At 38.3% G+C, this 288,358-nt stretch overlaps 6 protein-coding genes, 1 long non-coding RNA gene and 1 pseudogene across 36 annotated transcripts; 3 read left to right on the top strand and 5 right to left on the bottom strand.

Moving 5' to 3' along the window:
- Window positions 1-7,503: 7,503 nt before the first annotated feature.
- Window positions 7,504-10,682, bottom strand: CXCL8 (C-X-C motif chemokine ligand 8). Its single transcript, XM_037150210.2, has 4 exons — window positions 10,517-10,682; window positions 9,429-9,564; window positions 8,980-9,063; window positions 7,504-8,549 (listed from the first exon to the last, which is right to left on the bottom strand). The coding sequence occupies exons 1-4, from the start codon at window positions 10,578-10,580 to the stop codon at window positions 8,528-8,530; spliced, it is 306 nt and encodes a 101-aa protein (XP_037006105.1). The 5' UTR covers window positions 10,581-10,682; the 3' UTR covers window positions 7,504-8,527.
- A 50,262-nt stretch (window positions 10,683-60,944) lies between these two features.
- On the top strand, window positions 60,945-61,555 carry LOC119052829 (stAR-related lipid transfer protein 4-like; annotated as a pseudogene).
- A 41,087-nt stretch (window positions 61,556-102,642) lies between these two features.
- On the top strand, window positions 102,643-159,342 carry RASSF6 (Ras association domain family member 6). 3 transcript variants are annotated; one of them, XM_037150200.2, is made up of 11 exons: window positions 102,643-102,732; window positions 114,502-114,600; window positions 133,240-133,318; window positions 137,414-137,550; window positions 148,701-148,798; window positions 149,966-150,150; window positions 154,039-154,140; window positions 154,460-154,511; window positions 158,844-158,962; window positions 159,054-159,151; window positions 159,253-159,342. In XM_037150200.2, the coding sequence occupies exons 1-11, from the start codon at window positions 102,671-102,673 to the stop codon at window positions 159,326-159,328; spliced, it is 1,107 nt and encodes a 368-aa protein (XP_037006095.2). In that variant the 5' UTR covers window positions 102,643-102,670; the 3' UTR covers window positions 159,329-159,342. The 3 variants fall into 3 exon arrangements, with proteins under 3 accessions (XP_037006095.2, XP_053511630.1, XP_053511631.1); XM_053655655.1 differs by lacking the exon at window positions 102,643-102,732 and adding an exon at window positions 102,741-102,864; XM_053655656.1 differs by lacking the exon at window positions 102,643-102,732 and adding an exon at window positions 102,876-103,023.
- Window positions 155,356-205,111, bottom strand: LOC119052828 (alpha-fetoprotein-like). Of its 28 annotated transcripts, none has more exons than XR_008389769.1 (11): window positions 204,676-205,066; window positions 204,242-204,320; window positions 203,763-203,814; window positions 203,477-203,587; window positions 201,960-202,171; window positions 200,041-200,173; window positions 196,077-196,174; window positions 195,163-195,322; window positions 190,651-190,880; window positions 182,452-183,508; window positions 155,356-158,743 (listed from the first exon to the last, which is right to left on the bottom strand). XR_008389769.1 is itself a non-coding variant. In XM_053655657.1 (5 exons), the coding sequence occupies exons 2-5, from the start codon at window positions 202,613-202,615 to the stop codon at window positions 196,121-196,123; spliced, it is 504 nt and encodes a 167-aa protein (XP_053511632.1). In that variant the 5' UTR covers window positions 202,616-202,750; window positions 203,477-203,567; the 3' UTR covers window positions 195,332-196,120. The 28 variants fall into 28 exon arrangements, 1 of the variants encoding a protein (XP_053511632.1); XR_008389770.1 differs by lacking the exon at window positions 155,356-158,743 and adding an exon at window positions 161,624-161,667; XR_008389762.1 differs by lacking the exon at window positions 155,356-158,743 and adding an exon at window positions 164,425-175,019 and having other exon boundaries at window positions 175,931-183,508; window positions 204,676-205,111.
- A 3,406-nt stretch (window positions 205,112-208,517) lies between these two features.
- On the bottom strand, window positions 208,518-229,924 carry AFM (afamin). Its single transcript, XM_037150208.2, has 15 exons — window positions 229,790-229,924; window positions 226,730-226,775; window positions 226,291-226,423; window positions 225,358-225,569; window positions 224,392-224,524; window positions 223,700-223,797; window positions 222,804-222,933; window positions 220,296-220,510; window positions 216,283-216,415; window positions 213,989-214,086; window positions 212,285-212,417; window positions 211,307-211,530; window positions 210,323-210,455; window positions 209,590-209,651; window positions 208,518-208,670 (listed from the first exon to the last, which is right to left on the bottom strand). Exons 1-14 carry the CDS (start codon window positions 229,875-229,877, stop codon window positions 209,616-209,618), a joined length of 1,812 nt encoding a protein of 603 aa, XP_037006103.2. The 5' UTR covers window positions 229,878-229,924; the 3' UTR covers window positions 208,518-208,670; window positions 209,590-209,615.
- On the top strand, window positions 229,391-240,518 carry LOC119052812 (uncharacterized). Its single transcript, XR_005083195.2, has 3 exons — window positions 229,391-229,497; window positions 238,768-238,965; window positions 240,280-240,518. It is a non-coding gene; the product is annotated as an uncharacterized LOC119052812 (long non-coding RNA).
- On the bottom strand, window positions 235,997-255,164 carry AFP (alpha fetoprotein). The gene is made up of 15 exons (XM_037150207.2): window positions 255,056-255,164; window positions 254,216-254,267; window positions 252,958-253,093; window positions 250,753-250,964; window positions 249,510-249,642; window positions 248,126-248,223; window positions 245,840-245,969; window positions 243,813-244,027; window positions 241,863-241,995; window positions 241,218-241,315; window positions 240,513-240,651; window positions 238,748-238,971; window positions 237,483-237,615; window positions 236,506-236,560; window positions 235,997-236,121 (listed from the first exon to the last, which is right to left on the bottom strand). Exons 1-14 carry the CDS (start codon window positions 255,138-255,140, stop codon window positions 236,516-236,518), a joined length of 1,833 nt encoding a protein of 610 aa, XP_037006102.2. The 5' UTR covers window positions 255,141-255,164; the 3' UTR covers window positions 235,997-236,121; window positions 236,506-236,515.
- An 11,290-nt stretch (window positions 255,165-266,454) lies between these two features.
- ALB (albumin) lies at window positions 266,455-287,786 on the bottom strand. Its single transcript, XM_037150177.2, has 15 exons — window positions 287,658-287,786; window positions 287,121-287,178; window positions 286,181-286,313; window positions 284,097-284,308; window positions 283,413-283,545; window positions 282,505-282,602; window positions 276,719-276,848; window positions 275,375-275,589; window positions 274,090-274,222; window positions 272,626-272,723; window positions 270,756-270,894; window positions 269,922-270,145; window positions 268,379-268,511; window positions 267,698-267,765; window positions 266,455-266,616 (listed from the first exon to the last, which is right to left on the bottom strand). The coding sequence occupies exons 1-14, from the start codon at window positions 287,734-287,736 to the stop codon at window positions 267,724-267,726; spliced, it is 1,827 nt and encodes a 608-aa protein (XP_037006072.2). The 5' UTR covers window positions 287,737-287,786; the 3' UTR covers window positions 266,455-266,616; window positions 267,698-267,723.
- Window positions 287,787-288,358: the final 572 nt, after the last annotated feature.

The following is a 288,358-nucleotide window of genomic DNA, read 5'->3' as shown; positions in this document are numbered from 1 at the left end:
GCCTTTAGGTAACTACTTTTTACAGATAACAAAGGGGAGGATGTTACTGATTACTTCCTGCAGATTAACAAGGAAAAAATATTGCAAATACAAGGGAACAATAAGAGTGATTGGTCTGGTTACACTTCAGTCCTTGGGAGAATTAGCAAAGACTTCAGGAAGTTACTTTAATGATATGCAGTAAGCATTTGCTGCTTCAACTCTTGGTGAGGGGTGAGGAAGTTTTAGCAAGAGCAAGTCTTAAAGCAACCGAGGAACAATGCAGGCCTGATTTCCCACGGGAAAGCTGATCCGTGGGTTTGGCGTCCTGCATGCTGACACACACGTATGGGCTTTCCAATAGGGCTGGGCTACATCTGCCATTGCCAGGCAGATTGGTTTCCTATACCCTCCCCATGTGAACCCTCCTACACACACACACACATACACACACAAGCAGAAGGGACATAGGGCTGCTCAAGTGGGATCTGAGTGGGGTGTCCTAGCCTGGAAAAAAACACCCTAGGCCACCCTGTGTTACCTCTGGGTTCTGCCTTGAAAATGACCACAGGCATCTGAGGTGAGTGCAGACCCAGCAGCAGCCACTGAGGAACTGCTGCCTCTTTTATGGCCATGGCCTCAGGACACAAGCAGACAACATGAAAACACTCTGTCGGGCGCCAAAGTCTCCAGCCAAATGAGTCTGGTGTGGGCAGGTTTAGAATGTGGCTGCCTGGTTACCAGGGTTCCAAGTTCTGTTGGGCTCTATTGTCAGGAAGTGAGACATTTGAGGTCTCTACTGTTTTCCACAGTGGCTGCACCAGTCTGCTTTCCCACCAACAGTGCGAAAGGGTTTCCCTTCTCCACATTCTCACCCTCACTTGTTTGTCGATTTATTGATAATGCCATTCAGACTGGTGTGGGGAGACATCTCATTGTGGTTTTAATTTCCATTTCTAAGATGATTAGTGATGTTGAGCATCGTTTCATATGTCTATTGGCCATCTGTATATGAGAACCTTCTTTTTGAAGAAGTGTTTACTCATGTTCTTTGGCCTGAATTTTTAATTGGATGTTTTGTGGTTGGTTTTTTTTTTGATGTTGAGTTTTATAAGTTATTTATATATTTTGGATATGAAACCCATATCAGATGTATCTGTGAATATATTCTTCCATTCTGTGAGTTGTGTTTTTATTTTGTTGAAGGTTTCCTTTACTGGGCAAAAACCCTTTTTGTTTGCTGTAGCCCCATTTGTTTATTTTTTTCTTTTGTTTCCCTTGCCTGAGTCAATATATCAGATAAAATATTGCTACAAGCGTTTTCTGAGATTTTACTGCCTATGTTTGCTTAGGCCACATGCTCTCCACACACCAGCTTTGAGCCTATATACCAGGCTCATTGTTACTCCCAGGAGACAAGTTACTGTATGTGGTAGGTTTGTTTGTTTTTTTTTACTTCGGGTCCCATTTTTCTAATTTTTTTTCAAAGAGACACTCTTCAAGAATGGCTTCAAATTTACAGAAATATTGAGAAGATATTACAGAGTGTCCACATATCTCACACCCAGTCCCCACTATTATTAACATCTTACATAAGTAGGGTATATTCATTATAATCTATGTCCTAATACTGATACATTATTGTTATGAACTGAATGTTTGTGCTCCTCCATACCAATGTATATGTTGGAATCCTAACTCCAATGTAACGGTGTTAAGAGATGAGGCCTTTGTGAGGAATTTAGGTCATGAGAGTGGAGCCCTCTTGAATGGGTTGAGTGCCCTCTTGATAAGAGATGGAGAGCTTGCTTGGACTCTGCTTCTTGCCATACGGAATTACAACCAGAAATCGGCAGGCGGAAGCCAGAAAGAGAATCGTCTCTAGATCCCACCATAATGTCATCTTTTTCTGTTCTAGGATCAATCCAGAATGCATTGAATTTGGTCATCGTGTCTCCTTAGGTCTGCTGAGGTGTAACAGTTTATCAGACTTTCCTTGTTTAAGATGACCTTGGCAGTGTTGAGGAGCACTGGTCAGGACCTTTGGAAAATGCCTCTCCACTGGAATGTATTTGACGTAGTTCTCATGATTAGACCAAGATCACGGGTTTTCAGCAGCAAGACCCCAGGGGTGAAGTGCCATTTTCATTATATCATTACATTCTCCCGATATGTTTGATCACTGTTGGTGTTGACCTGAGCTAACTTAGTGTCTTTCTGCTTTCTCTGCTGTGAGGTTACTCCTCCTCCTCCTCCTCTTCTTCCTTCCATACTGTATTTTGGAAAGAAGGCCCCATGGGAAGTCCACACTTCACAAGTACGTAGCTGTGTTCCACATCCTTGAGGAAGGAGTACCTGTGTAAGTTATTTGGAATTCTTCTGCATGGGAGATGTGTGTATTCTCCTCCATTTAGTTATTTAACTCAACATGCATTCATATCAATATAGACTCAAAAATATTTGCTTTATATTTTGGGTTATAATACAGGGTCTGGCAGAAGTAAGGCTTGCTTGAGTGTGGTTGTCAGGCTAATAATATGGGTGTAATAATTTATTGTTTTAATTTGAATGATTCACCTACAATGCCATCTGGTGTTCTTGAGTGTGATATTGTTATGTTACAGAATTACATGCTTATGATTATATAATAAAAGATTTTGTAATAAGAAGAGACATTATTTATGTTGGATCTTGTATATCACTTTACTTATTTTGTTCTTAGGTTGTTACATTGTGGCTATTGTTCCAGGTTTTTGTTGGTTCTGTTTCACTTTGACGTACCCTCTGTAATCTTATTCAGAGAGAGTCATTTCTTATTTTCTGATGCTGAAAAATGCTCAAGACTCATCTTATATATTTCCTTCCCCAGTCCTGAGATCAGACATTTTACAAAGAACCCCTGGTTCATCTTATTAGAAAGTGGTCTTAGAAACCAAGATTGGGGTGCTAGGTGTACTATTGCTACTAGACTGTCATTGCTTTTAGGTCCTTTTAGCTGACAAAGGAAGGAAATATATATGTGTTTCCTAACTCATTTATATATATCTGTAAGTATTTCCATATGTATCCATCTGTATCTGGATAAGCTAAACATAAATTCATACTAATGTCCCCAACTTTAATTCATTACTACATGAATCATTTTAGTCTCCTCCCCTTGACTATCTAAAAAACTCCTCCTGGAACAGTGAAAAACTTGGCTCCCACCACCAGCCAACCATTTACTTAATTGTTTAATTAAACTGTTTAGTTACATGTGTAGCAGTATCAGAATTGTCAACTGCCCTGCATGCCATAGATTTTTCAAGAGTCAGAATTTCAATGTTCAATCTGTAAAAGTTAATATACTATATTATATACAAAACAATAAAAATGGCATTGATTCTATTCCCTATAAATTCTGTACAGAGCATACCATATTTTAAAATTGGAGTTCATGTATCTTTGTTCACTATAAAATCTTGTGAAAATTTTAAGTAATTGGAGAAGATGGATTGAAAAAACACACAGCTCATATAAATCTATGTAACATAATATGTGGGAGGTGTAATTTAAATTCCAAGTAGATTATATTAACCCTTATCTACATTTTGAAATAAAGAAAATGAAATAGTATTTTAGTAAACTGGGAGAGTGAAAAGATTCCTTCAGGAAAACATTGTCTGGAAAAGGGACTTACAAGTACAAGTCAATGCTTTTCATGTTAGCACGGAGGCCTCCTCCAAGCTTTGTAGAGAGATGGTGTGAATATGAGAATAGTTAGTGCCCATATGTATTTATAAATGAAATTAATAATCACAAAGTTTCACTTCAGAAAATTTGAGGATGTTCTAGTCATAAAACATGTCTGGCGTGTACTAGAGAAGACTAAAACAAGTGTGGGAAGTCGGTGGAGAGACAGCCCATATGTCATTATGATGCTGCTGGAGACCTGCAGAAACTATCTGTCCCTGTAATAAAACCCGTTTGTATAGGGAATTCCTACACGGGCCATGTTGAATACTTTTGCAAGCATAAAAAAAGTAAATCTAGGCAGAGGTATCTACATATAGAACACTTTCACATAAACATTTAGGGGAACATTAAAAATATAAGTGTGAAGGCATTTTGAGTAGCATGGGATGAATGGCAGAAGACTAATTTAGGATGGCAACTGTAGAAAGAATCACGTGTAATTATTGAAACTTAAGCTAAAATATGCCCTATGAAGTAGAATTGCTGGATTCATTAAAAGTTTATCTTCAGGTCCAACACCATGAGCTTTTACAAAGCTATTAGAACTTTCCTCCAGATACCTCTAAAGCAGACTTTGAGTCTGCTCAGGAAATAAGAAATATTTCCTGCAGATAGGAAATATCTGTGAATGTTTCCTATCTTAGTTTTCCAACACGCTATGCTTTTTAAGTCTATGTAGAGATGATACATGAAAGGTAGATTATTTTTTTCCAACGTGATTTTCATCTATGGGAACGCAAAGAGCATGAGAAGGCCTCTGTCTGTACTCAGTAAGAACCGGGTTATTTGATGCTTGAGTAATCTTTTGGAGAATTACTGATTGCCACATCAGTAAATCTTGTGAGGAGGAATCAGCCTGGTATTTACATTTAAAAAATTCCATATTTGTTTTGTGTGTTCTTTGCAAATTTAGCTGACATTTATCAAACTTGAGGCAGTTGTGGTTTGGCTGTCTTTTTAAGTGAATAATGGAGAAACTGCTGATTTCTTAAGCCTTTTTTTTTTGGTTATTGCAGGGTTAATACAGTCTTAAGCAATTTTTTTGCTTACAATATCACTACCACAAGCAAAAAGCAAAGTAGTTCTTTTAATTTTTTTTCTTATGACCTTTCCAAACATAGCCTGGATGGCAAAATACATGTATTACAGTAAATAAGTACATTTGCCAAAATTTTGAGAACGAAAAATTATTCTTAGGTAGCTTCAACCTATGAGTCTATTTCTTAATGCATCTCTAGCGAACCAAAAAAGGCAGTTATGAAAATCACCTGATTTTGTATGTTGTGTGTGAAATATAAGTATTATAGAATTTTACAATGAATGCAATTTTAAGATGAACACTTTTTTATTATCTCTTCATACCTCTTTTATTGTGTGTGTTTATCTTTATAGTCATGTTACTACCTGGCAAAATTATAGTCATAATTTGTAATCCACACAAATGGGTGAAAAGTACGAAGTGATAGAGTGAATGTTTAAATTTGTTTCTAAATCTGGGTCTAGATAAATAAAACCTGTGTCTGTAGAGCAGTTTCACTCATATCACTGAGGCAAAATTAAGAGAAAATTTTCAGTGCAGCAAAGTGACTGGCTTTTGCTTCTCTCTCCCTCTTGTTCTCACACTCTCTCACTTTTCACTTTTCCATTTTGGCTTGTGGACATAATGCCTAACACTCATTTGATCCACTTAATAGCCTTTTGGATGCATTCAATTTACTTTCAAGATTGGACGCTGATTGTATCAAAAAAGTGTACTTAACACATTAATAGTTTTTATATAAAGTTGGGAATTTTTTGATAATTTGATTTCCACATATTATTCAAAAGTCAGCAACTCAGACTTTTGAGTTGCTTTCATGGCTTCTCACTTCCTTCTGGAAGGCGAACCAAAAAGAATGGCCTGTAACGTTCACAATTTAAAATGAGGGTACTGGGAATCCACTAGAAGGCTTCAATTTCAAATCTGAGCCCTTTAGAACTTTCCCATAGTCCACCTGGCATAACTTCGTCTGTTAGGACTTGCCCTGTCTCAGTGTCAAGTCCAGTCACAGTGAACTTTTTCACTTCTGCAATCGTGTCATGCTGTTGCTTACAGATACTTCACCGTCTAGACTGCTCTTTCCCACACATTCTTCTTCCCTTTGTGTGTCCGACTCCTACTCATCCTTCACACTCTAGCTTCAGTGTCTCAGGGAAACCTAGGCTAGTTAAGGTAGATAACTCCTTGATATCTCCTCTGAAGAGTCCTGTATCTCTCCTACAATATTTTATTAACCCTGCAGAGGTCATGGCTGATCTGAGAGATACAAACAAACTCTTTTTCAAAAATTTTGTTTATAAGTGTTTTTATTCCCATGTGTAAGATCCACAAGGTAAAAGGCTGCAATGGAGGGTAGGACAAGGGAACTTGACATTAAAGAGGAGAATATGGAGACAAAATTTAGGCAGAGCTCTGAGGAAGAAGAAGCAGCACCACAATACGGCCTGAGAAGAACGTAGGGAGGGAGAAATCACCACTCATGGAACAGTGTTTCTAAGAATAACAAATATTGGGACTGAATTTCCAGTTGGCTTCTGCTTCTATATCACTTACAAATTTTTTTACTAACTCTGTGATGTTGCACACTTTTGGGTTAATGTGCACTGGAAATTAGAAAACAGAATGAGCTTTATTCTGCACCAGAGATAATGTTGACCCATAGAATGGCAGCTTCAGGTTCACAGAGTGATTGCAAGGAGCTAAGTGACATGGGAGAAGTAGATTGCAATTTCAACTAACTAGTGAGAAAATAACAGAGGGCCCCCTTCCTCACTCCCCATTGTTTAAAACAGAGTGTGTTGAAAATGCCCAACAGCAGTAACTAAGGGTCTTGGAGGTGGACAAGTATGAATCAAAGTTCTAATATCCTTGTTTTTTTTACTAGGAATGTAAATATAAGCATTGGTTAAATGAATTTCTTGAAACTGTGGGTTGTTATTTTTCATCATTTCTGGAAAGTTTTTCAGCCCCTGTTAGTTTAAATCTTGTCTCTGGCCCTCTCTACTGCTTGAAAAAATCCAATTAGACACTGAGGAGACCTATCCTTGTATTCTCCATGTATTTCCATTTCTTCTTTAAATTTACTAACTTTTATCTCTTGTATAAATTCCAGATAAAGTTATGTGGCTTTATTTTGTAGATCTCCAATTTTCTTTTTAGCAGTGTCTAATCTGTTATAAAACTCATCCACTGAGTGTTCTAGTTAAATTATTGTAGCTTTTACTAGGTTTTTACTTAGTTTCTACTAAGAGTTTTGTTTAATTTTTTAAAATCTGGTGCTTGGTCCTATTCATATTTTGAAGTTCTTTGCCTCATAGGTGTCAGTTTTACTCCTTAGTTAGCTTAAGAAGCACCTTATCACATGTACCCTCTTCCCCCTCTCATGGACACCTGGGCTTTGTAAACTAAGCTGTGTGGGCAACCCAGCTGGTTCAGAAACTCTGAAGTTGACCATATTAGCAAAATGGCATACAACAGGAAGTTGAGGAAATTTCTATTGTTCTATGGAAAAGAGTCCTATTTGCAGCCATCTCTAGAAAGTTCCATTTTTCTACAAATAAAGGCTTTTCATTCTTCACATAATATACAGAACACTCAAGGGAAGCATTTGTGTTTTCTAAATCATATGTTTGTAATACAACCAAAAATATAAAACAATTACTTTTAAAAGTATCAAAGAAACACCAACACCTGACGATTTTGAGAATAAATTTTATTATAATGGTTTTAGGTTTGCAGTTATAGTTTCATATGAACAAAACAGTAGAAAAAATTTCTTCCAAAATACATAAAAGTATCTTAAAGTGACTATTAAAAACACAATTATTTAAATAAAATTATGAGAACTTATTTATACATAATAAAAAGGTTTTACCAGCAAGAAGTTACTTTGTTTGATATTACCTGGTGAATTTTTGCTGTCTTGAGAAAGATGACCCTAACTCAGGATCCTGGTGACCCAACAAACAGCCTCATAACCACCCCTGCGCGACGGGACCTCACGCAGGGAGTGTCCAAAGCAGGATGGCTGGTTTCCTTAACATTTTATGTAAATAATGATGTATTTAGACTAAAAAACTATTCATCGTTTACCTGGAATAAAAATAACAAGGTATTCTGTTTCTTTGTTTTTAATTTTGCTAAATCTAGCAAGTTTGATCAAAATAAAACTTTGATCAAGACAGTTCTTTATTATTTAATATCTAAAACAACTATAAATTTACAATCATTGTTATACAATCCCAATTTTCAAATTTACAAACAGATATAACTATATTTGATGCCTCAATAAATATATAAATAATAAATAGGTGAATAAGTTACACTTGAAAATAATTTACATGACCATGAACAAAAGTTATATTGCTTCCAACTGTCCTCACATCTCTGTGAGGTAAGATGGTGGCTGATAATTTTTCTCCTAAAGAAAACACCAAGGCACAGTTAAAAGGATTCATGGATCTTGGCTAGAAGACTAGTGTTATAATATTTAATAAAAATAGAGAGAGAATACAGGATTTCCAGCTAAATTTGAATTTATAGTAAACAATTAGCTTTTTTTTAAATATAAATGACCTAGATATTTTATGAGACAGTGAAAAAACTATTCATTGTTTTACTTAATATTCAAATTGAACTGGGCATCCTGTATTTTATCTGGCAACTCTGCACCAGCCACACACAGTACATGAAGCAGTGAAGTAGATTTGTTTGAAGTTTCATTGGCATCTTTACTGAGGAATTCTTGGAAGCTGTGGAGAATGCTTTTTCCTTTCATTGACCTTGCTTCTCAGCTCTGAAAATAAATAAAATGAAATTTAAAAATTAACAATGTTCTAATAAGCAGTAAAGTATGGTTCTTATTTTTGATATATAAACTAATATAGTTTTAGATAGACATGTGTTAGAAATGTTCTATACTTTCAACTATAAATAGAGAGACTGGATAAGTTATCATCCAAACCAGCACACTTCTGAAAATGGAAAGGAACCATAATAATGACACAGGGAACAGGCTTATAAATCCAGAATTCCCTGGACAAATGAGATGTGTGATTTTTCCAGTCATCAGTACAAGAAACCCACTATTGCTGCTATGTATTTTTAATTAAAGAGGCAGTTACCCAAAAGATTTTCAGCAGCAACGGGAAATTTATAGGCTGACTTTTGGACTGTATATCTCAGGATAAATGAAAATCTAAATTGTTTTATAAAAACCAACTTACCTCTTCAAAAACACCTGCACAATTTTCTGCACCCACTTTTCTTTGGGGTTCAGGCAGATCTCATTTCCCTTTAAGAGCTTCACACTGAAATGAAAAGGATATGATGAAAATAAATATTGAGGTGTTTCATACATCCCTTTACCATTCAATTTATTGTCCCTTAAACCCAGGCTATGAATCATGGAAGTCACTATATTTAAATGCCATGCAAAGAACTCACAATAATTTTGTCAGCAAATAGGTTGATTGTTGCTATAAACATGGCAGAAGAACCTGGACCAGCAGTGTGCTTCCAAGAAGGTATGAATAAGCGACAAAAGCCAGCCCAGCTGCCTTTTTTTTTAGCTCACTGAAGTATTCCTAGTACTAGAAATTTGCTGGATACTTCTACCTTCCTCAGCTGTAGGTTTACTAAAGTAAAATATCTCAACACATTAGAAAGTACTTACATGATTTCTGAATTGGGACAGTGTGGTCCACTCTCAATCACTCGCAGTTCTTTTATGTATTTGGGATTGAAGCTTGTAGAGTGAGTCTTGATGCACTGGCATCGAAGTTCTGTACTTATTCTTGACAGAACTACAGCTGTGAAAAAAATAAAAACAAAGGTTGATCTCCTCAATGGGCACAGCTCTGCTAACTACTTCCTCTTTAATTCCAAGACAATAACTTGATAACTGTGTTTAGTAAACATCACATCTTGAGCAAACTCATTCTTGAAATTAAAGGCTGGATATTGTCATTGTGCCAGACCTCAGTTTTCCTTTGTTTTAAAAACAGTCATCTCTGACAACATTGAAAGACTTTCTACATAAAGGCTTGGAGTTCATGCAATGTTGACATCCTTGTGATACTTTTTTCCTACTTAATATTGCATAACCCTCTCTGATACCACAATGCTATTTATAGTATGTAAACTAAGATTCACCAGTAGGAATCTTAGAAACATATAAATGTTAGAATTAATAGAAACATATAAATGAGTTGCACAGAGATGTCTTCTACCTTTAAAAAAATTCTTATTGCTTAAGAGAAAAGGAAAATTAAACTATATACTATACATATTCTGAACTGACTCTATTTGTTTCATAAGTGGGATCCCAAGAAGGTCTATAATTTGTCATGGTATCATTAAACCAAACAGAAATTGATAGGTGTCTGAAGCTTGCCATTAAAATAGTACATGTAATAAAATTACCTGGCTTCTCTTTCTTGACATTAATAGGTATTATGGCTAACCATGGCCCCCAATAAGATACACTCTAAATTATAGATTTATATTAAATAAATGCATACTGCAGAGTATGCATGATAAGAACAAATGCACATACTGATAAAAAATCATACTTTTCTAATTGTTTAGGCTGTATAAGATACAGCCTAAAACATTGAAACTGCAATTTAATTAACATTAACTGACAATTATTTTCTTTTCCTGAATAAAAATGTTATTTTTGTCACAGCATTAAAGATGCTCTTGTTATCCTCAGATCACATTTAAACCTAAGGAAAACCTGGGATCAGAAAGTGTGCTCACCTTCACACAGAGCCGCAGAAAGCATGAAAGCTGCCAGGAGAGCAACAGCCAGCTTGGAAGTCATGTTTACACGAGGTGTCGTATTGGCTCTTGTCCTAGACGCCTGTGAGCTTTGTTGTCCTCAAGGACTTGTGCTGGATGAAGGGCTCCTATGGTTTTTTATATTACCCGCACAGTGGAGATCATGTGCACCCTTATTCTTGTATTAGGTCAGAGGAAATTCCACAATCTGCAACCTTCCGGCTACCCTCGATGAGCAAACCTGAGTCATCAGACTTCTGTAATTAGCTTATCACATTTTCGGCATAATTGAAGTTTTATTGGACCTTTAAAATAATTTATTTTCTTTAAAAAATAGGTATGTTTTCAACCATGTTTTGCAATATTTTTAAACACAGAGCTTCCCAGTGGGATACATTATCAGTTGTTTCCCTTTCTATTTACAGGTAATTTTATCATGGTACCACCTAGCAGCTGCTACAGTAAGGTCTTTTATGACTATCCTTTTACGGCGCAAACATTTCTTTAGGGAAATTATATGTGTTAGAGTAATAAAAGAGGAGATAATCTCGTTGACCTTTTATTGAGGGCACATTTTACGAGAAGGTATTTTCTAAGCATATAAAAAAGTTTCCAGGAACAATTACTTTTCTCAAGGAGTATAATACAACTAAAGGATTTGTTCTAATGTATATCACACAGAATGAACCCTTTCATTCTGTTCCATAAATATTTATCAAGTAATGAGTTTGGTCTATCAGAAGAAAGCAACTTAAAGACCTAACCACATTAGAGAACAGGTAAATGACCTCGAGATGTTAAACCCACGACGGACATAAGGGCAGAGTCCTCCATAAGCACTTAGACTTGAGCAGGGCATTGAAGGACGGGAGGACTTTAGTAAAGAAAGATAAAGGGAAACAACACATTTTAGATGGAACACTCAAGTGGTAAAATGAAGATGTGCTGATGTTCCAGGAAGTGGTTTACTGGGACCACTTAGCTGCGGTGGATGACGTAACATTCATGGAAAGGTCAGCAACATATGCTTTCATGGAAAGGATATGTGGGTTCAAACTCTGGTTCAGACACCTAATTTTTGGGTGGCTCTTAAACTTTTTGAGTTCCACTTTCTACATGCATAAAACCCACATATCTGATAAAGTCAACATATATAAACTTCCTGGCTTAACTTTTAAACTGGTGGATTATCATCTACTCCAAGGACTGCAGTTCGTATTTCTCATTTTTGTCAGATGATTGGCTTCCAAATGGCAGACCAGCAATCATTTCCTAAAAATCTCCTTTGCCTTAGAAGCATTCTTAAAAAATATTGGTTTCTGAAATTCCAACTTCAATTAGATTACAGCATATAATGTAACAATATAATAAAATAGAAATGACATCAGTTCGAGGAGTTACGGATTGCTATAATGAAAATTCCAGATCAAATTCTGATCGTATTAGAATTAAAGTTGCCCTTTCAAGTTGAAAATCTGTGGTACGTAGAGTCTTAAACTTTTTAGAATTTTAGAACACTTACAAAAAAAACTAGTTTAAATACTGACATAGGATTTAAATTCTTCATCAAAAAATGATTGAAAATTAGATCAAAGTAATGAAGGTTTAGAATGTGAACATTTGTAGTTTGGGAGGAAAACTTCCATTACTGAAAGATTTGGGTAGTGATCCCAGCTAGCTTCTTAAATATCACTTTAATTTAATCAATATTGGGGCTACTGTGTGCACATGCGTGTAATTGGTTCTCACAGCAGTTAGATAAGTAATAAGGTCCTCATTTCACAAATGAGGAATCTCAGCGGCATCCCCAAGTTCATATATCTAAACTAGTGATGGAGTTAATGGTTCAAAAATTTGGTCCTGGCTGGTGTAGCTCAGTAGACTGAGTGCTGGTCTGTGAACCAAAGGGTAACCAGTTCAATGCCCAGTCAGGGCACATGCCTGAGTTGTGATCCAGGTCCCCAGTAGGAACATGTGAGAGGCAACCACACATTGATGTTTCTCTCCCTCTCATTCCCCCTCCTTTTCCCTCTGTCTAAAAATAAATAAAATTTACTAGTTTTATCCTTGATGTAAAAGCACCTTCACGGGGGGTAGTTGGAAGGATAGCAGGACATAAAACCAACTTTTTATGACTCAATGAAGTTTCTTTTAAAAATTTTTAAAGATTTTATTTATTTATCTTTAGAGGGGAAAAGGAGAAGAGAGGGAGTGAAATATCAATGTATGGTTGCCTCTCACACGTCCCCTGCCAGGAACTGGCCTGCAACCCAAGCATGTGCCCTGACTGGAAATCAAACCGCGATCCCTTGGTTCTCAGGCCCATGTTCAATCTACTGAGCTATACCAGCCAGGGCTCAGTGAAGTTTCTTAATCTGTCTTCTTGAGTCCTCAAAGATTGGTCTGGATTTACTTGGATAAAGAGCACTAGGAAAAGAATCTTTTATTCATAAAAGTCTACTTCTGGGAAAATATAGAACTTATAAAGAATTTACTTTGACTCAATATCTTGCTTCTTTCCCAGGAAGCTCAATAGAGCAGTGAGCTTGTCCACACATGTCCGGAAATGGCACGTCTGAGTACTTTCCAAAGAGGTTATTTGGTTGTGAGCAGCCATGTTTTTCCTTTATTCTTCCCCCAAGCAACCTAAGATTCAGGGGTAAAATGGTAGATGAGTTACATTACCTTCTGTAGCAAAGCAAATGTTTATTCTATGTAATGCAGTTCCTATTGTTTTTGACTCTGCTATTGCAGGAACTTGATTGTTCATTTATTCATATAATATATAGATTATATGCTAATGCCAAGTATAGTAGCAGGTGTGATTACTGTGTAAATGAGATATAGTCTCTGACTTCAAAGACTTTTCAGTTTAGTGCCAAATATGGGCAATTAGTTGCACAAGCAACTACAATACAGCGATGGTGTTATAATACAGATTACATACTTCCTCTGTGAGCAAATGAATGGAACTTCTGAAGTAGTTTTGATAGATTGAAAAAGAAACCACTTCAAAACTGTGACCTAATATTGTTAATGAGTAAAAGTAAAACCAATGGGGTGGGAAGAAGGGGTGACTTCCTTGTTCACGGGGTGAAAAGCAAGTGTAAGGTGGTAAGATATAAGAGAGCACGACCAATTTTGGTTCCCGAAATTGTTGAGTATTGTGTTAAAAACAGTGTATGGAGTGAGGAGAGGGAAAAGTTGGGGTCAGATATGTAAGCAAGACCTGGATCTTAAAAAAATAGGTTTCTTTGCTTCAGTAACAGTGGTTTATTTGTTCAGAAAGGACATATTCTCATATGGATGGACCCTGATGTGACTGGTTTGGTCCCTCATCATCAGGACTCAATTTTACTAGTAGTACCACTCATATGCTCAGAATTCTGCAAGCTCTTCAATCCCTCTGGGTTGCCTTTGTATTTTTGCTGAGTTCTACTGACATAGGTGCCTCATTTCTATCTCATCTCTATATCTTCGTATCCTATTTTTTCTTCTCACAGTATCAAGATGTTGAGCTAATGAGTCCCATTTGACCTAGATGCACACTTTAAATTTATTTTTTAGAGAGAAGATAAGGGAGGGAGAATGAGAGGGAGAAAAACATCACAGTTGCCTTTCATCCTCCACCAGCTGGGGACCTGGTCTGCAACCCAGGCATGTGCCCTGACCAGGAACTGAACTGGTGACCTTTCATTTTGCAGGCCAGTGCTCAAACTACTGAGCCACACCAGCCAGGGCAAAAATGCTCACTTTTGTTTAAACAATGGGCCATTCGTTAATAAGGAAACCAACCTCTTTGTTAATTCTGTTATCTCTCACAATGTAGCCTTCATGCATTATGTCCTAGGACTCTCTTCATCAGAGGTAATGGTGGACAAAGTTAAAGTGATGACTACTGTAAAGGTAACTCTTTGAGTCATTGCATAATAAGTAAAAGAACTAAATGGGATATTAAGTAGAGAAAAAGAGCTAATTATCCTGTTGGAAGAAATGATGCTTTGAAATAGAGCAGAGTAGAGTGAATAGCAACTGAAGAGCAAAGCCGTACGTATATAAACAGAAATCATATTTTATTACCCACTAGAGACGAATGTAGACTTTATGGGACTATCAACCATTAAATTGTTTATTTAAGTGCCAACCAGCTCCTGAAACATGAGAGGAACTTAACAAACAGGGGAGCATGCTGAGATCTTCATCATAGTCATGGGAACAAGTCTATCTTCCTAGCAAGGGAAGAGCTCAGGAGAAAGCCAAGATGAAGATGAACATGTATTTTTTTCTCCACATCTATACAGAACTCATCTTTTTCCATTCGACTCTCCACGGGAAAACTGAATATCTTTTTGGTATGTTAAACCACCTAAGCATCCCACACCCCATCACAGAGGTGTTCTAGAATTAAGGCTTTTTTGGTAAATCCAGACAAAGTTGTATTCACATAACAGAGAAGATGTGGTGTGGAGGCATGAGGTGAACTGGGTTGTGTCTTGTCCCAAGTTTATTAACCAAGACACTTTGGACACACTGATACTATGTTGGTGTAATAACTGCTGCTGTTTAAATCTGAGCCACATTTTTTAATCTCAGTAGTTAAGTCTCAATTTAGCACTGAAGTTTTTATTCCTTTTGAAAAAATTCATCTCAGCTCAGACATCCTTGAGGTTCAGAGGACCATAGACAAATGCTGAATATGTATCAGTGAGTTTCACTTATAGTGTTGTTACTGCTAAGATCATAAACATAAAATACCTCCCCCTGAAATTTTAGTCAATAAAACTCTGAGCTAGCTGAAAAATTTAAAATATGTTCTTACTTTTTTGCAGATTAAAAAAAAACACGTTTATTTGTACTTTGTTAAAATTACAATCTGCTCTAGTGCTCAAGTACATTTCAGTCCCATCTCCACCTTCAAATGTCTTGAGTTAATAATTTGTTAAATACTAAGCAAAGTTGGTCCACACTGCCAAAGGTGTTCTACCCTTTTAACAAAGTCATTTTCCAAAGTCTTAACAAGTTGGAGAATCAAACAGCTACATACATTGCTTTTGACCAATGTCGAGTACAGGTGCTGGAAGAAGACAAACCTACTTCCAAGCCTAGCTTCGCCACTTATTAAACAAACAACTACAGGATTTCTTTCAACCTCATTGAGTCTCAGTTTTCTTATATGTAAAATGGAAAAAACACCAGTTCCATAGAATCACAATGAGAGTTAAACAAGGACCTGAGGGGAAAATACCAAGAGTGGGACCTGTCACATAGGAGGTACTCAATAAATAACAGTTTTCTCCTCTTCAAATCAGTCACTGAAGTCCCAGTTAACTTTGCCTGAAGTGGGAGAACCACATTTTGGTTTTCAAAAGCTTAGCAATCAAAAAGAAAATAGGTATTGACATAAAATATTCCTTAAAGCATATATCTAGCTGCTTTTATTTTTTCAATTGTAGCACTATTTTTTGTGCTTAATAATTTGATTTACATTTGTGTGTTAAAATAAATAAAAGTACTTTTGAGATAAGCAGATAACCGAGTATCGTTTCCGATTCTATCTCCCAAATCAAAAGAGATTCTGAGGCAAAGTTTGAAGGATGGGATTGAAAGAAGAGGCTGGTCGTGGAAACAGGCATGTATTATAGACTTGGAATATCTAAAATTGGCCTGTCTTCAATATGAAAAAAATCAATGTAAATGTTTATTTGTAATAATTTATTTTCTTTGTTAAATTTATAAAATAATGTTTTATACACCCATTTTCTTTGTTAGACTTACACTAGAACCATCTAGAGATTGTTTACACCAGTGTTTACAATAAAAATATCTTTGAAATGACAACAATTATGTATTATTTATAACTGTTATACATATTACATATTCTTTCCTGTGAAGTAAAGATAACAGGAAATGAAATAACTTAATCATTTAAACAACTTCGTAGCAGAAGGGGAAGTTGCTATATTAGAAATGACTGGATTACACATGGGTTTTTTTTAAGAGATTTTATTTATTTATTTTTAGACAGGAGAAGGGAAGGGGAAAGAAAGGGAGAGAAACATCAATGTGTGGTTGCCTCTCATGCCCCTCTACCAGGGACTTGGCCCACACCCAAGCATGTGTCCTGACTGGGAATAGAACTGGTGACTCTTTGGTTCACAGGCTGGCACTCAGTCCATTGAGCCATCAGCCAGGGCACATGGTTTTAATTATATCTTGAAATAAACAAGACTCATAAAAGCAATTGAGTCAAACAATAGGAAAAAATGTTTTAAAAAATGCTGATTCAAGGTCATATAATTTTATAAAGATATTTTTTCTTCTTGTTTTCAAAAAATTCTTTCTTATTTTGATCATTTGCTCTTATAGACATGTAATAATGTAAAAGCTAACCTGAGCTGAGATGAAATTCAGCAATTTGAAGAACATAGCTTAAGTGAAAAACCATGTCATATATTATAATTTCTAATGTGTCTCTCATAACTGTCCTTCTTAAAAGTTTGATTGTTTTAACAATTTTGTTTCAAAATATGAGCTTCACTTTAACCAATCCTTTTTCTTCACTTTGGCCTTAGGGATTGTTAAAGTATTCTGGCACATTTTGGCCAGAATACGAACTCCTCCACATGCGTGGATTCTGTCAAAAAGAGGAGCGCTCAGCCCACGTGTGTGATGGTGTTAGTCTATGTCTCACCCACATGACTGGGAATTTCACAGAGTCAGAGATCAGGTCTGCCCTATTTACACTGTATGTCAGGTTCTTGCCAGGGCCTGCACCAAACAGGTGCTCTATTAACATTTCCTGAATGAAAATACAAACTCCCCAGTTCTCAGAACCTTTCCCAACAAGTGCAATATCAACAAAAGGAAATGAAAATGTTTATTGCTGTCTATTTTTGTCCTCCCACAGGGGCAATTGCTTTATTTGCATGAACCCAGAAGAGTCTCATATGGAAACTACAGTTTTACTTCATGCTCTCATTTAGTGGTGCATAGATAAAGGAGTAGCCAGTTCAGCCAGGCAGCAATTTTTCCTTGGGTGCATTAATACCATGCTCTCTTCTAGGCTGCCTCTGAGTTGGAGTAAGAGGTACTCCACTTCTGCCTGGATAAGGGATGGAGAGCAGCAGGCAGGGACTACCGGTGATTGGCATTCACTGATAGAGAAGGGCTCTGCCGCTCCCTTCTTCCCATGGCCTGTGTTTCACGGACTGGGGAGCATCCAGATGGTATTTTCAGAAGGCAGTGTGTGAACATGAATGATGTCCTGCGAACTTAGTCTAATCAACCTTAAAAGTACTAACACTGAAACAGATTAACTTTCCTTTCAGGTATTACCTCAATACTTCTTAACCTTTTTAAAAATTTTAACTACTTAATCACTTGAAAATATAATGAAAGTTATATGCCCTCTGCTTACCTCCTAAGTTCACCAAAGCTAAAATGTACAAAGTTGTACTTCATGTTTCAGGAATTTTACTCACCTTGATTAACAACTCTTAAGGAGTAAGACAATAAAGAGTAAATTGGAGGTACAGTACTTGAAAATAACAAGTGAAGCCTGAGTTTGTTATCATTAAGTTGTGTCAGCTGAAAGAGGAATGATATTTTCTGACTGCTGCTCACTGTCCCTGGCAGAGACTTTGGAAAAACTTCCTCGAAGTCCTCTCAAAAGAGAAGGTAGAGACAAGTAAGGAAAGGAATGAAGAGGAAGAAGAGAATCTTCATGTGAAATGAAGTCAGGATGTGATCGGCCTTCAGTTTTCTTGTCAATACACAAGAGTAAAACCTGAAACAATCCAAAAAGTTGAAAACTGAGTACTACTTTCAACTGAGGCAACCTGCTTATCTAATCTGCTACAAGGCAGTACCAAAGACAAAAGGTAGCTGAGGTGGAGGGTGAAATTTTAGTCCTTTCATAATTCCCTTCAAGCCACCAAGTAGATGCATAATAAAAAAAAACTATGTGATGTTTTCACATAAAAAAACAAAATTAGAAAATAATGTATGTTGTGTATACGTTTAGAGATGTGGGCCAGTCTCTCAGAATTTTCTATATTTATGCAAAATAAGTCTATACAACTTCTTAATCTATTTGTACTTAATCTGATGCCCTATATTATCTGATTTCCATATTTGAGTCCCTTTTGTGTCTGGGTAGTTTGTTTTCCCACCTAGCATAATTTATTACTTTCCACATCTCGGGTTCTTTATTTCTTGACTGTATCAGCTTACTCATGAAGATTAAATTGTTCCCTGTGGTCCCTAAACCAGGAAGGAGGAAATCACCACTTGCAGACTTGTGTGGAGTTTTGAAACAAAGGAAAACTGTCTTCTCCAAACTTGTCGGGTAAGCTTTTTGTGAACTTCCTTTTCTCTAACTGAAGGGGATGAACCTGGAAAGCAGTACTGGCACCATCTCCTACCCAGCTGGAGACAAAACAGGGTGGGCGAAGAGGAGAGAAATAGATAAGAAATAACACACCCAGCCAGAAAGCAAGACCTTGAAAGCACATGCCAAAGGGACCCAGAGAGAACTGAAGGAGGTATGAGAGAGCCAAGGTTAATGGCATGTTTTTTTTCTGAGCTTGACTTTACTTAGACTTTAGCAACAAGTGCAGAGTGACCTTACTCAAGAATAATTGTACCAATAACAAGATTTTACTACTAAGTACATCATATGGTTTATTTTTGTAGTATTCACAATGATGTTATATATTTGGATTATTTATTCCCATTTAATCGATGAGGAAACAGACTCAGGTTAAGTAACTGGTTGAGAGTCACCCAGCAAGTAGGAGAGACAGTTAACATTACACAGTTAACAGTTAATCAGGGTCCAGAGACTTCACGCCTCCTCAGAAAGTTTTTCTCACATATCTGTAAGTCGCAAAGACTTGGTTTTGAGCACATTCCCCTGCTTTCTCCCATCCTCCTCTGCCCAGGAGAACTGAGAAGTCTGGAGAAGAGGATTGTCATTCAGTGACAGGAGAGGGACAGCATAAACCAGTAGAAGGACTAGTCCCTCCTCCTGGCAAGGCTTCAAGTTTTCATTAGTAAAATGACTGAATTCATTTGTCCAGTCCCTTCTGTCTGCTGTGTTATTCTGAGAGAATAAGTGGAATATATAGAGATCTTTCTCTGGGAAATTTGGCTACTTGTGCTGGGAGAGGACACTTGATATTCAGCTAAACTTCAAGAGAATTTGCACTTTCCCTTAAATTGAGCAAACTACCAAGTCTCACTTGCAAGATTCTGATCAACTGAGAAAGAAGGGCCTTGCTTTTAAAATAAGGGCTTGATGAAGAAAGAGGCTAGAATTGGGGGTCATGGGGAGAATATGAGTCACCATCACACTCCGGTCCCCCAAGAATGAGAGGAAATGCTGCCTGTGCTGGTTTCCCCTTATGGTTTCCTCACGACTCTTAGAAAAGTGGCAATTGTTTTGACCCTTTATTGTGAAACAAGTCATGTGGTTGGAGTTGGAAACAATTTTTGAAAGAAATAAAGACCCCCTGATCTGCTCCAAAGAAAAACGTCAAATTTAATGCATATCACCTGAAAATATATTAACCATCTATTCAACAGGTAGTTGCAGAGCACCTTCTATATCTCAAGCACTTTTCTAGTTGCTTGGAAACTCTTAGTGAGTAACATGAACAGAAATGGCTACACATATGAGTGTTTTAGATGGATAAATGTTATATTTTTAAAAAGCAGATCAGGGCAGGGAGACTAGGGTGTCAGTGGGGTTGGGGATGAGCAGATTACAGCATCAGGGAGTCAGAGGAAGCCTCCTTGGGAAGTCGAGACTGAACTAATAATTGAGAGATATAGGAATGGGTGAAGTGGCTGTATAGGTGAATATTTCAAGCAAAGGATCAGCTAGAAGTAACAGTTTGAGTTGGGAGCCGGATTATGTAATTGAGGAACCGTAGGAGTGGGGTGGGGAGAATAACTAGAAAAGAAGGACAGAGAGCAATAGGCCAGATTTTATAGGCTTGGCAGGTCCTCTTGCACTCTGAGTGGAAAGCCATTGCAGGGTCTGAAGCAAATCAGTGATATGATCTGACAGTCTGGCTGTTCGTGGGGTGGGGGCAAAGGTAAATCAGGATGGACAGTTAGAAGTTATTATGGAAGTCCAGGAGAAAGATGACAATTTTTCTCAGTGAGCCAAAGTGGTAACAAAAGAGATAGTAACTAGCGGTCAGCCTCTGAATACTCAAAAACCAGCACAATAGCCCAAGGGGTATGAGATGTGAGAAAAGGGAAATTCGTTGATATGTAGACATTATGTGCAACCTATTGGAAGGACAGACTATTCATCAACTTCACAGAGTCTGCACTGGCATTACAGAGTTATTTGGGTATGGGATGATTTAATCAAACTCTTCTAACTAAGTCCTGAGTGGAGCTTCTCAATTATACCCCACACTTGCTTGAAGTGGTGGCTATTGCTCATAGGGCAAAAAGACAGAGGCAGGCAAGAAGGCTAGAGAGTAAGGGGTATGTAATAGATTAATATTTATTGTGCTCTAGTCACTGTACTAGGTTCATTTTAAAATTAAAAATTGTATATGTTTAAGGTATACAACATGATGATTTCATATACATGTACTGTGAAATGGTTACTACAGTTAAATCATTTAACTTACCATCTTCTCCCATAAGTACCATTATTTTTCAGTGAGAGAACCTAAAATCTATTAGCAAATTTTTAGTATTCAAATACAGTATGATTAACTATGGTCAGCATGCTGAACATTAGATCTCTAGTTTCATGTTACATTCACAAAAACTCTTAAAGCTGGTCTTCAATGTTATCATTGAATAAAATCACACTCAGTCATAGAGATATATAGGTAGGATTAAAAACAGAAAAACATTAAACATTCAGCTTGGAACTTTTTATCTTATCTTGGACACAGAGCCTGAATGCACTCTGAAGCATTTATATACAAGGTCTGTCCAAAGAAAGTCCCACCATGTTAATATAAGAAGAATGGTTTGCACGACAATGATGTAACCTGAAAGCCAAGGAGAGTGAATTGGAATGCACATGTGTAAACAATGATGACTTTACCATGCTAGTCAGTGGAGGTGGTAGATGCCATTGAGTGAACATATGTACTGCGTGACCATTGCATTCAAAATGACTGAACAAGTAGAGCAATGAATCTGCATCAAATTTTACATTAACCTTGAACATTTCTTCATGGAAACTATTTGGATGCTTCAGAAGGCCATAGCTATGGGCAGCTTCATCACAACAATGCACCCACTCATGCATCACATGTCATGCAAAGTTTTTGACAAAATATCAAGTCATCCATGCTACTCAGTCCTCCTGCAGCCAAGATTTGGTGCCCTGAGACTTCTGGCTTTTCCCAAAACTAAAACCATCTTTGAAAAGGAAGAGACTTCAGACTGTCGATGAGATTCAGGAAAATAAGATGGGGCAGCTGATGGCAAGTGGCAGAACTGTATGAGGTCCCCAAGGTGCCTACTTTGAAGGGGACTGAGGTATCATTGGTATCTTCTTCAATAAATGTCTCTATTTTTTCATATTACATAGTTGGATAACTTCTGTAAAGATTTCATATATTTTTATATTCTAGTACATGAAATATTTTTCTAGTTTTATTGAGATATATTTGACACAAATCACTGTATAAGACTCCGGTATACAGCATAATGGTTTAGCTTACATACAGGGTGAGCTATTTTTAATAACATATTACCCTGGCTGGTGTAGCTCAGTGGATTGAGCACAGGCCTGTGAACCAAAGGGTTGCCAGTTCAATTCCCAGTCAGGGCACATGCCTGGGTTGCCGGCCAAGTCCCCAGTAGGGGGCATGTAAGAGGCAACCATACATGAATGTTTCCCTCCCTCTCTTTCTCCTTCCCTTCCCCTACTCTAAAACTAAATAAATAAAATATCTTTTAAAAGAGAAAATATCATAGTGCATGCAATATATTTGTACAATCTTAAAAGTATAATTTATTAAATATAGGCAGTTAATTTATTTTCAGAAGTCTTATCAAATTATTTTGATATTTCTTCTCCTTCCTCCTCCTCTTTCTACCCCTTCCCTTTCTTCTTCTTTCTCTCCCCTTTTCTGCAGTATACTCATATTCTAAAAAAAAAAAAAGTAAAAAAGAGGGAGTGGCTCAGGCTCACCTTGACTTTTGCAGGGAACTTTTGTGGAGGAATCCTATAGCACAGGAAAGCACTGCCTACTTTCATAAATATACCGTGGAGAGGGAGAAAGAAACTTTGAAAAGAATAAGACATTTTATCTTTTCTGTGATGTGTTCCAGATGCAGCTTCTAAGCCATGCACAAATTCCATCTTTGGTAATTCCGGAATTGCTCAGCTTGGTAAGGGTTGCCCCTAGTCATAACTAGGTGGAAATGTAGGAAGGGTTCTGAGTGGAAAAGGCTAACATAAGGAATCCTTGCAATGTCCAGTATGTCCCAATACGAGCCCCACCTTGTGATCAGAGGGCAGCACCACCACACTCCTGTCTACAAACTTACAAAAAAGGTGAGGTTGGAGAGTTTCAGGAAATGCAGCCAGGGTTTTAGGCAAGAATGTTGCGTGTTACTCTTTTTTTTTTTTTCATTTCTGAGGAATCGTACCAGTTCACTCGCTCATTTCCTGTGGGGGTGTGTATGTGTGTGGGTGTGTGGGTGTGTTTGTGTGTGTGCATTGGGAAAGGGGGAAGTCTGTCTAACAATTTGTTTGTTTTGGGGAGGAATGAAAGGAGGAAAAAGGAAGAAAGGAAGAGAAAGGAGACAAGAAAGGAAGAAATGAGTGAGGATTTTGGGACACCCATTTTTCTCTCCAAAAAGCAGGCATTTCTCAATGCCAAGGACTATTAAAATGGTCACATCAAAATATCTTGAGAATATAGCAGGACAGTGCATAATATCATATTGAGCATCATACATTGAGCATTGAGTTAGCCTTTTAGAAAATGCACAACATAAAATTTACCTCCATAACCATTTATAAGTATGCAGTTGGTTCAGTGATACTCTGTTCATTATCATTGTTGTGCAGCCATCAACACCATTCATTCACCTCCAGAACTCTTAGTACTCACTTTTTTAAATATTTATTTTGAATTGTATATATTCCATTATCCTTTATGGCCTTATACCCTCTCCCCTCCGCAATCACCACACTTGTTCATGTCCATGAGCCCTTTTCCTTTTAGCTTGATCCCTCCACCCTCTAACCACCTCCCAACGAGCTGTCGGCTTGTTCTCTATCTATGAGTCTGTCTCTAGTTTGCTTGTTAATTCATTTTGTTCATTAGATTCCATACATGTGTAGAATCATATAGTATTTGTGTTTCTCTGACTGGCTTATTTCACTTAGCAAAATGTTCTCCAGGTCCATCCATACTGTTGCAAAGGGTAAAAGTTTCTTCTTTTTTATGGCCAAGTGGTATTCCAATGTGTAAATGTCCCATCGTTGTTTTATCCACTCATCTACTGATGGACACTTGAGCTGTTTTCATCTCTTGGTGGTTGTAAATAATGCTTCAATGAATATAGGGGTGCTTATGTTCTTTTGAATTAGCATTTCAGGTTTCTTTGAATAAGTTCCTAGAAGTGGAATCACTGAGTCACAATGAAGATGCATTTTTTAATTTTTTGAGATAAATTCATACTGCTTTCCTCAGTCGCTGAACAAATTTGCATTCCCACGGGTAGTCCAAAAGGATTCCCCTTCCCCAGCACTTGTTGTTTGTTGATTATTGATGATGGCCATTGTGACCAGGGTGAGGTGATATCTCATTTGTGGTTTTAATATGTATCTCTTTGATGGCTTGTGATGTTGAGCATCTTTTATATGTCTGTTGGCCATCTGTAGGTCTTCTTTTGAGAAATGTCTATTCGGGTCCTTTGCCCATTTTTTAATTGGATTTTTTCTATTTTGGTATTGAGTTTTATCAGTTCTTTATAAATTTTGGATATTAATCCCTTATCAGATATATATTGGCAAATCTTTTCTCCCATTCAGTTGGTTGTCTTTTTTATTTTGTTGATGATCTCCTTGCTGTGCAAAACGTTTTAGTTTGATGTAGTCTCATTTGTTTATTTTTTTTATTTCCCTTGCCTAAAGAGCTCTATCAGATAAAATATTGCTACAAACAATGTCTGAGACTTGACTGCCTATGTTTTCTTCTAGGATTTTTATGGTTTCGGGTCTAACATATATATCTTTAATCTGTTTTGAGTTTATTCTTATGGGTGGTGTAAGAAGGCTGATCCAATTTCGTTTTTCTGCATGTATCTGTCCAGTTTTCCCAACATCATTTATTGAGTAAACTATCTGTAGCCCATTATATGAGCTTGCTTCTGACTCTAATAAAAATGACCTTGGTTTAAATCAAGTCCTTGACACTTAGAATCACTTATGTCTGAAGCATCAGTCTTTCTCCTCTATAAACTGCATGTTTAAAACAAAATTGACAGGGTTGTTGTGAGGATTAAATCACAGTGCTTGTAAAGTACATAGTATAGTGATAAATGACAGTATTCATTATTGTTGTTTGGATTTCCTGGAATTCTAGCCATTTGTTACTTCTCCATGAATGACATGATCCCAAACTTTTCTGTCATCACCTAGTAACTCACTACCAGATCCCTGAAAAGCATACCTTAATGCTCCATAGATTTCTTACATCATTATAACTGAACTGTGTGTCATTTCCAATAGCAAGGAAATGGGCTAAGTAGCTGCCAAGATAGTGAAAGAATAGTCTTCAGCACCACTCTGTCCCAACACAAATTATCAACTTATTTCAACAACCGCAGAGCACAAAATCTTCTCAATCAGTGAGGCAGGGCCTGGGTGGGCCAGGATATGGGCAGCCAGTCTTCAGCACAGCTTTAGCGGGACAGCCTCCACCCAAGAAGTCAGACTCAAAGATTGCAACTTTCCCGGCACACACACCCTTCTTGTGACTTTTGTAGGTATGAATCAATGGAATAGACAGTGGAGGAGGACAAAACTACCTTATTCCTCCAGCTGGGCTTCCACTCATGTCCAGTTCTCCCCACCTCCCCACCTCCCCACCTCCCCTGCTCCACTTCCCTATAATATACCTGAGCTCTGTGTCATATTCTGTCAGGCCTGGTTTGTAGGAAATTTTAAGGCAGGTTAAATTTAAAAGGCTCTTGTAAGGATTATAATTTATCTCTATTTATAGAACCATTCTGACTTGCTGTACATTATCCCATTTAGTTTGCAAATAGGACTCTTTCTCCCTCTCTCTCACACGTCTTCCCTTCCTTCCTTCTTCCTTCCTCCCTCCCTCCCTCCCTAAAAATTATAAATCTCTCCCTTTCTGATTATAAACATGATTCACTTTCAGTGCAGAAATTTGGGAAATAAAGAAAAAAAGAAGAAAACAAAAATGATCTGTAATCTCACCACCCGAGATAAAGACTTTGATATGTATGTTCCAATACTGCACAATGTATTTGTGAACCTATATTTCAAAAATTGGGCTATACTGTCGTACATACAATTTTGAGTTCTGTTTATTTCACCTGCTACTCTCTTATTAGCTTTTACTATCAGCACCTATACATCATGATTTTTAGCATTTGTAATATATGCAATTTTACCAAGTAACTTTTTTTAACACCTTCTCTATTCAAGGCCCTCCCCCGTTTCCAAGCCTCACTGCACTGGGTGGAGCCCTCCTTTCTCTGGTCTGGATCACCATGGAATCCTACCCACTGGGTCAACCTCAAGCTTCATTCCTCCACCATCCATTTATTGCTACCAAGTGAACTTTTTAAAATGCAAATCTGGCCATACATTTCCCTGGTTTTAATTTCAATTTCAATGTAAACACCATAGTCTTCAAGACACAATTTAGCCCCCTCACCACAATAAAAGTCCTGCTCCACTAGGCCCTTGCTGACCTCTCCAGACTTCTCTCTGGATGCGTCTGTCTCCTTCCCCACGCTCAGCTTCAGTCTTTCCATTCTTGGCTCTTTGAGCTTACTGCACACTCGGTCTGGAATGCCCTACCTTCACACCCCACTCCCACCCTGCTTTTTTTCCCTCAACAAACCTGTTGGTCCTTTACAAAGTCTAGGCAGCAACTTCCTCTCTCCTCCCTTGCCCTCAACTTGCCCCCATCTGGGTTCAGGCCTCCCAATCTGCTCTCCCCTAATTCTGTGAGCCTACCTCAAGCCCAATGGGCACATACAAGTTACCTAAATTTGTTGAAACACAAATCTTAGGACTGGATTCCCAGAGTTTCTGTTTCAGAAGGGTCCGGGGCAAGAATTCGCCTTTCTACAAGTTCCCAGGTGAGGATGATGTTGGCAGTCCAGAAAATAGGCTTCAAGTCCCACTGCTGTAGCCTACTATACTGTATTTTACATGATTTTTGTGTTTGCTTGTTTGTTTCTCCCTTCTGGACAGTGACTACCATGAAACAAGGTCTGAAATGAGCCCCCAGATCCTTGCATATGGTAAGCCCATGAAATGTCCTGACTAGAGGAAATCTTCCGGAGTTGTTCTGGCTCAGCTACCAAGCGGTAAGTGTAACCATGCAGAGTCCACCACCTCCATGGGCTGCAGTGATCGATTCATTTCTGAGTCATGACTCAACAGCAATCCCTGTGCAATGCCATTTGCTGACACGCTCCAGAAGGCATGGGTCTGAGTATCTCAGCCACGTGTGGGATTTCCAGGGGATTTTGGAAACCTTCCCCTAAATCCCCTTTCTTCAATAAAGTTCTAATGGCTGATGTTTCAAAGAATAAGAAAAATAAAGCATTGCTTTCCTGTGGATAAATCACCAACTGTGCAATTGTTCCTTATTAACTTTGCTATTAGGAACCACAAAAAGTTACAGAGAAAACTACATGAATTTTATCTTAAAATTCTGGTAAAATAGCTTTTGCATATGTAAAGTGTTTGCATCTTTGGGAGCAGGTAAGGAGCGAGAAAGGCTGAACACCATATCAGGAAAATAGAGTGTCATGGAAGGAAAAAACCCTTTGAATGTGACCTAATGGAAGCTTTCCATGTGACAAATTTCATTCTGTGACCCTCCTAACCACATCTGCTTTCACACAGATGACATTTTGTAGCTAAACCTAAACTTACCAAATTCAGGAAAATGATTGTTTATTAAACTTCCTTGCCCAAAACAGAGGAAGACAGGAACCAAAGCATTGCTTCCCTAAAGTGTTCCAGTTTCAATTTTACATGTTAAGCTTATAGATGTTAAGACAGTCTTTTAAGATGTGCTAATAATTTATACATTAGTAATTTCTATGAAAACAGCTAATGATTCCTGTAGGAGTAGAAGATAAAAGAACTCAGGCTTGCTCCATGGTTTCAAAGACATCTATGAGAGAAATTTCAGCCTCATTAGGCAAGCTTGGACTCACGAGGATTAGAAGTTCACTTTCCTTCCCACCGCTGAAACAGATGAAGGAAGGCCATAGGAGTGACCCAATTCCCTCTGCTTTATCCCAAAATTTCTTTGCAGTCGTTGCCCAGTCTTTATGGAGCCACCCAATTCTGTTTTTTTTTTCATTGACCCCATAATCACCAGGGCACAAATTACTTAAGTACATGAACAGAGGTGTAGGGAGCTAAACTCAAAGATGACAGTTCAGACTTATGCTCCTCATAGATGATCAACAATTAGCTAAAAGACTTACAGATATTTAATCAACAAAAAAGTAAAGATATAAACAATATGTATGGGGATGACGCAGGACATTTTCTGTCTCCCGCCTAAAATAGAAAAAGGACAAGATTCACCTTGAATGTTTCAGGTGTCTCTTTCTTTAGTTCTAGCCTCTTATTTATGCATGTGCAGTAATTCAATAACCGGGAAATAAAACCTCGGGAGTTCTTGCCTGTCACTCTAGCAGAAAGGGGACAGTCAGTCCTAGGTCTCATCAACATGAGTCAATCCTGAGCCGGAATTCAGAGAACCTAGAAATTTGTGCATAGAGGCACACACATATACAATATGTTGACCAAAATTATAGAATGATAAAAATAATGAGATAGTTGGCTCATTTAAAATTTAAAAAATATTTTCTAGGTAAAATGGAAAAACCATTTATTTGAAGTTTTAATGACTTGGTCAGAAATATTAATTTGCCAGAATATACAAGTAATAGAAAATGCCAAGAATTAAGCTAGGATATAATTATGGCAGTGGTTTCTTCATCTTTCACTGTTATTAGAAGATATTCTTTGATTAATCTTGCTCATTAATGTTTTTTGCATTTATCAATTGAATTAATACTTACTGAATAACATTAAATGCTGGGCATGTTGTTGGGTACAAGTGACTGTTTGTTAACATTCATTAATACTGCCCACTAAAATTGGTAGTAAAATTTGTCTACAGACTAAGTGGAAGATGTTTGTGATACGAATATTATTTTAAACACAACTTCAAAAATTACCTTGAAGTATAAAATATTAGTTTGGCCTAGAACTTATAACAATAATAATATATTTCCTTTACTATACAAACAAAAGCAAGCGTACTAGGATCATCATACAAAAAAAACCCTCTGAATAATATCTATCCAAAGTGGGGAGGGGGATGGGAGAAGTAGAGAGCACTCTTACTGTGCTTCAGTTTACTTTAGTTATTTCCCAAATGATCATGTACTAACATCTCCTCATTTATGCTGGTTAGATGAAATAAACCTGTAAATAGTGGGTTTAAAACAAGGAAGACAGGCCCAACCTGGCAGAGCTCAGAACTCTGAAGGGTCATGACCGCCATACAACTCCTATGTAGATTGAATTTTTCCTTGATCCTCTCCTCTCTCTGTTCCTTATTGGTCCAAATTGTGTTGGTATGTCAACAGATTGTAATTGGTGTTTGGAGAAGAAAGCATAACTCACTCTAACACTTGCGTCCTTTCAGGTCATGAGTCACAACCTTCAGTGAAATATACAGGAAACTTAAGGGTTGAAGGAATAAAGCCATGAACACAAGAAAGGTTGTAGGTGTCAAGGTGCATGTTTTCATCCTTTCAAGCACCAGGTTGGAGCCCCTTGGTCCTCAGGGTTACACAGCATCGTACCAGATTGTGTAAGAAGCTATGGGATTGACATGGGTACTTTTATGGTGCATTGAACCAATCAAGGAAAAATTATTAAGTAGGAAATATTGCTTGAATTTTTCAGCTAAAACAAATGCTTCCCAAAGAATTTCACACTTGTGTGGGTCATTGGGCTTCTGCTGCTGGCTCCAAGTCCCTAGGCTCCATGTGCACTCTCCCATGTCATCAAAGGTACTTCAGTGCAACAGAGAGTGGTGCAGTGATTTCCCACTGACTCCTACTCAACCCATTGGCTCTGCTGTGTTTAGCAGTTTGTTGTAGTTCATGTGTGTTTATGTTCTTTTTCTTATCTGATTAACTGTAATTTAAGTCTAACTCCTCAGCTGTGCCTAGCATATGGCTTCGAGTACTGCGAATAGAGTTAGACTCATTAATTCCAGGACAGATGTTATTTTAGGAATATTCACATAGAGAATTAATTCTGACTAAAATTTTGGAAAAGTCTGCTATCAAAGTTCCCAAACTTTTCCAAATCTATGCTCCACTTCTTGTGCTCAAGATTGTCATTTTCTCTTCTTTCCCCTTTTCCAAAGCCTCACTTTTGATTTTTCTTCTGCAATTTGACATGAATAATTAATAAGACTTAAATTTTTTCCCTAATTTTTAAAACACATATTTAAACAGAGAACACATGCTTTAAGTAAAGGGAATTGCAGGCATCAGTCAGTGGGTGGAAAGAAATTATTTTGTCATTGGGCATTCCCAGTTCTTCTAAAGGGACATTACGCAGACAATTACATAGTCCAATGACGCACAATGCCAGACTTGAAATAACCTTATGCTAGATGACAAGTCAGAGTGTGCTCGGTGTTTTATGAAAAAGTGATTTTTGAAGTCCAAAATGAGCTATCATAACAAGATGACATTACATAGTGTAGAATCCATTGGGATTAATTACATGAATTTAATTGTATGCCAGATAAAGCTCTATTCTCTGAAATATAAAGAAAAAACATTTGATTCTAATGGGCTTCACTTTCCTCATCTATTAAATGAGAATCTTGGGCAGCTACAGTGGAGAATATTTGGCAGCATCTTTTTTACATTTCAGGAAGTTTCCCTAGTGTTTTTCATGTAGTAAGTCATTCAATCTTCACAATGATTTTAAGAAGTTGGGTATGACTATTATCCTCAATTTGTCCTCAGATGTAGACACTGAGGCAGAAGCGGTTATGAAGCTTGTCCAAGGTCCCATAGGGACTAAGTGACTGAGCAAGTTTCAAACTCTGATATGAAATTACAGAGCCTGCTTTTTAATCAAATAACATGAGGTATAAATCTCTCCTAAGAGTAAGAATTCACAAGTCTCTTTCATTCAGTCATGATGTACATCTCATAAAATAGCATTGGTCCATGAAGCATCATAATAAACAAACTACACAGGAGACAACTCCTGCATATTCAATACATTATGAAGATAATGATATGTGCCTTGTTTGTCCAAGTTTCTCAGTATATAACAATTATTTAAGATAGACTTACTCAATAAACCTTTTTGTTTCCTGCATCTTTTAAAGTTCTATGGCATTTGTATTCTGGAATACTGAGATCACTAGTAAATAATCATAAACATCCAAAAATGTTTCTGCATTTTGCTAATGCCAGCAGAATGAATAAATTTATCACACGTAATCTAAGTGTGCCTAAGAGATAGCAATTACTGGGCTACTCAGGGTCATATCTAGGATTTGACTTAGAAGTCATGTAGCCCAGATTTTACATAGCAGACTGTATTTTTGATTTTCTACTTGGGCAAATATTGTATTATATAAACAGGGCCCGAAATGAATACCCAATTCAAGTGTTAAAAATATTTGCATGTATTTTTCATGGTCAAGGAATTTTTACCTACAAAGTGGCACAAAGGCTTTAAATATTAAGGAGATATTAACAATGGCATAAGAATGAAGTTTTATTTGAAGACCTCTATTAAGAATCCTTATCTAGTAACCTAACTTGAATTGAGGACTCCATCTTATGGGATGATCTAAACAAATCCTTTGCCCCCTTATTTCTTTTTTGTTGAGAGATTTGGATTTCTTTTTTACAAAACTCTCAACTACTGAAATGATCTCTGCATGTTTACCAGACCAGATTAACCTCAGATAATGGTGTAATGGTGTATATTAAAGGCTAATAATGAAACCTATTAAATGATTTTAGTTGTTTCTTTCCTTTTCTTAATGCATTTTTCGGTTAGTCTAAACTGGCCAGAATGGCAGGGAACTGGGTTCTGAAACGTCGTGGGTTTCTTGAGGAAGCCACTCAGCTTCTCTGAATAGCAGTTTCTTCATCTACTAAATGAGAAATCCATCATCATCATGATGCACTTCTGTCCTGGTGTTGAATTTACACACGGAGCCACAGCAGTGTTGCTCTCATTTGAGGGAACTGCCTGAAAAAGAAAACGTGATAGCCTTGAACGTTCCACAAGCCAGTCAGTCGAGTTTTCTCGGTGTCACTATAACAAGGCCATGACAGGGTTTGCTTTTGTGTTGTCTCCCTCCTTCAAATAATGTAAACTCGAGTATTTCTGGAAAGAATTCCAAGTTTTGATCTGTGAGTTCTTGTCTTAAAATCATGACATCTTTGAGATACATGAGCTATTATAAAACCAAGCTTAAATATGCTGGTCTAAAAGATAGCCAAACATTACCAGGAATGTTTTCAGTAACCTCTGTGTTCAGTCTAAACTTGCTTTTTTTTTTTTTAAACTACCCTAACAGGTCAGCTAGTCTTCCATTTACTGTGGCCTCACATTGACATTTCTTCCCTTGGCTTCACATATTTTGACCAGACTCAGGAACAATAAAAGTAAAAAAGAATGAAAAAAAAGAGTGAAAGTTTACAATCCATCTAGTTAAGGTTAGCTGAATGAATCTTCAGATCAGATACACTTTAATAAGCAATCATTATTAGTATTTTGAATTTTGAACAATTGTCAAAGTTACAATTAATGTGACTCCAGAGAGAATTTTCATGAGTCATTCACTGGTGCTTCTGAAATGGGTTTTCAGAGTAGATTCACATTAGCAGGAACTACATTGTTTCACTGCCATCTTTGAAGGAGAAAATGATCAACATTCCTCAAAGAATAACCAGTTTTGAAGAGCATTCACTGAAAAGGGAGATAATGCTAAAATATTTCATGGGAGACTTGAAATATTTCTGTTTGGCAATCACATTCTTACTTAGCTTCCTGAACTCAGGTTAACCTGATCCCACTATTGGTAGCTTATGTTTACCTTTTGCAACCACTGAGTCTGCCAAACCTATCATTACCCACATCTTCCTTCTACTATTGAACTATTGAAGCATGTACACACAAGGACAGTGAAAAATTGGGCAATCCTGCACTTGTGGGTTGGGAGGATTTTATTTCCCAGGCTGTAAAGAGTATAGGTATTAAGGACAATCCCTAATGTTATCTCCCATTCTCATGTTTTATGAAATAATTGTACCACTCAATTTTTGAGTTATGATTCACCAGTAAATGAGAGTCCTTCCTTAGCAACCCTTCTGGTGGTACTCACCCCTCTTCTACATTCTGGTGTTTAGGCCTCAGTCTAACTTATACAAATGCAGACATGGACTCATCTTCATGCAGCCCTAGTTGAACTCTACAAAGCACAGTTTTGTATGATTAGACAAAACTGGCTTCCAAATGATTCTGACACACTTGTCAGTAAGTGTGACCTTTTAGCATGTCATTAAATGATAAAGTCTCCAGTTTTTTTCATGTAAATTTGGAGTAATTATAACTACCTTGCAGGATTAACCAATACAACAAGTGCATGCACAGTAATTACCACACAAAAGGCATTCAGTAAGTAGTACAATTATAGCCATTGTCATTTTCTGACAGAATTGCTCATAGCTGCTTATTTTAAAGACCTAAATTAAACCAAATCCTAAACCAGCTTCCGTTGTTTGAGAGTAGCAATCAGCCACAGCAAATGTCCTACTTATTTAAAAGTATGAATTTTGTAATGGCCCAGGAAGTTGCTAAGGAAGACAGCCTGACATAAAAGTCAACATCCTCTTGTCTTACATGTTATTGCACCGCCATGAGGTAACATTTCTTCTGGTGATTTAGAAAGTTTGGTCTACATATGAGAGCGTAAATGCTGCCATTTAGATGTGCCAACCATCTCACCCAGAATTCGGACCTAGAAAGTGTAAAAGGTAATGATTATTCTCCAACATCATGAGTCTAACCTTAAAGATTAGCAATATAAAGCTACAATTTTTAGTTCCTTTTAAAAAATGTTAATACTTTAGCATCCTAGGCATTTTCATATATGCTATCTTATTTCATCCTAACAACTCTTTGACACAGGTCATCCTGTGAGGAAGATTATTCCTCCTCATCAATGTCAGCTACTCACAGAGTAAACTCTCAGAGGAAGCAGGTAGAAATGTCAGATAAGGGCATTTATCCCAACTATGAGCCATTATCAGCCAGCACTCCTAGTAGCTGAAGCTGGGTGAACTGCATAGGGATAAGGTACCAGCAGGACCTACTATGTTCCCATTTTGCAGGTAGTAGTGGGAAAGCGAGGATAAGAATATTTAAATGATTTTACCATGCTCGCATATCTGGTATAGGGAAGCCATCCTAAATCAAGCTGCCCAATTCCAAGTCAAGCTAATCTCTCTTTCTACCACACCACAGGTGGTTTATGAAAAAATACTAGAGGAGTGTTGTGAATTTATAACACTCCACTCATGGACTGTTAGGTTAGAAACATGACTTCATTAAGTGCATTGCTCACTGTAAAAAGTATTAGCTCCTTTAGATTTCTTTACATTTTATTGTAATGTAAAGAAAACAAATCTATGGGTATCTTATCCATGCCATCCATGATTGCATACAGCCTGATTGCAAGTCTTCTCAGAAATTTATCCCAACTTGTGTCCCATCCTTTGCATCTGACCTTAGAGAGTAGTAATATTTTCTTTTTATCTCCTTGCAATAATGGTCAGGTTTAGGACTTAACCATACAAAACCTGGTATTAAACAGACTTGTTCCTATATGCCAAATGTCCTATGGCTCCAGTTTAGATGACATCTACAATCTAATCTGATCTACAATCAGCGCTTGAACTGTGACAACTATTAGGTATTACAGTGGTGGAATGACCACGCTTCAATTCAATAAATCAAGGCTACTACTTTGCAGAGGTATAGGCATGAAAGAATATCCTTGTTCTGAAGACAGTTTCACATTTAAGGCAAATTTGGAGACATATTGAGATACAGAAAATACTAGGGACTTCCAGTAAAGATAGAGGCATAGGGAGACACACTTCACCTCCTCATGCAACCACAAAAAGAATTACAACTAAATCTCAAAACAAATAACACTCAGAAATGTCAGAAAACCGAACTGTATGGAAGTCCAAGAACCAGGATTTGAAAAATCCACATTCATCCACACGGGTAGAAGGGGCAGAAATGCAGAGATGCAGCCAAGAAGCAAGGAGATGTGGTGTGAGGCAGCACAGAAAGGCAGCAGCAGCAGCAGAACAGGCATGGGCAGTCCCATATTCGAGTGTGGTGGATAAAAATTGGGAGGGATACCTTGGGAGTGAGTGATCCCAGCCCAGGCCAGACTGCAGAGTCAAGGGTTCCAGTGAGAAGAAGATAAATATCCATAACTTCTAGCTGTAAAAACCATTGGGGGTTGGGGTAGCAGAGGAAACTGCCAGATTTTCAGGAAGCTGTAGTTAAAGGGCCCACAGGGTCTTAAAATGTACATAAACTCACTTACTCTGGGATTTAATACCAGAGCAACAGCTGGAAGGGCACCAATCACATATGGGGAGTGGGTGAAGTGACTACAAATAGAGAAAGTGCTGGGCAAACCTCCAGAAGCCAGGCAGTAGCACAGTGCCCTCTCTGAACCCTCTCCCCAAGCAGAGCCACAAAGCAGTCAAGCAGGTTGCCTTACCTTGGCGATTACCTAAGGCTCCACCCCACACAATTTACAAGTGCCTTTTCTACAATAGGCCACACTTCTGAGGCAGGGAGTTAAAGCAGGCAGCTCTACCTAATACACAGAAACAAACACAGAGAGGCTTCCAAATTTAAAAGACAAAGAAATATTGTCCAAATGAAAGAACAGAACAAAACTTCAGAAATAACTAAAAAAATGGAGATAGCCAACCTATCAGATGCAGATTTCAAAACACTGGTGATCAGGTTGAGTATGGTAACAACATAAAGGAAGAAGTGAAGGTTACACTAAGTGAACTAAAGAAAAATCTAGAGAGAACTAACAGTGAGGGAGAAGAAGTTGGGATTCAAATCAATGACTTGGTACATAAGAAAGAAATCAACATTCAACCAGAACAGAAAGAAAAAACAAGAATTAAAAAAAACAAGGATAGTATAAAAAGACTCTGGGACATCTCAAAATGTGCCAACATCTGAATCATAAGGATGCCAGAGGAGGAGAAGAACAGCAAGAAAATGAAAATTTATTTGATAAAATAATGAAAAAAAACTTTCTTAATTTGGCAAAAGAAATAGACATACAAGGCTAAGAAGCACAGAGAGTCCAAAACAAGTTGGACCCAAAGAGGAACACACCAAGTCACATCATAATTAAAATGCCAAAGGTTAAAGAGAAAGAGAGAATCTTAAAAGCAGCAAGAGAAAAGCAGAGAGTTACTTACAAAGAACTACTAATAAGACTGTCAGCTGATTTCTCAAAAGAAATTCTGCAGGCAAGAAGGGACTGGAAAGAAGTATTCAGGGTGATGAAAAGCAAGGACCTACAACCTAGATTACTCTATCCAGTAAAGCCATCATGTAGAATGGAAGGGCAGATAAGGTGCTTCTCAGACAAAGTAAGGCTAAAGGAGTTCATTATCACCAATCTCTTATTACATGAAATGATAAAGGGACTTATTAAGAAAAAAAATGATCAAAACTATGAACATTAAAAAGGCAACAAATTCACAACTATCAACAACTGAATCTCCAAAAAACAACAGCAGCAAGACAAACAAACAACAAAAAAACCTAAGCAGACAACCAGAATGGGAACAGAATCATAGGTGTGAAGATCATTTAGAGGGTTATCAGCTGTGAGGGGGCAGGGGAAGAATGAGGGAAATGGTGCAGGGATTCAAAAGCATAATTGGTAGGTACAAAATAGAAGGGGATGTTAAGAATACTATAGGAAATGGAGAAGCCAAAGAAATTATTTGCATGCCTCATGGATGTGAACTAAGGGGAGATTGCACTAAGGAAGTGGGGTACTGGGAAGAGGGGGCAAAGGGGGAATAATTGGGACAACTGTAATAACATAATCAATAAAATACATTTTAAAATACGGGGTCAAGAAAGACATTTATTCTGAAAGGATCTGGAAAGGCTTCCTGCAAAAGAAAGCAATTAAACTAGATATTGAATACTGAAGAAAATTTCATAAGTAATGTGATTTGAAGGAAACCATGAATAAGGAAGCAGGTTTAAAGGGACATAATTTGAAGGTGAAACATTTTCTTCCAAAAGCAAAGGTCAGAAATGGAATAAGGAACTGAAGCAAATAAATAAACCTCTAAACCCAGATGTAACAGCACTAAGTTCAGAAACACAATGAGGTTCAGATTTAGGACACAGAGGATAACAAATCTTAATCCAAAACCAAAACCTAGAGTCACAAGTAAGGAAAACAAGATATCAAGCCAATAAAGATATGTAAAACCAACTGGAACCTAGAGATACTATGGGAAGTTTGGCACAGAGTTTCTTATTGGAAAGAGAGCTGGTCAAGAACTTAGGCAAGGTCACAACAGGAGGCAGAAGTACGTCATCAGGTTGTTTTTGTCTCATCTGGTCAAGGTCATCATGAGGCTTACAATCACAATGTGAACACCACAACTACTTTTGAGGTTGGTACTTCATGAAGACTTTTTTCCCAGAATCATTTTTGAGGCCTTACCCATCCACAGTACAAGCATCCTGATTACACAGGCAGAGGCTGGGTTCTGAGAACTGCAAGAGGAAAGAGTCATTCTTCTTGACATTTTACCTCTAGTATCAGATTAGCAATGGCCAAAATATCTCAGGTTATTTTTCCCATTTTATCCTTTTTTTAAAAAAAATTCTTTTTTTAATTGTTATATAGCATCTCTTATGTGCCCAGTGGCCTAGGCATTATCACATTGGAAATAATGTACTTTCAACTCCCTGAATGTCCTAACGTGAACTAATGAAAAAAGGAGAAGAGGAGAAGGGTGAAGCAAGAAGATCCGTAGGGTCAACATCAGAAGGCATCCCTTCCAGGGAGTGAAAGGGTCATGATGACCAGACATAACGTAGCTGAACAGTCAGGATTCAGGGCTTTCAAGGGGTGAAGCAAGAGGATTAGAGGGCAGCAGCAGGAAGTAACATTTCCAAGTGCCTCTTTGGACCAGGCATGGCGCCAATTTTTTCGTGTAATTATTATCTCCATAGTGTTCTTCATGTTGAAAGTTGGTAAATTTCCAAAAGTCACTCAGACTAAATCATGCTTGGAGGGTATAAGCAATAATATTGTAATAACTCTGTATGATGCCAGGTAGATACTTGAAATACTGGGAGGGGGTCACTGTATAAAGTGTGCCATTGTCTGACCACTATGCCACATGTCTGAAACTAATACAAAATAGAGTAGAATGTAAGTAAATAAATAGGAAACATATGCTATTTAAAAGAAAAATTAAAATAAAATGAACAGCCTGATAATATGCACTAAAATAAGAAATATCAAAAAAGCAAATAATGTTTGTGACCTTTTTATTATAGAACAGCAAAATAACTGGAACAGGAGCGCATTCCTTCAAAACCCTACAGAAGGCAATATTACATATTCCATTTTCCTTTCAATTAGTTCTTTTTGTGATTTAATATTATGGATATACTTATAGCAGTGTATTATAAAACATAATTGTGTTCACAAATAAAGGAAGATTTTCACTTCTTGTTTACAAAGTATAGATCATGCTTCCTTTTGCTGCATACACTCAAATTGAAATTTAGCTCAGCTGGGAATTTTGGACCAATTTGGGGCCACTTAAAGGGTCTTCCCTGATCTTTCTTTTGTTCCTGATAATAGTTCAGAATGCCCTTAAGAGATTAAAAATTATAATATTACGTTTCATCTTCATACCATTGAATAGCACATACAGCCCGATTTATGGATGAAGATAAAATGTTTAAAATATACTTATTTGTTTTTGCTTTTATTGGGCTATTGTCCATCATGGCTCAAAGAAAACAGTTGGCATAAAACTCTGCAGCAGCCTCAGCTTCCTATCTCTGCCCCAACAGACACTGTCTCACCCCTTCCCTGCTTTCCTATTTTCTTTGATACTTATAAGCATTTGACACACTATATTCTCCATATTGTCATTGGTTTACCACTTAACTCTCCACATTGTCCCTTCACACTAGAATGTATACTCAACGAGGGTGAGTATTTTTATATATTTTGTTCATGGCTGTGTCCAGCACCTAGAACAGTACCTGGAACATTATAAGCATTCAATATATATTTGTTAAATAACCAGGAATTTATTTAACAGATATGTTAAATCCCCAATTACACATATATTTAGTTCATACTAATTTAATTAATTCAGAGAGGCAGAATAGAATTATGGCAAAGAGCACATGGCTTTAGAGGCAGAATGCCTGATTTGAAGCCCTCTGTTTAGTGGCTAATTCATAAAACTCAGATGAAAAGAGTACCTGCCTCACAGTATTGTTCTAAGGGCCAGTGTTTCATAACCAGTGTTATGAAAGTCTTATTATTATTATGGGCCCTGAATGCTATAATTAACAGCAAGACTAGAAACTTGTTTCACTGACATAATAAAGATGCTGTTTAAAACTTATAGGATAGTGGTTGAAAACAAACATTTGACATGAGATAACACTGGGTTGAAGACTTATTTCCAACTATTACCATCAATGTGGACTTGAGACATACCTCATTATTTTCACACCTTCTTTCACACTCTAAAATATAATGCTAGTTGTACATACCTTAAAATATGGTTGTGAAATAAGTTAATAAAAAATTAATTTAATACTCATAGAGCCCTCGGGTAGAACTGAGCTCACAATTAGTACTAAATAATGGGGAATACTCATTCTTACCACAAATGAATAAAACAAAATTACCAGATGGAAACTGAAAACATTAGTCTAAGGAATTATCTAATAATATGTAGCTTTATTTACTATCGCCAGAAAAAAAAGGAACTCATTTTATATACATTTGTTAAAAAGCTTTAAGCTTTCCATTTTTTTTTTACAGCTCTGTTCTGTCATCCTAGACTAAGGCAAGCCAATTGCCCAAAACACTGACCACAACTGAAATTCAAGAGTTCTTGATTGTATGGGCAGTTGTTCCTCAAAACAAGTTAAAGTACTCATTTCCCCTTTTTACAATTATGTAAACCTCACTCAGTATCCTGATAAGAAAACACAATGTTCTTACACTCATTACTGGTGTCATAGTAAACATGAGGATGCACATTTTTGAATTACTTAAGCAATGGTGGAGGTCAGAAAGACTAGATCTTCGTCAGAGTAGACCTGATACTTAGAAATCTTGCCTAACCTCTGTATCTTTTTTTTCATCAGCATCCATCCATTGTTGTCTTGGAGTCAGCAGCCCTCCATGGACGGGAACCTCCCTTCTACATTTCTCTCTCCCCTTCTCATCTGTGAGATGAGAAGTAATTGGGAAATAATTGCATTTCCGATATAGAGAGGAGCGAGGAAGAGTGAGATCCTAGGAAGCACTGGGCCACAAAGAAACATCATTACCTGGTAGATATTGTTATGAAACTTTGCCAGAGATGCAATTAATCCTCTGAAATGAATATCCCACCAATTCTTTTAAAACCATAATCTAAATACATGTCACATTCTAAACTAAATTCTTAATCTTCCTTGGAAATTTTTGGATGTAGTTTCCCATTTTCAGAAAGGATGATGGTAAATGTCATATCAGAAGAATGTTTAAAAAAATAAGTGATCCTTGTGTATTTTTGTAGTTTCAGAAAGGTTTGTCTGGCCATAAAGTGTTCTCATTTCTTTGTGCAAGAAAATAGCATTTTAGGAAAACACTTACCTAGGAGATTCTCAAATGGTATTATTTACTGTGTGTGAGCAGCCACCTACCCCAGTTAAAGCACAAATAAGCTGTCAAACTGTTCAGAATTAGAATCCCAGCCCCTCTGCCCATTGCCTTTGGAACTCTAGAAAACTCTGAGTTTTAGGGATTTTATGTATAAAATAAACTAGTAACCAAGACTGGTATGAAAAGGAAATAACTAGAACCACATAAAAAGTCAGCACATTGCCTAGTCCAAAGCAGATGCTCAATACATATTTGAATTTTCACCCTTTTTGTAATTTTTGCTCTACTATAGTCTCAAAATTTAATAATCTAAACATTGTTGTGAAAAATTACATCAGTATAAGAATTTAGACTTTGCAAACTGTTTGCATTTAGATCATTGGGAACTGAGGTTCCAAGAACTTAGCTGATTTTTACAAAGCTGCAAGGAGCAGAGTGGAGAAGGTAGGCCCAGTCTCCAGGGTCAGGCCTAGTAGATGGCTTATGCCCTCACTCCCTCCTTCAGAGCCACGCACATAGCCATACTGGGGTGATCTACGTCTTTTCTCTTTCTCTTTCTTTTATTTTTAATTTTTATTGAATTTCTTGGGGTGACATTGGTTAATAAAATTGTATAGATTTCAGATGTATAATTTATAGTTAATTAATATCTGACAATGGGGTGATGTATTCTTCATGGAGTAGTTTTCATAGAGAAAAGTGTCCTAGAGCTATAGATTATTACTTTGACTTACAAAATTTTGACAAAAATGCTTAAAACCAAGTTTTAAATTGCAGGAGGAAATTACGTGCTCGTTCTCACCTTCTTCCTTACTTTCTCAGAGTGTGTCTTCCACACAATTCTGGGGACTCATTTCCCCTTTGCAGCAGACACTTGGCCTGTCTTGAGTGTTCTGAAGCATCATGGGATATGACCCTTTGTGGTATCTATCAAAGAAACTAACCAAGTCTCTACTAAATGTAACTATTTTGTTTACATGGGAGTATTAATTGGATAGATTAGTACTGGACACATAGTAGTGCTTAATCCAGATTATTTTAATGAATAAATTCTACTTCACATGAATAGGATTCCAAATGATTTCACATGGAATCCCAGATAGCCATGATCTGTCTCTCAGTTTGAACTACAACTAAATTTATAACAGTTGTCCAGGAGTTGTCCATCTCATGTTGTCTTCCCATCTGGACTGCAAAAGTCCAGGTCAAGAGCTGGGTCTTGCCTCTTGAGGAAAGAATACCTAGTATACCATATGTTGAATGCATGAGTAACTTCTCTCTGAGAAATTACTAAATTATTAATTCACTTTTGTAGACACAATTCCTTCTTACAATAATTCAAATAATTTTGTCCATGTATAGTGCCATAGGTAACATTTTCTTTACAAACTCTATGGCGTTTTGATCTGTAATCCAGTGAGCAGGATATTAGTCTAAAGAGGGAAAAGTTGGATTAAAATCAAAGAAAGTAGAAGGTTTGCAGGCTCTTTCACCCAGTCAGGGGGAGATTTCTCTAATGAAAGCCTACCTTGCAGTAGCCTCCTTGCTAGAGTCTCTTCCCTGTTCCCCCAACTTCTTCTTTATACTTGTATTTCATGAGGCAATTAATGTTTGACAAAGGGAAATTATTATGCATAAACATATTCAAAGGAAACTCTGACCTAATATAATCACTTAGCAAGAAAAAATAAGTAATTACTGTAAAACACTTTTTCATGATCAGTTTGGAGTAAATTTCTGCTTTGGATTTCTGTAGTTGTTCTTCCGATAACTGCCCTTCTCAGATGCCTTCCAAGTTGTTTGCTTACCTCCTGTTACAATTATTTGACTACATCTCAGAACTAGAGCATGAGAGCTCTCCCAAGACACATACTCATACAGCCAGAATGTTCTCAATTAGAATATCTTAAAAGACTAACATGTTCAAACTCTTGTTCAACAACTTCACAGCCAGTCATTTCCTATGAAAATTATTTCATTGTGCAGTATGACAACTAAAGGCCATAACCATAATGAAAATAGTGTATTTTAATCATCTTTTTTCCAGTAAGACCCTGGAAGAGCAGGGTCTTTATGGGTGCACTCAGCACCTCTGTCCATGACTAGCATATAGTAAGCTGCAGTAACACATAGTGGGGAATCAATAACCATTTGTTGGATCAAATGCACTTGATTGTGGCCTTTGTAATAATGGTAATATAATAAATATCATGCTATAATTAACAGGGCCCAGAAGTGGAGATCAGGGTCTTGATTACCACCAGCAAGGAACTTTAAATGAATGACTTTGATGAACCTCTTTTTGCTTAGCAGAAAATTGAGAGAGTTGGGGTAGATTATTTTTTAGGTCCCTTCCATTCATAAAATAGCACCTCTTTCCACCTTCACTTAGGATAATTTAACACTCCTTACCCCAGGATATGCCAACTTTCTTTTGTCCTTGCTTGGAAAGTGTTTCTGGTAGAAATGGGGTGAGGACAATAAAAGTGGCCTCGGAGTTGGTCACTGAAAACTCCTTCCTAGAGTCTGCACATGGTAATTTCAGGCTGCAGGATACTCCACCAGTCCAGGACATTTGGGATGGGGTGTCTTGTCCATAAGAAATAAATTCTTAATCTTTGAACACTTTCTCTCTGGACCCTTGGTCAATGTCAAAAGAACCACCTTTCCCAGTCAGTCCAATGAGGTCAGATGTCCTCTGCCATGAGGGCTCCCTAGATGGGTGAAACTAGGTGGCTGAAAACTCAGGGGAAAGCAGAACCACCTGGCCAAGGACAGTCATGTGGAAGACAAAGTCTTTGGGGGCAGCGTATTCATCCAGTAAGGCAGGTGGCACTCAGAGACTGTACATGAGACCCTGGAAACACTTTTTACAAACAATTGTAGGACCAAGGGGCTACAACTCTGCTATTGCAAAATACTCACATTTTACTGGATATTATTTTTTTCTAAAGATTTTATTTATTTATTTTTAGAGAGAGGTGAAGAGAGACACAGAGGGAGAGAAACATCAATGCACAAGAGAAACACCAATTGGTTGCTTCTTGCAAACCCCCCAGCTGGGAACCTGGCCCACGACCCAGATATGTGCCCTGACCAGGAATTGAACTGGCAACCTTTCAGTTCACAGACTGGCTCAATCCACTGAGCCACACCAACAGGGCAAGATATTATTTTACTTTAATAAAACTTCCTTCTGATGTATTAATGGCCACTGCATTTTTACTTTAGGGAGTCAGTGTTCAGATCCTACTAGTCAAAAAGAAAGAGTTTTGGGGGGGGGTTTAGTGGGAGCTTGAATAAACTGATGTGATTTCACCCTCAAGTGCCAGGCACCTCTGTTCCCAAGTTTAGATGTTAATTATTGTTCTTTATGTGAACCCTAGCCTCTCTGAGATGGGAGGCCATGGGGAAGAAAGGGATAGACATTCAGTGAAAATGCCTTCTGCTCTCACCCTGCCCCGGGACCTCTCTCACTCCCAGCCCTCCTTTGTAGGGTTTTGGTCTTGGCCTTTCTGTGAAATAAACATTTTCTGTCTCTAGCTTGTGGAAAAATTGGGAGAGTTAGACACTAAAGTAAGCTAATATTATCCATAGTCTATTTGGCACAAAGAAACCGCCTTCAAGAAATTAGTTTTCATGTCATATTTGCGTAAGTTTGTCATGGACCTGCCATATCAATTGAAGGAAACAAGCGTGACCTTGAGTGTACAACATCCTGTTGCCCTTTGCAGCCAAGGTCAGACTGCTCCCTCTCTTGCTTCATTTCTGCTCCTCTTAGTGGTCTCAAGGCTGGAAAATCTGAGGCTTCACATGATTATGTTCAAAATTGTATATGCTATGGATAAACAACCTAAATTGTGCAACATTTTATTTGGCTTGTATTTCAGTTTCTTGAGTCATAGACATGACAAGTGTTCTCATCCCATGAAGCAGCATTTTCTAAGTTAGTGCCTGTGAGGAAGATGTCGTAGATGAAGGCCTGGCTGGTGTGGCTCAGTGATTGAGTGCCAGCCTGTGAATCAAAAGATAATTGGTTCAATTCCCAGTTTGGGGCACATGCTTGAGTTGTGAGCCAGGTCCCTGATGGGGGGCATGCAAGAGGCAACCATATATTAATGTTTCTCCCTTTCTCTTTCTTCCTCTCTTCCCCTCTCTAAAAAATAAATAAATAAAATCTTTAAAAAAGGAAGTTGTAGATAAAGGTCAAGCACAGCAGATGATCCGAACCACTATGTGACTCCAAAGCCTTTTAGTCTATCATGCAGATTTCTCTTTGCTTAATTCAATGACATTTGTTCCTATAAGTTTAACGTAAACTTCAGATACATGTAAACTTCAGAAACATTTATATCCCAAGACACATGATGAACAGAACTTAGTGTTGAGCCTTCTCCTGCCCTGTGAGAGTCTCCCACCAGGCAATAACAACAGCTGTCAGCTATTAATTCATGAGCAACTCGATGACTGTTAAGTGCCAAGCAAGTTGGGAAGCGAATTTCCTGCTGTTGACATTCCAACGCTTTAGAATTTCTTTAATAAACAACTGTAAGTTTTTCTTTGCCTCAATGATGAAAAATTTTTTCTTAAAACCAAACAGATTAAGAGTGTTGACAAGTGTTAGTGTGATGAGTTATGACTTAGGTTCCTAAACCATCAAACAGTGGGTCTACCTCATGTTGCAATTTTTCAAGAAAGGTGAGATCATGATTCTCCACTTTTCCTACTCATGCCCCATTGTTTTATGCTATCATAAAATGGCTTAAACTAAAATGTTATTTCATTAATTGCCCAAAGACATCATGCGTGAAAGAAATATATGTTTTACACCCTATGTGTAGATGTCTCATCCGGAAGCCTTAACCATTTAAACTACACCTCAGCCTTTTCCCCAAAAGGTTCTCTCCCTATTTATTATGCACTTGCTGAGCTCAAAACACTATACTACGAAAGCTGTGAAAACAAATATACAAATAGAAAGACACGAAAGATAATAAAATAGAAAATAATTATAGTAACTATTTGTTTTCAAAACTCAGCTCTTCAACCACTTCTAGAATTCCTTTTCAGATCTTCCTCCAAGTCTAACACTCTCCTACCCTATCCCTGCAAAGAGTTGTACATTATATACAGCATTCTTGGTCTGTCTGGATTACTTTTTTACTCCCAGGTAAATTTCTTAAGGATAAGGGTCATGTGTACTTCTTTCTTTCATTCCCAGTGTCTAACCCAGAGCCTGAATAAGGCCTGGCACCATCTTTACCAAGTGACCTGTCTGTATCCTCAGCCATAGTGTGCGCTCTTTGCTAGAAGGAACTGTCTCCTCTGTGCCTCTGAATCCTGCTCAGAAACTTGATGTTTGACATTTACAGAGTTAGTAAACCAAATACATGTGAAGCCTAAGAACTGTCCTTAGGCTTGTCCTTATTGAGGACAAGAGGGAACTGGTCTTTATCCCACATGGCTTCTGACAAATAGTTGAAAAGTTGCAAAGAAACTATAAGTGGGAACTAGCCCAGCAGTCCAAAGTAGCTTCTGCACCCTATTCCACTGCCTTGATTACACATTTCTTAGACTATTGCAAATCACAGTTGTTGGCCTTTGGTTTACCTAGTTGGTCATCCTCTTAAAGTTGTCTTCATTCCCTTTACTCCTACCATTTTCTTCTATTCCAAAACCCCTTTTCCCATTTATATCTTTTCTCAGGGATTCTAGGGGTTGCTTTGCTGTTGGCCTCATCACTAGCCCTATGCACCCAATCTCTCCCTGCTGAACCACAGTAGGAGAAAGTGTGATTTCCCTCACACAGTGAGTGAGGGAAAGCAGAGAGCAGAGCTGGAGGGAAGTGCTACCTGCAAGATAATCAAATCTTTCACACCACTGGTCTGTCTCCCTTCATCATCTCAGCCTCTATGAACTCAACTCCAAAAGGGAAAAGGAATAAATTTTAAAAGCTTATCCTGTTGCTGATGAGTTTTGTTTCAGACAAATTGATTCTGAGGGGCCTAAATGCATGCAGCAGAGAAAGTTGGTCAGGCAGATTAAAGCATGGGCCTAAAATGACAGAGCGAGGTGGGTAGTTCGGCTCAGGTTGACTGCTTAGAGAGAGCAGAACCAACCTCTTTGTCTGGACCACAAGAACTCCAGAGTTCCTTGTTTAAAGCCGGACAACTTGGGAAGTCTCCCGAAAAAGTCTATGGTTAATGGCTGCCTCTGTGCGTGCATTGACCTTACACACACAGAATTCTGTGGCCCTTGCCTTGGCAGAACCTTCACAGGAGTCTCCCCTAAAGACACCTCCCCTCTCACTATGATTTTCTTTATTCTCTCCATTTTTTAAAAATTGTGAGATGGGTCACACTTACAGAGTAAGTGATAATACCTATCACTTCTTCTAAATGAATACCTATATATATATATTTTTTTATTTTTTAGAGAGGAAGGGAAGGAGAGAAGGAGAGAAACATCAATGTGTGGTTGCCTCTCATGAGTCCCCTGCCAGGAACTGGCCTGCAACCCAGGCCTGTGCCCTGACTGGGAATCGAACCACGATTGTGTAGTTCGAAGGCCCACGCTCAATCCACTGAGCTATGCCAGCCAGGGCTGAATACCTATATTTTAAAATACTATAAAATTCACATATGTGTGATCACCACACAGATCAGGAAATAATACATTACCAGAAGCTTCTTCCCAGTCCATCTTTCTGCTTTCCCTGGTAACCACTTCTGGGGTTTTTTTGTTTCTCTTTGTTTTGTTTTTGCTTTCTTTTGGTAATCCTTCCCTTGCCATCCCTTGTTTCTTTATTCCTTCACCACTTCCGTGTACGTTTCTAAACTACACAGCTCATTTGGCCTGGTTCCATACTTCATGTAGAAGGAATCATTTTGTTTGCATATTTGGTGTCTCAATTCTTTTGCTCCACAATATGTTCCTGTGATTCATCCACGATATTCTGCGCAGCTACAGATGGTTTATTTTCTTTGCCATTAATAGTTAACAGCAGAGACTCTAGAGCCAGACAGCACAGATTTCAGTCCCAGCTCTATTCATATTCAGGTGTGTGGCATTGTGAAAATTATTTCATCTTTCTGTGCCTTTGTTTTAATTTCCCTGGAATTGACTTGAGGATACAGTGTGGATGAGGTGTCCATCACAGGTGGACCTTCCTGGGAAAGAGTGTCTGAGATGGTGGTTTGCATGCAGGTGATTTATTAGCAAATGCTCTCAGAAACGATGCCCAGAAGGTAGTGGGGGAAGCAAGACTGGACAGAAGGAGAATTTGCACTGGAACTTGAAGCATGGAGCAGATGCAGCAGAGGACTCAGAAGATCCCATGAGGAACTGGGAAGCTGGGGTGGCTTTTATGTGATGCTTCATATTGACAGATTTGTACCACTATATCGACCAGTCTTTGGAGGTGGACTCTTCTCAGGGAGGGAACAAAGCCTTGAGCAACACATCTCTCTTAGGCCCAGGGAAGTTACTGAGAAGGGATTCTGCCGTGAGCCGTCAGCTCCAGTATTCCTGGCAGCAGGGAAATAAGTGTGACATCCTGAAGGGGAAATCTGGGCAGGCAGCACAACACCCAATAAAAGTCCAATTCAATTTTCCCATACAACAGTTAATGTCCCAGCACCTTTCTATACTGATATGCAGTTCTACCTCTCTTATATTGAGTGTTCGTGTAGGAGCCTATTTCTGTTTCTGTGGTCAATTATCTAACTATAACAGTTCATACCAATCCATTTATAGGTAATTGACCAATGGAACAGGAAGAGATGACTTGAGCTATTAGATTTCAAGAGTTTCTAGGTCATCCTTGGTCCTTTGACAATTTCCATTTTCTCGTTCTTATTCACCGAGGATGCATAGCTTACTGCTCATCCTTCAAGACTAAGGGAAATGTGATTTCACCTCAGGAGCTTTCACTAACCTAAAGTCCTTCTTTTTGTGTGATTCTTCAGAATATCAAGAGCTATCTCATAAGCTGTGTAGGTTCAAGTCTTAACTCAAGTCCTATTGCTGTGTGATCTTAGACTAGCTATTTAATCTCTAGATAGGTCAGTTCCCTCGTAATTTTCTCTAAGCCTTCCGTGTAAAATGTGTATTATATTACCATTTGGCTTTTGTAATATAGGTAATAAAGTATTTTTATTTTTCATTCTAAATGTTGAGTTTCTTCAGTGCAGGGATCATGGACCATTTCTCTCTAAATCCCTCTCTCCTTGCACATAGTTTCACCATATGGTTCGACAGAAATTCAAGACGGTGTAGCGGTACAGCTCATAATCTGTACTCCAAGTAGCACATTGATTTACCAGAAATAACAATCAGAGACGTTCATACACAAGTGTCTTACTTATGGCAATAAAGCACCAACAGTGGAGTTTAGTTTAAAATCATTAAACTCTCTAGTTTTTAAATGGAGATAATATTAACTTTTATACCTACCTGATAAAGTTATTCTGAATATGATGAAGTAAAGGGCTGAATGAAGGTCATGATATATAGTAAGTGCTCAGTAAAGAATAGGGTTCATCATTATTGTTTTTTAGAGTTACCTATTTACTGGTAGAAAACAATAATCTTCTGAACTACATTTAAAACTACCAAACAGAAGCAATCATTCAATCCTACTCATCACGTGACATAAGTTATAGGGTTCATTATCTGAAGACAGTAAAAGCCAGAGGAAACTGTACTTAACAAGCAGATGTATTTTGTGGAAGCCTGACTCTTCTTTTTATTTATTTATTTATTTATTTATTTATTTATTTTTAAATTTAATTATTTTTCAACTACATTATTCTGTCTTTTACTCCCATCCCAGCCCACCCCTCTTGCCCCCACCTCCCTCCCATTTCCACCCCCCCAGTTGTTGAAAGAAACTGAGGCTTAGACATTTCCTTAATTTACCTAAACTACATGACTAATCTGTGAATGATAATTCCATGCTTATAGCCCAAATAATAACAAGCCAAGTTCTTAAATTACAGCAAAAATAATATGTATGACACAACTAATATACAGGTAAATTATAGTATTAATCTTTGCATACTTAGAAATATTTAGCCATTGAATACTTTCCCCCCAAAATTTAAGGTCTTTGAATAAAAAGATTCGATGTTATAGGACTCTGAGTTTTTAGATGGTATATACAATATAGGGAAGTAAGCACTTCAGACGCATTGACAGTCTTCTTGTGATGAGCTCCAGTGAGTGTGTTTAGATTATTCAAACATTTAAGATAATTGGGTGGGGGGGAGAGGGGAGGGTTTTCAGGGATAACTATGAAGGACACATGGACAAAAACAAGCAGAGGGATGGAATCAGGGGAGGCAGGTGGGGATGGCTGGGGTAGTTGGGAGTGGTGGGGGATAAATGTAGACAACTGTACTTGAACAACAATAAAATAATTTTAAAAGAAAAAGAAAATACAAAAAGGAAAAAAATCATAAAACTCTCAATTTTTTTTCTTAACTCAAAACTCTATATTTCACCAACTCTTTTTCCTCCTCATAAGGGACTTCCACTCACCACTATCACTGATGTACATGGAATCTCATATTTCTTTGTAGACTGGGGGAAACCGTTAAACTGAAGTATAAGGAGAACAAGGGGCAGAAGGAAAGGAAGGAAAAGAAAATACAAAATATAGCAACGTATTTATATACCCTTCCCCATAAAACAACTTTTTAAGATGTTAAACAGGGTATCATCTTAATATTCTAATATTTTATCTTTGAACTGGCTTCTAAATATCTGAGTGACCCCAAGGAGAAAAATATGAATAAATGCCATAAGTAGGATTAACTATCTAGAAGGTGTACCAGATAGGAAAACAAATGAATGTGCCAGAGGCAAATGTTCTGCTTTACTCTGGAAGCTCAGGAAATGTTTTGACATTTTAGAAATATCTATCTGATCCCTGCCTTCAGGTGTCGTGCATTGGAAATATTCAAGTCCACTTTTTAAGATATTTCTGGATTTCTTTTTTGCTTTTGAATTTGTCTTTGAACAAACAGGAAGCTGAAACTCTGAACTGTTTCAAAAATGGGTGTGTGTAAACTATATTGTCCATGGTAGTCACAAAATAAACATTTGATGAATGACTTCATCATGCGGTTTTAATTACCAAAGATACCGAACAGCAGGGTCATTTTAGATTTAACTACAAAAGACTTGTTAAGAAATGGAACCCTCACCTGCTGTCCACTCCCCTCATTGATGTCGGATGTTCGGAGGGTCATGCTATCACTGGCCCTCTTCTAATCTGTCACACAAGTACTGAAGAAGATGCTTTTATCATTTATCATGACTTTATCTTGCCAAGAGACGATAATAGCGGGCTCAGTAATAAGCAAATTTATAAGAGTGAAGATAGAACAGAGTCCCTTGTTAGTTACAGAAATTTCTTTGGGAAAGTGGACGTGAAATTAAGCCAGCAGAGGTGCATTCCAGAGCCTTCCTCCTTGCCTCAGCTGTGCAAGGAGGACGCGGAGGACGAGCTCACGGGGCTATCCCCAAGGCAGCTCATGGGGATCAAAAGAGAGGAGAGTGGAAGAAACTCAAGGGTCACAGAGCTGTTTGGGTCTATTCATAAAGTCCAAAATGTCTGCTCTTTGTTATAAGGATTATGTTGTGAGCTGGATAAATTAAGAGCTTTGTCTTTCCCAGAATGATCTTCGTCTTCCTTCAAAATATCATTACATTGAGCTCACGACACGCCTCAGGGAAGCAGAAATGTGTTTCCGCCTTTGGGGTCTAATGTGCTCGGGAGCTGTTGTTTCGGTGATCTACAACGCGCTGCTCAGAACTTCAGGAATGTTAGTAGGTCAGTGGGGCATTAGGAAAGTAGGCCGTACTGGCTGCATTCATGCAAGAACAAGCCTGTGGAGTTGGCTATTGTTTTCCTCCAGGCACAAGTGAAAGAGTGCTTTGTTAGCCCTGACGTAGGCAGTTTTACTGAACACATATTTGATTTCAAGAAACACGTATAAACAATCAGAAGAGAAATTCCATAATCCTCCACCACCACATCCACCAACATGCCTGGATCCGAACGCACAGGCCATTCCTTCCGTTACAATGAAATCAACTGCCCAGGCCCTATTGAGGCCAATCCCCCTACCTTTGAATGAGATCCCTTTTACTTTCAGCTACTCAAGGTCATCACTCCAGCGACCGACATTCCCAGTTCTGTTTCACCAACTTTTCTTTCCTCTCTAGAGATCTGCTATCCAATCCAGCAACCACCAACACATGCAGCTGTTTAAATTAACCACAATCCAATAAAATTTAAAACGCAATTCCTCATTCACACTGGCCACAATTCCCGTGCTCAATTGCTGCATGTGACTAGTAGTCACAGTATCAGATAGCACAGATGTGTATAATAGAACATTTCTACCTGTGGAGAGTTCTATTGGACGGCATTGTTCAGGAAGATTATTCCCATCTACATTTAACATTCTGTAATCTTGCATCTTTAAAAAAATGTAATTAAAAAACTTCCTGGCTTCTCTTTCTCCTCTGGGTACTACTCTACTCTATGACCACGTAGGGCACAACTCTTCAAAAGAGAATCTACCCTAGCTGTCATTATCTCTTTTGGACTCACCAAATTAAAGCTTTCGTCCTCACTGTTCCCTATATAATTTTTTTTGTCAAAGTCACCAAAGATCTGTTGCTAATTTCGATCGTCTGTATCAGTCTTCATCTTAATCAACCAGAAACTGTGAACACAACTGGTCTGGAAGCATATATCTCCACTTAAATTCCGGGATGCCACTCTGTCTTTATTCCCTTTCTACTTGCCTGCTACACTTCTCAATCTCCACAAATAGATCCACTTCATTGACTTCGGACTCCATCTGATTTCTCTTTTCTCCCTGCATCTACTCCCTTAATAATCTCATGCAATCTCATTGTTTTAAGTATCTTCTTTATACTAATAAATCAAAACTGTACATCTCCAGCCCAAGCCTCTTTCTCAGCTCCACCCTCCCTACCTAACTGCTTCTCACGGTCACCACATGCATGCCTGAAAAGCATCCCAGTGTGGAACACCACCAGTCGGTCTCCTGTTTTCCCTCTTAAACACAGCACTGCTTCTCACTAAGACTTCCCATTCCAGTAAATATCTAATCCATTCTTCAGATTACCGAAGCAAAGTCTTGATTTTAGTAATGACTCTTCCCTTTCTACTACTCCCCCATCCCATTCATCAGCAGCTCCTATCTACTCTCGATTTTACATACATATATCTAACCTGCAGCCACTTCCCAGTTCCCCCTTCTGCTACCACTGAAATCCAGGCCACCATCACCCCTCACATAAAGAATTTCTACAGCTTTCTAATCGGTCTAATTGACCGATCTACTTTTTCTCTTATACCTATATTTGATTGGAACATATTCATTCTGAGTGAATGAAAAAAAGAAAGGCCTTGTTAAGACAAGTCTTATCATGGTATTGCTCAGGTCACTAACTCCTGGGGCTTCCCATCTCACTAATAAAAGTTACTGGTAAGTCCTCACAGTGGCTCCCCAGTCCCTACACCGTCTCCTCTCTCTGACTGCATCTTCTGCCGCTTTCTCTGTTTGGCCTGTGTGTTCTATTGCAGTCTTCTCGGGCTGACCTTGTTACAGCTGCTCACACTTTCTCAGCACCCGCCTCCATCAGAGTCTTCCTCTGCTTTGCATCCCCTTCCTTGCTTCTTTCCATTCTCTGTGCAAATGCCCTCTTCAAGAAAGTCTCCTGACTACACTATAAAAAAATAATTGAACAATAAAAAATGGGGAAAAAAGCAAAACAGAAATCTCCTAGTGCTCTCTAGTCCTCTTACCTCCCAGGGTATTTGAATTACCAAGTTGCTCAGTCTGCCCACACTTTCTTTTTCCAAAATAAGCCATGAGACAATCAAGACTAAATAAACATTTTACAAAGAAACAGCAAATAAAGCTTCAAAGAAGTATCATACTTTCTAACTTTGTCCTCTTCTTATCACCTACAAATCTGGTCTATTATTACTTATCCAAACATCATTTTGTTTTGTTTTTCTAGTGCTCACACTGGGACTCCTGGGCTTTCACTTCTCTGTGATGCTTGTTTAAAGTGGCTTCCAAACAGCTCACTTCTCCCAAATGCAGACTTAACCCATTACAAGTAGGCATAGTGCCTGTCTGCTTCGTCTTCTAGAGTATGTATGCTTGGGCATTTCATATAAAGCACATATCATTTAATTATAAATACATTTCCCTCTATTTATGCCCTGTGTCATGGACAGAGTATTATATTGAGATCCACTAAATTATGTGTACAAAGAAATTATAATGCTTCTGTGTTTCATTTTTGGACATTAGGGATATTATAAAATATAATAATAGAGTTTAGATTTTTATGATTGTACAATCAAAGATTGTATAATCATAGATTCTACAATTGATTGAAGCTAACTTCCTCCTATAACAGGAGCAGATGAGGACACAGAGGCAGAGAGCCCCAAAGACCATGATACCGGCAGCAGAGGAGGGCAAGGGCTGGCGCTGGAACCGGGTGCAGTGACTTCCACTCACGCCTTTTCTGCAAACAATTGCTTCCACATGGCTCAAATTTACAAAGTGATCGTAGAAATGCTTGTTAAATGATCCTTCTCACTTAATTCCATTTCTTTTAAAGGGAAATTTTACTCTTAACTGAGTTCTCCAAAATTATGTCAATGACATTTTAATCCTAATCAAATTGCCTAAAATCACTTTAATTCATCTTTTTACAGAAGTCTATAATTTAAGACCTTTTACAAAAAGTAAAGTATACCAGCCCATGAACATAACCTTCCAATACAACCAACAACCCAGAGTTATATTGTGCTCTTGGTTTTAAGTGTCCGCTTTCTGTTGATTGTTCAGTGAAATCACCCCACTGACACTTTTGAGTTTCGATATGAAATGCACACAAATGCTTATATTGTGAAAATGTCTTTAATTCCCAGAGCATGACTCAATGCTGCAGACATGGATTCAACTCTGCACAGAGAGATCTGCAATATAGTAGCTTTTCAAATTTACCATGTAAATATGACAGCATCCACCAGACAGAGGCTTCAAACTAAGGCTCAGACTGTGGGTTAAAATGTATTCTGTTTATTCAAATAGTGTTGGCTGAAGCCCTGCATCATGTGTGATAGATGAGAGTCAGCTTCAAAATAGTTTGAAACAAGGATTTTTCTTAGGTGTGATATGACTTCCACTTCCTGTAAACCTAAAATTTTATTTACTTATCCTCAAGTGGATTGTGTGCTGTGCCCAGATATGAGTGTTTTCCCACAGATATTGTCAGCAATACTTGAGTGTTAAACAAAAGTCACAGTACTCTTTATAAAGTTATTAGAGATGTGCCTAGTCTCATGACAACACTCATATGCTTATTAAGAAAATATTTTTGAGCACTCTCTGTGGACTAGCTGCCGGGAACATGGAGAAAAAAATGGATGATTTTTGGCCTGGCCTTCATGGAGCTCCCTGCTTCTGAGGAAGAGAAAGCTGTGTCCTTCCTCTGGGTCCCTCCGTATGATAGTGTAGTACGTGGCTTCCCACAGCACATGTTGATAGGATTGAGCGAAAGAAGAGCAAGCAGAGTTCAAAAGAAAATAGCGAAGATGCTGTTGATAGCAGGATCCAGCAGGCCCAGCCCAGGCCAGAGCCCGAGAACCTCAACTTGTTTTTTGTATTCTCTCTTTCAGTTTCTCAGAATTTTTAAAGATAATGCCCTGAAGAGATAGATAGGAAGAGATTCTACCTCTCTCTCTGGGAATCATCAAAGGAGGCAAGGAAATGTTCTAATTTTAGGCCATTAACACCCTAGTTTGAACCAAGTGAGAAAGATCACTATCTAAATAAAACTGTAATATAAAAGAACACTTCAGACACCCATCCATACTGTTTACCACTGAAAAACACTGGGTTAGCAGTGTGCTTCTTTTCTACCTAAGGATTACTGATGATAACAGTACACAAATCAGCCAATGTAAAACATCAGGATCTGTCTTGAAAGTCATCTCTGCTTTATTCATAATGTTCCACTCCCACCTCATTAATTTCTTTCCAATAAAGTCTTGCAGCCACTTTGCTCTTTACATCCTGCTGGGGACCAGTCCTGGGAGATGAGCTCAGAGGCTGCCCATATTTTACTTCCTATGAATTTTTTAAATTGTCTTCAAAAGGCATTCGGAGTCTAGGACATACCCATACCGTACTAGCCCTTTGCTCTGGACTTTGGGTCCAGCGAGCCCGACTCTGACATCCTTCCACCACCTTTCCATTTCTAACCTTTTTCATGAAAACGGTCTGTGCCCAAACCCGGTGACCTCACTTGAGGTCCTCACCACCAGTACAGTGGTAAGTATAACTGCTCTCAGCATTGAAGAAACACTTCCAGCACTCTCCGACTATTCACGTTGATTTAAACAGATAGGACGGGCATGCAGAGAGATCTGGCGTTTCTCTTTTTCTTCTTTCTTTCCACGTCCTCACTCAGGAGCACTTGATCCCTCCACCTCCTCCCTGAACACCTTTCTTCACTTGGCTTCCCTGACATTATACCGTCTGCTTCGACTATTTGCTGTGCGGCTGTGCTGCATCACATTATTTCCCAGTGACCTTTTTCTTCCATGTTTTAAAATACAGTTGTTTCTCTCTCCAGTCTTTCTCTTTTTTTGTTAGAATTCCTTTACCCGAGTAGCCATTTATTTAATAATAACTCCCATTCTATATATTTTTTTTAAATTTAAATCCTCACCTGATGATATGCTTATTGGTTTTAGAGAGAGAAAGGGGGGAGAGAGAGAGAAACACCAATTCAAGAGAGAAACATTGATTGGTCTCCTCCTGTACATGCCCCAACCAGGGACTGACCCTGCAACCCAGCCATGTGCCCTCACCAGGAATAAAACCCTCGGCCCTTTGGTGTATGGGATGACACTCCAACCAGCCAAGCTACCCGGCCAGCGCCCAACCTCTGTTCTCAACACAGACCTCTGTCTTGAATCAAAGAACTAACCATGTATCTACTGTGTCCTGGACACATCCGTTAGATGACCTGTGCTTCATCCCAACCAAGTAAACTCTTCTTGACCCCAATCTCCCCTTCTCTTGTTTGTGAATGGAGCTACTTAGTTGTCTAAGCAACTGGAAGTTCTCCTCAACTTATTCCTCTCTCTTAATCTTCCAAGTCCTATTAATAACCAAATGTCTTCCCTACTGACATTTCACTAGTCCACATACCCATTATCTCTTGCCTGAATTACTTGAAAATCTCATTTCTTGCCTCAAGTCATGCTCCACTCTGGTGTCCTTTCTTTGTGCTGCAGGCAGAAATGATCTAAAACACAAAGCTGATCACGTTATTTCTTACCTGAGCATTCCCTGAGGGCTTTTTCATTGCCCTTAGGATAAAGACTAAATTTCCTTTGGGGATTATAAGGCCTTCAATTAACAAGCCTCTACTGAGTTCTCCGTAGTCTCCTCCCACACTGCCCGCTAATACTCCAAGATCCAATCATATTGAACTTCCTTTGGTTGCTAAAGGTGACATGTTGCCTGTCAATTTAGACTTCGGTACTAGCTTGTTCCTCTTCCTGGAGTGCCCTCCCCTCACCTACATGGAAAGACTTTATGCATAAATGTTTACATACATAGATCTCAGTTCTTCCATTACAGGTAGTTTACATATCTTTTCTTTTTTGCTATTATATTTTTTAATGTTAGACAATAAACATGTATTAATTTTATAATTTAAAACCCAATAAATAACATATACATACTCTGTGACTCTGTAATTCTGCCCTGCATAGATATGAAACAAAAATGCAAATAAATATTTTTAGCAAAACCTAATTATTTGTAAAATTTTTGCTCCTTCAAATTAGTTAAAGGCAAATATATTGGAGCTTTCTAAAATAATAATTGTTACCAGGTGAAGGGTACAATGAACCTCTCTGTACTATCTTGGTAATTTCCTATTGATCTATTTCAAAATAAAACCTCAAAATAAAATGTAATAGTCTTTAACATAAATATTAGTTAGTAACTTTAAAAAATAGTCCTATAAAAATTAAAATTCAGTTGGCAACTGAGTGAAAGGTAATAAATCATTGATAAGATCTAACCTCAGTATTACTTTATAGTTTAAAAGACATTCCTTTAAATGAATCATTCAAATTACTTATATTTATTGAAATATAAATATCAAAGAAGTAAATGCTGAATTAGGGTATGCTTTCCTGGTTCCTAGAACTCAGTGAACCCGGAAGTTCATAGATTAGGAAGCCTTAATGTGACAACTAGAATAACATATATATCAAGAAAAGTATAGATTTTTCAAAGACAAATGAGGATTGCAAAAGAAAGGGAGTAGAAGCCAATTGCTGTTTTCCTTTCCCTGGAAAGTACCTCCTATCAACCCCCAGAACTGTGGTCTGGAGGAGGCAGGGGAGAAGGAACGGGAATGAACTTGTGAAGAGGCAGAGCCAAGGCCAGATTGCCTGGCCTGTGGTCAACAACAACTCCACAGTGAGCACTCTGTCCTCTGTACTCTGTGCCCCCTCTCTCCACTCTCATCCCCTTCATACCCAACTCTCCCCACCCACCCATGCAATCTGTCCATCAGTCATGAAAATAAAACTCTTTAAAGTGTACAATATACTCTATAAACTAAAAATATCATTAGCAATGATGCTCCTTTTGGAAGTGTTTGAGATTTACACAGGATCTTTATGGCCAGAAAAGAGCTCTTGATACTCCCTCCACAAACCAGCTGATCCCTAACGCTTCCTCAAATTGGTAAACCCACCTAGTTGTTCAATTAAAAGTTAAAAATTTATCCTTGATATCTCTCTTCCCTTGCCAGACTATTTAATCATCAGTAAATCTTCTTATTTTTATATTCAAATTGCACCTCAAACCTGTCTGCATTTCTCCATCATCACTGTTACTACCTTGGTCCACACATCATCATCTCTCACCTGGATACACCAGCCAGGGTGATCATTTAAAAACTAAATCAAGTTACATCACTGCTCTGCTTAAAAACTTCCAATGATTTCCCATTGAATAAAGTACTGACTCATTGTAGCTCCTCAGGGTTCTCAAACTCTGGTCCATCTCTGCCTTTGAGATGGCACTCACTCTGCCCCAGCTGTCCATGCCTTCTTCTGATCCTCAAACCTGCCAAGTTCAGTTATGTCTTGGGGTCTTGTGCTCTTCCTGGAAAGCTTCGTCCCCAGAGCTGAGCATTGCTTCAAGTCACAGCTCAAATATCATCACCATCTAACTGAGGCCTTTTCTGAGCTTCCATTACTGAGCTCATTTCTTCAGTGTCTATTATTTTACCCTTTCCAAATCCCACATAAGCTCCAGGTAAGCAAAGATCACTGTTAATTGTGGAACTGAGAACAGTCTGACACAGAGTAGGCTCTTTACAAGAATATGCTGATCATTTTTTGTCCACTTTTTCACTCCCTTGTCTTTCAACAGGATGACTAAAATGTAAGGCAAAAGAAAAAGAGGAGGAGGCACAGAAGGAAGAAGAGGAGGGTGAGGGAAGAGATCAAGATGTAACAACCTCAAGGGAAATAGAGCTGTTCTTCCAGATTCAATATTCGACATGAAATGAAAAGAAAAAAAAGAATTTACTGCTGAATGAGATCTATACAGATTGTGTAGGCAGAGTTCAATGGGGCTGTGTATTGATTTTAGTTAGTATGACTATTATGAAAACACTTTGTCTGCTTTTATTACAATGAACATTATTTTCCCCTGTTGACTTTGGGTGCAGCAATAAATGTGTTTGCAAAGGTATTTATACTTGATCAAGAAAAAATATGAAATCAAAACATTACTCACTCTGTCATTATTATCGCACTGTCCAATTTCTCCCAGTTGCCATAAGTCTCTTTCCATTTGAAGTATCAAAACTTCTTTTTATTTTAAAACAGAATGAGAGAGGGAGAGGTGGAGATTTTGATAATCACCCACTGAACACTGCATATAAAGCAGTGAAAATACCTTGTATATATTTGTGGCCAAGACACCAAGACTCACCTACAGACTAAGAGATTTCTCATTATTGTTCTTAATGTATATGTGCATTTTATGAGTCACATATCATAAAAGTTACTCTTTATAAGACTTCACTCAAAACGATGTCAAAACTTTTTTTTTGTTTTTTGAGAAGTTCCTGTGTACTTAAGATGTGTCCTTTTGTCTGTACATAAACAATGGCTGACATGAACAGCATGTTTTTTTGTCTCATTAGCCAAGGCAAGTAAGAGAATAGAACTCTATCCAAAATCATTGTCTGGAACTAACAGGAAAGAAGTTGGTTACTGGACTTGAACTATCAACTAGTATTATTTATGATTCCATAGGGCTATGCTCAACTGTTGGAGAGCTCCAATTAAGTTGTTCTTAAGCTGGCAAAGCTACTAGAGTTCTATTTGATGGCAAAACAAGTTCAGTTTAAAAAGCGACCTGAACAGTAACTATAGTGAGAAAGAAAAGCAGTCATCCTGTTTGCCTGAAATAACTACCTGTTTGGAACACTACTGTCTCTTCCTCCAACCAGCCTCAGCCTTGGGCTAAATTATGGCTCACAAGTCTAGTAAGAGCCTACCTGTTCCCTCTAGAATTCCATATTTTCTGACAGTGTATTTTTATTTCTATATTTGGTGCTTGAGAAAAGGGAAGATGCCTCTGAAATGTGAAGCCATAACAGACCATAAAGAGCAGAATCTTGTAATGGAAAAAAAACCCAACCTGAGAATCAGGATCCTGTGCACTACTCCTGTGTATAACTCTATACAACTGCTCTGGTACTTTTATTCCAGAATGTAAGATAAACACAGAGATGTGTTGGGTTCCATTAAACTCTAAAACAGTGAGTCACCACAGTAGACTTTTCCTTAGGTAGTAAATGATTAAGATTATATCTGCACTGAGTTAACAGCAGAATGAAGACATTATATAATTAAAGAAAATCGCCCTGCTGGAGTCTTGTCCTGCAAGGACGCTTCTGAGCTCTGCACCACTCCTGGATTCTTCTGGGGGATGGGGAAGCAAATGGAAGATGTGCCTGATGCTGCTGCTTCTGCAACTAAACTTAGAAAGGATCTCATCCAGCACCATAGCACTGCAGGCAATATGTGGCAAGTTGCCAAGAAAACAAGAGCTGTCATAATTTAGAGAAAACCTGCGGAAGAATTTAATGGTTATCTTTTCTAAGCCCAATGTGCTATCAGTGATGTTGTCAACAGTGTGACGGACCATATATGCTCAGGTCTCTGTTGCTTGCATTGGGACGGCCTAATGACTTCAGTGTACATTTTGGAGCACTTTGAAGAAGATTGCTGTTCTATAAGTTACACTACTGCTGGTCAGCTCTGGGATACCATTTCCCCGAGACAGTTTGCTGATTCCTCCTGCACTGGGGACTGTCAAGGAGGGTTCTTATTCAGTGGGATAAGTCTTGACCAGAATGGAAAGAGACCAGAATTCGCTCACAGGTACAACCATCCCAGGGGTTGGTTTTGTGTTCCACCGAAAGATGATGCAAACTAGAGTCTTTGACATGCTACATTCAGACGGCTCTGCACAGGGCATTTCTTCAGTCTGCAGTAGATACAACCACAGCAAGCACTTGCGTCAGCCTCCACGGTGATTCACCGTAGATTTGCCTTCTGGAAGGCAAAACACGTTTTATCTTGTTCCACGGTTCCCTCGGGCAATTCTTTCTCTCAGCTCGATGGCCCATAAAAATCAGCACCCTTTCCTATTTTCTTTAGAGTCTGTAGAAAAACTTGAGATTTATTTGCATTATTTTATTGCTAAACTAAATAGCTGTCTAAGAGAGGACATTTTTGTTTTCTCAAATAGTTATTTGCACATTGTTTGGTATAGCAGTGTGTCCAGAAGCGGAGAGTATAGAAATCCACCAGGAAGTAGGAGCGGTTCTCCAACTGATACTGAAGAAATTGAATAGTGCCTCAGTAGGACGTTTTGGGCTGCCTAGAAATTAGAGAAAGGACAAGCTTCCTGCCTTTGGCTTAAAATCATCTATTTTAGAGCTTTATGAACATTTTGTAAAAGTTTTAATTTTTCAAAAGTTAAATATTAGTGCCTTACTTTTGCCATTCTTTATGAGTTCTCCAATATCTTGGACTAAAGAAAAAACTCTTCTCTATATTTTATAAAAATTAACTTCAGTGCCAATTGGCTGGCACTACTCGAAGAATTGAAAAGATCAGAAATAAGAAAAGGATAGAAGAAAAGGGTGTTATAGTAACTATAATTTCAAATCAAATGTAATTCAATTTTGATACCTAAAAGATAGCATTATTTTGTGGGTATCTTTAAAAATATAGTTGTATCTTTATGTTTTGGGGAGTCTTAAAACATTTATGCATGAATAAAGCAGTACAGCAACAGCCAGATGTGTGCTGGGGACACCACATTGACTAGACAGTAGCCTGGGTTGTGTGACCTGGCTGGCGGTATCCTGTAGTCAGCAACAAGGGATCATCTCTCTAGAAGGTCAAATTCAATGAATGCTGCATATGTTTCAGTTTTTAAAGTATCTCTCAGCTCATAAAGTATTACTAACTACTTCATAAACACTCACAATTGCAATGTGAATTTCTTTTTCTTGGAACTATAACAAATACATTCAGAGATTTATCCAAATGCTTAAATGAGTCATTTTATAACTCAAATGGACCATAAAAGGTCCCTTGATCTCTGGCTGCCTTTCAATGAACATTCCTGAATGAATTGAGCATTCCAAAAGACTCTTTGGCTTTCCACCTCATTTACTTTTAAAATGAGGGCATGAGGCAGAATCTCAATGTGTCCAGGCAAATTTTTGTGTGTATTGGTGTTTGTGTACATGTATGTATCTTGTATACATGTCTATTTTGTATACATGTACACATCTTGAAGTCTAAATAGACTTCAGGTGTTTAATGTGAGTTCTTTCTGTGTTATTATCACTGTTTTGTTTCTTTTCTCTCTCTTTTTAGTTCATAGAAGATAAAGTGAGATCCGGAAATGTGGGCCACACAGGCCACAAAAAGCACGTGAGCATACTGTGGTTCCAGTGCATGAAGGTGTGATCTGTACTTTGCTGTGTTTTCCTGAGTGTAAAGGGAGCACAAGTCATTGTTCTTCACACCCAATTTGATAAAGTGGAAAAAAGAAAAAACACCTTATTTACAAAATCTTCCTTGAAGAAACTGTCGTTTGCTCTTGTTTGCCAAAGAGGATTTCAACACAAAGAGCAGTAAATGCCACAAGTTTCCTAAGTGATATGTTTCCAGTTCAACACCACTGATATTTACTAAGATTTCAATTTTTAAAAAGTATTAACTTGACCTTGAACAACAATGTCCCTCAGCATTGAGGATGTGTACCTGGTGGATTTTTTTCATAAGTAAGAACAGTAAGAACCTCCTTTTAAAGTAACACACATTAAGCTTTTTTTCCAGGAGGGGAAGAGGGTATTGTTAACTAAACCTTCCAAATAATAATCTTTGTGTCAGGACCTTTATATTTATCAAATCCTTACTACTTTTAAATGCTTAGTTGTGAAAAAAGCTTTGGAGCACCAGAGCTAGTTCTTGTAGAGAGAGAGAGACCTTTTGCACCACAGTTCAATCAACTGAAAGAAAAATAATGCGGAGAATAAGCATCTATGAGGAGGCTGCAGCCAGTGACAACCAGGAGGCTTTGGAATGCTCAGAGCCCAGAGAACGCAGTCAAGTCTGAAACCTGGGGCAGCACAGGGACCTCCTGGCAATTCAGTGGGTGAAAGAAACAACGTGATGCTTGCAAATGAGCATACTTGGATTTACACTCATAAATTAAAAATACTTTTCCTTTTCTTTTTTGATTCTTCCCATGAGGGTGATTTACACCTATTACCTGGGTAAAGAGCTTTGTTGTTTTCTACCTATTGTTGGCCAGTCTCACAGTACTGACCCCAGGTACTTAAGTAGAAATGAGAGCCCAGCTCTGTACTACCAGGTCATTTAACCAACAGAATAACTGAAGGGCCTTTGAACTTGCTGTTCTCTGCTTGGTATGTTCTTCACCTGTCATATACCTGGCTCACTCCCGCACTTCCTTCAAATCCCAATTCAAATGTGGTGTCATCCAAGAGGCCCCCTTCCCTCCTATTTAAAATGCCATTTCCCCTGTTGGTTTCTAACCACACATGTGCTATGTGTTTCTTCAGAGTCCTGATAACCCCCTGACATATATATTTATCTAAACATATTCATATGTTTCTATGTTTTGCTTGTGTTGATGCTGGAATGTAAGCTCCACAAGGGTAGGAACTTCCATTTGCCCACACCCCAGCACCGGTAACAGTGTCTGTCTGCTACCTAGTAGGTGCCTAACAGACATTTGTTGAATTAGTTAGTTAAATCCAACCAACACATTTGGTCATGCTTTAGAGCAAAACCCTGAACAGGCTGAGAAAGAAACTGCCGAGAAAAAAATGCCATTTTTTACCCCCTGTTTTTTTTTTCAGCTACCTCTTCCAAAGGCTTTATACGTGGCTTCCTCTCAGGAGATAATTGCCAATCATGGACCATATGGAAGCTTATTTGTTTCTTATTTTCTGAGTATGACCAGAAAGCTGTAATTTTTCCTACAGGGAACATTTATGAGGCATGTTTTACTCACTTAGAGTAATGATAACAGAACAGTAGCTAAAGTTTAGGAAGAGGACTTTGCTGGGGTTTTAGCAGATATAAATCTAAGATTATATATATTTCCCCTCCCCTTTTTCCTCCCAGCCTTCATTTGATTGATCTGGCTTAACTATTCAGGTTCAGGAAACTTGTTTCAACTTTTAAAATACTAGTAAAATTGAGCACTTATTTAGACATGCTTTTCCTCCCCGATCTTTGCCGGAGCACCGCACACACACACACACACACACACAAAGGGTGGAGGGGAGGGATGTAACTGCCTAACTTGGCATATTCTAAAGAGAATAAAAGGGAGGGGGAAAATAAAACATTCACTGTTGCTTCCCTCCTATATTTTCGTGGCAAGTCACAAATGGTTTAGTTTCCTCAGTGATTCTGGAAAGAGGACATTCTTGAAGGAGGTTCGTCTGACATTTTACTGAGTTTCTGCTTTTCATCAGAAAGCATGTTCTAGTTAGATAACTCGAAGCCATTATTTACATTTCTAGTCCTGGTCTCTTGATGACCTGCAAGACTCATCTGCTTGAATGTCTCGTGAACATCTTGAGATGTTCCTGACCCGGAATTAAACAACACTGCACATACTCCCTGTGTCCCCAGGTTAAATAGTGCTGGTGTCCAGTGAAACAGCTTAGCTTCTTGATCCTGGAAATACTTCCTCACGGAAGCTGAGATTGTGAGCCAATTGGTCTACTTATCAAGACTTACCAGCTTCTTGGAGCCCAGAGAGTAGGGAAATAATTCCAACCCTGGAGAGGTAAGTCTACAGAAAGCAGTTGAAATGTGAGTTGAGTCTGTAGTGACCAAAAGAAACCTTTCTTCTTCTACCTACTCTTCTTTCCTTTGATGTTTCTAATTACTGCTACATTAGGAAATGAAGCTGTCACTTAATTTAAAAAAAGACCCTGTGTAAATAAAGAGAAAGAAAAATTTCAAAGGAAGTTAATGTTTCCCTTTCAAAAATATATGGACCCTGAAGGTCTCAGAGGAGCAACCATCACCAGACGCAAATCCCTTGCATTTGGCATTGTGTAGTGTTGGGAACATACTTGGCTCTTAAGAATTATGAGGATTTGAACAAATTGCACACCTATCTTGACTTTCATTTTCTCATGTGAAAATGAGATGATGAAAGTCCCATTCTGAGAGGTTGTTATGAATATCAAATGAGATAATGCACCTCAAGTGTTTAACTCAGTGCCAGCACGTAGTAGATGCTGGTTAAAATAGGCTATGATTAAGACAGGCCCAGTAGTTCTACAGAAACTTGGCCTCAAGCAAATTACTTCCTCCTTCCAGGAACCTGCTCTTATATATTGACAGTTTTCTCAAGAGCTCCTTAGCCTATCAGAGAAAGCAATGGGGGAAGTTTTCCTCATTCGATGAAAAACACATCAGAAGGTGGCAGCTAGGCTGAGCTTGACTCAGAGGTTGTGACAAAAACAGGGTGGGTATCCAATTCCAGGACCTTCTGGTCTCACAAGTATTAAATCACTTAACTCAATGCAAATTAGAATTCCCCTGAATAAAGCAGGACTTACTACTAACTAGGAAGAGCCTTCTTTTCATCTTTTCATTATGTTACTTACCAATGCAGAGTCAGGGTGGGAAATACCTTCAAATGATAGTAAGAAGTAGTCATGGCTGAATGCAGTGAGCTCTAACTGTGCAATCTCTGGGCTAAACACTGTATATACATTGTCACATTTGATGCTCCCAGTAACCTAATGATGTAGATACTATTTTTATGCTAATTTTTCAGACTCAAAAACAGATCCTCAGCCTGAGATCGCACAGCAGGTAAGCGTGTTGGCGCTGTGATCTGATGGTGCAGAAGTTCAGTTCCAGAGCCAGTGCTTATCACAACCCTGTTGTACCACTTACCTGGGCCAAACCTACTGCCTTGTGGAGATAATTTATTCTGAGTTGCCTACATAAAGCTGTATATAAGGTGTAGGTGCAACTTTTAAATGACCAATCAAAATGTTATTTTTTAGACCAGAGAAATAATCAAAATGTTATTTTTTTAGACCAGGACACACTGCCATGTTTCATCAACATTCTGCCCTCATTGCATGGTTTCCAGTCATCAGATACTCCATGTTACTCGAGTAATGCCAACCGAATAGTTCACTGATTTAAAAAGATCCTAACTGTGTATGACGTGAATCTTCCTAATCTCTCAATAGAGCTTATTTCTCAATACCACAACGTCTGTCTTCACTGAAGCCAGTGGCAATCCTAGTGTGCAATCCTCTTTAAGATGAAAGGCAGTGAGGAGTTCCAGGTACCCTGAAGTCCTATGGATGTTATGTGCAGAGATTGTACAATAAAGCAGTTAGATTAGTACACTGAGAACAATGAAATCAACCCTAGAATTTAACTCTTCTGAAACCGGGAACCTTGTGACTGTATTGGTTGGTTATCTGTTTGGGCATTGTGAAGAGCTTGCCTCTCAATAGAATTTTTTTTTAATTTTAAAAACAGTCTATTTTAGACTTCCGCCAAGATGGAGGCATAGGTGGAAAAACTTGGCTTCCTTGCAAAACCAAATCTAAAAATAATAAAGTTTTAACAACAATAAACACAACCAAAACTACAGAAAATCGAACAATATGGAGTCCGAAAATAAACCGCTCAGCTAAACTGGTGAGAGGGGCAGGAAGGGGCTGGAAAGAAGTATTCCAAGTCATGAAAACCAAAGACCTACAACCAAGATTGCTCTATCCAGCAAAGCTTTCATTTAGAATGGAAGGACAGTTAAAGTGCTTCTCAGATAAGATCAAATTCAAGGTGTTCATCATCACCAAGCCCTTATTATATGAAATGTTAAAGGGACTAAGAAAAAGAAGATAAAAAAGATGAACAGTGAAAGGACAGCAAACTCACAGTTATTAACAACCACACCTAAAACGAAAGCAAACTAAGAGGACAGCTAGATCAGGAGTGAACCATAGAAATGAAGATCACATGGAGGGTTAGCAACAGGGGAGTGGGAGAAGGAGAAAGGGGAAGAAGTTACAGGGAATGAATAGCATAGACAGTAGATAGAAAATAGATAGGGGGAGGGTAAGAATAGTAGAGGAAATACAGAATCTAAAGAAGTTGAGACACGTGGTCATGAAGTAAAGGGGGGGAGTGGTGGGGAAGGGGTGTGAGGGTGGAGGGGAATGAAGGGGGGAAATAGAACAAATGTAATGGCATAATCAATAAAATAAAAAATACATTTAAAAGACAGTCTATTTTATTATTTGACATGTATGTAGCACTTTTGCATTGGGTGTACAAAAAATAGTAGAAATCTCAAGCCTTTGAAAATCTTAAATTTTGATTTGAAAATAAAGAAATTATAAAATGGTACTTAAGAAAACAGAACAAAGATACTGAAGCAAAATGGGGGTCACAATCAAGTAGCCGCAGAGGTTATTTTGTACGTTTCTCTGCAGCCTAGCCCTTCTCTAGGTTGGTGCTGCTGCTGTGCGGGCCCCATGTGGAATCACTAACGTGCCTACATTGGAATGGACACGAATGATGATGACCTTGCCTACATAGTGCTTTCTCTGTGGCAGACAGGCTTCTCATTCAATCTTCATTACAACCCTATGACGAAGGTGAGAAAAGTGAGGCAATGAGACCAGGAAAAGGGTGGCAATTCCCCTGAGGGAATTCAAATCCTGTCACATACAGGTGGCTGAGCTGGGATTTGAACCCGGAAAATGTGGCTCCAGAATCTGAGACCTTTACCATCACATTCTGACTCAGTGTTCTTCCGAAAAGGTCAGCTTTAAGCCCAAGGCCACTCCTCGTCATAAGGGTGAGGAAGTTCATGCTCCCATTTCCCATTCAGGGAAGACTACCACAGCTACCCAGGCAGAGAGAGACTGGAGACGTGCAAACTAACTGGCCCAGCCAGGGCGGCTGGAGTTGCCAGCTGCCACTGAAACTCCTATCAAGGCTAAGCCAGGTCAGAGTGATCACTAGAGGTGCTAATGGGTGCACGTGCCCTCTGGCCTCCAGTGCTTATGTTTCAGGAGAGAAGGAGGGTGTCTGGAACATGTTCCCGCACTGTTCTGACAGAACGTAAAGTACTACATTAGGTAACTGGCAGGACAGGATGATAGAGAAGTCTTAAGTCTCGACTTCCAGAAAATCACATTCTACAGCTCCTTACTGACATCTATTCTTGATTCTCACTTTCCTCTCATAGCTTAAGTATTTCATTTTCAAGAAATTTCTATTTATTAACTCCTCTGAAACGAGGAGGTTTGTGACTATATTAGTTGGTTATCTGTTTCAGCATTTGAAAGAGCTTGCCTCTCAACAGATATTTTTTTAATTTTAAAAGCAGTCTACTTTTTATTGGTTCCATCGTTATCAAACTGAGAGATGAGCTGACTGCCAGAATTAGCCAGCCAACACATGAAAACTAGACAAACAAGTTACAGTAATTCCTGCACCCTCATGCCTTGCTCTGATTCAGACACAGGTATTAGTGAGGCTTAGAGTGCAATGAATTGGCTCCCACACTACAGATACCTCTCAGCTACAGACTCTGGGACTGATATGCCCCGACAAGTGTAGGAAGGATAGAGGGATTTGTGCTATGAAAACAGCCTAATCTCACATCCATGCCTAGTAATATCAGTGCATGGGATGACACCAGTCATCACCACTTGGTGAATTCACTGCAGCTGAAAGATCATTGTCAAACTGCCCAAAGTATGGTAATAAAAGAAATTAGAATATTTATGAATGCCGAGACAAGAACCTTGTCTTATAACTCTGCCACTTGTAAATTTGCTTGAAATCATGTCTTGATATATTCCACACAACATTTACTGAACATGTATTATGATCCAGGAAATGTGTCAGCTTCTTTAAACACAAAAATAAATAAGACACAGCCACTTCCAGTGAAGAACTTGTAATATAGTTTCAGTGGAAGCCATAAATATTTATGATATATTGATAAAAAGGGGGACACAATTGTCCTCTTTCCTCTTTGAGAGAGACTTAATTTGATTTCATCTTAGAGTATTTGTTTATAAGTAAATAGTTTCACCTCCTTAGGCTTAGATTTTGAACAGAGCAAAGAGGGGATACTGTTCCCAAAGAAAACTCTTTAGAAGTTTTTGATGGAGACAAAATAAGAATCACTCTTGTTACTAAAATAAAACTTTCATGATGCAAACTAAGAACATTCTCACGTAAAAAATAAATCAGTTTGGGGCTAACAAGCCTGTTGACTTTCCCTGTGGGCCAATGTGGAACTGGCTAATTCAGTGGCAGTTTGAACAACAAAGAAAAACGTCTACCAGAGGTGTGATAGAGACAAATAAATGTCAGCCCGATAGTGCGTCCTCTTTTTCTTTACTAAGCAGATCCTGATTTGACTAGTGCTGTCCAAAATGTAACGGTGTGGATTCTACCTCCCCACCCAGCCCAAGGAGTGAATTTAAATCCATCGTGAAAATCCCATTCTCCTCTGCCAGTGATTGTGTAACCAAAACAGGAGTGAGGAGTCCTCAGAATATAGGAGAATTCTCCACAGCCCGTGGTTGGGGGAAGGGGGAGAGGATAGCTGTTAAGATACTTTTCATAACATGGCAAGTTGATAGCCATGTCCCTCTGAGGGAAGTGGACTGCCCTCCAGGGTGAAAGGACTGTGTTACTGTCAGGACATATAGTGACTCTTGACATAACCCTGAGGGTAGGGGGTAGCTTACACTGCACCTGCATGAGAGGCAGGGAGGCAGATGCCCATGGGTCACTGAGAACTCTTGCCCTGACTAAATATGGCAGCCAAAAGAAGGTAAAAGATATGGGAGAACTGGCAGGAGTAGCACGTCATAGGAGGGCCCAATATGAGGTCACACAGGAAGTTCCAGGTCAACCTTTAAAATAAGGGTGGGCTGAGAGAGGAGGGGTCCACCAAGAGGTCTGAGAGAGGAAGCAGTAAGCAGCTAAGCAGTTTGTAGGGAAGTGATCTGCCATGATGGCTGGTATGTATGGTAGAAGCCATGCAGGTCGGAATCAGGATTCGACCACATGGCCTGCGGTAGTGAGAAAAGCAGCCATGCGAGCTGAAGAAAGCGTCCAAGGAGAGAGCTGAAGGAGCCGCTCTGGGGTCCGGCAAAGCTGACGGAGCTGTGTGGGAACCTGCTGAACCGGGCACGGATTCGCAGGAGGTGCTTTGGAATGGAACTGTAACCAGGAATGTAGACTTCTGCTTCTCTAAAGGATGTAGAGAGAAGCCATGCTCTTAGAACGTGTGCTTCCCTAGATTCCACCATGATCTTGAACATGGCAAGTGTTTCCCTGAGCCACTCACTACATGGAAGCCAAGGACAACATATCCCAGATCCTGAAGGAGAAGCTGCTGTGAGATGATGACTTTGAAATCCATAAATATACCTTCCAGCGGGGATAGAGAACTGTTGGCACAGCTGTCTTCAGAACAGATAAGGATATGGAGGACTTCTGGGCATGTTTTTGGCTTATAACCATTTGGGGAGCAAGGGAAGTACTGGGTCTCTTGAGAGAACAGGGCTCTGAGCAGGAGTGCCCCCAGATCCCCAAGGTTAGAATCCTGAAGGAAACCTGTTTCCTTCAACAGTAATTGTTGGGTCATGTATCAAGGCAACACATGAACAAGCCCCAGTTTACTCAGCTACAGTTGGTTTAGGGTGACCTGTAACTTATTTATAGCCAGTTGGATAACAGGGCGAGCTCCTAGAGAGCTGACTTTCTCCCCCAGTAAAGTAGGAACATATGATAGATACGCTGCTCTCTTTCTGCCAAGGACATAATTCTGTGCAGGTGTGATACTTCAAGATAGCACCAGCATCTTGATGAAAGGCACTGTCAGTGTGATAGGTTCAGAAGAGTCTTGACAACATGATAATATAGTCAAACCACTGAGCCAGTCTTAAAACAAACCATTTCATGACTTTCTGTTATGTGAGAACATAATAAACAATTATTTATGCAAATAAGTATAATATATTGTCCCAAGCCCAGAGATAGCAAATAAGAAAGGCTGAGATTTCCAACACAGATATTCTCATTCAAATGCCATTGGCTTGGTCCTCTATGCCAGGCTAAAGAAGTAAAAAAACTAAGACAATAAGGAAAGAGTGTTAAATATCCTGGCTCTTTCTTTCAAAGGGTGTCCTAACACACCAGTAAAGTGAGGATCCCTGCAGCACTTACTGGGCAAGTGCCGATTTGTTCAGGAGTGTTTGCTTCCTGGGCCCTCTGTCAAGGTCAGTTATAGGTGGCTTCCTGACCAGTAGAATTGAGCTAAGTGATCCTGAAGAAGACAGTTTGTTCTAAAGCTGCTTCAGGGTTTCAGGTCCAAATGCCAGAAGTTTCAACAATGCTTGATAGTTGTCAGTCTAAACAAACATTGCCTGAATAAGCATTCTTCTTGGTTTTTACTTGTGCAAAAATTATCTTCTTTAAAAACTTTCCCAAAAAATCAAATACAATTCTGAAGGTGTTCTTATATATCAAATAATTCAAGAACTTCTTCCTAAAAAAAAATATGGGTCATCTTCTCACAAGTCAAAATTACTTGAAGAAGGATAGAGAAATTTGAAACACTCTTGGAGAAAAAAACAGCATTCTCCTTTCATGGATAAAGATGACCTCAGGAGAAGAAAACAATTTCTGGGAGAAATGCAAAACAAAACCCCAGTGAGATATCAGCTCATGCCTGTAGAATGGCCGCCATTGACAAGACAGCAGGCAGCAAGTGCTGGGGAGGATGCAGAGAAAAGGGGACCCTGGCACCCTGTTGGAGCTGGTGTGCACTGGTGCAGTCACTGTGGAAAACACTCTGAAGGTTTCCCACAAACTTAAAAGTGAAACTACCATTTGATTCAGCTACTCCACTTCTGGATATCCACCCAATGGAAATGAAAACACTAACTTGAAGAGACACATGCACCCCACCCTCCTCGTTCCTAGCAACATTATTTACAGCAGTCAAAACATGGAAATAACCGAAGTGTCCACCAACAGATGGATGGATGGATGGAGAAACTGTGGCGCATGCGCACGCACACACACACACCGTGGAATATTGCTCAGTCATAGACAGGGGAAAATCCGAAAGTTAGTACATCATGGATGGACTTTGAGGGCATTATGCTAAGTAAAACAAGTCAGACAAAGAAAGGCAAATACGGCAGAACACCACTTATATGTATAATCTTCAAAAATAAAAGGCCCAAATTCATAGAAAAAGAGAACAGCTTTTTGGCTACCAGAGGCAAGAGGTGGAAGTGAAGGAAGGGGAGGAGGGTAGGGAGTGAAGAAATTAGCTGAAGGTAGCCAAAAATTGTAACTACCAGTTATAAGAAAAATACATTCTGGGAATTTAATGAACAGCATGATGACTGTAGTTAACGCTGCTGGGCGGTGTGTTTGAAAGTTGCTGGCAGAGTAAATCCTAAAAGGTCTCCTCACAAGAAAACAATGCCATACCTATGTGAAGTGATGGATATTAAGTACCTTCGCTGTGGTAATCATTTCACAATATCTGACTGTCAAGTCACCATGGTCTACAACTTAGATGCCTGCAATGCTGTATCTTAATAGAACTGAAGGGGGAGGTTGGTGAAGCAATTTCTGGGAAAGAGAAAATATTTTTTATGAAAAGGCGTTTTCCCAGAAACTGGGCAGTGGGAAAAGAGGGGAGAGGAGGAAACAAGTATCTCGGAGCCTGGCCGCACAGAGCGGTCCAGGAACCGGCAGTACTGGTGTTGCTGAGAGCACATGGGAAACGTGGAGCTCAGACCCCTTCCCAGACCCATGGGATCAGCGCCTGCAATTTAACAAGCATCTAAGATGATTCATACGCAACTCATAGTTTGAGAAGCAATGGCTAAGAGCAATGGTTCTTCACCTTGGATGCACTTTGGATTTTCTGCAGAGCTTTAAAAGACTGATGTCTGCTTTCAACATCAAGAACTTGTTATTTAATCATACTGAAGCCCAGCTGAGCTACAGAGGTGTCAGGAGCATAGGTTCATGGTATAGTCCTTCCTGTAAGTCAGCCGGGCAACTGGTCACCTAGCTATCTGCTGAGCAGCCCAGCACCAGGAATAGACAAGAGTCACATACAGTAACTATGCTATTCACTCAGTTTTTATTGAAGGCAGGTTTACTCAAAGTTGAACATCAACATGCATTAATATCCTCCTCATACTCTGACAGTCTAAGAGAAATATAACATACACACAAAGCAATCAATGGTGGATAACAAATCCGAGTCCCAGAGTCTCAATCTGCAACTCCAGGAGACAGCACGGTGGGCAAGGAGTTGTCAGCATCTTGCTAGAAAGGATCTCCAGAGACAGGTGGGCAGCGGGGCAGATGAAGTCCTCAGTCCAGCAGGACAGAGCCTCAGGCAGCCAGTGCCAAGGGAGATCTGTGTGGTGTGGAGCAGCCTCTGGTGTGTGGAGCTCAGCTCTCTCAGCAGCAGTTTGAAGACTGCTTCGATTACACCCTTGAGAGTGGTATACTCCATTCTTCTGGGTCTTTTGGTAAGTGTTTTGACACCCCTGATAGCAAGCGGGGAATTTTCCCAGGAGCCTCTCTATGGGTGGTCTTGTTCTGCAGACATGGCCGTTCTGATCACATGTGCATATATCTTAGGCATGTCTCCTTGACAGATGTGTCTGACATGACTTAGGTAGTTTTCCTCCTGAACCAAAGTGTCATGACTGACTGGCAGCCATCCTGGATGACAAGAGTGACTCCACTATGTTTTGTATACATTGTGCTGTCTCAGTGGGACCAATGCCATTTTATTGGTCCTGCTTTCCAAAGGAGGTTTTCTGAAGTTCTCAAGTGATTGTAATGTGCAGCCAAGCTTAAGAACCATGATTTTCTGGGCTGATGGTGGCAGTTCAAGTTTATTGGTTCTCCTCAGTAACACTGGGAATCACATGAATTTCTCAGGTCTAGACCCGAAGCCTTGAGATCCCATGAGAGGAGAACGCTTTGTGATCCGACGCCAAGACACTCAGCGAGAAGTCGTGGGATCCTGACTCCAGGTGTGCTTTGCTTCTGTATGCAAAGTCCAGCACAAGTAACACCCCCTTTTATTATACAATCTTTTATTACAAATTCAAAAGCATGTAATTCAGTAATGCAACAATATCACACTCAAGCACACCATGTGACATTTTAGGTGAAATGTTCATATTGCTGTCCATCTCATATCCCCCCCCAACTGTATTCAAACAGGCTTGCCTTCTGCTTGACCCTGTGTATATCTTTCCTTACACTGTGCATGTTCAATGAATCTTTATGAATAAGAATAGTCTTGTGCTTTTTATACCTATCATACACTGGGCTAGACAACTATATTTACTCTTTCTTGTCATCCCATAAACTCTACAAGGAAGCTAATGTTGTCCCTCTTTCACAGATGTGAAAACTAGGCCTCGGAGACATTAAAGCTTTTCTGAAGGTCACACATCTGATCGACAGGTCTTTGAGGACAGGTCTGATGACAGGTCTTTGTGTCTCCAAAGCTGGTGTTCTTTCCCTTGACCTGACTGTCTCCATATAAACACAAACCACCTCAAATTAACCAAGTTCATCACTTCCATAAATGCATAAGGTTCATCATTTTGCAAAGCAAATCTATTTGGTGCAATCAACCCTAATTTACCAACTTTATACATTACAAAGTTTATATAAATTTTCTCAAAGGTGCGTGGTCAAGCTCCAATTGTAACCACCATTTGGGTGAGTTTAAAACAAAATACTAGAGTCATTTCACCTCCTTTCTCCCTACTCACCACTGTTCCCACCTCACCCCCAGCTTCAATGAAAATGAAACAAAAGAGTTGCCAGCCAAAAGAAAATAACCTTATTATTGCCATATGAGTGTCTTCAGCTTTCCAACTACTTGAGCCGAAGGAAGTAAGAAACAATACCAAAACTTGATTGTTCTGTATACGTTGAGCAGGCCTCAGGTGGTAACTTTCCCAGCAAGAAACTACAGAGGACTAGTCAGGTGCTCCTGGAACTTTGTTTTCTACCCATTCAAGACTGACGTTTGCACTGCAAAGGCACCTCCCCACCGTGAGTGCCTGCTGGGGCTCCTTTTCGAACACTGATACCACAATAGACCACAACAGGTCACTTCTTCAGTACCAGACCCCCTTCTGTCCTTTGGGTCAAAGAACCCAGTCTGCCTAAGATGAACTTGTTAACTGACAAAAATGACCCAGGGGTGGAAAGAAAGGCTTCCAAAACATCTGGGCAGCAGGCAGGTGCGCAAGCAAATAAAACCGATCCCTCAGAGAGTCCATTTAATGGCTACTTCACGTGCAAATACATAGTTCCAAGTACGGGTCCTTAGAAATTGAAAAGCACTGTGCTAAGTGCTGTATGTGTGCCATTCCTCCGAATCTTCACAGGAGCTGCACGTGACGATTCTGCTAATTTCATTTTACGAAGGAAGATAATGGGGCATAGAGAGGAAAAATGACTTGCCTGAAACTACACGGCTGGTAGTTGGTGGACCTGAGAATTGAAAGGGCCCGCTTCATCCAGAGCCTATGTTTTTGGCCCAATACTGCCACTTACAGGTAAGATGAGATATCACATCCTCTAGGGATAACATTTAAAATGGAAACTCCTGGACAGTATTATTCCTTCTGTTGCCGTCACCCAAAAGATTTCTCATTTTCCTGTAGGGAATCCATGTAGTAATCATGCAGTAGCACAGTGTTTAAGTCGGGTCACCTGCTGGCAGCTCCAGGTGACAACCAGCCAGAACACTCTTGCAAGCCTTGCCTCAGTGACCAGCGCACCTGGGTTCAATCTGTGTCGAGAACTGCAGATTTCATTCAATATTGTGAAAAGTGCCACCTTCTATCCTGGAAATGGACAAGGAAGCAGGTGTCCTCAGGCACTGCTGGCAGTCACCTCCCTGACCACACGCTGGTCACACCCTGGCTGAGGATAAAGCCAGGATGAAGAGATAGGGCCAGGGTCTGGACCGTAACCTGTCCTACCCTAAATCTCCTTTCACTTTTCTGTTGTGTGAGCCAATAAAATTTACATTATTGTCTAAGTCCCGTTGACTTCGGTTTTCTCCAACTGAAACTCTTAACTGATACATCGATTCCAGTACTGTAAACTCTGGTGTGTGAAATGACTTTCAATGAGGAGTTTACTTTCTACATAAAGTAATAAAGTAATAAAGTCTTCATTGTGAGCCAAGCATCTTCCTAAAGGTAAAAGAGAACCGTGTCCTGGCCGGAGCTGTGAACAGACCATGCTTATGCGGCTCCCCTAGATTTTGTAATCTGAAATGCATCACAGCAGGTTCGTAAGCAGAAAGGCCTCCACGGTGAGTCAGCCACACTCCAACTCGCCACCTTGTGTAACTTGTGTGAAATACAGTTTATGTCAAACTCGAGAACAAGCTTCATTTTCTGAGAACTTGGAGGAAATGGGATCACTCATAGGTATCTTTTAGCCTCAGAACAGGAAATGAGATTGAGAAAGAAAACATGACTAGGCTGATTGTTTCTCATCCAACTGTTTCTCGTTCAAACCATTTCCCCCGTGAAGCCTTCCTCAGGAATTCAGGGAACTACGAGCCACGAGGCCCACTCAGGCTCTCCGTCCACTGCCCTCACGTGTCGTCAGTCACAAAACTCTGGCTCCTCACACTGGGCTACCTCCCAGAGCCCTCCCTCAGAGGCTCCACTCCAGCCTGTCCCCGTTTACCCTGCAACCTGTGCCCCGCTGCCATCTCAGGTGTCTTCTCCTTGCTCACAGGTAATGTGGGTAAGTCACGATCAGCAATGGTCAAGTTCGGAAGAAGCCTCAGCGTTTCAAAATGCCATAGAAGCAAATGGCAAAACATGTACCAGCAAAACACAAACTGGATTATCAGCTCTCTGTAGGCAGTTCTGTGATACAATTGTTTAAAAAGAAAAGTATGCAATAACATATACATACATGCGCATGCACATGTAGAAATAGCTATATATTGCCAAGCATTTAATACAATTTTTGTTGACCTATGTCTTGCTTGGAAGAAAAGTGTAGTGAAAATTGAGGAAATTGGGAGAGAAAATGTTGTGTAATTAGTTAACATGCAAGGCTAGCTTAGGGTAAGTCAGACTGGCCGGCAACGTTCTAGCCAAGTTGAGTCGGCGTTACCGACAGGACGAACGAGGGGTCGTGGCCTCGCCCAGGGCAATGTGGTAGTTGAACAAGTGCATGGGGCTGTGTGCCTGGTGTGAGGGAGGAAGCCCGCCCGCCAAGGGGAGGGCCGTGTCCCTAAAACGGCGTGGGGAAGGAGTTATTCTAGCATCTGGGCCTGGGGGAGGTGACCTGGAGGAGGGACTGGGAAGCCGGGCTTTGCTCTAGGTTCCACGTTGTCAGAACCGGGAGAACTCTACGGTCGCGTGTCTTCACCCAGTTCATCTGCCCCACGGGACGACTAGGGGCGCTCACACCGGGACTGGTAAGGAAGCAGCAGACATTCTGACTCGGACGGAGAGATTTTGATCATTTTTGTGGCTTAAACCATGTTCATAACTTAATGTTCTGACGCTGTTATGAAGTGGTCTTGTCTGTGACTTGTCTGAAGTCGCTGTTCTGTGAAATTGTTTATTCCAAAAGGAGAACACGAAGATCTCACTGGGAGCGCCAGACCAGCCCTGCAGTGGGAGGGGAAGCTTTTCTCTTTCTCAAAAACATACAAGTTTTTGGTATCTAATCATATAAAGCAAACCCTCCCAATAAAAAGAAAAGATGTCCAAAGGGACTAAAAAAAGAGTGATAAAGACATGTTGTGAAAAGGGAATTGTTTCATCAAGTGAACAGCATCTTTCATTAGAGCACGTTGATAAAATTTCTTACCTTTTTCATTCGTATGTAGATAAAATTTTTAGACTTATGTCCTATTTTTTTAGAGAAAGTTTCAAAATTAGCTCAGCAAATGATCTTTATACCGAGAGAAATTAGGCAGGATTTTAAGATTTTACAGATACCTGAGCAGGAGGTGTCTGTGAAGCACAGACTATATGGAAACATATATTCTGAGGTAAGCCACAGTCAGACCGCACAGCCCTTTGGAAAAGCAGTCAGTCCACAGAGGACAGGAGGGACAAACTTAAACATGTGCTTGAGTTAGTAAAACTGACCATGAGACTTTGTTGTATGTGCATAATCTTTAAAAAGAGAGAAATTAGCCCTGACCAGTGTGGCTCAGTTGGTTGGGCATCATCCCACAAAGCAAAAGGTTGCCGGTTTGATTCCCGGTCAGGGCACCTGCCTTGGTTGCCGGTGTGGTCCCCAGTTGGGGCCCGTGTGAGGGGCAATCAATCAATGTTTCTCTCTCACACTGACATTTCTCTCTCACATCAGTGTTTCTCTCCCTCTCTTTCTCCCTCCCTTCCCCTCTCTGTAAAAATAAATAAATCTTTAAATAAAAAAATGGCATGCTTACCATACTGTCATCAAATTATAGTAATTAAAATTTAATAGCATCTTAATGTCAAAAAAACAGCTGAAACGTGAAATAAACTTGCGCCATGGGTGAGGTGACTGTGCAGCTGAGAGAGTTGCTGAAATGTGTCAGAATGGAAGGCCATCTGCTTGCCATGCTCAGGAACCGGGCAGTGAAGGGGAATCTGGGCCACAGCCCATGTGCACTGCAGTCGCCCCCAGCCCTGCTGGCGCCCACCTCCCTGTGCACATGTAGGGATCAGTATCTCCTCCAGGTCTCTAGGCATCTCTCTTCCTGGGATAAACTCGGGAGAGGAAATCAGGTGGGGAAAAACTACAGTCCCTCTCAGTGCAAGTGGTCTCAGAATTGCAGATGATACTGTCGCCCCCTCTATTGCCCACCAAAGCTTCTCTTTCTCTTTAGCTGGCACCTCTGCTCATCTTAGAGGCTTCCAGGTGACATGACCCAGAAACTTGCCCTCAAAGAGCCTGTGACCTTCCCAGGCCAGGACTGCTACACTTGGCTACTCACTGTCAAAAGTGGGCGAGAACATGCCAACAAGCACCTAAGTGGATCACCCGCGTTTGATCCGCTGGCATTGGATCCCACACAGCATCATGCCCAGAGAACACACTGTCCACAAAGGAAATGAAGGCATCAGCCCATGACTGTGAGCTCCACTGGTACTTGATACAGTGCCTGGAACCAAAAGCTCTCATCTTCGGTAAATGGGTGAGGGAGGAAAAGGATCCTACTATGCCCATGAAAAGGCCATGCGTGTGTATGTACAGGTTCCATTTGTACAAGTGAAAGCATGGTAGGTGCTCAATATGTATGGGTTGAATGAATTATAATTGCACATGCAGATTTTGCAAAATAAGGATTTTTATTCTTAACATTTTCTTTTTTAAATTATATTTTATTGATTATGCTATGACAGTTGTCCTGATTTTCCCCCTTTGTCCCCCACCACCCAGGGCCCCCTACTCCCTCAGGCAGTCCCTCCACCATTGTTCATGTCCTTGGGTCATGTGTGTAAGTTCCTTGGCTATTTCATTTCCTGTACTTCACATTCCCTTGGCTATTCTGTACCTACCTATTTGTACTTCTTAATCCCTTCACCTGTTCACCCATTTTCCACCTCCCCTCCCCATCTGGCAATCTTCCAGTAACTACCTTCTTTTCTCTTGCTTTTAAAAGTCTCTCTTTATCTTTAACCTTTGGCCTTTTAATAATGTTGTGTCTTCAAGTGGGCCTCTTTGCATCTGTCATAATTGCAATTCTGCACTTCCTGAACTTGCATGTCTATTTCCTTCACCAAATTAAGGAAGTTTTCTTTCACTCTCTTTTCAGATAGATTTCCAATTTCTTGCTCTTTCTCTTCTTCTGACATCTCATGAGGTGAATGTTGCACCACTTGAAATTGTCCTAGAGGCTGCTTATACTATCCTCATTGTTTTGGATTCTTTTTCTTTTTTGTTCTTCTGATTGGTTATTTTTTGTTTCCTGATGTTCCAAATCATTTATGTGATTCTCAGCTTAATCCACTCTACTGTTGTTTCTCTGTAAATTGTTTTTTATTTCAGTTAGTGTGTCCTTCACTTCTGACTGTATCTTTTTTATGCTTCTGAGGTCTTCACTAAGTTTCTTGAGCACCCTGCTGTTCAATGTTCTGAACTCTATACTGATAGATTGCTTATCTCCATTTTGTTTAGCTCTTTTTCTGGAGTTTTGAGCTGTCCTTTCATTTGGGCCTTGTTTCTTTGTCTGCTCATTTTAGCAGCATTGCAGTGTTAGTTTCTATGTATTAGGTAGAGCTGCTTTGACTCCATGTCTTGGTAGTGTGGCCTAATGCAGTAGGTGCCTTGTAGGGCCCAGTGGCACAGCCTCCCCTATAACCCAAGCTGGGTACTCAAGGTGCACCCTTTGTGTGGGCTTAGTACACCCTCCTCTTGCAGTTGATCCTTGGTTGTTGTTGGCAGATCAATGAGAGGGATTTAGCCAGGCCAGTCAGCTGCAAGGAATGACTGTGACCACTGACCCCCAATCTCTGCCCTCCATGGAGGATCCACTGTGCAGGGGCAGGGTGGTGGTGCTCCAACATGGTCCGTAGCTGTCCACTAGGTGCGCTGACTCTGGGGTTTCCCCACGTGGTGTAGGCCAAGGTCAGCTCCTACCTCTGTTTTGCCTGAGCTGTAAGCAATCTGAGATGGCTGGTACTTGTGCTGGGCTTGGAGATTCCCAGACGAAGCCAAGCTGGGACTCTAATCTGTGCTGCTGGCACTCACTGAAGTTGGCTGTTGCTTATTTGATAGGATTTAGGACCAGCCCTTCCATAAGAATGAAGACCAGCCATTCTTATGGAAAAGCACCTTATGTGGGCTCATCATTTGGGTGGGATAGAGTTTCTATTCATCTCCAAGGTGGGTCACACAGTGTTAGCCAAGTAGATGGAGTCCCAGATGTGGCACCAGCTTATCAGCTCTGTGCCGGAAGGGCTCAGCCAAGGGACACTGGCCTGTGTTAGCCCTGATGTCAGACACTTCAGTTCTCCCTGTACACCACTGGTGCCTTTCAAGCTGCTACTCTAGTGCTGGAGCCCAGAGGGAACAAGTCTGAGTAGGTGAGTCCGTGTGTGGGTTCCGCAGAAGGAACTGCCTGAGGCTCTAGCAGCCTCTTCCACCAATGCAACCCCCACTGGTTTTCACAGCCAGGTGGGGACTTATCTTCCTGGCACTGGAATCCTGGGCTAGGGGCCCTGGTATGGGTCTGGAACTCCTGGCTTCCAAGCTATCCCTCCTGAATTTTTACCCACATGGTTGTGGGAATAGCCAGTTCTGCTCTGCGCCCCTCCTACCAGTCTGGATAGATGTGGTATCAGACTTCCATTCAACGTGATTTCTGATGTTCTTTTTTAAACTAATTCTTTATTTTATTTATCTTTAGAGAGAGGGAAGGGAGGGTGAAAAGGAGAGGGAGAGAAACATCAATGTGTGGTTGCCTCTCATGTGGCCCACACTGGGGACCTGGCCTGTAACCCGGCATGTGCCCTGAATGGGAATCAAACCGGTGACCCGATGGTTGACAGCCCGCACTCAATCCACTGAGCTACACCAGCCAGGGCTGATTTCTGATGTTCTTGGGTGATGGTTCTGTATTTTCTGATTCTGGTGTGGTTGTGTGAAGAGGTGAGCCGTGCCCTCCTGCATCACCATCCTGACTGGAAGCCTCTCCTTAACATTCCCCTTGCTGTTTTCCCCAACAGCACAGACACGACCACAGATGTGTGGTCTGCATGTCTGCCTGCACAGTCTGTCTGCAACCACGGACATGGCTGTGTGTTAGAAGACACAGATTTTTCTATTTCTATTACATTCAATCATACATTCCATTTTACGTTGATTTTTCACAGGGTTTTCAATACTCCTGTATTTCCCACATCAGTCTCCTACTTGCTTACTGGAGAATAAGGCTGATTGCTATTCTTCAATAAATTGCACATGGATTTATTCCACATATGCTATTATTACTTATTCATCACAAATCAAAACAATATGGTGAAAATAATCAGTGGTGCGGGCAGCATGATTAGTTATTTTATGACCAGCTCAGGCGGAAGCTCAGGTCTCTAAATCCATGACCTCTGCCGTGTAATAAAACTGAACCTCATCTGCTTTCCTTTCTAGCAAGCTGTTAATGTTGACAGTTCTCAGTTGAAAAGTGCAGCTGTGACCCCCACAAAAACGCTGTTCAGTTTTGCCACGAGAGGGCGCCACAGCCCAAGGCCTGAGATGGGGTTGGCGGCAGCTCCACTGCGCTGCGGTGGCGATGAACTAATGTGTCCTCGTGAATTGCATTGTTTTCCGGCTGTACTGTACCATATAATGTGTTGTATTAAACTGCATTACATAAAATTGCGTTGTATGATATGGAATTATATGGTATTTAATTACATGGTATTAAGTGGAATTATATAGTTCAACATAATGGAGAAAATGCTCTCCATTTACTATCATATATTTAAATTGATGCTAGAATCAATGCCTATAATTGTCATTTTTGGAAAATAACAGCGGCTGAAATTGAAACATAAAAAAGCATTTTCATCAGACTCTTAGAAAGAGATGACTAATGTATAGTTGAAAGGATATGACTGATTCCATCTATCTTTTGCCTCTCAGACCCTAGAACATAGTTTGCACACAGTAGGCACTCCATAACATACTTCATGGAATTATAAATGATTCTAGTCCATGTAAGCTATTATCTGGGTGAACTTGGGCAACTTATTAAATCAAATATTTCTTAAAGTGGGTTCCCTGATTATCCATAGTCAAATGTTGTCTCTAAACTTTCTTAGATCTGCTTAACAAAGCAACACTCCTGTGAGGACGTGGTGGTGGTGGAGGGGAATCTGCATTTTGTAAGCATCCCTTGCACACCCTGAAGTTTCAGAACCTCGGCCTTAGTCCACCCCTGCCTCAGATTTCCACCTCTCCATCTGAGGAGTGCACAGGTTAACCAGATCAGCCCTTTGGTAGGAGTCTTCGCACTTGTAAGGGATGGAAGGTCCATGCTCACAGTCGCAGAAGCAAAGCTCAGCTGGGGAACAGTGACTTCAGTTACACTTCTGGTCCCTCTCACTCAGCCACCAGCAGGGGCCCTGGGTCCAGCGTTGCGGGTGGAGGAGGGGTTTGCACCCAGCCGAAGAAGTCTCTGCTCTTCCCAGAGTGTCACCCCTGAGCCAGCAGCATACCATCGCCTGGGAACACGTTAGAAATGCCAAGTTCTCGGATTTCACCAGGGACTTACTGACTCGGGAATCCTGGGACTGGACTCAGTAGCTGGTCTTCTAAAACTCAACACGCACAAGAATGGACATGAACTAAGGTGGGGGATTGCCGGAGGCAAAGAGGGACATTGGAACAACTGTCATGGCATAATCAATAAAATGTATTTTTTAAAAAGGTCCTGGAGTGATTCTGAGGCACAATAACATTTAAGAACCAGCGCTTTCTCTGTGTGTGGAACCCCGAGCCCAGCCGCACCAGGAGAACTCAGCTACTGCCCTGATGCCCTGGACTTTCGGTGCCCGGGCTGCAAGGTCGGGCCTCTCCCTCGCGTGGAACGTGGGATCTTTAGCAAGAAAACCCTCTTGGATAGCTTCGCACACCCTTAAATAATTACTAAAACACCTCTATAAACATTAGTGTTTATTTATTCTCACGATACCAGTCTGAAGTAGAAAAAAGGAACAATATTATCACCGTTTTATGAATGATTCCACGCAACCAAACAATGTGAAAAGGGCTCAACTTTGTTAAGATTTGGGGGAATAGTCCTTTTAAAATTCTCTATTCAGAGCATATGGTCTGTTCAGCTAAAAGTCGCCCCCCCCGCCCCCAAATATGGTATGAGCCTAAGAAGTTCACGTGAATAGATGGGAACGCACTCGACTTTATGTCTTGAGGCCTCAAGAAAGGTCTTCGCTGAGTGTTTGGCCAAATAGTTCATCATCTGCAAAACCACCCCCTTGACTAGTAAGGGCCTGGTACTATAAGGACTAAAATAACATGTAGCATCACGTCTTTCACCTGATAATGTTCTCCAAAGTAAATATAATTATTGGCAGATTCATCCATTTGTTAACCAACCAAGAAACTGTTTCAGTGTCTACTGCTTTCCAGGCGCAGCTGTTGTTAGGGGCTAAGGGAAATAGTCTTAAGAAAACTAAGTTGTTTGTTCAACCTTAGCTGCTTGCTCAAGGTTAGGTGGGGGGACTGCACCCCCACCCCGGGGGCAAATGTTCCAGGAAGTTAAGCAGATAGCTTGTTGGAACATCCGTTGCGGGGGGGGTGGAATTTTTTACCCCTAGCATGAGCCCCTAGGCCAATGGCTAACCTGAGCACGAGCTGTTCATGCACCCTGCCAGCCAATCATCAGCAAGATCACCAGCCCTAGCATAAGCCCCTGAGCCAGTAGCTAACTGCCACCTTTTGCTTCTGGAAGTTGCTTGCTTGCTCGCCTCTATAAGAACCCTAGCCTGTAAGCGTTAGGTGCAACTCTCATCTGCAGCCTTTTTGGCACTTGTGTGTCTCCGGAGGCACCCCGAGAGTTCGCCCCTGCACAGGTAAAACTTTGAAACTTTGGCCAATGAAACACCTCTGACTACCCAGCAGTCTCCAACCCTTCTTGCTCGCAAGGACAGGATGTAACACTGTGACCACTGAGATTACAGCAGCAAGCAGAAGAGATGAAAACCCTGTCCGTGTGGAGTTTACATTCAAGTGAAAGAAGATGAACAAAGCACAAATAGAAAAGCAAAAAGTGATATGTGCTGTGGAGAAGATAACTCAGGGAAGGGGCTGGGGGTCCCGTGGAGGGGCAGGGTTGCAATTTTAAGTGCAATGTTCAGGGGTGACAGCTCAGTGTGAACTTGAGATAAGCCGTAGGTGTGTCTTACCTGGGGAAACGTGTGTCAGCAGTGGGAAGAGGGAGTGCAGACACAGTCCACGTGATCTCCAGGAGGCCAGAGTGGCTAAAAAAACCAACCAGGCAGCATGGAGAGGATTGGAAAATGTAACCAGGGGTAGAATAAGGAGCCAGACTGAGCAAAGCCTCAAGAACCATTATTAGGACTTCGGCTTTGACTCTGAGTGGAATAAGGAGTCACTGTAGCTTTTTAAAGCATCAGAGATGACACCGTCTAAAAGGTGATCTTAAAAAGTGCTCTAGAAGGACCACTTCGAAAACAGGCTGTGTGGGTAGAGCCGAAAGGAAGCAAGGGACCAATTATTGTTTTCCAAAATCCGTGGGAGAGCTGATGGTGCCTCTGACCAGAGAGTACTGTGGAGGAGTTCATCATTGGAGCACCCGAGACATATTCTAAAGACGCAACAGATACGATTTGTTCATGGATCAAACGAGGTGAGAGAGAGGAGCTGAGGCTGTCACTAGGTTTCATGGCCAGAACGACCGGAATGATCAAGTTACCATTTACTAACATGAACAGTTGCGGTTTGGGATGGGGCTGATCGGGAGTTGCTGTGGGACCTGAGGTCTCAGATGGAGGTTGGAAGCCTCAGGAAGAAACATTCAGGCTCGAACTTCGGCCTCCCAGGAAAGAAACCAGCAGCAGTGGAAGCGACGTGGCTTCAGATGCTTGCAAACTGGAGTCCAGGCGAAGAGCACGAGTGGACTGGGCTGAAGTGTCCAAGGAAATCCAGAAGCCCTTAAAAAAGGGCTAATGTGGGCTGAGTTCCGGTGCCGCAGTTAGAGAGCACACGCCAGGTAACTGTGGGGCTACCATCTACGACGTGCGAAGCCGCGTTTCCCCTCCACAACAGTGGGAGTGCCCACATCGTTACCGTGGTTCCTAGGTTAAGACAAATGATTAGATGGGGGAGGAGTGTGAGGGTGGGCTGGCATGGAAGTAAAAGACAGAAAACTGTACTCGAACAACAATTAAAATAAAAAAAAATTAATGATTAGAGCAAAGCAAGTTAGGAACAGAACACAGCAACTCTCCGTGGTAGCGAAGAACGATGTGTTGAAGCCTGCAGTGAAGGAGCCACGAATAGGTCAGGCAGTGACAGGCGTAGACACCGGAGGTGCACATTCCAGACCCGCAGCTTCAACGTCACTGAGCCTGGCTTCCTGCAGCCTCAAGTTTCCCAATCTTATGAGAACAGCAAAGAAACCAGACTCAGTGGGAGAGGCTGTCTGGAACAAGGGAGCCCTCGGGCTATAAAGTTGTAATGGAAATGTGAGTCCTTGAGGTCCAGGTTCCAGGGACCTGGACCAATAGGAGGCCGAGGTTAAAAAAGCTGACCCCCTGCTTCTGATGAAATCTGATGTGGGTTTGGAGAAGAGGTGCTGTTGTGTTAGTTAAGCCCTCCTTGTGCCCTCAAAGCCTGGAAACGCACCTTGAGTTTCAGCCTAGGACAGCTCAGTCTTCTTCAAGTGAAGTTGGTCACGAGACCTGGGTCTGGATGCAGGAGTTCAAACTGCCAAATGAGGCCCCAAGTCCTCAGCTCCCATCCCTGCTGTCCCTTTGCCTTTGGCCCGGGCCTCGGTTTTTCTGGGGTGAGCGCCAGGGGGTAGGGCAGCGGGTTAGGCCCGCGTGGACTGATTGTCACAAAACTGAGAAGAGGAGAAAAGCTGCCCCCCAAATACCCTACCACACTCTTTCCTGCCTCATGCACTGACTGGTGAGGGAACTCTATTCTCTAGAAAAGTGCTGTCAAAGCGGAAGCATTCTTCCTTTTGTCTAGGGCCCTTAATAGCTACTGTATTTGAAAACTCATGAAGTTCAAAGCCCTTTTAATTGTACACAATACCCTATAAGAAGATCATACACATCTTGCTATCAGTATCATACAAATTTGGAGTGTCTGCGTGTATATGTATATATGTATGTATATGTGTGTTTTTATATATACACATGTACACATGAATGTGTATATGTTGGCAAGGGGGAAGAGGCAAATCCAGTAACTGCTTTAGGCATTAAAATAATGGCTAACACGTACACACAGTTGCTGTGTGATGGGAGCTGTTCTAAAGGTTTTGCACATTCACTGTGTTCGGTCCTCACGACAACCTTGTGGAGGAGATATTACTGTTTTCATCACTATCCCTGTCCCAGACTGGGAAACTAAGAGAAATAGAAGTGGAGACAGGATTTAGGGGAGGCTGCTGGCTCTACAGCCCCTCGGCTGCAGGCTTCCCTCTCTCTGAGTTCACTTAAAAGGCATCAGATGGGCTCCAGGCTCTTACATCTGCATTTCAATTCAACTTTGCTGATGCTGCTGAAGGAGATTTCTCTGCAGTAGCTTCCTTGTTTAGATCTTTGCTTGCAGGAACTCCTTGAGAGGTTGCAACCTTCCTCTGGAGGGTAGAAAATGACAGATTATGGGAATGGAATGTCACATTTCAGGACATGCCTGTGGGAAAAAAAACACTTAAAACACTGAGCTTTTCTATTCCACTCCGTCCTTTCAGCCATGCCTTTCTGACATTTTTTCTCACTGACAAGCCTCTACATGGCCCAAGACCCAAAAACGCCCACTTACCCCCTCAACTGCAGGGCTGCCAGGCTTCGGAAAGGTTGTGTTCACCTGCCAGAGGTCAGGAGCGAAGGCTGGCACAACTACAACGTTAAAGAAGGTTGGTCTGACATTACGTGATTCAAGAAATGTCACTGTAAATGCAAATTAAGACCACAATGAGAATGGCTACCATCAATAAATCAACAAACAAGTGTTGGCAAATATGTGGAAAAAAGAACTTTCATGCACTGTTGGTGGAAATGCAGACTGGGGCAGCCGCTGTAGAGAATAGAATCAATAATGTAAAACTATCGATAGTTCTAGGTGGGTACTACAGTTACTGGGGGATCACACTGTAAACTATGTGATTGTGTAACCATTATGATGTTCACCTGAACTAATATAAAATAGCACTGAATGTCCACTGTAATTGAAAGATATAAAAAAAAGACTTTCGGCCAAGATGGAGGTGTAGGTAGCCTCCTTGCACAACCAAAGGGAGGACAACAACAAATTTAAAAACAAAAAACAACCAGAACTGCCAGAAAATCAAACTGTATAGAAGTCTGACAACCAGAGTGTTAAAGAAGAAACATTCATTCAAACTGGCAGCAGGGGCGCGGAGGACCAGGTGGCGGATGACGGCTGGCCGTCCCACATTTGTCCGCAGATAAACCAGGATGAACAGTGCTGGGAGTGCGTCAGACTGCGCAGCCCAGGGTCCCGGCCTGGGAAAGGAAAGCCTCAGAACTCCTGGCTGTAAAAACCTACAGGGGTTGTGGCAATGGGAGAAACTCGGAGCCTCACTGGGGAGTTCACTGGAGAGACCCATGGCATAGACCCATAGATATAGATGATACAGATATACGTATAGATGTCTATAACCCTTTTGCAAAATATTAAAATGGATACTTGGGCCACAATGGAAAACAAAAACTTCAAAATTATTTTCTAAAAGATATTTTTTATTGTGCACAGTCCACTTTTATTTTTCTTTCATTCCATTCCTCAGTTAGCATTCAAAACTTCAGTCTTGGAAGCATCATCCTGTCACTTTTGAGATCTTTGCCCTCTTCCGCTCACAGTAGATAATAATAACTGATATTCATTCAGCAACTATTAGAAGCTGTTCACTTACAACTCCTAGTGTACTATGACTCCCACCTGAGGTCTCTACCAGGCGCCTCATTTTACAGATGAGGAAACTGAGGCTCCAAGAAGTTCACTGTCCTAGGTCACACATCCAGTGTGGAGCAGGACCAGAATTCCAGTCATATCTGATTCAATATCTCTGTGTTCTTCCATACTACAAAATGGTTAGAACATTTTAAACTCAATTTGAAAGAAGTAATAAAACCAGTCATCCTGCCCTGGCTGGTGTGGCTCAGTGGATTGCATGCCGACCTGTGAAGCACAGGGTCACTGGTTTGATTCCCAGTCAGGGCACATGCCTGGGTTGCAGGCCGGGTCTTCAGTAGGGGGTGTGCGAGAGGCAACCATACATCAATGTTTTGCTCCCTCTCTTTCTCCCCCTTTTCCCCTGTCTCTAAAAATAAATAAATAACTTTTAAAAAAATCATCTTCAATGGTAGGGGCAGCTTAAACTTCATGAGCACAGGAAGGGCAGAGGCCAAGCTACACTTACCTTTCCCTCCATTGCCTCAATCAGACTTTCTCCCTCTCATTCCCTCCTTGTCTTTCTCCTGCATAAAGAAAACCAAGAGCACCTAACCACAGTCACCTGGAAAGTGTCTGAGAAACTAATTCTATATTATCTTTCAGAAGAAAGATAAAAATAGATACCATTTATTGTCTTCCTTTTGCTAAGAGCTTAACAAACGGTCATCCATTTACAGCCTAGGATGTTATTTCCATTTTGTAGGTGAGGGAGATTGGAACAGGTTAAGAAACAAAATCTTAGGTTTAACTCTGTGGTTTTTATTTTTCCATGATAAACTTTTTCTCGGCAATTGAACATGTAAACTTTAAATTGCTGGCTAAATGCTGATTACTCCCAAATCTAATACTCCAAGTTCCACACATCTCTGTTTCCAAAGAGTGATTCTCAATTTTTTCAGTTTCTAGACCCCATTACACTTTTCAAAATTATTTGGGACCTCAAAGAACTTTTGTTTATGTATATTATACTTACCAATATTTACTGTTCTAGAAATTAAAGCTAAGAAAAAATTTCAATACACCTGTTGATTCATTCTAAAAAAAACAACTCATTACATGCTAATCATATAATATATTTTATGAAAAGTAACTATATTTTTCAAAGCAAAAAGTACTAGAGAGAGTGTCATTGTTTTTGCAGTTTGTAAATTTACTTGATATCTAGCTTAATAAAAAATTTTCTGCATTTTCACATCTGTTTCTGCATTCGATGTATTTTTTAAATATTTTATCATTTATGCTGTTATAGTTGTCCCAATTGCTGCCACTTTGCCCCACCCCATCTAGTCCACCTCTACTCCCACAGTCAATCCCACCCCATTGTCCATGTCCATGGGTCCTCCATATGTGTTCTCTGACTAATCCCTTCACCTTCTTTCAGAACACACTCACCTCCTTCCTCCCCTCTTACAGCTATCAGTCTGTTCCATGATTCTGTGTCTCTGGCCCCTTTAACTCATTAGTTTATTTTATTAGATTCTTCTTATAAGTGAGGTCATATGGTATTTGTCTTTCACTGCCTGGCTTATTGCTCTTAGTATAATAGTCTCCAGATCTCCAAACAGTAGGAGCTCGTTCTTTCTTTCTGCTGCATAGTATTCCATTGAATAAATGTATCACAGGTTTTTTTTAATCTACTCATCTATTTATGGGCCCTTAGGCTGTTTTCAAATCTTGGCTATTGTAAATAGTGCTGCTATGAACACTGGGGTGCATAAATTCTTTTGAACTGGTGTTTCAGGGCTCTTAGGGTATAATCCCAGCAGTGGAATTGCTGGGTCAAAAGGCGGTTTCATTTTTTACTTTTTTGAGGAAATTCCACACTGTTTTTCACAGTGGCTGCACCAGTCTGTGTTCCCACCAACAGTGCACTAGGGTTCCCTTTTCTCCACACTCTTGCCAGCATTTGTTGTTTCTTGATTTAATGATGATAGCCACTTGGCAGGTATGAGGTGATATTTCCTTATGGTTTTAATTTACATCTCTCTAATGATTAGTGATGTTGAAAAATTTTGAGAAAGAAGAACAAAGTTGGAGGGATCACAATACCTGCATTCAGTCTACTTTAATATTGACAAAAAACAGAGCCATACACATAGATAGTTGGAAAAATTTTAACAGTTTTTCCTTTTAAAAATTTTTGGTAGTTGTGGATATTCTTTATTGACACTACACCAAAGCTTAACAAGTGGTAGTTTATTAAAGGTTAGTTGCAACATGGAATCTGAAACCATAATAATGAACTTTTTATGGTGTGTTATAATAAAGTCCAGGGGTGTATTTTGAACTTCAGATGAATCTTTTACCCATGATAGGTTTCGTGGCATTATATGTTGGTTCTTTGGAAAATATTCATTTACTGAGTTACACAGATCTTGGAAATGTTAACACATTTCATTATATATATTTTTTCTCACTTTGTAGATTAGGGAGACTATATATATAATATATGTAATGTATATTATCTATATAATATCAAAAATATATATTTGTCAACATCACCACTGATCTCGCCAGAAAAGTCTTGAAGTATTAGAAAATTTCTCCCAGGTACTCACAAAAATGTACTAAAACAACACATAAAACACACTCAACATCATTACTCATTAAGGTAATTCAGATGAAAACCACAATAAGATACCACTATATACCTGATAGAATGGTTGAAAATTGAAGAGACTAACCACACCCAGTGATTGTGAAGATGTAGAACCATTGGCATTCTCATATGGACAGAATGGGGAACAGAATCATGAGGATACTTCTACGGGTGATGGACACATTCATTGTCTTGAATGTGATAACGATTTCACAGGGTATACATATGTCGAACTTGTTAAATTGTATGCTCTCCATATGTATATTTTATTATATATCAATTATGCTCAAGAAAAGTGAATACTCAATACAAAATGCAATTCTCCAATCTGGAAATTGAAGAAAGGTACTCAGAATATTTCTTTCCCCTAACTTTTATATCACATATTGACAAGAAATATAAATTTCACCTATGAAATATAGTTATAAAATTATCTTCATTTTTACTGTTATTACCTGCAAAGGCACCCGGATTGGTGGAAAATGGCTGGTGTATGATAGAAAGCTAATAACCATTTGTTAAATAAGAGACTAAATATCCACCCTGGCTGGTATGGCTCAGTGTACTGAGCACCAGCCTGCAAACCAAAGAGTCCAGGTTCAATTCCCAGTCAGGTCACATGCCTGGGTTTCAGGCTGGGTCCCCAGTTGGGGGTGTGTGAGAGGCAACCACACACTGATGTTTTTCTCCCTCTCTTTCTCCCTCCCTTCCCCTCTCTAAAAATAAATAAAAAATTAAATAAATAAATAAATAAATAAATAAAATCTTTTAAAAAGAGAGAGAATAAATCTCCATCAGAACCCCCAGCCATTTCAAGTAAGTATTTGAGCTAAGTAGGATCACAGTGGTTACTATACAGCTGCAGTTTCAAGATGAACAAAACAGTCTCTAGTGATAAGGAACAGATCAGTAGCTGCGTGTGGGTAAAGGCGGGACTACACAGGGGCCCGAAGAGCTGTGTGGGGTGAGGAGGGTATATATGCTTCATCTTGATTGCAGTGGCAGTTACAGGGTGTACACATGGGTCAAAACATAAAACTGTACATTTAAAATGGGTATATTGTATATAAATTATGCCTCAATTAAATTTATTTAAACAGAAAAACTTAGTCATAGGGCAGAAGAAATTTGGGATCAACTCTACATTCTTAGGACTGTTGGACCAACCAAAATAAAAGCAGCAAAACTACAGAATATTAGATGTCAAAAGCAAAGCCTATGTTTAGAATGTTTAAAATATATATATATAACTTGCCCTGGCTGATGTGGCTCAGTGGATCGAGTGTCAGCCTGTGAACCAAAGAGTCACCAGTTCAATTCCCAGGCCAATAGGCTCCTCACATGCATAGGTCATGGGCCAGGTCCCCAGTTGGGGATGCGCAAGAGGCAACCATACATTGATGTTTCTCCCCGCTTCTTTCTCAGTCCTTTCCCCTCTCTCTAAAAATAAGTAAATAAAATCTTTAAAAAAATACATAACTTAATGACAGTGGTTCAGATAGCCTAATATTTATTCCAGATCAGCATTTTATCATAACTGTTCAGTGTACAACCCAGAAGACATGTAATTGCATCACTCAAGTGTTAAACTTGGATCTGCCAATGTGCTGTGATCTACGTGACATCCCAAAATCCACCCAGGAAGCATCCCTAGTGCAAACAGGGTTTGAACCAGGAGTTGCATGTTGTGGCTGTAACCAACACCAGCTCAACTGTATCCCATTTTCTGGAATTGTACAAGCACTTATGCTTAGAATATATGACCCGCATGGAGTTACAGTCATAAAGGGCGAGACAGAAAGCAACTGTGGATCCTCCTAAGAAAAACAATAGTTGATATTTACAACAATTTTAAAGTCTGCCGTTATGTATGAGACCGTTTAAATGAAAAAGCCACCTTGTTACCCCCAAGCATGACTACCAAGCCTGGTGTGTATTGTACGCAACAGGGTGGTTGGGGTAAATGTGAGGAGATGGAGCTGTCGGTAACGTGGCCCTTCGGCAACAGGGCAAACGAGCAGGAACAAGCACAGCCCTCATCACACACAGTCTGCATCAGTGAGCACCGTGTTCTTTGCTCAACACTCCTGTGTCCCTGGTCTCCTAGCAAATTCTAATTTCATGTATTTTGTTCAGGAATCAGATTGAATATTCCGGTTTTTTTGTTTAAAAATATAGTTACCATAACAATACATCCCTAAACTATGTCCAGGCAACAACTGGACAATTTCACAGCATCCACTGCTGATATTAAGTGCATTGACTTTCATTGTTTACAAGCTGTTGTCACTTAGAATTAAAATTTTCATATAATACATTATGATTATTATTATTATACTATTATCTTTTTTATTATAATACTATTATCTTATTAATTTTCTCCCAACACTTGAAGAGATATTTTATATGATATTAAGAAGTAGGTGGCCCTGGCCAAATAGCTCATTTGGTTAGAGTATCATCCCGATACCTTAAGATTGTAAGTTCAATCGCCCAGTCAGGGCATATGCAAGATTCAGCCAATGACTTCATAAATAAGTGAAACAACAAATAGATGTATTTCTTTCTCTCTCTCTCATCAGATTTTAAAATGTTTTTAAAGAAGTGTGTGTGTTGGGGAAACAGAATGGAATAAAAAATCAAATTGGTTAAATGTCATATTTAGAAAAATGTCAATCACAGTCATATTCCATTGAAATTTTTTATGTTTTGTACACAATTACCAGTTTTAAGAAGCAGTAACATTTAGGATAGGAGAAAATTATTGTTTATTTTATTTATTTGCAAATGATTCTACACGAATTTAAAGGGTACATTTATTTAAAAACCCTTACATCTCCTACCTCTTCAAATCTATCAAAATGCCATTGTGTTCTGTGTTTCTTTGTCACGGAATTTTTAAAGTATATGTACTTTTAAACTTTTTTTCTCCTGTGGCAGAGAAAATGAACAGAGTCCATCGTAACGTTGAGAATCGCTGGCTCCTGGGCCGCGGTCGTCTTTCCCGTCCTTGTCTGACGTCTCTGCACCTGCCTGGCGCAGGTGGGCGGCTGCTTGCAGCGCCTCATTTCAGTGCGTCTGGAGCCTTGGAAGTTGACTACCTTCTCTCCTACCAATGGGCCCGGAGAGCTTGTGTGGTGGTTTCAGCAGGGTTGCTCAGCAGCTACTCCTGCACTCTTGACCAAAGAAAAAACTCTCCTTTATCTGGGAATGTGGTCCTGTTTCAACTAGGGAAGGGGGCAGTTTGGGGAGGGATGGACACGGAGCAGGTGAGGGAGAAAGGGACGTCAGCACAGCCAGCCAAATTAGCAGAATCAACCCAGGTGACCAGTGGAATGACATGTGTTCCCACCTAGATTTTGGTCACATTCCAGTAAATTCTCAGTGACTAAGTTGAATTCTTTCCACTGATCACTCCTGAAAAACGGTCCATATTGAAGATAAGAAATTTCCTCTTAGAGGAGAAAAGATGCATTAGAAGTGAAAATTATTTGTATCACTACTTAATTAATATAACTATTTTTCGTTGTTCAAATTATAGAAGCAGTTGTGTGACATCTTCTTCAATCATTAGGACAAATCATAGCCTGATTCAAAAGTCAATATAAATATAGGATATACAAAACCTCTGAAGGGTGAGGTTTTAAAAAATTCACCAACTACTAAAAGTTTTTAAGTGACCTGTATATTGGTAACAGCATTGCTTTAGTTCAAATTGGGGGAATTTTGAAAGGGAATTTCTTACTCCTTATTTTATTTTTCTCAACAAAGATTTTTTTTTAATCAAAGTTCTAAAGTCTTCATTTTTATTGGAAAGCAATTACATGTGCCTTAATTTAAAGAGGAAATGACAGTTTATTCTACAAGCTTGAGATAAGTGTTGGGACTTTTTCCCAGAGCATTCATGTTATAATTTATTAAGATTTCTATGACAAAATTCCCAATTATAAAATATCTTTATTTTGAATTTTCATATTGGAAAAGTAATTATCATGTTGCCTTATTATGAATGTCTGGCTTCCTTACTAAGCAATTTCCAGTTAGGCTTGTTGGGAATCCCCTTGATGTTTGGAACTACCCTGCTTTCTTTTTCACTTCACTGAATGCATAGCCTAGACTTCCAATACAAGTGCAGAATATATTTTATATCTCTGAGGAATATATTCCTCAGAGATATAAAATGAGGAATAAGGCCATGAAACAAAGAGATATGAGTGGCCCATGGCAACTGGGTCACACAGTATTAGAATCAAGCACTTCTTTTTTCTGTGTATTTTTTTCAAGTTACAATCATCTCTATTTTCAGGACTGATTTAATGGTCTGTGGAAATGACCTATTCTCAAGATAACTCACATCTTTTTTCCACTTTTTTTCCTCTGGCTTTTCTGTTCCGTTTGTATGGGTCGTTACATTTCTGCAGCAGAATTGTGGTAGGAACATATTGTGGTACAAGTATTTCTCTTACTTTCTAAGTAACAAGATATTGGTGTGTATGCACATTCATATTAGAAAGATACACCAGATGTATCATTAGCCTGTGCCCTAAAACATACACAACAAAACTTAGTGTCCTACCACAACCATTGATGCAACTCACAGCCTGTGGGTTAGCACTTTGGGCACTTCTGCTGTTTTCGGTTGGACTCACTTCCAGGTCTTCAGTCAGCTGCAGGTTAGCTCAGTCCCTCCGCTTTGAGGCTGTGAGCTGGAGTAATGTGGCACCTGGGCCAGGGTCCCATCATATCATGACTGGCCCAGGCTTGTTTGTACAGTGGTTCAGGCCTCTAAGAGCTGCAAGAAGGGTTAAGTTGTGCCCCATTGCACAACTGATTTTCAAGTTTCTACTCATGTCACTTGGGGTTGACCCTTTAACCAAAGTAAGTCACATGGCCACGCCCAGAACCAGTGTAGCATTATCCTTCCATGCAGGCAGGCATGAAGAAATCAGAGCCTTTACTATGGTCGGTCCAGCACTCACTCCAATGCCCTAAAAGATGCCATGAAACTTTAAAAATCAATTTTTAGTAGCCTTTCTCCCCTGGACATGAAGTCATCAATTATTGATATGGATTAGCCTGCTGGCCTAGGAGAAATTGCTAATGACAACTGTGAATGTTGGAAATACTAAATATAAACTAAATCCTTATTATTCTGCGGTGAGAAGTTATCCATGGCATTATAAGTCAAGAAGAGTTTGTACTTAGGACTTGATAAAAGTGATCTTGCAAATAAAAGTATGATCTGTATTTATTTACTCAGCACTCACTTATTAAGCCATCATTCCATGTTCATGAACCAATGTTTCTTAAACTCCTTACATGGGTCTGACATTGTTCTAGGCATTGAGAACAGAGCAGGGAATGGAGAAGTCAAGGTCCCTCTTTTATTATGTTTTATTGAGAGGAGGTGTAAAATAAATCAATCACTCAAAACAATAAATATCCATTCAATAATAAACAAAGCAGTAAAATACATTTAGACAATGATAGTTGCCATTAGTACAATAAAATAGGGGACTGTGTTATAGAATGATTGAAGACTTCATTTGGATCAGTCATGCAAGGCTTCTCTGAGTGTAACCAAATGCAGGTCCGACTGCCTGCCGCTACAATAGCTCATACTCAAGAGGCAGGTACTAATGTAAAGGAAAGTGGTTTGTTTGCAGATGCTGGCCATCTGGAAGACAGGGGACTTATGTCTCAAAGCCCATCTCCACCTCTCAGTGGAGGCAAAAGTTTTTATAAGGAGGGAGAGGGGAACAGAACAAAGAGATCAAGGGAAGGGATTGAAAAGTTCTCTACGTGCAGATGAACATAGCCCATTCCAATAAGGCATGTGATGGTCCGGTGTGCGTCATCCTGGTTTAGTCAACCCAGGTTCACATTATCCTGGCTCCACAGTTGAAGGTCAGCAAATCACCTGGAGCTGGGATGCTTGGAGATCTGGGTCTGTATCTTTTGAAGTTAGTTCTCAGGATTCTTATACAAACATGCTGTTCATCTACAAGCTACATATTAGTCAGAGTCAGCACTTGCAGAAACAATGTCAAAGGGACGATGGGGTGGGTTACAATTTCCCATTGTTAGAATTTCCCACTGCTACATGAGGAGGTAATTTGGCAGGGAAAATGCAAAGGAATCAGCTGTGTCGAGAGCAGACCTTCCTTAGCAGAGGAAATAATAAGTGCCTAGGCAGTGAAGCAGGAACCAGCTTGGTCTGTTCCAGGAATGAAATGCCATCCAGGACAGCAAGTATAGAGTCAAAGACGTAAGCAAGGGCAAGGTCACTTGGACTTTGGAGGCCGTGGGGAGGAGTTCAGCTTTAGATTTTATCCCAAACAGGGTAGGTCAGGTCAGGGTATGGTCAAGCAGCAACAAGGTTTTCACAGAGGAAATCAGAGGTGGTATTATGTCCTGATTTTTGCTTGTAGAGATTACATGGGCCATAGGTGAAGAGTGGACTGTAGAATGACAAGAGTGGAGGTGGACCAAAGAGGAGGCCATCAGTAATATCAGAGCAAGGAGTGATGCCTCCTAATCCAGAGGGTAGTGGAGATGCAGAGACTAAGACAGAACATCAGGACTTGCTGGGAGTGTAAAGGGGAGCAAAAGGGATCAGGAGCAAGGATTCAATATTTGACATGAGCCTCCATTAGCCTTCCAGTCACTGTAATGTAATGAGCTTGGGGATAAAAATGACAATAAGACATAGTAGTTGCCTTATGGAGTTTATGATCTATAACTATTTAATAAATGCTACTTAGTTAATAGACTAATAATTTGAAAAAAAAAGTTAGATTTAAATATCCTATTTTTAACAACATGAAGTCCAGATAGGTTGAAATGGGCTAAATTTAACAAATAATAGTAGCTAAATAAATTACAAGGAAATATATATATAAGTATATGTATATACACATATATATTAAGATATGAGTAAAGTAGAAAAGCTTTTTTTGACACTGAGGTGTAAGCAATAAGAAAAAATATTAATGGATTAACTTTAAATTTTTTAATTTTTATATGTCAAAAATGTATCATAAACAAAACTAAAAGGCAAACAATACTAAAAAATATAATCACAGCATATATGACAGATTTGATGTGCTTAATATATAAAGAGATCTTATAAATCAACACAGAAGAGAGGACCAAAGAGCTCAATAAACAAAAAAGCAAAAATACAGGGTAAGTCTGAAGAAAGAGTTACAGGTAATCGATAATATACATATTTAAAATATAATTTTTTACCTTCCAAACTGGTAAATATTTTTAAAAGCATAATAATAATCCAGGAGTTATGCTAAAAGAATAAAATTGACACTTTTTTTAAGAGAAATTCTTTTAAAAGTTTATTCCCTTTTATCTGGCAACTTTTTTTTAATGTAGCTAAATGACATAGTCAAGATTGTGTGAAGTCATATATAAACTTTACTGCACTGTTGGCTGTGGTAATATAAATTTCCACAATAGGGTGCTGATTAAATAACTAATGGTATATCCATATGGTATAATATAGTGTAGCTAGCTAAAATCACATGGCAGAAAACAAAGAACTGACTGACATATGGCAAATTGTACATAACGTTTTATGTGATAAAAGCAGGCTATAAAACAATAAGTCAAATGTAATAACATTTTTGTAAATGCTCATAGTGATACAGGGTGCAGCCAGGGGGGCCCCCCCAAAAAAAGATTTGGAATGGTGTCCAGAATTCAAAGTGTATAGGAATAATGGAGAGATATGCAAGATGTCCTCACCCCTTCCCCCACCCCCACAGGTGTGAGTTGGGGGGAAGGGACAGTTTTGTACAGCCACAGCCTTGCAGCTAATCCATGGCATTGTCTTTTAACATATCTATAGCCTTTGGCGGTCACTTGGATATGTTAAATGGCTGTGGCCAGGCTTGGAGCTAGGGGGATAAAGTCACTTCCCCCAAGATGTAACTGGGGGCAGGTCCCCCAAGTTACAGCGCCTGTGTGGGAGCTTGGAGAAGATTGGCTCTAGGACATGGGGTGATTACTGCCCAGACTAACGATGGCAGCCCAGTAAACTTGTAATAATACAGAAATACTGGCAGGTGTAACTGATCTTGGGAGGAGTCGGAAATAGGGATACAGAGGAAGATGGGTGCTAGGATTTAAAAGCCAGGCACAGCAGCCATTGAGGGGGAGAGCCACGCGGTTTCAGCAGAGTGGGGACCCCCTCTTGGTGACGTGAAAGAAGGAGCCACATGGTTTTGGCAGAGTGCGGACCCCCTCTTTCCCAGGTAAAAGGGAAAAACCAGGCAGCTTTTCCAGAATGGAGGTCCCTACATCCAGGTGAAGAAGAAAGCCACATGCTTTTGGTGGAGTGCGGACTCCTGCAGCTTTGGTAGAAAAGGCCCACGCGGCTTTGGAGTGCCCCCTTTGGCCGCGGGGCCTGAAAAAGCAAGAGAGACTTTGACTGGAACTGGGTACAAAGGACTCTTGCCAGTGGACCATGAGAGGGTACCACAGTATTTTGGATTAACTCGAGATCCTGCACAGTGACACAGCTGACGGTGCCAGCGGCCTGCAACACAGATGTGTGCTCTTTTCCCTGATTTACGGTACCCGGAGTTGGGACAGTGGGAGAAGGGAGCGCTGTATGGGTGTAGGTGTACAACCTAAAGGACTTTGATATTTTAGTAGAGGCATTAGGCCTGAATAGCATTAAATAAACATTTTGTTTCCTTTTCACAAATCTCTGGCTTTAAGAGATGTCTTTCCAATTGGCGGTGGACAGAAGAGCCTAGTAGATTTTAGTATTTTGTTTTTGGGAGGGGCCCCTGTTGTATAGCAGTTTTTGGCATCCCTAGGTGGGCCAAATATTGTATTGCCCCTCCCTCGGACCTCTTGTTCGGTAACAATAGAAGAACTTTGTCAATAAAGATATTCACCAAATTGTTTACAGTACAATAGAAATAGAGAAATAGAATTGTAAGTGATTTTTTCCCCTCTACATGTCTGTGTTTTCCAAAGTTTCCACATTGGACATGTGTAGTTATGTCTTTTTATATTACGAAATAAACATTATATATACAAAAGGGTAAGTCCTCAAAAACAAAAGGAGTCCCTGAGCCCCTAACTAAAGGAAACCAACTGTGATCAGTCACCAGAATAAAGGCTTTGGGGACGCTTTGCATGTAAAACGTGCAACACAAGTTCCCCCTGATACTGATAATAAACCAATGGCCCCAGAGTGGGTGGAGCATAGACTGGAACAAAGACATCCTGAACCGGACATCCTGTTAGTCATCCTTCAAAGGTCAGCCCGTGCCAGCAGGGGAGCGTGTGGTGCCAACCAGGCAATGAAACTATTACCCACAAGTACTTGCAAATCACACTGTCCTCTGAAATGAGGTGGCACAAGTTTGACTGTGACCCAGTAAACCATTTGTCTGATTCTGTTAAAAGAGCCCAAAGAATGATCAATCTGATTGTTTCTGATCTCTACCTGCTGTAAGTTAACTAAGTAAACTGGCTGACTTTTTGAAACACTGTATCTATCAAACATGTGACCTGCAAATCTTGAGTGATGGTCAGTCTATGAATTTAACACTTGAACATTCAGGACCCCAGAAATCAACTCTGCCTACTAAACTCATTGTAGGAGTTACATTAAATTCCTTGTGAAGGATCTCTGGTTTATATTTTAAAAATAACTTTAAAAAATTACCATAGTTGCTTTACATAGGAAACAGGTAAAAAGCCTTTGTATTTCCACAGCATCTGTCATCTGAGGGCCTCTGAGTTTCTGGTGCCCCCCACCCCACTTTCTTTAAACTGATCTTATTTAATTCAAATAAAAATAAAAAGCTTTGGCATTTTGATTGTTTTCAGAGGAGCTTCTTTTTTTCTTTTCTTTTTCTTTCTTTCTTCCTTTCATCTTTCTTTCTCTGTGTCAATGCCTTTATCCATTCTTTTTTTTAATTGAGGCATAGTTGACATATTATATTAGTTTCAGGTGTACAACATAATGATTCTATATTTGTATGTATATTTTGAAATGTTGACCACAGTAAGTCCAGTTAACTCAACCTTGGTGGTCTTGAAATTGGAGCTACTGAAAATGAAAAAAGTAAAATCCCCAAATCCAACTCGATAGGTAGTATCTAAAGTATTGTTAAAACCTCCTTCATACTTTACTACAATAGTTTTCAGACTTTGATGTCTACCTGATTCTTCTGAGGGGCTTGTAAAGAAATAGACGTGCCTGCAGCCTGGCGCAGACCTACCAGGTCAGAGTCTCACGGGCGCTGAAGCCCTGTGGGGGGTCAGCGTGTTCCGCTGGGGGTTCTGGCGCGCTCAGAGGTTGGAGCAGCACTGCCCGGGGTGAAGAGCTGCGATGGGTGCTGGACCCACGGGTGATGGTAGCAAAACCAACTATGAAATGTCTAACTGAAAGAGAACACTTAAAAAAGAAAGGTGAATAATGGCCTTAAGTCCTAGTTGGGGTCATTTTTATATAGGCTATTTTTCTATAATCTGAATAGAGAGTAGACATATTAGAATCAGTCCAATTCGGTGGTTAAAGTGTTAATCAGAACGTCCATTCACTTCGCAAAAAGTGTGACAAGGAGCAAAGGAGTGTTCCTATCAGCTGATTCTAAGAAAAAAAAGTAAACACTCCCAACATGCTCTGAGGCACAGGGAGTGGCTCAGGTTTCTGACAGTTCCCTGCGGTGGTGGAAAAAAAAGTAATAATTAACAGCTTCTTGGGCTTGATGACCTGGTTGAGTGCGGAGGAGGACTGCCTGCCAGGAGCCAGAGCCCGGGCGGTGCTCAGGTAAGCCACGCCGGCCCCTCCTCCTGCTCTTGGCACAGACCTCCAGAACAGGTGAGAGAGCGCTGATTTTCGACAGTTGGTGACCCGGCAGGGGAGCGCAGTCTCCGAAGCAAGTTCAGCCCAACTACTGAGGTAAAAAGGCCCCTTCTGCTCACACTGCAAACAACAGGTGAAAGTGGGGGTAGGGAAAAGCAGAATCCATAGGCAGCCCGGATGAACGCATTAGAGCAGCCCGAAACCCAGGCATTACTCTTCCTCTTGATTTTTTCCGAATGCTCTTTCCTGACCAAGGTATGGAGGGGAGGAGCATGAAGAGGGGGGAGGGAGTGGGGAAGGTGGAGGGGTTAGTGTGGCCACTGAGCCCCTCCTCCCTTTTCTCCAGGGAAATATTTCAGCGAGCACTTGACTGGGAATTGCACTTACTCTCCAGAGATACCAGCCTACTCATTCTGAGTGTTCTTAGGGTTACAATATTGTACTGAATCAGCAGGCATGAAAGGTCTTTTTAGTTGAGGGTTCAGCTAAACTTTCATTTGTTTCCACAAAGCTACAGAGATGTCTCCCTCACAAAAAAAAAAAAAGAAAGAAAGAAAAAGATTTTTGATAAAAGACCACACAAAACAATGAAAGGATAATCCTAACTAAATGAATGGAAGTCTGTGAGTTAAGGATAAAACTTAGAGGCAGGAAAGCCATAGGTTCAAATCCTGGCTTTGCCACTTAGCATTTTGTCCCTTAGCAAGTTACTTAAATTATCCAAGCCTCAGTTTGTTATCTATAAAAATGAGCATCCTAACAGGATCTGCCAATAGGACTCAGATGGGTATTAAATACTTAGCAAGTATTCTATAAATGGTACCTCCTATTAGCACGACGAAATAAGTTGTTCTGCCAAAGGAGCCAGATCAGGAAGCAGGAGCCGGGTTGGGGAGACTGTAGACATTGTGGAGGCCCTGGAGTTGAACAGGTTTCCAGAGAGCAGACCCCAGACATGTGAGTGGATGGCAAGTGGGAAAAGTATTACCTTTCTTAGTAGCAATGAAATCATCTGACTTCTTGCCATTGTTCAAATAGGGTAGTGGCAAATTCAAATTTATTTGTTAGTCAATCACTTTTACTTTGGAAAAGTCATATTTATATTTATCCATAGTTTATTCCAAATATGAGAGACAATTTTGATAGGAGAGTTATGCACAATCCCAAATTGTGGAACCCATGATACATCATGGGTTTTACAAGACCTATTGCCTCTTGAATAACTGGGGGAAATTAGACCACAGAGTCCACGTCCTACATGGTAGCACATTATTCCGTTGTTTGTATTGAAGTGATGCAAACTTCCATTTGTGTCGACAGTCAAGAACCATAAAAAACAGATACCTGCTTTTGTTGGTCTTTGCCTCTTAAATTATATGCAAATGACCTTATTTTATGAAATTTTATTTAAGGGCACTTTTGTTAATAATAGTTTTATTAGTGTTGATAAGTTTGAGGAAGGGACAAATATAGTAGCTGTGACTAGTAAAGTATTTTCGCTGATGAAATTTTATCTTTTTATTTTATCAGTATAAAACATTGAAGTGGTTTGCAGTTAATCCTAGTTTAATATCATTGTTTTTTGAGTGCTAATACTACCTGGCTTTCTTAAATTTATTTTTTATTTAAGGATAGTTGGCATACAATCTTATATTGGTTATATTAGTTTCAAGTGTAAAATATAGTGATTGAACATTTTCATACCTTACTGTTACAGAGCAGACTGGGGGTCTCGAATGATGTACTATTACCAAATGGACCCACCCTTGTGCTCCAGTGGTTCCCCCCCCCAACTACTAGGTTCACCTTGCCTGCCACCAGAAAAAGACATCTCTCAATGCCAGAGAGTGGTGAAAAGGAAAGGGATTATTTATTTTAAAAGTTATACAGACTTAGAGTAATGACTTAATGTCTTCAATAAAAAGGCTAAAGTCCTTTAGAATACCCACAAACACACAGTCCTTCCTTCTCCCTCGGCCCAGTCCGGGGCAACATATCTCAGGAAAAGAAGTAGAAGTCCATGGTTCAGGCAGCCCCTTGGTTCCAGCACCAGTAGCTGTGTCGCCGCAGTGTTTTCCAGTTAATCCAAACCATGTGGCACCTTCTCATGGTCCACTAGCAAGAATCCTTTCACCCCTTTTCTTCTAGGCAAAGTCTCTCCTGCTTCCTAAGCCATGTGGCAAAAAGGGAGCACCCTAAACCTACACAGTCCCAACTTTCACCAAAGCCATGTGGTCCCAAAAAGCCTTCAGTGGCTGCTGTGCATGGGTTTAAACCCCAGCACCAATATTCCTCTGCAGCCCCATTTCTGACTCCTCCCACAATCAGTTACACCTACTAGCATTCCTGTATTCTCGGCTTTACTGGGCTGCCACAGTAAGTCCAGGTAGGTGTGGCCCCACATTGTGGAGCCCATCATCTCCAAGATCTTATGCAGGCACTGTAACCAGGGGAGTTGCCTCCCACTGGCTTCAGGGATTGAAGTCATTCCCATACCCCTAGTTCCAAGCATGGCCACAGCTATTTAACATATCTATGAAACCAGTTAAGGGTTATAGGTATGTTAAATGACCATTCTAGAGGTTATCTGCAAAACCATTGCTATTCAAAACAGCTCTGGATGGCCCTGTTCCATGCATCCTCCAGCTCAGATTTGTGGGGGCAAGGACATCCTACATGTTATTTTTTCTAATATTTCCCAGACACTCTGAGTTCTGGACCCCATTACAAATCCCCATTTAGCCCCCCCACACACACTTGGCTGTATCCTGTTGCATTACCATGTGATCACCTCACTAATTTCAGTCATCATCTGTCACCATGTAACTTATCACAATATTATGGACTATATTCCCCTTCCCCTTTTCACTGATTCCCCCACACTCTCCCTCCTGGTAACTATCCTTTTGGTCTCTGTTTTTAAGAGTCTGTTTTTGCTTTGTTTCCTTTTAGGTTCCACATGTAAGTGAAATCATACAGTATTTATCTTTCTATGCCTAACTTATTTCACTTAGCATAATACCCTCTAGATCTATTTATGTGTCATAAATGGCAAGATTTCATTCTCTTTTACTGCTGTGTAATATTCCATTGTATATACAGGGGTGGGCAAAAGTAGGCTTACAATTGTTCTTATGAAAAAAGACATGCAGGTTATGAAACAATAGCAAACTCTGTTTTACACACTCACAACTGTAAACCTACCTTTCCCACTCTTGTATACCACATCTTTATCTATTCATCTAACAGTAGACACAATTTTTTGTGTACAAAATGTACAAATTTTATTGTACATTGACTGGAAAATTGTGGATAGAATTCTAAACCCAACCAAACTGAATTTTACCACAATATTGTCTTCTGGGGCCTGATTGCATCTAGTGTGTTTAGCTAAAATCTTATAAAAGAAACACAGAAGTGGGGGTAAGTCTTTCTAAAGTCTGTTTTAGTATGCATATATTTTTCCACTATTCTAATGCACACAACATTTTATGATAAACTATTAAATGTTTTGGGAGAGGGAGAGAGAGTAGTAACCAACAGTGATCAAGAAAAAATTAACCTTTGAAATATATTCAAGACAGCACAACATGTATGTGGCATGTCTTTTTTTTAATATAATTTAAAGATAGATTTACATCTAATATTTGTTTTAACTACCTAAAATAAGTATACAGTACTTTTAATTGAAATAGAAATTTAATGCTAACATCAAATTTGCTTGTACAGACTAATTGCTTCCCATGCAGACTGAGAATTTGAGGTTGTTAGAGCTACCTGGGCATCATATAAAACTTTAAATTTTAAAAAAATATTCAAGTATGGGTCAATTGAAAAATACAACCCCTGAGAAAGAATAGCTTCTGAATATTCTCTCTTTGAAGTAACATCTAGGGTTAGAGAGGGTTGGGCTCTGTTACAAAAGTTAGTCTTATGTCTTTCAAAGCTATCAAATACAGTGATTTCATCACTTCATAACATCATCTCAAGTACCTAACTGATATTACTGCTTCCAGTAGCTGAATATCAAAGTGTCTTCTTTTTAAGTGATGAGTGTCATTTTAGTAGCTGAAATGGCTGAAGGACAACTTCTTCTTCTTCATCATCGTCCCAGAGCCTAGCAATTGGAGCTCTAGAGAAGACTCCAATTCTTTTGCAGATAGTATATGAACAGGAGAGATGAGTCAGGATGCCTGTCAAGTCAACCTTAGAATCTTCTCTTGGAAAGTTAGATAAAGTAAAAAATCCTTGAGCTATACCACAGCAGCAATTCCAGAGGATGCGCTGGCAGGTTGAGCAGCTCCCTTCTAGACTGTGTGCAGGTGAGATGCTTTGAGGCTTAAAGCTAGTTTGCTTATTCCACTACTCTTGCTTCCCTCACTTCCCCGAGGGCACTCTGGGGAGAACAAAGCACATTGCCTTAGCCATGTGTAAATATGCAATGGAATATTGAAGTCTTGCTTTTCAAATTTGATTCTACCTGAACTGAGAGTAATGGCATGCTCATGTAGATGTCTGATTGTTTGAGCCACATCCTGTTTAGTCCTGTCTTAAATTCAGGCACTATGATATATTCTTGTGTTTTTTTTGTCTCAAAACAAGCATTTCCTGACTGCAATTAATATCACTTAATAAAATGATAGTTTATGTACTCCAACTCTTAACTTTTACCATCTCTGCAAATGAGACACATTCTTAAGGAAAAAATATGGAGCCAAATGTTTCCCAGAAACCACATGTCTCTTGACTCTTTTGGATAATGAATAGAATTACAGGTTTTTTTTTGTCTAATTTTCTTCAAATGAGATAATTGGTATGTAGGTCCTTTCTTCTCAACTTCAAGATTCCAGTTTAGAGCTTAGAAGAAACTTTGTTTTTTTAAAGCTTTATTTTGGATCAGAATACATATTTGTAGCTTTCCATTGCTTCTTCAAGCCAAAACCTATTCAATAGTACTTATGAAATAAAAAGATAATAATTATCAGTTAATTTCATAGCTCTCAATTTTACTGTTAATATTTTAATATACCTCCCCATATGTTGATATATTCATTATTTTGCATATGATTTATCTATATAATTGGATATATATATATACTTGGATATCTACATTCACTCTAGGCATTACAGAACTGAGATAGGAAATGATCCTGTTCTGAAGGAAAAATAGTCAAATTAAGTAAAATAAAATATACTAGTTGAAAAGAAAAAGCAGTAAGTAATTAGAAATTTGCACATATTTTCCCGTGAAAGTTGAGTGGCAGCAGAGCTTCTCTTTGGCTGGGGAACCTAGGGAATTTAGCATCTGTACTTTTTTTAGTTCATTGTAAAATGGTGGCCACCCTGACGCTGCGCACACCCACTGGCCTCAGGAATAAGGTGCTGCAGACACAGATACAGGCCATACCTCCTGTGGTTGGCATGGCAGTGGAGGCAGAGACAGAGCTCATGAAATTGTTGTTGACTACACAAAGGAGTGAACCAAATCTCCCACTTTTTAATTAAACAAGTAACCATTTCATTAATTCATGTTTCGGGCCCAGGAAGGTACTTCAATTGACTGGCCCATTTGAGTTCATTGCAGCATGGATTCCCCATCTATCCTCTGGCTTCCTCTAGTAACTGACCAGTGAGGGCAAGCCCACATGCAGGCAGCATACGGAGCAGGGGAAGGCAGCCATGGCTGCTGCTGATGCTCTCAGCTCTCTGCTGCCCACACACTCAGCGCTCCCATTCTGTCTGCTCAGACCCACTCTACCTGCCTTGCCTCTTTGCTTCCCTGCAGAGCCACCTAGGCTTGTGTGAACCTATACCTACCTAGTACTTTCAGACTGTTTATTCTCCAAAACTTAATTGCTAACCCACCTAATTACTATCTCTTGAGTTTCATTCTGTCTAGGCAAAATGAAAAATAAGTAACCACAATTATTAAACCATCTTATTTCATACACAATCTAATCAATAAGCTCTGGCCCCAGGACTGAAGAGGCCTCCTGGTACAGTGCATGGATTTGGACAACCACCTTCTTCTTCAAGACATAGTTTATTGTGCTCTATCAAATTAGTTGTGCACATCCAGAGTAAGAACTCTAGGTGTCTATATCCATATTTTTTCTGTTTTCATAAATCTCTCCATCTCACTAATCCTGACCTCCATTCTCCTCCTCTTATGTCTTTAGAGGAAACTAACTCAGATGCTTAAATCTACCAAGTCTTTATAGTTTAAAAGGTATTCACAAGGGCCCAACCAGGTTTTACTTTGCTATGAATCATGGTTAATGGGAATGGAGAGGGAAAACTATTTGAATTCATAGATCTATTTATTATTTCAACAACTAACAATAAAATGAGACTTTTACCAAATCACATTTTTACGTATCAGGTATTTAGACTGTTTGAATATTTCGCTTAGCCAGTTTGTAGATTCATACACGTTCAATATTATTTCCTATTCAATTAGTGTTTGCAGCTTATGAACAAAAATTTTATATAGTTTTTATTTTCTTCGCTATATTCCATTCAATTATCTTTCTTCCTGAGGTCAGAGAATAATGTGAAGAGCTTTTGAAATCCTTTAATCCTATCTGAAATCTCCTGCTTGGCCTCAGCACAGGTCATGAGTTTACTGAGCTTTGTTTGCCATCTTTAATGGTACCTTAGCTATTTTATGAATACAAATAGGAAGCCAGTCAGGAAGCTGCTGCCAAGATTCTGCAGCCCATCACTGTCAATTTGCCCTTTGTGATTGTAAGAGGCATCCGTCTGTAGTTCTTCAGTTCCAAATATCTCCAGCTTCTAGTCTCAGCTAGAAGATATTTTAACTGAGGTCTAGAATGGTTTTACCAATAATTCTTAATCCTTTGGGCCATATCTGCAACTTTACATTTAGTCAGTCACTCAACAAATATTAATGGAATTCTTTCCATGTTCCAGGCAAAATTCTAACAGTTGGAGGTACACATGTAAATTTTAAAAAGCCCTTATTGTGAGAAATTAATGTAGTTAGGGAAGATGGACAATGTAAGTAAATAAGCTCATTTAAGATACTGTTATGCAACTAGATGAAAATAATGTAAGTGTGATGGAAAGTTGCATAGGGAAAGCCTCTGAGAGGAGAGACAAGGGGGCTGAGACCTGTATGACGTGGGGGGGTGGTCATGTGACATCAGGGGAGCACGAGCTCCCGCCAGGAGGAGCAGCAAGTTTAAATCCCTGAGACAGGAATTAGCTTAGGAGGTGATTGAGAACCAGAAAGAAGGCCAACGTGACCAGAATTGAGTGAATGCTGAAGAGATTGACAGGACCTTGTGAATCATTGCAAACATTTTATTCTAGTTAATGTTGGAAGTCTTTGCAAGGTTTTAATCATGGGATGACAAAGTCTGATTCGATCTTTAAAGTTATCATGCCAGATGCTGTGTGGGAGAATGGGATACTGGTCACAATGTGGATGCAGGGAGACCAGCCAGGAGCCTGATGGAATAATCCAGGAGAAAGATGATGGTGGCTTGACTCAAAGTGGTGGCTTTGGAAATAGAAACTTTTGAGACCAAGTTACATATGAAGGTACAATCAATAGACCTTACTTCTGGATTGGAATCTGGTTATGATGAAAGAAGAAAAATGAGAATGAGTCTTAGTTTTGGTGCTTAATTGGACAGGTAGGGAAGAACTGTGGAGGTGGGGATTCTGGAGCATGGGAGAAAGCCAGTGGTCCTGTTCTGGCCATGTCAATATTGAGATGGCTTTTAGACATCCAGAAAGGTTAAGTTGTAGTGACATGCATCTGGAGCTGAGCAGAGAGGGTGGGCTGAAGATGGATTAGACTACCTGGAAGAACGTGTAGATAGAGAGGATGGCCCAGGACAGAAGCAGCCAGCATTTTGTGATTGTTAGAGGAGTAGGTGGAGAAGGCTAATGCATGGAGGCCTATGAGACAGCACAAAAATAAGGCAGGGCGGCTGTGATTGCTTTAGAAAGCCTTAAAAAAAGAAGTGTTTCCAAAGAAGGTAACAATCAACCTTGTCAAATGCTGCAAAGAGGCAGAGAAAATAGTGAGAAAAAATGAACTGTTGGAATGTAGGAAGAGAGGTGCAGGAGGGGTAAATTAAGGAATAGATGATAAAGAGTCTGGATTCAGGAGGGAGAAGCTAGTGTTTGGGCAGCAAGATAACCCTGGGAAATCTTACTAGGGTGCATCAATATCTTTTCCGTGGGTGATTAGAATGACAAACCCTGGGGCAAAAGTGAGGTTTTAGAAACAAGAGCAAGGGCTGTGTAATGAAATAACCCAAACTAAATCTTGTGAATGAATGACTGAGATTACTGGGCCCCATGGAGCATGTTGTGGCTGGGTCGAAGGCACCCTAAAATGCTATGTAGCTTCTGTCTTACAGAGTCAATGTGCCTACTTTACTGAGCCTCTGACCCTCTGGTTCTAGTACTCTCCATGAGATCTTCTTCCTCCAAATGGTGTGCTATCAAAGAGGATGGCATTTCCAACTAGAGAAACACATTCTTTGAGCAAGAGGATATGAGTGGAAAAGACATGAATCAATAAAAACAATGCAGGTCGGAATGCAGAACTCGGCATCACAGCAGGGTAGGCAGGTGACAGGCCACAGGAGGTTAGATAAGGTCCCATTTGAGCAGGAACTAGAAGGAAGCAGAAATCTGGATTTGCAGTGATGAGGGCCTTTTTGTGCAAAGGGAACGGTGAGAAGACTTGGTGGTTTGGGATTCCTTTGGACTAGAAGGCCTGTTATTAAAGAAAAGCTTCAATTTTGACTTTGAAAAGGTGGGTTTGGGTGGAATTGCAGAAAGCCTAAATGTCAGATTTAGGGGTTTGGGCTGTATTTCCTTAAGAATGAGATGCCAGGAAGGTTTGTAAACAAGGAGATGTTAAATAACAACGGTAAAAGCATAAGGGAAACTAGTTTAGTTTAGAGACTACTCAGGTTAGAGACTATTACAATACGCCTACCGAGATACACTTTCGAGTATAGATTATACATTATAACAATGTGCTACAAGGAAAAATATGCATCAGGAATTTTGTGAAAATAGCTGTTTTCCCTCTGTTTTTCTTCTGTTTGTTTTATTTTTTATTTTATTTTATTTTACTTAGTATTGCCATTCTGGAGAAAAAAAAAAGACATGTCTTCCACACACACTACCCCAACCGAAATTATCTGATTTAGAAGGGGAAGAAGAAAACTCCTCCCCTTTGTTTTTAGATTTTTTTAAAAACTGATCTTTTCTCTCCAGCCTATCTTTTTATTCTGGTCATATCCCTTGTGATTCTACAGGCTTGAGGCAGTGGTAATTACATATTCCATTCCTGCAAGATGGAACAACTAGAAATTATTATACTTAAAATCTCTGGTCACACCTTAATGTCATTTACATGAAGACCTAAAGGAGGTTATTATTCATGTCTGACCACAGTTCCAGAGCCTGGAAGAGACTTCGAGGCTGTTACATCATGCTATTCAACCCTACGAGTCTGAGCTTGACTTTGGTTGCCTGAAGATTGTGAAATCTTATGAAAACATAAGATTGTGTTTGCAGGAATGGGCAGAGTTCAGCCAATTTGGATTGAATTTCTATAATGGAATAAATATGTTTCCTTGAAAAGAATCTCACAGGAGAAAGTTCTTTCTAGAAATAGTCCAAAAACAGACTCACCAAACTGGCACAGCCTTCCTTGCCTCGGGTCCCTTATTTTGTAGTTTTTCAACTTACCCAGTAGAGTTTTCTCCTTTCTTTACACCTCCAAACATTGCCTTGGGATCTCCTCTCTACTAGAGCTGCCTTGCATTCCCGTGCTGCCACAGACAGTTCAGCGGTTGCAAAATGCCTCTTTTTTATTTATTTATTTTTTAAAGATTTTACTTATTTATCTTTAGAGGGGAAAGGAAGGAGAGAGGGAGAGAGGGAGAGAACTGGCCTGCAACCCAGGCATGTGCCCTGACTGGGAATCGAACCGTGGTTGCTTGGTTCCCAGGCCCGCGCTCAATCCACTGAGCTACACCAGCTCGGGCAAAATGCCTCTTTTTGAATCATAGAAGACTTTGGGATTTAATGTCTTCTTCGAGAAAATAACATTGAGCTGCTAAGTAAACAGCAGTTTGAAACAATAGATTTTTTCTCCCACAAGTCTCTGGAAATTTTATTTTAAGATATAACAACAGTAAGACATCTAATATTTTTAAATACATTTTTGGAGATACTATAAAATATTCACTGGCAAGCCTTCATAAGCATCATTTCAGCTGGGCAAATTCTTCGTGTGGCTTCTCATGTTTCACCTTTATACTTCTCAATAAGATGTAAGCTGTGCCGCAGCTCCAAACACCCCCACACCTTTGCATTTATACAGAGATGGGACAGGAGGGCAACTTTTAAATCACCAAAACCTGGTCATATCTGAACTGTGGGTAAAATGAAACAGAAATCCTTAGGGTGTATTCCAAATCAAATACTAAAACTTCAGAAATAAGATTCTGTACAATGGGAGTAATGCCACATTTGGACATACTGGGTATGTTCACTACTAGGAGTGTAACTAATGCAGCCATCAACTGTAAAGTGATTATCAGCATAACTTTGATACAGGATTTTTCTAAAAAATTTGCAAACCATTAGCATTTATAATGGGCCAACATTGTGGTTTGTACTGCAGTTTCATAGAAATACTGTTCCACCGTCTGCCTTTCTCTCTCTTTTTTTACCCCACAAGGGTTGGTCTCTCGGGTTGATTCCCCATGGTAAGGCTGTTTGTCAAGTTGTGCAATATCTCTTCATATGTCTTCTTTGCCATCTCTCATTAGAGACTGTTGAAATTAAATTATATGTTCCTCTTACTTGGCTACTATTTTCCCTAAATTATAGAAAGAATATAATTTTCAGTTTAAAGTGGAAGGTGATATCAAAGAGAAAAAATAGATTTTTCTCAAAAGCACAGGTTGAGTAATAAGAACAGAGGAAAACACCTAAGCATCTTAAAACTTAAATGGATTGGGACTGGGAAAGGTGAGTGGGGAGACATAAAAAAAACATTATTACTGGTTCCCAAAACAAATTATCTTATGAACAATTGTGAAAAATAGGTTTGGAGGACACCATTTAGAAACTCGCTCATAGTGAGTTGTAGTTAAAACTCTGAACTCCAAATTTATCTTCTTGTAATTGAGGATTTTGGAGAACATCTCATTTGTCCTCAATAGTAATTCCCTCTGACATAGAAAACTCCTTGAAAAGTCTTAGCATGGACTGATTTATAGAAAATCAGAGTTTTTCATCTGTACTACCTTTTCCAAACTGCAGAAACACCATTGGTGGAATGGGGAAAAGGAGAGGCCTTGGCAACACTCAGGCCTTGCTTCAAACCATCCGTCCCACTTCCTAAGTGTTTGAAATGGAGGCAACGCATCCACACCTGGCAGGGATGGTCTGACGTTTAAATGAGAGAAGGTCTATAGATTGGTTCATGTACCAAGTGTGAGATCCGTAGCAGGCAAATGCTAAAAAGTATCTCCTTTTTCCTTCCCTCCCCAACCCAACTGAACTCTTATGCCCATATGTGAAACACTGCTTAAACATGCCTCAGATATTTCTACACAGTGGGCACACAGCAAAAAAATTCAATTTAAGTCAGAAACTGACTTAACCAAAAACTGATTTATGCATGCATCAGAAAGACATACCACTAACATTATTCTAATGTTTTAGGGTTTCCTTAGATGATCTCAGAAAGGGGGAAAAGATGACGATGATGGCTCACCAGTGCTCTTCTTGGATCTTTGTCAATGAGAGGACATTCCTTACCGGGTAACTATATGCATGTCTTATATGTTATCCTAGTCACCAGTCATGTGTAGATTATACCCCAGCAATATGCTATTCTAAGCATGATGTATGACCCACAAGATTAAAAATATGAATCACCAGTTGAGACATTAAATGAGAAGTTGAATAAACATGTTCCGAAAGACTGCTAAACCATAGCCTTTCATAGAAAATCACTCATATTTTATAAATGTGGCTTAATTTTACTAAAGGCTAAATTTATACTTTAGTAGTTGGTACAGTTCTCAGGAGCAGCACTGAACAGAGGATCTAAGGCTACACATAAACTGACTTATCCAGAGAGTTAGCCCAGGGGCCAGCACAGGGTTTCCCGTCCTCACCCCTCTCTCCTTTGTCCTCAGGACACACTTGATTTTGACCATTTCTCTCTAAGCATTAGGTTATGCGATATATGGCCAACATCCACAGCTGTTTTTTTATACATAGAAAATAGCATATTGTGTTGCTTTGGTAATAATGGAGTAGGGATGCAAAAATTACCAGAGAAAAGATGAGACCCGAACTTCACTGAGCTAGGGCTGCAGCCAAGGAAGGAAAAGATTAAATGCTAAGCAAAAACAAGTGGCACCTTGGCGTCTTGCAAGAAACAGAAACCAAGCCATATAAATGAGAGAGGGACGTGAATGTAAATGATGCAGAACTGGGAAATAGGAAAGTGGAGGGAACAAATATGGTTAAAAATGTCCTTAAAGCCACAGCAGGAAGATAGCATGAAGTGTAAGAAATAGGAAGAACATATAACATAAAAGATAGTGGATTCATTTTTTCATTCTTCAAATACTTATTAACTGCTTCCTGTGGACAGGTACTCTTTTTGATCCTGAGCATTCAGAAATGAACCAAACAAAGATTTTAGCTTCATGGGTTTGCCTCCTAAAAAGGCAGATAGTAGTCCCCCTTTATCCACAGTTTTATTTTCCACAGTTTCAGTTAACTGCAGTCTGAAAATATTAAACAGAAACTTCCCCAAATAGACAATTCATAATTTTTAAATTGTGCATCATTCTGGGCAGTGTGATGGAATCTCACCATCCCACTCCATCCTACCTGAGACGTGAATCATCCTTTTGTCCAGCATATCTAGGCTGTCTAGGCTTCCCACTCATTGGTCACTTAGTAGCTATCTCAGTTATCAGGCAAACTGTCACAGTACTATAGCACTTGTGTTCACGTAGCCCTTCTTTTATTTAATAATGGCCCCCAAACACTAGATGAGTGATGATGGAAATTTGTATATGCCAAAGAGAAGCCATAAGTGCTTCCTGCAAATGTAAAGGTGAAAGTTCTCATTAAGGAATGGAAAAAAATTTTTATGCTGTGGTTTCCACGATCTATGTTAAGAAAGAATCTTCCATCCATGAAATGGCCTAATTTATAAATTAAACTTTATCACAGGTATGTCTATCCAGGGAAAACATAGTATATATAGTGTTTGGTACTATCCGCAGTTTCAGGTATCCACTAGAGGTCTTAGAATGTATCCCCCACAGAAAAGAGAGGACTACTATACAGTCAGTATGTTAAGATAAATGAGTAAATATATATTATTAAATTCTGAAAGGTATTACACATAAAAATAAAGCAAGAAAGGGAGCACTGAGTGCTGAGAGAAGAGTGGCAGGTTGATACTTTATGTAAGATAGCCCGAGCGATCCTCAGTGAGGAAGTAACAGGATAAAAACCTGAAGGAGGTGGAGGAGCAAGCTGTGCAGGCAACTGGCTGTGGCATCTAGGCAAAGGGGAGAGCAAGTTCACAGACCTGAGGTGGACACATGCCTATAAGGGAAGAGGAAGCGGGTGTGGAGGAGTGCAGTAGGAAGGACTGTAGAAGATGAAGTTAGACACATAATGGGGCCAGACCGGGAGGGTCTCAGAAGCCGTCATGAGACTCCACGTTTCCCACTTAGACAATGTGAAACCATTGAAGAATATTGAGTACATGGGTAATTGGGTCAGTCTGGCTGTTAATAGCAGATTGAAGAAAAGACAAGAATAGAAGCAGAGAAACTATAGAGGAGCTGATAGTTCAGGGTAGAGGTGACAGTGCCTTTGACCCAGATGGCAGCAGTGGAGGTAGGGAGGGAAAAAGGTCAGATCCTGGATATATTATGAAGAAAGAGACGATAGAATTTCCTTAAGATTTCCATGTAGGATATGAAAGGAAGAGAATAACCAAGCATTGATTCCAAGGGTTTTGTCTGGAAAAAGAGAGTTAAATTTTTTGATATAAAGACTGTAAGAAAAGCAGATTTGGGGTAGAATATTAGGAGTTCAGAATGATAAGATCAATAAGGAAATAAATGTAAACAGAGAAGATTCAAGATCCAAGATTAGAAAAGGATGAAATAAAGTAGGAAAAACAGAAAACAAGAAGGCAATAAAGAAGTATGTTGGGTGAAAAATAAGCAAAATGATGGTGCAGACTGAATAGAGAGGAAGAGCAGTAATGTACTGGGTAATAAGCAGGTTATATATGTATGATCTGTCCAGAAGGTATCCAGTCATGTAATATAAAAAATAGAGACATTTACTGAAGAAGATACATAAAATATTGTACATAGGGCAATGATGCCCCAGCCCCCTTCAAACTAGGCACCTTGGGACCTCACACAGGTCTAATCACCATCAGCATCCCCATCGTAGTTTCCTGAATCTCACTGAATGTCTGAAGTCTCTTCCCTTTCAAAGGTGACTTTGGTTTTGGGAAAAACCAGAAGTCACAGGGTACCAAATCTGGTCTGTAGAGGGGCTGAGTCAGCTGGGTGATTTGATGTTTCACAAAAAAACTCGGCAGAAGATGTGATGCATGAGTGGGCATATTATTGTGATGAAGCTGCCAATCACCAGTTGCCCATAGCTGTAGCTTTCTAAATCATGCAGATAGTTTCTAAGCTTGAAGGAATGTTCAAGCTTAACGCAAAATTAGATGCAGATTTGTTGCTCTACTCCCTCAGTCATTTTGAATGTGAAGACACACAGTACACATGCTCACTCAACAGCTGACTCAACAGCTCACATCTCCCACTGACTAGTACAGTGAAGGTGTTATTGTTCATGCCTGAACATTCCAGTCCACTCTCCTTTACTGTCAGTTTACATTGATGTTGTGCAAACCATTCTCATTATATTAACGATGGCTGGACTTTTTCTGGACAGACCTTGTGTGTTTGTGTGTATGTGTGTATATAGGAGGTCTGTCCAGAAGATATCCGGCATTCATAATACATATGACAACACTTTGATATGCAGGGTAACTGAATGAATGAAACCAGAATGTCACAATAACTGAAGCATTGATGGAGATACAAGGGGAAGAGGGAAGTTGAGGAGTTATAAAATTGAAATGAAAAACTGAGGTATTTATTTTTTAAAATGTTAAGTGCAGATGCCCAACCATGAAGTTCAGGGAAAGTAGGCCCCACATGAAAAAGAAGATAAAAGGGACAGGAGGTCCTAGAGACTGATAAGAAATGGACATGATAACAAGATGGGCATTGTTGGGAGGACCAGAAAGATGGCAATTTGGGAAGAGAAAAAGTAAAAGTAAAAGATGGAAAAGGACCGAGTGATCTGCAGGAGAAGCAGGAAGCAAATGAGGTTCACAGTAAGATGATGGAGAAGATGGGAGAGCTTGTAACTAAAAGCTAAGAGGCTCCCAAGAGAGTGACAGAAGGGGAAGCATGGGGTGAGAGCCCTACCACATTTGCCTCCTCCAAAAGAAGATTATAGAATGAAGGGAGGTGTCTCCATAGACGACAGCCCTGGGTCTACACCAGTGTTCTTTTTTGCCTCGATGCCTTTTGTGCTGTGTAAGTTTAACCAGCCAGGAAAACAAATTTAAAAATGACCATACCAGGAGGAGAGTTCAGAGAAGGAAAAGCACAGAGCATAATAGAAGAATGTACGAAGGCCTGTACATACTGTCCTGTTGTTCAACTCTGCATGACTCGGTTCAGCTCGTGAAATCATGACTCCCATCTGGCCCTGTGGTGCATTGCTGAATTGCTCCTGGGCCTACCTCCCAGGTTACAGCCTCTGAGGGTACAGCCTTTCTTTGTCCCTCAGTCACTTCACCTGATGCAGCAGCTCTACCGCCCGAATTCCTGAGGAAGCAAGAGCCTTTCTCACTCAAATTGTTAGACTTACCCTTACAATCAGATTAAATTATGCTCTAAACAGGTACACGGTTACCTCCCTCCACAGTCCTCTGTCTGCACACCCTGACATCAACCTTTCTTCCCTGAAAAAACTCAAGACAAATGTCATAGACAAGCTCCAATGGCCTCCCTGACTCCTGTCTGCTCTTAGGGGTATTTCTGTCCTGGCTAACTCCTGTCATTGGTATGCATGCATTTCTCTTTATTTCCTAGGTTATTGACCCTCCTAGTCCTTTCTCTAGAACAGTCTTCTTCCACCTTTATAGAGTCCTAGTTCAGTTCTAATAAGCTCCATGTCAATCTCACTGTAGCTGTGACCAGCCAATGGTAACGTTGACCCTGGATTGCCACATTCCCTTCTTTTGTTCTTCTGTGAAGTCAGAATGTGAAAATCACATCAGTCATTTTGACTGACATAGGCACTAGAATTTACCAAGTCAACTTTTTTTTGTAATATTTTGTTTCCCAATCTCAGCTTTTCACTTTCCCTTTGAAATACTCCCTGAACTTCACTGAGAGTTTAATTAGCCTGTGTTAATTACTTGTATACTTGTTCTTCTAAAATATTTATTTATAAATTATTAATAATGATGATTTAATATTGTATTTTATATATTAATATTTTATTGAAAAGTTGAGAAAATATAGAAACATATAGATTAAAAATAAAGATTATGCATAATCTCACTACTGAGGAAACATACCCACTATTTAATTTTGTCATATTCCCCATCTTGTAAGCATCCTATTTGCCACAGTTGAGATCATACTGTATCTTGTTTTACACACCTGGCACTATATTAGAAATATTTTCATTTACCATTAAAAATCTTTCTAAAGATGATTGTAATGACATTGCAGCATTCAATGATATAGAAGTATGCTAATAGACTCATTCCTTTACTTTTGACCCTCATGATGGCTCCAACTTTTTGAATATACAACAGCTAGTTCGCAGAAGTGGAAATACTGGATCAGAGTACAAATCTAATGTTATCGCTACAAAAATTAGTTTTTTTTAAATGTTTCATGAGTTTTCTCTCTTAACAACAGCTTAAGTCTGGGGCTTGTCTTTATCGTCTCCTAACAGATGGTTGGTGTCCTGAGGTACAACGTCTAAACCCTTTGAGGGTTAGCCCCAGGCATCGTTTGCATCCTGTTTCCCGAGATGGGGCATCTGGCTGATTTCAAGTGAAATACAGATAATTGAGTTTTATTTGAACACTCATGGAAAACATTAGAAAGGTATAATGAACACATGAAATTTTTGATTTTACAAACCTTATTGCTCATGATGAATAAAACACTTACTTAGAAAGAGGATTCAGTTAGAAAAACTTTGACAACAGGTGATACTTGGATTTACCCAAAATCAGGAACAGTACATGAATAATTACTTCGAATAGCACAGCCACAGCTCTCAGCTAGAATGTGTTAATCACTTTCTGGCAAAATAGCCTAAAACTCAGCACTCTACACTGTTTTCCACCTCTGAAAATATTTTTATAAGTACTTTCTAATAATTGGGAATATAATAGGAGAAAGAAAACTAACAAATGCCTGCCCACTTTATAATTAGCCTGCAGTAAATATGTCACAATGAAACTATATATCTTTAGGAGGGTACTTCCAAAGAAATGTCTGTAATTATAGTGACCCTTATTTTGTGTCACATGTTTAATTGACTGAAATGAGGACTTATAGTTTATCTTCTATAACCCAGAGCCACTTTCAGACCCTAGTATCCATCTATTCATTGGAACTCCAGATGGCAAAGTAAAATATAGTATTTATACAAACACCTGACTTGAAGTCAGCATTTCTCAAAATGTGGTCCTTGAGCCACCTGCCTCCCCATCAGAGGCTTCTCAAAAATGCAGATCCCGGGTTCCACCCCAGGACGCTGCAGGTGGTTCTGATGCACAGTGAAGTCTAAGGGCCACTTCTTGGAGTAGGAAAGGATGAAAGCCTGAGGACTTCACACCACCTGGAACAAAGCTCTTGGAATGTGAGGAAGTCTTTACAAAGCAGTGGCCAGAAACGTTAAAAGCATCACTGACCACCAATGATATTTAACACGGCCCAAACCTGGCAAACACCTTTTATTGATTTACTCACTGAACACGTAGTTATTCAGCGCCCCCCCCATACTAGTCATTGTCCGAGCCAATAAGACAGAATTGCCAACTTATTAAGGGATTTTCATTTTTTCCACAGAAATACATAAAAATAATGGAAATTAATACAAAAATAGAATCTGCTTGATGGAAATTTTAGTTTTAGCCAGTTTCATAAGAACTACATGCAATCAATAAAATGAAAGGTTTTAATATTAATAGCCCAGTAGTCAATATAAAATGTGTCTCACTACCAGGTGAGAATTCTGAAATTAGAACCTTCTTTGGGCGAAAGCTGTTAGCCCACATCAGCTTTGTGCTCACACGACTGAGTTCCAGTTGCTCTGTCATTGCCCCGGGTCCTCACTACTCTGTTGTTTCACCTGGTTAATATTCAAAGGCAGCTGATTTCTTAAAAAATGGTTTCACATGAATGCTTTTGAAGTGCTTTCATTTTAAGTCCTAGGCTGAAATCAGGGCACTTTAGAGGTGAGTAAATGCCAGCCCTGTGCTTGAAAAAAAAGTGCGAATTCAGTGTTCGAAAGCAGATTGGATTTCACTCTGGAAAGCTGTTAGACTCTTTCTCCTACTTAGGAACCTAATACAAACCCTCGCAGGCCGCCCGCCACCTTTCCAAAGGCAGCCCACGAGGCACGTGCACATTCCTGTCCTTAGTAAATAACTTTAATTAGCATGATGTAATAAATTTTAGCAGTAAGTGCATTATTCCAGTTTCTTTTTCCAAGTGTGTTGGCCAGCACCCTTTGCTGAAACAAAGGAACCCGCCACCTGCACCCCTGAGCACAAATTCAGCACAAAGAACCGGTGTTCAGAGGCTGCTGCTACCTGGCTGGGAAAGCCTGAGGGCAATATTTGCCGAGTTCATGGCCAGGACCTTCTCTTGAGCAAAGGAACTAGAGCACACACGGTGTGCCCCAGCATGCCCTGTCTGTAGGCTTGGACAGAGAGAGCACCTCTTCCCTGAAGTCTCCTCCACATCTCTCATTAAGGGGCACATCTCTCATTAAGGGGGAGGCAGCCAGCTCTCTCAGACATAGTTTTATAAGGAGATGAGATTCTAAAATAAGTCAAGGGAAGTGTTTGATTCATGTTTGGAGCCATCTTTTTTAAGAATGAGAAATTTTTTCTATGTGGAGATTGTTTCTAAAATTTTATTTTAAAATTCTTATTATTTATGTTTGATGACCTATTGAAAACAAAAGGAATTTTCATTAGAAGAATTGAGATATCGCATTTGTTACTATGTCACAAAAGATCCATAATGTACCCCCAGATGTGTGAAAGAATTCACTTTTAAGCTTTCTTTATATCAGACATTTTTCAATGAGCATATATTGTCAACAGTCATTAAGCATATCATTATGACTGTTATTCCCAGTAAAATATAGTTATTTCACATTGACCTATTGCACTACTTCAATCCATTAATAAATAATAAGATCATCTGTCCAAGATCAACTAAATATATTTCAATAGACACTCTGATAAAATAAAAATTTAAAAACTCTAGAAATACATTAACCTACGGAGTTTACTTGAATTTCTGGATATGTTAGTAACATTGGTGAAAGATTTTTTTCTCTCTAAAAATAAGCCAGGATTTAATTTTCTATATTTTATTCCCTAAATAAATAATTACTGAGAGCATCCCTCAAGCCAGAAGCTGTACTAGAAGGTAGGGTATGGAATTTTGAGCCAAACAGACCAGGGCAGTCTCAGGACGGATCTCCAACTTGAGCCTTTATCAGAATCACTCAGAGAGCTTATTGAACTAAAGATTGCTGGACCCTATTCCCAGAGTTTCCAACTGAGTAGATCATTTGCCTAACAAGATCCTAGGTGGTACAGATGCTACTGGTCTGGGAATCACACTTTGAGAACCACAGGTCTAAAGGCCTGACAACAAACAGTGTTCAAAAGGAAAGGAACCTAGTTTTAGGGGAGAATAAGGACCTAGCTTAAGCTGGAAGGGTCCAGAGATCTGAAGGAGGATGGAGCTGGCAAGTTTAAGGGAGTGAGCAGGAGAACATTTCTAACTCTGAGAGTTAGCCCCAAGTGTTTATGGCCAGAGGAAATACGCTTCCAGCAAGTGAAAGGTACTCAGTGTGGCTGAGCTACAGGACATAGGAAAAAGCATCTTTTGAAAGGAGGCTAAAGAGGAAGAGATACCAAGCAGGACTTTACCTATCGCGATAAGGATTAGGGGTTTTATCCAAAAGCAATGGGAAACACTTAAGAATGTTAAACAAAGGAGATGATATAATGAGATGTATTCTATATGCTCTGTATGGAGTAAGCAGAATAGTCAGAGGATGCCCGGAAGAGAAACAAGGTGGTTGTCTAATATATATGTTCTCAAATGGAAGGAGAATCAGTGGTCAAAGCCATGACAGCATCACAGAAGAGGGAGGTGAGGAAAGCTCCTGTCTAGCTCATGCTCACTAGGATGGCCCTCAGGATCCATGACCACCTGTTGTGCTTCAGACACTCTTGTGACGATCCCAACAATCCAAGAGACTGAAAGTTATTCATTTATTTTGCATATAAGCAAAATAACTGAAAGCCTTCATTTGCAGACTAGATAGACATCATTTCCCCACCCCAAAGGAACAAAGGGCATCAGACTGTGGAGTCCGCCCCATCATCCTTAACAAGCACAAAACCTCCAGCTGTTCATACACAAAGGGTGTATTTTACAACCACCCTGCATCCGTTCCAATAATGACTAATGTTGTGTGGCACCACAGTGTTTACTTTTCAACTAGCTTTAGAAAATCTGTAAGGCGTGTACTGGACACTTTAGCTCACGGAAAAATGAGAAACAACACCCCCAATAGAAGTCAGATACCAATCTCATTGCTCCATTCCCTCATCACTATACCCAGCCCCACAGTAAGTGCAATCAGCTCCATCTCCAAAATCCAACCGCTTCTCACCATCTAGTTCAAGCCACCATTATCTTTTGCCTGGACAACTGCAACCACCTTGTAACTGGGCATCCTGCTTCCATTCCCTGTCCCCACAGTCCATTCTCCTCCAGCAGCCACAAGTTCCCTTTACAATTAAGTCACAGCGTCTTGCTTGAATCCTTACGGTATCTCTAAGGCCCAACATGAGCTAGGCTGGAGGACCTTTAGAACCTCATCTTGAGCCCCTCTTCCCCTCTTTCTCTCCTTCCACCATGCCAAGCTTAGTCTTGCACAGAGGATTCAGCCCATGTCTCCCTCCTGGAACACTCTCCCTGGCTCTTCATGGCCAGCGCTTTCCCATCACTGAGGTTTCTGGCTAACATTTCGGGCCTCCTGATAGCCCTGTCTAAAACGTCCTCTTCAGTGCACTGCGTCACGTGGTCTTGTGTTGTTGTTCTCCTGGCACTTATCCCTCTGTAATCTTAGCGTATTTCTTCATTTGTTCTTCTGTTTTCTTCTATCTTCCTCCTCCAGAAAGTAAGTCCCATCACTTCAGGGGCCTCATTGGTTGTACAGATTGCAGTGCTCCCAGAATCCATTCTGTCATCTGCTACATAGTAATTCTTCCATGAATTTTGGGTGGTTATGAATGAGTGTGGCAGTAACCTATCTCAAAAAAAACTGAGTCAGGGATTTAGTATTTAGACTTGACATGTATTACCCTTAAAAAAAGATTCATATCTAGGAGCAAGGTGATTACCTACATTAGGGCTTCTCTCAACTTTCATGTACATGCAAATTTCCTGGGGATCTTGGTTAAAATACAGCTTCTGGTTTCTAACAAGATGTCTCCCAGGTGTCCCGACACTGTTTGGATCGGTGACACACTTAAGTCCATGATAAGCAGAATAATGCCCCCCCAAGATGATCCCCTGAAGCTATGACTGTTTCACATTACGTGGCAAGAGGGAATTAAGATTGCAGGTGGAATCCAGGTTCCTAATCAGCTGGGATTAAAGCCAGTGTAATCGTAAAGGAGCTATTTGAGAAGAGCCAGGGTCAGAGTTTTGCTGGTGAGAATGACTCAAGGGCCAGTGCTGGCGTGGAAGGTGGAAAAGGGAGCCAGAAGCCGAGGAATGTGGGCACGCCCGGGAAACTGGAGAAAGCCAGGAGACGGACTCTTCCCTGGAAACTTCAGAAGGAACACAGCTCTGCTGACCTGCACTTGGACCTAAAAAACTGGAAGCTAATATACATATTTGTGCTGTCGAAAGCCACGACGTTTGTAATAATTTGCATACACTGAAAACATTATTTTTTAAAGATTTTATTTATTTATCTTTAGAGGGGAAGGGAAGGAGAGAAGGAGAGAAATATCAATGTATGATTGCCTCTCATTCGTCCCCTGCTGGGGACTGGCCTGCAACCTAGGCATGTGCCCTGACTAGGAATCAAACCACGATCCTCTGGTTCAGAGGCCCAGGCTCAATCCACCGAACTACACCAGCCAGGGCTGTTTGTAATTTGTAACAACAGCAATAAGAGACTAGAACAAACATCCTTGCAGGAAGGTCTGAAAGCACGGGGTTCTTCCTTCAGTAACGGAGGAGAGAGAAGCAGACGTGTTAGTGGGCTAGTCACTTGTAACTATTACAGTTTTAACTGGAATAACCATCTATTTCAACCTGCACTCTGCCAGTAAAAAGACTTACTTTTCCCTAAAAGAAAATATCACATTGATGCTCAGGACCCTAACATCTAAAAGAAAAGATTTCAACATGTGAGCCATAGCCTAGCAGCATCAAAATCACCTAGGAACATGTTACAAATGTGTATTCTCAGGACCCAGCCCAGACTTAATCAGAAAATCTGGGGGTGCCACTCACAATCTATGTTTCAACAAGCTCCTCAGGTAATTCTGGTGCTGGCTCCAGTTTTAGAAGCACTGATCTAACATTAGTGTTACATCCCGTCCTTGCGAGCAAGAAGGGTCGGAGACTGCTGGGTAGTCAGAGGTGTTTTATTGGCCAAAGTTTCAAAGATTTACCTGCGCAGGGGCGAACTCTCGGGGTGCCTCTGGAGACACACGAGTGCCAAAATGGCTACAAATGAGAGTCGCGCCTAACGCTTACAGACTAGGGTTCTTATAGAGGCGAGCAAGCAAGCGATTTCCAGAAGCGAGAGGTGGCCGTTAGCCGTTGGTCAGGGGCTCAAGCTAGGGCTCCTGATCTTGCTGATGATTGGCCTGCAAGGTGCATGAACAGCTCGTGCTCAGGTTAGCCATTGGCCTAGGGGCTCATGCTCTACCGACTGAGCTAGCTGGGCTCACGCTAGGGGGTAAAAAACTTCCAGGAGGTTATCCGCTTGACTAGTTCTTATTACTTCATTGTTCTTAACTTCTTAACTTCCTGGAGTATCTGCCCGAGGTGGGGTGTGCGGTTTCCCCCACCCAAGCTTGAGCAAGCAGCTAAGGTTGAACAAACAACTTAGTTTTCTTAAGACTATTTCCCCTTAGCCCCTAACAATTAGCACACGTACCACCGTGTTTCATGTTGTCCACATACACAGAACACAACATTGTTTTGTAGCTTTTACAGTGTATTTTCTTGGGCATTAAATGTTTACCAGTTCTCTCCAAAAGAGTCAGCTACAACAGCAACAGGTTTGATTTCATCCAAGCAGAAGTAGTTTCAAGTCCCTGCTGTGAATTAGAATAGAAATGTAAAGATTCATACTGATTTGCATAAGGCATTGGGGCTCGTGAACCACAGACCATACCTCTTTTCGTTTCAGGCCAGAGAAGATTATAAAGCATATATTTTCCTCATGCTTCTTCACTGTTCACAAACTTCTTTCATAAAAATCTTTAGATGCCAGACCACAGAGGGAAAGGGGTTAGATAAGTGTCTACCCTCATCCGAGGTTGTTGGAAAATATGCTAGTGTGTTAAAGTGTCAGATACTGATATTTACCCTTATAAAGGGATTCTCTTTAAAAATCAGGTATCAGGTCTAGAGCACATTCCTGTTTTCTTCAGAAAACTGGTACTTCAATAAATGGTACAGTCTTTCTTTTCCCCTCCCATTTTCTCCCCTCTTCCACATCTCATTAAATGTAGTGACACATTTGGAACAACTAAAGGCATTCTCTTAAACAGTGGAGTTTTAAAATCAAAACACATTTTAAGTGTTTTTCTTTGTTTTGTATTTATTGCCTAGCCATTACTTCAAGTTTCTTCTTAATACTGTAAAGTTGCTCTTTATTCTTTTTGTTCTTATCTGAGTCTAGAAGTTGCAGGCTCCAGAGAATGATATTTCCATCGGCTCCCAGACCGTGATTTACAGGGGAAACCTTGAAAAGGTGAACAAAAGTCCTAGAAAGCATAAAAGTTACAAAATGGCCAAAAGCAGCCCAAGGGTGGGTGATGTGGTGGAGACAGACGGGTCTGGTCACGATTGGATTAAGAAACTTCCAGATCCTTCTCTTTCCACTCCCCCCAGCCCTCCTCCTCACCGCCAGATGACCCTGCCCCAATTTTTAAATGATCAGTTGTCAGTACCCAAAGGGAGGGTTAGGGTCTTAAGACAGAACTGCTTAGAAGAACAAAGCAAATGAATCACAGACACTCTCACCCCAACCAGCAGCAATAATCAGTGATAGCCTTAGCAAAAAGTTGCTGAAAATGTTAGAAACCCTTCCTTTTCAAAAAGGGCAGGTCCTTCAATGGAAGTTGGGAAGAGTTAGGCAAATTTGGAACTATCTGGTTATTTAGGTTTTGCATTTTCACTTCAATCAAGATAATCACCCCCTTTCCATCTTCTCAGGTTTCAGACTGTGCAACCCAGTCCCCTCATTTGCAATGGAAATGCGAATAACCTACTTTGCTGGCTGGGCAAGGTCTCCATGCAAAGGTTATCCTTTGAGGCAGGGGATGAAGCCTAAGGCAAAAACAACCTGGGGCCTTGGGCACTTCTCAAAGAGGGGCTGCAAAGGCTGCAATTTTTAATTCCAGAATTCAGGTTGACAGTAATGAAGGGTAAAGTGGGTTATGAGAATTCTGCTACTGCTTGCAGACTTCAGAAATATGAAATGATGGTTTGTTTTGGTAAATGTGGTCATGATGAGCCTGCACTTATTCTCCTCCCTCCTGGTTCCACATTTCCCCAGACGTAGAGGCACTTATATTATGTTTTTATGGAAGTAGAATTATGAAAACATTATGAATGTATTATGCACTCATTATATAGACTTTGGGAGGTATAAAAACTACATGTAAAGTAAAAATTATAACCTTAATTCTCAGCAAATGATCGGTCTGTTACTTTTATATGTTTAATTCATAGTAATTTTAAAAAACATACACATAAGTTTAAATTGTTTTTTGAATTTCACATGCAATTGTTGATCTCATTGCTAACATTTAACATTATAAACAAAGTCATTTGTGAGAGGGTACTTTTTCAGAGAAGAAAAAACTGTAGTAAAAGAGCAAGTTAGCATTGTTATTCTGCCTCAGTTTTTCATCTCTTTGAAGAGACTCTTTCATATACTTTAGCGTCTTGCTCTGAAAGCACACACAGTGGAATGTTCTTCCCAATGATGCTCTCATGCTGCAGTTCAGTGGCTGCCCGGTTTGGAGACTGAACATTTTTCAGCAAGACTCCAAGAGGCAGAAGTAACAAAAACTCAGGAAGCTCGGTCATGGCCAAACATGCCTTTGGTGACTACGTTGGGCTATATTTTCCTCCAAAGTTTAATTTGTGTCATGTGGCAATCTCTGAAGTTCATGCTAGAATACAACACACAATAGTATTTATGCTCTGCCTTCAGCGAATCCAAACTGTAAGAATCACTTAGTAAAGAACAGGATGGGGATTTTTGGTTTCCAGGAAAGGAATTCAATATCCACTTAATTATGCCCTAAATCAATAGTAAAATAAGAGATGGGGCTGTTATGACGAGTAACATTTGACATCCATTTTATCTACGTAGGGCATGATTCACTTTCACACATCATGCTGTCCAATGTCCACGCGTAGCAGAGCCTTATAAAAGCCAATAAAAATGGTTTTCTTCCAGGCAACTAAATAGCATGATAAGATTGAGGAACTCATTTCTTGCTATGTCTGTTTTTGCACAGCAAACATCAGAATGTGGGTAATTCCCATCTGCTGAGCAGCTGCAATTCAGACCACAAAGTGCAAAGTACACATAAAGATTTTACACTTAACACTGGATCTGTTATTACTCATTAAAACTGAGCTGGGAGCCTTAAAGGAACAGGAGCCCTGCGCTCTCCTCTGCATCCTACCTGTACATCTGTCATCCCATGTTAAGTTTCTCCCTGGCTAACACTCTCCCAGGGACTTCAGTGAGGAATTCTGGGTGCCCATCAGCATCCATCAGGATCTTCTCTCTGCACTGCCAGGGAACAGTGCCAAGGTCTGTCCTGGGGAAGATTATGATTCTGTGTTCATGTAGTTAGATATCCAGCTTATGTGGAAGTTTGCCATTCCCTAGTTTTGTGAAAACACTATCTAGATTATTTACTGTGTGATGTTTTGCAAAAAACATTCAGATCTTAGAAAGTCAATTTTTTATAGATCACACATAAAATGTACAGGCTGTTTGATTGAAACTGGCATCTACTTCTTGGGTTTCCTTGCGGCTTCTATATGCCACATGTTTATAAACTGAGATTAGAGGTGGAATCCATTTCTTATCACCCATATTATAGCTTTGTTAGGGCAACTGAACTGTTGCCAAGCAATCTGGTTTTAATTGTGTGAATTCTTTGCATGCTGAGAGGGAAGGGTTCTCTTTGCTGTTTTGGGGGGCATCCATATGTAACTTTTAAGTGTACCCTAAAAAATCTGTTACAGTTAATATTGACAGTTCATGGTGTACATTAAATCAGTGTCCCCTTTCCTGACTAGGGCTGCCTATATGACACTTTGGTGATTACCTTTGGATTTTCCCTAAACCACATAATCCCTATACTGATTTTTGGTCCATTTTAGACTGTAAATCCTTCATATATGTGAGACACCTGGTCACCTTTCCATGAAACATAGCCTAATTCCTGCCCCTCTACCCCAGTACTGTTGCAATGGTCCCACTTATCTTGCTACATCTTGTCCTGTCCTGAAATCTGTTTTCCTTAAGTTCCCTAGTGGCCCTTAGCATCCTCATGTCTTTTTTTTTTTTTTTTTTGCCCATTGCTTGTAGGGTGAATTCTAAGCTTCTTAAAATGGTTCATGAGCTTCCTATCTGCTTCTTTAGCTCATTGCTCACCACTCTCCGTTTTACATGGCATTCTCAGAATCCCAACTCCTTGAGTTTTCTCCACAACAACTATAGAAAGAGCTACATGTCCTTGGTTACTGTCTACTTTGCTTGGTAAGCTCCTCACCTCTTCTTGATTTAATTCCTACCCTCCAAAGTTTGCTGTACATCTATTCCTCTGAGCTCTCACTCACCCTCAGGAGGATTCACCCTGAGGCCTCATGATTGGGATCATGCAGTGAATGTATGAATGAATGACCACTAGTACAGGTGTTCCATCAGGGGACATGGTTTGAATCAGTCAACGGATGGTCAGTCTGAAAATAACATTTCAGCTCCTTATGCTCCTTGTGCCAACAAGTCAACTTGGAATGTACAAGCTACATTTTATTCTGTGTTGTATCAGACCCATTGTTCCATCAGCTGTATAAGGGATCATCTTTAAAAGGTCCTCTGATCAGAAACATATAATTGAAATGTGATAATCTTTCAGTGTTTGGTATGTACTCACCATTGATATAGTTGTTCAGCTAACTTCTGAATATTCTTTGCTGATTGCTCGCTTTATTGCACCATTAACTTACCTTTTATTTCAACATTATTCTGCTGAGCTTGCTCTACTCTTCTCCCATACTCCAATATTCCTTCAAAATGTCATTGACAGTCAGAAAGATCCTGCCTGTAGTAAAAAAAAAAGAAAAGAAAAGAAAAAGAAAAAAAGGGAAGACTTCTATGATATTTGATAGGTTGGCTTTCTCTGCATAAGGCCAGGTAATACATATTTTAGGCTCTGCAGAACATCTGGTTTCTGTCACAGTGATTCAACTCTGCAGTTCTAACAGGAAAGCAGCTATAGACAATAAGCCAACAAATTAGTGTGGCTGTACTCCAATAAAACTTTATTTACAAGAAGCAGATGGCCCAAGACCACAGTCTGCTGATTTCCTGGGTCATTTGGAGGCTTATTTCTGTGGAGGAAGATTTTGTTCAGATACAGAAACATTTCCCAAATAGCTTGTTCCCAAAGAATAATCTTTCTAATTATACATAATCCTGAGGTAAACACTTTGAAGGATACTTGTACTATATCTTATTGAGCAGTTTTATAAGAAACAGAAGCTGAGGGAATATGATTATGTAAAAATTCATTTGCTTTAATAACAACTCTCACAGCTCAGCATATCAGGAGTTGCATCCCAAGCGAATCAGAAATTTCTGTATGCTGCTCTGGCCATCAATGATAAGAGCTCTAAAAGTGTTTATGATCTTTACTGGCACTGCCATTTTTAGGAAGTATCCCACAGAAATAATTCCAAGGCACAAAAATCAGCGTGCTCACTGATATTTAGAACAGAAGTATTTATTACACTAAAGTTCTAATGTAACCCAGTTGGGATGTGGAACAATAGCATGCAAGAATGCTCAGAAAATTTCTAATGGGGTGATTGTGTGGAGTGTATTGATCCTTGGAAATGTGCACATAAAAAATGACGAGGGAAAGTAGTCAAATGGAAAAAGAATGTGATTGCAAACATGTAAAACTTAATATACACTAACTCTGTCAGTCAATATTCAGTATTTATTGAATAAGAAACTACCAGGAGCAAGTCTCTTTTCTAAGCACTGCAAAGACAGCAATGAATTTTTGTTGGGCAGACCAAAATCCCTGCCTCCCTGGGGCCAAGATTTTTATGGGAGAGAGAGACATATTAAGGAGCAAGGAATTTTTGTGATTGATATATTTGGAAGCTTAATATCATGAGATTTCACCCACATAAATTCACTTACTTTTTTTTTTTTTAAAAGGCCTTTTCTTTTTTATCAGTATGTTTTATTATTTTAGGAATAAAGATTTCTCTGATCACTTCATTCGACCAGCATTTTCTGAGTTCTCGCTATATGCCTGGCTCTCTTTAGGGCACAAGAAATAGATCGTGAACGAAACATAGAGACATGCCTGCTCTCAGGGAGGTATAGTCTAGCAGAGGACAACAGGGGCAGGATATAAGACGATATTACAAAATATACTTATAATACATAGGAATATATATCTATTGCAAGAATATTAAGTAAAATATATACAAGGTTTAGTGGTATTTAAGCAGCAGGAGCAAAGAGGTTAAAAGTTTGCAAAGGAAAACTTCTAGATTGGGAGGTCAAGAAGGACTCCTTGAGAAGATGACTCGTGAGTAAATATTTTTTGAAAATGTACATGCTGACATTGTGATGGTTTGGGGGGAAGATCATTGAGGACAAAGGGATCAACAAGTACAGCAGCCCTGAGGTATCTGGACTGTTCAAGGTACATCAAGTCAGCCAGTGATGGAAAGTAGTGAGTGGAGGAGAGAGAAGTAGGAAATGAGATCGAAGGTATAACAGCAGTGAAAGTCACATCTGGCCTTTGAAGTCATGGGAAGGATGTTGGCATTAATAATGAGAAGTCTGAACAAAAGAGAGATATGATCAAGTATAAATTAAAATAACTCCTGCTGTTGAAAATAGACAAAGAGATACAGGGAGGCTTTTAGGAAACTTGCCAGGTGATCCAGGTGAGAGACAATAGTTGGACCAACAAAACAGGTCAGATAAGCATTTTAGGCTGTGGCACAGGGAGAAGGATGGAGGTGTGTCAGGAAACAGTGGTCCCCCTCCCTCCCACCTCAGAGCCCATGTGTCACAAAGGGGCAAATACTCAGGAGCAGCAACCCTTCCTGAACCTTTGCTCTATCTCTGGTGGGAAGCATAATGCCAGGCAAATCCTAGGTGCTTCACTTAGGTTGGTTAAATGTTGCAAAACAAAAAAGGAATGCAAAACAAAACCTCTATTTTACAGGTGCCTTCTGCTATAGAACACTCTCCTCACTACTGTTGTCCTCAATCACATCCCTTCTTCTGTTATTTATTTATAGATTAATACCTCTAACATTTATTTGGGTCCTGAGGAGCCTTCAGTTCTAAATGACCTACATTACATTAAAATGACAGAACAGTAAGATCCTATTGAACCACTTCTTTCCATCTTACACCTTTATGACCTGGAAGCACCATCATTGCCTTTCACCGTTAAACAGACAAAGACAGATTGTAACTGAATATAACTTTTTTTTTTAGGGAACAACTTAATTCTTTATTGAAGACCTATAACATTTTTTATGAGAACCAGGAAAATCTGCATATTTCCTATGGACAGGTAAGTCCATCAAAGAAATGCAATACAGTCGATTCACAGAAAAGATAATCCCATAAAGGTACAGAGTGGTCAGGATGAGTTGGAGTCCATAAGCCAACAGCAAAAATGGTCTGTAAGAAACAGGTTAATCTTAAACTTGATCATACTTTTTTGAGGTATATCACAAAAATTCCAGTCCTGGGACATCTGTGACTTCTTAAGCAGTTTTTTGTGAATAAGTATTTTAAAAATAACTTTAGTGACATATCTGCTTTCTACTTAAAAAAATAGTGTATGAATATCTTTTGAACAGCAATTCTACCAGAAATCCTAATGCTTTATTCCTAATAAAGCATTATTAGGAATAATAATCTATCCTAATGCTTTATTATAAATGCACCAGAATATACAAAGAAGGATTTTCACAGTGATATCATTTGTAATGAAACAAAAATTGAAAGTATGTTAAGTATCCCCCAATGGAGAATTATTCAGATCACTCATGACATATCTGTAACATGGTTTGATTTGGTTATTAAAATGAACATGTACCATGTCACAGTAAAAATGTTAAAGAAACAACTCAGGAAAGTCCTGGAGCTAAAAGCATTTTTAGGGGTGCAGCTGACAGGCTGCCGTACACACTGGCCTTGGGTCTTCCTTTTCTCTCTCTTTCATTCATTCATTCATTCATTCATTCATTCATTTGAACGCCTCATTCTCCACAAGTCTCTCCACTCAGTCTTTTGTTCTAATGCTGTTCATTTCCCATATTTATAATATCTTCTTGATCCCAGGGAACATTATAATTTCCAATATTCTGTTTTAAATCTTCAAATTTGATGGTAGAACATTGACTTTGATGGTAGAACATTTAAGCCCATGTTTGGGCTTAAATCTGCAGCTGAGACAGAAGGATATTTACAAACCACCCTGTTGTTTACTAATGAGCTTCAATAACTTAGTTCAATTGGGTGTGTCCATTAGCTTCCCAAATATAATATATAGAAGAATAACTAATTCCTTTAAAAATAAATGGGCCAAATTTTAAATTACTTTAATATTGGCCTATATCTCAGATCTCTAATATCCATAATTAATAAGAATAGAAAATTTAAGAAAAGATCAAAATTTTAAGAAAATGCTGATTTATATTTTCTTTTATAGTTTTGACAGAATTCATGATGTTAAGAAATGTGTTATCTTTAAAAACATGTTTGGGTTTTGATGTTATAAACATACAAGTTGAGGCAGGCCCATTCCAAACCTGTGAATTAGTACTCAATTCATGATAGGAAAGTCATATAATTTTAAAACAAAATCTCATATCTCATATAATTTTAAAAAATTATATGAAGTAAAGTATACAGTGAGAATATTAGGTTTTTTAGTCTTTCCCTCTTTGCTCACCAGTCAACAAACTTAGACTCCAGAATTTCCCAAATCTTCAGCCTGACTTACAATGACATCAAAAGGGGCAGTCCATGGAGGATAATGTGTGGCTTTCTTAATCTCTGATTAACGAATTGAACAAATAGTTCTTGTCTACCAGGCACCAGACACTGCTCTGTAAGCTGGGGATACAGCATTTAAAACTGGATGAAATGTGCTGCCTTGGTGCTGCTTACATTTTAGTAGACAGACAAGAAGCAGAAGTAAAATGTACTGTATCAGACTGTGATAGTGGCTGTGGAGAACCTCCAAGTGGGAGCAGGCTCCAGAATCTACATGAGGTGGGAAGGGGGAGCCTTTGACCAAAGACTGAAAGAGGCGAGGGAGCAAACTTTGCAGAAGTCTGTGAGATGCACAGTTTGGCGGAAAACAGCCTGAATAGAGAGTTTGAGCCCAGACATCAGGACCTTTGTGAGAATGGGAATTAGTGAACAGTGAAGACAGAGAGAGAACTGAGAAGGGGAAGGCACAGGAGTGTGTAGGGTCTTGTGAAGACTTTAGCTTCTACTTGGCATAAGATGGGAAACCACCAGAGAGTTATGAGTAGAACAGTGACATTATCTGAAAAGGTTCATTGTAAAGGATCTTTCAGGCTACTGGGAAGATACAGAGGGGCAGGAGAAGGATGAGGTAGACCAGAAAGAAACTTGAAATAAACCAGGCCATCAATGACAATGGTGTGGACCAGAATCATGGTAGTGGATGTGGTGAGTGGTCATATTAGGGATATATTTTAAGGTAGGGTTAATAGGATCTGTGTTGAATGTTTAGTATGGAAGAAAGATCAATGGTGACTGTAAAATTCTTGGCCTGAACAACTGGAAGGGTGGGGGTGTTATTTACCAAAATGGGAAAGACTGGGAGAAGAAAGTATTTATGGAAGAACTATCATGAGTTAGTTAGAAACAGGTTAAGTTTGATGTCGAGTAGGCAGTGTGACAACTGGATTTCAAGGGGGAGGTTTGGGCTGGAGATACAAAGTTGGTAGCTATTTGTTTAGAGATGACTTATGAGGATCCCTGAAATTACCAAGGATGTTTGTGTAGATGTGGAAGAGACCTAAGAATTGGGACAAGGAAATTATATAAGCATAAATAATCCTTCAAGGACAATCAATTAATCTGCAGAGATGCTTTCTGAAATTAGAAAATATTCTCATATTCCTTACATGATAGTTGGAGTATTTCTTTTTTTCCACTTTATTTTTAGTGTTCATACTGTTATAGACATCTCCATTTCCCCCCCATTTGCCTACCTCCACCCAGTCCCTGCCCCTTCCCTCTGGCCATCACACACTGTTGTCTGTGTCCATCAGTTGTACATATATGTTTTTTGGCTAATCAAGCAAGAATTATATAACCTCAGAAGAGCAGTTACTCTTTGAGTGTTTGATGTAAGGGATTAATTGAATTCTCATTATGCAAAGACAAGATTTAATTCATCAATCATTGAAACATACTATCTGCATCTTGTACAGCCATATCAAAGAACGAATTTTATTTGGTTGTTAAAAACAACTGTTAGTAACCTAACTTCTTGGCAATCTGACACATGAACTGAAAAGTGGGATGAATCAAAACTTTGTTTCAGAAGTGGCTCCAGGGTAGGTTTATCAGCTAAAGAAATAATGACTAATAATATTCTTTGAGCAGGGATTAAATACCAAGTCCTATGATTTAGGGACCAATGTGATGTTCATTCTTCTGAAGAAGCAACCCTGGTTTAAAGGCTTCAGCAACTTGTCCAAGGTCACACAGCTAGGAAGTTGCGGAGCCAGAGTTTGAATACAAGACTGTCTGATCTCACAGTCTGGAGTTTTCATTACACTCTCAAATAAAAATCGAGTCATTTATGTTTTATAATAATTTTTCATAATAACAGTAGTTATTGGATGGTTGGAATATGACTCTTCTTAGTTTCTGTACTTTCAAAATTGCCTATAGTGCTAACACATTACTTTAATAACACAAAGACTTACATAAACAAGAGAAAAATAGATTAGAAAATAAGTTCTATGGGAATACGCTTTAGTATTAATATCTACAACCTCTAACTAAGTAAATATTTCATAGATGTTCATTAATTTTTCTTTGTTTGCATGGAGTTTTCTTTTTTATTATAATATTTCCAACTCAGGAGACATCATTCAAATTTTACTTATGGTATTCAAAAAATCATTTCTGTTTTATATTGTACACTGTTTTCATATACATTAGTTCACTCATCTGCATAATAACTTTGTGAGTTAAAATTTTCCTGTTTAAAAATAAAGAGCCACTAAATTTCCCAACAGTTCTTCTGATTTCTAATTTAGTGCAGCTTAAAATTCTACTTGAATTTTAAGTTAAACAGAAATAGAGAATTAAATTTCCACTTAACCAAAGAACACAGAGTCCAGAAAGCATTTTAACATACTGTGCCCTCTGGTAGGGAGGTCTTCACCATTATGACTTACTTCACTGGTTATAGCTGTTTTCAAAAATTGAAAAGAATGTTTCAAAAACAAAATTACTTTGTAGATAAATAGAAAAGCCAAACAATCCCACTTGGAAACTTATGCTTTTGTTTATTAAGATGTCTTACATAATTTCTACATCTTCAGTTAAAACATCTGCCTTCTATAAATAATACAAGAATGTTTGAGATGATTGGTTTCTTCCCTAGACTGAAGATGATACACTAATTGTTGAAGGAATGTTGGACATTTGCTGGGGAGTAAAACGGCCTATACAGCTGAAAATACAAGATGAGAAACAAATCCCTTCTTTTACAATGAAGTCACCAGATGGCTTTTCCAAAATGTAAGCTCTTATTCACGTTTTGAATTCTATACATAATCTTCATATTTACTTTTATTGAATGCACTCTTAAAGGTGGGACCTCTACTAAATGCTTATATACAATCTTCATGTAATCCTTCAGCAACCCTATGCAGTAGGTGTTCAGTCACCAGAGCTCTGAGAGGTTAAGAAAGTATACAAGATCTCCAATCACCATGTAGCAGAACTGGACCGAAGCTCAGGTCTACAGGCTCAAGAGCCTGTGCCCTTGACCTCTTTGCTGCATTGCTTCTTTCCTGGAATACTGTCCCCCATCATTGGAAAAAATGTAAAGGCAAGAAGAAAGTGGATAAAATTTAAATTTCCCTTGAAACAAAGGGCTCTTTCTGCTTTTTAAAAAGGAGACTTAATTATGGTTCCCTGATTGTCCTGACCCTGTTCAATGCGGCATAGCAAAATGCATCTGAAGGGCAATAAATGCACACGACTCTTTGTGTGGGTTTATGCAACTGTACCTTGAATAAATAAGTTGGGCTGATTTTTTCATTACCTTTTGCAATTATTAGAAAAACCAATAAATATTCTCAGAAGGAATCATATGTGTATATTTTTTCTGTTTTCTTCATCCCTCTCTTCCTTCCTCTCTTCCTTTCTTATAATTTTAATTTTTAGTTAAAGTATAGTTAGTATACAATATTATATTAGACTGAAACCTATGACACAGTGATTTAACATTTATGTATTTTACTATGTGAACACCACACTCAGTCTAGTAACTGTCTGTCACCATGCAAACTGACAATACTACTATTGACTATATTCCCCTTCACCTTTTTCACCCATTCCTCTACCCCTCTCCTACCTGGCAGTTTGTTCTGTGTTTCTATGATTTTATTTTTGTTTTATTTGTCCATTTCTTTTAACTTTCAAAAATTCCACATATAGGTGAAATTAGGCAACATTTGTTTTTACCTATCTGACTTATTTTACTTAGAATACAACCCTTCAGATCCATCCACTCATGTTATCATAAATGGAAGGATTTCATTCTTTTTTTAATCACTGAGTAATGTTCCACTGTGTGTATGTGTGTATATTCTCTATTCATTTCTCTATCAATGTATAACTGGTTGCTTCTATATCATGGCTACTGTAAATAATGTTGCTATGAACATAGAGGTACATATATCTTTTCAAATTAGTGTTCTCATTTTCTTTGAACAAATACCCAGAAACAGAATTGCTGGGTTATATGGTAACTGTAAAACTCTTAGAAGAAAATATAGTGTGGTAAACTATTTGATATAATTCTAAGTAGTACCATTTTGGATAATACCCCTTAAGCAAGGAAAGCAAAAGCAAAAATAAACAATTGGGATTTCAATGTAAAATGCTTCTGTACAGTGAAGGAAATCATCAACAAAATAAAATGACAATTACAAAATGGAAAATATATTTGCAAATAATATATCTTATCAGGAATTACAATCCAAAATATATAAAAAACTCATAACTCAATAACAAAAAAATAAACAATCTGATCAAAAAATGGGTAGGGACATGAAGAGACATTTCTCCAAAGACATACAAATGGTCAAGAGACATTTGAAAACATCACTAATCATCAGAATGGCTATTACCAAAATGTCAACAAATAGCAAGTGCTGTGAGGATGTGGAAAAAAGGGAATACTTATGCAACTATTATGGAAATAGAATGGGTATTACTTTAAAAATAACTTAAAATAGATCTACCATACAAGTTCCATTCCTCTTTAATCCTTGAAATTGCAACTCATCTCCATTTTGTGTGCGTGTGAAGATCCTAAATCTTCACCTCATCTATCTTCCCTTCCATAGGTAGAAGGGCAAGAGTTCTAGCAGGGAGGGTAGGGTGGAGAGAGAGCTGCCAGGACCATTTACCCAACCTGATCTCTGGCCATATTCAAGAAAAACTAGATATCACCTTAAAGGGAGTTCTTCTTTTCCTTTGAAGAAAACACTGAAGCCCCCACTATTATTTGCACCTTGCTGATCTTTCTCAAACATGATTCTCCAGCAAGTCTGACCATTTTGTAATTTCCTATACAGAGCATGCAGTTTTTTATTTTACTGACTCAGCCTGGCAGTCTACCTGCTTCTCCACACCCATTTGCCGCTCTTCTACCAATGCTTTAAGACTCAGGTCAAATAACACATTCTCCAGAAAGCTTTTTCTCATCCCTCAGTCTGTACTAGGTGCACTCACAACTTTTCTCTATCACTTTCGGAGCATGCCATTAATTGTATTGTAATGCGTGCCTCCCCTCCTCTAGCCTGCTAGCTTTTCAAGTGTGAGGAGCATGCTCTTTCATCTTTGTTATCCAAGTGCTCAGCAGGATGCTTGGCACAAAGAGCAAACAAAATATAGTATCACACAAAGCCCTCAGAAGTCTGGTGATTAAATTACCTCTGCTCTGTTGTGAGAACTGTTTGTACATACACCACTTCTGACTAGTCTTTCTCTAAGCTATGGACTGCCAATGGGCGAACAGTCCAGGACTTATAGAAGAGTGCAAGGGAGACCAAAAACTAGGCAGCCTGATGAAGCCCTGTGTCCCTCATCTTTGGGTACTATATGACTGATGGGGTTGATGATTCTCAGTGAGTAGAAGCAGCAGTGAAAAGGAGAAATTACCCATGAGCCCCTCTTTTAGAGAACTGTACAAGATACAAACTTGGCAAAATTCATTTTTATTCTTCATATTACCTAAGAACTCTTTGCAAAGTTCTCTAAGCAACCAGCTCATTTTGATGCATTTTAGTGATCTGATTCATGAAAACTTGGTAAGTATGTAACACTGTTAGAAAATGTCAAGGGGATGCAGTAAGATTATATTATCACATTAAACCATCATTATTTTTAATATATGAAGTTTTTATGTCTCAATTTAAATACAGAAACCTTTTCCTAGAAATCCTGAATTTTGGGATAAGTTTCAAGAGCCCAGGTAGGCAAGGCAATAATGATGCCTCTCCACATACTGTGAAAGATTATAAATTAATATCCTCATGATGTACTACCATGAACCCCATTTTCATTTGTCATTGTTTATTAGAACATTGCTATGAATTAAAAAGGAATTATCTCCTTTAGTTTAAGATTGAGAAAGAATCCCCTGGAATACTTTGCTTGGTTTTTACCACAGTAATGAGACTTATGGGAAAATGTCTGAGTACACGTTCATGGTATTTGAGATCTTTCTGGTGGGTACAAATTGTCAGAAAAAGATCCCACTTTTCTCTTTCACCCACATAAGAGTGAGATTAGATTCAGTTGTGATTAGTTAGCCAAGAATCCCTCTTGGGATTAAGCTGAACTCTCATCAGGAAGGTGCAGCATAATTTAGAATGTTGTTCCCTGGCCTCTGGTTTCTTAGTGGGCTACATAGCCACCTAAGGCACTAGTCTTTGTTTCAGTACAGTCCTAGACACCCTCATTCATTTACACACCAAGCCCCCAATGAAATTGTGAAAAGATATGGACCATTCCCTTACTCTGTAAAAACTTCTTTCAGGTCTCCTTAACCATACTGGATTTCTAAGGGCAGAACTTACACCTGTTTTGTCACAGGCTCACAGATTTGATATCCCCAGTGGGTGGATATTGAACAAAAGAAGTAGAAGTTGTGTATTCAGCTGCAGGAAAGTCTGCCATCTTGTCTTTCAGTTCGACCTTTGAAAGAATCATCAGTTTGTCATGCTAGTTTGACTTTTTGTATTTATTGTCGTTTTATTGTTCACATTTCTTCTCCTCCTCCTCCTCCTCCTTCTTCTTTAAGAAGACCCTTTAACATTTCATATAAGAGTTTGGTCATGATGAACTCCTGTAGCTTTTCCTGGAAAGCTCTTTATCTACTCTTTGATTCTAAATGATAGCCTTGCAAAGTAGAGTAATCTTGTTTGTAGATTCTTGCTTTTTATCACCTTAAATATTTCTTGCCAATCACTTCTGACCAGCAAAGTTTCTGTTGAGAAATCAACTGACAGTCTTATGGGAGCTCCCTTGTAGATAACTAACTGCTTTTCTCTTGCTGTTTTTAAAATTCTCTCTTTGTGCTTAACCTTGCCCATTTTCATTATAATGTGTCTTGGTGTGGGCATTCTTGGATTCATCTTGTTTGTAACTCTCTGCGATTCTTGGACTTTTATGTCTATTTCCTTTATCAAGTTAGGAAATTTTTCTGTCATTATTTTTTCAGACAGGTTCTTAATTCCTTGCTCTCTCTCTTCTCCTTCTGGTACCCCCATGATGTGAATGTTGGCACACTTTAAGTTGTCTCTGATGCTATTTATACCATCTTTACTTTTTGGATTTTTTAACTGTTCTAATTGGATGTTTTTTGCTTCCTTATATTCCAAAACACTGATTGATTCTGAGCTTCATCTAACCTACTCTTGATTACCTGTAAATTATTCTTCATTTCAAGTAGTGCATCCTTCATTTCTGACTGGTCATTTTTTTTATGCTGTTGAGGTTCTCACTATGTTCATTGAGAATCCTTTTTCTTATAATCAGTGCTTTGAACTCTGCATCTAGTAGATTGCTTTTCTCTATTTTGCCTAGTTATTTTTCTAGAGTTTTGATCTGTTCTTTCATTTGGGACATGTTTCTTCGTCTCCTCATTTTGGCAGCCTCCTATATCTGTTTCTACACATTAAGTATAGTTTTAATGTCTTCCATGCTTGGTAGACTGCCCTTATGTAGTACATATTCTGTAAGGTCCAGTGCATAGCCTTCTTGATCACCCAAACTGGGCAGTTGAGTTTGTTCCTTGTGTGGGCTGTGTAAACCTTCCTGTTGTAGTTGAAATTTGATTACTGTCAGTACATCAGTGGAGGGATTTACTCCCAGGCCAATTAGCTGCAAAGAATGCCTGCGACTGCTGATCACCAACCTCCTGGTGGATCTCTGGTGCCTTTCAAGCTACTGTCCATTCATGCCTGAATGGATCATGCTTCAGATTTCCCTAAAATCTCTCAAACAAGTAGCATGTGGCCTCAACGTGGCCCATACCTCTCACTAAGTGGCCTCAGCTCTGTCATTAGCAACAGCTGGCCTTGGTTTGCAGCTTAGCCTTACCCGAGCACCTCCAAGCCCAGCACAAGTAGCAGCCATCTACAGATCACTTTGTAGTTCATGTAGGGTAGCCCTGGGCAGAAGATAGGCAGTGGCTGACCTTGGCCTGTACCTCTCAAAAACTCCCATAGCCAGAACACCCAGTGGATAGGTTCAGACCACATCAAAGCATTACTACCCAACCACCTCTACAAATAACACACTCAAAGAGTAGACTCAGTGGGCACCACAGCCTTGCTGAAATAATTTCTGCTCTGTAGGGTGGGTCTCTGCACAACTCATGCTCCACAGTGAGCTCCAGCACTAGAGCAGTAGCTTGAAAGGCACCGGAGATACACCAGGAAGAGCCCAAAACAGGCCATTCATATGCAAAAGCCTCTGCAAAGAACTTGGGTGGGCCTGCAAGTCGGGAGAGACAGTGTCTCAGGAAATCACCAGGGCAGAGTGAACAGTGCGAACCAGGATCATGGAAACTTAGATATGACACCAGCCTCAAAGCTCTGTGGGATAGGGAGGGGGGTGCTCATCAAAGGAACAATGGTCTCTGCCAGCACTTCAGTCCAGGAGAAAGCTGCTGCCCCAGCTCTCACGCTGATGTCAGACAATTCAGTTTCTCCCTGTATGTGTCTGGTGCCTTTTACTGCTTCGGTGCTGGAGTTCAGAGGGAGGGAGTCTGAGTAAGCCCATGCATGAGCCCTTTGAGAGGAACTGTCTAGGACTCCAGAACCCCTCCATCTCCCTCAGCCTCAATCCCTGCTGGTTTTTACAACCAGAAGGTATGGAACTTATCTTCCTGGAACTGGAACCTGGGATGAGGGGCCTAATGTGTGTGGGGGACTCCATACTCTTCAGAGGGATCTGTGCAGCCAAAATATCCCTCCCAATTTTTATCTGCTACATGTGGATATGGGACCAGCCTGTTCCATGCCTCTACCCCTCCTATCAGTCTCAGTGTGGCTTCTTTAATTCTGTAGTTGTAGGACTTCCATCTAGGCAGTTCTAAATGATGGCTGTTCTGTAGTTTATTTGTAATTTTGATGTAGTTGTGTGAATAGGTGAGTACCACATTTACCTATGCTGCTATCCAGACAGGAGGAACACTGGTTTGCTTTAATTACATTTGAAATGAGCCACACTGAGTCAGTTTACTAGGAGTGGTAGAAGCTTAAATATGTTTGATCTGTGATCACTTGTAATTAATCCTTTATACAATGAAGTCTATGGACAGTACTTTGAGCTCTCATATTTGTTACAAGTATTTTCCTTTGAAATTTTTTGTTTTTATATTTACTTATATCAGTTTTTATTTCCTCTTTTCATATCTTTCCAAAGCCAGCCTTGGGACATTTTGGACAAGTCATGGCAGAATCAAATAAAGAGCCAAAACTGGACAGATGCATATTTGAATGTTACTGATAGCGTTTTTTTCTTTCTTACAATATGGGTAGAAAAGCAACTACATTCTATTTGTCTATCAAATTTCTATCTCCTTTTTTTTTTGAAACTCATTAGCAAACCTCCCCACAGTTAAATTTGCTAATGGTATATTTCCCGGAGCTTGGTCAGACCAATGCAAATAGTCTCGCTGAGGCAAGTTTAACTCTTTGGTATTACATGAAGTTCTAATCAGTTTTATTTAGAAAACTCTGGGTAATTGTCCTCAAACTTACTCATGGACAAAGTTGTAGATGGTGATATTTTAAATTGTACAATCCAGAGCTACATTTGCGTAGTCTCCTAAAATGGTAGGAAGAAAACAGGTTAAACACTGCATATATTGAGCCATGTTTATTTCCCTGTAGTAGTATGAAACCATTAAGTTATAAGAAAGTGATAACAGGTGCCAAGTCTGCTAGAGTTTCCGAGAACTTGTAGTACATCACTGGTCTGGCCTTCCTGGGCATTTCATTTTCCCATATGGAATAGGTTGCTTTGCCTTTTTGAGTTTTTGTTTTTCTTAGGCATTCTGTCTCAGTTGCTACCCAGTTTTCTATGGTAATTTTATCTGCCTCCTTTGTTATTAATCTTCTATAGATTGAGAGGAGTGGATAGTTTCATCTATCATAATAAGAACTAGATTCTGAGTCAGGCCCTAAAGAGTTCTCCTTTTGTTAAAGTTATTGCCTGTAGTTCTTTGACATTATGGCATTTGTTTGGACTGGCTATTGGCTAGGTAGTGGAGTTCACTGGGAAACTAATGAACAAATATATAAGATTTTCCTAATCTCCTCCATATTGTGAGGCTCAAATGCTATAAAAGTTATAAAAAGACTTCAAAATAATTGAAAGGTCAAGGGAAAATATTATGTCCAATTATATTCACCATCACTAGTATTTTAAATTTTTTATTGAATTTATTGGGGTAACCTTGTTTAATAAATTATATAGGTCTTGGGTGTACAATTCTCTAATATATCATCTATATATTGTACTGTGTGTTCACTCCCCAAGGTCAAGTCTCCTTTCATCACCATTTATCCCCCTTTTACCCTCTTCTACCTTCCCTACCTCTAGTTCCTCTGGCAATCACCATACTGTTGTCTGTGTCTATGAGATTTTTTTCTTAACCCTTTACCTTTTCCATATAGTCCCCCCAACCCTGTCCTCTGTAACAGCTGTTTGTTTTCTGTACCTATGTGTCTCTTACTATTTTGTTTATTTTGTTCATTAGATTCTATATATAAATTAAATCATATGGTATTTGTCTTTTTCTGACTGGCTTATTTCACTTAGCATAATGTTCTCCATGTTCATTCATGCTGTCAAAAATGGGAAGATTTCCTTCATTTTTACAGCCAAGAACAATAGTATTCTGTTGTGTAAATGTACCACATTTTCTTTATCTGCTCGTCTACTGAGCTGCACTTTAGCTGCTTTGATGGGTACTTGAGCTGCTTCCAAATCTTGGCTATTGTAAGTAATGCTGTAGTGATTATAGGGATGCATATATTCTTTCAAATCAGTGTTCTGGGTTTCTTCAGATATATTCTCAGAGGTGGAATCACTGGGTCATAAGGCAGTTCCATTCTTAATTTTTTTAGGAAACTCTATACTGTTTTCCACAGTGGTTGTGCCAATCTGCATTCTCACCAATAGTGCAAAAGGGTTCCCCTTTCTCCACATCCTCACCAACACTTGTTTGTTGATTGATTTGGTGATAGCCATCCTGACAGGTATGAAGTGATATCTCATGGTGGTTTTAATTTGCATTCTTCTGATGCTTAGTGACATTGAGCATCTTTTCATGTCTATTAGCTCTCTGTATGCCCTCTTTGGAGATATGTCTGTTCAGGTCTTTTACCCATTTTTAAATTGGATTGTTTTATGGTGTTGAGTTTTGTAAGTTCTTTATACATTTTGTATATTAACCCCTTATCAAATGTATCATTGGCATACATGTTCTCCCATTTACAGTTTGTCTTTTCATTTTGTCGATGCTTTTGTTTGCTTTGCAAAAGTTTTTTAGTTTGATGTGGTCCCATTTGTTTAATTTTTGTTTGCTTCCCCTGCTTGAGGAAACATTAGAAAAAATATTGCCATGAGAGATGTCCAAGATTTTACTGCCTATGTTTTCTTCTAGGATTTTATGGTTTCAAGTATTACTTTTATGTCTGTAATCCATTTTGAGTTTATTCTTGTGTATGGTTTAGGAAGGTCATCTATTTTCATTGTTTTGCATATAATTCTCCAATTTCCCTGGCACCACTTATTGAATATACTGTCTTTAACCCATCATATATTCTTGCCTCCTTTGTCAAATATTAATTAACATAAAGGCATGTTTTTAAAAAATTTTTTTAAAGATTTTATTTATTTATTTTTAGAGGGGAAGGGAAGGAGACAGTGAGAGAAATATCAATGTATGCTTGCCTCTCGTGCATGCCCTGCCAGGAACTGGCCGGCAAGCCAGGCATGTGCCCTGAATGGAAATCAAACTGTGATCCTTTGGCTCACAGGCTCTCGCTCAATCCACTGAGCTATGCCAGCCAGGGGGCATGGTTTTATTTCTGGGTTTTCGATTCTGTTCCATTGATCTATGTGTCTGTTTTTATGCCAATACCAGGCTGTTTTGATTACTCTGGCTTTGTAGTATAGTTTGATATCAGGTAGTGAGATCCCTCCAACTTTGTTCTTCTTTCTCAAGATTTCTGTGGCTATTCAGAGTCTTTTGTGGGTTTATATAAATTTTTGGAATATTTTTTCTAATTCTGTGAAATATACCATTTTTATCTCGATAAGAATTGCAGTGAATCTATAGATTGTTTTGGCAGTATGGACATTTTAATGATGTTAATTCTCCCCATCCATGAACACATTACACACTTTCACTTATTTCTATGTTCTTCAATTTCTTTCTTCAGTTATTATAATCTTCTGGATATAGGTCTTTTACATCCTTGGTTAAATTTACTTCAAGGTTGTTTTTTTTTAATGTAATTGTAAATGTGATTATTTTTTAGTTTCCCTTTCTGATAGTTCATTATTGGTGTATAAAAATGCAGTTGATTTCTGGATATTTATTTTATATCCTGCTGTTTTACTAAATTCATTTATCAGTTCTAGTTTTTTTGGTGGAATCTTCAGGGTTCTCTGTATACAGGATCATGTCATCTGCAAACAATGACAGTTTTATTTCTTCTTTTCCTATTTGGATGCCTTTTATTTTTTTCTTTTTGTCTGATTGCTGTGTCTAGGACATCCAGTACTATGTTGAATAAGGGTGTTGAAAGTAGATATCCCTGCCTTGCTCCTGACCTTAAGGGAAACACTTTTAGTTTTTGCCCATTGAGTATGATGTTGGCTATGGGTTTGTCGTATATGGCTTTTGTTGAGGTATGTTTCTTCTATTTCCACTTGCTGACTGCTTTTATCAAAAGATAAATACTGGATATCATCAAATACTTTTTCTGCATTTATTGATATGGTCATGTGATTTTTATCCTTCACTTTGTTTAAGTGGTATATCAGGTTTATTAATTTACAGATAATGACCACTAATATTAATAAGTATTTTCTGTTGCCACCAGTTAGTGCCACAAATTTCCTATGGGTGAATATTTTTTGGTCATAAGGAAAAATAAAAATTATGAAAGAAACTTGTAGTAAAACTAAGGCTTGTCTTGTCAATAATAGTATCCATGAACACACAGAGATCCAGGAATAACTTGGATCTCCAATGGTTCCTGGGTCATCGTGAGGTAGATACAGATCATGGTGATTATGATGAGGTTGACAGTGAAGATGAGGATGATTTGATCATTTAACAAATATTGAGTGCTTAGTATGTATTGAGTGCTGTTTTAAGACTTATACAAATTAACTCAGTTTTTTCAACCACCTTATCATAACCCATGCTGTTATCATCCCCATTTTATAGAAATGACACAGAGAAGTTAAGTAACTTGTCTAAGGCCATATTTTTTTAAAAAGTGAAAAATGGGTATTGGCCCTTGTGGAAAAAATAAGCTGATTCCCACTTTTATTTATTCCAGGCATTAGGATATATTGACAATTGTTAGTGTCCCATGTAAATCAAGTTTTTCTAGAAAAGAAGTTTCCATACACTTTTCTTCTTTGCAAATTTCATTCTTCATAGTAGTCAACGCTTAGAAGATAGGCACCGTCTTTTTATTTTGGAGCTACTCTACCCAACAATGCTTTTAAAAAAGAGGAACCCAAGGCATGTTGGCAGAATGAACACTTGTGTCCAAACTCACTTAAAAGCATTATAAGGTCTCTGTATAAAATGGATTATGTTGGTTTCTACCAATTTTATTTGCACATGCATTTTACAGAATCTATATAACCTTGTGTTTCAGTGTATAACTGAATTATTGTGTCAAGATATGTTCACAATAAATAAAGCAAGTATTTAAAATACATGCTAAGCACTCTGGTATAAATATTATTTTAATATTGTAAAATTGTTATAAATTAGGGTAATATCTCTATCAACATAGGCCCATAGTACTCATATACTGTAAATCTGAAAACCGTTATAGACCTCATTATAAATGAAATGGATGTCACTTGTAAGATCTATTATCTTTCAGGGGAATGACACGCTGGGGAGAATTTGATGATCTTCACAACATCAGTGAACTGGACAAGACCCAGATTCCAGTGCCTGAATCAATGAATCCCCAGGAAGGTCAGTGTCAAACAGTTATTAATGAAGAGACTTTAGTGCATGAATCATAACTGTTTCTCTGAAATTTAACATTTTATAGACTGCTACATAATAAACTCTTATTTTATGTTTTTAGGAAAGGCTCTTAGAAGCACACTAACTTAAATCACTATAGTTCTGGTATGGTGTTTAAGAATGTACTTGCCTATATAAAAATATGATGATTTTAAAAATTGCATCAATTCATTAAAGGATGTCTCCAGAACCCAGGTTTTTAGGGATATTTGAATGATGTTTATGTTCATACAATTGTTCAATATTTTCCTCAAGGATTAAGGTCATTTATTATACTCAGTAGCTTGTTCTTTAAGGCCATGCCAAGCCAGTGGAAAATGCCAGCTTCTATAACAAGTCACATCAGTAGTCATAACAATAATAATTATGTGATGTGATGACATCAATGATTACCATTTACTGAAACTCTACTGTCAGGTGTGATGCTGGTTTACATGGATTTTGTTTCTATATCATATGTACAGATCCACAAAGGAAGACGACTGAGGCTGCCAGTGGGTTCATGTGTCTGGTAGTGATGTCAACAAGCTGGCTTCACACTGAACAATGGTTCCTTTTGGCATTACCTTCCCAAGTCTTCCAACAACCTCTGATGTTTAGTTGTTTGTTTAAAACTATTATTAATTCGGCTTCCTCTGCTGTCACTGTAACAACCATATTCTATAACAAACATGATGTTTCTTCCAGGATTCCTTTATCTTTGTCTTATGGCCTCTTGACATCTTTTAGATAAGGATCTTTCCAATTAGCCACTTGGGAAAAAATGCTCATTTAAACCTAGGGGCATCTCAATATCTTGATACCAAAGATATCATAAAAATCTACTTGTATTTTAGGACCAGTCCTGGAGGAAGATGAACTATCTCATGACTATTTTATGATACTCTTAATTACAATAGAGAATTATTTAAACTCTCAAGGTAAAATGGAACACAAATGTCACCAGCAGGCTCTCTTCCTACATGAGAACATTGCTATTTTCTCACTGTGTAAAAGCATGAGAGCCCATTGCTTAGCTACATTTTTAGTTATTAAATACATATACAAGTCCACCCAGAATGCAAGGAGGTGGGCGGCTAAATGATCTGGCCTTATCATCTTTATTCTTCCCAGATTATTTATCTTATCACAGCAGCACTCTGAAGCCTCTTGCAGATGAAGAGCCAAAACCTCCGTTGCTCTACAGAACCATGAGTGAAGCAGCTCTGGTGAGAAAAAGGACGAAGCCTCCAACCATGGGTGGAAAAGACAGACAGAGACATAGAGCCTCCATTAACGGGCACTTTTACAACCATGAAGTGAGTTACAGCTCTGTTGGTGTCACTTCAAATAGTGTTCTCTGCTATACTGACAATAACAATGGTGCTAGCATATCCGATATTGACTGGGTATTCTCTGTGCATTAGGTATTTAACTGTTTTAAATTAATGTTGATTAATTTTCTCATTAATCACTGTAACAATACTATGAAGTAGTTACCATTATTTTCCCTACTCTACATATGAGTTCATTGAGATTCACAGAGGTTCAGCAATTTGTGTTAGGTCATACTGCTTTGGAGTAGTAGCTTTGTTTGAACTTGAACCCAGCTTTGCTTTACTCCAGAACCCAAATTCTTAGCCACCATGATGGATGATCCCTATTTAAGTGGCAGCTACTGTGCTGACTATAAAAATGAAATCCACTGAAGCCCCTGACAGAAAGGAGTGCAGGACATGGGCAAACAAATCAGTATATTAAATGTTAACATTTAAATACCATTTAAATTTCTTAAAAGTTCCATTTACTTTCATAAATCAAACTTCTCATTTTGCCTGTTCCCTTCTAGGTCTTGCAAAAATACATATCTCATTTTTTATATAAGTATAGCTGTAGTGTAGATATTATATGTATTCTAATTTTTCACCTAATATGTGTTCAAGTTACATGTGCCTTTTCATGCTATTTGTAAGACTGTACTGAAGGTAAAAAATATATCATTTTTCTAAAACAAGTATTTTTCATGTCATATATTTTAACAATTATTCATCCATTCATGGAATAAATACTTCAAAAGTATTTACTCTGTGCCGGACACCATTCTAAGCTCTTTGATTCAAAATAATAATTAATTCATCTTAAGCCTTTCTTGTAGGGCTCTTTACCTTATTCCTTCTTTTGCCCTTGTGAGGTTATCAGTATTGTGCCTTTGGAGGCTGGTAGGAGCAAACCAACCTCTCTTCTGAATTCTTTGTTTAAATTAGACACTTTTTTTGGTTCAAAAATTATCTCCTGGCCATAAAGTTACATAGACAGCCCCAACCAATGTGCAACTACAGATTCCCCCAGGTTCTTCCCGGAACTATGCCACGTGTGGTCATCTTGTGAGGTGATTAGTGTTAACGGCAGCTGTGAAAGCCACATTGTACCAAATGATTGGCTTCCAGATGGGATCTCCTGTGGTAAAAATGAAATTGTTACTAAGCTGGCTGTGTAGTATAGTGGTTAAATGGTTCTATGCTTGAGTGTTAGCTTGACGACCTGATTTCAAATTCTTGCTGGGCAAAGTTAAAAATTTACTCAATTTCCTAGCCTTAGTTCCTTCATCTTTCCTACTTCACAAAGTTGTCGAAGAGATTGAATGAAATAAGGTGAGTTAAGCACAGTGCCTAACACGAGGGACAAAAAGAACTCAGTTTACCTTAGCTTTACTGTTGTTGATTGAAAGAGATCAAGCTGGGACTACAAGTATTTTATACAAATGTCATTCACTGTGATTTAATAACTAACAAAAAAAGAAAAAGAAAACCCCCAAACCCAAAGCACTCTATCAATGGGTATGTCATTATGAGCATCTATGAACTTAAATTGATTTAGTCTTTCATTGTGTTTTTATACCATGAAACCTCTCGATAATGCCAGCCTTGTTAGGCTGTGAGTAACACCCTTTTTAGAGCTTACAGTGTGATATTAGTAGATAACGTAAGAATATGACTTGACCTGTAGCATATTTCTATCCATGCAAATAAGAAATAATTTTATAATAGGTTTGTATTAAATATTTGGCTAACAAAACTGATAGAAAGAATTTGTTTTAAAATAAAACTCTGAAAAACATGATTTCAAAGTCCTTGTATGTTGACACATGAGAAGGTCTTGGAGATCATCTCTCTGAGATGTAGTCCTACTCTCTTATTTTATCTCTGAGAGTAGTCCTACTCTCTTATTTTATAATGAAATCATTGAGGCCTCTTCAGGTCCCAATGTTAAGTGAGTTGAGAAAGTTGGAATCAGCAGACACTAGAATCTAGGTCTCCTGAATCCTAATCTAGTTCTATTGTCAAATCAAACCATACAAGGTCTGTCCAGAAAAAATCCAGCCTTTGTTAATATAATGAGAATGTTTTGCATGACCCTGATGTAACCTGGCAGCTAAGGTGCATGCATGAACAATGATGTCTTCACTGCATGAGTCAGTGGGGGTGGTAGACGCTGCCCTCGAGTGAGCACCTGTACTGTGTGGCCATCGCATTAAAAATGACTGAGCAAGTGGAACAACAAATGTGCATCAAATTTTGCGTTAAGGTTGAATATTTCTCCATGGAAACTATTGAGATGATTCCGAAGGCCGTAGCTATGGGCAGCTGGTGACTGGAAACTTAATCACGACAACACGCCCACTCACACATCACGTCTCATGCAGAGATTTTGGTGAAACATCAAATCCCCCAGGTGACCCAGCCCCCCTACAGCCTAGATTTGACATCCTATGACTTGTGGGTTTTCCCCAAAGTAAAATCACCTTTGAAAGGGAAGAGATTTCAGACCATCTATGAGATTCAGGAAAATATGACAGGAGAGCTGATGGCAACTAGGAGACCTGTGTGAGGTCCCAAGGTGCCTACTTGGAAGGGGACTGACGTGCCATTATCCTATGTACATACAATGTTCCTTGTACCTTCTATCTCCTTCAATAAATGTTTCCGTTTTTCATATTACAGGGCTGGATACTTTCTGAACAGATCTCATATAGTTCTAGAGCTCCAGCTGGTAGCACTTTCACCCCAGCCCTTGGGTGAGATATAGGCTGATCCATATGAAATTGCCAACACTGGATTATTTCTGATCAATCAAAAAGGAGAGCTTTCATATGTTTCAAATTAATAGCAATGTAGAACAATTATTTCTATGCAGCATGTGATTTTGAAAAAGCCTTTTCCTGTTACTCTTTTTTTTTAACTCAGCTTCCTTTTCTTTCACTTATTTAAAAAATTTTTGTATTTCTTTTCCACTTTTTTATTATATATTTATCATTACTATTTAGTCCCCACATATTCCTCACCTCTCTGTAACCAGCACACTGTTGTCCAGGTCTATGAGTCCTTTTTCCTTCTTGCTCAATTCCTCTACCCTCTAACCACCCCCCTCCTTAGCTGTCCTGCTCTCTACCTATGAGTCTGTTTTTATCTTGCTTGTTAGTTCAGTTTGTTCCTTTGATTCCACGTATGAGTGAAATCAAATGTATTTGTCTTTCTCTGACTGGATCATTTCACTCAGCATAATGTTCTCCAGGTCCATCCAGTGCTGTTTCAAAGGGCAAGAATTTTTTTCCCATGACCAAGGAGTATTCCATTGTGTAAATGTCCCTAGTTGTTTTATCCACTCATCTACTGATGGACACCTGGGCTGCTTCCACATCTTGGTGATTGTAAATAATGCTGCAGTGAACGTAGGGGTGCTTTTGTGCTTTTGTTCTTTCAAATTAGTGTTTTGAGTTCCTTCAGATATATTCCCAGAAGTGGGATTACTGGTTTGAAAGGCAGATTCATTTTTAAATTCTTGGTATCTCCATACTGTTTTCCACAGTGGCTGCACCAATCTGCATTCCTACCAATTGTGTTTAGTTCTAATAGTTAATTTATTTTAAAATCTTAAAATATACCAAATAATGGTGTGGTTATCTAGTGAAAATATTTTGTGCATAGCTAGATTATATTTCCCTTAATTTACTCTAGAAACAATACAAGGCTGCTTAAAAGGAGACAGGACACTCAACAACAACAAAGAAGCAAAAACAGGAAAACAGGCTTTTTATGCTGGTGACCTTGAATTTTTACTTTATTTTGCCCTCAAAAAAACCAGTTTCAAAATATTGACTGTTGTTACTTTGATGTAATTTTAAGACATATGTGTTTGTTTTTTTTAAGACATCCATTTTTACTCCAGCCTTTGGATCAGAAACTAAGGTCAGAGTAAACAGTAACATGAACACTGAAGAAGTAATAAAGCAACTTCTTAAAAAATTCAAGGTAATTTTATCACTGAACTAAGATATGAATACCTTCTTTATAATTTAACTATAGACACATAAATGCTGTCTTCTGAAAAAGACCTATGAATATGTAAATCTAAGTTCAATGTTCTCTTCTGAAGAATTCTTTCCTACGTATGACACCTTTTATCAATTGTTCCCTGAGAAATTACATTATTCCCAGGGAGCAGAGGTTTTATGTCTAAAGGTGAAAAAATGGATGTGAGAAGATGGATACATAATTTGGGTCTGGTTGGCTTAGAAAACATCATATGACAACTAAGAATGGATGTCTGTTCATTTTTTTCCACTGACAGATTGAAAACAGTGCCCAGGATTTTGCACTTTACATTCTCTTTGCAACGGGAGGTAAGAAAGCTTTATCACACTTTGTGTGTGTCTCCTGCGGCTTGCAGTTTTCTGCCCACAGGGAGGCAGCAGAGCAGTTGACTTCATTCTGTGGAAGAAAGGGAAGAAGGAAGGAAGGGGGGAGGGTGTTCTAGAAGAACAGACGAATAAGGTATCCTAGAAGATTTTATAATACAAAAGAACGTACTTCTTGGCTAAACACTCAATTATCTGAATGGGGATTAAAGCCCTCAGGAATCCATGAAGCTTCCCAGGAACCTTTCCAGTAATTGTTAAGCATTTAAATCATTATCGATCTCTTGCACACCTTTCTTTTTTATTTTTCCTTCTCCCTTTGGCTTTTACTGGAGTCATCACTGCATATCATTTTCTTCTGATCTTGTTATTATCTCTTTCTTAGCAGAGTGTCTGACACACTGTAGGAGTGTTCTTCTTCCACAGTACAGAATCATACAGTACAGAATCATTCAGAGGTGGCCGGTAGGGAGTAAAATGTGAGAACCAGGCCTCTGGGAAGATGTTGCCTGTGGGACTCTAGGAGCCACTAGTGGGAGATCAGAGAAACCCTAAGGCGGTGCTCAAATTGAAAAAGTTGAAACTGAAACGTGAGATTGTGGAAATAGCCCAGGTGATAATTTAACTTTTGCAATGTTTAAACCAGTAATGAATAAAATAAAATAATACATTTTCATATCAGAATATCTAACAAGAAAATTAAAGCTGGATCTCCAAACATACACAAAATTAGAGTTCTTCTTATTTGAAAGCTTAAACATAAGAAATATATATATAACTTTTTAAAAATTTCTCAGGATGTGTATATTCATATGCTAGCTTAAGAAAAACATCGAAAGGTATAAAAACATGTAAAAGGTATAAGCAATAAATTATGAAGAATACCAGAAAAAAAATTAGTACCTAAAATATCAAAGAGACCTTGCAACTAATTCAGTAAAACAGAAAAAGGTATGATAAAGCAATTCAAAGAATAAAAAATTAAAATGACCTGTAAATATTTTTTAGGAAAAGGCAATACAAGTCTTCAAAGAAATATTGCAGCCAAGGAAATGCAGGTTCAATTCACAATGTGATGTTTATTACCTTGCACTTGTCAGATTGGCAAGCGTTTTTTTAAGTGAGTCTGCCTCTGGCCAGTGTAGATAAGGTCAAAGTTACTTCCATGCAATTCTGGTGAAAATATAGCTGCCTTTACTTTTTCAGAATTCACTGTAGCAGTGTTTATTAAAATGTACAGTATACCTATGTATTCTTTACCCCAGCAATCCCACTGTGAGCATTTATTTCACAAAAATAAAAACACTAGTACCTATGGATTTATGCACAAGCTTGTTTATAATGAGAAAAAACTAAAGCTACTTACCCCAGGGGAATGATTAAATAACTGATTATTATTCAGACATTAAATGGAATGAGTAAGATTTATGCCAGTTGAATAGGAGGAAATTCTATAATTTCATACGCACTAAATGAAAAATGCAAGATGCCTAAAATGTATATCTATGATCCTATTTTTGTAAAAGTGTTGTAATTCTCTATTTACATATGAGGTATATATGATTATACGATCAGGGAGAAAGGCATGGAATGAAAAATATCATGATTAAAAAATACGTGCTACAGGAAAATATCGCTCTTTCTGTCACATTCTTTCATTTCCGCACACCACCGTCTTTACAGATGGAGAGCTGTGTGTAAGGAGATGATACAGGAAGGGCAGGTGCTGACACAGACACCGACCATCTCAGAGACTCCAGGCGACTTTCACCTTCTGCCCTGTGCTTCCCTCTGTACTTTCAGTGGCAACCGTGTGTGTGCATGTGTGTGTCTGTGTGTTTTGACTTAATTGAAGAATAATTGGGAATAATTAACAAATATAATTGTATATCTCTGAAGCACAAACCTAATGATCTGACACATATCTACATTGTGGGATGATGAGCGATAATGTCAAGATAATCAACACATCCACCACTTTATACAAACTTTTTTTCCCTTGTGGAAAACGTGTTTCGTATTCACTCTCAGGAACTTTCAAGTGCACAGCACCATGTTGTTAACCACCGTCACCATGCCGCATGCCAGGGCTCCAGAACTTATTTTTTAGATAACTGAAAATTTGGACCCCACTTTCCATCCTTAATAGCATGTGTTATTTTTTATAATAAAAATGTCCATTTTTACTATAAAAATGTAGGTCTTTACATTTTTATCTGTAAATATCTGTTTTCTTTTATATTTTGTGTCCAAATTGCTTGCACATAAAATCAAGAATGGAAGATAATCATAAGAGGAAAATGCAGTATGTAGAACCTGACTGAGTAGTAATCTGGGAAATCAAGATGGGTGCCTTTCCATACCTTTGTGTATGAGGCCCCTAATCTATAACAGTGTTTCTCAAATACATTTCAGAATTACATGGAGAGTTCATTTAAAATACAGATTTCCAAGCCCCTCCTTAGACTGGGGACAGTCTAAGAACATGTGTTTCTAATAATTATCCCAGGCGAGCATGAAGCAAAATCATGACGCAAGACACCTTGCTCTACAATATCAAGAACAGAACAAATTGAAGATGCAAAACCAGATTAACATAAGATACAGAGGTCAAAAAAAGGATTCTACTGGGTTATTTGAGAGGAACTCAATTATTTAGCTAAATTATCAGCTCAGTGAACAGATTCAGAAACAGTAGAGGAGTTTCAAGAATACGTAATGTCACTTCATTTGTGGGCTTTGTGTTCTAGACCCTCTCTTGACGTTTTCCCAGGGTAAGTCCAGCCAAGGGATGAGAATGGTTCCAACTCCTGGAACTTTTAGGAGCCCAAGGGAATTAATTCTATGGATGGATGGTCATGTAAAAAGGCTTAACTAGTCTACCCTTCCCCCTTCAGTCTCTTCCAACATGGCAGAGAAATTATTTATTAACAATGTAAATCAGGCCATGAGATGTGAACCCCTCCTCGAATCCTCCAGTGGTCTCTCTTCTCACAGTAAAGCCGGAGTTTTTACCCTGAACTCATTGCTTCTCTCCATCTGTTACTGCCCTCCCCTCATCTTCTGCATGCCCACTACCCCGGGCCCTTGCTGTTCTGTGAAAGCATTAGGCATGCACTGGCCTCTGGGCTGCTTTACGTGTTTGCTTACTCTGTTTAGAACACACTTCCCCAAATAGCTCCACGGTTCCTCCCTGGTCTGTTTTATGTCTTTACTCAAATGTTATTTGTTCGTTGAGGCCTTCCTTAGGCACCCTACCAATAATTGCAAACTTCTCCTCTGTACACACATATTCACACACGCATGCGTTATTCCATTCATTTCTTGCTTTCATTTTCTTCTGAATACTTATCACTAACATATGGGATGTTTTATTATTTTTCTTATTGTTTGTATCATTCACTAGAATGTAATGTCTATGATGGCATTGATTTTACTTTGTTTTGTTCTATAGTGTACCCAGAACTATACAGAAATGCCCAACACATAGCAGGAACTCAAAAATGTTTAAGGAAGGAAGGAGGGAGAAAATATGGTGCATATAAGGGCACTCCGTTCTGGTCATGCTTCATCCTGATAAACATGAAATCACAGACATGAAAGCTACTTTGTCAGAAAGGTTTGGTGGTAGAAGTATTTGTATATAATTTTTGGAAATTAGAAGTCCTGGGAATGTGCCAGATTGGAAGTCATTTTCTTTCTTATCTCATTATCATGGCTGAATGGATGAAGCCCATAGATGAATGAAGTAATAAAAATACTCCAATATCAAAAGATTCTGAATATATATTTAAGGAAGACCCAGGACTAGATATGAAGTAAAAGAGAAAGGGAGCATTGAAGATAATTACAAAGTATTGAACCTGAATAACTAGAAACATGGAATTACATTAACTGAAGTAGGAAAGTATTCATAAATATTTATTGGGTAAATGAATAAATGAAAAATTATAAAGAAATTTTATAGTGTGTTGCTTGATGAAAGACATATATGGGGCAGGACATTTGTCTGAACAAACTAACCAAAGGCAAGATTGAATTCTCTGAGTCAAACTGAGGGACAACAAGAGAAAGAAGTCCATTTTTTGTCCGTTTAAAGGTTTAATTTTGATTTAATGATTTTGAGTGAGTGCCTCCTATTGTCCCTGGGTTTGGTTTTCATTGTTGTTTTTTGGAAGGGCAGGGGCAGGGGTTCTTTTTACATCTTTCACAGTGAGCTAAAAAAAAAAAAAAAGAAAGCAAATGGCCCGATTATCTTCCCTCTTTCTTCTCTGACATGGATTCTTGACTGTAGTCGGTTCTTGTTTTCTTTTGCAGAAAGGAGAAGGCTAAAGAAGACAGACATTCCACTGCTGCATCGGCTCCTTCAGGGACCTTCTAAAGAGAACGCTCGCATTTTCCTCATGGATAAGGATACGGAGGAAATCAGCAGTGATGTATGCGTACCATCACCCTGAATCTGACTTAGCTTCCCCTGACTCAGAACCTCTCACATAAATGCTCTGCTTTCTCTTGTGTGTTTTTCAGGTGGCTCAGTACATTAACTTTCATTTTTCTCTCCTGGAGTCTATCCTTCAAAGATTAAATGAAGAAGAAAAAAGAGAGATTCAAAGAATAATAACAAAGTAAGCCAAGACCATGCATGCTGGGTGCTTGCTCCTTTAATAGGTTCAATGCACAAAATGTGTCCAAATTTTAATATTCTTTCTCTCCTTCTCATTTTCAGATTTAGTACAGAAAAGGCTATTATACTGAAATATCTCCAAAAGAAACAGATAATAAAAACAGAGACGACAGTTTAGTAGTACAGGCCACTCTTTCTAAAAAACTTCAACAAAATCAGAGCGGTGTTATTATATGATGAGTGCACGCATCCTGCACTTACCTTTATACAAATATATATGGACATGAGTGTGCAGAAGACTGAAGATTGAAAAAGCTTGTCTCTCTTTGAGATGATGATGTTCACTCAGGTTCACAGTTGGACTGAAATGAGCTTGAATTTAGTTTCAGTAACTGAAATAAGCTTGGATACTATGTATTCCAAATAGCCTTTATAGCGAAACTGTCAATGAACTGGAATTTAAATGGTGTCTTCAATATGATACAATTTAAACATCTCTTAGCCTAAACCGTCAAGAGAAGTGGAGTATCAACAACCAACTCTCAAAAATGATCAGAAGTAAAAGCTGCCAGCCCTTGAAATAAAACAGAAGCACATTCTTACCCTACCAAGAAATCTGATTGTAACAGTGTCTTACAGCTCTTGGAAAACTCTAGTATTTTCATGAAGTCCAGGGCTGTCTTTGTGTGGTAGGTGACTTTTGGCTATCTGTAACATCAAAACTGTTGGACCTTTGGGAAGGAAAAGCTGTGGTTTTGTTAAGAAATCCAAATTGTCATTTCTCAACCTGAGACCCCCCCCCTTTTTTTTGCTCTGTTTTACTGATGACTTTCAAAAATATTCTTAAAGGGGTTTTTTTAGTTCAGTTAAACTAGTTTATTTTTCCAAATATACATAGCATGGAGACATAACATGTAATCAGCTATTAAGCCGAGACTTGGCCTGCAATAACCACTGTTAGTGGCTGAGTACAGAGGACAACGCAGACCTACTGCAGCGGAAGCTGGGCAAGGGTGCTAGCGTGCTGCTCTTTTCCTTCAAGACATCTTACTCTGTGAAACAGTGCTCGAGGTATTTACAGGTTGCTAAACCAATTTGGAAAAACAACACTGAGAATGCCACAGTCTCATCTGTGATTCTGTTTACGAACTGTGTGTTAAAATGGAGTTGTATGCACCTTGCTTCCATTCTGTAAACTACTTCCACTAGCAATTCTCATACACTTGTGTTAAACTGTTTGAAAAAATTACATGTCTTCTGGGATGTGGCTGCCTGTACTAAACCCAGTTGGTTTATGGACCATTTCAAAACAAAAGTGTTACTTCTCAGGGTCACCAAAACCTAAGCTGGATGAGAGGAAGTGTGCTGTGACCTCGTCAGTCCTCGTAAGTCTTTGTTACTGCTTAAAACAGAGGCTCGCCTCCTCATCCTTTCATCTGTCAGTCAGTGAGAGGATAGGCGAATATGACAGTTAAAATTCAGTGTGCTTAAAAAAAACTTAAAGTAGTGTCAAGTACCTTCCATAAACATGACAAAAGATGTATCTTTAATCTACTGAAAGTCCATAACATGAAAAGTAAAATCACAGAAGAGGAAATGCAGGTGGCTACTAAGTATATGAAAAAAGTTGTGTCTTAACAGTGTATTAGTCTGTGTCCAATCAGAAGACAGAAGCCACACAATAATTTAAACAGGGGGTAGTTTAGTATAAAGAATTATTAAGTTATGATAGGGAAGTAAGCAAAAGATGGAAGGAGAGCCCCAAGGCCCGCCTAACACTGAGGAAGAGTGCCCCCAAAAGGAAAAGCTTAGACAGGATTCAGAATTCACTGGAGAAGGTGATTGGCTGACTGTACACACCAGAGCAGGGCCACAACCTCGGGGCGGGGAGGAACAGCCTCTGCGAGGCAGGCGGGTCGGTCACCTGGGGCACAGGGGCAGGTGAGCAGAGAGCCTTGGGATTGCACTGCTGGTGCAAGGCTCAGATCACATAGGGTCTGTGTCTGAAGGTCCCAAGCAAATGGTTTGGAGGAACGGGAAAGCCAAGGCTCCAAGGTAGGTGCAGGGAAAGAGGGTTGCTGGTAGGACTGAGCTGGAGGAGCCTCTTTTGGAGGAACACACTACAGTTCTGTGTATGGGTTGGTTCTGCAGCGTCTTTCAGGCTGCATGGAACAAGGGTTGGGCAAGTGGCTCACTAGATGGCGGCCCCACAGGACCCTCTGGGAGAGCAATGATTAGAACTAGTCACGGGCCTGCATTGAGACTCCAGGCTATGCCACCACAAACCCAATAAAAAATTGGAAAAGATGTTGGAGGAATAAATACTAGAGAGAGCTGCACCCTACCGTCAACTAGCACTGCAGAAACCACTCTGTCTGGGCAGAGCCATGGAGAGAAAAAAGTGAGCTTCCTGAGAGCCTGGCCAGCCAGCCCATAGCAATCAGGAAAGACCAAAGTCCTTCTGTTGAAGTACCGTGTTTCTCCAGCGCCCTCTGCTGACAAGTCATGGCCTGCAAGCTGCAAAGAAAATATATTTAAAGGGTACACCTCCGCTTCACAAAGCTGACACAAAGAATGAATTTGGAGCAGAAATGCAATAAATTAGCAGGCATGCCAACAAAACACAAAGTAAAGAAAAGTGAAATATGCTTTTTGGTCCATTAAATTAGTGAAGATTAAGAAATGATAATATTACATACTCAACAAATTACAAAATGGGCTCTCAAATTCCTGATAGAAATACAAATGTATAGAATTTTTTAAAAAACAATTTAGCAGTAAGTTTATATTATAATTCTACTTTTAGAATCTTATAATGAAGTAATCAGACATACAAAGACATTATGCAAATATACTTACTATGTTCCTATTTATTGTTAAAGAAAGTAAATAGCCTAAATGTCAAAAATAGAAAAAATAAGACAAAAGACATATTTACCTATGGAATGTTATGCAGGTACTAGAATTGTTTTCAAATAAATTTTAATTAGGGCAGTAAATTCTCCTTATTATCTAAATAATACTATACATAAAAATATTCCAAACTATTTACTATCCATAAAATATCTCCTTATATGTGTGTGAACACTAATATTTGTACATATAACTCACAAACCAAAAACAACATGTTAAATGTGGTTATTTTGGGGTTATAGGATTATGGATTATTCACTCTTACATTTTTCTATGCCTTTAAATAGTCTATAATGAACATGTGTTACTTTTAAATCAGGACATGGAAAAGCTATGATTAAAAAGTTACCAATAAAAAGTAGCAAGAACATGCAAACAGTTCTGCTATATGCAAAAAAGTTCAAATACATTATTTAAACAAAACATTAATGTCACTTCTGTGGTAGTTTTAAAATACATACATGATGTCTTTGATATTCCTCCTTTTGGGAGGAATAACCTAATCTTCCTCATCTTGGAAGGGGATTGGACATAGTGACTCCATTCTAATGAATGGAGGAAGGTGGAAGCGACAGCATCTAACTTTGGAGACTAGGTCAGGAGGTCACTGTGGCATCCTCCTCCCTCAGTCTCACGGGTCACTGGCTCTGGGGGAGCCAACTGCCATGTTCAGAGCAGTCCTGGGGAAGGGCCTACATGATGGGAACAGAGACCTTCTACCAACAGGGAACCGAGGCCTTCCCTCCACGGCCCTATGAGTGGGCCACGTGACAGCCCTCGTCAAGACTTCAGGTGATGACATCTTTGTCTAGTAGCTATAACATCATGAGACACCCTGATCCAGAAAACCCAGCTAAACCCCTCCTAATTTCCTGCTCCTCAGAGACTGTGTGAGATAAGAAATGTGTATTATAGTACACTGCTAAATTTTAGAATAATTTGCTGCTTCAAGATACAAAATTAATACAATTTCTGAGACAAAAAAAAAATCTCTTCACTCAGAGTCATCTTTACAAAATAGAAGAATATAAATTTTTGTCACCAAGCCATTTACCTTTGTTTTATTAATAGTCAAAATATCTCACCACCAGTCATACGATAGTTCAAATTCAATTCCAGATAATATGATACTTATTAATGGTACAGGGCCTGTCACATTCATCTTTTATACTTTACTGTACTAACTGTTGCTCCTTGTGTGTAGGGTGTTCTCCATAAAAATCAACTGAATAAAGGGCTGAATGAATTAGTGAATGAGTGAATAAATTATCTGAAATACTTTTTTTGTAAAATTTCCTGCATGTATGCCTCCTTTTTCACAAATATGATTCAGCTGCTGAAGAAATACGCATAGATTTTTTTCTACATGATTTTTCCTAATATAGTGGTATAGTTCATTATCTCTTAGTTGTATGACATATTCAGATAGGCAGTGTTACTGTGGTACTTTGTGTGGGGCTGTTCAGATTGGTTCAGGAACTGAAGGAGAAAGAAGTCCATTTGCAAGGCAGTTGATGAGGTACAAAAGACTTTCAGGTGTATGATTATGTTGGCATATCTACATGTGAAAGGAAAGAGGGGATAGGGAGCTATGACAGAGAGCAACAGCCTTCAATGGCACCCATTCGTCTTCTAAATTAATAATAAGAGCAAACAACTATTAATTAGGTCAGCCATTTGAAATTGTCAACATTTGACCTACAAAAGCAACAATTTCATAATTGTTCAAACTAATAGCACTTACAATTTGCCAAGTACTATTTTAACTCCTTTACATGTGTCAACTCATTTAATGTTCATTATAGTCCCTTGAGGAAATTACTCCTCAACTTAATTTTACAGATGAGGAAAGTAATCCCTAAAGAGGTTAGGAGATTTGCTAAACTCTAGAAGAGGTACTAGGTAGGAACTAAATCTATGGCTCCAGAATCCACACTTTTAAACCACCATAGTCTATGGTTTTACTCTAAATCACACTCCTTCAATCTAATATTTTGTATGTGTTCTCATTTATAAAGTGGGAATAATAGTATCTACCTCATGGGATAGTTATAGGAGTTATAGGAATAAAACATGTAATAACATGATCAAAATACATGGTTGGCACTTTTCACAGAGGTGTGTGGTAAATATTAGTTGTTATAATTAAACTACCATATGCACCCACTCATGATTGTACCCCTATCTTATGCCAACAAATACTTCATTTTTATCTTAAAACTAGCCAAATTGAGACTTCTAGTCAAGATGAAGGCATAGGTGAACATGCTTCACTTCTTCATACAACTACAGAAAACATTACAACTAGACTACAAAACAAATATCACCCAGAACCATCAGAAAATCAAGCTGTGTGGAATGCCAGCAACCAGGGATTTACAGTAGCCATGTTCATCTACATGGATAGGAGGGGCAAACCACAGGGTAGCGTGGAGAGGCAGTAGAATGGGAAGTCCTACATTCATGTGTGGTGGATAAAAATCAGGAGGGATACCTCGAGAGTGAGTGATCCTAGCCCCAAACCAGACTGTCCAGTCCCGGGTTCCACCACCAGGAATATAAGTCCCCATAATTTCTGGATGTAAAAACTGGGGGGGGGGGGGCAGGGGGTAAGGCAGCAGAAGAAACTGCAGGAGTCTCAAGAGACTCCTTTTAAGGAGCCTGAAAAGGTCTTCGGGGCTTACACAGACTCACTCTCTCTCGGATTCAGCACCAGGGCAACAGTTGGAAGGGCACAAGTGGCATGCAGGAGAAAGTGAAGTAAACTGGCAATAGGGCAAGTGCCAGGAGATAGCTTCCTCCCAGGCAAATCTCCAGAGCACAGGCAGCCTAGGCAGCAGCATTGTCCCCTCTCTCAACCCTCCCCCACATAGAGTCACGAAGCTGTGAAACAGGCTGCCTCACCCTGGTGATTATCTAAGGCTCCACCCCATACAATGTGCAGGGGCCTTTTCTACAATAGGCCATGCTACTAAAACAGGGAGTCAAAGCATCTCTATCTAATACAAAGAAACAAACACAGAGAGGCTGCCAAATTGAGGAGACAAAGAAATGTGGCACAGATAAAAGAAGAGAACAAAAGAAAAAGAATTAAATGAAACAGAGAAAACCTACCTATCAAATGCAGAGTTCAAAACACTAGTTATTAGGATGTTCAAAAAACTCACCAAGTACACAACAGCATATAAAAAACTCAGGCAAAAATGAAAGTTATGTTAAGTGAAATAAAGAAAAATCTACAAGGAACAACAGTGGAGGGGATGAAGCCAACAATCAAATCAACAATTTGGAACATAAGGAAGAAAAAAAGCATTCAATCAAAACAGCAAGAAGAAAAAAGAATTTAAAAAAAATGAGGCTACGCTAAGGAACCTCTGGGACATCTCCAAATGTACCAACACCTGAATCATAGGGATGCGAGAAAGAGAAGAGGAAGAGCAAGAAATCAAAAACTTATTTTAAAAAATAATGGAAGAAAACTACCTTAATTTGGTGAAGAAAATATATATACAAGTCCAGGAAGCACAGAGAGTCCCAAACATTTGGACCAAAAGATGAACACACCAAGACACATCATAATTAAAATGCCAAACCTTAGATATAAAGAAAGAATATTAAAAGCAGCAAGAGAAAAGCAGAGAATCACCTACAAAGGAGTCCCCATAAGACTGTCAGCTGATTTCTCAAAAGAAACCTTGCAGGCTAGAAGGGAATGGCAAGTTTTCAAAGTGATGAAAAGCAAGGATTACGCCAGATTACTCTATCCAGAAAAGCTATCATTTGGAATGAAAGAGAAGATGAAGTGCTTCCCAGACAAGGTAAAGCTAAAGGAGTTCATCAACACCAAGCCATATTTACATGAATGTAAAAAACTATATAAGAAAAATAAGATAACAACTATGAACATTAAAATGGCAACAAATTTGTAACTATTAAGAATTGAATTTAAAAAACAAATTAAGCAAACAAGCCAGGATAGGACAGAATCATAGGTATGGAGATCATTTGGAGGATTATCAGCTGCGAGGGGGAAGAGGGAGAATGGAAGAAATGGTGCAGGATTAAGAAGCACAAATTGGCAGGTACGAAATAAACTGGGGATTGTTAAGAACAGTATAGGGAATGGAGAAGCCAAAGAACTTACATGCATGACCCATGGACATGAACTAAGCGGGGGGATTGTTGGAGGGAATGGGGGTACTGGGCAGAGGGGGTAAAGAGGAAAATTGGGACTGTAACATATATTAAAAAACATATATTAAAAAAACTAACTTATTACTGCTTGAAATACCCCAACTCTACCACATCTCTCTCTTTTGAAACTATGCCTGCCCATTTTTTGCCCTCAGTGACAATGTGTGATCAAAAACTCCTGTGCATCATGTTATCAGTCAGTGCTGCTCTTGTGACACCAGAAATTAGAAACTTGCCTTTTATTATAATTCCTTATGTGTTTATATCATTATGAATTCATTAGTGATCTGGTCTTATCATATTCATGTTATTCTCTGTATTAGTTAGCCAACATATTGAACATAATAGTTACTTATAAATGTTCATTAGATTTAAGTTGCTAGTGTATATAAACATGTTGAAATCACTAGAGTGAGCAAAAATATTTAAAATCAAGTAAAGGACACTATAATGAGAATTACATTTTTCTCTAATAAAAATAATCCACTTATTTAGTAAACACTAAAATATTACTGTTTGTTTTTTAGTACACAGAAATATCTGGAAAAGTAAAAAGTCTGTGATAACTTCTTTATGTCATTTTATGCCTCCCTTTCCAGGGAAAAGGCTTTTAAATTACCACTGAAAGCTCAATTTAGTTTAAATATATTAGGACCCTTTGTGTCTAATGTCAGAATCATGTATATAGGGTAAACGTGAAAGGCAAAATTATTATGAAGTTAACTTTTTTACAAAGCACATTTTATTCAGTTCTTCAATTGTCATTTTTGAAGTGGTGTAGACAGAAACTCCAGTTGCTTGGGGTCCTTTCTACTCTAAACATCCAGCAGCCAGTTTCCAGTGGATGTGGAAGCCCATTACACCAATCTGAGGCTTTTCAAAGGCCCCTTAATTTCATACTTCTGCCGCTCTAAACAGAGCTTTCTAAACAGAAAGCTTATGGGGAGAAGGAAGAATAAAGTAGATTGTAGAGGGGTTACCATAAGTAGATTTCTCTTCTTAGTGTGAAAGGGGAGATTTAGCATTGAGTGGCTACTGTTCTTGTATAACATTGAGAGTTGCTGAAAAATAACTTTGTTGATTCTTGTGTTATTTTGAATATTAGACATGGGTTTCACTATACATGAAAAAACAAAGTGTAGCCTCAGCAACATTTTCTGGAATCATTTAGCCTCCTAAGAGATACTGGCACTTTTCCATCAGTTTACACTCATAAAGAAAAAGGCAAGTAATCACATCTGTGAGAGAGGGAAAAACATATAAACAAACAAAAAGTTTTAAACAGCTCTGATCTCCAAGTAGAAAATCTTTAAGACTTCCTTATTATAAGCCTGAGTTGGACTCTGAGGTGCCTGCTTCTCAATGCCTTAGAATTTCTCACAGGCCGATTCCCTTGGCTTAATGAGTTAATTAACTGCAATGCCTCTCCCACTTTTCGAACCCCAGACTTGGAATACATAAAAATTTTCTGCCTCCTCACAAAAATACGAGATGCTTTTGGGGCAAAAATGGACAACCAACATCAGCTACCCTCAAACAGTACCACACCTAAGTCATCTACAGAGAATGGACTCCATTTAGGTTCATTTTTAAAAATTCTGCTGATTTTATGCATCTTCATTTCTTTGGTAAACTATGACTTTTAAAATAAATCTCCATGGGAAATTTTCCCATAAGCAATCTCAAGACACTCATATTTAATCTTAGTCATTTTCTCTGAACCTAACAATAATGGGGCAACACATTTTTCTCCCATCAATCCTTCCTGACCTTATTTATTCCCTACTTTCTTGGTAAATTTCTAATTTGTTATGATAAACAATGCTGGGGGGAAGAGAGTTTGGGGCAAAGATAAAGTAGAAGGAAGACATTGGAGAAAATTATGATGATATTGAAGAATGGCCTGAATGAGAAAAGAAGTGAGGATAACTCCACATTTTGAGGTAAGGCCCAAGCAAGATTTTGAAACACAAAACACAGACTCATCTGAGGGAGTGTAGATAACAGAGAAAAGAGGAAGCATCTTTCCTACACTGAGACCAAGTCAGCCACTCTTTGATTCCCCATAACCCTGGACATGCTGGGCAGCTGCTAACAGTCACCCACCCTAAGGCTTCCAGATAGGCATTACCAGCCTTTTTCCCTGTATCCCTTGGGACATGCTTTTTCATCCTTTTTTCTATTCTAGATACTCTTCTGACATAATTTGTCAATGTTCTTTTTAAATGTGTTGTTTTTCATCTCATCCAAAATTCCATTCAGTAGCAGTAAAAATATACAGAAAAGTAAAAGAATAAAGCCAGCCTTATTGATGATAGAAAAAGCACATCAATGTAAGAGATGTTGATGAACTTATGGAAAAGAAAAAGAAAGGCATTGGCATGATTAACTGATATACCAAAGTACGGAAATAGGAGATGTATCAGCATTAAAAACCCAGAAAGCCATTGATTCTGAGATGCTTTTGTTCTTGTCTGCTGTCAAGCTCATTTTTCAAGCTTCCTAAAGATTCCTAAAGCCACTATTATCCTTTCAATAAACTAATTTTTACTTGGGTTAGCTAGAATTTGATCCTATTATTTACAACTAAAGAATCCCAACCGACCTACCAGCAAAAATACAGTGCAGAAATATGAACAAAATAATATTTAAAAATACAAGAACCATCCTAGCTGGGTAACTCAACTGGTTAGAGCATCAGCCATACACACCAAAGTTGTGGGTTCAATTCCTAGTCAAGACGTACACAAAAATTAACCAATGAAGGCATAAATAAATGAAACAACAAATAAATGTTTCTCTCTCTCTTCCCCCTTCCTCTCTCTCCAAAAATCAATAAGTAAATTTTTTTTAGAAGTCACCAATCAAAAATTAATTAATTAATTAGTTACTTAACTAAGCAAAAACACAAGGACCAGAAAGCTTTTCTCCCATGTGAACATCTGAAAAAACATATACATATGTATATGCATACACATCCACACACACGAATACAGCCCACCAAAACTTATAAGATTCTAAGAAAAGACACGACTAGGATTTTACAAATAATCAAATTTACCCAGAATTACACTGAAAAAAAAAAACCCACGTGGACAGCCACGAGTCAGTGTGAGGAATAACTAGATTCAACTGAAAGACTAAATCAGAGAACTTTCTGAAATATAGCTTTAAAATAATAGAATTTTCTTTTTTTTATGGAAAATAGAAATATTTATTGAAGAAAATACAAGATATAAGAAACATTGTACATAGGACAATGACACCTGAGTCCCCTTCAAAGTAGGCACCTTGGGATCTCACACAGTTCTCCCAGTCGCCATCAGCTGCCCCATTGTGTTTTCCTGAATCTCATCAACAGTCTGAAATCTCTTCCCTTTCAAAGGTGATTTTAGTTCTGGGAAAATCCAGGAGTCATGGGGTGCCAGATAGGGGATGTAGGGGGGCTGAGACACCTGGGTGATTTGATGTTTTGCCAGAACACTCTTCCTGAGATGTGATGCACAATTGGGCCTGTTGTTGTGATGAAGCTGCCAATCACCAGCTGCTCAATGCTGTGGCCTTCTCAATCATCCAGATAGTTTCCTATTCCATGGAGAAATGTTCAAGCTGTTTTTTCCCTGGCTGGTGTGGCTCAAGGAAATTGAGTGCCAGCCTGTGAAGCAAGGGGTCTCTCTGGGTCGATTCCCAGTGAGGGCGCATGCGTGGGTTGCAGGCCAGGTTCCCTGTAGGGGGCTCACGAGAGGCAACCCCACACTGATGTTTCTCTCTCTCTCATCCTTTTTTCTCTCTTCTGAGTCTCTGCCCTTCTCACTCCGGAGTCCGGACTTTAGTTACATCCTCCTGAGTCCCAGTCCACTCACTCAGGAGAGCAGCCCTTAGTTACCATCTTGAGTCCCTGCCACAACCTTCTCCTAGAATTTTCTATTTCGAAGACTATATGATTAAGAACCTGAAATATTTTAATGATGTAATAAAAGTGGGCACTTTATTTTTCAACATAGAAAAAGGAGGCAATTAGACACTCGGAAAGAATATGCTAGAAAATCATAGTCCAAATATTCAAATTAAATAAACAAGGCATGATTTTCTGCACTTGACGGTAGGTAAGTAAAGAGATTTCCTTGTAGGGGATGCATGATAAGCCATTAACCTATGGGTCAATTCATTCATGGTACTTCTGTGAATAATATTTCAAGTAAAAGAATTACTGAATATACTATTTAATGGTTTCCAGTTTTTAGCACTAACCTATTAACAAAATATATAGTTCTTATGTTTACAACACAGGATGAATAAATCCAGACAATGTAAAAGTAATGTTATAGCTTTATAAAGGAAAGCTGGCAAATAAATCAAAGGAAATTTACATGCTAATTATGTTTTAGAGAATTATCAAATGTTGACTGAAGTTGAGAGACCAATAAATAGAATACAACCAATATAAGAACTAAAAATACTTTTAAAAAATGCTTGAGAAAGAGTCTGTAGGAACAGTTGTTGAAGATGGCTTAACTACACTGTACACTATATTCTTTAATATGGTAATATTTTCAGAAACCTTTAAAGTGATGATTGTAATAACTAGGAAAATGAAAAGTGAAAATTTAAAATTGGTGGGGGATAAGTGAAAGTGGGCAAGGGGTGGGGGAAATGAGAAGAGAGGCTTTGCATGGGGTGATGGGTGCATGATATAATGTGCAGATGATGTTCTATTGAAACTTGTATGGTTTTGTGAACAAATGTTACCCCAATAAATTCCATTAAAAAAGAAAAAAGAAAGCAAATTAGAAGACAAATTTAAATGTCAAAAAAAAAGCAAATAAAGTCATTGCCTTTTGGGAATGGGAAACATGCCTTGATCTTCTGTTAGAACTTTTATCATGTTCCTGTATTATGTACACACTTTTCAACACCTGAGTAATGTGTCATAGGAAACTGAACAGAGTAACCCGGAAACACTCAATCCATACAGGATGGGGCCATCACATTGCTTAACTTGGAACTTGCTTTTTTTCTCAGAAATGCACCCCAAAGGTTGCAGCTGTTTTGATAGTAGACTCATCAGGTTGTAAGTATAGAGGACTTAAAACAACAGGTCTTTTCACATGAACTTGTGTTAAGTCACATCTAAAAGCAGACCTTTTTTTTCTCAATTTTTGTTGTTTCATTTCATGTGTTATTTTCATGCCTTGGCTGGGTGGCTCAGTTGGTTGGAGCATCGTCCCATACACCCAAAGGTTGTGAGTTTGATTCCTGCAGGGCACATACCTAGGTTGAGGGTTCAATCCCCAGTCGTGGCGTGTGCAGGAGACAATCAATCAATGTTTCTTGTTTCTCTCTCCCTCTCTCTGTCTCCCCCTTTCTGTCTCCCCCAACTTCTTTTCTCTCTAAAATCAATAAACATATCTCTTGGCGAGGATTAAAAAAATTCATGTGTTATTTTCAAACCATCACTTTAATGTGCCCAAATTTCTGCTAATTCATGGTAACTTTCTTCTATATTACATTCTCTTCATTGCTAGATAAATATCTCAGGTTATAATTACCACTCCTCACTGAAATGGGAGATGGAATTTTCTCTTTGAACCTGCTGATGTCTGCAGTTCACATTATTATTTCCTAAAATGTGAACTGCCTTTTCTTTGCACGATCCATATTCACTCTGTATAGCTAAGTTTCTTATTTTATTCCTTCCTTATTCTTGCCAACATTCCATCCAACACTGACTTGGGTTCACTTTTCTCCTCTTTAGAACTGTCCTTCACTCTGGCTTACCTCTCAAAATATGGCTTCCATCTTATCTAAAAATGTTTCATCTTCCCAATAGCCATAGCTAGAAAGGCTATCTTCAAACCTGTTCACACTCTCATCTAACCGGCAGAACAGGTTTACATACCTGACCATTATAATCTCAGAAAAGCAAACAAAGAAAATGCCTGAAGGTCCCTGGAGCAGTTAGCCTTTTACCCTGACTTGGAACATCTACAGACTGACAGACGGCTGAGCCTCTTTGCTTCTGGAACTGTGGCTCCAAAGAGACTCCCGAGGCCACTCACTACTGTCCCTTTATAACAGGTCAGACCTAGAGCCCTTCCACAAACAGAAGAACAAGGACTTACACAAGTTCTTGATGACAAAATTCCAAAATATCTTGATCATCTATTCCAATATTTTCTAAGCCTATTTCTTTACAGTTATTTTTTAATATTGCAGCCTAATCTTTATATTTAATATCCAAAAACATCTCATTTTAAAAATAAACCTGTTATTCTTCCAATTGCTTTATTATTTATGTTACTGTCCTCGGTTCCAACTTCTCACTGACAGATAGACATATGAAAATATTGGCAGGAGTGGGAGAACAGTTGATGATTATCTGCTCTCACCTTAGAATACCGGCTCTTAAAGGGGTCCCCAAACCTGCAGCATCGGCAGTGCCTGGGAACTTGTTAGAAAGTATCTTATCAGACCCCACCCCAGATCTTCTGACTCAGACGGCCTGTGGGTGAAAACATTCATTCGGTTTTAATAAGCCCTGCAAGGGATTCTGATGTAGACTGCAATTTCAGAGTCATGCCTTAGACAAATCATCCAAAAGTAAATTTGACCAGGCTTTAGAGAGAATGCATAATTACATATAACAAGCATTTTTATTTCAAGAAGTAATTCTAGAAAACTTTAATTAACATGATACATTTTGCAGATAACTTCTATTATCTCCTTTACTTTGGGGAGAAACTGTATAAGAAAATAAAAAAGAAAGGGGAGGAAAAGAAAAAATATCTGGGCTCTTCAACCACTAAGTTGAAGGCTGCTATTAGGCAAAAAGTGTGGAAAAAAGCACACAGAAATCATATCGTGCTATTGATGTATTAGTTCCAGCAAGTAGTGTTTATACCCAAGGACAAGAATGCTTTGAGAAAACTCCCTTGGACACTTCTCCAAGAAGGACATACAGAAGATCCAGAGACACATGAAGAGATGCTCAATATCGCTAGCTATCAGAGAGATGCAAATTAAAATCACAATGAGACACCACTTTATACCAGTCAGGATGGCTATCATAAACAAAGCAACAAACAACAAATGTTGGAGAGGTTGTGGGAAAAAGGGGACCCTAGTTCACTGTCGGTGGGATTGCAGATTGGTACAACCATTATGGAAAACAGTATGAAATTTTCTCAGAAAAATAAAAATTGATCTGCCTTTTGACCCAGCAATTCCACTGCTAGGATTATATCCTAAGAATCCTAAAACATCAATATCAAAGAACCTATGCACCACAATGTTCATAGCAGCACAATTTACAATAGCCAAGAGTTGGAAGCAACCTAGGTGCCCTTCAGTAAATGAATGGATCAAAAAACTGTGGTACATATACACAGTGGAATTCTATGCAGCAGAGAGAAAGAAGGAGCTACTACCCTTTGCAACAACATGGATGGAACTGGAAAGCACTCTGCTGAGTGAAAATAGGCCAGGTGTTGAAAGACAAATACCATATGATCTCACCTTTAACAGGAAGCTAAACAACAAAATAAACAAGCAAGCAGAATAAAAACAAAGACACTGAAATAGAGAACAAGGGAACAGTGACCAGAGGGGAGAGGGGAGGGAATTTAAGGGCAAAAAAAGGGGAGGGATTTGGAGGAACAAGTATGAAGGACACAGGGACAAGAACTAAGGGGGTGGAAATGGGAGGGAGGTGGGGAGCATGGGGTGGGGTGGGCTGGGATGGGAGAAATAGACAGAAAACTGTACTTGAAAAGTAACTAAATAAAATTTTTTTAAAGATAAAAAAAAGAAAACTCCCTTGGGAATTCACAGGCACATGCTCTTCAGCAAAAGTGTTGATTTGTGTAGCTATGGGGTTGGTACTCAGGGAAACATGTTTTCTGAATGCTTTCCAAAAAAGTAAAAAAGCTTTAAAATAAAAAAAATGAATTCTAGTATAGGTGATTACTTTCATTTTGTGTATCAGCTAGTCTGAGAGTCAGCAAATTTTTCTGTAAACAGCCAGATCGTAAATATTGGGTGCTTTGCAGTTCATATAGACTCTCTCACAACTTAATTCAACAGCAGCTCAATTCTGCTGCTCTAGACAGAAAGCAGTGGTAGACGTTATGTAAATAAATGGGCGTGCTGCGTCCTAATAAAACTTTATTTACATAAACAGGAAGTGGAACCAATTTAGCCCAATGGCTGTAATTTGCCTACTCTTTACTGGACCATAAATATATGACTTTTAATATAGCAGTGCAGGTACAATCTAGCTGAATAGGTAGGAAAGAGCCACTAAAGTTAATTAAGGCATTCATGAAAATTGTTACCTGTAAAAACACTTTCTTGGGCCGCAACAAACTTAGCCACAGACATAACCAGCCCTGGCCTGTTTTAACTGTACGTACTGCTTTATTTTTTTTTAAACTATACTCTTGCATTTATCTACTTAGATTCTGTTAGCTACCCTTTCCGAGTTTCTGCTTCTCAAGTCATGCCCCCAGGAGAGCAGTCCTCCCAAGTCTTCTCCATTCATTTACATGAATATTCTGGGCCACCGTGACATTCTTTAAAATTTAGGTCACACAAACTTACCATCTTATGAAGAATCATGTACTTGTTAATTATAGGCAATTAGATTAATTACAGAAAACAGTCTTCTGGTAGTCAGTTCGGTGTGTATGTGCAAATAGATACTCTCTTCTGGCAATTCTTCATTTCTCTCTCTGTTCTCCAACCCTAATCTGGTCGTCTTCTGGCTGCTTGGGAAAATGAAACACTTAGGCTCCCTAATGCGGCCCCAAACCCCATTTTGTGAGTTTTTCTCATTGTGCCCTGGAAAATTTTTAGAATAAAACTACAATTTGCTCAGACAGATCTTTAAACTTATTTCTTTAAAATTTCTCTGTATTTCCAAGGACAACATTTCCCTACAATTGCCAAAGTCTTCGATTCATCCTTTTTCTTCTCACCTCCTGTCCTAAACAGTGCATCCAGTGGCACGACTCCTGTATTCATCTCTAACCATGTTTAAAACTCCCAGTTTCCTCAAATACACATAAATATTAACATGTCCTAAACCCAAATATAGTCAATACATCAATCCATCTAGACCAGGGATTTTCAACCTGTGCAATGCAAGAAATTATAAAATGTGTAACACCTGACTATTTTATCAGGGGCACTGAGCTTTTTTCCCTGAGATTGCCAAATAAAAAATATGACAACAATGTAAATGCCCTTTAATGAACCATAAGTAAGTATATAGGTTATATAATAGAGTTGCATCTTATTGGTCATGTCCCACAGTTAGATTGTGTCTTATTGGTTAATTCTTGGTACAAGAAATCCTTATATACAGGTACAGGCACCTAATTTTTTAAAAAGTCACTTTGGAGCAAAGAGAGTAGGTCATTACAATACCATTGTTTTATTTTTGTAAGAGAATCAAAATTATACCTATTTTTGTCACATCATCAAAAAATATATTATTGGTATGCCAAAGAATTTTAGTAACTAGTTTATGTGTGCCATGAGATTAAAAAAAGGTTAAAGATCACAGATTTAGACTGTGATTCTAATCCACTCAGGATGGGAATGAAGAAATGAGTTTTTTAAAACTTGAATAACCCCAAGGGAGCTAAGAGAATTGACGAGGAAAGAGGAATACCTCTTCTCAGAAACACGTTTCGCGTTGTTCTGCTTGGCAGCACGTCTTTGCCAGGTGAATGAAGTCCACAATCATTGGTTGCAACTGCATCTCTGTTGCATATGGTTTCTGCTTCGCACGGTTGCTGAGGAGCCTGACTCAGAAATGAGTGGCAAAAATAAAAGCGCCGCTGAGCCCCAGAAGGCCAGCTTGTGAACCTGACTTATTTAAAGCTGCACATGCCTTTTCATCGCTCTCACTTCTAAGTTCAAAGGCCCTCAAAAGGCGCAGTTTTCACAATGTCCATCTCCATCCCCATGTTTTATTTAACACAATTTTCTTCAAGCTCATCTGTTCAATATAATTATTATCATAACCTTAATTAATTTTATATTATTATTACTAGGGTAAATGTTTTTGTTTTCTATTTTCATTGCATTTGGATGGTAAATAGGCTATATATTAAATAATTTTCCCTATAATATTTGTTATGAACAACATTTACTCTAAATAGCTAGCTTTCAAATAAATATTACAAGCATAACACATGTGGAAGTTGGGGGTCCCTCAGATGTTATTAATATAATAACCAATAAACTAATTTGAAACTTCAATAATGGCTTCACAATCACGAATTTTCTCTTATAGCCTAAATTTCCCCCACAACTATATAAACAAATGTTTCAATCATTTTCAATATTTAAAATTGTAACCTAGTTTGTCTATTTAATAAAATATCATTTCAAATCTTCCGATGTTATCTTTCCTTTTTTTCTTTTTAATTTACTGCCCTAAACCAAAAGAGATTTAACCACAAAGAAAACAAGGAAAACAATTTAACCACACACAAAAAAATAACATACATTTTCCCAGTGATGGGTAGGGGAAATGTATATTAACTGATATTTTACTGCTTACCTAAACATTCATGGCACCTCAAAACAATTGCAGTAGTAACACCAGAGATCATTAAGAGAACCGAACCTAACTACTAGGCTGCCTATCAGAAAGAAAAACTAAAAAAAAAAAAAATCCCATCTACAATTGCATCAAAATAAAATAAAATACTTAGAAATAAATCTAACCAAGTTGGCAAAAGACCTGTACTCAGAAAATTATAAAACACTGAAGAAAGAAATTGAAGAAGATACAAATAAGTGGAAGCATATACCATGCTCATGGATAGGAAGAATTAACATCTTTAAAATGTTTATGATACCATAAGCAATCTATAGATTCAACGCATCAAAATAGCAATGGCGATCTTCATCAAATTAGAACAAATATTCCAAAAAATTTATATGGAATTACAAAAGACCTCAAGTAGCCACAGCTATCTTGAGAAAGAAGAACAAATTAGAAGGCATTATACTACCAGCTATCAAACCATACTACAAGGCTATAGTAATCAAAACAGCATGGTACTGGCATAAAAACAAATACATAGATAAACAGAAGAATGGAGAGCCAGAAATAAACTACCTTCTTACTTCATATACAAGAATTAAACTCAAAATGGATTAAAGATCTAAATGTAAGACTGGAAACCATAAAACTCCTAGAGGAAAATGTAGGCAATACAATCTCTGACACTTCTCTTAACAATATTTTTTCTGACATCTCTTCTAGCAAGTGAAAATTTAAAAATAAAAAATATATACTACAACAAACTAAAAAGTTTTTATACAGCAAAGGAAACCATCAACAAAATGAAGACAACCTACTGATTAGAAAAAGACACTGATACATCCAATAAGGATGATAATCCAAAATAACAAACAATGAAAAAGTGGATTGCCATCCAATCCAATGAAAAAGTGGATTTTAACATTACTTCAAAGACAACATACAGATAACTAATAGACATATGAAAAGATGCTTGGTATCACTAATCATCAGAAATATGCAAATTAAAACCGTAGTGTGACATCACTTCCCATGTGTCAGAATGGGAACAGACAGTATGGACTTTCCTCAAAAAATTAAAAACGGAACTGCTTTAGGACCCAGTGTTTACACTTCTGGATATATTTCCAAAGAAATCCAAAACACTAATTTGAAAAAAATATATGTACCCCTGTGTTCATTGCAGCATTATTTACAACAGCCAAGCTATGGAAGCAACCCAAGTGCCCACCAACAGACCAGTGGATAAAATAACTGGGGTACATATATACGAAAGAATATTTCTTTCCCCTCCGGGAGCCCCTTCACTTGTGTGTGTGTGTGAGAGAGAACAGGTGCTGCAGTAGCCAGACAGAACTATATAGGGGTGCACCCCATGGAGAGAGTCCTGGACACTGTACCGGGAAGTTGGAAGATAGTTCTCCAGCCTGGCCTTTGATTTCCAATATGGATCCACACAGAATATTCCAGAAATCCCCACAATAACTGTCTCCATGTTACTATGCAGAGAACACACTGAATTCCCTGGGACAGAGATGCTTCCTAATATTCCCCACTTTTTTTACCTAGCCTTTATATGAACAGCTCCATGTTTTACACATAACCGGTGTTATAACACTTTGGTTAGGATGCACTATCTGCTAGGTGTTGACAGTTAAGCATGTGCTCTTTGACCCGGACTGCCTGGGTGCAAGTTGCAGCTCAGCAGCCTAGTTACTTGTTGCATGATCTCATGCCAGGTCTTCTTCCCTTCACAGCCTCAGTTTCCTCATAATTCAAACAGAATAACATTACCTAGCTCATAAATTTTGTGGTAGGAATTTAAATTTCATTAAATTTAAATTTAATGAAATACACATACATGGAGTGGTGCCTATTTATACCCCGAGAACTTCCTCAAGAGAAAGCAAAGCCTGCATTGCAGCAGTAAAACGGATTTCTTTCTCCCGTTTCCACGTCAAGCCTGGGTTAAAGAAAGAACAATTAACTAAATGTTACAATGTGCCTTGGGCGCTTATTGGAAAGTTTTGAAACCTAGTTTGTATTCAGGTCACCTTGGGAAATGAAGAAAGGAGTTCAAGGGTCAGCTGGCTAGTGAATTGCAAATATTATGATAAATAAGAACGAGTGACAACCTTGTTCTTGCTGACCACGAGAATGTGTTCATTGCCAAGGCAACAAACACACTTTGCCTCACTTGCCAAGATGATATTGTTGGACTAATAATATGCAGACCCTGCAAAAGTGAGTCTCAGAGTAAGTAAATTAATCAGAAATAAGCTACCACACTAATGCTCTTGGTGGAGAAGGGACCAGGAAGACCTGGGCCTGCCTTTCAGGATCGGGGGCATGTGAGGAGGGCGGGAAGCACAGTGGGCACTATCAGGACACTGTTGCATTGTCAGAGGTTGGAGGGTGTTCAATGCATCCTACTGACTCAGAGAAACCAGGATTTTACCCTTTGGCTTTTCCTAGAACAGTTACCTTTTGTGGGCCTCTAATATCACATCCATTAGCAGCAGAACCCATTCCAAGGGAGAATGCCTGGATTATGGAAATATCTTGGCTCAAGGCTCAGGAGTAGGGTGGGGTGATTAATGCCACTAAGAAGGACATTTCTTTGTCTGCAGCAGCCTCTTTTCTAAGACCTGATAATAAATGTTCATTTAATCCAGTTATATGGATGTCATAGGAGAGTTGGGGAAAATGTCCACCATCTGTGAGCTGTCGGTAGCCAAGGGCAAGAGCAGCTGGCCTAGGGTTGTGTGTGCGGCATGTGCTAGTTCCAAGGCCAAGCGGGTCATGCCTCAGTCAGCAGTCTAAGTCTCTCAGCTCATCTGTCATTATACTGATGTTTCTACATCCCTAATCTGACCCATCTCTTGCTCTCCGAGTCCGCCCTAACTCAGCCTTTGTCTTCTTTGTAACTTGAGACTTTCTCACCAGAAAACTTTCCTATACCTACAGCCTCTTTTCTTAACTTCTCTTTCTTGCTCCATATGAAAATGTGGCTCCCCAGAGAACACAGCTTCCCTAAGACCTGTCAAGAGGAGGCTATCTTTGCTTGAACTCTACTTACCTTATCACATCATCTAGTTCTTTTACTGCTTCCAACACATCTGTCCTTCATCCTCTTTTAAAAGTCATAGTTCCTCCCAAGTATGTCATCAAACTCTAAGACCCTGATCCTATTTATTCCTATCATGTGTAAGAAGCTTGGTCATGTCCCTCATTTGTGATGGCCTCAAATCAGACCTAGTTAATTGCCTCACTTCTCATCATATCCTGACTTTCATCATTGTCACCATTCATCCTGACATTCATCACCAACTACATTAATGATTCACACGTGGCAGATTGATTACAAACATGAACCCAATTGTCCACCTTTCCCTATGTCCATGTCCTTCACAACATGAGTTTTCATTTCTTCTCATCAAGAAGTCAAGTCTTTTCCATGCACCTTTACCTGCCTCATAGAAGAGTTGGCAGTGCATAGCCCACACCTGAGCTTCACGAGGTCTCCACACTTCCCCTTCTTTTCCCAGCTACCATGTATAGAAGCCTGGGCTAGCTTACTGGAGAGGGCCACCTGCAGCAGAAACAAGCTATGGTTGCCGAGGCTGCCAGCTCTCAGCTAATTTAGCAGCTGACCGTAGACTCTTGTGCAATCCCACTGAGAATGGTTAAGGCTGGTTCAGGTCACCAGACTCACCCAATCAACCCACAGATGCTTGAACAACTGATGCCATGTTAGGTTAATACATTTTGGTTAATTTGTTTTGAAACAATACTAACATATCACATGAGAAAAGGTGAAGGGAAAGAGATTTGGCAATGGGATGCAATAGCAGGAGGGCAAGATGGTGGACAACATAGTAGAATGATGAAATGTTCTAATATATGCTATGAAAGCAAGAACAGAAAAGAGCACTGGATTGAATCCTGTTGCTGACTTTATGAGGAAACCCTTTTTACATAGAACACATATTGGAGAACTGATCAAATATAAAGGCATTCTAATATGCTGTCAATATTTCTGATCAGTAGGCTTCAGTATCAGTAACAGCCATCAAGTCAGAACAGCACTTTGTAAATAACTTGTATGGATAAAATTTTCTAATTTATAAATGTTTCTGTGTGCATTATACATGTTTATATCATATACATAATATATATACACACACACAGACGTGCCTTTCCAGGGTCATATATAATTCAGAAAGCATCACACACCATTCCTCTCACCTTCCCCAAGAGGCCCACCTTCAGGTCAAGAGTATAACAGCCCTACCTCACCCTCAGTTTGCAGTCAAATAATAGGGATCTAGCGTCACTCAGCTGACAGAATGTCTGTAAAGTATTTCTCTCTGTAGTTCCAGAAGTAGAAATTGAGTTGGAAGTGACAGTGACACAAATTTCAATTTCGTAAAAACAGTGAGCTAGTTAAGCATATGTAAAGATAAATAGGCTGCTTTAAGCAAATGGTCTTCCCAGCACTGGAAATATTCAGCAGGAACTGCACAATGTGTTTTAGAAAGATTATATATGGCATTTAAATATTTATTTACAGTATTTTGAGTTTCTAGTAATATCCTATTTTTCTATATTCTGAGATGTTATTTCAAAGCCTTATCTAGTGCAAGAAACCGCATCACAGGGTCTAGGGGATGGGGAGGCGGAGATTAGGATCAAGGTGTTGAATTCACAGGCATTATTACAATATAACCCAGCTGCCACCTACTAGTAATCATCTCCAAACCATTCTTCCAAATATATAAAATAGTCATTCCTAATAACAGTAGTAGTTGTAAAAGTACTTATATACTATAAAGTGATAAACATCACTGTAATCAAATGTTCCAAAGCACTTTCCCAGCATTCTTGTCCTGAAGAATCTTAATAGTTTCTATGGCCCAGATGGTGCTAAGCTAAAACAGGCTAAAGAGATTATTGCAGGACTTCGAGTTCCTTAGTAATAGTTGGTATACATTATAAGAAGAGCAAGGAAATACAGCATTCCCAAACTTATTTAATCATAGAACCCTATTTGTACCAGACCCCTTATAAAACTAATGTCTGAAGTTCACATTTTAGGAAAAAATATATTAATGTATTTCTCTGTCAGTATTTTCTGATTAACAGATTTCAAACTCAATAACCGATCAAGTTGTGGTAGCACCCGCGATAGCCACGATTGCAAAATTGCATGCTATTCTCAGTGCTACTTGACCTCCAGCATAATGGTCAGCTCCTCCATCCATTATGCAGTACATATATCGCTGCTCACTCTGTGGTTCTCTATATCCGCTCCTTTGTTAGCAATAAAAACCAAATTCAACAAAGAGTCTTCCTTTTGCTATTCAGTTTGGAATCCCTGAGCTTTGCACAAGCTTTCCTCTTGAAAGCTGATAACTTGGTTTCAGGACAAAGGTGGAGAAACGTAAGTTTTGTTGACTTGCAGATCATCAAAGCATAGCTTCCAGAAGGTGTAAGAGTCACCACAACAGTGACCCACACCAGCATTGACAGGCTGTGCCTCATGTCTTCTGCATAAAGCTCCAAGAATTAGTTTAGCCTTTCCCAGAAGAGAATTAAAACAAGAGCCGTTAGGTCCGTGGTTGTTATTTTCTTACCTGTAGAAAATGCAGTTATATTTAAGTATTCTCAAATTCTAGTGCCTGCCAGCTCAGCCTGGATTTTACCGTTGGGGAAAAAATAAAGAAGGGTGTCAGGTGCAGCCTGGTTCTGAGACTTGTCCTCCTTCTTCCAATCATCCTCAAGTTGAGTTTGCCCTGTGTATGTTTTCAACTGGTTGTTCATCTGCATCCTTTACCATATCCTTTAACCAACTGGTAAGCTTAAGTCTGAGGTCTGCGAGTCACTCTAGCAAATTAATTAAACCCTAGGAGGGAGTTGGGGAAACCTCTGCTGTATAGCCGATCAGTCTGAAGCACAGGCTACAGCCTAGACTTGCAATTGTCACCTGAAGAGGGTAGGCAGTAATCTTACGGAACTGAGCCCTTGACCTCCTACGTATGACCCCTGGCTGTCTCCAGGTAGACAGTGTCAGTACTGGTTTAAATTGGAGGACACCCAGCTGGTGTCACAGAGAATTGTGGGAAAAAACCCACACATCTGGTGTCAGAGTGTTGTGAATGTGATAGTAGCCTGAGAGGAAAGGATAAATGCAGGAGGAAGACTGGGCATTTTTCCCCTTATACATTTGATTAGGGTGAGTTAATTTAAAGTCACATTATCTTTGAAGTTACTGGCAAAATCACTTTTGTTGACTTGAAAATCCAAGAAATAGACCCAGAGGTGTGATCCACGCAAAGGGCTGTTGAACCTGACATCCCAAATGATAGGGAAGTGATAGCCTTAACCCTGTAGCTAATCCAAGCCAATTGGCATGATCTGAGTTGAAAGAATTTCTTCCAAGGGCAGAATTATTAGGCTCCATTGAGACTTCATAGATGTGTCCACTGACATGAGATTGATTGCTGGAGGTCAGAGATTAGAACAGGCAAAAATGAAGTCAAAGTTGTGCTTCCCACATCCTCCATGCAAACAAACTGTTGTTCATCACCCAGAGGGCAACATCTGGTGGCAGAAGCTGCCATGTTCTTCATGAATGAAACCAACTCTTGAGCAGATAGTTGTGGAGTTTTCTTAGTATAAAGGACCAGGAGCCTGAAAGAATAATTTCCACTTACTCCTAGAAATGACTATGCACCAAAAATGAATAATTCTATAGTTTTCTGTAAATATCTGGCATTCTCTCTGATTCAGGTTGAACAAGGCATTAAACTGGGTTTAATTCTCTCCTTTTAGTCCTTGTTCCAATGGCCCATGGCTTTTTCAGTTTATCTGGCATTCTCTTCCAACCTCACATGTTGTAGTGTTAACCATGTTGCCTAGAGAAAGGTTCTTCAGAGAAACACAAACAATAACCTTTGGGTGTTTTCTCTCTTGCTTTCATGTGACCTTATTTATGTAGACAATTAGTACTGCCCCTAATTACACTAGTACTCAGTAAAATCCTATTTTTTGTTTGTGCTTACTGAGAAGACTCAGCTATATAGATATTTCTTTTGTTTTCAATTGAGTAGTGCCATCATGTTGGGAACCGCCCTGCCTGGTTTTAGAAGCTGTAACCCACTCATGGTTAAGGCTGAGTGAGCGACCTTTGGACCATAAGCCACTAAGGAGATAAAGCTTATCTCCCTGGCAGGAGAGCACCACTTCTGCTCCTTTTACTTCATCCATAACTGGTGCCCAGTGCTTGATCAGTTAGCAAATGACAGGTAAGATTCCCCAAGGGGGGAAGAACCTAAGACGGGCTCGATCATGGGGAGGCCCCAGGGAAGAACTTGGGGGGCTATAGCAAAAGGAGGTAATGGACCGTCATCCCTCAGCTACAACATAGCCTGAATCCTCATCCTGTCTGTGAGAGTCTCCTAATCTCTTGACTGCCTCACTTCCCCTGCCTGACTTAAGCCTGAAACAATGACAGAGGGCAGTGCAGCCCTGTGCTGGGAAGGGCAGGTTCCCCAGGGTGATCAGGCCTGAGAAAGAATACGTAAAATCCTGTGAAAGCTGCTTTGCTAAGAATGCTCTCCATTAAATGATAAGGGTCTGAGCAGGAAATGAGTATGTTTCCCAGTTTTGTAGCCCTTTAACTAACGGACCCTCATTCAGAATAGGCCCTTGTAGTTCTTCGTATGCTATCTATTGTTTGATCCTTGCTGCATGACAATGATTAATGAACTTTACCTATATTCCTGTGCAAATTGAAACCCAATAAAAGCCTGTCAAGGCAAGGTCCTGGCGCTCTCCCCTTGATAGAGTAGCCATGCCGTCTCTTTTCCTCCACAGAACTTGGTAGTCCATGTGAATGTATCTTATATCATCCATAACGCCACGGACACTGTGGCTGGTGTCCGCGTCAGGTGAATATTTGTAGCACCATCAGACCTCTTCCACAACATGGGTGAGCCCTGCCCTGGCATGGTCTGGGATCTGTTGGGACCTTTTGGGACCTTTCACATGTCAGTCAACCTCCAGGTTCTTGACTCATGCATGAAAAATTTCAAGGACAAGTTAGAGTGAGAACAAAGCAAGATTATTCAGGTAGAGAAAAAGAAAGAGGCCAGGGTGCAGAAGCCACTTGAAAGAAGCAAAAGTACATGTCACAGTAGATGTGGACCAACTCAGGATTGGGTGGTGAACCTGGTCAGTTAGTGTTCGGGATTTTCTGTGTTTCCAATGTGGGAGCATTGTCGCCAAGCTTTGTGGTACCTGATTCTGACTCCAGCTTCTGGTATTATTCCTAATATGGTCTGTTCTGGAAGTGTCAGTGCTTGTCCCCTTCTACTTGTGGGGTCACTTTTCATTATAATGATGGTATAATGAGCTTTAGAGTCATTCCCTGGTTAGTTTCACTCTATCTTGGGTTGGTCTGGCTCTAATTGGTCTTTGTTATCTATCTCCCTAGGGTGATACAAACCATGTGCTCTTTGGCATCTTCAGTTAGGGAGGATAGAGGCTTATTATTTATCAGCTGGCTGTTAATTGCTCAGCCGTTCTAGCCATTTGTTCAACCATTTAGCTTAGTTTCCTCATGTCATTTGCCAGGGAATTTTCCCCATTTCTTACTAACCTGCCTCAAAAACAGTTTTCAACTTGTTTCTGTTAAAACTGTATCTCAAGAAATAAAATATGAATAATTTTCTATTTTCAGACTCTGAAGACTTTAGAAATTATTGTCTTCGGGGAAAATTAACCTACAAAGTATTTGCTCCACCCTGGTCTGCTTTTTCTAATCATCAAGGATTACCATGGTAGCTACTTTGGATAGCTGCAAAATCAGACTTAAAGAGGTTCTGAAGTAAACACCTGCATAGGCAATTAAAGCTGTATGAGTTGTCCACAGTGTGTAGGACTAGGGACTCCAGCAAGGATCAAGACACAATCCCTGCTCCTATAAGGCTCACATGCTGGTGGGGGAGAGAGGCAAGGACACCAGACAGAGGGAGAGGAGTGCACAGTACACAGGGCAGTCGGTGCACATAGGATGGCTTCAAATCCCATCCCAGGGAAGTCGGACCGGCCTCCTGGAGAAAAGGATTTGTAAGCTGAGATCCGACAATGACTGAAAATGAGCCAGGTACAGTGGGGTGAAAAGTAGGAGGAGGAGGGGAACATTTGGGAAGTCATCGAATGTGATTTTTATTTTCTCAATGTGGGCAGGGGGATAAGAGAGGGGAGAAGGAAGAAAGCTTTAAATTACAGAATTAGATTTACATTGTTTTTAAGATACTTATGGTTGCTATATAAAGAATGCCTCGAAAGTGGGTACAAGGCTACATGAGTGAAGAAAAACTTTGAAGGCCATTCCAGTAACACAGGTGAGAGATGATGGTAGCCGGAACTAGGACTGTGGTGGAGGGAACTGAGGAATATGAAGAGGCTTTCTAAAGAGAAAGACTTGACAGACTTGACTTTGATGACAGCAAAAAATCGTAGTCAAGTCTGGCATTTATATTCCAATGGAGTTGGGGGGAGAATTTAGCCGTAATATCCAATGAGACAGTCAACCTAATCCAATGGGTGTCCAACTGTGATTCCTGGGCCCGCAGTATCAGCTCCCCTGGGGACATGGTGGGCGTGCAGCCCGCAGTATCAGCTCCCCTGGGGACACGGTGGGCGTGCAGCTTCGCAGGCCCCGCCCCAGACCTAGGAATCAGAAACACTTGGGGCGGGGCTGCACTGTAACAAGTCCAGGTAATTCTAAAGTTTGAGAACCGCAGATCTAATTCTTAAACTAGACGTTAGCAGCTGAATACAACATAACAGAAAAGTGATATGCCAAATATTCTCTCTAAAACAACAATACTTGTTTTGGATAATTATTCTGGACATTGAAGATCAATAATTTGGGACACTGTCAAACTGAACTTTTCTCATTATTCTGTTTCTAAATAGACTATATGGCCTGATTCTAAAGATTCCTAAAAACTGGCTTTTGTTTTTTGATAAATTAGTGTTTAAAATACAGTAGGATTTACCAGCCTCTGCACATAAGAAGTTGTGTTTGTTCCCTTTGGCAAAGGACTAAGGTATCTCTACTCGCAGTGGTGAAAATACGAAATTTGCTATATGGATCTAATCTGAAACCAACAAGGGGACCTTACATTAGATATCTGTTGCAGCTGGGACTCAAAATTGCAGGCAAAGCTCTGAACTAAATGCCCGGGTATGAAAAGGGAGGCCCATGTGAGACTGCAGGAAGGCAGCCAGAACCTGCTTGGATCGCTAGCCTCAGAGCACATACTGAAAATCTGGAACCTGACCTGGAAAGCAGTGTTGAAGCATCTGACGTTATGTGGACATCTATCTTATCGAGACAAAGATAGCTAAGCCTCTGAGACTGTAAGGGTGGATGCAGACTCTTAGCAACTCTCAGCATCAGAAATTAACACAAACTCACTAAACAAATATAAATCTGGACAAGTATGCTTACAAGCATACTTGTCATGGAAGTTATTATTTCCTAATATCTCACGTAAATCACAGTGATTTTTAACATGCTTGTGGCTTTCACAAACCACTCTTTGGAACATCTCTTTCTGAAAAATAAAGATAATCAGTGTTTATCTATCATTGCAACACTATATCTTGAGGTAAGATTGCAAAACCATCTTTTGTAAGAGTTTAATGTAGCTGTTTTCCTGCACCCAGGGTTTTATTTACTTTCTGAGTTGACGAATCTTGAAAAACACATTATGCTAAAACAGGAATGGCCATGTATTTGTGGAGGAAAAAGTGGGACAGCAAGATTGATATTCAGTTTTCTGTGATAAAAACTCATTTAAGATAAAATGGCATATTTTGTAAGCATAAAGCAAATCATTCATCAAGCCAGAGAGAGATCATTAAAGGTAGTTTATAGATATAAGTTTGATTGAGCAATGTGTATGTGTGTGTTAATTATTTCTAATAATAGTGTCTTTTACACAAATAAAAATATAGAGATAAAGATATGGAAATACAGATATGCATTAAGAAGTCGTGGGATAATAAAAACACGTGCCAGCCTTGACTATAGTAAAATATTTTACAAACAGACTTTAAATGAATCAAATGGAATTCTGTAAGGGCTGACACAAATTCAAAGAGTTCTTGAGCCATGCAATAAACTCCAGTGGGAAGATATAGGTGACGTTTCTGGCTTAGCACCTTGGTAGGAGCACCGAAGCCAGTCCACTGGATCCTAATAGGCAGCGTTTGTCATGGGGAAAATTTTACCAGACCTGTGAACTGTTTGCCTGTATTTAACCCCTGGCCCTGTCCTTACTGCCTTTGTGATATTGGGCAAGTCTTTCGAACTTTCTGAAACTCAGTACTCTCATCTGTAAAGTGTTGTTAGAAATTCTGGAATTAGCTATGTTACCAAGCTGTTATGAGTATCAAATGGAACACCATTTGTAAAGCTGCTTTGTTAACTAAATATCCATACTGCTTTAAGGTGCCATTATAATCATGATTTTATTGAGGTCTGCTGGTGATGCCATGAGAGGGTGCTAACCCACAGGAAACTAAATCACCTTCATTTACCCTTTCTCCGGGAACAGGAGGATACTAGGTGTACCTGCTTGAGCCCAGGGCATCTTAAAAGAGAGTCCCTTTATCCTGCACCCCTACCCCATCCTCTATAGATATGTAGGCAGTTGGTTGGAATAACAAAGACCAGAGCAACTTGGTTTCTGGTGACCCAGTAATAAACAATCATCCAGTCAGATTTTAAGGCCACCCGCATTTTTTATGTCAAATGCATAACAGGAGATGCTGCCTCTGAACAATATGATTTCTGGCCTGAGATAGGGACAGTTTTCCAGCCACCTTTCCATACCTTAAAAGAGGCTATGCGACCATGCTACCTGCTACTGTGCCAAACAGACATTCACTTTGCAAAGGGAATTGCACAGTGAAGCTTCTGTGAGCACAGAATCTACAGCAGTGACTTTCAGAGAGTTGCCGCGGTATGCTGATTGGCCTTTGGTTTAGATGGCAATAATTCCAGCATTTAGTGCTGCAATTAGCAAGAGCATGCATAATCATCTTACCAAAGTGTGGCACTACTAACAGCACTGTAATTTTTTCTATGTTAATCACAAATGAGTTCACAGGTTAAAAAGTAAGAAGTCATTTACCCTACAGCTATGGCATTCGAGAGGATTTTCTAATTTACAGCATTTTCCCAATAAATTTTGATACATTGTATCCACTCTTAAAATAACTGGAACCACCAACTCTGAATGTCTTCTTGAATATTCATAAAGAAACCTGTATCCATATGAAACATATTTGAAAATAAACAGTAAAATTCAAAGGCTATGAGTTTTCTTTCAAAAGCCAAATATAATTATGAAATTTATTTAGTATTTTAACTGACCTTAAGACATTTGGAAACCTTGAGAGACTGTCAGGGTGATTTTATTGACTATACTTTGAGATACAGAAACCAAATCAATAAAATTATGTGATTTTTCTAAAATCAAACAGTAATGAGTGGCAAATCCAAAACTTAAACCTAAAATATCCTGATTAGCGGTTAATTTCTAGCTCAAGATCTCTTCTTACTTTTACTAGAAATTAATTTTAAGCATTTGGGTGAGAATGCATTTTTTCAAATGATCTTCTAGGCTACAATTTATAAAAGTATTACAATCCATCTGAAAGAAAGCGCTGGCTGGGTATTAAATCACCACCACCCCCTTCCATATATACCTTCAAGCATGGACAGTTCATGCATAATGTTTCTGGGTTCACATGTTTCTGGGTTACAAGGGAGGAAATTTGGACTCTAGAATATTTTCAAAGGAATCATAGAGTCACAGAGGGCATCTTAGAAGTCATCTTATCCAAACACCTGGGTTTACAGTTGGAACACAAAAGCCTGAAGAAATTTAGTGGCTTGACCTACATTCTAAAATGTATGACAAAGCTAGACTGGAACTCAAGTCTAATGTGAATGCCATGAGAAAGCTGTGCCTACCAACTTATTCAGTGCCAAATACATGTTTAGGAAAAAATGGGTTCAGGAAGCGACGTTTACTTTTTAAGCCAGTATCAAAAGTAATTTCAGATATATAGCTATGGTCATTGTACAAAGAACTTAAAAGAAAAATGAAATTCTTATACTTTGTTAAATTTAGTTGCTCCAAATAGTGCTTCACGAAGTGACTTTGGAAGTATTTTAACCATACAGCAATATTGTCTTAATTTGTATATTGAAATCAGTTTGTCTTACACACAACTTAATAGGTACTTCTCAATGGACCCCAGAGATATTAATACTCCATTCATGTCTTTAATCTTTAAATGCTACAAGTGGCTTTGGTAATAAATATTAAATTAATTAAAATAGAAGAGCTAACCAGGTATATCAGTCTGAAGCTCTTATTTAGATACAACTCTGAGTCCTTTAGAGCAAAGCTTGCAAACACTTGACCCCCACTGCATTTTAAAAAATTCTTGTGTTGTCAACCTTTAAGTATCAAAAGACTTTCAGCTTCTCTCAAAATGCAATAGACCCAGCCACCAAAAGCCTGCATTCCAATATGGCAATAAGTGGCTAGAAGAACTAGATAATAGCTTATACAGTAGCTGCCAAATTTGGATTCCCCAGGACATTTCTTGGTCATGTCACACCCCCTCCCCTTTTAATCACTCACTTACATCATTGACTGACCTCTGTCATCACTTAAATTTACAACTCAAGATAATATACCAAAGAATCATAAATACAATATCCCATCAATAAGACTTACAAAAATCTGTACTACTCTCAGAGGAAATCATCTTGCTTGCCAGGGAATCGTTTGCATACAAATCAGTCTTCTGTAAACTGGCTGAGGGGCAGGGATGAAAGAGCAGGCTTGTGGTCACTTTCTGAGTTGATAATGCATTCCCCTTGGACCGTCATTGGCAGTGCACAGCACGGGGCAGTACTGCTGGGTAGGATAGCCTGTTTAGAGCAGGTGTAGTTCATGAACTGCCTCTAAAACATAAAAGGGAGCAGTTATTTTGATGACTTTCATTCTAAACTTGTTTATTATTTTGTTATTAGTAGAAAAACAGAAAAAAAACCCCTTTGCATTTCACATTGCTCTATTCTTGACAAACTGAGACACCAAAAAACTTCATTTTTAGTGGCTTATTCTAATAAGAAAAACTTCTTTATTTGACCTTACTCAAGCATCACAATCTCTTTTAACATCTCTTAGAGAACTTATGGGGACATAGACCATACTATTTTTCCATGTTTAGCTCAACAAAATACAAATTAAGAGTTATTTTGTCTTGCTATTGTGGCTATTGTTTTAAGATTTCAATTTAGGAAACATTTGTTTCTGTCACTTGTAACACATGTTACAATGATATTACTATTACAATTGCATATTTAACATTCACTATACATGCATACATACACACAAGTAACTGTGTGTTTGTATGAATATGCCATGTTCTACACTTAAGGAACTCATAATCTAGTTGGAGAGACAAATAATTAAATAATAATAATGCATTATAGCAGAAGTTGTAAGGATATAGTTAAATCTCAGTTTTCCACACAGCAACATTTTCACCAATATGTCCTTTAGAGCAAGAGACATAAAGGAAAGGAAAAACAAATAGGACCTCATCGAATTAAAATGCCTCTGCACAGCTAAAGAAAACATCAGCAAGATGAAAAGGAAACCAACCATATGGGAAAATATGTTTGTCAATGATACCTCAGACAAGGGTTTGATCTCCAAAATATATAAAGAACTCACATGACTCCACTCCAGGAAGATCAACAATCCAATTAAAAAAATGGGCAAACGACTTGAACAGACACTTCTCTGAGGAGGACATACAAAGGGCCCAGAGACATATGAAAAGATGCTCAGCATCACTAGCCATCAAAGAGATGCAAATTAAATTCACAGTGAGTTACCACTTTACACAGGTCAGAATGACCATCATAAATAGATTAACAAACAATAAGCCTGGCAAAGTTGTACAGAAAAGGGGACCCTAGTGCATTGTTGCTGGGAATGCAGACTGGTGCAGCCACTGTGGAAAATAGTATGAAATTTCCTCAAAAAATTAAAAATGGAATGGCCTTTTGACCTGGCAATTCTACTGCTGGGATTATACCCTGAATCCTGAAACACTGATTCAAAAGAACCTATGCACCCCAGTGTTCATAGCAGCACAATTTACAATAGCCAAGTGCTAGAAGCAACAAAAGTGCCCATCAGTAAATGAGTAGATCGAAAAACTGTGATACATTTACACAATGGAATACTACAAAGCATAAAGGAAGGAGGAACTCCTACCCTTTGCGACATCAAAGATGGAAATGGAGAGCATTATGTTAAGTGAAATAAGCCAGACCAGGCATATGATCTCACCTGTAAGTGGAATCTAATCAACAAAACAGATAAGCAAGCATGCAAAATATTACCAGAGATATTGAAACAAAAAACAAACTGACAACCAGAGAGGTGAGGGGAGAGAGATAACAGGGGAGAGAGGGGGAAGGGTTTTCAAGGAACATGTATCCTTGAACAAACCAAAGGTAGACAGGATTGAGGTAGGGATGGGAGAAAGTGATGGTGAGAAAATGGAGATACCTGTCCTTGAACAACAATAAAAAATGCAAAAAAAAATCTCCAGGTTAAAAAAAAAGATGATGTAAGACATCTATTAGGCATCTCCATGAAAATTTCCTCTAAGCAGTCAGCACTGTAGATTAAGAACTTGGGAAGAAGAATGGGCTAAAGGTAAATTGAAGTTATAAGTTTAGGTTGAGACTGGTAAAAAAAAGTGTGTGCATTATTTAAATAACTAGAATGTTCTCTTTGGCTGAATAAAATCAGGTTTATTTCTTTCTCAATAGAGTCCTATTGGGGAGGAAGGAGTAGTGCCCCTAGGCTGTAATTCTAGAAAGCAGGCTTTTTCAAACTGAGGCTTTTAACATTGCCATTGGGCTGAGGGTGCTCTGGTGAGGAGATTTTTGTGGGCGGGCCTAGAAATAGCATAAATCACTCCTGACCAGAACTCAATGAAGTGACCCCACTTCGCTGAGAGACAAGGAATGTAACTCATGGCCCTGCAACTAATCTGAACTATGGAAGAGGACAGTGAATCCTTGCTGGATGGCCGGCCAGCTCTGATTATGTGTGTAAAATAAGAAAGGAAAAGACCAGGAGCGGACCTATTGGTAATATCAATTTTCAAAAATTAGGGGAGAAGGGGGGAAGAAAATTGATGAAAGAAACTATGAGAATACAGGCATTCCAGATTAAAAAATTCCCCTACCATTTATGATCTTCTATACACACCTTTGCACTCATCACTGGGTGGTATGATATAATAAGCAGTAATAAAAGAGAGAAAGTTTTCTAGAACACACAACTCAGATGTCTATAACCCATATACCATTCCTGAAAGCATTATTAGAAATACTCTAATCAAAGAGAATTATATCAGTATCAGAAATAATCAGTGAAACATGGTATATAAAAGAAGTGATAGTTCAAATGGAATAATTATTGTTAACAGTTATTTTAAAAGAATGAGTATAAATAAACTAAGTTAACCAAAATAATTGAGATAAAAACAACTAAAGAAACTTGAAAGAATAAAATTAAAAGGAGAAACACAGAATTGATAAATAAATCCAAGAATCTGCTATTGGAAAAGTCCAATAATAGTCCTTTCCCAAAACTAATTAATTAAAGGAGAAAATACAAATACATGGGAAAAGAAGTTGCAATTACATAATCGATGTTTTTAATTATCAAATAATATTACCATGTGCAACTCTATATTCCTTAATGAGAGAATGCTGATGAAGGAGACTCATTAAAGAAAAATGTACGCTTAAAAAATTCACAAAAATAAGCACATTCTCATTATTCACAGTTGTGTAAACACTGAATTTATAAATACTGAATCATCCACCCCAGGGGAAATACAGGGTTCAGTTCCTGCAAAACTCCAGCCACATTTTCGTCAAGGGATCAAGACATAACCCCGTTTTATGTAATCTCAGGTTTAAAGACACCTTACGCAATATATATTGGTGATTCGCCCACACTGAATTCACAGCCACCAGCACTGTTACTCATGCGTGAACAAAGTGCATCCAACCCTCCTATTTTCTTTCTAAGGCACATCCACGTCTTCTAGTGCTCAGAACACTGGACAGCACTTCAGCGCTGCCCTTGGGGACATTTTCAACAGCTACTAAATCACCAACAAGAAGTACAAAAATGAAGAAAACAGGGCACTAAAGAGACCACAGAACGAGCACTTTTTCACAGCAGGAGAACTCAGACATGAAACCAAAGCATTGCTTGGTCCCCCCTCCGCTGGGACCACACGCCCAGGCAACTCAGAGGGTCGGCTGTTCTGAGCAGGCACAAGTGTGAGAACGACCACAACAGTGCTGTGAATGTTGATTTGGGGGTACAAATAAGTTTCGGCAAGTATAGAGTTCATGAGGAATGAGAATTGACTGAAACATGTTAAAATAAGTCCATAACTAAAGAAACAAGAGAAGCTGTCCCAGCAGTGACCATCTTCATCCCTGCTCATTTCACAGAAGAGTTCTTTTAAACCTTCACAGAATGGCAAGCCTCAATAGTACTTGATTTATTTCAGAAAATTCAAAAGAAAAACATTTCAAATTCACTTTCAGAAGTTAGCATAACTGAATACCAAAACCTGATAAATGATCATTACATTTTTAGATTCATTACATACGACGATCGCCTGTATTAAAGAATTACACTGGGAGTTGGGAAGAATTTCCTGTGGGAGGTGGGGGTGGGTAGGGAAGGGGAGAACAGTGAGGGGAGGAAAATGGGGTCAGCTGGAATTGAACAACAATAAAAAAGAATTATAAGTTTTTTTAAATTAAACGTACTGTGTTGATATTGGTTAATAACTGGTTGTACACGTTTCGAGTGTACAATTCTACGACACATTATTGCACTGTGTGCTGACCACCCCAAGTCTAGTCTCCTTCCGTCACTATGTATTTGACCCTCTTCATCCTCCGCCACTCCTCTTCCCCTACAGCAAGAATAACAAGTATGGTAAAGACTGAAGTGAGATTTAGGGCCACAGAGGCTCTTAGCCTGCCAAGTACATGTGCTAATGCGTTTCCTTCACAACACGTCTGATTCAAATTTAACATCAATGGCCTTGGCAATTGCAGAAAAGTTAGCTTTAGGTTGTTTTTTTGTCAACAGAACCAAATCCCTGAAAAGAAAAATAAGTACCTTCTCAACAATATTATGAATTTGCTCCTTTCTAAAAAATTAGTTGTAGTTCGTTGAGTAACCAAAGGGATAGAAGTGCACTTGCAGAAAGGCTGGGGAGAGTGTATTCTCAATGCTCTCCATTTCTTCAGTCATAAGAAGAAACACAGCCATATAAGATCTAAGGCACAAAACAAACATGATTCAAATCACAATCATGGATAACATAGTCATTTTAATCATTTAAACTATTGCTTAAAGAGTTGCGTTGCTTAGAGAGGTGTGGGTCTCCCTTGCCTCTTTCTGTTGACAACTGAGCAACATCCCTTAAATTTTAAGGGGAATAGGGAAAATAAGAAGAACTGAGTTTCCAGGCAGCCCAGTGTTGTCTTCAATGGGGGAAGAAGGTGATATAAGGAAGATGCTGTCTTCAGGGGCCAACTTAGACAGAAACACAACCCAGGCCAGGAAAGAGACATAATGGGTAACATCACATTCTTCTCCCACCCCAACCTCATCGATCCCCACCCCTAGAAAATATCCCTGGCTTTTCTGTTCTGTGTAACATTGGAGCCAAATCCTTTTTATCTTCCCAGAGAAAAGAGTAGCTTTGTTCCTTCAGCCTTCGCCATGCAGTCTGATTAAGTGCCTCACTTCTGCATGCACAGCACACTTTGTGCACTGAGGAAGTGACTAGGGGATTTGAGCAGATGGAAGAGATTGAGGTGGGAGATAATGGGTGATGAGAACTGTGAGATTTTCCTGCATAGCCCCATGTGCCCTACTAAATAGGCAAGTAGCATATGTGTAGAGAAAGGAGACAGGTTTGTACTGAGAGACATGATGAAATAAAAGATAAATGACTTTTTAATGAATTTAATAAAAAGGGGCGCCCCGCAGCAACAAAGTGCATTGGTCTAAAGAAGGCAACTTACACTGCTTTTACTACTTTGTGGTTGAATTTAATCCCAATTTTACATCAATGGTGATGCCTCAAAGAGATGTCTCCAATGTATTTTCCGATGGGGTCTAGCTGTAATTAGAAAAACAACTTATTAGAAAAATATAGTAGTAAGACAAGAAGTTAATTTCAGTATTAGTAAGGAAGAGAGAAAAGTAAAAATTATGTATTGCTTCAAAATTGGAAAGTTTTTAGTGTCTTATTTAGAAGAGGCCAAGTACAGCAGCATAATCTGGGAGGGTTTTTTTTTATAAATAGCATCTGTCTTCCCCAGAGATCACTTGTTCCAGTGATCAAAATCCAGTGATTTGAAATATAAATGAGAACAAGAAACTGAGCAAAGTGAAGTCCAGAGAGTCACTGGAATCCATCCAATATGTCTCACAGTTGTATTTTGGTTTTATTCATAAGTTACTAACTCTTCTTTTGGACATGTCTCCTAGCGTTATCTATAATATATGTTTCAGTTTTACAGTATATAAATGAATTCCTCCAAAGTATGTTTACATCCTTTAACTTAGTATTTTTACTTTTAAAACTATTGCAAATAAACTTTTCCGAATAAATAAAAACATAACTACACAAACAAAAACATGCACGTTTTGTTATGGTAGCAAAAATTTTGAGACAGAAGAAAGTCTCAGTAGCCAAGAGAAGGTTAAGTGAATAATAGCACATCTTTGAAAAGATGTATGTTTCTAATAAAAAGTAAGATTTTTAAGTCTCTAATCAAAACTCTGTTCAGTATGATCACAACAATGTACAAAGTAAAAATCTGTAAGTAGAAAAAGGTGAATAAAAAGAAATATGCCAAACTTAATATCTCTTAATGGAGAGATTATGTTATATTTTAAATTTCAGAAGAGCTGTATATTTTCACTTAAAACACTACATTGGCCATATAATATTTTTACTTTGGATAGTTGCACTTTACAATGTTGTTTTTGAGAAGAAGTTAGACAATGTATACAAAGGGAGTGTTCAAAGTACAAAAGTGGCACAATAGTCATAATTACATTTTTATAATTAATTACAAATGCAATGCTTTTTGTCCTTATTTTGTTGTATTATACTCACTTGAAATTAAGTACAAAAAGCTTAATTATTTCTTCATAAGAGAGTCTCTGAGGACTTAACTCATACAGTTGCACAATTGGTTGTGTAATTGTTTCTGAGGTTGGAGCCAGACTGCTAGGAATAAGCATCCTGGAAGCAGCAAGACTATAAATGTCACCAAGTGAGGTAGATGGGGAAAGAACTCCTAGCTAACTTAAAAACATGTGTTTATGTTTAACATTATAGGGGTATGTTATACATCAAGAAAAATTTCTGCTGAAAAAGGTGAAGGGTAAGAAAACTGTAACTTAAAACAGTAAGCACCAAGTTAATCTACAAAACTCACCTTCATGAAAAACTCATTCCTCAGAAATACCAGGTAATGAGACATACATCTACATGATCATTCACTTTTTTATTAATATGAAACAAACAAAAAAAAAAAGACTGTCCTGTTAAGAGCTAGGAATTCAGAATTGGCTTCTGAAGGAATTGGAATTTACCAATGGAAAGAATGGAGAGGAAGGTAAGAAATAGATAGATAGATAGATAGATAGATAGATAGATAGATAGATGATAGATAGATAGATAGATAGACAGACATAAAGGTATATATATATATATATATATATACACATATCTTTAATGAGATATATATATCTTTAATGGTAATAGCTACAATTACTACATATTTAGCTTATGCCAGAAACTCTTTAGATACATTATTTAATTTCTTACACAAGGTAGACAATGAGGTGATGAATAGGAAAAATAATTTCAAGAAAATTGGAAAATAGCAGTTTAGAAGAATATGAGATAAAATCTCACTAAAAAATGGAAGGAAACAGCAAGGAAGAAGTAGTACTGCATTTTGCCTTGAGGGATTCATCAAAATGATTAGCAAACTACTGTGCATTTCAGCACGGCCTTTGGAAAGTCATGTGGTGCCTCCGCTAGTAAAAGCAATTATTTTATGTTGATATTTAGAACTTTAATAAACACACACTTAAAATGTACCTATATAATGGAACTAATCGCTTTCACAACTATTTACATCTATTTAATGAAAAAGAAAAAAACCACTTTGTTAAAAATGAAGTGTGGCAGACTGTATGTTTCAAAGATGGCTAAAACAATATCTTCTAGCCCATGCTCCTTTTACAATGACACATTGACAATTCTCCCATCCAGAGGTACAGTATAAATACTGTGCTCTTCAAACTGGTGATGTTTCATGGTGTTTTAGAGTGTGGCAGAAGTAACTTCTGAGTCTGGTCATACAAGGTCATACAATTTCTGCTTTATCCACTGAACAATTTTTCTTTTTTTAAATATATTTTATTGATTATGCCATTACAGTTGTCCTATTTCCCCACTTCGTTCCCCTCCACCCTGCACACCCCCTGCCCCATTAGTCCCCCCTTTAGTTTATGCCCGCGTGTCTCAAGTTCTTTAGATCCCATATTTCCCCTACTATTCTTGCCCTCCCCCTATCTGTTTTCTACCTACCATCTACGCTACTTATTTTCTGTATCTTCTCTCCCCTTCTCCTCCTCCCACTCCCATTGCTAACCCTAAATGTGATCTTCATTTCTATGGTTCCTCTCCTGATCTAGCTGTCCTCTTAGTTTGCTTTTGTTTTAGGTGTGGTTGTCAATAACTGTGAGTTTGCTGTCCTTTCACTGTTCATCTTTTTTATCTTCTTTTTCTTAGATAAGTCCCTTTAACATTTCATATAATAAGGGCTTGATGATGATGAACTCCTTGAATTTGATCTTATCTGAGAAGCACTTATCTGCCCTTCCATTCTAAATGAAAGCTTTGCTGGATAATGGTTCTTGAAGACTTTAGCCATGAGTAAGCAGTCCAACTGCCCCGAGGCTACCATGCTGGAAGGAAGTCCAAACTAGTCAAGGCAGTGGGGATGAAAGAGAGGTGTGTAATGAGTCTAACCAAAAGTCACCTCACAGGGCGATCAGATCCTAAATCCTTAACTGTGCACATTGTGGTGCACAGCCATGCCCCAGCATATAACTTCTTTAGCAAAAGCTTTAATTCCCTTAATAAAAGAGAAAAAATTATTTCCCTTTGTTTCCCAGATGCAAGCCCTGTGCATCTATGTTAACACCTTTGAAATGCTTCTTTTTCAGGCCCTGAAGAGAACATATAATACTGTTAACTATCCTATAGTCCAATCCCCATCTGGCATTCTCCCACCTTCATGTAATCTTTACATTCTCTCCTTAATTCCAAGTGGATAAAAGAAACTGCAAAACTGCCATTCTCTTGAGCATTTGAGATTTTGGTTCCTGACATTGTTATCATTTGGGCTCAGAAGAATTCTTCTAAGTATTCTCTACAGGTTTTTTTTTTTTTTTACATTCTTATGTCAACAGGAAGACTGCTTGGAAAGGTCCTGAGATTACATAAGAAAGAGATGTTGAATCAGCGCCCTGGTGCTTCAGCCATTCAGAGTTCCAGATCCAGCCATTCATGTCTGAGTACAACCAAACAAAAGATCACAAGACAGAACCATCTCAGTGAGTCCTTCCTGAATTCCCAGCCCACAAAAACTATAAGATAATAGCATGATTGATGTTCTGAGTCACTAAATTTTGGGGTCTTCTATTATATAGCAATAGTAACTGAAATATTAAATATTTACTATGAAGTAATATCTATATTAGATCATGTTTCTCAAATTGAAATGACTACACAGATTGCCTATGTATCTTGTTACAATGAAGTTTTGTTCAGTAGTTCTGGAGAAGAACTTCAGACTCTGCACATCTACCAAGCTGCCAGGTCATATGTATGCTGCTGGTCATGGTTCATGCTTTGCACAGAAAGACCCTAAATAAGTTGACATGTGAGCATCTTACCTTTATCAGGAAGCATTCTGTCTTATTTTCTTCTTGGCAACAAGACTGAATAGCTCTTTCATAACACATAGACATGGTCAGAATAATGGGTCCATATAAGAATGGTTGCTTTCTGGAAGTTTCATAAATGTACCTATAATTTAACAAACCCAAAGTCATATACTTTGGAGTTTCAGAACACATGCTGACACTGTTTCTTGAAAACTTAGGGTTCATTTTGTTTTGTTGACCTGTAACATCTAGAACATCGTGGTGAAAAACACTATGCTTAAATGCACCAAATGTTTACAACAGGTCACCATGAGGTTAGTCAAACATTCCAAATGCCCGTGAAGTGACCAACAGTACCTCTGGGCCATTGGGGAAAAAAAGTCAGTAATTAAAATTTTTCACTCTTTTTTAAGTAGAAGGTAAAAAGTTCAACAGTCTCAACTGAACTGTAAAGTCAGGATTGTATGTAAGTACAAAGGAATTAAATTTAGAAGCTATTGTTGGATGAAGAGGTGTCTCTCAAGATCATCTAAAAGTTCTTTCTAGACTAGGAAAGTTGCTCGGCTATCTTTTGACTCCAAAACACATGACTTTTCCCCAGCTTTGATATAAATTACAGTTTCCCTACTTGAAAATTAAATAAAGGTCTTGGTTTATAATTATGAGGCAAGTAGTTAGAAAATTATTTTTCTCTTGAATAGTTATAGTCATGTGCACATGAGTTAAAATTAGCATATAGAATAACTCCTTCATCACTGACTTTATTGTAAATGTTCAAAAAGAGGTTACATTCACTTCCTGGGTATTGGTTAGATTTTTAAATCTCTGAATAGTCAACCCAAATCTGTCTCTGTAATTCTCATCCACAGTGGATAGCACTGCAGTAAATATGTAGCCAAGCTGGTAGTTTGTCTACCATCTGGTTGCCCCTAGCATCAGACAGGTTGGAAACCTGCTCAAACCCTATCCCTAAGCAGCTGAGTCCATTTAATTTTTTCTCAGAAGCTCAGTAATTTCTGGAGCAATTTGTCCTTTTATGGGTAAATTAAAAACTTTGCCTCATTCAGCATTGTCACCCTGTCTGCTCATTCATCTTTTGTCTAATGTTTCATAATTAAAATCTGAAGTTAAATTTCCACCATGCTCTTGCCCTCTAGACCCAGCAATCAGATCTTGCCCTTATTCCTAGTGCCTGAGCCTGTCATAGTAGAATGTCCAGAATTAGAGTCCTTAAGAACTGAAACCTTGTATTTCTTTTGTCATTTCTGCCTCTTTGGGTATTGATTTCCTTCTTCTAAACCCCAGCCACTGCTAGCACCCCACTCTCAACATATAGACTTATGCTGTGTTAACTAGAAAATCAAAATATGAGCTTGCCTATAGCATTTGCTATAATGCTCTGCACTCCAAGTGGGAATTATAGAATCAGAGTTCTTGGGTAGAAAACTGATCTTTGACATCTAAAAGTGTTACTTATTCCTAGGTTCCCAATGGCAGACTCTTTGTCCATGCCTGTCAGATATCCTCCCTGATATCTCTTGATGAACATCCCAAATGCCAGTCCCTTGCCTGAACTATGACCTGCTCTCTGTCTCCAGTACTCTCAGTTTATTATGCTTTGCCAACTTGACTGTACATTTCAACATCCTTTGCTACCAGTCTGACTAATCTAACCCTTAAGGATATGGCCCCATTACAGGTCCTAGACATCTTTACGGCTTCATGGTGCAGACATTTCCATACCCTGTGGGGCTCACTGAGATCATAATTGTTATTCAGAGAGAGAAAAATATATTGTAGCTCAAATTTCCACTTCAATTTCATGTAATAAGACACTGTGTTCTCAGAGACTGTTATGTAAGAAAGACCTGTCTTCAAAATTGGGAAATACTCATCTCCAAAGACAATGGCAAGAAGAAATGACTTACCTCTTCCTCACTGTTACTGGGTTCTCTTTGCTCATCTCACTGATCTGCTCAGAATTTGGAATTTGGAAGGTGTCCCTGTAACATGCATCATCTTTTTTACTTAATAGGAAGCACTTGGGTCTTGCTGTGCTATTTGTCTTGCAACAGTCAGAAGGAACATGTTTGTCAGCCATTCCTTGGTTATTACAAATGTGCTCTAAGAAGGTAGTCATCTGCAGGAGGAAATGATAACTGAAAGGGGAAGGCTGTGTGCTCCGCGTTCCCAACCCCAGGAAAGGCAAATAGTTATTATTTTTTTAGAAAAGTCAACTGAGTGTGGAATGTTGCATTTTGTATCCGATAGTCCTCGGACATAGTTATTTTGAGCAAAAACCTCTTAGGTTTTAAAGTCTAAATTCTTACATGTTGAACATTGACCAAATAAAATTAATCATTCTCTCTTTTCCTATGTAATTGCTTCACTTTCATACACTTCATAGGTATTAAAATAAACACAAACTAGAATGACCAGGGTCTAAAGTAATCAAGGTATTTTAATGAGAATTATCTACCAATAAATAGATAGTAGTCTGTGTTCCATGGTTCCCAATTGTTTTTGGTTTTGTTTCCATGGCAACTTGTTTTAAGACTTGAACTCCGAAGCGACGTGTGTTCATTGTCAAGTTTTCAAGTGGAAATGTAATAATTCAGTTCATTTTCAAATATCTTTGGACAGCCATAAGTGTGCAGGATGTTGTAAACTTCAAATGGCATGTTTTCAGATTTGGGAGATAAGGCCATAAAACCTTAATCTTTTGAAATAAAAATAAGAAGAAATCACTATAAAATAAGTGTGACTAGCCACTGATAGAAGTGTTTCATTTAAAATTTGTTTCTAGTAAGTCTAATGATTTTTATGTAACTAAAGAGTATGATAAAAGGTAGGTTTTAGCCCCATAAAGATGGAGTAAAATATTACAAATAAAGAAGAAAACTACTCATTTGTATTTTAAATTGTTTGGCATGAGAGTAATTGATCAAGTAGGCATGTAGATAGAATGTGTTAGTGCTTATTAAGAATTTGCTGATCATAAGATAGACATACGTTATGAGACAATAACAATGGCTGAGCTTGTCTAGTGACTGGAGAGAGAGCCCATAATAATATTCACTTTTTTCTTCTTTTACATATTCTCTGAGAAACTTTTTAAATACTTCAATTTCCCAGTAACCTTTATACAAGGATGTCAGACAATAGTGTTTCAGTAACCGAAACAGAGCAACCAACTTAAGAAACTGACATTCTAGACTATAATCATTCCCTTGAATGTTTGGTTCAAAGAGTGCCAGAAATGAACTGATAAACTGTAAGTTTATAAACATGTAAAGAGTATATCTCGAGTATGAATTGTACATAATGCTGCCTCACAATCTCCTACCAGTTTATTCAACGAGCCCTCCCTATAACAACACCTTTGGTTGCAATTCAGTCTTTGAAAAAATGAGAGAGAGAGAGAGGCAGAACATGATTCACATACCAGCTGGGGAGAGCATTCTGAAGGTGACTCATGTAGCTTGAGGCTCTTGCACTTCTCCACAAAACCTAGCAACTCTTTAACTATGGTCTGTACTTCTTCATAAGTGGATTTCTGAAGAAAATGAGCAACCATAATGCTAACTCTGAAACATGGCACTGTGAGTGTTAAAGACAGAATTGAACCGCTTTGCTCTATCATTCTTATTCTATTATTATCCCACTTTCCTCCCCACAAATAATTAATGTGATTTTAAGTTTCAGAAAAGAATACTGATAATAGAACTCACATGTCTCTTAAGTTATCCTCCAGATAATTCTGGCTACTAGCGTGCTATATGGCTGAAAAAAGAAAAAAATACTTTATATGCAGAAGAGGAAATTTTCCAAATTGAAATCCCCCTTTAAAATTCTGAAATCTATATTTATGTACCCATATATTTCCAGATATGTTTTAATTACCATAAATTAGAAAAATTACCAAAATATATCTTATTTATATTTAAAGTGTATCCTGTGAATGATTTACTTCTTTCCAAATATATTATGTAATTGAAACCTATCATTGCCACACAAGTAAGTTACATGCACTTATGTTGACACTTTTGAATTAATTAAACTTGCTGATCAGGTTATTTAACTCTTCACATTAGGTTAGATACCACGTTGAAAAAATATTAAGAAAATTAGAGTTTGATTAATTTGACAAAAGCAGTATCTCAGCTCGGATTTGTTCATCACCTGCATCTTCTTCATCTCCTGTACTCACCATGTTCACATACATGTTATCTACTGAAAACAATATCTTCCTTCTTGTATTAATAGCTTCTAAAATGCTTAGCAGCTATCTATTAAATAAAGAAACCATTATTATTTGCTATATTAAAGCCAGGGGAAGGCTTTAGAGGCAGCTATTCTGAGTTCATCTTTGAGCTCTGATGCTTAAAGTGGTCTTGGAAAAGTAACTTAAGCTCTTAGAGTTTCATTTCTCTACCTGTGAAATGTAAGTAAGTTGTATTACAATGGATGGTTGTTCACATTAAATGAAATCACATGTGTGATGCACTGATCACAGTGTCTGGTTCATAATAGATACTAAATAATGTAGCTCTAGTATTATTCCTGATATGACAAACACTTTTGTTTTATCTAAAACCAGTTATCCAATTTTAAATATAAGTTTTAGATGCAACATTTTCTCACCTACACAGAAATTAAGGCTGGAGTGAGCTCTTCCTGTCGTTGTCTCAATATATTAGCTCTCTTTCTTTATTCATTCCACAAGATAATGTCCAGCAATTTTCAATGACCCTGTTGTCAGTGATGCACACTGAGAAAAGTAAGTCTTCCAAATATGCACTGCAGTAGTCATTACCTCTTACTCCTGGCACTCGGAATGTGTAGACTGTAAATAGGATTTCCTACCTGCATCTAGGAAACTTCTCAGAAGAGTTTGACATTGAACATAGCTGAACAAAACCAGAAGAGACATGAGTCTCACAGCCTTCATTATTTCAGATGAAGTTTTATAGAAGGTGTTCTACCATTTGAAAGAACTGAAGAATCCTTTTATAGTCTTTTTAAGTGATTAATATTAATAATTAAACTTTTTCTGGTGAATATTCTTTTCAGGCCACTACAAACCTAATCAAATTGAAGAATTCACAGCAATGAAGAAATGTTGATGAATAGCCATTCATTAATGAATACTGGATTTTAAAATGAATCACATCGATATACTTGTTTTCTCAAGATTACACCATATAGGCCTTGTAATGAAAGAATCAATAAATGCTTTTGGTAAATAGCTCATTTCCTGGAAGTGTCTGTTTGACATGTACAAAGTTCTAAAGGGGCAGGAGACAAGACAAACGTGTACTACCCCAAATTCAAATAAATGATTAAGTCTCCAGTTCCAGTACCAGGCATATATTCAAGCCCCTGGAAAGAGTTGGGAGCACAGGCTTTGGGAGAAAACCTAAGAGAATGGATTGCATTTAATGAGTGCTTACTGTGAATCTGGCACTTTATATGACTATACAAGAGCAGTAGTCTTTTTCTTGAATAAATAATTAAAACTCAGGGTCACATTATTTGCTTGTGGGCTCACAGGTAGAAATTGAGGTTTGTCTAACTTCGGATCCTATCCTAGCCAAGAACTAGTATCAGAAGCTGAGGTCCCAACATTCCTCAGCTCCTGTCTGCTTTGCCTGTCATTGAGTTCTTGGGTCTAAAGCAGGAAACTATTGATTCCATAAAGAATCTAAAATAAATATGAGGTCCAAACATTTTGGAAATGGGAGGTCACTGGGTACTACTTTAACCATTTCTGTCCTCAGTTTCCTCACTTACAGACAGAGGGTTGGACCAGGTCATCTCTCAGGCCGGCAGTCCCCTACCTGATTCTGTGACCCACATATTCTCAGTTCTGGTCTTCTAGGCAAAAAAGCATCACAAGTAAAAGAGGTATGTTTGCCTGAAAAACAACAAGACTGTTATTATTTAAATTTGGGACACACTGATTAATGTAAAGAGTAGGATGGCCACCTGTGATAGAAAGCCAGGGTTGACAAAAATCACCCTTGGCAGGGTTTCATCATGCTTCTCAGGTCCTCAGAACATCCTAATTTTCACCATCCTTTCTGCCATTCCCTTGTGCATCCTTAGAGCCATTCCCTTGAGATCTTTCTCTAAACCCAGGGGAACTGTCAGAAATGGACCTCCTACTCTAGGGATGGCAAATTCTTTGGGTGAGTGCTGTCACTGTCACCCACTGCAGACATTACTAGTTGATGACTGCACTCTTTGTCTCTGAATCAAGACTCAGCCTCAAAGTCATTCACAGAGCAGTGCCACAGGACAGCCACTATTAATTGATTGGAGTTGGCACTTAAGGGGAAAAACACTGTTATATGTGTGCTACATTAATTCCCCTTTTTAAAAAATTGGGTGAAATTAACTCTCCAGGGGAACCGTCCTCTCAGGGTAAAACTCTTGTACACTTAGTAAGATGTTAAGTCCTTAGTGCCTGATGGTGGAACTTCAGACCAGAGGAAAAACAAGTAGTGGGGATCATTTAAGCAAAGATGGAGAATGAGTTTTGTGACAGGACTCAAAAGACAGCAGAGAATTCACTCTCTAAGACAATAAGATTTTCATGCTGACCTTTAGTATAAAAAAATAGATGGTACACAAATACAAACACACTGATGATTTTTGAAAAATATTATTTGTACCACAAACTTTAGAAAAATCACAAATAGATTTCTAGACCCCACCCAAATCTTGGCTGCAGACTGCTCACACACTCATTAGCCCTGACACTCATTAGCACACCACAAGGCTTATTGCTTTTATAAGCATCTCTGGCACTAGAAAATTCTTCCTGCATCAATTCTATGTATGTTTTATTTATTGGCATGAGCTCCATCTGAGCAATACAGAAGAAGTTGTTCTGAATTCTCCTTCTCCGTGCAAAATTCTCTCCCCCCTCATATTGCAGTGATTAATATTAATTTGTTCGCTGGCACATCAGAGAGAGTTGTATGGCACTTTCTTCTGTGAAAGTCTTATGGCGGTAACAGGTTCCTGGGGTTCAGGTTGCATAGCTACCGCTGTTAACATAGTATTGGCACAGAGTAGGATCCACTGTTAGATGCAAAATTGAATTAGCTAATTCTGCTCTGTTTCACTTCTGTTTGCTGAACTTACATTTTATTATTTAAGCAAAACGCTCTTCCTTGTTATCCTCATTAGTAAAGGAGAGTACTTAGAAAAATGGTAAAAGGACAAAAATAGCTTCATGAAATACATACCTATTATCTGCTGGCCATTGTGTTGGTTATGTTATAGTATAGTAATTTTATATATTTCTGTGAAGCGTTTATGACATGGACATTATTTTCCCGTCCTACACAAAGAAATGGAGGTCTTAGGTTGTTGGGAACTGGTCTGAAACCATAGGGCAGGTTAACGGCAGTAGGGTTTTGAAACGCCCCACCCACTTCTCACCCTGGTTCTTCAGCTTAGACTGAGAGACTGTGCAGGGCGCACCCACAGCGGGGGTCCTTTTTCACCCCCGCACCTCTGACATATAACACTGCTTATTTAGGACCCTTCTTCCCTGCCCCACAAGATGCAAGAACCATGTCTAAATGGCTCACATTTGTATCCACAATACCTGACACATGATAACAGTATAATAACTGTTTGTTGAATAAATAAGAATCCCCAAAATTGTGCCCTAAATGTTATTCCAAAAGAACTCTTTGAATATTCTCAAGTGTCATTTATTAAGTGATCATCTTCAATTTCAGACATTGAAAGACTAACAGCCTTAAAAGTTTAGAGACTGATAAGGACAATCAGGCCTTCAGCCTATGAACAACCTTCATTTCCCAGTTGCCCAGTTGCTACCACTCCCTCTCCTTAGACACCACTACCAAGCACTTACAGCTCCAACGTAACAGCAATTTTGGCTTCAGATGGAGAAAGAGAAGGGTCATTGTCCTCTTCCTTCTCTCCACATAACAGATTTTATAAGGCACACAGCATGGCCATACCTGAGAGGTAGTGTGTACAGGGGCTAAGAATATTCTTCTGGAATTAGAGGACTTAAATCTTGGTTCTGTCAACTACTAGTCATATGACCCTGACAAATTAGCTTATCTCCCCAAGCCTCAGATCCCCTGTTTGTAAAGTGGGGCTAGAAATGATGTCTACTTCATGGAGTTATTAGGATTAAATGAGATAATGCAAGAAGAGTACCCAGGACAGTGTTGGGTGCTGGACAACATTCAGTGCTCACTGGTGATGGTGGTAGTAGCAACATCAGCAGCAATGCTGGGCGCCCTCAACTTCCCTTTTCCTTCCCAGTAGCAGCCAGAACAGGATCTGTGAGGATTCTGCCCACACAATTGCTATTTTGAGTCCTGCCTGCCATGGAGATTTAGTCGGTGAGCCAGAGATGCTGATGGACTAAATAAATCATGATTGTTTAATTTTGTTATCAGTTCGACGCATGAAATCAGTCTTTGAGAATTAGCTTTACAATTTTATTGTTTATTGCTTGCTGCAATAACATGATTTCTGGCAAAGGTTCCAGTAGAATCTTTTTACTGTGTTTGTCTCAGAAAATGAAATTCACCACAGGACAGTTGGAAGTAGGTAAGTGGGTCTTTTTCTTTTTTCTTCACAACCTGGGAAGAAAAAAAATAGTATCTTATGCAGCAAAAAAAAAATTGTATGTTATGTAAAATATTATAACTGGGGTGATGAAAAGTCATGTTTATAAAAAAATAGTTCATGATCCTGGCTGGTGTGACTCAGTAGATTGACCATAGACCTGCTAACCTAAAAGTCACTGGTTTGATTCCCAGTCAGCGCACATACCTGGGTTGTGTGCCAAGTCCCCAGTAGGGGGTGTGTGAGAGTCAACCACACATTGATGTTTATCTTCCTCTCTTTCTCCTTTCTTTCCCCTCTCTCTAAAAATAAATAAATAAAATCTTTAAAAAATAGTTCATGGTAACTATGTTTTGCCACTTGTTAATACAAACCTACTCTGTCTGGTGGTCCAGGTCTCTCTTCCCAGGCATTGAACATCATTGCTATATCTATGCAACATTTTGTTCCTAAAGTTTGTGCATGAGTCTTAACTAAACTGCAAAAGAGAGGGCATCCTTTACATCTCTTTTTGAAATCACAAACATTGCTTTTTGTATATGTCAATGCTGGAGCGAAACATCTGGAACAGGTTTACTGAGGTGTGTCTGTCATCCCAAGCCTTCCTCTGTCTGTCAGCATTCACACATTCGATGCTTCCCCTTTCTGGTCCAGAGGGCTGAGTGCAATGGCTGAGAGGCAGAGCTGTGCATGTCTTTGGGCTATTTAGAAAACTGCTTGAACAGTAAGAAGTGCTGGCTGAAAGGCCACAGTGCCAGCCCATAAGGAGTGGTAGAGGCTCAGAAAAACATGACAGGACCAGTATCGGGGTCTGTTAGGTACAAGGTGTAGGGCATGAACTAGAAATAGACATTGAAGTGTGAGAGGGGAGAAGCCAGGGCAACCAAGGAACTATAAGTCCACTTGGCATTTGATTGAGATAGAAAGTATTACCTTTGGCAGTTTTTACTTTATGTTTTTCAAGAAACCAGGCTTTTGGCTGCCAGTCCTGGAACCTGAGAGGGAAAATTTTAAATAAATAAATGACATAACATATAGGAATTAAATTTTAAGATATTACTTAAATTTAGAGAAGTCTGTTGCCTTGACTTTTGGAAAGAAAAATTAAACACTCATATATGGTACAGGGAGACAGTGAACATGCTTTCTTCGAGTGAAGAACACCCTCACTGAGTGTGTTCAGACACTCTCAGCCTTTTATGAACTGCCAATGAATTTATCCCTCCCTTTACATGGCTTGAGGTGCACAGTCACTCAGGTAAATGGTAGATATTATAATGCCTCTAAATATTTTACATTAAAAAATATGTTTAAGAACTAATGATTTGTTCCAAAAAAAATTCTCACAGACTAGGCACTCAGTTGGAAAAGTAGAGAGGTTGAGACCAGTGTGAAAGCCATGTGTGAGTGTGCCAGAAGGATCGAGTGTGCACAAAGCACGTGTGTGTCACAGGTTTTCCTGACATCATTTCTTATACCATGTCGTCACCAAGGAGGCAGTGCCAAAACTGTATTAGAGATGGGCTACCTATTAGCTTTTGGCAACTATGCTCTCAAACATTAGCCTACAGACATTGTGGGGAGAAACAGGAGCTTATGGGGAGCTCTGTTGTATTTGTTTGACCAGATGTGCCAGTAGAATTTCAGTGGAAAAGAATAGAACTACCTCTTCATTAAAGCAGGCTTGGGGCCCCTCTGCTTGGCAGCACTTGTCCACAAGGTTAGTGAAATCCGTAAGCAGCGACCGCAGCGCCTCATCTGTAAGTTCAGGCTTCAGCTTCACTAAGTTGACCAGAAACCTGTGGCCCAAAGATGTCAGTGAGAATTCATTTGAGATTTCTTTCTTAAGCTCTTTTCCTCCCAAATGCTTGTCACAGTACCATATAGCCTGGGGAGGTGGGGGTTGTCTCATTTGAGTGAGTATAAAAAGTTAAAATATTCCACTTTTGAAAGGGTCTCCTGCAAGAAAAAAGACGGGGGTTCTCCTGGAATTCTCCTATTAAACTTATAGGACAGATTGCCATGGTAACATTCTTTACAGGGTTATATAACTACAGGCAAGATAGTATAAAATGTGAACATATATTAGGTCTTCATTATCACACTGTTGTAGAATATGTGACTACATTTGGTCCTTCTAGAAAATTTATTTACACTCTACTTTATACAGGCATTGCCTAAAACTAAGAAATTGGTCTTATTTCTTGAAATTTATAATACTACCTAAGAAAAGAAAAATAAATTTCCTGTCTTTTTTGGGCCCCTTCTTTTTTCAAACACTAAGTGAGATTCTCAGGGCAAACATCTAGGACATTCCTTCAAGAAAATCTGATTATTATAATCTTATCTATGAGCTTTTCTGCTAGCTACCCTAACTCACCTTTCCAAATCATGGTCTACTGGACACCCCCACACCCTTCCCCAAGGAAAAGTGTAGCTAGGTTTTGATGTATAAACAAAGCAATTAATATGCTCTGGTGTTTTTGTTTGTTTCTTTGTTTGTTTTTTTGTGTTAGAGAGACCAGACAATTTGATGGAAGGAATAGGACTGTGACACCAAAATCAGGTATCCATCACAATAAACCTTCCAGTCAATACACGGTGTGTCTTCAGGTTAAACAAAAAGATGAATGGAAGAGAATGTCAGTACCTGTCTTTCTTTCTCTGGAGCTCCTCGTTATGAGCCTGACACAAGTCTGTGTCAAAGGCAAATAAACCTTGGGAGGCAGATGGAGGCACAGAGGTTTTATCGGCTCCCAAGGCCTCAAAGCAGGGCCTTCGGAAGGCAAAGCTGGCCTTACAGCAGTGATCCACAGCGGGGTTGATGGTTCGGTTTTCATTTACTCCACATATCTCTCCAACAACTAAATCTGCCTGTACCAATGAAAGTTGAAACTCAGATAGGCTTTAAAATGGGAATGGAACTTTGAAATATGGTTAGATGAATAGATTGCTCTAAGGTCACTGCTAACTTTACTTAGAAAAAAACATGCACTCCTAACACAACACTACGTACAAAGAGAAGTAGAAGCTGCGGGTTTTTTGTTGCATTGCATAAAACAAACTTTCAAGCCATACCAATTTAAATGCCTAGAGGTTAATTTCTTGTTATTACATATACAAATTTGTATTTTTTCACTGCAAACAGGTAAATGAAAGTGGCAACCAAACACTATGGCTCTTAGATTGATTCCTTCTCTGGGGAATCTCCCAGGGCAATGTTCACCCCAGCTCTAAAGAAATACCCTCGACTTGCAGTGGGGTGGGAAGCAGCAAGTCCCTTACAGACCAGGTGAGGCAAGGGCAAGAATTTATAATGTTACTTAAATTTATCAAGTTTCCCATATCATTCTGAAACACTATTATGATTCTTAAAACATTTACCCTAACAAAATCACTTCTAATATAAATCAGAAGTAAGGAAGGCGATTTGGAGAGCCCCAAGAAAATATTTAAGACATTCTATTTTGCTTCTTAAGGTTTTGATTCAGTGAGCCAAAAAGAAAACTTTATATTCCTTGCTTAACAATATTGAAAACAATAAAAAAGGAAGACAGATAACTGCTATAAATCAATAAGAATGTGTGTGTGTTTGTGTGTGTGTATGAGGTACATCATTCATGCTCACCAAGTTATCGACGCAGGCAAACTCTTCACTCAGTGTGCAGCAGGTGGTCAAAGCTGTCACCATTTCCTCTCCAAGGAAAGTCACTTCATCAGTGGATAGCTGAGGGGCTATCTTCGTGAATTTGATCAAGTAGCTGAAAGGACATTTGTCTATTTGTTTCTGAATGAAGCTGACACCCTCGACCCTTCAAGGCTATGAACAATCAATGTAAGGACAATGTGAACCTCAGCTTTCTCATAAAAAGGGAGAGAACTGTCTCTTCACGCCTTGATTTCCTGCACCTTGCCTGCTAGATATCTGTATTTTGGCTTCTCTCTAATTTCATAGTTATCTCACAAACTCCTAGATTTGCCCATCCTATTTTACCTTTGAGATTAGGAGCACCTTGGCAGCAAATACCTTGGCTAGTGTGTAAAATTCTGCTTGAAATAGTTAACAAATATTTTAAAGAAAAAATTTAATAAATACATGTTGGAAAAAGATAATCTGAAATGAAGGAAACTGAGATCTTTAATGGGCTGAGTGACTTCTAAGCAAACAGCAGGTAGCGAAATCATATTTTTTACAGCTCTATTAGTGATTTTATTTTTCCTTATTAAAACAAATTTTTTATCATTTTGTGTTGTTATTCTATAATAGTTGTCCCAATTGTTCTTCCTGTGTCCTACTCCACCCATCCCACCCCCTGCTCCCACAATCAATTCCCACCCTGTTGTCCATGACCAAGAGTCATTCATACATGTTCTTTGTCTAGTTCTTTGTCTTCCCCTTCTTTCCCATTATTCCCCTCCCCCCTTCCTTCTGGACACTTTCAGTCTGTTCCATGTTTCCATGCCTGTGGTTCTATTTTGTTCATTAGTTTATCTTGCTCATTAGATTCCTCTTAGAGGTGAGATCATATGGTGTTTGTCTTTCACCAACTGGCTTCATTCCACATTTTTCTTATGCACCTCTGCGTTCATAGAGGCACTATTTACAATAGCCAAGTGCTGGAATCAGCCTAAGTGCACATCAGAAAATGAGTGGATCAAAAATCTGTGGTATATTTACACGATGGAATACTATGCTTCAGAAAGAAAGAAAAAACTACTACCATTTGTGACAACATGGATGGAAGTGGAGTATATTATGCTAAAGAAGTCATATTTTTAAGTCATGTTTTATTTCATTTTGATTTGAAGATGTTTGGTTTCAACACACACTACATTAGTATGGTAATTAATTAAGGAAATCCAGAATAAACTGCATATTATTCATGAATGCTCACTAAAAAAATAAACATTCAAGTGTTAAGTAAATCCAGAATTACTTTGATAAACTCAGTAAGATGGGCTTAAATCCTGGACAAATCGATTTTTACTTGGGAAACTGTAACAACCAAAAGTTTGCTTTACTCAACCCCCACACTCAATGGGGAAGAATCCAGAAATTCTGGGTTGAGAGTGAGAAAGACAAACCCAAATAGAAACTAAAACATTGTACAATCAGTTTGTCCAGGATCCTGTATTTTTTCATTTCTAGCCTCCTTTCTGTCAAAGGCTTAATATGACAGCTCAAAGTACAGTCTTGACTTTGTGGTTTTATTCTTTCCCAGAGTTTATGAATTCATTGTAACTGAAAGGCTGAGCTGAAATAGTAACACTTGGTGGCTCTCTGAGTTTCTTCCCATTCACAAGTGTTAACCTAACTGTGCAGACAACTTACTGGTATTTCAAGTCGTCCTCCCCCAACCTCCGGAAATGTTCACATTCCCTTTGTACTGTCTGGAGGCTTTTCTCAGTTGTCTCATTGAATTTGCTTTCCTGAAAATAAGAACAATCATGTTTATGAATGTTTCATCCAAAATTTAATCACATGCTTCACATCGACTTGTCAAATAGCCTTCTATTTATATAATATTTTTAAACTATCATTACCACACATTGCTCACTAAACAGGGTATTTTTCTTCATACATGTGTGTAAAAAATGGACTTTTACCAATTACGATTATAGTTAGGTGTGTTTTTTGCTTAAATATAAAAGTCCACATTTTTCATCATCATTATTTTGTACTTTTGGGATGCAGCTTTCCAGTTTATAAAGTATAGTTCAAATCTTATGGGGATAATGATCTCACTGAGAAGTGGCCAGAGCAGCTGTTTTTCTCCCTTTATACATAAAGGAAACCAGTCCTGTGAATTAGTGAGTTGCCTAGAATGACCCAGTTGGTAACTATAGCTGTAGACTCTTTTAAATCCTATTTATCTTTATTTTACACTTTCTTTTCACTATTTAGAATTGGAAATTAAAACTTTCAATAGCTGTCTTCAAATATTTGACAAACTCTCTCTCGAGACATAAAATTAGACACTGAATGAACGCCAGATAGAAAATTACACACCATTGAATGGATGTTGTGAGACAAATTGTATCTCCATGTTAAAAAAAATGATGGCAGTGTGATTCATTTAAGGATCAGAAAAAGACCTCCTCATTCCGGATGGTGGGGGAGTAGTACCAAAATCCTGTCTTCTTACTTCATTGCTCAACCGTGAATGGGGGGTAAACTGGCTTTTATGGCTAGTGGAGGATATTATTTAAATAAATCAAAAGTAACACGTACCAAATGAATGAAAAACAAATCAGAAATGTCAAATAATTTCTATAATATATAGGAATTCATATAAATTGATATTAAAACACTAATTTCAATAGGAAAATGGGTAACAGACATGAATAAATTATAGAAAACATAAATACTATAGTTAAAATTATATGAGAAACACTCGATTTCATTTAAAAATTTAAATAAATGTATGCTTAAAACACTCCATTTTTTACATATAAATCTAGTAAAGATAATTTCCATGTGCAATGTTTGGTGAAGGTGAATATAAAATGAGCGTTTTCAAGCTTTGTTGTAGGCCTATATGCTGGTAAAAACTTTCTGGAAATTAACTAGGCCATCTGTATTAATTTTTTATAAAGTCTATACTTTGACCTAACAATTTCCCTTGTAACAACTTGTCTTACAAATAATTAATAATAAAAAGGATTAGTCAGAGAACATATATGCATAACCCACAGGCACAGACAACAGCGTGGTGATGGACAGAGGCGGAGGGTGTGGGGGCTGCGTGGAGGCTGGCAAAGACGGGGTCGGGGGAATGAGGACTTTTGTAACAGTGTCCACAATAAATACAAAATATAAATATAAATAAATATTAATAAAAAGGAGTGAAGAGATATTTCAGGGCCATCATAAAATTAAAAACGACCTAACTAAATACCTAAAATGCCCAACAAAGCAGGAAAGAAGCCACATAAATTATGATAATGGTATGCTACCATTTAAAATATAAAGTACATTTTGATGTCCATTTAATGACATAATGTTTTCTATAACACTAAATAAAAAACATTTCCAAAAATTTCTTAAGAACTAGTATTCCAGTCTTATTTTAAACAAATACATATACAGGCTGTGGGAAAAGTAGGTTGAAAGTTATGAGTACACAAAACACAGAGTTTATTTTTGTGTTATTATCTATATAAACAACTGTGCACTTGCTTTTGTCCCTCCCTGTATATGGATATTTTTATTAAAAAGATAAAAGAAAATGTTAATTAGAGCTATTTCTTGGTGACAGAAAACTTATTTTTTTCTTTGTAACTTTTGGCACTTTTCTAATCATCATTAATAATCATCTATAAACTTTACAATCATAAAATTTTCCAATATGGCTCAATAAAATACAGAGTACATAAATAAAAATAAAAATGTAAACTATTTAATGAGAGGAATTTTTGCATCAACAACACAGGATTAGTCGTTCAAAACATTATGTATAAACAAAACTAATGATTTTGGTCTTTTCCATGGTCAGCTTGCACTGAATTTAAAGTAGACTCAAATTGGCCAATAACATATTCTACACCCCAGACTAAAGTAAAACTTTGACGTCAATTTTTTAGTATTTGTTGTTCTGAGTTGTTCATCTCTCTGCTGGAACCTACCGCGTTACGGTAGCAGTCTGGGGGGTTTTCCGCATTGCAGCACTCTTCCAGGAGCTCATTGTACACGCTAGCAATTCTTAGGAGCTGTGGGGTAGACAGTTCCAGATGTCTCCTCGAGTATTCATAAAGAAATCTGTGATATGTAAAATACTGTGTGTATTAGAATGTAGAGAAAGCAAAACACCAAATCCTGCTATCTTTGAGCGTAGTCAAATCTAATACTGAGTATGTTCTCAAATGATGTTCCTTCACTGGTCAGGCAGCGGGTGATTCAGAGCGCAGTTTGACAACAGGCGTTCATTTTACCTAGATGTCCATTCTCATTCTCTCTCTCTCTTTCTCTCTTTCTCTCACTCGCTCTCTCTCCCTCTTTCTCTCTCTGTTGTTCTTTCTAAAAGTTTATTTACTTCCATTACCATTTAGTCCCCTTATACTCCCCTCCACCCCACCCCCTCGCAATCATCACTGTTGTCCATGTCCATGAGTCCTTTTTCCTTTTTTCTCAATCCCTACCCTCCCCCCCCCTTAGTTGTCATCCTGCTCGCTATGAATCTGTCTTTATTTTGCTTCCTAGTTCAGTTTGTTCATTAGATTCCATGCACAAATCAAATCATATGGTACTTGTCTTTCTCTGACTGGCTTATTTCACTTAGAATAATGTTCTCCATGTTCAACCATACTATCACAAAAGGAAAAAATTCTCTTTCTTAAATAGCAGAGTAGTATTCCACTGTTTAAATATACCATAGTTGTTTTATCCACTCATCTATTGATGGACACTTGGGATGCTTTCGTTTCTTGGTTATTGTAAATAATACTGCAATGAACATAGGGGTACTTATTATTTTTGAATTAGTCTCAGAAGTGGGATCACTTCTGGGTCTAAAAGCAGATTTATTTTTAATTTTTTGAGGTACCTACTGCTATCCACAGTGGCTTCACCAATCTGCATTCCTGCCAACAGTGCAAAAGGGGTCCCCTTTCCCCACATCCTCACCAGCACTTGTTGTTTGTTGATTTTCTGATGGTAGCCATTCTGACAGATGTGAGGTGGTATCTCCTTGTGGTTTTAATTTGCATTTCCCTGATAATTAGTGACGTCGAGCATCTTTCATATGTCTGTTGGCCATCTGTGTGTCCTCTTTGGAGAAGTGTCTATTCAGGTGGTCCTTTGCCCATTTTTAAATTGGATTATTTGGTTCTGTTTTTTTGGGGGGTGGCTTGTTTTGGGGTTTTGGGGTTGAATTTTATAAGCTCTTTATAAATTTTGGATACTAACCCATTTTCTCATTCTGTGGGTTGTCTTTTTATTTTGTTGATGTTTTCCCTTGCTGTGCAAAAACTTTTTAGTTTAATGTGGTCCCATGTGTTTATTTTTTATTTTGTTTCCCTTGTCTGGGGAGATATAGCCAATAAAATATTGCTATAAGCAATGTCTGAGATTTCTCTGCCTATGTTTTCTTCTATGATTTTTATGGTTTGGGGTCTAACATTTAAGTTTATATAATGTTTTAAACTAACAATCCTTTTACTTGGAGGATAGAATTGCTAGATTTATTTGGAATTAATTATTCTGTTGGCAGTAAAGGATTTATCAGGCTGATGCAGCAGTAACTTAGGGTGGACCAGCTGTACCCTCTATACTATCTCATTTGCATTTACTGAGTCCTCCAGATAAGCACTATTTTATAGCTGAGGATACTGCGTCTCTGACCAGTTCGGCACCTTGCTATTAGTGGAAGTCTAGAATTTGAACCTAGGTTCCACGCGATGCCTACTTCATTCTTTTTAAAACTACAAGACTCTCTTCTTAAGACTCTTCTCAAGAGAGGCATATCTTCTCTAAATATCTCAGCTGCATATTTATAATTCTCTTCATAAAAGAATCTTATCCACTTAAAATAAATTAAAATGGCCTTCCATGTTTTGTGAGAGCAATATTTCAGGAGAATTTCTGAAGTCCAGTGAACCCTTTTTAACTCTTTTGTTTGGCAGCCTTTGACTGTATTAATTAATCTTGGTTTTACTAACCTTATCTCTCCTGCTTCTTTATCTGCCTTCTCAATCCCATTTTGGGATATATTCCCATGTACAAAAGCAGAGGTAATTAGTCTTCAGAGAATGAAGGACTGCTCTTAATATCTGACCTGAGTCATGGACCTTTCCCCAAGAATAAAATTATACCTAAAAACACGCCACCAAAGTGTTGCACACAAAACTCCCTGGAAGTCTACCCTTGCTTGGTTGATCCTTTGAGGTCCTGTGTCAAACATTCACATCCAGAAAGACTGCAACTTAAAACTCTGTTTCTGACTCAACATGCTCATTGTTGCTCTATCATTTCCCCCACATTTCCAATACTACTTATGATATAATAGTGATGACAATGATGATAAAAGTTGCTTTCATTTAGTAAGCACATGTGCCAGGCTCAAGTGAAACACATTACATCTATCAATCGTTTACTTTAATTTCACTTTGAACCATGACTTCTCAGAAGCAATAGATCACAGTGATTATAAGAACAGGAGTCTGGAGCCAGACTGCTTGCCTCTGAACCTGGGCTCTATCATATATTTATTAGCTATATCACTTTGGAGCTTAACCTCTGTGCTTCAGTTTTCCTGCTTGTAAAATGAGAACAATAAAAGTGTGCTAATCTCAAAGAGGGGTTGTTTTTAAAATTAAATTTGTTAGTAAGCGAGAAGCACTTAACATTTGGTAAGTATTCATTAACCCTCTCTTCAGTCTAGGCACCCTTCCAGAGCTCGAGGTTGTCATGTAAAATGGTCTCATGACAGTCCCAACTAGTTATTCCACAGGGACTGCAAAGTCAGTGTGCATAGGTCCAAACACACTGTCCTACCCCCCAAAGCTGCTCCTGTACCCGTGCTTCCCATCTCATTGAATCTGATAACTACTTACCAACCACCTAAGCCCCAAACTGGGATTCATTCCAGAAGTTTCTAAAAAACAAAAGTGATTTTGTCCTTCCTTATTCTTCATTGAGAACCCTTCAGTGGCACCTTGTTACTTAGCACGGCTGGGCGATCTGGCCCCTCTTCCCTCTGCCTGCCCGCTGCTCACCACAGGTACCCTCCTCGCAGCCACACACACACACCAGGTGGGTTTATACTTCGATCCAAGCTCTACCCCGTGTCTAGATTACCAAAATTTCCTCGAGAACTTCCTCCTGCCCAAACCTTTCTAGAGACCCCAGGTAGAATTGCCCACTCCCCTCTCTGCCCTCACATTACTTAGCATATAGTGTTATTGGAAATAAAAGAACATTTCCTGCACTCAGTTATATTTCTGTTTCTTCTCACCTTCCACTTCTTATGACGAAAGCGTACTGGGGATAGAAACCCTGTCTAACCTATTAAAGTTCCTGGATTATACTTCATTATCAATAAACTTGGAATGAATGGATGAATACTCCATGAATTTTATGTGTGATGAATTAAAGTACCGAAAAGTTAGCTTGTCCCAGTGACTCAACCAGGACCCAATCTTGTCCCTTTGGTTCCAAGTCTACTACCTTCCCCATGAACAGCTAGAGGGTGGCACAGCATGACAGTCAAGCCTACAATTTCTTAGGTCAGAACTTTTGGGGTCAAATCCTTACTCTGTCATTTTTTTTTAGCTCTGAACTTTGAGTAAATTACTTAGTTTCTCTGTACCTCAATTTCTTCATCTGAAAAACTGGGGGAAATCATTTTGTACATGACATTGTAAAAGTTGAAATAGATCATCTATATAAAATGCTTAGCCCATTGTCTGGCACATGTCAAGAATTCAATAAACGTTAGCCATCACTATAATAACAGAGTTGCATTTTCTGAAATATGTGAAAATACTATAATCTGTAGCTGTGACTTTTGAAAATTGTGCAATACCCAGTGATTTAAATGATCACCATTTCTTCCACCCAAATTAGCCAAAATAGGTCACATCAAAAGTTTCTGTTTTATGATTGTTCTATGATTATAAATTTCAATATAGAGTTATATTACTTAGCCATGAAGATTTCTTGGTCAGCATTTCGTTCTTCACACAGATGTTCATTTTCGGTAAATTTTGCTTCTCTTAGAGATAAATCGTCTGGTCTGTCATCTTTATTCGAGTTAATTATGCACTCGCCACGTTCTGGTATTTGCTTTTCACAGCATTTTTTAATTTTGTTGGAGATGGAATCTTGTTTTGAACAAATATGGCTCATAACTTTGCTCTGTACCAAGTAAGAATGAAATGAATTTATTCTGACAGTTTTGTCAGGACTAGATTTTCCTTCAAAATGGAATGCAAAGCCAATCATGAGCATAGCATCTGAAATTGCTTCATTTTGATGGATAAAACTTATTTAAATTTTATATTAATTTAATTCACTTGAAGTTTCATATTAAACAAGCTTTATTACTCAAGATTTTAAATGATATAACTATGAAAATGAGGTGCTATTATAAATTCACATTTATTGTTAAATATTAACCATTTAAATAATTTACCCCTACTTCTTTGATATACTGGCATTTTTAATTCTACAGGTTGCTTCTTTCCATAAAAGTTTACCTGTGCATTAATGAGGACCACCAAAAACATGTTATTTTAATATTATTAATCCTAACCCTGGCTGGTGTAGCTCAGTGGATTGAGCGCGGGCCTCTGAACCACATGATCGCGGTTCGATTCCCAGTCAGGGCACATGCCTGGGTTGCAGGCCGGTTCCCAGAGGGGGACTCACAAGAGGCAACCACACATTGATATTTCTCTCCTTCTCTCCTTCCCTTTCTCTCTAAGGATAAATAAATTATTTTAAAAATATATTATTAATCCTAGATTTCTTCTCTTGTGACCTGAAACTACATTGCCAAGCACATAGTAGAAGCTCAATAAATATTTGATAAGAAAGAAAGAATGGCACACAAATGAACCACTACAGCAACTACCAGATGAAGACTTCTGAACCACAAGCTATTTTACTAATTATTGTCATTTCTGATGGATATTATTAACTTGAAGCTGTTCAAATTATTAAATGATGTATAAAATAAAAAATCTTACTCTTGCTCTTCATCCCAATTCTGATCTCCACATAAAGTTGTAGGAATAAGAGGGTGAAGTTATCTTATTTACGCAATAATTGGGTAATTTTTAAAAAGCTGATCTGGCCCCTAGTTTCTTCTCTGGACTCTCCAGAACAGGGCGGCACATTGCTCCTGCTCCGCTCCGGCTTCACACGAACCACAGTGAGTTCCACCGAAAGGGCAGGGCAGCCCAGGCCTCTGTTCAGGGTGCTTCTTCTGCCTAGCACCTTTCTCTAGCACACACTGCAGGTGAAGAACGGATGGAGCTCTGGGTTGAGGTGAGAAGTTGAATGAGGGCCAGCATGGTGTTTTCAATAAACCATCCTGAACCCAGTCTTTGCAAACACACGCACATCTCACTCAAGGTCATTACTGTTTTAGGCAACCTATATCTTATTGTCTGGAATTAATTTCTATTTTGAATAAACTGTAATTTAATTCCTCATATTTCTCTATAAAAGCATCAAAGAAGCTATTAAGAATATAATGTGATCTCCTTGTCTCAGCTCCAAAATTCATACAAAAATCTTGAACTATCCCTTGATTCAGTACATTATATTCTAAAACCCACACCTCCACAAACAAACAACACAGAACACGAATAGCTCGTGGGGTTGCTTTTAACTGGAGTATGCTTAGGAACAAAATAATTCTTAGGGACCTCTGTTGTCCACTGCTTAAAATAAAATATGCATGTCTTCATGTTCTAAAATTCGAGTTATTTAATTAACATATTCTTTCACTGAAAATTTGAAAAAGTAAAACTAATTAAATGTCACTATGAAAAAGTCATACTTCAACTAAGAAACTTTTAGTGAAAGTCAGGAAACTTTTAGTGAAATTGGTTATCTTTTTGTGCATAAACAACTTAAACTAGGTCAATACGTTTACCAGTATACACCCTTAGAGAATAATATTAAAGAACAGAATAAGAGTTTTATTTTTAGGTATTTTTTCATTACCATGTATCCCCCTTATTCTAAATTAACATATTCACTTATTCAGACAGACTGCTCCTAAATAACCTGGGGAAATTCAGAGAAAGCAGCTCTTAAAAATAAAGGAATAAATCATTCTCTGGGCTTTACTATTGATTTCTAATATCTGTAAAAGAGAATTTTCAGTATTAAAAATACTTTAATCTGGTCTAAATAAATGTTCACAATCCTAAATTTATGAAGTTTTATGTCTAAGACATTTAGCCACATGAAATAGAATCTGCTGAATAATCTAAAAATAATCCCATTAAAAAATCCAAATTTTATTTGGGCTTATTTGTTGACATTTTACTTTTATTATATTTATTTTATATTATTATTTAACAGTCTATTCACATTCTCATTCATTGCAGTAGAGTAGCCATGAATGAGTGTTACTTCTGAATAAACAAATGGCTGTCAGGGCCACTATCTTTACTCTGTTTTGGAGCATATTTACCCTGCCACGGATGCACTGCACAGCATCCCCTTCACAGCACACAGCATACTTGGAGGAAATGTCTTCGAGGAGGGAAGTAAGTTCCTTAAATTCAATCTTGGGGAATTTGTGACTAAGGATAACAATGTATCTGGAAAGAGAATTGATAAACCTTTAAAAAACTTGAACAGCAAGTAAAATAAGAGGGAATTATTTGATGATACGATACAAGTAGCTGCAAAAAAGCACTGGGAGCCTTGCTTTTTCACAGATGTCTTTATCAGAGACTGTTTATGTATTGCATGACCTGCACGATCTCTTTGAAAATCCTAGTTTGCGTCCTGGGCTGGGTAGTAGAGGGGAAGGCCCAATAGATATGTTCTCTTTCTTAACTTTTATAGCAAAGCACACCCTGCAAGGACCACCGCTTCCTGTTGTGAGCATGTGGCCAGCATAGGTAATCCATCACCTATGCTGAGCCTCGGTTCACCTATGATGAGCAGGAGCTGTGTTCCTGCTCAATTTGAAATTTCAGAATATTTCTCAAAACATCCCATTGGCACCATCACTAATTGAGTAGGGTGACCAATTGATATAGAACTTATCCATATAAAGTTGTTTCCTAGTCATTAAAGTCAAAGATGGATATCTATGTCACACTAAAGCATTTGGAAAATTAGTTCCCAGTTGGGAACTCCCAGGCCAACCAGCTTGGATTCCTAACTAACCAAAAAAAAAAAAAAAAAAACTCAAAAGTAGCCTTCTTTCTCTCCAAGCTCTCCCTACCTCCCAAGTCCTTTTACATCCCAACACTGTGTCCTGGTTCTCAGTTATCTATAGACTCAAGGACTAGGGAGGGTATAAATAAAGTTATCAATGATTTAATAATGTAGAAAGATACATATTATAAAACTCACATAGAGTTTAAAACTTGTGGTCCAAATTTCAAATATGCCCCACACACATTTTTTTGATAAGAAGATAATCCTTTTAAATATCGAATGACAGCTTCTGCCTGAAAGAGAAAGAAAATCCTATTGAAGCAGAGTAAAATCCCACTATTTCTTATTTCTTAACTACACGTCAAAGAGCCTATTCCAAAGCTTGCTCATAAATTTTTAAAAATCTATGGGATTTTTATTGGTAAATTTACATATCAGAAAAATATGCATTTGTGGCACACTGTAGAGGTGGAGCCAGTCTTTCTGATCACTGAATTGCACTTGGTGGGAGGGTGTATCGTAGTGAGCTGTGAGCTTCTCCCTCTTTACTGCATGATCCCATTTTGTGGTTAGCTAAAAGAAGGCTGCTAAGGATAGAAGATAAAATGTCAAATTTTATCCTGAATATCACTCACTAGGGCTTTCTTTAGAAAAAAAAAAAAAACAGAAGAGAGAGGGCCCTGTAAACTGGTGATTGTCTTTCAAGGGTCTAAGGAAATAAGAACTTTTAGATCAGCAGCAGGGGGTCATTGGGTTGAAAACCAGTAAAAGTAAGAAGAGAATGGTTATAAACGATAAATGAGTCTTTGCTATAACTTAACTTTCAATAAGGATCTACTGTGTTGGATGACTCCCTATCTGTCTTCGTGGAATAATGCAATGCCTACCCTTGTTCGAAAGCAGTCAGCCTTGTCTTGTTCTTCACAACATGTTTCAGTCATCTCCTCAATCAGATCAAGGACTCTAAGAAGTGTAGGGGCAAAAACAAAGGGACTCCTTCTGGAAACTTCATAGATATAACTATAAAAGGAAAAAGAAGAGAAGAGAGGGACAGGAAATAAACAGGAAAGAAGTAAGGGAATGGTAGAGAGGGAATGGAAAGAAAATAGAAGGGAAAGGAAAGATGGGAAAAGGCAATAAAATCAAGTTGTGAAAATGAAGTGCAAGGAAGAAGGATTTTCCATTAGAGAAGTCTTCGACATAAGGCAGCATTATCCAGTATCCAAGGAAAGTCTTTTGGAGTCCTATCATTGAATTGCCAACTCTAAAGTGAGTGATGATTACAGTTCTAACCCTGAGCACTGAGCTGTGGCCAGTGTCCTTACCTCCCATGCTGCTAAACGGTCAGATTCTCTCCCTTCCATGTTAAGAAGAGCCACCTAGACACACTGCCTCTGAGATTCAGGGATCATATTCACTTACGTTCATATAAACTTGTGATTTAGGTTTTAATGAGTATACCGGCTTCCTGCTTCTGCCATTGCAGCACTATGGAAAACAAGTTTTAACTAAACAGTTATTGACTTCATGTTTACCCTCAGTAAAAGCTGCACCTTCCCTTTGGGAAAGCAATATTGTTTCCTCTACTAGCAATTCGTCACCATGTACACATTTCTGTTCTAGGGCTTGTCACATTAGAAAATGCATATTATTAATGGAAGGACCTTGACACAGGTGTTTTATCTTATTCATGGTTATATTCTCAGCACTGAACACAGAATCTGACACAATAAGTGGTGAACAACTTAATTGCTCAGTGAACACAACTATGTGCCTTTGAAATGGATATAAGATATCCTTTAGCCTAAGAATAATTCTTCAGTTACATCATTTTTAATTAAAATGAAACTTACTTGCTTAGAAAAGATTCACTGTTATTTTTATAAGCTTGACATTTCACTTCAGGATCCAGAGTAGGGAGAGGCGGAAGGAATCCTACATCAGCTTTCTTATTACGGAAGAAACAGAGTCTCCTTTCATCGTTAACCTTACTGCAGCAGTGTGAAAAATTATGCTTTTCTGGCAGCCCCTCCATAGCACATATTGTTTCCAGTAAAACATCTTGCTGGACAACAGAGAAGTAAAAGACACTTTTCATTCATTGTGAAGTTTCTCAACCTTTTGAGTTGATATAATGATTACTGAGCATTACCCTTTGGGGAAAAGATGGCGATTCTCCCAATATCAGCAGCAGAGCATCTTGACCCACACCCTTGACAACCATCTCACACTTCGTGAGAGTTCCTCTACCCTATCCTAAGGCTCTTTAACCTCTTACTTTTTCTTTGCTTCTTATATTTCACTCGAGTAACAGCGTTTTTCCTCCCAGGGTGACGAAGTCAGAGTGGGTAGGTGTTGGTAAAGTATTTAGTAGGGGAGTTGAGTAATGGTTTTCTAGAGATGCAGACCTTATACGGGAAAAGCCAAGAAGAGAGGATGGGATAGTAGAGTACATATGGAGAGAGGCAGCGAAGGAAGGTACCTCTGTAGTCCTGTGTACTTCACCAGGTCTTTGGCTGTCCTACGTCTGTATACATATGGCATGCACTACAAGCTCATGGCCAAGTCCTGCTGTGCATGGACTGCAATCTCATAGTAAAGTCCCCCTGTGTATCATAATACAGAATTGCATCTCTCTTAGGAAACTACCTCATCCTAAATACTAAAGTCAGGCAAAATAAAAATGAGGGGCACAGAGTATCTTTCTTTTTAGACTTTGAAGCCAAAAAAATGTCTGTGTTGACAAATAAGCTAGTTTGTTTAAGGAACACAAACAGCTTACTTACAGGTAATTTTAAACACTGGGAGAGTGTGCTGTTGGCCAGGCATCGGTCTTTGTATTCTGTCATGGCTTTGGCCAACATTTCTGCTTCCTCAAACGATGCCTCCTGAATATATTGAGCAAATGCAATGATGGCACTGCAACAAGCCACACAGAGCACATACTGATCACCTGCACAGTTACCACGTGTGTTCAACAAACTCGCAGGAACAGCCCCTCGGTGAATGGCCTCTGGAAATTATCGAAGTGTGAGGCTATGAATTATACAAGCTCTTGACAATTAAATTATCTCATCTGAATTTTATGATTAATACTGTATTTACTTTTTTGATATGGTATTTATATAAATAAATTACTTTTGAGAAGCATTAACAGTTCTGGAATATATCAGATAAGATTATAATAAACACCATCATCATCAAAAAGAGTTTGAAGAAACTCACATATGTCCAGCATTCTCCTCTATAAATTTCTGGGTAGTACTAAAATCTGAAAAGCAAAGATATTTAAGTTATTCTATATCCTGGTATTTTAACATTTTCCTGATAAATAACTATACAAAAATATCTAAATTTATTGATACAAAGTATAAAATAGAAAACTAAGGTAGAAATAATTTTGTATATTTAATAAGAAGGAAAAAAGTCATATGAACCAAATATGGAATCTTAATCACAGCTAACTATATGCTTAATATATACTTATTTAATTGAATTGACTTGAATTAATCTCAAACTGACCAGATTTCAGAGTTGCCATTGACGGCTCCCCAGCCACAAATGTCAAATACAAACATCATTTCCATGTTAAGGATTTATCATGTTTGACTATAAAAGTAACATTAAGGTAAACTGATAGGTGATGTAATGTCACAACAGAGTCAAAGAAGAGCTGCCATAGCATATGGTGGTCAGTGTAGTTTACAGTGCTAGCCAGACACCTATATTTAGGTGATCTCGGGACTAGTCTCAGATCACTGGTTCCTTCCCAGCGAGCACCAGCCTAGCACATTTATATTCAACCACGTAGAATGCTTCAGTGGAGTCCTTACTTTTGTAAAGTAGTGTGCTGTATGTCATAGGGCAATCAATGATGACCGAGGCGTCTCTTTTGGACCTCAGGCTCCTAAGTACACTCACAGTGCAAGTGAACCTCGAACATGATTACCCACTGTAATCCAGTTTACAATGTATATAAGAACACTGTGGTTAAACAATCATATACTTTATAAAGCATCCCCCCCCAATATTTTCAGTACCCACCTGGCACCATGCATAATTATTATAATATTATTGACTACATCCCCTATTCTGTACTTTACATCCTCATGACTATTTTGTAACTACCAAGTTCTGCTTCTTAGTCCTAGTACACTGTACACCCGAAATTAATAAAAAATAATATTGACTGTAAATTATAATTGAAAAATATTTAAAATGGAAATCTATTTGGAAAAATAACAAAAGAAAACTTCCCTAATTTGGTGAAGGAAATAGACTTGCAAGCCCAAGAAGTACAGAGAGTCCCAAACAAGATGGACACAAAGAGGTCCACTCTAAGACACATCATAGTTAAATGCCAAAGGTTAAAGATAAGAAGATAGGAGGGTGGTGTAGGGGAATGGGCGAGAGGAGAGGGAATTAACAGGTAAAATAGGTAGTTACAAAAAAGACATGGGGATGTAAAGTACAGTATAGGGAAGGGAATAGCCGAAGAACCTACATGCATGAACAAAGGTGGGGGGAATGCCTGAGGGAGTGGGGGGTGCTGGGTAGGGGGGAGCAAAGGGGAGAAACTTAGTAGGACTGTAATAGCTTAATCAATTAAATGTAATTTTATAAAAGGTGTAGAATTCAAAAAAGAAAAAGAAAAAAATAAAATGTATGTGACATCTTCAAATAATGTGGATAAGTACCTGACAGGGATGCTAAAGGATCCTTGGGTGAGGAATTAGAAATAGATTATAGGAGCAGTGGCATGGGAGTTGAATCTGAAAAAATGTACAAGATTTCGGCTAACAAAAAAATAAGAGGCCTCTTCTTTCTGTGTATAGAATGATGTAAGAACACAAAGGTGAGAAATCTTGAGATGTCATTAGGGAAAGAAAATTAATCCACCTTGATGAGAACATGGGTCATAAAGAAGGACGATGGGACCTGCTATAGAAAGGACCTGGGTCCAGATTAGAGGAGCCTTTCACACGAAGCTGGGAGTTTGGGCTTCAATGGGAAGACATAAAAAGCCATTGAAATACTTATGTAAAATGATTATTTTTATATGCCAAGAAATACTATCCAGGTAGTCGTATCCCTAATATGCTGGGATCTCCCACAGTGCCTGATAAATAAAAATGACAAGCACTATTTGTCAAGTACGTGAATGGAATAATGAATGGATGAATGGAAAAAAGCAAGAAACCCATCAGGAGACTTTTGCAATTGGAGGGGATAATGGGGAGGGGGAAAAAGGGTTTTTAGGAACATGTGTAAAGGATACATGGACATACCCAAAGCGGGGTAGGATCAAGAGTGGAAAGTGGGGGTGGCTGGGGCGGAGGCAGTGGTGGGAGGGAAAATGGAGACAACTGTACTTGCACAACAATAAAAATATGTTAAAAAGAAAGAAAACTCAGCAGGACATGGGTTTTTGGTAGTGTAATGGAAATGCAAAGGGAATCATAGATGTGAAAGACAGAGACAAAAATCAACAGAGTATTTGAACAGGTTGTTACAAGGGACAAACAAGAAGGAAAACTCAAGAATGACCAATTGTGTTCAAGCCTTGTGACTGGGTCTCACTAGCAGGCACCTCACTAGGGTGTCAAATTGAGTAAGACACAAGCTCATCTTTGGGGCCACCGTGACATGTATGGCACTTTTGTGCAAGTTACAAAAAGGTGCTCCTTCCAGGCCAAAGGGATTACAAAGAAATACCTCCTCTGATTAGAGGAAACTCAAAATGTGCCCCCTTCGATTAGAAGAAATATAAAAGTCACCCTTTCCTTCAGACTGACACTGTGTTGCGCAGACTTGTGGGAGGGGACTGTGCAGGCTGAGGGGATTTACTAACTGTACAGTCAGAGGTCCCACCACCCCTCCGGGTGTTTTCTACCCAGTTAAGAGATATGCTAAACAACTAAAGGTTCCAGAAAAACCCCAACTCGAATCTGGTATTTCACTGTTACCATGTACTCTACACTTTCACAAGAAACGTGAGTATTTTAAGATCCAAATCCTATCTCCCAACAACACTTCCTATACTGGTGTAGGACTAGTGACCATTTGCTGGATATGGTAACTGTCTCTATAGATTGCTTAATATGACCACCAAAAGACAAAAGCTGGGATAGCTCAGGACATCTGATCAGTATATATAAACTAGTAGGGATGTGGGGCAGAAAAAAAACAAGTGAAAAATTAAGTTGAAAGAATACAGGTTAAAATAATAGAAATTATCACAACCTTAGTCATTTCTTAGCTGATTTATACAAGTAAATTTCTTACCTACATCTTGAGGCTTTGTGGGCAAGTTTAGGGATTCAGTCAAAAAAAACAAGAAAATAACAAAACCTATAAGTTTTAACTGTTTCATTTTTTTAGAAATCACATTCACACAGGAAAGTAATATGATTGAGGAAAATTGGGGTTTTATGTTATTCATTGACACTACTGGTAAAAAAGTAACCTGTTTAACCTCTTTCTCACATACCTCAAATTTGATTGTTATTTGATCACACTGCAGAATTCTTGCTAATTATTAACTAGGAAAAATTATCTCTGTTTTTCACTGGAAAAAATCTATTGGTTAGGAAAAAAAAAAAGTCCACAGGTTAAGTATGCACAGTACCTAATCAAATAGACAACTGAAAAATATCTTGAAATACTGCATCTGCTAAGAAAAAAAGAACTAAAATAAATAATTTACCAATTAGAAAATACAACTAGAAAGATGTTAAATTTTGCTCGTAATCAAAGGAAGTTTAATTTAAACAAAATAAAAAATCATACCTGATAGAATCAGGAAAAAGAAAACAATTAAGATATCTTATTCTGGTAAACAAATAGCAAAATAGGTACCCGTATGTTCAAAGCTTTTAGAAAACAAGTTTTTAATAAGGTTCAGTAGTCTTAAAAAGATTCATGTTATTGAAACCAATCACTCAAGTTTTTGAATCAATACTAAGGACATGATTCTATGAAAATATTTTAAGTACATAATTAAAAGTGCTAATAAAGCAGGTGTTAATGAGAAGAATAACCGTGTAGGCAACTGGGTGTAGTCTTACTGAGAACTAAGAAGCAGAAAATTTCCTAGAATTGCCCTACCAGAGGACTGGGTAGCTGGGGCATTTATCCACTGACTGAGGAATATGTGAGCAAGAATAATAATCATGAAACCTTAAGGAGACAAGCTACTAGGGTGAGGCCTAGTATAAAGCAGCACTACTGGATAGTCAAACAAATTCTAAAACATTATAATAATTGTAACTATAATGATACTGACAACCAAGAGAGAAATACAACAATCTAAAAATCTAAAATTATATTCAAATGGCTATCCATACACTGGAATGATTACAAATAGACCAGAGATCCAAATGTAAAGAGAAAAACACATAAATGTTCTAAAAAAATACAAATAATTTGGGGGGAATTTTTTAAACTATGTTGCAAAACCCAGAAAAAGAAATAAATTCAACTGCATGACATTTTTTCTGAGACTCTACATGGAAAAACTACTATAAACAAAGTCAAAAACCAAGGGGAAAAACTGAAAAAGGGTAGTTGCAATTTGCATTATAATATACAAAGAGCTCCTAGAAATTGGAGGGCAAAAGAAAAAGAATAACAATCTGATAGAAAAATAGTAAAATGATATAAGCAGATAGTATACAAGAAGGAAAAACTGATGGGCCTTAACCATAAAGAAAGATGTTGATAACAATACAAATGCAAATTTAACAACACCCCAGTACCATTTCTTACCTATCTCATTGTAAAAATCTGAAGTTTGATAATATATTTCAAGGATTAAGCTGTTGGGAAATAGGTTCTCTCATCCATTGCTAATTTGAATGCAAAATGGTGATACAATATTTATAAAGGAGAACTTGGCAATATCCAAAAATATATATGCATTTGTCCTTTGAGCTGAAAAAATTCTAATTGGTACATATACTAAAAATATAGTGCCACTATTATTAAATGACTAAAGACGTAGGTGATTCATTGTGGCATTATTTATAGTAGTAGAAGATTGGAAATAATCCAAATGTCCATTAGTAGAAGTTTGGTTAATAAACTGTAGCATATCCACACAAAGAAATTCTATGAAGTTGGTGTTTTTTTTAATTTAGGAAAAACTTATGCTAATACTGAGTGATTATCAAGATTATATTTTTAAGCAAAGAAAGCAAGGTATTGAACAACATTTTAATATGTAGAATAAAGGTAGAATGGTGTAATAGGACCATATTTATACTCATATTTGCTTGATGTCGCCTCTCTCACTCCTAATACTGGTCATTTGTCTTTTGTCTTTTTTCCATTGATAAGTCTGGCTAGAGGTTTATCAATATTATTAAACTCAAAAAACAAGCATTTTGTTTCATTGATTTTTATATATTAGTTTTTCTATTTTATTAGTTTCTTTTTTATTAGTTTTTTTCTATTTTATTAGTTTTCTTTTATCTTTATTATCTCCTTTGTTATGCTTTTTTTTTAGTTTCTTAAGGTGGAAGCTGAGTTCACCGGTTTGAGATCTTCCTTGTTTTAGTGGCACCCCCAAAATGCTGGTATTTTCATTTTCATCCAGTTCAAGATATTTTTAAATGCTCTTTTTGCTCTTTTGATTCATGAGTTCTTTAGAAATGAGTGATTTAGTCCATGAACATTTGGGGATAGTCAGAGACCCCATTATTATTAATTACAAATTTAATTCCCTGCTACCAAGCAATTCTCTAAAATCTCACTTAACTCTCTTTTAGAAAGACAAATTCTTTATATGTTAATTCACAATTGGGGTGGGGTGAGAGGGGGGAGGGGGGTACTTTAGAAGAGTTCATTCCTAAGAGTGGCTGCTCAGTGCTCACTTTTCCCCAACAGTTTGTCATCTCCACAGGAATTTTTAGTTTACAAACATCAGGAATGAGAGAGGTGACAACGCCACAAACATTAAAATAATAACAAGGGAATATTGTGAAAAATAACCTGCCAATAAATTTTATGACTTAGATGAAATGAACAAATGCCTTGAAAGACAGAAACTACCAAAGCTCACTGCAGAAAAAACCAGATAACGTAACCCTGTGGACACCACGCAATCCGGGCCACTGCTTCTGCTGTATGTTTCACAGTGGCGGTGGGTGAAGGCACGGTCTTCCCTGAGACACAGTGTGCAGACAAGAGCACAGGTTCCATTCTATCTCCCTCCCACCGCTTCATCCTCTTTAAGGCCAGTTACCCTAGTCTGTCACAGAAACACACAGGCACACATGCACCAGATCTTTAACCTTCTCATGGAGGAGAAATGCATTTTCTGTTTTTTAATGTTAATTTTTAGAGCCATGCTTTCTCCTCTCCTCAGTGTGCCTTTTAGAACATGAAGCAGTAAAGGAAGTCTCCAGCAGGTGATAATGAGTGTGTGTGAGGAGATGATGGAGTGAGCCCGTGCATATCTGACGGCAGTTCTCCAAGAAAGAAGAATCACAAACCCAAAACTCTGAGCAGGAAATTAATTGGTAACTTGAAAAACAGCAAGGAGGCCACTAGTCTGGAAAATGTTGAAAGAGAAGAGGGTAGAAAGGGACCATCGTGGAGGGGTGTTGGACAGACTTTACATTTTACTCAGAGTTAGATGGGAAGCCACGATAGGTTTTAAGTAAAAAAGTGGCATAATGTGTGTGTGTGTGTGTGTGTGTGTGTGTGTGTGTGTGCGATGTGCTAGTGAGTGAGGTCCAAGTCCTGGCGATCCTATGAATGATCGATTGATGGCACAATGCCCTGATCTCAACAGCTCTACTCAGCTCTGGTGGACCCACGCCTATGGCTGCCTTTGTGGAGGTGCCCATTCTATATTCGGTCCTCCTCTTTCCTGCTACCTTCTGTTTCCCCAACATTATTGTCTTTTCCCAAGAACCACACCTTCTCATGATGTGCTCGATGTAAGATGGCTTCAATTTTGTCATTTTTGCCTCTAAGGATGTTTCAGGTTTAATTTGTTTTAAGACCCAGTCATCCATCTTTCTGGTGGTCCAGGGTATGCATAAAGCTCCCCTTAACACCCTCTTTCAAATGAATCACTTTTTTATATCATCCCTCTTTACTGTCCAGCTTTCACAGCCATATATAGTAATTGAGACATTGAGGGTGTGGGTGATCTTAGTCTTGTTATCTAATGAAACATCTTTACTCTTGGTGATGTTTCCTGGTTATTCTATTGTTATGCCCCTGAATCTCAACCTTCTCATAAATTTTTGATGAAGGCATAATGTATTTAAATGTAAAGAATCACTTCAATTAGTATGTTGACACCAGGGCTAGGGATGGGGCAAAAGTGCATGAAAGAACACCAATTAAGAAACTATTGAAATAATCCATGTGTGGTATGATTAGGACTCATATCATAGGTATTGAGAAAGTTAAATTCTGGATATACTTTGAAGATAGAGCCACCAGTCTTTGCTCATAGGGGTAATATGGAAGAGAAGAACCATATGATTCTAAGGCTTGTGGCTTGAGAAACTAGAAGAATTGACAAGACAGAGGGAAACACAAGTCTGGGACAAGGCAGAATTCAGTTTGGAATGTGCTAAGTTTGAGTTATTACTGTATTATCGAAATGGAGATATGAGGAAGGAAATGACATTTGAGCCTGGAAATTAAGGAAGAAATCCAGGCTGGGGATATAAAGAGGTGTCGTCCACATCTAGCTGGTATTTCTGAACCAATCTAGATGAGGTCACGTAGAGAGCAAGTTCAGATTCAGGGAAGGCTGCTCTGAGACACTCAATATTTAGAGGTTAAAAAGTTACAGAAATTGCAGCAAAGAAGACCCAGGGGATGAAGCCATAAGATAGAAAAAATCCAAAAGCCAAGTAGAAAAATGTTTCAAGGGAAAGAGAGTGACCAACTGTGTCAGATTCTACTGAAAGCCATAAGCAAAGTGAAGACAGAAATTGGATTTTTGAGGCATGGGACTCACTGGCAACCTTGGCCAGAGGTTACCCTGAATCTTTATTTTTCTGGCTAACTTGTTATTTCAAAAAAGTAAAAACCATTTAAAATCTCCAATTTGACATTGTACTGATATCATTGGTCCTTGTCTTTCCAATCATTTTTTTCTTTATATATTTCAATGAAACATCATTTGGCTCATAAATTTTTCTAACCAATTTATCTTCACCGAACTTTTAACAAAAATTTTACTTTTCTTGTTTAATGCTTTCATATTGAATTTTATTTTATCTTATTGTGACTTTTAAATTAATGCCTTTTGGAATTAGAACAAAATCAGATGAAGTCTAGAGATTTTGCAACAGAATGTAAGGTCCAGAGCAATTGAGAGAGAACTGAAAGCTTTCTGCACTCCTGTGGAGCAATTGTTTCCTCCTAGAGGAGAGGCGAGAGTAGGAACGCAAGTTTTAGACATTTATTCAAAACTAACACAATAAACGGCCTCCCTACTGGTCGACCGACCTTTTTTTCTCCACTTTCTGACCTTGGCCCTCTGCACTCTTTCCTCTACCTCTGCTCTCCATCCTCCATATCTCACAAATATCCTTCTGAAAGATCGTTACTAATTAAATATCACTTTGGTCCCTTTACCTTTAAGATATTGTCCAAACCTTTTGGAATAAAGTCCTTGAGAGTCTTGCTCAGTCCCACATGGCTTCCATACCTGTGCTCTTCTGCTCACCCTGCCCTCCCCCGCAAACCATTGATCATGTTTTGTCACAGGCTATTTCACTCTCTCGAGAATTGGACTGTCTCTCTTATTTGAATTCATAAATGCCCTCTCATCTCTAAGATTCTTCTTAAATGATGATCTCTCAGTGTGAGACTTTCCCCAAATGATGGTCTCACCCATCCTTTGATTCAACAACTTGTCACATTTCTATGATAGCCATAATCTTCTTGCATTGCTACTAGCTGCTTCCTTCTCTGCTGAAGCAACTGGAGGACAATGGTTGCACCGAGAACAGCACACGGTACCCAGTGAGTGCTCAGTAAATAAATATTTGTGGAATAATGAATTCATTGATAAAAATTATATTCAATCAAAACAACTATAGTGCGTTACCTATAGGTTTTCAAATGTCAGCGAATAGAGAACTGAACATGAATGAGAAAAAAAGAGGCTAAACTTGGAGTAGAATCATTCTGGAGGGATTCTATAAAAGCATAATTCCTTTTCTCTTCTCCAGCTTATCTGTTAGCATGTGTAAATGGTCATTTAATGGAATATGTGTCCTGGAAGCACCACACTGTGCTTAACCTGGGAATAATTTTTTAGTTCACCAAGCACTCTAGACCTTAGTATTATAAATCCATCCTTGGCTGGATTTAACCTCTTACCATAATCAATACTCAAATACTCAATGCTTTTTGACTGGAATCTGTTTCAGACACTGGTATACAAAACCATGGAAATTACCTTTAAATTTTCATAAATAAGCAAGTAGAAACAAAGAATATTTGAGGATATTTTATTTCTATGATAAAGAAATCTCACATAAAAGTCTTCATCATTTTATTAATTCATAAAAAGTACTAAAATCATTTAGAATTTAGAAGTTCACACCAAACCCCAAAGACAATTTTATCTTCTCTTCACCCTGTAATATGAACAAAAATATATTAAGTACTACATAAATTAATTAAATAGGTTAAATAAATAAGTTGAGCACAGTTAAATACTAGGTGCAGAAGGTAACGGGTTTATTATTTTATATCAGAGAAATATTAGATAAATAGGAAGTTCTTCTCATGGCTTTCTCTGAAGCCTTTGAATTAACCTCAAAGAATTTTGAGTTAGTTGAGTCATTAATTTAACACTGTTGTCATAATTTTGTTTCAGTATCTTTAAAATAAGATTTTTTATTGAATTGCAGTTATTTTTTAAGAAAAGCATTTAATGGTAGTTCTTAGGATGCATTTCACTATAGATTAATATTTGGGAGAAACAACATTATTTAGCCTTGTCTGAATTTTTTTGTTACCTGAAGTAGTTTAAACTCCCAAAGCAGCCCGAGTTTTTGAAATTAGTTTTGGACCCTGCAAATTAAGAACAAATAAGTCTCCTCAGATAAAGGCATGGATGACTGTGTCAGACATACAATTAATTCTCCGCTATTCAAGGGTGAATTCACATGTTTATAGGTTAACCTAGTTAAAAATAAAGACATACATTTCTGATGCCAGCAAGCTGGGACAGTGGAGGGCAGAGAGAGAAAAAACAGTAGATTTTGTTTGCTTTATAACAATGTCTAAAGCATAGACACATACTGATAGGTCCATACACTCAAACATATTTAATTATATTATCTATGGGAAAAGTAAACATTTCTAACTATTACACATCTCTTTAACTTATATAAAAATATTCAAACTTTTGTAGTATGAAATAGATAAAATTGGCAAAATGGCTGTTATAGAATATATTTTTTAAATATAGTGATGCTATATTTAAATATGTTTAGTAATACAAACTAAAGGCTTACAAAATGTAGCCAATTACAAATTCAGGTAAAATTGCTAAGTAATTACATTAAGATAATTTCTAATTACTACTCTATTAATATTCAAAGGCATGTTTCCAAATGAGTTCAGATATGTTTTCTATAAATATTCCTCTAGTATCCTATTTGCACGATTCATTTGCTAATAAATTCTTTTAATCCATTTAGCTGAACTGACAAATTTTATTTCAGAAACTTTCTAAATTATCATCAATTAATTATATATTCACTTTATTGTTTTTTTCTAAGAAATAAATCAAAATTACTAATTCCATTAATATTTTTTTAAATTTTACTTCTTTCTACTATTTGGTGAGAAAACCGTTTCCATTTCTAAATCAAATTTAAATCTCTCTGGCATTATTTTAAAGTTATAGATTAAGGGGGTGCCCTTTTCATTATTCATTGTAGAAAATTCTGTACCAAGTATTTTGAGTCCAAAAATGAGCTACACATACCTCTTCTGCAAAGCATACTTCCTGTTCTTGACCCTGGCAGCACTTTTCCAGTAGACCAGAGAAATCTGCAATAACAGCTTCAAGTTGTTCCTCTGTTATTTGTGGCTTTTGCTTCACAAGGTTAATGAGAAACCTATTTAAAACAAAACACAAGGGAAGTCTGTTATGCAATGATACTTTTCTTAAGTCTTCCCAGTAGAGAATTTTCAGAGCCTTAGCAACCTTTACCATAAACCCTCTTTCCATCAACCCATAATCTTATGACTTAGCTTATACACCTTGTCTAATACTTTCATCAGAAAGGCAGGTTAGAAACATGCCAAGTATTCCCCTGGTCTGCATTTGTGCACATTATAGAGGAAACAGTATTTCACAGTTCTACCATACTTATACCTAGTGAAATGCAGTCTTTTTCTTACTTATTTAGAATATCCTTTCCAATTTTCTCTTCTAAATTGTCTTATCCATATTCAAAGGCTTTCCCAACACCTGCCATCCATAATTACAACACCCCTACTGAGCACTGGCAATACTAATTCTCTGATATATTCATTTAGCAATACTTCCATGCTGGAATTAATGTCAGATGGAATAATAAGAAAGGTTTGCCAGAGGAGGTAATATTTGTACTGTACCTTGTAACATGTCCCAGATTTTAACAGAGAAAAAAGGGGAAAACACATTTTCCAAAATGAAGGAAGACCATTCACAAAGCAAGAGAGTATTAAAATGCATGGGGCCACTAAAATGCATTGGGCACCATCCGTTGCATCAACTTGCATTACCATCGCCATTACAGAATGCCTCCCACAACCAATTGAAATGTGCGTTCCATGTCATAACACTCATACTTCATGGTTAAATCAAACATTATGGTCATTCTCTTCAAAAGGTACACAATGTGGAAAGCGATTCAGTAGTATTTTGGAATGAAAGTACCCAGAGGCACTGCAAAGATATACTTTAATTTTCCAAAACAGATTTCTCATTTTTCTCAATCTCAAAATAACACTACCACAATAGTTACAATGGAGACTGTTTTTACAAACAAGAAATTGTTGCCTTATTAAATTTTCCCAGGCCTACCTCCCAGTGAGGCTATGAAGAAGGTACTGAGAGAAAACCATTTTGAAAGCCACTTTAAGTGCTTTGGAATAATAATGTTCTCCTGATGATCCCAAGAGTGTTGGGAGTGCGGTACAGAAATACTAACTGCTATATGGTATAGTCACTCTTCTCCATGTTAGCAAATAAAAATCTCTTACTGTTGCTTCATTGTTTGCAGGGCTACACCCTGAGCTTGGCACAGATCCTTATGGAAGATGAACTTGTCGTCAGAGAATGGTGGGGGGACATATGTTTCATCCACCACCAAGCTGCTGAAGCATGGCCTCCTGTTGGCATATGAAGAAGTGCAGCACTGGCCGACAGCAGGGTTTATAGGAGTCTCTTCGTGCCGGATGCATAATTGTCCAATAATGAGGTCAGCCTAGTTAGGAGAATGGCGTGGGGTGGGGAACAAGGGGATGGGGCATGAGCCATAAAATTGATGTTGGTTTCCAGAAAATTGTTACAATGATTTTTTAATGTATGGTAATTTTTAACATTACAAGAAAAGTTGCTGTTTTTGTAGGATCATGTGTTGCTACATTATAGATTCTTGCTTGCCCATTTGTTCAGGCTGAACCTCAGCATTTAGTGACAGATGGCCCGTAGGTGATGTTGAGGACAGTCCCTTCAGCTATTTGCATCAGCTACTCAAAATACTTTCAAAAGGGCAAAAAAATCTCTGCCTTGACCTAGGAAATCAATACAGGGCTTACATTTTCCATGTTTATCTGGTTGAGTTTTCTACTTTACTTCTGGGCTCCAGAGAATCACTTTTTGAAGGTAAGACTAGCACAAACGCAGTCATTCCTCATTGAAAAGAAATAGGGCACGTGCACGTATATGTGTGTGTGTCTTTAAGGTTTTCCCCATGTAGAATCCTCCTTTCTTCCACACTTTGGAGATCTTCCTTAAGTGCCTACTAATAACTTGTAATAAGAGCCAACACATTTTGTGTGCACACTGTGTGTCAGGCTAGCCCTAAGTGAGTTGGGTATATTACCTTGGACAGCCATCTTATGTGGGTGGCACAATTTTTGTTCTCAAATGACAGATGAAAAAGTTTAAGCTCAGTGAGGTAGCTAGCTTCCCCAGTGACATGACTAACGCGTGTTGGGAGTGAGAAGGGACCGCAGACAGGAGCCCTCCTGAACACACTCCTGAGCCACCACAACATCCTGCATCTCTGCCTCCTCCCAACATGGCAGAATTCAATAAATGACAAAGAAGATGCTCAATCACAGGAAATTCTCCTTTCCTTCTAATCTCTGGTGAGAAGTTTCAAGGCCTGAAGACTAACTAGCAAATCATTCCCCATCATCAAAAAGAGGAAAAGGGAAAATTTTGTATACAATTTTTGTTACAGTTGTGACTTTAAGGGAAAAAATAATGGAAAAAAACCCATAATCATAGGGCACTAGTGAAATGAGTTGTTTCACTATCAAGAACATGGGACTTACCCTATTTTGTACCCTATACCCTATTGAAGGGAATAAATTATTCCTAAGGTCATTAGAATACCCTTGTATCTTTACTATGGAGAGTAAAAATATAGGTATGACTAATTTTAATCCATCAAAGATGAAGTTTTTCTTTTCTTTTAAACATTACAATAAGTATTTAGTGAACAAGAAAAGAAAATGGCGAAGTGACTGATGTGTTGGTCATTCTCTCCTCCCTTTATTTCTAGCTTGCTCAGACACTGTCGAGTGAACTGTTCACACTCCCACCAGCTGTTCCAGAAGGGCAGGAAGCCTGGCCACGTCTAACTATGTGAGCTGACTTTTCACACCCCCTCCAACTGTAACTGGCCAAATAACTCTAAGTCACCTCCACAATGGTTTTTGCCATTTTCCCTCAGTAGGAACAAGGAGGCCATTTCAAACAAGGCAGAAACGAGACAGGATGAGATGAGACACTCACCGCGCCCTCACCACAGGCCAACTGTTTCTCCTCGCTGAGCTGGCAACACGTGGCTGCTGCAATTGCCATTTTCCTGGTGTAGGCCAGCAGCTCAGGCGGGCTCAGCTGAGGGGCCTTCTTTGTGTAAGCAACAAGAAACCTGCAAGGCATTTTCCACCAAATCTTGCTGAGTCATTCATGAGTTTTTGGACTCACTTCTTCTCAAAGACCCTCTTTTGGTATCAGAAGACATGGACTCATTTAATCACCCATGTGGTATTTGGACCAACTTTTGAGATGCGATTACTGTACCACTCCTTATATTCCCCTTATACCTACATATCACAGTGGGAAAACAAATGCTGGGCAGAAGGTTGACTCCTATTCCCACTGTCAGAAGCTTCATTGATTTTAACTTCGATCTTTGGGTGTTTTAACTAGGACAAACTATGGCAAAATGAATATCTTTCCTGCAAAATTGGCATGATTTGGGGGAACCCAAAGCCCGTGACACAGATCACACTTCACAGGTCATTCTTGTTGCCTCCTGAACCAGGGGAATGGGAAGACTGCCTTCTCAGGGGAAATTGGGTGATCACTTTACACCTACTGCCGATCTGAAAGCAGAGCTGAAATCAGAGTAGCCATGGTGACTAATGTAGATGTATATTTCCCTCATGGGTTCATAATTTTAAATTACTAAAAATACTGCTTAATAAAACATACGCATTTTGTAAGTAATATTCTCCTAGCTTCTGGAAGAGACCACAGCTTCGCTTTGCCAGAGCTTGGCTCTCCTGGATATATTTCTCCAATTCTTCTTCCTGAAAATGCAAGCATTATTACACACATTTTTTTCTCTTCTTAGACACATAACTTTGTATGTAAAATTTTCCCAGTAATACTTTATTCTATGATGATACCAATCTTAGAGAAAGCAATTTTAAAAGAACTTTTTAAATATTAAAGATGGCAAAGTTTGAATTGTGAGAACTAAAACAAAGGGACTCTGGAAAGATTAAGTTTAAAACTTTGTGAATCATCAAGCAATTTGATGACAGAATTCAACCTTTGGATTAAGGATTACAGTTCTTTCTATACAAAAGCTTGCCTTTCTTAAACTGTTAAAAATTAGTATTATTTTTATTCTGCGTGTCAAATTTTGAGGATTATTTTTATTTCTAAAGTAAGCCAGTAGTTATTGACAACTAAGTTAATAACTACTTAATAGCTAGAGACTAGTAAACAGATACAACAAGCTAACTATTAGTTAATAGCTAGATATTTTCAAGCAATAAGCTAACAGTATATTTTAATGGATGACATCAATCCAATATTTCAGATTCCACTTAAAAAGCAAGAGCAACTTACCCCTTTATCCTGGCATTCAAGAGTGTTTTGAGACTGAGAACATTTCTCCAGTAACTCCTGATATCCTTTAGCAACTCTTAGAATTACTGGGACAGCAAACTTAGTATGTCTTCTTGAATATTCATAAGTAAATCTAAAATATGTGTGAAAAAATCCTGTTATTGGAATTAAGAGAAAAAAATCCTTCCTTTGTTATATGGTAAGCAGAAGTTAAAATCCAAATAAATAACCCTGGACATCAAATAAGATTTAAACTATATTCATGACAAAACTATTAGTACAAACTAAAATTCCTCAAATTGTTTTAAGGAATGGTGCATCTTGCCTTTTTTTTGCATCCTTCATTTTGGCTTTATGATTGTGAGTTTTGCATTCACTTATTCAACAAATAATTTTCCAGTGATGATTGTATGCAAGAATTCTTTAAGCAAATTTTTAATAATGTATAAGATAAAAATGTGTGACCTCTCCAAAGCATACATTATAACCCTGGCCAGTGTGACTCGGTTGGTTGGAGCATCACCCCACAAACTGGAAGGTAGAGGGTTTCATTTCTGGTCTGGGCACATGCCTAGGTTGTGAGTTCAGCCCCCACTAGGGGTGAGTGAGAGAGGCAACCTATTGATGTTTCTCTCTCACACTGATGTTTCTCTCCCTCTCTCCCATTCCCTTCCCCTCTCTTTAAAATCAATAAGCATATCTTGAGGTGAGGATTTTTTTAAAAAGCATACATGACATGGAGGCAGAAACAAATAAATAGGTAGGTGATTTAATTTTCAATAGTGCTAAATAAATGAAGACAAATAAAGTTAGAAGAGAAAGAAAGGGGTGACACCTAAGGTAGAGTGTGTGGTCAAGAAAATTCTTTCTGGGTGGCTCTTTTGGACCAGAAACCTATCTGGAGAAAGATCATTCTCAGCTGAGAAAACTTCTACTGCAAAGAACCTTTCCAGTTGAAGAACTGCTTCTATTACATAAACAATAAGCTGTGGATGTCTATGGATGTATAAATTTAAAGATAATTCTTGAATTTACAAATTGTATTCCAAGGTTACAGAAAGGGGTTGTTAGTTCTGCAATGAATTGTCAATATGGGTTCTTAAATCTTGACTTTGTTCTCATTTGCATAATTTTATTTAGCTGTGTGAACAATGTGTGGGTATCTAAATTTATTGTAACAATAAACTAATATCCTCAAGGAACATTAAAGAGAAAATTGGGTCATTATTTTTATTACTACATTATAAGCAGACTCTTAAATTTAGAAAGACCCTTGGAGATCATTAAGGACAATTTCGTAAGAGCTACACAAATCCTTCCTCTAATAGTGTCCATAGACGTCCAGATACACACTATACAATAAAGGAAAATGTATTAACTGACTGCTTCCCTTAAAGACAAATGGAATGACAACATGTCATATCAATTACATGACAACAAACTACTACACTGCAAATGTCTCTAAACACCTTTTTATTTCTTACAAAAATAAAACATGAATTCAATACATAGCAAATAAACCTTCCCAAATAAAAGCCCTTTTATGCAGCATTGTCTATCGAGTTATATTGCGGGGAGGAATTTTTAAAACATGCACAGGGAAAAATCACATTCTTAATCATGAACCCTTATTACTACAAAAATATCCACATCCTATGTGCAAGTTCAATAGTGATCTTCATATGAGTAACCTATACAAGGCTGACAATGCTTCAGATTCCAGGGAAATTCATGCAAAATAAAATACAGCCCCAAACAAGCCAGTTCATCATAGATCCCATTCTATATTCCCTAGTTATCCGTTATATATATTTTAGTCCAGGACACTCTAGCATTATTCTCTCCAACAGAGCTCAAAAAACATAGCCTTCCACCCCTATTTCAACCATCCAAAACTGTCAGCTGCATTACCTTTACTTGCGTGAACATACATTTATAGCGTGCGCTTACCTCGCCATAAAGAGATCTTTTTCCTTTGAAGAAAATTGGTTGAAATCTCTCTCCCCTAAAAATCTGTTTAGAGTTGGAGATAAGTCTTCAGGTGTGTCATCATTTTCTGCATGAATCATGCACTGACCAAGTTCAAGCATGGGTAATTTGCAGCATTCTGCTATTTTGCTTGACAGACTATCTTGTTGAGAACATATGTAGGACATAATTTTTTCCTGTAGGGGGAAAAATAAAATACAAATTTTTAAGGCTCATTCGTAATGTAAGGACTTAGGACCAGTTTTAGGAAGGAAAGAAGGAAAAGAAGAAAGGAGGAAAAGAGAAAAGGGAAGAGTGAGACAGGAAGGAGAGAAGACATTCCACCTTGTCACCTATCGTGAGGCTTTCTCTAGTTTGCCTTTCTTCCTCTCTCCCTACCCCTGTGTGGTTAATTTCTTTGGATAGATGTAGGCTAAAACCTACTCATTTTTTAATATGAAGCTCTTAAAAACAAGAGAGAAATGTACTCCTCAAAAAATTACATGCACATTTATGTATATCTTTCTATTACTATTGAAATTTGCTACTAGACATTTGCTGTTGATGTCCTAACATGGAGAGCGAGTGGCTCCATCTTTAAACAATCTGCAGTGACTCACTATGACCTCCAGAGGGCAGTCCATAGATAATAAAATGACAGTGCACGTAAGTGGCCAGAAAGAATTTAAACAGTCCCCTGACAGGACTGAACTTTTGTGCGTTCTCACCAAGGACACTTAAAACTCACTATTCATTCATTAAAATCATACTTAAATACTATGTGGAAATTAGTTTGCACTTTAAAAGAAAATGTGGTTATGAGCTCTAAAAATTGAAAAACTAATTTTAAATGATTATACAAATTAATAAAATTATCAATTACAACTGAAAAAACTGACCTAGAAAAAAGAAAAAAATAATGTTTATCACAGCCCCTAATATGCATGTAAATACTTCTAAAAGGACAAATAAATGAAATAAGAAAATCTGTCTGTGTGCCAGCCTCCTCTCAGCTCATCTTCTCCAACTGCTGCACCAGGATCTCTCTCCCTGGGCTCCGAGACCGTCGCCCTCCGTCCTCCCTGCAGCCTCGGCTTCTCGCGTACTTCTAAGACTGTCTCAGCTAAATGCCACTGAAATGAACACTTTATCTCACTTTCAAGCTTCTGGAAGCCTTGTTTAAGCCTCCTTGGAGTCGAAGGTGTATTATACAGACCAGAGAGGTAGTAATTTGGGAAGAGACAGGCCTCTCGTACATCTAGAAGCAGAGGGCTGGTCAAAATAGACCAACGCCGCACTGCTTAAGTCGTGCTTCTGTCGTTTGGATGGTTGGGTTTGGTTTTTAATTCTCCTGTAACCCTTTATTTGCACCTCTCCTTGAGAGGGCTAGCTTTACCTTATAGAATAGTTTCGTGTGTTATTTTTGTTGTGTCTTGTGTTGCTTTGTTGTACTCATAGGCTAACAATATGAATATATAATAAAGTGCCTCTCAGGTGCCAGGCATGGTGCTGGCAGCCTATGATGATAACGATAAGTAAAAGACAGTCCCTCACTCCAAGGATGTCACCAGGCTTATCTCTGCTATTAGCCTATAAATGCCTTGAGGTCAGCTTCTGCCTTAATAACAAATGTCCTTCACAGAGGTTACTGCATAGGAATTATCTACTATATATTTGTCCAATAAAAAACACATAGATAAAAAACAAGACATTTAAAGTGAAGAGTCTGCCCCCAAAATTCCGATGTGAAGGGCTTCTGAGAGGTTACCATCTCTGTTAGAAGTGAGCATGAGTGGGTGCTGGTGCCACAAGGAGAGAACATCCCTGAAGTGGAAGGTAGGATCTACAGAAGAGTTTTTTTACTAGCATGAAATCTGTAACTTCACTAAGTCAGCTTGTCGCCATAATCTATGACCAACTCAGGTCAAAAAGATTTCTCCCATTTAGCATGAGAGCAAAAGAAAGAAAAGGGAGTGGAAACTTCTCTTTTTTAGGAGGCAAGACTTCACCCCATCCTGCAGACATTCCAGCGCGTCTCCTCTGCAACACTCCTCGTGGGTGTGAGCCGAATCCAGGACCAGTTTCTGGATTTCAGTGAAGTTAGCTTTGGGAAACTTTTGACTCACTTTCGTAATGGTTCTAGAAGGGGGAAAAGAGTTAGAAATTAATCATAGTTATCTATCAGAATGAAATAACATTATAGCTGCAGCTCCAAACACAAAGACCTGAAATGTTCTTGATGTTTAAATAGAAAGGAAAAGTGTTATCGGTCTTCTGGATTGCAGCCCAGTCTCCCTACGGAGTGGCTCTATAAATGACGACCTGGTCCCACAAATGGTTTGGAGGGGATTTATCTTTACCTCAAACCCTTCCTGTGATTTGTGCTGAAAGCACTGTTTGCTATTCACCCCTGATGCTGAGCACTTAGATCAGAATAGTAAGTGGGATGAAAAAATTGAACAGGATAAACAATCAAGAAATGGAAAATTAAATGATAATCATTTTTTACTTGGGAGGGAAAATACTTCTGAGAATACAGGGAGGGGTACATACGTGAAAGTAAATGAAATGGGTCAAGAAAGTGGAGCAGACTAAGCATTCAGATGTGTGGTGACACCAAGACGTGTAGTGTGGCCCAAAAAGGAAGTAAGGAAACAATTCTCGTTCCTTCCACGCATCTCACTAAATTAAGGCGACGTCTGGGTGAAAGTCCTACCCCCCGAAGCAGCTGGTGTTGCTTTACCAATGAAGGTAGATTTTTTTCATGACATTTAAGTTAAACCCTTTTACGATATCAGATAATAAAGTTATTATAATAATATCTGTAACTACAGAATAGTCATGGGGATGTAAAGTACAGCTTAGGGATTATGGTCAATAGTACAGTAATAACTACATATTGTGCCAAGTGGGTATTTGAAATATCTGGGAAACCACTTTGTAAAGTATGTAATTGACTAACCACTATGCTGTACACTTGAAACTAATACAAGATAATATTGAATGTGAACTATAATTGAAAAACAAAATTTAAAATTCATGTTATTTTAATATGCAATCAACATAAAAATCTATTATAAATCTATTAATATGTAATAGACATAAACCTCTATCCATCTAAAATCTCTTAATGTGCATTCTCTTCTTCATAGTAAGTGTTTGGACCCCGATGTACATTTTACACTGAGAGCATAGTGTCCAGTTTGTACCAGTGGCCTTGCAAATGCTCAGGAGCTACGTGTGGCCACCATGTCGGACAGCAAACCTAGACCGCTGGTACTCGATTTTAATGTGTGACTTCAGTGTCTCATTGTCAGGATAGAAACAATTGGAGATCACTGACATAGTAGACAAATAGGTATAATGAAAATAAATCATGAGAAGAACCTAGAAAAACTAGCTTCTGATGTCCAGCATTGTGGTCTTGGGTGAAGTACTTTAATCTCTCTGGCCTTCAGGTTATTCACAAATAAAAGTGGAGAAATTGGACTAGATGATTTAACTGGGTTTACATTATATTCTTCTGTATTGTATCACTATATATGAAATAGAGGTAGGATATATAGATGGACAGATAGGTAGATAGATACAGACAGATGGTAGATTGATAGAAAAAGACAATCAAGAAAAATGAGAGAAGGCAACTATGTTAACTGTAAGAGTAAATACGGTCCATTGAAAATTTCCAACCTTATCTTTGAGCTTTTTAGCGGCTGGCACAAGAAAACAAACTTCAGTGAACTGCATTGCTTTCATCAGCTAGGAGAATACATCCTAGTTTTTCAAACATGACCATTTTTTTTAACCTCTTAACACTAGATTCTATATTATTGACTTAAGTAAACATTTTCATAGGAAGGAACAATTGACATAATGGACTTTACAGCAGACTAGGAAGCACTATTAATATTAAAAACTTCTTCTTATGCCAAAAATATTAAATGATACATCATTGAAGACTAGTCTATTTTGAAGAGAATCTAGGAAAACATAGGTTCATATTATGAGGTATAATGTGATTGAGGGCCAGGAACTTTCGAGTATCTAAACTAGATTAACAGTATAAATGTCAGAAGTCTTCTCTAAGTATTTTTTTCACCCAGGGTAAGAACTGTGAAACAGCAGAGTGATCTGTTAGCTCCCTTCCAATCCTAAGATTTCATGATTCTTAATCACATTAGCTCTCCTCAAAGGAAACTTCATTTGCTACACCAGTGACAAAGATAAAATGGGCTTATTGCAAGATGGTAGTTCTGCAGACCTCACCTTCTCCCCTAGATCGAACTTGAACTTACATGGCTCTGAAGGTTCGGGGTCCAAAATTTCTCATTATTGCACATACGTGCTGATTTAACAAACTGCTTTCTCGTAATTCCTTTGTAATTAATGCGGCCTACAACCCAAACAAACAAGGCATCAAGAAAGCATATATTTTCTTTTATAGGCTCTAATAACTCTAGAAACAACAAATATAGGTAAAATATAAGATTCTATAAAGTTTTTACTAAAAATTCTGAATGAAATACATTTTTGTAAAACCGTATTTATTTATTCATTCTTTTATGTCGGTTTATATGCATCTATGCCAAACATTTTTTTTAAATACCTTAAAATAAAAACCTTATAACTTTTATATTTGGGATAGTAGATAAACAACTGTAAGACATATTGAAGACTGATAACTTATTAAATATCTGCTCAGTCTCAGAAAAAGATTGTATAACAGCCTAACATTCTGGGAATAGTAATAATTCTTCAATTTTTTTTTGTTTTAGGGGTTCTGGTGGCAAGTAATTAATTGTGGATATTATTCTAGCTCTCTAAACCTAAGAAAGCCATTCACTTCTTTAAACCTAAGTTCTCTTGATCATTAAATGACAATAATATCGTTGACCTTTGAATAAGATGAGTGTGAACTGTGCAGGGTCACTTATAAGTAGATCTGTCAATAAACACTTATGTTATTTTCGATCTGTGGTTAGGAGTCTGTGGATATGGAGGGTTGATTATATGCATTGATCTATAGCATTTAATGTAAGGAACATGAGCATTCATGTATTTTGGTGTCCTGGGGGGTCCTGGAGCCCATCCTCCATGGACACCAAGGGTGTTAAATTTTGGAGGGAGTCAAAATTATATGCAGATTTTGAAGTCATAGGAGTTGATATTGCTCAAGGGTCAACTATACGGCCACCTCAAGTTTGTTTAAAGGATTAAAAGAAATAGTGAATAAAGTATTCAAACATTAATTAAAATGATAAAAATAAAAATACTTGTTGAATAAAGAAAGAAATAGTGAATGCAAAGCATTTATCATTGTTTTTCCCTCCGCTGTTTCCTCTCTTCTGCTCCTCCTGTTCTCTCTCTCCGTCTGCTCTTACTTCCTTCTTTCACCTCCCCCTCTCCTCTTTCATTTATGGCCTCCATACTTATTTGTCTTTATTCCCTCCAGACTCACTTTCTTAATAATAAAATAATTTTGGCTGAATAAATAAGTGAATAAAAAACAAAGCAAATCCAGGTTGTTTAGCCCAAAAGAGTTTCAGAATGCTGAAATATGCTCTATTCCGGAAATGATATTCCACACACAAAGTATATTTCCATTTTTAACTTTGTTTGGTTTTAACGAGCCATAGCCGGATGAAAGTTCTGGTTCAGACATTCACACAAACATGATACCTTCGTCTGGAAGCATTCGACTGCATTTTCAGCTTTGCAACAAAGGGGAATTATTTTGTCATAGCGGGCAGCCAAAGAAAGAAGGATAGGTGCATACAGGAAGGGTTGCCTCCTTGCGATCTCATAGATGTATCTGTGAAATGAAATAGAACTGATAAGGTTTACAAGCACATGAAATAAAACTGCTACTGCTTGGAACTGGACTCTGGAATGTGTTTAAAGAATCACAACACCATCATATTTTTCCCATGTGCTATGAAAAAATTTTCTAAAATCCCCAGGGAAAAGAAATCTGACAACTGACATCATACTCTAATTCCAAAGCAAAATAGGCAGGGATGCTGCCTATGGTTCTTATTAAAGTGCCCTTTCAACAGCCTGCATGTGTCCAGGGTCGGCAACGTCAGACCACCACTAAGTGAAACAGAATGGTAGATTTATCTTTTTCCCTCATCACTACAGAATGGAATGTTCCATCTTGGCAGTCTCCAGAGCAGAGACAGTCTAAGGGCAGGTTCCCACATCTTCTGGTTTACGCAGCAACATAGGAGACACAGATGATTGAGAGTTCAATACAGGCATTCTCAACGGAGAACGTGGGTCCAAACCCAGCTTGGGGATGTATTGGCAGTGTGCCCCCACCCACTTGTCCTAACCTCCTAAACTTCAGTCTCCTCATCTGCAAAATGGAAAGAGAAAGAAGAATAAAGAGGAAGAGGACAAGGAGACCTCACAGGTTGCTGTGAGCCTTCATCTGACCATATGCTCCAAGCACACACGTTCTTGGAACATTCTAAGTGTGCAAGCAACGTTAGGCCTGTTTGTGTATCTTAAACATCCCTGGATCGCTAACACTTTTTGGTTTCCGGGAAATTTTTTCAACACACAAGAAAATATTTGGCTCCATAGGGAGTCATTTTGCGAGGTGCTAACACATCCTTGGGCAAACTAAAATTGAGAGATTGGAAGGGAAGAACTAAGGTGTATCGCAACAGGCTAAAGGAGCACTGGAAGGTCGGGTGTGGTCTCTACCCAACCTCTCTGGCATGTTGTTGAAATGAAGGTACACTGAAGTTGCTCAGCAAACTTTCTAATTCAGGACTTGAGGAGATCAGATGCCAAACATTATTTCTACTTCTCCATGTTTTAGATACATCTCTAATTTGCAGAAATACTAGATTCTGCTTGGTACTGCTCCCTTTCTGGGGTTTTAATCTCACTTCTAACTAACTTGGATCCTTACCGGTTCATGAACGTCTCCCTGTTTTCTTCATATTCTTTGCAACTGGTGACAGGTTCTGGAAGTTGGAAAGGAGGGATGGACGTTGGGGAGGCCTTTTTGTGTGCTAGGAAACATTTATGTCTTTCCTCTCCAACCTGGCTGCAGCAGTGTGCAAGTCCGTGCCTTTCAGAAATGTCCTTCTCATGGCAAATTTCTTCCAGAAAGGCATATAGCTATCAGAAAGATTTGTTTTTAATGAAAGACAACCAAGTTTACTTTTAAAAAACCTGTAAAACACATTAAAACTTTTCTAATATCCAACACCAGGACTATAGAGTAAGAAAATAATCCCATACAAATTCTACCATATTTGGTTTTAACCGGACAAAATAGCTCTTTTCAGTGCCTTTTGGGAAATGGAATTTTGGTTTCCAATCTTAAGTAACATACATGATTATTAAACAGAATTTTTATTTTAAAAAGAAAGAAGGCCATGCAGTATTTTGTTTCCTTCTCCCAAGAAATATAAAATATTTTATTGTACCCTTTTCTGTTACCGAAAATCTGGCCCTGGAACAAGTGTAAGCTCTCCTTTTTATTCTAAGTCCATTTTCAGGCAGAGATACTCATTTCACATGGGACTTTTATGGTGAGACATTGATCTAAAATTGGATTTTATTTTTAGATAAAGGTAAAGATAACTTGAAATTAAAATAACATCAAATAATTTTTTGTGGTTCATGATCACAGATTTAGCTTAAATGTCTGAAAAGGTACCCTTTAAATGTTTGAAACCTTCCTTTATTGCTTAAATTTCATGAGGGTCATGATGACACCAATATATTCTGCAGAAGGACTGTGAGGAATGCTGTGTTCCATTCATTTCAGGAAAATTTTAATTTAGCTTTTATTACTGCTAATATTGAGAGAATCATGGATATCTTGAGTAAGACTTCCAGTTCCTAATCTACATAAAAACCATGACTTTAAGTTTATAAGAAATAAATCGCCAATCTAAAGTTACCTGAACTTCTCCTCTGAGGTAAAGTTGCAATATGGAATATATATAGTTTAATGTATACACATCTTTAGAAGATTGTCAGGATATGCCAAAAAATAGAGATGCAAAACAGGGATTTTTATTCAATCATCACATTCATGGTTGGAAAATACTTTAAAAGGGCATCTCGTCTACAATACTCCAGACACATTATCTTTTGTCCACTTCATCAACCCATCACGTCAAAGGATCCTCTGGACATTTTGTTCCATAATTGGATAACTAATTATGATACAGTTCATTTCTATACTGAGATAAAGTAGCAACAACTATTATTTATTGACCTTCTACATCAGGATATCCTTATACTAGAAAGAGTATTTATTGTTTATCTGAAATTCAAATCTAAGTGAGCTTCAGGTTTTGTTTTTGATTGTTCGCTAAATCTGGCAAGCCTACGTGTTACGCACTTCACTTCCACTAGAGTGTGAGCTTAGTGTGATGAAGCCTCCAAAGTGTTATTTCCGGAGCACACGGCCTAGTTCAAATATTGGTTGGGTCTGGAATCCCTGGAGCAAGTTACTTAACTTCTCTGTGACTCACCTTCCTCAACCGAAAGGTTAGCATCTATTGTTTGGATTGTCATAAAGATTTAATAAGTTTGTATTTGTACGCAAAGCTGATATTCTGCCAATAAGCCCCAGCCAGGGTCTCTTGGCTCACTGGGTATCCGTTCTGATTTTTCAGTGCTACCTATGCTCTATGTCGTAAAGTATTGTGATCATCAATATATATGTAACATTCTAGAATAATGCTTGTCACTGTGTGCTTAATAAAAATTAATTTCTATTACTATTTCATATCATTTTCCATGACAATCCTGAAGTGGAAGCTATGATTATTCCTTATTTCATAAATTAAAAAGTTAAAGCTCAAAGAAGTTAAGAAATATGCCTGTGGTCACCCAGATACTCTTCAGAACCTTAGCCCTTAGTCATCATGCTTACACTGTCTCTTTGTAATAGGCACTCACTGTCTTCTCTTCTACTCTCATTAGCAATTCAGAATTAATCTAATGCCTCTTTCAGACATTTCTTTAGATATTTAAATTTAGTTCTCATGTTATCCCTGAATTTTCTCTTCTGCATGTTAAATTTTCATCAAATATCACAATATTATCATTATGATGGTGATGATGATGATGATGATGATGATGATTCTCTCACCTGGTTCTCCAGACACCCTGCAGTCTGCCTATTGCCAGAGGGTTTCTCCATTAGAGTCATGAATACGTCTCTTGCCATTTTATTTACTTCCTGATAAGTGGCTTCTTGAACAAACTGGGCAAAAAATATGGTAGCTCTAAAATAAAAATATAATGAATGCTTAAGGAGCAGACATATAAAGCTTGTTTTTCTCAAGTTTATTTTCTTGTATTTTTGTTATGTTGTGACCTGTTTAGGGGGTGGCCTTTACTAAAAATTCATGGGAAATTAAGTTCCAGCTATCCAGGAAAAATATCAGTGTTCTTCTTGTCCCCTTTACCCATAAATCTACATATATCTGTTAAAAATCAAAATAAGTGAATATCCCATAAGAGTGGTTCCTCCTTTTTGCAGTGCAACCATAATTGAGGGTATCTATATTCTTTATAGATATTCTTTTAAACTTAAGCAAAGAATTAGTCATCAGACTCCTGCTTGTCACTACTTAGCATTATCAAGGTTTGATCCAAGACTACAGTGCTCATAGATTGACCCAAAGCATTGCTTCAGCAAGTTTCCCTGTACAAACAGTAGGAGCAACACATACCTTTAAATTTATTATTAGAAGTGTGGAACAAAAACATAATATTCAAAAGAACAGCCCTGGCTGGTGTGGCTCAGTGGATTGAGCACAGGACTGTGAACCAAGAGGTCTCCCGTTCAATTCCCAGTCGAAGCACATGCCTGGGTTGTGGGCCAGGTCCCCAGGGGTGGGTGCTCAAGAGGCAACCATAGACGGATATGTTCTCCCTCTCTCCCTCCCTTCCCCTCTATAAAAATAAATAAATAAAATACTTTTACAAAAGAACAGTACACCCTCTATAAATAACAGAAAATCAAATATTTTACCTCTTCTTTTTTGTTGCAAGTATTTACATAGTATTCAGGATAGAGAATACTGTAGTGCCATCTTATTGGTATTGAGGAGAATTTCTGAATTCTTTTTGGTTGTCATTGATCTAATCTTCAGCTTCTAACATCTGATTTGGTTTGTTTCATGGAGTTGCAAGGAATCTAGAGGTTAACATCTAAAGCACAGGCCAACATCTCAACCTCCTCAATATCAGCTTGATATTGAACACAAATAACTTTTCTTGACATTGCCCAGTTTGCTTTTATACTTTATAAATTCATAGAGTTGCCCAGTTTCATTTAATTACTTAACTAAAATCACCATCACTCTGCATGTCTAAAGTAAAATTATACAAGCCAAACTTACAGGTCAACTAGATTCACCTCTGCAGAGCACTGGGAGGAGTCCAACACAGAGCCTGGAAAGCAAAATGAACTTCATGAGAAACAGCGGTTTCATTTACAACTAGGAAAGTAATCATTATCACATGTAAAACTATTTAAGTTCGAAGTATACAATGTCAGAAATGAGAAGACCTTGGGGTCATCTATCCTAACACCTTAATTTTGTACTTGAGAAAACTAAGAATTAGAGTTAAGAATAATTTACAATACAGAGCATTAAAGTCCAGATTTTATGTTTTCAGATTGTTTCTCTCCTGTACTGTGACGCTGTAATAGACTTGGAAGTCAAATGGTTAAAAGTATTGATTCTAGCCCTCCTTTTGGACATGTGTATACCACAGTTTCTTCCCATTTGTATCCCAGCTCCACTGTTTCTTCTTCAGCCAAATAATGACCAATTTTTTTCTAAAGTAAAGAATAAAGATGTTACTTATATTACTTATTTCATCCGTCCCAGGGGGTGTTTGTGTGTAACGGAACCAATATTACAATCTAATATGACATACACATATATGCCATATATATGATATATGTGCATATATCATATATACCTATTAAATAAATTTTGTACAAAAATTAATTCAACGCGAAGAATACAAACCATTCATAATGTTAATCACTTCCATAATTTTGTAAACATCTGGTAAAGTGACAAGTTTATCATGTGTTGAATAATATTCACTAATTGAATATTTTTCCCTGTGTAGAAGAGTGTGATAAATAAATCAAGACAAATAAATAGATGCAAATTTTTAAATTTTGATATAGAGAAAAGACAAAAAATAAATGCAAAATATCTTACCTATTCCATATGCATTGTCATGCATTGTGCTGGATTCAGTGGTATTTAGTAGGAAAATCAGAAAAATTGATACCACCCACTTCATGATTATTAGTTATTTTGCAGTCGTTGGCAAAGGTCAGGAAAGAATACTGGAAATCATGCTGAAATTCTTTTATACCCTTCTCAAGCAATGTCTGTTAACCAGTAATCTTTTATTGGTATATCTGTTACCTTATTTCCTTAGGTTGAAATGGACAACTTGCCAATAATTAACAGCACAGGGATTATTTGTATTTAATGTTCAAGGACACAGGCCTCTTTGGGGTGGAAAAAGAAAAAAACTTGCAAATTGTAACAAATTGCAAATGTAACAAATATTTCCCTCAAACTACAGAGTATTCAGAGATGATTTTCCCTAAACGGTACAATAATTACTTCCTTTAAAATAAAAAAGTTAACGAGGCTATAAAGAGAGCAATTTGTATGAAATTTTAACTAAATGCATGAATTCATTTAAAAGGATCAACCACGTGCTTACCATGCACCATGCTGTGGGCACATTGACCAACTCAGGCTTTTGCTGAAGAAGCCATTGCTTGATTATTATGTTGTTGTTTAGCTCAAAAATTCCTTTCGTGGGGTTTGTGGGCCCATAAGTTCCTTTTTTAAGTATTTAGAATACTGGGTATGACTTAACATAGAAAAGTTAGAGCACAAACCCTGGTGAATCAAGTCCTATAATAGTTTTATTTGTTACAAAATACTTCTGCATGTATGCCACACTTTGAAGTGGATCAGCTGTACTGTTCACTTAGCAACTCAACGTGATTGCATTACTACTCAATAAAGAGCGCTTGCAAATGCCACCTAATTCTAGGAATTCAGCTCATGGCTTCCCTACCTGTGAGGGTTCTCAGTCTTGGCTGTGCATTAAATTCACTAGAGGAACGTTTAAAATTCTCAGTGCCTAGACTGCACCCCAAATGAATTAAATCAGAATCTTTTGGAGCTGGGACCTATGCATTAGTATTTTCTAAAGCTTCACAGGTGATTCACTATTCTGTAGTTACTATTAAAAAACCAAATCAGCTATAGTAGGAAATAAGTATGATACAGTCATAAGATGAAATAATATGCCACCCTAAAAATAATTTTATGGAAGAAAATTTAATGATATAGAAATATGCTCAAGACTGGATAATTCAATCTTATTATTTTGTCAAAAGATTAGAGGGGACACAGGTAAGAAGCCTAGCAATAAATAGGAATTTATTAAATTATGGTCATTTTAATATTACAGATATGCATAGACAAGTAACTATAAACAGTGGGTGCACATCAAGCTAGAGGTGGGTTGTGAGTCAGGAGTCTCATACACTGAGACCCTGAGGAGATGAAACCAGGAGTAACTTTACTGTCGGTCCAGTCCTTTGGGGATTTTTCCTCTGACATTAAGCTGGTTTTGTGTCTACCTTTAATCTCTTTCCATAGTCTCCCTTACCAAGCAGACTTCTGCGATTTTCTGCCCTGTGATCAGAAAGGCAGTGCAGTGTCCTAGTTAAACACGTGGGCTCCGGACCCGGTCTGAATTTTTTTCCCCTCCTCTTATTTGTTACAGGGCCCTGGGTGAGTTATTTACTTCATTTTCATCGTCTATAAAACAAGGATGGTGATGGACCTCCGTCATGAGTGAATGAGAATTAAATAAATTAATGAGCCTAAGAGGCTCAGAACAAGGCATTACACAGAGTAGCCCTTAATAGATGGAAGTTTTATTTATCCACTCAACAAAAAAGACGAAGTCTGCATACCAGGCACTGCAATTTCATGGGGATAATCAGTAACAAGAAGCAGGCACCCTCCCGCTTTTGCCCAATTTACCATCTCGTGGGAAAGACAGTTCGGTCAGCAATCACAAAGCAGTGTGATGGGTGCAGTGATAAGAAGAGACTGAAGAGGAGAGCGATAAGCAGGGACTGAAAAGAGAAGCACTTGGCATCTTTGGAAGGCAGCGGGTGAGCGAGCCTTCTTGAAGTAAGTAACATCTTCCTGGAGATCGGAAGAAAAATGAGAGGTGAGACAAATGAAAAGGGAGGAAAGAGTGTGCAGGCAAAAATCGTGGGAACACCCCCGGTGAGGGCGAGCGTGGCATATATAAAGAACTGGAAGAAATGAATTCTCAATGAAACACAAAGCCGAAAGATGAGGGAATTTACCCTATCAAGGAAATTTGCAGCAAAGTTGGCGGGGACCACATCTCAAAGACCTTCTAAATCAAGTTCACGCTTCACTTCAGATAATGGGATACCACAAAGGGATGCTAATAAAAATTAACATTTGTGCGTTGTAACCATTTCCCTTGGTGTGAATGGGGACAAGACTGTGATAAGGAGGTGAGTTAGGAAGTTTTCTGCAACATGATCTAGCAAGTATCCTGGATGAGAGTAGTGCTAATGAGAAATGAGAGCTATATAGGAAGTTGAGGGGTAAGTAAGAATGAGATAAAATCAAAAGAACTTACTGAACACATGTTCAGTTTGGGTTATATCGAGCTTGAGACAGAGTGGCCAGTTTACTCAAACAGATCTGGTTTATGCCTGTTGACTTAGTGTAATTATTAAGCAGAACACCCTGGTTCATGAAGTATCTTTAAGATCTTGAAGTCAAGAAGTAGATCAGCAGTTGAATAGTGCTTCTTACCCTCCAGAACAAGATTGCGGCTGGAAACAAAGTTTAGGAAATCTTCGTCTTATAGAGGGTTATCATAGCCATGTGATTGGAGGAGAAAGAGAAATTGTAAAGAAAAGAGGTATCTGGAAGAACACCAAATTTTAGAAGGCAGTAATAGAGAACTTTGAACTGGAATTTGTCTGCTAACTGCAAACAGGCCTTGATCTATATGTCATTGCTCAAAGTCTGGTTTAAGTACACAGTTCACAGCAAATTCTTCTCCATTCTGACTCTGTTTGCTTTCTCACAAATCCCTGAAACTGCTCCGAAGCAACAAGGCACAGTAAACTGGACTTCGGTATCAGACAGATTCTAATCTTGCTGTGTCAATTATTAGCCATATGACAGTAGGCAAATAATTCAATCTTTCTGATTGTTTTCTTATATATACAATGAAAACGATATACCCCTCTTAAATATTTTTGGTATATATGGAATAATCCATTTATATGTCCAATACCTCACAGACATTTGAAAAAGATAACAATTACTCTCACGATTAGCATTGCTATTTGTATTAAACAAATATGAATAGCAGCATGTAAGCTGTGCATGTCATTGCTAGAAAATGCCTTATCTTCAGACAATATTGGACAACTTATTCCTTCTGGAATCCATTTTATTTTTTTGGTGGTTGATTTGAGTGGTTGTGTGTTTTTTCACAGTGCTTCTCATTTGGTGTTATACCATGGTCATTAGCAAGCTTATGCAACTCATCCCAGATAGGTGACTTTTTGGATTCCAGGATTCATCTTTGTGAGTCCTGTGATGCCTAGCACAACATCTGGCACAAATCAGAACCCTTGTAGGTAGAAAGTAAATAGCCCTCAACCAGATTGCTGTGGTCAGGAACACTAATTTTCCTCATTCACTAACATTACACAAATACCCTTCTTACCACGAGCATTACTAAAATGTTTGCATCTGTATTTTCTCCGATATTCAGGGTCTAGAGGCCTTGGGATGGATCTGAGAAGAAGACAATGCCTAGAGTCTTGGGAGGAAGCTGATGAGACTGATCACAAGTCGTAGACCTTAAACTCCACAGAGTACTTATAATTCACATTCTAGTAGGATGAATGCCCCAGAGTCCTTGAGCCCAGTAGAGTTCCCCTTTCCCTTTGGATTTAGGACCTTTACCCCATGCCGATCCCACCTGTGGCGAGCAACCAGCATTACCAGCACTACCTTCCCCAGGTTTCTGAGAATTTAGGAGTTAGGAAGGACTGCTTGCATTGACCCTTCACATTTCTGGCTCTTATTTCTTAATGCTGCTAACATCTGTCTTTTCTTATACTTTATCTTCTCTCCTATACATACTCACTCTTCTTTGTCCTGAACACTGTGTTGGTTACCACTCAATCACACTTTCAAAGAATGCCGACACAAGTTTGTATTAAGGAACTTGAAATCAAAGACAAAAAGGCCCTTCATCTTGTATCAACACCACCTGAATCTTCTTATGTTATACCCTGACTAACCCCCTTTCTTGGTCTCTCCTCCTCCTTTAGTACTTTGCTAAAGAGAGAGAGAGTTTTTCCTTCGTCAAAAAAATTCTGCTTTTTTTTTTGTAGGGGGGGCACTTTTTCCTCATTTCTGCACTAGAAACACAGAGAGAGGTATCAAAATTAGAGAAAGCAACCTGTCTGCCTGCCAAACTTAAAAAAAATAAAAGTGCAGTGAGGTCAGCAAGGTAAAATAAGACATTAAAATAAGTAAGTCAAGTAGAGATAGAGCAAAGTAAGTCAAGAGCCAATCGGAAATAAGTTCACAAAAAACTGAGTCATTAATAGCATTTCTTCTTATAGGTGTGGGCTGATCGCACTCAGCTAAGCTTGGGTCCTTAAAATAACTGTCCACAGATTCAAATACGTTATGAACTGAGGAAAATAATCATATTGTGAAAGTACTTCCTCAAAGTCATAGAACAATAACTTACATAAAAAAGTACCTTCTAAATACTTTTTATAATTACATATACTATGTCTTATAAAGAAATAGTATGACCCTCTCTTCCTATCTTCTACAAACAATGACAGAGAATGGCAAATAATGAAGGTAGTCTCTGGCCTTGTGCCATCATCCATGTAATTGCGAGGTACTCCCTCTCCTCAGCAAGGTTGCTAGATGGCTGGTTACCATAAGAGACTCAGAAAAATGCCCTACATGGACCAGAGGCTTCACACGCTATTATGAAGGAAATGTGTCCTCCCAAAATTCATATGTTGAAGCCCTAGCCCTGAACTGTAAGCCCTGCCAGCATCCAGAAATGTGAAAAAAATAAATTTGTATTGTTTAAGCCACAAAGTCTACGGTTTTTGTTTTGGCAGCCTAAGCAGACTAAGATGCATACACACACATCTATGTAAACATGCATTCTTTTCCTCATGGAAAATATATGGAATAAAAAACTAGAATTATTATCTATTGTCCTTAAAAGTAAATTATGCTGTTTTCATAACACACATTATATATTTTTAAGTAATTCTTCTTTATTTAAAGAAATGTTGCTTGCTTTTGATGGTCTTTCAAAAAAGAACAATGCATGTGCTTGCCAGTATTCTGTGAGAGGTGGGAAGTTTGTGAGTGGATGGCACTATGGCCTGTCAATCTCTGTCATGAGAAAGGTAATGGGTGGGTCAGAGCACACACCATTCCTATACTCAGTACCTTGTGGTCACTTTCGCACTGAGTTTGTTTTTTCTCAAGCAAACCATTTGTTGTCCATCTCATCATGAAGTTAGAGAGGCCAGCTCTCTCACCCAATTACTGCTCTAAATATGGAAGAAACAATCCTTGGGCACTGGGAAGAAGCAGTAGTGTGAATCCCTGGTGTGTGCCTGGGAAGAATACAGTGATGTGAATATTGTTTGTGGTGTTCTTCATTTTTTCATATTGCAATTTTTAAAAAGATACCATCCTTCTCATCATGTGGAAGATGTATCTTAATTTGGGCACATATTCTTCTTAACAACCTCTGCAGCTAACTCTGCATTCTGCTCCCTTATAGCCTCTTGTCCTAATACCAAGCCCAAGGACATGGATTAAGGTTATCTGAACTTTTAGAATATATCTACATTGTTGATGTTCCCTTCCATTGCTGGAAGATGTCTATGTCTTCTGATACACAACCACGTCACTCTGCAAGCAAATTACTCCACTTGAAGTGTGTGAGGGACTTCAGTTCTTCTCTTAAGTTCCTTAAGACTAGCTTCTTGAGAAACCAGTCCCTAAAGCCCAGGCATCAATTGCCTAAGTGAATAAATGAAGGAATTTGCAACAAACAGAATTAAGACCTGAATGGATATGAAGTATAAATATGGAAAAGTCACCTGCTCCTTTGCATGCAGCATTTTTCAGATACTGTCCAGGTAATGGGTCATAGTCTAGTACTGAAGAGATTATACAAGATTCATATGAATTAAATAAAATGGAAAAGTGGCTGCTAATCCACCTATGTATCAACCATCATGGGTAACATTTCATTAACATAAAATCTTTCATCAGTCACAAAAAAGATTCCACCTTTCCTAAAAGATGTACCTCAAAAAGCTAAAGCACTTTTTTTGGTGGCATGCAAGTTGGTGCATATTTATTCCTCAGCTGCTCATATGAGAGAGATAATTAGGATAATTCTAGACCAGGGAAACTGATGCAAAAGTGAAGCCATCATGTGCAGCATCACTGGGTCTATCAATTTTGTTTATGCAGTTCTTGATATATTATAATTTTGGAGAACATTGTCTTATATGCCAAAATAGAATTTATCATTGTTGTAGACCCCTCTGCCTAGTTCTAGGAATTGTATCTCTACCCCTTGTGGCTAAGGGCAAGGGACAACCTTTGGAATTCGAGCCGCAGAAGACAAAGTTTGTCTCTAGTAGCAAATGTTGCCTCAGTTTCCTCTCCCTGCCCCCAAAGCTTGGTTGGAAGTCAGTGACGGGTAAGACCCCTCACAGCGGGGGGCAACCTAAGCCAGACTCGATCACTAGGGAAGCCTTCATGGGAGGACTGGGGGGCCTGCAACAAAGAGGGAGCAATGAACTCTCGCCCCCCCCGCCCCGCCTTTGAGATAGCCTGAGTCCCCATGTCTTCTGGGAGAAGTGCTTCCTGGCTCTAATTCCCTTAAGCCAGAATACCTTTTGGGGAGAGGTGCAGCTCCTTGCCTTGCTAGAGCGTGCCCTGGGGGAAAATCTGGCATCACGAAGACTTCCTGATAAACCTGTGAAATCTGCTCTGCTAAGAGTGCTTTCATTCATATGTTAAGGGTTCTAGCAGGAAACCCTAAAACTCTATTCCTGACAGACTCTGACTCAAACTAAACCCTCAGATTTCTTTGAAATGTTATCTACTTTTTGATCCTTGCCCCCCTGTATACTTATGTATTTACAACCCAATAAAAGCCCCTGGAGGAGGGGACTCAACACCTTTTTCTCCTGAGAAACTGGCCACTGCTCACGGCCTTTCCCCTCTGGGAAAATGGCCACTTCTCCTCCCTAAGCAGATCACATCATGTCTCAGTCATATTTACTCTCATCCGTGGCACACAGAGGGGAATTACAAGGAAAGTCACCCCCATACTTCATTATTATCTTAAAGCACAAACTTGCATGATTCAAATTTGCAGGAAATTATTTTAAGTCAAGATTTTGTGACTTGTAGTTTAGAATGTTTATAGCCCACACTATAAATCAATGTATTCATCCAATTTTTGTTATGTCCCAGGTGATGCTAAGTGCCAAGGGAGACACGTGGACTTCTAATTCACGGTATGTTCTGGTGAGAAATGCTATCTTGCTGAAGCAGAAGATGTATAAATGAACCATTAAACAAGCCTGCTGTCAAGAGTCAGAGGCATGTGTGTTCAAATTCCACCATTAGAATTCAAATTTTACATACTAAAATGTACATAAAATCTACTATTAATATAATAAAATGTGAAAGCTGTAATAAAAAGTTCAAGGGGAGAAGGGACATCAGAGAAGAAAGTGGCTAACTCTGTAAAGGAACATTTCCTCAAAGAAGGTGACCTTTGCATTGGATTAAGCAGATAAAGAAGAGAGAGAAAAATATCCCAGTTGGAAGGAAAAGCAGATATGAAAAAGCACAGTGTGTTTAGATTAGAGCGTGGAAAGGAGGATGAAAAAAGAGATCGGAAAGACAATGAGCCACTTTTTAAAGTGGTGAAAAGGAGCAAAGAAAACTGTTACGTGAATAGCAAAGGGTAGAAAAGATGTGGTCTTGTGAAATTTCTACGTATTCAACAAATCTGTTATAAAACAGGAGTCTTATCACATTCTCAGGTGCTCCTTCATAAGCCAAATGCCTAAAATTGTTAACAAAAGTCATAAAAACAACTGAGCTCTTGTTACTTAACTCCAGAGAGCACCCTTCCCATTTTATTCAATGTTAAGGATGTCCTCTGGATTTATGAAACACCAGCATGGGCCAGTGTGATAAAGTACACTAATTTATCAATTAAGATTTTGAATAATGAATAAAGACAATTACATACTTGTTTATTGTCCAATCTGTGCCCAAGAAGATTCTTCCTAATGTTCAGGCACCATATCTTCCCATTCAGGTTCAGGTGCCATTTCTTTGCTATATTGTCTTCTTTATTGTCAAGTGTATCTCATTCCTGGTTAATTTTATATATGCTAACTCAAGAAAAAGGTAGCAGTGCCATTATTACTGATGACACAATGGCTCCTTAGAGACTGTATTGCAACAAATAAACTGTCTTGCCTTGATAGTTCCTTATTATCATATATTTAGCTTAATACTGGTTTTATAGGTATTAATTATGACACATTCTCTGTCATGTTGCCATGAATTCTAGCTCCCAATGACTCTCTTAAATCATCCCTGTTTCATTGATGACAACCACAAATGCAAGTCTTTGGTCATCTGAAATTCACTACCGTGTCTTTCTGAGCATAAACACATCTTTCAACACTGTTTTTACTGAACTCTCAGACCATAATTACTGCATTTATGGAATGTGATGTCGGTCAATGTTAACTGCATCTTGGACTTCCACACACAGCAACCAACAGGAAGGACAGTTGAGGGGACTGTGGTGAAGCAGCGGGAGTGACCCCATTCTTGAGAGGCATGCTTGGCAGGGCTCAAGATGAATCCAGGGGAGCACGATATGACAAAGGCCAGGGAGGACATCAGCTGGAAGGGCCCAGGGACATTAAAGAGCCCTCAAAAGAGATAGACTTGTCCACCCCTGAAGACTGCATCATAATTAATGTGAAGTTTGTGAAGAAATTGGAGCACCCACCCTGGTTGCCATGGGCAGGGAGTCACCTTTGTGTGTGGTCGACAGAGGCTGCTCCATTGGAACACAGACAGGAAAAGGCTGCCCACACATGCAGATCACCCCAAAGTTCAGTCAAATGCCCAGACCCCGAACTCAAGTTGTGTCTAATGTGAGTGAGGCACCCAAAATGCACCAGCCATAATCTCACTGGTGGAGGGAAGGGAAAAATGGATTTGACTCAAGTAAATTTGGAAAATGATTTTTAAAAGACAAAAGGAACTGTACATAAACACTATACCCTAGTTGTAAATTTAATTCTCTTGGAGGTATGGGTTAACAATTCTGAAACTCCTTCACATGTATCCTGAGGTCAAACAGTAAGTAAATGGATGGTAAATAGTGGCAGCCCAATTTTTCACTATCAAAGAGGGAAGTTACAAATAAACAAGGAGGGAAGATGAATAAACTCTGTGGTTCTGGAGCAGAGTCAAAGACATCAGAATGATCTCATATTTAGCCATATGGGTAGACAGATAAATAGGTACAGAAATAATTACATGGGATAGCATACCAACCTACATTTTGAGCTGTGTTCCCTGAAACAATCTAGAAGCACGGGTATCCCATTAGCAATGAGCACAACCAGTGCTCAGAACTTTGTTTCTAATACCACTTTGTAGTAAACAGAACCAGAACTCTTAAATAAATGGTATTTTCAGGACTCAAGGAAGGAAAAGTGCAAGAAGTGCCTGAAGAATTTTGTAGTGCTAGAATTTTAAGATGTGTTCAAAAAACAAAGTTTAGGGGCATGTCCAAGGGACACAAGGAGCCAACCTGAGAACCTCAAGTTGAAATAATTTAAGATGGAATTAAAGATGGAATAATTTAAGTCACAAAATCAATGATTTGGGCATTGAATTATAACCCAAAGTATAAGGTAAGTAAGTATACATGAGTTCATAGTGGTATAAATAATTGAATAAATAAATGAAGTGGCAAACCTTTCTTACAAAAGAATTCTGAATATACATGCTGGTACTATTCATGTGACTACCCTGTACATGTTCATAGGAAATGAGAAGACCACTTCACATACAGGCACACACACACACCCCAGTGCATCTGCACCCTTCGGGTGGCCCAGTCCCCTGCACTGTGCGGTGAAAGACATCCAGTGAAAGTCAGCCATCCAGAACAATGCACTTTCCAGGCCACTGTCTCCCAACCACAGAGGTCATTGGGCTCCTGGATCGCTCTTAGACTCAACTATTTGGGCAACTTCAGGAATCTGGTTCACCTTTCTCCAGGAGTCTCATATTTTGGAATATCTTTCTCCAAAAGTTTTAAGTCCCCCTTCAGTGCCTGGACTGTAAAGCCTTCCCAGTAAGGGTGCTCAGACCTAGCATGATAGGGGTCCAGTTACATGGAAATGCCTTACTCACAATTTCCTATGTCTGCCTCTGAGACCCTCAACAGACCTCTCCATCTTCATTTCTCCCCTCCCAGGCTCTCTTCAACCTTTGTGACAACTGCAGCCAATGTGGAAAAGTATCTGATATGGTCAACATGAGGCCAAAGTGGGGGTTGGGTGTGGAGTGAGCGAAAACACTCCAGATACAAAAGGAGCCTTTTTTTTTAACTTGGTATCAAAATCTTTTGCAAGCCTCATACTTAAAACTATAAACCATTATTGTTATTAATGACAAAATAAGTTGTGAAATGACATGTACGGTATGAAATCAATTCTTCAAAAATAAAAAGTATACAAATTAACAAAGCTATAAATGACTTTTAGTAGGTAAATTCATAGGCAATGGTCTGATGATGTCAGCAACTACCAGGGAAAAGAGGCCCAATATTGAGTATAATATCTTAATTTTTGCAAGAAGATTTTACTCTCTGACTCTTATACTTCCTCAGTTCAGTGTGCCTTATGGCTTACTGCACTCTGTCCAGCTCTCCTAACTCCACCTTCCACTAATGCTTCCCTAAAACTGTTAAATTTTGTATACCCTTTATGTATTGTCATCCTGGACTGTTAAAATTTCTTCTAGGATCATTGTTTTTTTTTCCCACTAAGTTGACTATCCTTGTAATCATCTTTCTCCTCTTTGTCCCTCACATTTCTTAGAGAGTTCTGGTACTTCAGAAGTTCTGGTACTGAGTTTTGTGTACTCTACCTATCCTGCAGTCTTTATTCTTTTATTCAGAATTATAATAATGTTAAAATATTATTTTAAATGTTTATAATCAACAACTCAGAGGAGTATTAATGTTTCTTTTAATTAATTAGCCCATTAGGAACCAGAAGGCCACTACTGAAGTGGGGAAAGAGAAGAGCAAGACTTTGATAGAACCAATGAAATTTTCAGGATGGCAACTATTTTTTGAAAAATAATAGTCCTGAGCCATAACATTAAAATTTTGAAAATTTAATTAATTGCAGCACACAGAAAAAAGGCAAAATATTTAAAGAAATTCATGTTTTTCAGATAAGTTTTTGTTGATTTTACACCAAACAAAAGGAAAAACAGATGAGTAAGCTTTGGGTCTTCATCTCCCATTCTTCCAGGGGGGGCTGTAAAACAAAAGGACAAATTATAAGTACTATTTCTAAAGTGGGATGTGTTTTCAAATCTATTTAAATTAATGTCAAATTGCTTAGACTGCCTTTCTGAAATTTGCAATTTTCACCAGTGAAAATAAAACAAGGTGTCTTCACCAAGTTAGATCTCTAAGAAGAAAATCTGGGCAGTTAGGATTAGAACAAACCACAATTGGAAACTACCAAATATGCAGAGATGCAAAGTTGCTTCTTTGCCTGGATGCACAATGGGTAGGTACTATCACGTAGGCAAAGATTAAGTTCAAGTCTAGCACTGGATGAACATCATGGTCAGTTTGGAAAATTCATACTAAAATACAGTTGAACAACTTGTTTTTAAAAAGAAAGTTTTATCCTATTTTTAAAGATTCTCCCCAGAATATTATAACCAAAGTAGATAAAACCTATTTGTGGTCAAACATCTAAATTTTAAAGTGGGCCTTTTTGTCCTAAGAAGAGAATATCTATTAAAACTTAGCATGTTGACACACTGGAAACTTAATAGTATATTACTTACTATTAATTATAGTTCACACAAAGTAAATCTATCATATTCTCCAATGACATGAATTTGTTAATGAGCTATTAGGTGGAACTTTGTGAAATCATCACCGTTCAACTTTTCATTCAACCTACAAAAATGCATATTGTCCAGGCTAATTCTTGGAGTGATCCACTAATGACAATGAATCATCATTTAGTTGAATGGCTCTGTCTACTGCTTTACATTAGGTCAGAACAGGTCAGTGACTGTCTAGCTTCAGTTTGAATAGTGAGTTGTGGCTCCACCCCTCACCAGCTGCTTGATCCTTGGGTAAACTACTTAGCCTATGCTTTGATCTTTGCTTTCATTTTCTCATCTGAAATATGGAAATACTAATGGAACTCAAATCAGGCAAGTATTTTGAGAATTAAATAAGTTAATGTATATAAGGAGCTTAAAACAATGATTGGCAACAGTCGTATGACTATCAGCAAATGGTCACCTGATCTTTGCTATTTTAATATTAACTGTTATGACTAATTTTTAAATGAAAATTCAGAGTATAGTTACCTGAGGTGCTTGGGACTGTTTGGTCTTTAGGCCAACTCAGCTTGACTTGAAGCAACAAGTTTTGGTCCCTGAATACAAAAGAAATGACAGATTTAGGGGAAGTATTAGCATTATTATTAAGATACAAATTAACATTTATACAGCCATTGATTATTGCAAAGTAATTTTCTGTGCTTTGCATGCTGTAATTCCAGCTTAGCACTAAAATCTCTGCAAGGAAACTTACTGACACCCAGGCCCCCAAAGGAACAAAAACATTACTGTTAAGTCATAGGGAAAAATATTAAATGATTCAGGAATTTCACTGTAAACTTCCCCACTAACTTGTCAAATCAAGCACTCAGATTCAACCAAATCACAAACCAGCACTTCTAAAAGTATGTTTACAAAATTAATGTTTTGGTTTCATGATACCAAAAGATTTCAGAACTTCTGAATATTTCTATCCATATTCATAAATATCCCAACTTTGGAAAAAAAACAAATATTACAAACATTTAATAATATGCTCTGGTGTAGAAGGAGATAGAAAACTAAAGCTAATTTAAATCATTTTCCAGACAACTGCATGTAGAGGAAGATTCCTGTCCCTGGAGAAAGAGGTGTCCTTCAGATACAGAAACCCCTAAGCCAGACACCACAAAGGAAGTCAGTGCATTAAAATAAGGACGACTCCAGCACCTCCTCAGAGAAGCAGGCCTCTTTGTCAGCAGCTGCACAACACTTCTGTACAAAAGCTGAGAAATTCCCCAAAACAGTCCTCAGTTTTTCCTCGGTGGCTTTGGGCTTGTGTTTCAAGAGCTCAACAAGTGCACTGCATTTAAATGAAAACAAAACAGGAAAAGGTTACTCACATACAGAAAAATGGAGACAGTAAAGACAGTAGTCCTGCTGTTTGAAATTATAAGTCTTAGAGCGGGGCAACTCTGAGCTTAAAGCCAAGACTTACCTCTGCACACTTCTTCAATATTCTCATTTGCTTAATGAGGAGAATAAAAATCTATTTTCACAGGGTTGGTGGAAGGAGCAAATAAAACCATAAATGTATATAGCGCAATGTCTGTAGTGTCAATAAATCTCAAAAAAATCAATAAATATTTTTTAGTTAAATCTTTGGAAGAAAATATTATGTCATTGCATTTATGAATTATTCAGATGTTGAAAGTTATGCCATATTGAAGTCTATAGCAAGAGCACAAAAATTACAAATAATTTTCAATGATCCTTAAAACTTAATTATTTTGGATTCCATTAAAAAGTTTCTAATCCACCCTGGCTGGTGTGGCTCAGTGGATTGAGTGCCAGCCTGCAAACCAAAGGGTCACCCGTTCAATTCCCATCAGGGCACATGCCTAGGGTGTGGGCCAGCTCCCCAGTAGGGGGCAAACGAAAGGCAAAAGGCATTGATGTTTCTTTCTCTCTTTTTCTCCCTCCCTTCCTCTCTCTCTAAAAATAAATAAATAAAATCTTTAAAAAAATAAAAGTTTCTAACACAAGTATAGTTATATTTAGTCTTTGGAATTTGACCCATTCAAAATGAATAGGGAAAGCCATAAGAAACAAGACCATCCAAACTCATTGAAGCTGGTGGCTCTATTTCATTAACATTGGCACACATACAAGTGCTCGGAAAATGTATGTGAGGGCAATAAGTTTTGCAACATTACTCTTAGATGTATGGCCTCTATTAGGACCCACCAGAGATGAGAGCAACCTCATGTTACATTTCTAACCCTCTGGGACAGCAGTGGGGAGTCCAGCCTTAGAACTCACATTTCTAGATGTTTTTTATCCCAAATTCCAATCTCAATAGTTACATCTTGGAGATTTGCCTTGCCTGTGGGTTTCCATAGAAGAAACTTAAAATAAAAAGTTATTTTAAGATTTTTACTAATTTGCTATCTGTACAAATGAATCAGTTAACTGCTCAGCTTTTTTTACTGAACCTGCACTAAGATATTTCTCTCTGAAGCCTTTATCCACACAATAATTCTGAATGATTTCTAGGCAAGATTATAATATCATTTTATGGTTGTTTGTTCATTTCTTTTGATAAGAAAACAAAAACCTATCTATTTTATTTTTGACACTTTTATCAACTTAAGGCCAATACTTAAATATTCTTTTTAAAAATATAATAACTACTTCAGGGAAAGTTATGCAATTAATTTACATTTCTCACTGTTGAGATTACAAACACATGCAGTAGTGAAATACTCCTCACGTTTGTTTCTTGACTTGTTGCTCATGCTCAGGAAGTGTGCATACATCTGCATGGAAGGTGAATGTTTCAGCATTAAATTCTTTGGGAACATAGCTTTCATCCACTTCCAGAGAAGAAAAGCATGGCCGTCTGTTCACCAATGATTCTGTGCAGCATTTGGTAACTCTTTCGCTCACTGGTGCCTTCTCATGCAGCACACACAACCCGTTCAGCACCACAGACAGCTGAAAAATAGGGAGTAGGGCAGAAATTCAAAAGAATCATAATGTAATAGTGTCAACAATAAAATAAATAAACGTGGGGGGGGGAGTTTACCATAAATTCCTACTTTTCAGTGGACCAAAGTCAGTACTGTATTTTATCTAGCAAAAATGAATCTAAGGTTGATTTAATTCAGTACTACAAATAATAACAGATGTTTAAAAATATTTTCTCTTTTAGATATGCCTACATTTTAAGAATAATTTATTTGAGAAAATAATTTATTAAAACAATTTGAGGTGAATCCTAAGGTATGTATTGGAGTGGAGATAAAGCAGTTTTATATAATACATTAAGCGAAAGACCTCCTGCTCCTACAAAACTAAAAAATGTTTAAATGCCAAGATAAAACATTAAAAATTCATTGATTTTTTGAAACAATTTATCATCTTTGGGATCTTATCTAAATCCTCATTCTGATACTAGGGATAATACAGGTGAAGGAATCCTGGCTGCTACTGCCTCCCTCCCACCCACACACACATTAGTTCACCCCTGCTTCTGAAGTTAGCCTGTAAATATCCAAAGGTAAAAATACATCACTATTGTCTTGTTATATTTTTAAAAACTCACAAAGTCATCAGCACAACCCATTCTTTGTGGTTCAGGAAGATTACAACACTTAGTGCCCACTTTTCCTAGTTTTCTTGACATATCCACAAGAGTTGGAGTTGACACTTGGGGTGCTTTCTTGGTGTAACGAACCAGGAGCCTATAACAAAATAATCCATGTGTTTTCAGTAAGGCAAAAAACTATTTTCTTCTAACATAGTGGGTGAAGCAGAAAATACTTAGACAAAATCAATTAAAATGGTTTTCTGTGCATAAGACCATCTCCATCTCCATGTTGATGGGGTAGTGTGTGCAAAGGCATTGCCCTAAGCAACTATTAAGGCTAACTTTAAATTCCATGGGCGCTGAGTAATCTTAGGAAAGTGACAGTATAATTCAGTGACTTAGTATTGATATATTTATTGATTGCTTCTTTCTTTCAGTAAAACCTGATCAGCTTAGTATGCAGGGGTGGGCAGAAGTAGGTTTACAGTTGATCATATGGAAAAAGACATGCAGGTTATGATTATGACAGCTTTAATAACTCTGTGTTTCAGGTACTCGAAACTGTAACCCTAAATTTTTCCCAACTTGTATATCAGCACTGTGCTAACTTTGGAAGATATGGATGAGTTTTCTTGGCTATAAAATGGGAAGAAATATACGCTACTCAGTAGGGATGGCTCAAGGATTAACTTAAAAGAAATAAAGTATGCAGTCAACCAGACATGATATCTAGCATGTAACAATCATTTATTAAGAATTCTAATCACCATTGGAAGTCAACGTATGACTGTAATCTACTCAAGAGAGGAGACTTGTTCATTATTGTTATCCTTAGCACCCACAGTTAAAATAGTGCTGACATGGGTAAGTTGAACAATAACTATCTGCTGAATGATGTGCCCCTTCTTGCTTCTCCCTCCATAGGTAGGCTGCATTAGATTAGCACATTAGTCTGTCCGTGTATATTCCAATACTTCTTGAGCTACTCCTATTCAAGTCCAACTATTTCTTGTTCTGTAAAGTGTTGGTGTCTTTAGTTTGTCCACAAAGCATTCCTTAACCTTCAAAGGTCATCCTCAGTTCCTATATCCTGAGATTTGATATTTTTCCTTTCCAGGTTCAAGTCTAATTTTTAAACTACATTCAAATACAGGTCTCTACATCCCATCAACTATTTTATCTCTCCTCCAGTCTTTCTTGATGGGGTGGGATTAGAAACATATACTGCATTTTCATAATTGAAAGTTCTATGGCAGGTACTATCTACAAGAGGGAATGAAAAGAAAAACCATAATTATCTTCAGGAGGGCAGGCCCCTTGTAGTATAGGTTTCTCCTGATAGGTGAGTGTTCCAGAAACCCATCTGTATCAGTGTACTAGCTGGTGTTGTTTTGAGAGGCTACATTCGGCTTCAGTGAAATTTTTTTGAAGACTCTTTCAATGCATTTACCCATTTCCTGATGGGCAATTTACAACCACACCACACTGAGTGCTCAGCACTTTTTGACCAAAAACATCATGACCCCCACGCCCCACCTGCCCTATTCAGACAGTCTCATTTGAAGCAACATTTTTTGTTTCTCTGTATCAAAAAGGTCCTTAAAGAGAAAGTCTGCCAATATAGAATGGGTGAGGAAAAAATGATAGAAGCACTAAAAGGCATCCAAATCAATGAGTTCAAAACTGTTTTGAGCAGTGGGAAAATGTCTTGATAGGTATATTGCATCAAATGGAGAGTATTTTGAAGGTGACTGAAGTTTAAACATGTGAGAATAAATACACAATTTTTCATAAATAAATTATGGTTTTCTTGGGTTCCCACTTGCATGTTACATCTTTAAAAAATTACAAACTGATCAGAAAAAATTAGTCAAAAAATACGTACTCATTTTGGAAGCCATACTCTCCAAGTTTTTCAAAAAGTTCACAATTCTTTTTGACTAACTCCGTTGGCTCTTCCACAAGAGGGTTAAGTTCATCAAACTAAAAGATAAAAAAATTGTATTTACAGGATTAAGAACAAGATGCAGGCTGTTTTTACCCCTCTAGGCAGAATAAGATCCTTCTCCCTTTCTGCCCAAAGCAATGTAAGTAGATCTTTGATGCCAAATCTGTTAGAGTACATCCAAACTGTCTGGTGTAAGTGATTAAGAATACTCAGGTTCTGGAGTATACTGCTGGTATTTGAGCCAGGTCATCTGATTCATTTTCTAGTCATGGAATTTTACTTTCAATTGCCAAGTTTTAGAAACCTCACCTCTAAAATGGCAATGAAGATGGTGTTTACCTCAGAGAATTCCTCTGCAAAAACAACCTGAGCTAATTAAATAAAAACTGCTGGGAACATAGTAGAAGTTCAACAAATTACAGCTATGATTATAAGCCCTATTATTATTAATTCATCTCTCCAGTTGGATCCTGAGTTCTCTGAAAGAAGAGACTGTACCTTGGTTATCAGATCCCAATGGTGCCTGGCATATAGCAGTTTCTTGGTAGAGGAAAAACATCACTTCCCTATAGTTCTAAAGTTTGCAAACCACTATATAAGTTAAAGGGCTAAGTATCCTAAACATGCTAAAAATTCCATTGTAGCATAGCTAAATATACTAATAATCCTCCAGAACAGATTTCCCCTCTTTACTTAATTTCTTATAAAGCCAAAACAAAAAAAAATTGAAAATATTCTAAATGAATAGATTCTGCAGGTTTCCTTTTAAGATACTAATTCTTAATAAATTGAGAAATCTTGAAATGAGATTAACTTTATATCTAAGTCATATCACTTCTAATACATATTTAAATTTATTTTATCTAATTTTGTTCGAGAATGTAAAAACAAAAGGCAGAGTCAAGATTTTGTAAAATCTTGACACTGGTCTCTTCAGATCCTTTTTTCTCCAGACTATTCTAGGTTTTATTAGCTATTCTATTAAGATTACTTTGTCCCTAACAAATTTTTAACCTTTTTTTCAGATTTTATTTATTTACTTTTAGAGATAGGGGAAGGGAGGGAGAAAGAAAGATAGAGAACCGTCAATGTGCAAGAGAGACATCTATCAGTTGCCTCTTGCATGCCCTTGATTAGGGATCTGGCCCACAACCCAGACATGTGCCCTGACCAGAAATCAAACCAGTGACCTTTTGGTTTTCAGGCCTGTGGTCAGTCCACTGAGCCACTTCAGTCAGAGAGCCACTAAAATTTTTAAGAACAAAAGATTGAAACCATCTGAAGAGCATGTTTCAATTTTATTATATAACATTTTGCATTCTGGCATTATTTCTCTTCCTTATTATTGGAATCACCAAAGAGCTACATGTTTTGGGGTTTGTTTTTCTTTGAGAAACCTACCACTTTGGAATAGCAAGCATGAGCATCCTCGGTGGCACAGCACTTTTCCAGTGTAGCTTCATATTTCTTGGCAAGTCTCAGTAACAATGAGACTGAATATTCAGGATGTCTTCTTGCATATTCATACAAAAACCTAATTAAGATGAAAGCAGAATAGACTTAGCTGAACTAATAAGCAAGAAAATCACATAACTAATCATAAGAATAACTCATATTTCAATGGTCTCAATTTGACTAAACCCCATGCAGTAAAGCTGGGTGGCTAAGGGTCTGGGGATCAGAGTTAAAGCTACTTTCATTCAAATCCTTGTCCTGACACTTATTATACTCTATCACCTTAGGTAATTTATTAAAACTATCAGAACTCTAGTCTGCTCCTCTTTAGAATGGAGGTAACAATAGGTTATCTCACAAAGTGGATTGTGAGAAATACATGACAAATACATGACAAAATTTATACATACCACACAGTCTGACACATATTAAACGTTTGATAAATGACATCTGTTATTATGTATATTTTGCTTGATTTGGACTATATCTCAAAAAGGCTCAGATAGATAGATATTTATAAATTTTTCTTTTTCTTCTGTATATGAATGAAATCTTGACAGGTACATGATTTTATAAAATACATTTTTGGTGCACATAATATTATTATGCTCCAACAATAAAAATTCAAAGTTTATCACCACTGACTATACACGATCATTTATCTTGTCATATAATGTATACTGCCTTGATGTGTTACTGGACATCTGGCCTTGGCAAACAAATAGAAAGCACCTGGCAGCAGACTCCATACTTCTCTTTATACTTTTTTGCTGCCATCAAATAGATGGGTAGATAGATAGATAGATAGATACAGAGACATAAAGATGTGTTTGTAACATACATACATATTCACATGTATGTATCATGTAAGTTCTAGAAATACTATGAATAAATAAATGAATAATATGTATATAATTTATGTATACACAGAAATGTTTCTAGAAGTATTTCCAGAAATGGCCCTAAGAAATGGAGGGGTGGATGACAGAAACTTCTACTTATTACTTTTATACTCTTCTTTTATTGATTGAGTTTTTGCCATGAGGTATTATTGTGACAATTTTTTAAAACAAATTCATTTTTTTGCAAAAAATTTTAAAGGCTCAGAGAGGAGTGGATAACTAAGTATTGCAGGCAACAGTTGTGACAACTCCAAAGAAAAGTCTACAATTGCTTTCTCAATCCTCAGACCATATAAAAACTATGACAGGATAATTCCTTATCCACTTACGTGCCCAGGAAGGGATCTTTTGCCTCCTTATAATTTGTGCAAACATCCTTATCTTCAGCAAAAGTAGCAGCTAGTGGGGTCAGGCCAGTAGGCAGGTCATCATTTTCTAACTCAGTAAGGCAGTGGGATTTTTCCAACAGAGGCTTATCGCAGCATTGCTTCACTTTCGAAGAGATTGAATCTTGATTCTCACACATATACTTGGCAAGATCCGCCTATAACCAAGTTGATGAAAATTACTTAACATAAACTGACATTACTATACTTTTTCTACAGACCTTTATTATGTTGGTGGAACATGTCTCTACATTCTAAAGCCATACACATACTAACCTGCCTTCTATGAACATTTTCAGTCTGTGCTCCCAAACCTGGGACTCAGAACCTACTAAAACACTTCCATTTGATTAAATGGAAGTAACAGGGGTCCGTATCCATTATTTATTAATTTTATATTTCTACTGTTAAGGCGTTTTAGCTTTGTAATTAAAATCTAGTATTAAAAGGGTGGGTGAAAAAGATAAAGGGATTAAGAAGTACAAATTGGTAGTTACAGAATAGCCACAGAAATGAGTACTTGAAACATCAGATGGTCACTCTGTATTGTAAAGTACACAATTTTCTAACCACTCTGCTTACATCCAAAACTAATACAGAATCATACTGAATGTAACCGGTAATTGAAAAGTAAATATATATATACTGCATATTTTTAAAAACCCAGTATTGTTTTCTCCACATATCCCCAACATTAATTGCAGACATTTTTAAAATCAAATAACTAAATAAAGGGTGAGAAATTTTTGAGGATTAGTCAAGACTGTGCTCACAGACCTGCTTACACATGTGAAATATCTGCCTTAAATTTTCCAGAAATTGTTCTGAGTGGTTGGGACTCTAGTATTTGGTCATATGTTTAAGTTTCGGGGGGAAAACATGTGATGCTAAATATTTGTATATTGAGGGAGAACATATAGAAAAATTTACATAATTTCCAAAGGTCTTTTCAGCTCTTCTCCAACTTTACCCATCTTCCCAAAACACCTTCTGAGAAATCTACCTTTGCACCTGCCCTACTTCACTTTAAGCCTTTGTTCTCAGAATATGACTCACAAGAATTACAAATTAGTGAATATGTTTATCAGATCACTTAGTGAGTCAGATAGCCAGGTTTATTTTCTTAAAAACGTACCACAATTCAGGGAAAGAATTGAGCATATTAGGCATAAAAGATCATTTCAATTCACTGTCAGCTGTTACAAATGACACTCAACAAATTCATTACACCAGCTGAAGTATGTTACCAAAGCAAAGTTATCAAAAAGAATACTGAGGATTCTTTACCCTGTCATCTGCACATTCAAGCAGGTCACCAGTGCAGCATTCCTTATGGACTTTGGCAAGATCACCCGCTAGCTTGGAAACCTCCGTAAAATCAGCATTGGGAAATTTCTGGCTCAAGCGAGCTACAGCCCTAAAAAGAAAATTCCCCCATCAAAACTTTATTAGCATGCAATATTTTATGTGAAAGCACTAGAAAAATAATACTTATAACAAAAAATTCAGGACCAAATGAAATATGGAAGTAATTTCTAAAATTCATTAGCTCTTATTTTAGTACAGGTTCTGGACCAAATTGTTATCTTAGGGCAAAATGTTTCCTTTAGGGCAGAATTACCCAGTGTAAAACTGTGTGGTGAGTAGCAAGAAGGCAGCAATTCATGAAACCAGAAATGGAAGAGGGATTCTAAAAGAGGTGGCATCTGAGAAGCATCAGGTTTGGAGCCAGATCTGACTTCTAGATCTGACTTCTAGATCCGACTTTATTGCTAACTAGCAGTGTCCTTCTAGGCAAGGTCCTTAGACTCTCTTGGGCTTCAGCCCCTGCAGTGTCACAACTACATACTGAATCATGGGATTGTTGTGAGGGTTAAATCACATAATGCACAGGAAAGCATTTTATAAACTGAAAAGGGTCATGCAAACTCCAGTTATCTTTTTTTTACCAATTTAAAAGCCGTTTTCCTGACTTCTGAAGGACTCTGAGAAAAGAATTTGTATAACTTTCCACAATTAAGGAGCTTTAAGCTTCTTTTTTAGCACACAATTGACCCAGTATAGTCTTTAAGCTCAATGAAGAAATGTAAAAGACTAACTAGTATCCATGTGCTTTCACAAATCATTTCAGAGCTGCCTAAATCAGATCAAAAATATTTCTTCCCCCCAAACACTCACAGCCTGTTTAATTGTGTATTGCTTCACTTTGTGGCTCTTTTTAAAATTTATTTGTTTGATATTAATGGTGTTGGTGATAGAGGTGACAGGCATATAGTGCAAATGATAATTTCTAGAGACCTTGCAAAATGTCTATTATTTCCATTGTATCTTCTGTTTGTGTTGATTAATTGTTGTCTAGCAAATGAGAGATTGGGGACTGGAGTGAGGAGGTTTTTGGCTCAGATATTAAAGGATATTCCTAGAACCAGCTAGGTAATATAAAAATTAAGGCCCAGGCAAAAACAAGAAATTAAGAATGGAGCTGGACCTATGAGAAAATGAGAAGTAACCTTTTATGGCTGAATTTAATCATTAGAATGTAAAAGGACAAGCAGACAGCTTCAGATAGTTGCAGGGGACAGAGGGAGATATCTGACAAAATAGACTTCAAAAAAAGGGCCATAAAGAGAGACCCAGAAGGTCACTTCATTATACTCAAGGGAAGAATCCACCAAGAAGACATTAACATCATAAACATATATGCACCAAACATAGGGGCACCCAAATATATCAAGAAAATCTTAGAGGACTTCAAGAAAGATATTCACAGCAACACAATTATAGTAGGGGATTTTAACACCCCATTATCAAAAATGGACAGATCTTCCAAATAAAATATCAACAAAGATACTGCAGCATTAAACAACACCCTAGATGAAATGGACTTAACTGATATATATAGAGCCCTTCATCCCAAAGAAGCTAAATACACATTCTTTTCAAATGCATACGGAACATTTTCAAAGATAGACCACATGATAGGACACAAAACAAGCCTCAATAAATTCAAGAAAATTGAAATCATACCAAACATTTTCTCTGACCACAAGGGACTGAAATTGGAAACCAACCCCAAAGGAAAAAACCCAAAGCACCCAAAATCATGGAGACTGAATGATATGCTATTAAACAACGAATGGGTCAAGAATGAAATTAGGGAAGACATCAAAATGTTTCTGGAAACAAATGAAAATGAACTCACAATAACCCAAAACTTATGGGACACAGTGAAGACAGTCCTGAGAGGAAAGTGTACAGCAATAGAGGCCTACCTAAAGAATATAGAAACATTTCAAACAAACAACCTAACCCTATGCCTGCAAGAACTCAAGGAACAATAACAAAGACAGCCCAGAGCAAGCAGAAGGAAGGAAATAACCAAGATCAGAGCAGAATTAAATGACATAGAGACTAAAATCACAATTCTAAGGATCAATGAATCCAGGAGTTGATTATTTGAGAAGATAAACAAAATAGACAAGTCTTTAAGTAGGCTCATCAAGAAAAGAAGAGAGAGGACAGAAATAAACACAATCAGAAATGAAAGGGAGAGATTATAACTGATACCACAGAAATAGAAGGGATTGTAAGAAATTACTATGAAGAACTGTATGCCAAGAAATTTGAAAACCTAGGGGAAATGGACACATTTCTAGAAAAATACAATCTTCCAAAACTCAATGAAAAAGAAGCATAAAATCTAAACACACCAATAACAGCAAAAGAAATTGAAGCAGTAATCAAAAAACTCCCATCACACAAAAGCCCTGGACCAGATGGTTTCACAGGAGAATTCTACAAAGCATTTAAGGAAGAGCTAACCCCTATTCTCCACAGACTATTCCAAAAAATCCAGAAGGATGGAAAACTCCCAAATTCTTTTTGTGAAGCCAGCATCATCCTAATTCCAAAACCAGATAGAGACACAACAAAGAAAGAAAACTTCAGGCCAATATCGCTAATGAACATAGATGCTAAAATCCTCAACAAAATATTGGCAAATCACATCCAACAATATATCAAAAAGATCATACACCATGACCAAGTGGGATTCAACCCAGGGATGCAAGGATGGTTCAATATTCGCAAATCAGTAAATGTAATACATCACATAAACAAAAGCAAAGACAAAAACCACATGATCATATCAATAGAAGTGGAAAAAGCTTTTGATAAGGTACAATTTATGTACCTTATCAAAATTTTACCATTTATGATAAAAACACTTAGCAAAGTGGGAATAGAGGGAGCATTCCTCAATATAATAAAGGCCATACATGAGAGACCTACAGCCAACATCATACTCAATGGGCAAAAACTAAAAGCTTTTCCACTAAGATCAGGTACAAGACAAGGATGTCCACTTTCACCACTTCTATTCAATATAGTATTGGAAGTTTTAGCCACAGCGATCAGGCAAGAAAAGGAAATAAAAGGCATCTAAATAGAAAGGAGAAAACAAAACTGTCACTGTTTGCAAATGACATGATAGTGTACATGGAAAATCCTATAGACTCTACCCAAAAACTGCTCAAACTAATTAATGAATTTGGCAAAACAGTGGGTTACAAAGTCAATATCCGGAAATCAATGGCATTTTTGTATACCAACAATGAATCAGCAGAAGCAGAAATCAAGGAAAAAATCCCATTTGATATAGCAAAAACAAAAATAAAATATCTGGGAATAAACCTAACTAAGGAGGTAAAAGACCTGTATGCAGAAAACTACACAGCCCTGAAGAAAGAAATCAAGGAAGACACAAACAAATGGAAACATATACCTTGTTCATGGATTGGAAGAATTAACATCATCAAAATGTCCATACTACCCAAAGCAATTTACAGATTCAATGCAATACCTATTAAAGTACCAATGGCATATTTCACAGACATAGAACAAACACTTCAAAAATTTATATGGAATCATAAATGAGCCTGAATAGCAGCTGCTATTTTGAGAAAGAAGAACAAAGTAGGAGGAATCACAATACCTGATATCAAATTGTATTACAAAGCCACTGTAATCAAAATAGTCTGGTACTGGCATAAAAACAAGCACATAGACCAGTGGAACAGAACAGAGAGCCCAGAAATAAAGTCAACTCTCTACAGTCAATTAATATTTGACAAAGGGGGCAATAACATAAAATGGAGTAAAGATAGCCTCTTCGGCAAATGGTATTGGGACAACTGGACAGCTACGTGCAAAAAAATGAAACTTGAGCACCAGCTTACGCCATATACCGAAATAAATTCAAGGTGGATTAAAAGACTTAAATATAAGCCTTGAAACCATTAAAGTCCTAGAAGAGAACATTGGCAGGAAAATCTCAGATATTTCATGCAGCAACATTTTTACTGATATGTCCCCTAGAGCAAGGAATATAAAGGAAAGAATAAACAAATGGGATCTCATCAAAATAAAAAGTTTCTGCATGGCTAAAGAAAACAGTATTAAATTAAAAAGACATCCAACTGTATGGGAAAACATATTTGCCAATGATACCTCAGACAAAGGTTTAATCTCCAAAATATACAAAGAACTTACATGACTCCACTCTAAGAAGACAACCAACCCAATTAAAAAATTGGAAAAGGACTTGAACAGACATTTCCCCAAGGAGGACATACAGAAGATCCAGAGACACATGAAGAAATGCTCAATATTGCTAACTATCAGAGAGATGCAAATTAAAACCACAATGAGATACCACTTTACACCAGTCAGGATGGCTATCATAAACAAAGCAACCAACAACAAATGTTGGAGAGGTTGTGAGGAAAAGGGGACCTTAGTTCACTGTTGGTGGGATTGCAGACTGGTACAACCATTATGGAAAACAGTATGGAATTTTCTCAGAAAAATAAAAATCGACCTGCCTTTTGATCCAGCAATTCCACTGCTAGGATTATATCCTAAGAACCCCAAAACATGAATTTCAAAGAACCTATGCACCACACCGTTCATAGCAGCACAATTTACAATAGCCAAGATCTGGAAGCAACCTAGGTGCCTGTCAGTAAATGAATGGATCAAAAAATTGTGGCACATATACACAATGGAATTCTATGCAGCAGAGAGAAAGAAGGAGCTACTACCCTTTGCAACAACATGGATGGAACTGGAAAGCATTATGCTGAGTGAAATAAGCCAGGAGTTGAAAGACAAATACCATATGATCTCACCTTTTTAACAGGAAGCTAAACAACAAAACAGACAAGCAAGCAAAATAAAAACAAATACACTGCAATAGAGAACAAGGGGACAGTGACCAGAGGGAAGAGGGGAGGGAATTTAAGGGGAAACAATGGGAGGGGTTTAGAGGAACAAGTATAAAGGACACAGGGACAATAACTAAGGGGGTAGAAATGGGAGGGAGGTGGGGTGCATGGGGGAGGGGTGGGCTGGAATGGGAGAAATAAACAGAAAACTGTACTTGAAAAATAACTACATTTTTAAAAAGGCAGTTACATTTTTAGAACAAAAAAAATTAAATAAAAGACCCTGACTACAACTGTCTAAAAATAGTGGACAATTAGAATAAGATCTCTATGAAAAAGGGGAAGGGAGTAAAAAATACAAATTGGTAGTAACACAATAGTCATGGGATGAGAAATACAGCATGGGAAACGCAGTCGATAATGTTCTAATAACTAGGCATGGTGTCAGATGAGCATGAGATTAGTACGTCACACAATGTCTAATCACTGGGGTGCATACCTGAAGCCAATATAATATTATGTATCAACTGTAATTAAAAAATAAAAAATGACTTAAAAAAAGGACTAAGATCCATAGTCTTTAAAAATAAATAGGAGTTTAAATATCTGTCTTAATGTAACAAAAGAAGATATCCTCTAATTTTTGACTACCCTGAAAAAATATGAAAAAAATAATGATGAATTGTCTTTTATGCCCTGATATTTTACGTCTATTAAGTTTCTACCTTTTAGATAACCAAAAAGAGGTATGTGAAGGCACTATATAAGTACTCATATAAACATACAATTTTGTCAATGGAACCATCATCATTTACATCATTATAAAGTACAAAACTAAATTTAAAATACCATGCTTTGAAAGCTCTCTCTCCGAATTTTTCGAGACTGGAGCACTTCAGTCTCTGTCCGGCAGATGAGACCAGCATTTTGACCTTCAAATCTGCCATCTAAAAAAGAAATACTTTTGAAAATATTTTTTAAAGATTTTTATATGAAATACCCCTTCATAAGTGCAGATAGACTATGACAAATTAAGTTTTAAAGATACAATATACACCTGAATTCCAAAGTACTCACTATTGGCAAATAATTATTTTGTTTATATAGTTAGAGGACAAATCATCTGGCCATAGTGGAAGCCCCTAGGTAGTTAACAGCCAACAAGCTGGCACTGCCACGAAAAATGGAACTGACGAGAAAGGTAGAACAGAGTACGCTATTATCTCAGGAAATATAATTTTGTTGACATCTTAATTTTGCATTAATCAATTTCAATCCCTCCTTCACCAACTTGCACATCAATAAAGTATCTAGAAAAGATGATTCAGAACATAATAAATATTTGTAAAATGAATGAATGAATCCATGCTTCTAGATGCAGTGAAAATCTCCACTTTGTATTTCTTCCTCAATAAGAAACGTTCATGAAAAGGTAAACAAAAACTATGGCCCTTTGCTGTGCAATTTTACAAATGAGCTTCTGCATTTCACTGTAAAAAGAAGAGGGATATTTAGACATATATAAAGTGATTTCCTCTATCAGATTCACTTTGGCAAAAGTTAGAAGGAGGGAGGAGGATGTCATAGGCCTTCATGAAGGGTAAAAAATACATGAGGAAGATAAGAGTAAGGAAGGCTTTTTTGACCAGGTAAAAAAATTTAACATCAGAGTAAGGTGCCCCAAATCTAGCTGTAAGATATCCCAAATGGGAGCTTTGGGTGTGAACTGGTTCTTCCAGTCTTCTGCTGGGCCATACCTTTGGCGTCAGGCAGGCCGCTTTATCAGCAGCTCCGCAGCATTCTGTTAAGACTGTTTTATACTGTTGAGCAAGGTAAAGGAGTTCTGGGGCATAAAAGTAAGGATATCTTCTGCCAACTTCATATAAGTATCTGAATTTTTAAAAAGAAGAACAAACAGTCATTTTTCTGTAACAGACAGTATTAGAGGAACAATTAATATCAACATTTTTCCTAGAAGCTCCAAAACCAAAGACATCTGACTTACCAATTAAACTCACTGTGCACATGATGACCTTCCCTTTGTCATTTTTAAAGCCAGTGAAAAAATTAAACACATATATATGTACAGATATACAGCATATACACATATATAAAAGTTAAATATTGGTGATATAAGGTTATTAACTAAAATGAAATTAATTTTGAGAATAAATAAATATATATCTCCATAATATCTTAGTACATGTCAATTTTTCTCATGCAGAGTATGTCTTGTTTCAATGAATTTCAAAAGATCTTTGATCAAATTTTTTATTGTGTAAAATTGCATTGCATCAAATATTACTTCCTTGGAAATTGCCATTAGAACAAAAGCTTCTAAGTCTTGATGTTGAAACTATTTTTGTTGTAGTAATAGTTATAATGAGTCTTGACCTATTTCAGAATTTTTAACTTTGAAGCATAAGAATCTGATGACTTACGTTCCCAACAACTTCGGTGCGTTTTCCTGAAAGGAGGCACACAGCGCGTCGGGCTCTGGCCACGCCAGCGCAGGGAAGCCTGGAGCATCATCCTTGTACTTCAAGAGGCAGTCGTGCTTCTCAGCGTCTGCTTTGTCACAGCAGTCAGCCATCTCGCCATAGGTGTCACGAAGAGATGCAACCCCGCACAATTTCTCTGCAAAAAGGGTGTGCTGAATGGAAGAGAAAAGGCTTTACATTGCTGGGCAGTCATTTAATTTTCCTCACACCCAAAGAACAGTGTTAAAAATGTGTACTGGTAAACCTTGGTGAGGACATCATATAAAAATCCACTTTTTTCCCCTCAGGTTTAGGGAGCTTCCCTTGAGTTGACCATCAACATGTATGGTAATTTCTTAAGAAGTAACTGTCTCACTATTAGTCTCAGTGGGTAAAACAGAAGGGCAAAATGACAGCCAGTGTCTTTAAAGCATGAATGTTACTTCAGCCACCTAAGACTGAAGAGTAGCAGTGATCATGATAAATAAATATCAAGGGGAAATAATCTTCTATGTAGCGGGCGAACTCACACTAGAGAGGAAAGTTTTGGGGCAGTTATTCATTCAATCTGCTCCTTTGTGAGAGGTCCAGCTGTCATTTTGCCCTTCTGTTTTATCTGTAACTAGTATAGCATGACAGTTACTTCTTAAGAAATTACACATAGATGGTACAACTGAGAAGTAACACAGTTCTCTATGTATCAATTGTTATTGCATTAAAACATAGATCTTTTTGTTTTAGAAATATTTGCCTCAAAGCACATTCCATTAAATGAATTCTTTTAATCCCCATTAATTTTTAGTATGAAAATAACTAACTCCAGGGAAAATATGCTGCTCAAGACAGAATTTATGAATTTCCAAAATATGCATTTTTAAGATTTATATTTAGAGCCATAACACTGTGTGACGTTAAAGTGCTGATTCTGACTTGAGGGACAGGTAACATGAGATGAGGAAAAACTTCAGTGACAAAAAAAGGGACTTGCCCTCCAGAAAAGTATATATGAAGTATGTGGTGAGAGAAACACAAGCCTCTCTTTTTATTAAAGACCTATCTAAAAATACCAAAAGCACAAAGTCCTTTAAAACATATGAGTGTCACAATATTTCACTGTATGTAAAATATAAATATCCCTAAAGTGAGGACTATATACCTGGACTACTATTTTACCCAGGTAACAAAATTAGCACAAAAATCAGCAAAGTGCTTTTTAAAGGTTAAAAAGCCTGCTATCCCCATCAGCCTCTATGAAAACAAATCGAACTTTAGATTTTAAAAAGAGACTTTTACAAATGACAAATTTCCATTTAAATACACTATGACCATTGTGAGTGGTCTCAATGAAGACATGTTTTTTAAATTGTGAGCATAGCTAGAATTTCTCCATCTTTATCCATTTGTGAGTGTTGCTTACAAACGTGGTCTTTAATAATTGAGAGAGCTAAAAAGGGATGTGTCCCCTTTGTAATGACAAGGATTATTTCAAATAACAAAAGATTATGGGAGACTGTTCTGCGTGGTGTGAGCCCAGACAGGATCCACGCCCATGGAGAGGTTCTCCCATAGGGAATCAGGCCTGCATTGTACCTAGACTGCTATGAGACTTGCTTTTGCTAAAACTCCCTCATCCTGAATTGAGGCAGAAACATTTACTGCAAAGTAACTTCTTAAAATCCATGCTAAACCTTCCAAGGATGAGTGTAACTGGTTCAACCACTTTTCCCTTTATGTTTGCAAATATCCTTCCTCTGTGATGTGATTAGTGGCATCAGCTCCTTTGTTTTCAGTAAAAGGTAACCACCTAAAGCGAACCTGTGCATAGTAAATGAGGACCATCATGTAATGTGCCCAGAAAAGAAATAAAGGCCTGTCATGGCAGAGGCCGTGCCTTTTGCCCCCCTTGAGAGAAAAACCATGCTCTCTCTTTCCTCCAAAGGACTCAGTAGTCCATGTGAATTTCTCGTGCCTCATCCACAATGTGGTGGGCCCCAGAAGCCGGGATCCACATCAACAAATAACACTCAAAGTCGCAATGTACTTACAAGGGTCTTGCCACAATTTTCAGCTGACTCATCAGCAGCACACGTTTTTGCAAACTCAGTTACTTCTTTTGTTAATTTCAGCTGGTCTTCAAATGGGGTTTTCTGGAGACTCTGAGAGAAGGCAACCAGCACTCTGGAACACAAGGCATAGAAAAACGTAGTATAATGAAACTTGAATATAAAGTAGGTAGCTGCACTAGGGAGCAAACTGTGTTACCAGGACGTGTTCTATAGCATTTTATACATCTTACTACTATTCATGAAGCCTGTTCACATCAGCAATGATCTGAGGCCATATGTGGTTTTGTAAGCAAAGAGGATATGTATTTCCACTATGTTTAAATATGTGTATAGGGGCACACATATACTGAAAGCAGGGAAAATCCATAAGTGGATCTAATTGTTAAGATGAGGGGCATTAAATAGGCCCTTTGACTATTCAAAACAAAAAAGAAAAACCACACACACACCTCCTCCAACCAGGCTATCGAATGAAATTGATCTTTAAAAAAACTATTTTCTCATTCTTTTCTATATTAAAAAATATATATTAAGATGCTCTCAAGAAACCACGGATCTATGTCTTAGGTAAAGGAATGTAGTAACTGGCAGGAAAAGGTACCACATAGTACTGAAACTCTTTACATAAGAGTTTCAGAGCTATACTTCCCTATACAGTAGCCATCAGCCACAATTTAAATGTTTGATCTTCAGTTGCACTTTCTATATTTCAAGTTCTCTCAATAACCACATGTAGCCAGTGGATACCATATTGAACAGCACTACTACAGAATATTTTCATCAATTCAGAAAATTCCATTGGTAGAATCCAATACTGTACTAGATTCTGGACTCTGATGACAGGGGAATGTAAGAACTTCAGAATAATAAACAACGCCTTTAGAAACATTAAATTTCACTCTTCAATATTTTAACTTACAGGCCTTTGAAGTTTTCTTCTCCCAAATCCTTATACCGATGAGCAAGCTCACTTTTGTCTAGGGGAAAAGAAAGATTTATTTAAATTCTAAAGAAAATAACTCACTATGATATTATTTTTTATGTTTCTCTCCACTTGACTTAGGTATTCATTTGCTCCAAAATACTGGGCTATGATCAGAACAGAAAATCTTATGGTGATGGTGAACTATTTCTTCTGCTTTTAAACAAAAGTTAATTAGCAATAATACTATTTGAGAAATCATTAAAATCATCAAATATTTATGGCTTTATATTCAAACTTGGGTAAGACCTAATGTTTCTAATATCCATGAAACAATTTTCATCTTTTTTTTCACTTAAGGTGCTACAAATATATTAAGATAACTTCCTAAGTGTTCATAACGTAAAATAGCGTCCTTAGTCTAGTCACTAATGCTAAAAGAAAATTAGCTCTTTAAAAATGCAGGGTTCACTGAAACTTTATTTTACTAGGAAAATAAAATGAATTTGAACAATAGAAAAATAAAATTCTTACGTGCATCTCGACGAAACACACCCCTGGAGTAGGTAGAGCTGAAAAGAAAGAGAAGGCAAATGAAGGTTGCCCCCTTCATTGTGCCCAAGGCTTGTGGGGCTGAAAAAAGAAAAAAAGGCAGGATGAATAGAGAAATTAGCACTATTATACTTCTTCAACTCATCATTGTAGATTATTAACTAGACTCATCTTTGTATTTCATTGGCTCTCAGCTGATTACAAAATTCATAATGTTCTTGCCAAAAAAATTGTTTAACTAAATCTCTTACGTATGTTTGCCATCTGGACCTGTTTGTCAATTCATTAAAGTTATGTAAAACATCTTATCAAATTTTACCTCAGAGTTTAAACAATCTGTGCCTATCAGTCCTTACCCTATTTGTTGTATGTGAGTTACCATTGGAACACTTTAATTTGTAAACTTTGCAAAACATTAAACCAGCACTAAACAGTATAGATTGCTAATCCCAAGTATGCTTTTACCATGAACAATTGAACTAGACTTGTCTTTCAGGGCATAAATGAATAGAGATTTTTTTTTGAAAAGTCTGCCTATGGAATTATTTCCAGTGGAGAAAACTATTTTTTAAAGCCCAAAACCTTAACTTTGAAAAAAAACCTATTCTAACTTAGAGAAATTCTAAGTTATTTAGAAATTCTAACCTATTCTAAATAGAGAAAATAATTCCTTTTTGGATAAA

This window comes from Artibeus jamaicensis, unplaced genomic scaffold, assembly GCF_021234435.1.
Source record: "Artibeus jamaicensis isolate MK-2021 breed Jamaican fruit bat unplaced genomic scaffold, CSHL_Jam_final scaffold_1031, whole genome shotgun sequence".
Classification (NCBI taxonomy): domain Eukaryota; kingdom Metazoa; phylum Chordata; class Mammalia; order Chiroptera; family Phyllostomidae; genus Artibeus; species Artibeus jamaicensis.
The sequence above is the reverse complement of the archived record's forward strand: the minus strand, read 5'-3'. Positions and strand labels throughout refer to the sequence as shown.

Excerpts from the sequence above, each read along its gene's own strand:
- CXCL8 (XM_037150210.2), bottom strand. The coding sequence starts at position 10,580 with ATGACTTCCAAGCTGGCTGTTGCTCTCCTGGCAGCTTTCATGCTTTCT. Across the intron at positions 9,064-9,428 it reads TGTCCCAATTCAGAAATCAT|TGTGAAGCTCTTAAAGGGAA; the intron begins GTAAGTACTTTC and ends TTTTCATTTCAG. Across the intron at positions 8,550-8,979 it reads GTGCAGGTGTTTTTGAAGAG|AGCTGAGAAGCAAGGTCAAT; the intron begins GTAAGTTGGTTT and ends ATTTATTTTCAG.
- RASSF6 (XM_037150200.2), top strand. The coding sequence starts at position 102,671 with ATGACCTGGTTGAGTGCGGAGGAGGACTGCCTGCCAGGAGCCAGAGCC. Across the intron at positions 150,151-154,038 it reads GGCACTTTTACAACCATGAA|ACATCCATTTTTACTCCAGC; the intron begins GTGAGTTACAGC and ends GTTTTTTTTAAG. Across the intron at positions 154,141-154,459 it reads AACTTCTTAAAAAATTCAAG|ATTGAAAACAGTGCCCAGGA; the intron begins GTAATTTTATCA and ends TTCCACTGACAG.
- LOC119052828 (XM_053655657.1), bottom strand. The coding sequence starts at position 202,615 with ATGAACACACGTCGCTTCGGAGTTCAAGTCTTAAAACAAGTTGCCATG. Across the intron at positions 202,172-202,510 it reads AGACTACTATCTATTTATTG|ATGACTACCTTCTTAGAGCA; the intron begins GTAGATAATTCT and ends TTCCTCCTGCAG. Across the intron at positions 200,174-201,959 it reads CCAGTAACAGTGAGGAAGAG|GTACATTTATGAAACTTCCA; the intron begins GTAAGTCATTTC and ends GTTAAATTATAG.
- AFM (XM_037150208.2), bottom strand. The coding sequence starts at position 229,877 with ATGAAACAGTTAAAACTTATAGGTTTTGTTATTTTCTTGTTTTTTTTG. Across the intron at positions 224,525-225,357 it reads AGTGAATCTTTTCTAAGCAA|TTATATCTATGAAGTTTCCA; the intron begins GTAAGTTTCATT and ends TTCCTTTTATAG. Across the intron at positions 211,531-212,284 it reads TTGCCTGCGTCGATAACTTG|GCAGATTTAGTTGTTGGAGA; the intron begins GTGAGCATGAAT and ends TCATTGGTACAG.
- AFP (XM_037150207.2), bottom strand. The coding sequence starts at position 255,140 with ATGAAGTGGGTGGTATCAATTTTTCTGATTTTCCTACTAAATACCACT. Across the intron at positions 253,094-254,215 it reads GAGGTGAATCTAGTTGACCT|AGCTACCATATTTTTTGCCC; the intron begins GTAAGTTTGGCT and ends TTTTTATTTTAG. Across the intron at positions 238,972-240,512 it reads TGGCCTGTGGTGAGGGCGCG|GCTGACCTCATTATTGGACA; the intron begins GTGAGTGTCTCA and ends TCTCCTAACTAG.
- ALB (XM_037150177.2), bottom strand. The coding sequence starts at position 287,736 with ATGAAGGGGGCAACCTTCATTTGCCTTCTCTTTCTTTTCAGCTCTACC. Across the intron at positions 274,223-275,374 it reads AAAGATCCCTTCCTGGGCAC|GTTTTTGTATGAATATGCAA; the intron begins GTAAGTGGATAA and ends CATCTTAATTAG. Across the intron at positions 267,766-268,378 it reads AGGCCTGCTTCTCTGAGGAG|GGACCAAAACTTGTTGCTTC; the intron begins GTGCTGGAGTCG and ends TTTTGTATTCAG.